Raw genomic sequence first — 288,358 nt, forward strand, 5'->3', positions numbered from 1 at the left:
TTGTTGTCTCATTTGTTAACCATTACTATGGCATGGGCCAAACTACCTGAAAAGAATTGCATTCTCACTGCCAAATACTATAGTAGTAACAGACAAATATTAAACAGTATGGAAATGGAAAACTATGATCTAACAATTTTTCTTTTCCTTTCTAGACACTCACTAGTATATGACTCCATGTCCAGGATGCATGCACTTAACACAAAGAACTGTGTACCCTTTTAACGTCCTGACATTTAGATCATATGCTTTTTAGCTTGAGTTATCATGAAGTTCAGATTTGCAAAGCTGTTGCAGTGTTTCACTTGGCCAAAACTCTCTTTTGTTATCCTCTATCTGTCTGCTTAGGACACTTGTCTAACAAGTTAGAGCTACTCTGCATGCATAGTGAGTGTCTAACTATGCTTGCCTTGGCAGGATTTTTATTTTATTTTATTTTATTTTATTTTATTTTATTTTCCTATTGGCCATCTACCTTGTAGGTCTGGTGTATTCTATTACAGTAGGCTGGCTATGAATATCCTCCAAATCACATGTGTATGCATTCCTGCAATTCACAAATTCTGGTCAGTGTCCCACATCGTCTGCTACAATCTTGACTGGCTCCATCCCATTTTCCTCTCCTGATTTGGACTGTAGCTACATTTGCCTAGGAGCCATACTTAACTAGTTTCCCATACCACATAGTTTGTAAACTATAGGTTGGACAACTCTGGCATCATTTTTGACATGACAGACACACATTATTATTCTCATTTCCTCTGTGGGGTATGGATCCTTGACTTGTCTAGAAATGTAAATTAAACACAACTAGTATTATTGCACGTACCTTTCATTTTACAGGTTTGATCCTTGATATGTGGGTGTACCTGTATCACAGGTACTATATATTTCCTCATGTCCATAATCCTTTCTAGCAATTCCACAAGATATCTGTAATAGAACTGTCAGTCAAAAAGGAGCCAGAGGAAAACCCTGTCTCAAAGTACAAGGTGGCCTTGGCACACTTTCAACAGTGCTAATTCTCAGACCAAATGGTAACTGCAAAGCTGCTGAAACAGCTGGTAACAGCTCACCAGGAAGTCAGTTGCCATCACTAAAAACGTTATCTACAGTCTCATAGCTAGGTCCTGAGAAAAACAGAAGAGTTACAACTCCTTGGATCAAGTGGCACTAACATATCAAGGATCTTGTTTAAATTTCAGGTGCAAATTCTCAATTTAGAATGTGTGTTCAAAATTATATCTTTATGTTTAAGTAGTCTCAAAATCTTTTTCACCGAAGTCAACAAAATCTATTGCATGCCCTAACCAGTTGAGAGCATTTGATCACAGATCAATTGCACAGAAATTTCACCAGTATGAATACGTGCAAAGAAGTCTTGATTCATTTGTTCTATTTTTCCATTCTGATATATTCCTAAAATTATAGGCCTTGTGGTTGAATAAACATCATGTCTGTGGATATGGATATGGATGCATAAATGTATATATAGTGTGTATATAGATATATATACACACACATATATATGCATACCCATACCCATGCACATATACGTAATTTATACGCATAAAAGATATGTATCTTCTTTCTGTTATCCAGATAGTTATCCTGTACGTAACAAAAGACTCCCAGAAAGAGGCTACAAGAATCAGTTCTCTAAAACAGTAAGTAGTATGCAATATTGACTATTTCTTCATGAAATCTAGGAATCATTTCTTCCCTTTTTTCTTGAAAGAAGGAGCTCTATGAATTTGTAAAAGATGTGGAGCTCTTACTCATATCTATCTGTGCTTCTAATGTTATTTCAAGGATAGAAAATATGCACTTTTATTCAGATTTATGCAATGTCATTGAAGGTGACAGTTTACTTGAAAGTTAAGGAGAATAGAATCAGAGTCATAGAATCCTAGAAAATATTTTAAAAGCACAATCCCTTTCAATATAGAATGCTCTTGTAATTATAACTTTTATATCTAAACACAGTCAACTGTCAATTTGCAAGCAATTAGTAATAAAAGCTGATTATCATACTGTTTGCACTGTGGCTCTTTATGTTTTGAATCTCCTAACTTCTTTCTGTAAGATCAGTCTTTGGGGCTAATCTCTCCCACGTGAGTAATGCTAGAAGATTGCCTTCACTACAGAGCAAAAGAGAAATTGTTTAAGTAAAGGTAGAGACTGTATAAATCATAAACCACTTTCTCAGATAAAGGCCATTAGGTAAGTCTGTGTACAAATTTGACACTTTGTTTCCTTGCCTTTGACAGCTGTTTAGAAAGGCTTAAACGTACAAGATCTGACTAAAGCTTTCAAAAATTCATCACAGAATATTTGTTAACCTTGTTCTCTGTGATAACTGTAGAACAAAGATAATACTCTTCAAATGGAGATAAATTACTATCTTTCAAAAGATTATCACCACTCTTAATCGAGTTTGCTCCTACAGCTGAACAGTCAGTGACCTTGTTACTTGCACAACAAACAGATCTGCTACTCTACGTTTATGGGAACTAGGTTTGGTCTCACCAGCCTGCTGAGAACAGCTCCACGGGTTTGTTATGGTTCCGACTTCTACAGACAAATTAGGGAGTTCAGCTGGATGAAGAGTGATTTTTTAATTCTTTAAATACCATAATTTGTGAGATTTAGGTAAATTTCAGATGGAGCTTGTGTATACCGATCGCCTGTTTGAAAGACATGCTGAATCCCCAGCAGATGTAAATCAGCCTGGCAGCGGGGATTCCCAGGGTGCTGTACCGCACATACTCCTGCTGCAGCTGAGGGGCTGCCCAGGCACCTGGCTGCCCTTTCCTTCAGCAAGAAAGGAGATCTGAACAGAGAGTGAGGGATCTTCACATATAGCTATGTGCCTTTTCAAAAGGCCTTTTTTTGGTTTTGTTTTATTTCAGCTGGGAGTATTCCTACACCTCCTTATTTGACATAAACATTTCAGCACCTATTTTTCATATTATAACATGTAGGCTTGGCAGGAACTGCACTGCAGGGAGTTGGCACTCGAGACATTTATGCCCTGGCTCTCATTCTTTGCAGAGGTGTTGGGGTGGAGATTAGATTGTTATTAATTATCTCCTAATGGCATTAAATCCCCCACTGTATGGAGTTTGGGACTGCCTATGCCAGCCCAAGTTCAGCAGAATCAGATTAAACATCACAGGTTTAATATGCAGTTTTTGCAGAGAGATCACTTTTCTTTTTTTTTTTTCCCTCCCATTAACGACATGACCTTTATTGGAATTGGCACCTCTTGATGTTGCACAATGGCACAGCATGGTAAAAGATAAAGCTGGGGTGAAGGAACGGCTCCTTCTCTGAAGCAGCCTGTGCACTGGTGGGCAGAGCTGTCTGAGCACAGTTCAGAGTCAGTCCTGACATGAAAGTTAAGCCAAGGCCACTCTAAGATAAAGCATTTGGCATTACAGCAGGTCTATACGTTTTAGCTGTGAGACTTTCTCTGCTTTCTTCTCCTGTCTTTTTAGTTTAATAGCTATTGGGTTTACTGCGTATCTTTTTCATACCTTTTGGGAAAAAAAAGGCCCATTGTGAATGTTGCTAAGTGCTTCACTGCCTCAATGGGAGTGGAGGTCACCCAGCACCATGCAGAATCAGGCCATTAGCAACGACATCCTCAGAAGTGGGGAGGGAAAATAATAATAATAATAAAAAGCCCTTTATTTCACATTTCTAAAAATTACAGCTAGGGGAATAGTAACATTTTGCCCTTACCATGGAATTTGGAAAAAGTTTGAAGGCTAATAATAATAATAAAAAAACCCTACTGTCACATAACCTGAAGACAAGCCTTCATAGAAAACTGCCAAATGATATTTTATATGTTTAATGTTCCTCTGCCCTCTTTCATGTCTGATCAGCCTCCCCCTGCTCCTGGTTTCTTCTGGTTTTGTAATTGCTGAACTGTCCCTGCAACTGTTCCTTATGCACTTCTACAACAGGCTTTGGATAAAAGAAATAAAAACTCCTTTGAGGCCTTTCACTCATTTACTCACCCTGCTGCTGCATGAGTTGATTATCCCAGGAAATGGTTAATGGTGCTAAGTGTTTTTATATACCACAGCAAACCCCAGGATTTGACTGTTGCTTTTTTAAGTGAGCTCATGGGATTTTATTTTTTTAGGGGAGAGGAAAGAGGCTGTTCTAATCATATGGCCATGAACTGAGCTTCATTTTCTAACAAAACAGCACATGAGACTTCCTTCACAAAAGCAACAGTAAAACCTTAGATCCAGAGGGGGTTTTTTTTGAGGGTTTGACACAATTATTTTGCATAAACTGAAAATAATGCTTACAAGGCACAAATGTGACAGAGCTAAGCAGATTCTAGTATTTATCTTTTTTTAGCTATGCCTTTGGGTCAGCTGATCTCTGCTTTATGGAGAGATAGCTGTGAATTATCTCTGCGTCCTCCTTCCTTTGCTTCATCTGTAAAGCAGCCAGGGCCCTTGGCAGGACTGCTGAACTTATGGACGTCACTGTTGCTTGATTTCTTCTGATTTGTAATTACAAACAAACCCCACTAAGTTCTCTGGGTCTGAGGATTAGACTGGATTGCATGGCACACACACAGGCACAACATCTTCATGCCGTCAAGGTAGATGGAGTCATAGGGTCAGCCATAGGACCCCTTGTTCAACTGCCTTCCAGAGCTCACAGCCCTCTTCCCCAGGGTAGAAATCACTCACCTAAAAAATTCTGCTTCATGAAACTCAGGGGAGCTGCATGCTTGAGCGGTCCACAGCCAGCCTCCCTTTTACTTACCCTTTCAGACCAGTGTTGAATCTCTGATGTACTACTACTTGAGGACTACAAAGCTGTCTTAACACAGGCTGTCTTAACTCATCTTTGTTGTAGATTTCAGCTAGCAGATTTAGTCTGGTGAGGCTCGTTAACACTCATGTATGCCTGTGCAAACAGGAACTTGCAGACTGGCTGGTTAGGCTAACAAACGCAGGTTTTGCATGTATGTGCAGGTGGGTGCATACATTTGGTGCGCACCCAAATCAGCTGCTCTGCTTGTTTTTTTAAATTTATACACAAAGGTTTTGAGGAACTAGTACAATCATTTCACAGCATAAAACTGCTGAGCTTTTTCAGTATTCAGCTGAAGCCCTCAGTAGGAGCCACGGAGAGAGACACACCAGCACCCCTCCCCCATTTACAAGGAGTTGCTAGAGAAGAAAGCTTTGGTCTTTTTGCAGAGATGACTCTGAGAACTTCATCAAAATACCTCTCGGCATCATGATTGCACACTATTGAGTGGGTAAAATAGCAAAGGCAACAAAAGAAATTGTGAAATCTTGCGTAGTGCTGGGGCTTTTATTATGTTGCATGTCTATTGCTTGTAACACCTGAGCTTCTGCAGATTTCCAGCCAATTCTTTCTCTTAATCAGTAACAATAGCCATCCTGTTGGTCTGCATTCCCATATAAGAAGTTCCTTGAAATGGTGGGGACTTGAGATGTCTTTGATCTCACTCACTCTTTTCCTGTAACTCATTATACCTTTGTTGTTTTATATGAAAGACTTGCTAAAGCAAAGTGTTTTGGGGCTAGTCACGTGCATGGGGGATGGGACTCAGTGCTCTGCTGTTGCCTGTAATCACAAGGGAGCAGGTGGTGGCCCAGGTTTCATGTTCCTGCCACTTTCTGGACAAGAACTTCAGTCATCAAATACAGGCTGAGCACTTTGATTGTTTTAAAGAGTCAGAAATACATTGCATATGTAAGGACATATGTTCAGTAAAAAAGGCTGAGCATGTAAATTTGATATTTGCAGGTGGGGAGTTAGGCAATTGTCAGGAGACAACTGCACGCACCAGGACTGATTCACTCTCAGCTATGGTAACTCAGGAACAGATTAGGCAAGTTACTGCATGCAAGGTTTTTCTGCATGATTGCACATTTGACCTTTCAAACTCAAGCCTGAAATGTCAGTGATCACCATTTTTGTTTGTTATACAACTCTAGCTGTGTAACTGTTTTTACTACTACTCTTTGTTTTTGTTATTACTCTGTGGTTAACCCCAGGACTCTAGAGGAACTGTTGCTTGCTGTATCACACATGTTAATTTTGCTTATCATGCACATTTTTTCTTTTGCATGACTCAAAAATAAGTCACAGTGAATCTGTTGCAAGTAGCCACAGTTAAGAAAAAGCCATGACTCCACAGAGTTGTTTGTTCACAGGACAGCCAGGAAAAAACGGTTTGCAGAGCTTTTTCTTGTGCATATTTTCAGAAGGATTCTTGAAGCCTGGACTGTAATCTGCCACATGGAGAGCGCTTGTTTGCCGTTTACTTGTTTGTTTGTTGTTTTGGCTTCCTTCTTCGCTGCTCCCTCCATCTGTTCATCTCTTTTCCTTACTGTGTTTCTTTAGCTATCTGTGCAGGAAACATCACTCCTTGTTTTCTCCATTGATCCTTTCACATCAGGACATCTGGACAATGCTAGTTCTTGTCTAGCATTCAAATGGTTGAATTAATGAGGAGCTGGAACTTGAGGGAAGTTACATAGAATTCTTATAGGTAGTCCCCTGAATGTGAATAATATTTATTACAGATGTCTGTTGTCACAAGATATTTTAGGCCTTTTGTGGTGCTTCCAAAAGCCTGCAAAGCAAAATATAATTCTCTCACTAAATTCGTGGCAAATTTTGAACCTTTTTTCACAGTTTTCTTCTTGATGATTTCAAAACAAAGAGCATCAAAAATAGAAAATGACCTTGTCATTATTCTCGAGGAAAAGGTCCTTGCCTGCTATAAACATATCTAGATAGACACAATTTTATGTGAAAACATACCTTCTATATTGCGAGTGCAAATGGTAAATCATTCACCTATCTGGCCAAAAACACGACTGAAACTTCAATTTAAATATATGCCACAAGAATTCCTGTTTGATTTTAAGTATGAACGATTTATAGCAAATGCATAAATTGCATTTGGGATAGCCTGATCAGTTATATTATATAAAACCTCCGTATGCTCAATACAATTATTTACCCAATAACAGTTGTTCTTGGGAAATTATTAACAGTAGGGCTTCCTTTCTTCTGCCAGTGTCAGCAGTGTTCACCTCCATCTGCATACACTTTTAAAAGCTGTAGAAGAGAACGACGTTCTTCAAATACCAAGAGAACTTGTCTCCTACTTGTGCAATTGCAGTACCATATTACAGTTTTTTCATGAAGGTAACATACTTCCTAAATGAAATATACTTTTTTGGATCTATGACTACTATGTTAAGATCAACAGGTGAAATGTTTCATCAGTAAAGTGACACCAGAAAATCTGTGGAATCCAATCGACCAAACTGGTGGAGCTTAAAGGTAGTATTCCCTACTTCTCGTGTTATATTTCTACCAAAAGTGCTTAAACCAGGATGTTAGACTGCAGTGGGTAAGTCGGCCTGTTTAAATACCTGCTTCTTCAGGCAGAACCTATTTTTCTTTACTAATTTGGTAAGAAATGCAGAGAAAATAACCTTCTAAAGGTACATGCTTAAACTCAGGTGTCTTTCCAAATTTTATCATGACACCTCTGCTCCCACATGACTTAGGGCCAGATTTTCCAAACAGCCACAGCAGACAACTTCAAGTTACCTGGGGTTCTTGAGAGGTGTCCCTGAGTGGGTCGCATGGTATGCCTATGGGGGCCTGGTGAGAGTTAGGCACGTCCCATCAGGGTGCAGCGCAGCCAGCACATGGAGCACTGACGTTACCATCCTAGCAGGCCAACAGGCACTGCAGCCTTGTTCTGAATCTCCAGGCTGAAACATCCTCTTGTAGAAGGCTATCTGGAACATCTCCTTTGAGGATCATTTCTCTCCCTTTTAAATACATCTAGAAAGTATAAAACCTGCATAGCAAATCATCTCATCAGGTACCTCTCCAGCCAGAGGGAAATAAAACTGTCACCTCCCTCTTCTTTTTCCTCACCAAAATCAGAAAATGGCAGAGCATTAGGGGTCCAAGGCACTCATGAGTCTTTTTGTTGAAGCCATTTTATTTCAAAGAAAATAATACATGATTAGCAGGATCACAGAGAGAGAGCTGATTGTCTAAACTTTGTGCTGATTCCTGCTTCCCATGCTGTTCATATGGGCATGGAAAGGGCTAAAAATAGACATGATGCATCTTATTCATCTGACAATTCTTGTTCTATTACTCCACAAAGGAAGAGTTAGAAGACTGTGGGACTAGTTGAGTACATGAAATACTAGCTTTAAAAAGGAGAAACATAAGCAGGCAAAGTTAATTGCAAACTGATGAGAATACCAGGGAGCATCAGAAGATATTTACTCACAAAGAAAGGATGACAAGAGAAAAGTAGAAAAGCGAAGGGAATATAGAAAAGTAAAGCTGTAAAAGGCCAAAAAAGCTGAAAAACAATAAAAAAGGAGCTAAGGGGAACAGAAGAGCAAAAAAAAGATTTATGAAAAATGATGAGGCCATTAGTGATTCCACTGTTACAGCAGGATTGACTTCATCTGATAAAATGAGGCTTACATCCATTTATTAAGCAAAAGAGCAAATGTGGATCATAACCAAAATTACACCACCTAGTCTGTGGATAATGATTCAATTTTATCCAAAGTTACAAGAAAATTGTTGAAGGAAATTGAACAAATACATTTCCATTCAATGATTGTTAAAACTCACCTGAAGGAGTTATTCTGAAGGTTTTTTTACGTGTCTTTGTGTCCCTTATATATCAAAAGGGGAGGAAAATTACAACTACAGGTCCTTAGATTGAATCGTATCCATCATAGACTTAACACACAAGGCTGTCGTCGAAGCCAGTAGGATGCCATGAGCTTGAATTTCTAAACGAGCAGGCTGAGCTTTATTGCACCTTGTTGGATGCATTTTCAATTCTGCTTTTCCTCATGAGTAAAGCATAGCAAATTTGAAGATGGCAGATACACTCCGTCATTAATTCAGTTTCATTAATTGCTCAGTCATTAATTGCTGTTTCAATTGCTTGCTGTTCAAGACATTTCAATAAGAGTTCTTGTAAAGAGCAACATGGAACAAAAACTCAATTCTGGACATTTTATTGAAAAAAAAAAAAAAAGAAACGGATCAGCACAAGAGATTCTACTGCATTATTTTTCATCTTGAGAAATAATTTGAAGAGCCATTGAGATTTTCTCCAGAGGATGTCTCCGGCAGCAAAAAAATTCAAATATTTTATTAACTAATTTAATGAATTATAGTTAATTTAATTATATTCAAATAAGTAAAACAATAATGAAAATAATTAACTATTAAATCTTAAATATAGTAATAGCAAAATATGAAATATAAATAAACAGTAAAATAAAATATATTAGTATTTATATCAATTTTATTCTTGTGTTATTTATTCATTGACTTAGGGATAAGATCAATGTCCATTGTGCCTGAGAAAGTCTCCCCTTCACATTCTGGAAAGCTCAGGATCCAATGTTCAGCAAGATTCTCTTGCCTGACACCTAAGCCACCCTTTTAAGGAGCCACGCTGAGAAACACCCCTTGCACATAAAAAATGAGCTAAGGTATTGTAAAGCCTTCAGAGGGATTTCATTTGGGAGTAAACAACACTGACTGAGAGAAACCAGGACAAAGAAGAAGCTGCAGAAATTTCAGCAACCATATGAGGAGCCACTGGAAAGACTTTAGCATCCTTGCTCATCCCCTCTGAAGCACTTTCATATCTAGATTTATAAAAAGCAAAAATAATGCCTGTTCTCATGCATATGTGGTGTTCATCTGGACGCCCTAGCCTTTCACAGCCTTTTTGTTTTCCCTAAGACTTTGCTGATTCACTGCTCCTGTATCTAATAAGTTAACAACCTCTGTCCTGAAGTATATTTGAGTTAACTGCACTTCATGGTGTAAGAACTGGGCCATTATTTATTCCTGTGGACTTCCTAATATCTGTAATAGCTCCTGCAGCATTCATAACAATGTTTCATGCTGTTCTTTGGGGAAAACAACAATTCATGGAAATCCATTTTTGAAAGGTCATAACTGTCTGTTAAGTTGGACAACACCACCAGAGAAGATTAATTTCAACTTTCCTTGATGCACCACTTGTGTATTATTTAAATTTTATACTACTTGTCATGAAACTGCCTTTAACTAACACAAATCTTACAGTATATGCTGGGATACAATGTGCAGTTTTTCCCAATACACAATTTCTTCTAGGTTTACAGGACGCTAAGTGTCTCTTCTTTTTTGACAAAGAAGTTTGAAGACAAACTTTCCATGTCAGTATAGAAGATGTCCTCTAAATACTTAAGCCCTTTTTCCTTTTTTTTTTTTTTTTTCCCCTTTATTTTTAAAGTGTCATTTCATGCTCTAGGCAGCAGCATGCCCCTTTCCCTCACCATCCCCCTCCCCCCAACTGCTGAACCATCCTTGCTGGAGGAGCAGTAATTTTTGGTGTGCAGGTAGAAACAAGCAGCCAAGGACAGGGGGAGGGAAGAACTTGTCTTAAGACAAGAAGAACTTAAGCTTGTTTCACCATCAAAGAAAACATGTAACATAATTACAAGCTGTAGTACAGGCAGGTTACCTTGTCTTTTATTTTCACTGAGGAAAACATGAGATGACGTGAAGCCATGACTTGAAGCACTGAAATAAATGTTCTGACAGCAGAAGCTGGACCATTTTCTATTTTAGTCTGTACAGTGTTGATGGCAGTTTGGCCACCGACAATTCACAGGAGAGATGGCAGAGATAGATCAGTGTGAGCATATGCTGTTTATTATAGTGCTTCCGGAGGTGTGCTCTTAGAAGCTGCGTTTTTTTCTACATGATCAGAGGCAGGGAATCACTTCAGTGAGAACTAGAGATGGTGACCGGCTGTCTTAAAGCAGATCTTCTTGGCAATTTATAGAGATTGAGAAGTTGTTGGAAAGACATCATTGGAGATTTAGGGATTGCTAACATGGAGACTTTAGGCAAGTTTGTGGAGTCATTCTCAAGGGGAAATTTGCATCGTAGCTGTTCCACAGGTTGTCATAGTCAGATAATGATCAACCTCAAAGGAATTCAGTTTGGTTTCAAAAGCAGTTTCTGATGATAAAAGACTTGACTTTGGAGTAGTTTAGTCAACTTATTGCTACCTTGTCTCAAGCTGTACATTCATTGCTCTTCAGGGCATGCTGCAGTCTTTCTTATCTTTGTAGGTATTTAGGGACTCCGCAAGTTTGTAAGAGAAGAAGCTGAAGATTATGGATGACTTAGCTGATTTTTTTATGGTGTGCTATTGTCAGGCCTCCTTTAGGGTTCTGTGAGAATCTGCTAAGGAGAAAATGCATAATAGGCAATTTAATGAATAAAGATTTTTTACTGGGAAATGCTACATTTTCTAGTTAGGTATTAAATTTTAGAGGATTCCAAGAAGTCTGGATAGGTACCAGAAAATGAAGTAAAATGAAATGAAATAAATAATTCCCATCAATAAGAGCTGAAGTTACAAAATGAGGGCAAGTCTGGATTGAAATGTTTAACATTGTTTAAAGAGCTCCATCACTAACTCTTCCCTTGACAGGCTTATTCCTTTAGCAAATATTTTTTTGAAATATTTCCTTCCATGTGGCATTACCATATGTTTCATATTGCATAGATTTCCATAAACAGAGCACATACACACATTTTATAGACTATTGGTCTTTTTCCTGTTCTGAACAATGTTGATGAGAGTTTTTTCCCTGACTTTTATAGGAAAGGGTTTATTATTTTTTAACAGATTGGACTATATCATGCGCTGTTGGGGAGTTTTGTACTTTTCTAAGCTATTCCTTATAGTCACTACATGGAGACTAGGGAGTAAACTAATACAGTTTCTTGTCTGGAGAAGTACATCCATCAGTCAGCTACCCCAAAAGCTCATCCCAGTAAATGAGCTCTATCCTGAGCTCTGCTACAGATGCTGAGTGATGTCAGCCAGGACATCTCACCCTCTCTGCAGCTCGTCCACATCCAGACCTTGCTCGTCTTTGCTCCACACACTGAGGCCACCATTTTGAATTATTCCATTTTTATCATGATACGTATTAAGTAGGACACAATTTTCTGAAAATTGCAGCTTTTAAGGCATGCAGTAAAGCAACCTGCATCACAGTCACTACTTTTAAAAAAATAAAGCCAGGCTTAAATACTTCTCTAAGTAGTTATAATGCTGTTGTCAGACATACTCAGCCAATTAATAGTTGCATTTTGTTTGCAATAATGTTAGTTTCCATTATACAGAATAGAGTCGAGGGAAGAGATCACAGAAGTATGCCAGAATATTAAAGCCATACTTTGAGGTGCACCTATGCCATCCCTGCTGCTGGAGAAGTCTCTGCCATCTTAGCTGCTGGCTACTCCTCTCCAGGCTGGTGCTACCTCGTAGCCAGACACAGCAGAAGAGCTTGTGTGCTTGTGTTGTGAGCCAGGATCAGGAAACTGATACCGCTGAAAGACCGCCCAGCATGAACCGCCTCTGCGTGTTTTGGATGGATCAGTTCCCTCAGCTGCTTTTAGTCTCTGCTTCACAAATACTGCTTCTGGCATGTTGCAGGTCAGCACAACGGAGGGAATGGGCCACATTAGCTGTGCATAGGGATGGCTGCAATTTTGGCAGCTTACAGGTGCCTAAACCTGCAGCCTAAGGTTTGCAGTGAATGGTGAGGCTTCGTGACACTTCATCTTAAAATAAGACATGGCTCAAAACTTCTGTATACTACTGGTACAGAACTTATAAATAAAATAGAAATGGAAACACACAGCTAATACAGACTTAGCAATAATTTAGCAGTATGGCATTTTTCTCCTTTCAGGGTAATACCTGTCTCTGCATGTAACATTAGGTCATTCAGTTAATTCCCTCTTTAATAAAGTAGTCTCTTTGTAGTTCTGCAGGATGGCCTTGTCTTGTTACCTATTTAAATGAGGACAACAGTACAGAATCAAGATCACTTATTGATCCAGCATCTCCTTTGTTAAGGTTATCCCAGGTAATGCAGAGGTGAGTAACCAATATATTTGTTTGAAAGAGCAAATTTTCAAGGTGTATCATGTATATTTCTAATCATTCAAAAACATCATCATGGCAGGCAAACATCCTCAAGAGGGGAAAATGGATGCATCTTGTCATATTCTGAAAGGTTTGTGTGTTTTTTAGAATAATAATGAGAAAGTTAACACTCGCATTCCTTTAATTCCTCTCTCTTCACACAGACTATCTAGCTGATTATTATTGCAGGATTATTCCATTTCACAAATGCTTTCTTTCCTGTAACCTGTCCATGAACCTGTTCACTTGAACTTAAGGAAAAGGGAATTGAGCAGAATTTTCCATTGCAACATCATCCCAAACCATCCTTTTAACGTTGTATCTTTCCTGATGATACACACCACAGAACTCCCACTTCAGACTCATTCCTTTAGCAAGTGGTAGTCATCGGGGGAGAGAAAAATATGCAGTTAGAAAAGCTTGTGCCAAACATTTGAATAGCATTTGCATCCAACAGATACCACTAAAATGGAAGAGAAAATGGTGCCAACTCTCACAATTGAATCTCAACCACCGTTCCCAATGTGTCAAATGTTGACATGGCTGGAGAGATGTCAGAGCTGGAAGGGCCACAGCAATACAGTGCACTGGGCTGTGAACACCTTTCACCATCTAAAGAAATCCCTATTTGGTCTTGATTCAGCTGCCCCTAAATCCTCAATTTGTTTTGCTTTGCTGATGTCTAAGTTTAAGGACCTGGCCTACAGCCATGGTGATTTTTATCTATGCAATTTTTAAATGTTGGCTACTAATTGTATTGTACACTTACAGAGATCTTACAGAGATCAGAGCTCTCTCAAAATACCTTGAGTGAAATTTTGTGTCTCTTTTCCTCTCGCCATGCATCCATAATGTTGCAAAGAAAAAAAAAATCCCGTTGCTTGTCATGGTTGATAAAATAAATATGTTTTTCAATCCGTTAGTGATATAGTGCTTTCAACAGAGGAGTGAATAATACCAGGTGTTCCGTGGGATAGAGACATTGTACTCACATTTCGTTTCGTAGGAAACCATGGAATAAAGCCATGTTTGCATTCTATAGCTGGAAACAAAGAAGTGAATATTCTTGAAGTGGCTGCCTTCAGTGTGAAATGTGGAACGAGGGAGGTTTTGTTTACTGTGAGGAATGTCACTACCAAGTTTCTTAATCCTTTGTCAACACCAAGCTAATTCAGCTTTCATAAAGACAGGGTAGGGCAATGAGTAAATGGATCAGTTACATTCTTCTACTATCACATTATATTAACATTAGAGCTTGCAGGTTGTCCTGCTTAAAGGGCTGTCCAGATTTATGCTTCATGGAGATTTTTTGGCTAAATCTTTGACAAACTACACTTTAAGAATATAAGGAAGCAACAGAAGATGTCTGTGAAAAAAACATGACGCATTTCGCAATGATCTCAGCTATGCAGTAATAGCAATTAAAAGCTACAATACCACAATGGTCACTACAATTAATGCCATTAAAGTAATTAGGCCCAGCAGCTGTAGGGTCAAATAAAGACAGCTTTGTAATGACAATATGCCAGAAGAAAATTACTGACATTTCCATCTAAATTATATTCCTAAATTACCGTCTTAATACTAAATAAATAAAGTTACAATAATTCAAAGACTGATTACAGATGAAATTAGTGCAACTACTTGCTCCGCAGTTGGCTAGGGTTAACATTTTAAACATAATTAATAGCCTTTACTCACTGTATCTGGTTATACATGGTGTTTCTCATTTACATTCCTTTGCAATATGCTGACAGCATTAAATGTCTGAGAAGAAGGATCTCATCCACCAGAGGAAAATGGTTCTTCGTGTTATAGTGCTTATAATGGACATGGTTGCTGCACTGTTCTAATAATAATGACCAGAAAAGGAATGTGGGAGAGAGAGGCTCTATGCTGTTTTCTTTTCAGTTTTGTGTTCCAAGCCTTTCCTGGAGTCAACGTGAAATGTAATTGCTCTTTTGACCTCTATCTTCTCTCTCCCCAGGTCTGAGGAAGAGCTACACTGGTTGATTATTGCAGGAATGAAAGGCACTCTGACCTTGTCGACCGAACGCCTTGCTGCTTTCAATGTTGCCCATTATGCTGAAGGCAGGCAACTCCTGGAGAGAGGCTGAAATCTACAGGAGAGCTGCTTGCCGGGCAGCCTGCCAGCAAAGGCTCCGGCAGCAGCACGGCAGACATCGCCAGGCAGTGAAGGAAGCCAGCTGGGGGGAGGGGGGGGACGACGACACGACTATATCAAAACATTGTTAGCACAGTGTATAAAGAGCTCTCAGATGTTGATCACAGATTGCTTCTTCATTAATAGGACTTTACATCATCCACCTGAAATGAAAAGTAGCAGAGAAGCAAAGGAGAAAGAAGACTACAGCAATTTATTTTTTTTTTCAGTGGAATGTGGCAGTCATTAAATTAAAAAAAATTTAAAAATACCACCCAAACCCACAGCTTTCACAAGAATAGAGAGATTGTTGCTGTATAAGGATCCATTGAAAACACTCCTCCAAGGAAAACGGGTCAAATATTCGGTTGCTATAATTGTGCTAAATCGGAAAACATTCACCATAAAATCTTCCTTAGAATATTTTTGGAGCTGTAAGAGGCTGGAAAACATACCACCTGGCAAACACTCTCTCTCTTTTCATGTGTGTGTGTTTTTATATATATATTTCAGAAAACCAAAACCCTTGGAATTCACAGTCATAAGAAGACATTATTTGAAATTATTTCCTATTACTCTGACTATAACTTTCTTTGCTCTGAGCCAGCCATGATGACTGGCTGAATGAGGTTTCTAATTTGACCTGAGGATAATGTGGAGATTCAGGCAAAACTGTTGAAGGGCATTGACAGTGTGAAGCCAGTCCATTTTAAATGAACCTATCCAAAAAGAGGTTCAAGCAACATGGGTGTTTCATTTAGAAACAGAGCCTATCCCAGCTGGGTCACTTGCATTTCAATGTCATCATGACTTGAAGGCTCCCTAGTGACTCATACAAAATGAATCAGTGCTCTTTATTTGTGGGTTGGTTTGGTGCTTTTTTTTCTGTCGGTTGTGTATCCCTCTCACAAAAACACAGGCAAGAAACGCTCATGTTGTTTCCTCAAGCTGAAGCAAGGGCTGGATGATTGCTAAATTACTCTCACATTCGTGGAAGCTAATGCTGCTTGCCACAGTGGGAGAGACGCAGGGTTACGATGGCAAAGGTACCATGTATCATGTATCCAGTGGTCATGTCACACATTCTCCAGCCCTGCTAGGTCCATGCATGTTCTGCTAGGTTGTGTACGGGGTTGATGGCTGCTCCTTGTGGCAGCAGGGCAGGAATATGCTGGGAAGTGGCTGCCCTGCATTGCCCCTTGCCATTCCCTCTCTCCAGGTTCAGCAGGGAGGGCACATACTATGTCTTCACAGGCTCGTTCTGCTTTGCGAGGATGGCTATATCAGGCCACTGCTGCTCAGAAATGAAAGCCTTGCTCCACATTGATGCTGTACTGCTGTCCAAGAAGCCAGAGCAATAAAGCTGAAGAAATTGGTTGTAGGTCATGTCCAGAGTTGGGGACATATTCCTCTCAGCAATGGAGACCAGCAATGGAGAATCTGTCAAAAATCTTTGCACCCAGTAAAAATAGTTAATGATGTTTATTGTTAAAAGGGGTATCCCCCATGAATATTGGACTGAGGTGGCCTGAGTTTGTCTAAGTTTATCACCAATTCATTCCATGCAGTTATGGCTGGTAGATCTTCATATCATCAAATTTCTGATCCCTTGTAGGAATTTAAAACTATGACCAATGGTCCCATTTAACCCCTCTGTGACAAACAAAACTGACTGCACACCCCAAATCTTTCACAGGGAGGGTTATTTCCAGCTTTCAAATTTTTCTTGTGATCCTTTTCTGTGTTTTCTTCAGAATTTTAACATCTTGCTTGAACTCAGTGCTCCATCTCACTGAAAAAATCCCCAAAAACATAAAGGTAAAATTTCATCTTTTGAATCTTATTTGAGAGTCACACAGCTTTGCCATTCAAATGACTATTCCCCATAAGCCTCAGCCTGTTTTCAGAACTGCTGAAGTCCTCTACCCTGTAAGTAATGGCTTCTATTATTTGTTCCTGGCTGAATTGCTATATAGTATGGCTGGTCCCTTTCTCTTTCCTTTTGTTGGAAAAAGAAAAGCTACAGTGTTGTGCCAAAGTGAAAGAAGCTACATTTTAAAAAAATGTGTGTAAAGAACCTGAGTGTGCTAATACAGGGGATCCTTTCATGCAGTTACCATACCTTCGATGATAGTTTTTTCTATAGAACAAATACAGATTATAGACAGGAATTGTTACATTTACACTTCAACTTCTAGTGAAAGGGTCTTCATACTGAATACCATTTTTAATATTATTTTTACTCATGCCCTGTACATTTCAAGAAGCAGTTACCAGGATTAGTGTTGGAAAAGGGGGCATATTGTACAGGCAAAATCAGCATAGTAATAAGAATGAAACCAGGTGAACAGGAGTCTAACACACAAACAAGAGTAAATATATTTTCTCCAACACACTGCAGGAACTAAGTGGCTTTTTTCCCCATTCTTTCCAGAGTTCAAATCCCTGGCAAACAGCTTGCTGCAGCTCAAGTTATTTTGTTCAGAGAAATCTAAAAAGGTTAAGCCAACTAACACCATGAAACAAATGGATCAGAGGTATTTGAGCTCTGGAAAGTCAAAGTATTAAATAAATTGTAAATTCATACTGTGCCAGTTCTTAGTTTTCATTGCCTTAATCTGAAGGATGAAGTAAAATAAAACCGTGTCAGATAAAAACAAAACAAAATAAAAAATATGACTAATGTGACATGACTTATATAAAACAGAAAATAATTGTTTTCACTCAATCTGCTCACATAGAACCTCAGCAAATTAGCGATTTTTTCCTGAAAGCAGTTCAAAGCTGTCATTTGTACCCTGTGTTTTTTGCCTCTTGCCATTCATGCTTGCCATCTTCCATGCTTACTTCCTAAAAGCTTTGTATTGTACATACAAAACAGGAGTTTTGATTGTGAACCTGAAAACGTATCCAGTTTTTTTTGCAGTCTCAATGTGTTCAGTTCTCCGCAATACAAGTACCCACTTAACACAAATGGCTTATGAACATATACAACCACATGCACTTTGAAAATGAAATATTCCTGAATTTTGAATGCACTTGTTGGAACGGGTCCAGCGGAGGGCCATGAAGATGATCAGAGGGATGGAGCACCTCCCCTATGAAGACAGACTGAGAGAGCTGGGGTTGTTCAGCCTGGAGAAGAGAAGGCTCTGGGGAGACCTCATAGCAGCCTTCCATTATCTGAAGGGAGCCTAGAGGAGAGCCGGAGAGGGACTCTTTGTCAGGAAGCGTAGTGACAGGACAAGGGCTAATGATTTTAAATTGGAAGAGGGGAGATTTAGATTAGCTATTAGGAGGAAATTCTTTACTGTGAGGGTGGTGAGGCGCTGGAACAGGTTGCCCAGGGAAGTTGTGGCTGCCCCATCCATGGAAGTGTTCAAGACCAGGCTGGATGGGGCTTTGAGCAACCTGCTCTAGTGGAGGTGTCCCTGCCCATGGCAGGGGGGTTGGAACTCAATGGTCTTTAAGGTCCTTTCCAACTCTAACCATTCTATGATTCTATGATTCACTCTATTAAAAAGTAACAATAAATGTAATTTTTCTAAAGTACAGTGGTATGTTCACCATGAAATCACTGGTAGATAAAGAAAAATGTTTAGAAATTACTCAGAATAGTTATAAAAACATCTCTGGGAGGACTTTCTTTTGGTCCAAAAACGAAAACTAAGTACTAGCAAAATTGAAAAGATACAAGTAGTATTCCAGTGTGTATGTGCATGCATTTTTGTGTATAGTCTATCTATCTGAGTTATCTTTAATCCTTATTTGGTTTTTTTGTTTGTTTGTTTAGATTGGCATTGTTCTCACACAGATGACACTTTCTCCTCTTGAAGCTTGGGGGGAAAGGGTGTTAGCGAACCTTAGAAGGATGACCAGAATGGAAACCCTGAAAAATGCATTGAAATGTTGGTTCTTCTACTATCTGTCCAACCGTGCAAGGTGCTGGAGTTTTACTGTTGTCATTGAACTGATCTGGGAGAGCTGATAAGCCTCTGGAAAAATCATGTACCCCTGAGGACTGGGCTCAAGTGTGTCTATGGGTTCAACAATTGCGCTTGATGCATACATGCAATCTACGTTTGCTCTTTGCTTTATTTTAAAGGTTGAAATGTGGCATTTCAAAAATATAATGTCAGATAAGTAATAAGTCTGAATGTTAAGGGTTTACTGAATATCAGATTTCATCCAAGCAGATGAGAAAGCCATAATTTCTGCAGTATTTGCTAGATTAGGGCTTTTATTTTTGTAGGAGGGGTAATTTTGTCAGGGTGCCTGGCAGCTCCTTGTCAGCAGACGGGTAGGAGTACAAGAAGCTTCCTTGTGTTCAGTATCAGCAACTCCTGTTTAATTTGCATTTGAGGGAGTTTTTTCTGTAGCGTATTCATTTGCCAGTGAGTTAATGTGTCCCTGCATAATCAGATAAGAATGGAATAGAATTACTAATGATAAGAGGAGGTGGAACAAGGGCATGCTGGTAGAGCAGCCTTTCCTTCGCCCACCTAATCTGAATAGACCATAATTTCAACTATCTCAAGTTTGGTTTGGCCTTATTTCTTTTCCCAAGATAGGAGTAGAGGTATTTTTTTTTTCTCTCAAAACTGAGTTTAGAAAATTAAATACTGTGGATTGGCTATGACAGCTACTACTTCGTTCTGTGAAGCTGGAGTTAAAGAATAAAGCACTCTAGCTTGCAGCGAGGCAAACATGTCTCTTACCTTCTAAATCCAATCCAAGAGCCAATTAATTAAAGGAGAGGAAAAAATATTCCCTGTGAAGCATGAAGGGAAAAAAAAGTCAACAACAACAACAACAAAACAAAAAACAAACAAACAAAAAACAAACAAACAAACAAACAAAACCAGAAAAATTTTGCTCCCAGTGCAACATAGTCTTAATGTATGCGAGTCAATAGTCATAATTGCATTGGAGTAAATGCAAACGTCATAAACCTTTAGGGTTGTAATGTGCGGCTCATGGGGCAGGTCTGCACAGTGCAGGAGGGAGGACTTCCAAAGAGCTTTGTCAGTCGGTATTGGGCCTGCGGGGCTCAGAAAGCAGGCTGTGCGCAGCGATGCGTGGGCTGCCCTGCCAGACTTCTTGGTGTTCAACCAAGAGGTGGGGCCTTGACCTCACCCTGGAGGTGAGGGCTACACCCCAGGGGCTTGCGTGGCAACCAAGGACCATGCTTCAGGCTGCTCAGCAATGCATTTGTGGGCCCTTCTTTAATATGCAGTAAGGGGGACAGTGATGAGCAAAAGGCTGCGACGCGAAGCTGCGGTATTTTAAAACGTTGCATAAAATCCCCATGAACATACCACTAGTAAATTCATCCCTTCTCACGTCTCTTGGACAAAGCAGCAGTACAAACACCCTGAAGTTTCATGTTTTATTATTACTTCTAAGCTTCTGTAACTCAACATAGATTATCCCTTTTAGCTGAAATACTTTGTAATGTAGATGAAGCTACTTTTGAATCAGAGAGACAGGTGTTAATGGCCAAGATGTAGGAGGCCCAATTTTAAACTCACGTATGATGTCATTTTGTTTGGCTTCACTCAGCTTCTAATTTGGTTTTGTCTGAGCAAATTCTCACCAAACTGAATGAGCTGCACACTTTAAACATGATAGCTAAAACAGAAAGTGGATACTTCATGTGTTTATTAAGTCTGCTTAACAAATTTCATAGTGATTTTTAGCATAAAACTGTGAGCATAAATGCCACGAAATATTGAAAGTAAATACAGAACTATGAATATCCATAGCATTATATATATAGTTTGAAAGAAGAGAGAAAAGAGAAAGAGAAAGAGAAAGAGAAAGAGAAAGAGAAAGAGAAGAGAAGAGAAGAGAAGAGAAGAGAAGAGAAGAGAAGAGAAGAGAAGAGAAGAGAAGAGAAGAGAAGAGAAGTTAACACAATAGCCCAATACATCTGTTACAGTCTTTCAACCTTTAATATGCATTATGTGGCAAACCTTAAGCAGTTCCTGCAGCCTAAAGCTTTCCTGTGGATTTTGCTCTGGCCCCTTAAAAATGTACATATAGATTTCCTGTTTGCATATCATCTGCTCAGCAGGACAGTTATGCCAACTATAAGCTGTTCTTCCTAAGTAACGTAAAATACATGACCTTGCACTGGCCTTTGCAAATGATTTGGACCAATGATGTGTTTAATTGGGAATTTAATGGGCGAAAGAAACGTTCTTGTGCTTTTCCATTCCACAATTATGTTCTTCTGCTTTTACTTCCAGATAACTCTACTGACTTTGAGGAAGGCACACTTTGGATGAAAAAAAAAAAAAAGATAACAGTGCAACAGGCTCATGCCAGCTTCACTGCTGAAAACCAGCAGAAATTGCACCACCATGGAGCAAGCAGATCAAGCTATAAAACAAGGAACGTAACTATGGTGTCCACTGAAATAGCCTCCCCTAAAGAAGCACCAGATCCTTGAGGGATGTTTCAGCCACTGTCACTGAAACTAAACTTTGTGACTGCATTGGAGGATATTTGGTCCTGCCATTTCCTTCAGGCAATACAGGCCAAGAATCACCCTAAAGATTAAAACAGCCTAGTCTTTTCTGAAGAAGGCTTATGCTGGATGCTACCAAGTTCAGCCTTTCTTCTAAACTCTCTTTTCTTAATAACATAATTGAGAAAAATATATAGCTATCTAATCTGAATAGGTTTTTATACTTTGTCCATCACCTGAACATTTGAACACTTAGTACTGCTGATGTACTTAAGCTGTCTTGAGAACTGTAGAGGTATCTATCTACATACAGGATTATGAGATTTCTTGCCTAGTTACGAATATGCCTCAGAAATCACCCTCAGAATTCAGATTCCATCCAAAACTTCTAGCTTTGATTACCTCCAAAGTCACCATGTAATAAGCAAGCTACAGAGAAGACACAATATGCAAGAAGGGTGAAGGTACTGAGTTCCAACATAGCGGCAGAACACAGAGCAAGATGGCTCCTCCTATGGAAACTGGAGCACATCTCAGGCATTGTTTGATGCAGAGGTGCCAAGCTGAGGACATCTAGCACCTGAGGCAGATACTCATACAGGAGGAACAATCCAAATAGGATGCTTATTCTGTCTAAAACAGAAAGATACAAACTATGGACCATCTGCTCAGATCACAGAGACATCAGGACAAAAAGGTTTGGCTTCAATGACAACCTGCTGCACAAAGGTTCTACTTTTTCACTGGTTTCTATTGGTGCCATTGCATCTAACAGAAAAAAAAAAAAAGAAAAAAAAAAAAAAACATGGGCTGACTGTGCCTAGAATGACAATGATTAATTGCTAATTCTTCATCCCCTCATGGAGTTTATTTATGGTAGGCAACTGGTAAAGTGAAAAGAACTACATGCCTCTGATTTTTAAATATCATTTTGTTCCCTCTGTACTGAAGATTCTTTTCAAGCACAATACATCATTCAGTGAATCACTGAACTTTTAAGAATCTCAGGCCAGCACAACATTTTCCAAAAATAGGTGCAGCTAGCTTTCTTACTTCTACTTTCCCACAGTCCATTAAGGGATTGGTGTTGCCCTTCAGGTACCCAGACAATATCTGGGAATGTCTGTGATCTTTAAAATACAAAATTCCAGCTCTGCTGTATTTGTATGAAAGCCAATTCTGTATTTTTCCCTAAGCCATAGAAAATGTCAAAATGTGTAAGGCATAATGACGGTCAGAATTAGAGCCCTTAGTGCATTATTTATAGACAGTAAGATATATCACAGCAATTGTCCTACATAAATAAGCTGAAGAAGCTTCTATTTTTAAAGGTCTTCAAGTGGATATTTACATAATAATGATTGTGAAGGAGTAGGTGTGTTCTGCTAGGCAAACCTCTGTAAGTCACTTGTTTCTGCAATTGGCAAGAGCTTTTTACAAAATGTTATAGGAATGTCTTACAAAGTTGCCGCCATCTAGCCAGAAAATAAAAATAAAAATCTGCATTTTAAGAAGGATTTATTCATTCACACAACCAGACTCTAAAGCCGTAAACAGCTGTGTGGTGCTGTATGCTTCCATTGTTCCCAAAGCTGCTGCATATGTTTATCAAATTGGCCGTTTCCAGTGGTTAGTGCTGGTCAAATCCGACTTTTTTTAACTAAAAGGGGACCAATTAATTCTCTTTAAATAGTCCCTTAAGATATGGTCCCGAGTGCAAATCTCTGTTTAGGATCTATCTTATCAAGTCTCTTCTCTAAACTCCAGCAACAATGTAAAGGCAATATTCAAGACACACAGCCTTAAGGAAAGTTATACCAAAGCCTGTGAAGGGCAGGGATTTTGATTCAGCAGCAACTCCTGCCTTGTGACAAGCCACCAGAAGTTTTCTAAAAAAATTCACAAACCTTAACTTTTATGGGGAAAAGCCACAGACTGGCACACTGGATCCTCTCTAGAAACAGGATGATCTCAAATAATTGAAAGGCATGGGATATGGTTTCTGTGCATGCACAGTAAGACGGAAGGATCGGACTTCCAGTACGTGAGCTACTTTTCATTGCTTTGTGAAAGTAGCTGATCGCTGCTGCCCAGGCAGCTCCAGGGACACCTGTGGGGGTTGCAGAGCAGCTTTGTAGGGAGTGTCCAGTCAGTCCAACATGCCTGGTGTTGAGCTTCCGGCACTGGCTGTTGAAGCTGGAGCAGAGACCTGCAGCTCCAGGGGCTCCTGCTCTGAGAGGATGGTGAATACTAGCAGTAAGAGTGAGAAGCACTCAGAAAACAGATTCATTATCTGTGTTGATTGTTTTGGTCAATTCTTACTGAGTTGTGAAAAACAGACAAAGCGATCACCTTTATGCTTTTGAAATGTATGTGGTGACAACAGGCATACAGAAATTCTACCAACAAAGTTCATTTCCCTTTTTCTGCTATAGTGCTTCATAGCAACCTACAAAAAAAAGTCTAACGGGCAATAGGGAACATAGTGTGCAGAAGTAGGAGATGGTCTTAGTAAACAGGTGTTGAAATATTTATTCTTTTTTTTCTCCAGATTTTTGTCAAAGAACTGCAAATCAAAGTCACATTATTTGATTACATCTTGTATATCATTTTGTATAATTGGTCCTATTGTATTCCTTTAGCAGCACAGAATACATGTCAATTACGATTTGCAGGTTTGGAGATGTATATATTTGTTATATATTTCCTGAAAGGCTTGAAAATAAAAGCATTTTCATTTAGCTTATTAACATTATGTAAATGGCAACATAACTAGCCTTGATTTGCTGCCACTACCTTGGAAATATTTAAACATTATTATTACTTAGCTCAACATTCCAGTTTTATCTCTGAAATTAATGCTTTTAGGCTCAATTTATGCTTGTCAACAAATAATGATCATAGATGTGAGCTGGTTCATAATCCAGAGGTACTAGGTTACAATGTGTTGCCATGGAAACTGTGTTTTATTGCATTTTCTCTACTTGATTTAAGACATTTGACAATCATAGCAACTGTTTGCCTGTCTTCTCATATCATAAAAAATTCAAAAACACAAACAACCAATAGGGGACATTCATACAGTTCTTGGACCTCACTATAAAAATAAAAAAGAAATTACAACCTTATATTTAATAGGGACCTTTTGTGAATAGTTTATCTCACAGAATGTCTAGGAGTGTTGGAAAATTCAATCAGTGGTTAGTCATCGAATGGACCTGTCTTGCCTGTGGTTCATTTTGTTTATTGCATCATATATCTTTTATGATCACTGGGACTTTAGCCTGAAACAGCATTTTCTTTAACAAGAGCCATGTTTCCTCCAACGTTGTTTATTGCATCTGAAACATTACTCTTTGAAACCACAGTACATTTTCAATTGAGCAAAGGTCTGTAACGGAATACGGCATGTCTGTGTTTATTCAGGATCCCGAGTAAAAAATATCCCAGTTCATGTAACATTAATCACTTTGCCAGTGTTCAGCTGAGGTCATTGCCACATTCCTAGCAGTATTAAGCCGAGTCAAGATTAATCACGTACATTAAACCGTGCAAGGAAAGCACGTGAAGCGGATCTGAAATTAGACATTTGGTGAAGGACTAAGAGAGCACTGTAACAAAATATGTTAGCAGTGCTGTAGCAAGCTTTCAGAATGATATGAGATTTTTTCCTACTATGTTGTTGTCAGCTCATCTATATTTAAGGTTTTGTTGCCGTGTCCTTCATTTAACCCATTTTTTAGAAGTTTTAAATAAAACCACTAAAATCCTTTCTATATTGTAGGAGTGATTTTTCCCCCTTTTTTTTTTATTCATTTATTTTAAAAATGCATTAATGTATTCCTATGTAACTCAAATTAGGCTTCTGGGAATTTTAAAAATCAGGTACTAAAGTCCTGCAATATTTTAAGACAGAAAAGTTAATAACCAAAGAGCATTTAAAATCCGTTATTCTTTCATACTTTCTCTTCTTTCTGTATGTGCACATACATTAGTACCATAATGCTTCGTATTTCATGCAGATTGTCACTGCAAATGTAAAAGATGCATTTTACATTTATGTTCTACATGGTAGATTGTAACAATTCCTTTGTCCATTCTTGTAAACTTCCCTTAAATGTTTGTTTTTATTATGTTACACCATCATAAAAGGATAATTGAAGCACAAATAATTCCTAGTGAAAACCCCAAGGAGAAAAACCTATGGTGACATGAAGTTTACAGTCAGCTATCTCTGTCTTGAGAATATATTGAAGTGTCAGAAATACTAGATTCATGTTTTAAAAAAAAATAGGAAACTAGGCAATTCAGCAACAGGAATGGAAACTAAATTACTGAACTATAAAATTAAAGCAGGAAGATTAACATTATTTTGCCATTCTAAGTGGCCTAGAAATGGCCTGAAATATTAAATGCTTTCTTTTTCAGTGATAACAGAAATTTTTTTCATACAGACAACATCCAAAATCTGGGCTTGCCCTAATTGTATCTGTATAAGGTTGTAGCCTTATATAGCTCTACAGAGTCACAGAAGTAAATAACACGCTCTCACACAGTCTCATCGGAGCACAAAAAGGCTCCTGGCTGAGGCTGGATGGACTGAGCATTGCAGGCAATCCTTCTCTCCTTGAAAAGTCCCGTACTCCCTACCTGACTTCTGTGATGTGCAGGAGGGATATAGCCACCTCAGCATCCTTGACAGGACAGTCTGTTTTCTGTAGAAGAGGTAAGTGTCATCTCACCTTGGTAAAGACCTTCATCCTGGAAAGGACCCCTAGCACCAAACTCTACAAGCTTTAGACATGACTTTAGACAAATCATGACATTTCTGCAGTGGTTCAAACACTATTAAGTTTTTTATCTCCTTCCTGATGAACTTTCACTGAGCAAGAGTGGGCTTTTTGTAGTAGACCCGTGCAGAAAGCAGTGAGAAAGCTTAATGCTTCCCAGCACTTAGAAAAGAATGTTCCTCTTATAGATCATCAGAGGCACTGGTCACAGCTGAAGGCAAGAGATGCTTCTAGTAGCAATGAAATTTATGAGACATCTGTTTCATGTGTGTTTTCCACAACTTTATGCCAAACTGACGTCTGGAAACAATCTTCATTCAGACCTGATTGGCATGTACTCTTGATGTTCCTCTATAGAGTTAGTCTTTTTCCAGTGGTTGTCTGGGGGGTTTCTCTAACAAGTTCCCCTCTGCTCCAGAGGCTTACAACATTGGAAAAAAGAAAAAAAAAAGAAAAAGAAAAAAAAATTCTGTTGCTTGCCTGGGACATACTATAGGTGTGGCTTTTGTTGTTTGGGTATATGTGTCGTATTTGCTGAAGAACTTGAGAATGAATTCTGTGGCCTATGATGTTTCAGTAGTATGTAGAATACGTATTCTGTGAACCTCCTAAGACACTTATTGCATGGTTTTCTGCAACAGCAGGGATTTGGACTTCTTGTACAGTGTCCTTTCCAAACCCATACTCTGGTGTTCTCATACAAAATGGCTAGGAGTCCAGTGATTTTGATTGTGCTCCCAGTTCTGTCACAAACTTCATGCATGACACTTGAACTTGCACTCGTCCATACTACCTGTCTATCTAGCAGTTTGTCCACTAGATATCTCTGTCATATTTGGGCTTCTGCCACATATTCTGAAGAGGCATTTATGAACACCTCTTTGAGAAATAAACCACACCTTCTTGGGTTTTTTCAACTCTTTGTGCAAAATAAGAGGTAAGAAAACTAAAATAATAAAAACAAGTTTTGATTCCTCTTTTCTGTCTTTGAGAATATTTGCTTCCAAGAACTTCATTAATGGAAGTTTAAAGTCAACTGACAGGGCCTTGCATGCCTACGACGTTTCAAACTGCATGTGTAACATTGCCCCTAGAAATCAGAGTTTACTACTGTCTTTATCTGAGACTTAATTGCACCAGTACCTATCCCATTGGCTTTAGGTGATGTCATAGTATTATGCTCACTTGGTAGTATTACTACAGTTATAAAATTCCACTATAACAACCTGACAATGTTTTTCTGAGTACTTTTTTTTTTTTTGATTGATTGATTGATTGACTGATTGGATGACTGATATCTCATTATAGATTTGGAATAGTGAGTCTATGCCAGTCCTGGGAGTAGGGATGTCTCTTAGAGATATTTCTTCTTGTTCAACTTTGGAGCTGAAGAGACAAAGCGAATGTGTAAAGAATGTCACTAAAAAGATCTGGTTTTGTTAAATTCACAGTGAAGAATAAGAATGTTGAAATCCTTTGTGAAAAAATGTGAATCTGTGCTCCGTGTGTGCCAGCAAATGCAACCCAGACTGATGCACTGAAGGCCAAGGCAGATACAGCACAAAGCAGTCCCCATCGGTGAGTCTGAGACAGGCACACGATGCTTCAACAAATAAGCAGTCTGCTCAGAAGACAAGGAAGAAGCCAGTGGGCAACGTGGCAAGAAATCAGATGACTTTATATCGGGTTCCTGCTACCTGAAAGAAGTCATAGAGAAATTTACTTTGGGTTTCTAAAATCACTCAATGAATTTCACTCAACACAAAAATACACAGACCAAGACAAGAAACAGTAACTCTTGTAATTATTTCCTTACTCCCGATTTCTCACCGTTTTGGAACATTCTTCTGTACTCAATGGCCTGGCCCAGAATATTCTGTGTGACTCTTCCAAACCATTTGTCTTCCAAACCATTTACTGCCTTCAGCTCAGCTCATCATCTATTACATATGTTGATCTAACAGCCAAACCCCTCTGCTGTGCTATGAATGCAAGTTTATTTCTTCCCTTCATTTGCCTAGGATTTCCCATGTGTCTCTCTGAGTCTGTGTTCCAACACCTTGATATCTTTGCTCTTTTTTTTTTTTTTTTTCAGTGAGGAAGTTACTGTATGCTGTTGTGAATTTATAGCACAGTCATTCTTCTCTACTAAATCCCTCACAATGTAGACGCTCTAAGGACAGAAGCAGATCATTTCGTTTTACTGCAGCCGAGCCAGAGGAAGTGGTTTCTGTCTTTAGGTACCAAAAGTTTTTGCCTGTTCCTCTGAATGAGGTGCTTTCATGAGTATATCTTAGTCTGTGCCTGGCAAAATGAATAAGATTGGTTTATGTTTAAAACATATTTTTTGGCAATTCAGCCAGCAGTTCTGGTGATGGCAGCTGGGACAGTCTGAGAAGAGGCAGGTATCTGTCCTTACAGTGTAGTTAAATGAAATGGCATAACCCAATTTCACGGTTAACTGTGAGTAAAAGGGGTGGTCCTGCTCTGTTCAGCCCTCAGTTTCCTCTCCCTCATTCCCACCTAACCTACATGCTGCCAGTGACCCCCTTAGAGGTGACCCAACTGCCCCTCTGACTGCACAGCGAGCTGATTCAGCTCACTGAGCCAGCAGCAAACTCACTCCACAAAACAGTCCACGGTTTTTTGTTGGCTTAACAAACTCCACTGACTCACTTAGGGGTCAAATGAGTGCCAGAGCTGTGCAATGGAGAGGATGAGACCACACAGCTTGAAGGGCTGGAGAAAAAGTGGGAAAGCAGGGCCTGAAGAATGGGACAGCCCCTTTTGGCAGCTGTTAGAGCAGCTCAAGTGTCTGGCTGAGCTGCACCCTTACCGTGCACAAAGGATGCCCATGTGAGAAAGAGCGCAGTAGCTAGTGTGCTGTAAAGTCACACCCCTGCATACTTTGCAGTAACTTCACTTGATCCATAAGTCTTTTGTTCTGTGTTTGTTGTCCGAATTCCCTCCCTGCAGGCAGGTAAGGGAAGTAGCTTCAGCTAATCTCCTTAGCATACCTATTGTCTGGCTAAAGTACAGTCATTATGTTCAACAAGCCTTCGTTGTAACCAGTCTGGGAGACAGAAGACACAATCCATGTGAGTTGGATACCCATTTGCCGGGGAATTCAGAAGAACAGCAAACCTGCGAGCTCGCCACACCAAGCAGAACTCCTGAATCTTACTCATTCACCCCATCGCTGCGTTATGTCAGAGTTTAAATTACTAGACGTTGATTAGGTGGGAGAAAAGTTTGCCAGAAAACTTCTTCTGGCTGAATGCACATACATTGCACAGCAGAACATGTCGGGCCCCTTATCTAATTAATTCTGTAATTAACAGACATTGCCCAGTTTTGGAGAGATCAGCCTTTTTGTGAGTACAAGTAATGCCAGTGACTGGGGCAGAAAATGTGGTTTTGAATTAAATTCTCAGTGACTAGTTTTGACCTTATTACCTTTAGTAATTAGCAAGAATATTCTGCTAGAATAAACGGGTTAACAACAATAGACAAAGCTTCAGAATATGACTACTAGATTGTAAACAACCGTTGCAGATGGAATAGAGTTATTTTCTAAGTCTATTGTGACTTGGGGTTTGCTGTACTCCAGTGCCTCTTCCCAGAGGTTACTAACCTTCACCTCTTCCAGTAAGAGCTCCCTCTAACTAACTTCTGCCTAAGTGGGTTCAACTACTTAAACAGTGAGGAAGATGGTTTTGCTAATTTGTCTCATTTTGGCTAGAATGGTCTAGGGAGTGCTCAGGTCAGAAAGAATATGATGTGCTATCCCTAGGCAGATGATTGGCAGTACCTCTTCCACCAGCACAGAGATTTGCAGAGGTAATGTCTATCTCTACCGCTCCAGTCTCCCAGGGAGTTATCCGGTGATGTCTTCAGAGTAAGAAACTTTAAGGAGCAATTAGATATATATTGGATAAGCCATTAAAACATCATTTCCTTTTAATGATTTGTATCTGCAAGAGGATGTAAATTAGTAATGGCTTATCAAACTTTATAGTTGAAGTTATTAAAAAAGACCTCTGAATAGTGTGATTAATATATATATATGTATGTGTATATACACATACTTGCACACATGCCTATACTCACATTACTGCAGGAAGAGCTAAAATCAGTTTGGGGTTTTTTGTCTCTCATAAAAGAAATGGCTCACACATGTTGTCCAGCTTGAAAGTTTCCAAGAGAGCTGATTGCCAGCAATTATTTTATGTTTTATGGTGCATTCTTTCACTCCATATTTGGTTTTGTTCATATGGAGTACTCAGTGCAATACAAAGGTTTGTAGAGGGTTGGAATTCCTAGATCCCTTCTGAAAGCTTGTTATTAACAGCGGCTGCTTAAAAGTACTTTCCATAGCTGCTGGCTGCTCCTGAAATGCATAACAACAAGCTTTCTTGGGAGGAAAACAAACAAACAAACAAACAAACAAAAAAACCAAAAAAAGGAAAACCTTAAAAAGAAAAAAAAAAAAAAAAGAAAAAGAGAGGACACTAATTTTCCTCATTCTGAGTAGGAGGTATAATGTCTTTATAAAGTAATAATTAAAAGAAAAACAATTACTTGTGCCTTATCTGGACCTTGCAGCTGTACTTCCCCCTTTTGCATTAGCAGTGTGTGTTCTGAGGTTATGAAAAACCATGAAAATTGCATCTTAAGAGGAGTTTTATTCTTTTTCCTAGGATTTGATTGAAACAGACAGCTACATTTTGTGTATATATAATTAGGCAGTAAAATAGGCTTTGAAGGCAGATTTCTGTTTAGTATGTGAGTCACACGCACAACAGTCTTTCATTCAGCAACCAAAGACTGATCTTTTTAATGCCTCAACTCGCTCAACATGTTTTCTGAATGCTACATCTTGCAGGAAAGAAAAAAAAAAAAAAGAGAGAGGAGGGAAAAAAAAAGAACCCAAACAGCTTTTAAGCCATATTTCTCTCTTTCTTTCTGTTTTTCCTCTTTTCCCCAAATGAAAAACAATCTGAAAAGCCAATCTAGCTAGTCTGTGGTGATTTAACCTTATGACAAACTGAGTTTTATCGTCTTTCTTTCCAGATTGTTGTCCAGGGCAGCACTGAATGCTGCACCAGCTCTAGGCGTATCTAATCCCTCTCATAAAAGGCCATTGTGGTAGTAAAACTGAGACCAATGGCTTTTTCATTCTCCACTTCTCAGCTCTCCAAAGTAATGGCAATGGGGTCTCCTCTTCATGTTTTTCTTTTCAGATGCATAGTTTCTCCTTTTAATAAGGCTAAAATAGAGAGAAATAAAAGGAACACAATCACATTTTCCTCAAAGCTTTCTATAAATACCTTCTGGAGAACTGAACCTAGGAACAATTATCTGCAATGTGAGTTGTTGCGACACTGTGTGTGAATACAGCAACGTATCCTTGGAAGTTTCTGGTCGTTCTGAAGTATGTGAACATGTTAAAATGTTGGGCAGATAATACTTAGGGCTTCATATTTTCTGCCTAGGGTCACACTCTGGCATTCTTCCTCACCCTGAAGCCTGTGGAACTAAGGAGGTGATAGGGGTAGACCCCAACGCTGGCACAGTTCTCACACCTACTCCTTGCAAAGCAATCACGTAGAGACCATTGTCCACTTATTTTGTGCACTTGCAAGTGCATTCTTGTCAATAATATTTTCCCCTCAGAAGACAATAGATTTTTTTACAAAGAACAAGTAAGAATAGTAGACAGCAAATATTCCCCTGAAAAAGTGCCCTTTTCTTTTTTTATTATTTTTTTTCTGGAAAAGCCTTGACCTCGGTCCTAAAAGTTTTCATTAAAAGTATGCCAAAGGATTATACTTCAGAACTAGTTCACCATTTTTAACAGCAGTACAAGAGAAAGTTGGTCTGCATTTGATTACAAATTTTTATTTGACCTCAGAGGAATGCTCTTCACCAGCAAAATACAGAGTGCCAGACAAAAAGATTTACAGCTAAAAATAGTTCATGTAAATTCATTTCTCCAAATAAAAACACTGCATTTTTATACTTCTTATTAATATCAATGTACTTACAGATGTCTTTTAATATCACCATTAAAGTTAAAACCCAGCAACACTGTTTAAAAGTTACGGCTTTTATAGGATGAGTTTTAGCCCAAGTGTTATTGGGTTTTACATTGTACAATGTAAGGGCATTACATGTGTACACTTAAAATTATAGAAGTGGAAAATGAAAAAGCAAAATTTTATAGTAAAAATTTATAATTTTTTAGTAAAAATTTATAAATTTATTGTAAAAATTCTATAATTTATTCCTAAATTTCAAATCTAGAGAGGAAGGGAAGGACAAGTATGTATGCAGCAAAACACTATTCTGTGGTCTGGAGTATGGAATAAGTCGTAAGTATTCTTATCTTGTAAGCACAATTTGGAAATCTTCTGTTGGGCATTCTTAATGAATAAAAGTTAGGATACACTCTGTAGAAGCAGTGATCCTCACAGCTTTTCTTCCAAGTTCTTTTATAGGATTTCTGTTGGAAGACGGTTGAAAAAATAACACTTCTGGCTCTAGGATACCACAGAAAACCTTAGGCTCCAGAAAAATCCCTGAGCATCTCCTTGGGACTCAAGACTTCTTTAACCAGAATTATGAAATGTGCACCAGGTCTTTTTTCACATCCCCGTGGCTGCTCAGGGAAGAAGAGAAAAAATCAGCTGCTGTCCCTGCTTAAAGGGTTTGAAAGCACCAATCCTCTTTACATAAGGCAGATAAAGCTGAGACCTGTGTGTGACTCTTTGGACTGTCTTTTCTCCAGTTCCAAAGAAGAGAGCAGTTTCAGTCACTGGAAGTTCTGCTTTAATAGTAGTTATTTGCAATACACATGTCGAAATCTAATGCAGATGTTCTTAATCACTTTACACTTGATCTCAATATGCGTAACAAACACAGTCCTCAGGGCACCCTGTAAGGTAAGCAATCACTGTTATGCGAAATTACAAGTGAGGCAGCAGAAGCATTGTGATGAGAAGACCCACAGGTTTCAAAGTCCAGATTGCAAAGAGGCTCACCAGCTAAACAGATCGCCTCTGCCTTGTGTCTGAGACGAACAGTGCCAGCTTGAGCGCATGCCCCTGCTTTAAAACAGAGACATAAGTGATGTACTTGGTTTAGCTACAGTCACAACTTTCTTCCCTAATAAGAAGAATGGTCAACCAGTGACAATGATGCTTGTTATTTTCTTGTATCACAGCTGTGCTGTGTAACACCAGCTAAGTTTCACAGCCTCTGCTGTGGTACAACTCATAGACGGTGAACCAAGGAGCAGAACAAGACTATTAGAGTGTTGTACACATATCACATATTGACAGAGGAAGACATCACCAAAATAACTTTGAATGTTGGATAAAATTTTCTGGATTCTTAGGTGATTTATTGCCTTTTGTGGGGAATTCTCACAACATTAAATTTTTTGGTGACTTGAGACCACTGGACTTGTAAATCTACGCATTCCTCAGAATCTTTTTCTTGCCATTTTCTTATCAGGCTTCCTCCCTTTTTAAATTAAACTTTTGCAACCATATCTATGCAGAAAATATCTCAAGGCTGGATGGGTCTTCTTCTCAAACATCAAGAACCAAGTTCTGCAATGTTTCAGGTGGCCCCATAGAGAATATAAGCCTTGTAAGTGAGTAATGCCTTGTCTGATCCAGGCTCGGTTCCACTAAAAAACATAGCTGCATTATTTTTGGCTGGGGATGTTTTTACATCCATGCACCGTTTTAGTTACTGTTTCAAGGCAAGTTGGCCAAGTCACAGAGGGAAGCACCATGAACTTCCCAAGTCACATAATAATAGTGAGACTGCTGACAACAGACCCTGCCAGCTCCTCATCCTCTGCACAAATGAGATCATTCTTCCCCTTTTGTATCTACACTGTCGTCTTTTCTGTCCCTCTCTCCTTCTTTCCTACTGTCTTGACCTCTATCTCCTCACTCTTCTTTTCCAGCAGGTCCCTCTTGTGCAGCTGAGGGTACGAAGCTTTCTTTGTGTGCCTCTCCTCCTGCCCCAGTGCAGCCGAGGAAACAAGAAGAGAGTAACAAAGACAGTCAGTAAAGCAAGAGGCCACAGCTGCCTGCTCTGGTACATATAGAGAAGTTCTTAGGGATACGCTCTTCACTTGTAGCTCCAGTGGCCCACATATTTCATTTATTAAAATGCCTCTCGGCCTGATTATCAAGATCTCAGGCATTCATCTTGTCCCAGAGCATTTATTTTCTCCTTCCACACCTCTGCATTTTTCAAATCCACCAGACGTCAACTCCCAAACACATTCTGATAACTTCTTTGGAGAGTTTTCAGGGTCATTCCTCTTCAAGCTCCTTTCTGTCAAAAATGTAGCAGCATGTTTCCTCGTTTGTCCCCTGAGGATGATACACCTAACCTTGGCTTCGAAAACTTTCACAGATTCATTCCTCACTTCACCAGCCAGTACACACTCTGCCTCTTAGTCATCTTTCTCTTACTCCTAGCATGTACCAGCTGATCTTACCACTGGCCTATTCCTTCTGCTCATCCAGCATCATGCTTCTTGCTCGCCTTTCACATTGGACAACAAATCCCCCTCACACCTGATTCTACCACTGTCTCTACTTACATCTAGCTGGCCCCTTCCCTGCAAATTCCATTTCAGGTTCATCTTCCCTCTCCCTGGCCTATGACTCCTAGCCTTCTCTCTAATAAAACAATCCAATCCTACTCCCTATGCCTCAGCTTCATTTCCCCATGCTCATTTGTTCTCTCTGAAAACCTGAAGCGTGGCACCCAGCCACTACCCTTTTGTACATTTCTCACCTTAGCAGTACCGTAATGTGGATGCTGCCTGACTAAAATATTGAATCTGCATCCATCATTTCTGTTACAAATTATAATAGACTGTGAAACATTAAGCTATTTTGTATGAAAGTAGCTATAAAAAATACACTGTATAATAGAGTACTAAGTCTATGACAACAGGCTATAACAGATTTTAACATGTATTGTCTGTTTCTCATTGCACACAGTCTATTAACCAAGAAATACATGTTTTTAATATTATCTGAATGATTACACAATGCACTACATAAATAAGTAAGCTGTTGTTTAAATTACTTGAGGAGAAATTGAGTATCTATACAGTGAACTGAAGGCTATGTTCATGTCTGCATAAAAGGCTTGTAGTTCAAATTCTACATCAGAACTTCACACAACTATTAAGTTATAAAATGGAAAAGGCTTACTACGTCATTCAGTCCATTCTAATGCCAGAATGGAGTCATTCCCCATAGTATTTCTTTTTAGTGCTTTTTCCAGCCTAATTTTCAAGTCCGATGCAATGGGACTGAAGAACTTCCTTTGGGACACTATTTCACTGTTTAGCTCATTTCACTATTAGGGTTTTTTTTAAAATCTTCAACAGTTGTTTTTCTTTTCTTTTCTTTTTCTTTTCTTTTCTTTTCTTTTCTTTTCTTTTCTTTTCTTTTCTTTTCTTTTCTTTTCTTTTCTTTTCTTTTCTTTTCTTTTCTTTTCTTTTCTTTTCTTTTCTTTTCTTTTCTTTTCTTTTCTTTTCTTTTCTTTTCTTTTCTTTTCTTTTCTTTTCTTTTCTTTTCTTTTCTTTTCTTTTCTTTTCTTTTCTTTTCTTTTCTTTTCTTTTCTTTCCTTGCCTTTCCTTGCCTTTCCTTGCCTTTCCTTGCCTTTCCTTTTCTTTTTCCTTTTTTTTTGCAATCCTCTATGCTTTCAGAAAAATATTTACTATCCTGTCTGCCTTTCACACTCTCTCCCTACCCCCAAATAAATACACATACACACTCAGACAGAGTCTTTCAGAAATCATTCCCTCTGATTGCCACTTGCCAGGCCGTTTTTGTTGCTCTTCTGTAAACACCACAGCAGCACTTTGTTTCCATATATAACCTATATTTGTGTGCTGAAACATCAGAGACACTGACCTTTAGACTAGATAACAAACTGAGACTCCTTGTGAATATGCAGATAAATGTAAAAGAGTCTATCGACTGTTCTAAAGAAGAAGAAAACATTGTTAGCATTGCCTCTTTCAAAACAAAAAGTAGTATCTAACATAAGTATCTGCCAAGTGTATAATGACTTCTCTGTATGTTTGTATCACCAGTTCCCACACTCTGGTTTATGGATCACTGGCAGTCTGCAATGCTGTAATAAATTACCCACAACTAATCCGTAGAGCCAGTAGTTTGTGCACGCCAATTAAAAGATTGTCCGTAAGACTGCGGAGGAGTAGGCTGTGACAAATTCTGAGGGTTGTAAGGATGTGCTAATCCAAACTTTTCGGATCAATATGATAATTTCCACTGTACCGCTTTCAAATTTGCAGTGAGAAACCTCTTACGTGCGAAATGTTGTATATGAGATAAGTGCCACTCATTGTTTACCTAATTAATCTGGCAAGTAAGTCCTCAAGAGAAAGCGATTTTTCCTTCTCTTTAGTGCAAAGTTGAAGAAAAAAAGAACAATGGTTTAATCTTTGCAGACGCAGAATACCGAGCTTGGCTGCACACACACATACCTCTCCTCCTGCAACATGAACCACAGGAACAAAGGGTGCAGTTGGAAGAGGTCGTCTGAGGGAAGGTAATTAAGGCCTCGCTGCAAATGATGGTACGACTACGTGGCATTTTCAGGCATTAATAAATTTACCACCTATGATCTTAAATTTCTTCCGGCAAGGATTGGAAAAAAGCCCTTCCCGAAGTCTCCCGTGAATAAGTGTTTGCTGTAGCCTTTATTTCCCCACCCTTGCCAGCCTCTGGACACAGACGCCCCGTGATTTCGGGGACCAGGGAATCGGGGTGGCTGACCCGGACGCCGCTCCCCCCCCACCCCAGCCCGACCCGCCGCGGAGCCGGGCGCACCCCCGCCCGGCCTCAGCCAATGAGAGGTCGGGAAAGCGATTTCTGGAGCGCTGATTGGCCGCTGCCCACTCCGCGCCCGGGGCGCCGGCGGCGGGCGGAGGGGACAGCGGCGTCCGCCGCTCCGCCGGTGGATGGAGGGTGTCCCGTCCCCCCCACTCCCCGTCCCCCACATTGATCCCGTCGCCAGGCTGTTCCGGGAAAAGGGGAAAAAAAAAGAACGTTTCCTCATATCAAACGTGGTTTTAAGATGTGCGGGAGTGTAGGGTGACAGCAGCACATTCTTTCCTCCCCCCCCCCCCCCAAAATAGGCTTTTGGCGGTAATTTTTCTCAGCTTGTACGGTGCATATGTCAGGCGAGGTTAAGAAAAAAAAAAAAAAAACACAAACAAAAAAACCAACCGAAAAAAAAAAAAACACAAAAAAAAAAAAAAAGAGGGGGAAGGGCGGATGGGGATCTCTTTGGGATTATTAGTGCTCCGCAGCTGCATCAATTAAAAACGGATTTCCTATTTTAGACAAACATCGCTAATTTATTGGCCTTCTGTCTGTCTTGTAAAACGTACGCGAATACAAAGTTGTAATTTAATTTGGCGGGCAGGCAGAAATCAAGGCGAAAAAAAGCCACTAAATCACACAGCAGGCGCTGGCCTCTTTTTGAAATGGGGACATTTCCAACCTGACAAGACAATGTAAGTTAAGTGGTCTTCTTGCAGCCCACTCATGGGAATTGGCGGCTGCAGATGCACCCACGGGCCCGCGAGTGGTCTTGCTGTAATTTCTGCCACAGAAATGGATAAATAAAACCCTGGTTCGGTAACCATGCAGTAGATTTGGCAGCCTCGTTCCCTGTATAGCCACAGACAAAAGCCGGGAGGGGGAGGGGCGGGAGGGGAGGGTCCCCTCTGAATTTCGTGATCTGGGGAGGTTTGTGAGGATATTTTACCCATCAATTGGCAGCTGCGGTTGGAGAAACGGCTCTTCCACGGACCGCTGCTTTCAGAAATTAAAATGATGGTGTAACGCAGATAAAGCGGAGGCATTTTTGCAATCTCTCTCAGTGACTGTTCCTTGGCTAGTTAACAGACCATCTATTCAGAAGCAATTTTCTTTGGGCTGAAATTATGTGCTGACCGTAGCAGATCACTTCCCATAATACCCCTTCCCCCACCCAACGCTAAATACAAACTGTCTCCTACTCGCTGTATAATAATGTGAAAATGACTGTAATTTCGCAGACGAGAAGCAGCCCAAAGTGAAACGTGTCTAAACAGAGGTCGATATTGAAAAATCAGGGCCATTACCTAAATCTGAAAAATACATACTTGTAAAGAAACAGGAACAGTGATCTGCGACTAAGCAGACTAAAAAAAGGCGGCTCGGTGTTGCTGATGTTAAAATTTTCGCTAACCACGGAGTGAAATCACTCAAAAGTTACCCCGGGGGAACCTGTGATTTTCAGTACCTGGTAACATTATGCATGCTCCTTCCCCCGCGAATTGCAAATGCCCGGCCACCCCCGGTGCCACCAGCAGTGTCCCAGCCCTCTGGGCAGCCACACCGGCCATCGTCCCAGCGCCGGGTCGGGAGGGCAGGGGACGCGCTCACACACCAGCATTTCGTGTTTGCGCTACACACATCCCGTGCCTTTGTTTTCCCCTTTCTTTCTTCTTTCCCCTTTGTAATCACTTAAAAATTTATATGTGATCAAGGGCCTCCTTGGCAATGAACTTACCCCTGCTCATAAACGCTTCATTATCAGCCCCTGAAGGGGAAATGTTTTTACACCAAGGGGACACGAAGCGGGGTTTTTCCGAGTGGCTTCCAGGCCTCACATGGGAGCGTGTGCCGGTGACCCCGGAGCCCTCGGAGAGGGGCCGGGTGGGGCGATGGGCAGCCGGGGCTCACGGGAGCGGGAGGGCAGCCTTGCCTCCCGAAGGATCTGGGCATGGTGGCCTGGTAGCCAAGGCATGACCGGCTGCCACATAACAGGCGACTTTTACCCCCTTCCTCCCCCAGTCCCTCCCCCCCCGATCTTGCATCACCTTCCCCGATGCCCGCGCAGCGAGCATGTTTAGAAGGTTTTACCCCTCCGCTACCTCTCCGCTAATCACCCCTTTGACGGGAAGCGTGTAACGCGGGGACGCTAACGCCCGTAATTTGCTCAGCTGGACGACGTCCAAAGAGGTATTTTGTCACCCTGTCACGGGTGTGCAGGACATCGTAAAATGCCACGCTTTGACTGCTCTCGCCGGAAACCTTGACTTGGGCAACGCGTGCGTTTGGCAAGAAAAACATCCCCTATCGATTTTCACAGGGAGATAATTCCCAGTGAGATCAAGGGAAAAGGGAAGGGGAAAAAAAAAAAAAAAAAAAGAAAAAGAAAAAAAAGGGGGGGGGAAGAGTAAACCGTGCTTAAGGGCATGAAAAAGGACAGGGTCCGACCCCCCGGTGCCGAGGGCGGCCGCCGCCCCCGCCCCCCACCGCCGTCCGCGAAGGGTTAAACGCAATTTAACGCAGTGGTGTAGCATAATGGCTCCCAACCTAAACAAAAGGGATGATTAAGGGGGATATTTTCGAGCTACACAAAGCCCGATAGGGAAGATTTGTGTTACTAATTCCTGTGAAAGGATGTTCACGTGGTAGTTATACGGTCGCTGGCATTCACAGTTCAGTGCATGCAGCAGTAAATCAGGAGCCTGGAAACAAAAGGGTTATTTTCTGCTCCCCCTCCTTCCAAAAAAGAGAGGAAAAAAAAAAAAGAAGAAAAAAAGAGAGAATAAAACCCGACCTGCCTAGCTTAAGCCATATTGTAAAAATGAACATGGAATAAAATACGTGAGGAGGGGGGGAAGAGAGAGAAAGCAAGAGAGCAGGCTGGTGGGAAAGCGCAGCTTTCGGTGTCCCCCCATATCCCCTCTCCGCGAGCAGAGGTGGGGGTGCTGCCCTGCCCCGAACCTCCCTCCAGCCCCTTCCTCCAGACACTGTTTGCTTTTCTCCTCCACTAAGCACGAAAATAATCGCACATGTGTATCAGCAGCCCTCTCGCGCTGGCTTCAAGCTGTTATAATTTTGAATGAGGGGGCATTTAAAAATTATGAGTGAGATTCTAAATTGCCTCTTTGAAACCGGCACAGAAAAAAAAAAAAAAAAAATCATTCATCATCGCTTAGAAAACTGCCCTGAAATTAAATTAAAACGAAATGAGGGAGTCTTCCTCCCAACGTGTGAGTCTTGGCAGAGCTACTCTCCACCTTGGTTTTCTTTTTTTTTTCTCCCCTCCTCCTTCTTTCTTTTTTTTTTTTTTTTTTTTCTTTTCCCTAAGCCCTAAATGTTATATAGGATAATTGAAATGGGAAACACGATTTGTATCTGGCTGCAGCAGGAGGCTGCCGGCTGTGGCACTGAGCGCTGGGTGAGCGACTCTGAGTGCGTGCTTGTGTGCGTGTGTGTTTGTGTGTGTGTGCGTCATGTGAGTGCGTGTGTGTGTACAGTGTGCGTGTGTGTACAGTATGTGTGTGTGTGTGTGTGTGTGTGTGTGCGCGCGTCTCCCGTCTCTCACCCTCGCCGGCAGGCAGGAGGAGCGGCGGACCAATCAGAGAGCCCGGTTTCATAAAAGCTGGCTTCTGATTGGCCGGGAGGGACAGGGCACTGCGAACAAAGAAAAGTCGCTCTCAGGTAGCGCGGCGGAGCGGGTCCCACTCCCCCGCCACGGCCGCGCCGCGGGGCAGCGCCCGCCTCCCCCGTGGGTGCCCGACGCTGCGGGGACGGGCGTAGGCGCTGCTCCTTCTCCTCCATTCCCCCCCCCCCCCCCCTTTTTCTTTTTCTTTCTTTTTTTTTTTTTTTTTTGTTTTAATTTTGTTTCTAGAAAGAAAGGAGGGTTCATGGTATCTGGTGTGCTCTCGTCTTCCAAACACAATAAATCTGTTGAAGACATTAGATTTTTATTTTTTTTCCCTAAAAATAAAAAAGCGGCTGCAACAAAAACACACTCAAATGCAGTTAGAAGGAAAAGGTCAACTCGATCCAATACAGACCGTAAGTACGGTTGCGTGGTGTGTCTATAGCACTTAGAGGGGATTTTTATTTTTTTTTTCTCTGCAAAGGGGAGTGTTAAGAGTTTTGGGAGTTTAGATAAGTAGGGGCTTTTTTTTTTTTTTTTTTTCGGGGTTTTAAACAGGAAAAAAAAAGGAAAAGAAGAATCCCACAAGCAGGATGAGTGATGTGAGGGAAATAAGAGGGTGAAAGCACTGTAGCCACACAAATCATACTTGACGGGGCACTCGGGGGGCGTTAAAGCATAGTGCCTTTTTGGGGTTTTAACTAACCAAGGGGGAAAAATAAAAGTGACACCATTCCAGACAAGCCTGCAGACCTCCCCTCCCCCTTTCCCCTCGGCCCCCAGAGCCCAGCGCTCGTTAGGAGCAGCGACGGCGGGGGGGGGAGGGCACGGACCCATCCCGGCGGCACGGCCGCCACTGCTCCCCTCACACCAGGAACACCGGGCTGGAGCCGGGGGGGGGCGGGCGGGGGTCGCCGGTCGGCCCCGAGGTAACGGCGGGTTCCTGAAGTGCTTCGCCGCCGCCACCCCCCCTGGCTGCAGGGACGACCCCCCCCCCCCACCGTGCCCCCTCGGGGTGGGGGCGGGGGGGTAGCGGCTGTGAGAGCCCGCCTGTCGCGATGTGGGTGTTGGGTTTTTTTTTTTGGCGTGTTAAAGACCCGGCCGACGCTCGCTGGATGCGCTTGTCACCCATTTCTTTTTATTTTTTTTTCTTTTTTTTTTCTCTTTTTTTTTTTTTTTTTTTTTTTTTTTGTTGTCACGAGAGCCAATGGAGCCCGCCGGCCTCACGTGACGCGGGAGGCCTGAACTGTAACGGAACCGCCGCGCCTCGGGGGTTGGCGGTTGCTGGCGCGAGCGCCCCTCCTCCCCCCCCCCCTCCCCTCGTCTTCCCCCCCCCCCCGTTCCCTCCGCCCGCCACCGGCAATTCATTACGGCTTTTAGCTTCCCATCGCCGGCTAATTAAAAATACTAAGCTAAAGCTCCGGGACCGTCTGACTTGGGGAGGGGAGGGGAAGGGGGGGGGGAGTTAAGAGAGAACGGGGGAGGAGGGGGGGTAAGAAGTAGGCTGCGAGGCTTTGTCGAGACAATGAGGTGGGAGCGATCTGTCCTGAAAAAAGGGTCGTCTGCTTTATCTCCTCGGACTCTAATTACTGAATTGCTTACCGCATGACTGATTAGCCCAAGCTCCCGTTTGTTTTTTGTTGTTTTTTTTTTTTCATTATTATTACTTTCTTCCGAGACAGCAATTTGAAACTCTGATCTGTGTCTATGCTTTTTTTTTTCCCTTTTTTTTTTTTTTTTTTTTTTTTTACCATTTTTAAAGAGCACCGATTTGAGACGGGGGGGGGGGCGACACGATACGACACGGACGGGGGCACAGACATTCCCCCCCGCCCCCCCCCTCCGCGAAAGCTTATCCCTGGGAAAATTTACTTGGTTTGAGAGCACGCTGTCCTCCCTCCACTCCCACAAAATGTTTTGATAACCGGTTTATCAGATCAGTGATTCCCCCCCTCCCGCTCCTCCTCTTCCTCGCCCCCCCTAGTTCCTCCTCCCCCCCCCCCCCGTTTCCCCTCAAGTTACTTCAAGAAATCAGATCTGTCAGGACGGGCGAAAAAAATGCCACTTCCCAACTAACAGGCGGAATCCAGCCCAGATTTTCAGTCCTTTCTTCTTCTTTTTTTCCTTCCTCCCTTTCACTAATTTATCCCGATGTTAGCACATTCTGTCTTGTAACACCCGGGCGCCTGTAGGTTTGTTTCATGGGATCATTACTTACTGATCAGGACGGCTCCCAGGTCCGGGGCTGAAGACGGAGTGTGAAGTTGGGGAAACATTTTTTTTTTTTTTTTTTTTTTTTTTTAAATTAACTGTGATGATTATTACCTCTCGGTGCTCATTCAGGAAAAGCAAACAAAAATCTGGTCCTTGATGCTTCAGTTCTGAATGTGAAATATTACCTCCCAGCTGGTAAAGTTGTGAGGATCAGCATTTTTTTTTTTCTTACTTTTTTTTTTTTCTTTAAGCAAGGAGGAAAAAAACCTAAACAAACAAACAAAAAAAAGGACTTCTGATCCGTGTGCCAAAGTAGGGGGAGATATGTTATTGACCGATTTATACTGGCTGAGATGATACTTGCTTTCTACTTCTTGATCACTTGCTCTTTAAGTAAAATGAGGCACAGAGTTGTTGCTGAGACGAGTGGGAACAGCATTTTGATTTGCTGGTTTAATTAAAAAATGATAAAGGATTAAAGGTAAGCACTATGCCTATATATGTATAAATATTTCGACAGTCGACTGTAAAAGGGAGAGATCCCTTTAAAAATCGTTTTAACTGAGCTTTGTCAAACACACACTCATTTGCGGTCACTGAGGCCACCTTGGTGCAGATCACTTAAAGTGTATGTCTTAATCAGTTTCCTGTACAGTCAGTAATACTATATTTAACAGACCTAACAATTGTGTGATCTAGGAGTACATTAGAACTGCTTTTAGAACTGTTATATTGAGAATATTTTTTAAAGAAAGAAGACCTTTTTATTTCTTTTTTTTTTTAACCTATGAAGTTTAATATTTTCCAGTAGACATTTGTGTTTATAGGTTGTTGGTTTTTAACAGAAGCTGTACTGTGGCAAGGAAGATTAGGTTTCCCACTTCCCTTAGCGCTCCCTCCCCCCAACTCCCCCCTCCCCAAGAGATTAAGTAGAAGGGGGGTAGAAGATAATATAGGAGAGTCACAAAACTTCAAGGGTCTGGTTTAAAGCCACAAAATCCATGGAATGCAGTGAAGAGTGAATCTGTGTCCTTCCTTTTCTCCCTTTCGTGCCTAGGTGGTGGTCCAAGGGGTTAGATTACAACATGTGCTCCAACAGCTAGGCACCACTTCTAAGACTGTATTTCCTGAGCTTTGTGGATTTAAATCATGTAGTTAATTTTTTTTTCTCTCTTTTTTTTTTTTTTTTTTTATTTTTCCTCTTTTGTGGACATGACTTTTTAAGAGCAACTGTGGATGTTGATATACAACTAGATTAAAGATGCTCACTATATAAAAGCATCACGGCCACTGCCTGCGGTTTAACAAACTTAAGAAAAAAACGTGGCAACCGTGCATGATTTCACTCCCCCTGCCTTGCCCCCCTTTTATTAGTCATATTATATCCTGGTAACACCCAGACAAGAAATATTCAACTTTTTCCCCTCCTCACAGGACAAAGTGGACGTGGACTGCGGGTTGTGAACCTAGACGCACCTGGGGGAGGAAGACGAGAAGAGCTGAACTTAAGAGAGCCCAACGGAGATAAACGAATGTCCCCGCATCTCCAAAGGAAAGTTCATCGGATTTTTACTCTAGAGATCTCATCTTCAGGATGTCATTGAACACTTCCACTGCAGAAAAAGGTGTGGATCCAAACGCGGTTGACACTTATGACAGTGGCGATGATTGGGAAATTGGGGTTGGGAATTTAATAATTGATTTGGACGCCGATTTGGAGAAGGACAGACAGAAATTTGAGATGAATAATTCTACTAATACCACCAGCAGCAGCAGCAACACCGGCTCCAAGGATTGCGGGGGTCTGGCTTCCAGTGGGGCTAATGCTACCTCAGCCTTAGCTGATGGCCTAAAATTTGCTTCTGTTCAGCCCTCTGCTCCCCAGGGGAATTCCTCTCACAAAGAGACTAGCAAATCAAAAGTGAAAAGGAGTAAAACTTCTAAGGATGCTAATAAATCTCTGCCTTCTGCTGCCTTGTATGGGATTCCTGAGATCAGCAGTGCTGGCAAGAGGCAGGAAGTCCAAGGGCGCCCTGGAGAGGCAACTGGCATGAATTCAGCACTGGGTCAAAGCGTGAGCAGTAACCCAAACGGCAATAATAACACCACCAGCAACAACACCACCATTGCCTCTTGTGGGAAAAACAAAGAGGAGAAACCAGGTAAAGCCCCAGGCAGCAGAGGCTCCAAGCGGGATAAGGATGCGGGAAAATCCAGGAAGGACAAGCAGCATGACCTGCAGCAGGGCCACCCCAACGGCAGCGGGGGTGGCAGCAGCCAAGCTCCCCCTGGGCACCTCTATGGCTTCGGGGCCAAGGGAGGTGGTGGTGGAAGCAGCAGCCCCTTCCACTGCGCCTCCTCTGCTGTGGGGGAGGTGAGCAAAAGTACCCCGGATTCAGGGTTAATGGGGAACTCTATTTTGGTAAAGAAGGAAGAGGAGGAGGAGGAGAGCCACAGGCGAATCAAGAAATTGAAAACAGAAAAGGTAGGACAAAGCTCCTCTCCACCTCTTCTCTTCTGTGTCTCCTTGTGTCTATAATAAATGTTCCACAACTGTGTGTTTGGCTCCTGTGTCCTTCTCTCTGCTGTGTATTTGTGACGTGCATCTGTTCTTCCTCTCTCTCTTAAAAAAAGAAACCCCAGCAACCCCAAGACCTCTTCCCTAGACAGAGGACACCATGTTTTGAGTGTCTTACGATTTCCCCTCCCTGTCCTCAGACCTGGAGAATGTTTCTGTGTTCAGTCAGTTCCTTTTGATCGCACTCGCCCAGAAGGAGAAACCCTGAGATGACCCTGACTGAGCTGTCCCTGGTTTTAGCAGAGAGCAGCAGTGTTGGTACCAGCAGGATGGCACGTGTTTTCAGGCTGGAGGTCGGTGTGTTTGCCTAGGGGGGTGTTGCAGCTCAGGCTCCAGGAGCAGCAGGTCTTGTATGTGCTGACACTTCTCCACGGCACCGGCGGGCATTTGTGCCTGTTCCTCTCCCAAAGTCCAAAGGGACCCCTCTCCCTTCTCCCTTGACCCCCTGTCCGGAGTTGAGATGGTGCCTGGGGGGAAAGGGGAGGCATCGGGAGAGACCCAGGCTCCACCGTTGGGCTTCTTCATGGAGACGCAGGGTGCTTGTCGTCCTGGGTGCTCCTGCGGTACAGCAGCCCAGAGGCCCCAGAAGCTGGTGTGGAGGACAGGGAGGAAGGAGCCAGCAGCCAGGCGGTGCTTCTCGTCCTCTTGGAAGGAGGAGGCTGGGAGGAGGGGAATGCACCTTGTGCTGAGATACGCCTGTCTGCCAAAGAGCTTTTGGAAGAGAGGGGAGCAGTTTATCTCCTGTCTGGGGGAGCTTTCCTGTCTGAGCCCCGCTGGCTCCTGGATGCGAACTGCTTGCTTGTTGAATGGTTGAAATGTACGAAAGAAATCAGATGGGGGTGTGTGTTTTTTTTTTTCCTTTCTGTTACCTTACATTATGAAGGATGCTTTCTCTTAGAATACATGGCCACGACTTTGTTCATTGGGAAGGGTGGAGGGAGAGCTTGGCTTTTGTTAACTGCTGGTTGAAGGAGGTTCTGGTGTTGGCGGGAATTGTTCTGTCCATAAGGCAGCAGGAGTCTTCTGGGGGACCTGGGGGTGAGCATTGGCCCAGGATTACGAGTCCGATGACTTCTACAGGTTGTTAAACAAAGATAAGCGGGTCTGCCTGAAAAATAAAGCAAACCAACATCCCCCACAAATGAACAATTTCAGGGTGTTAGATTGTGACTTTATTGTCAGCTGTTGGTCTTAAATTACCTGCTTTTACAACTTCCCTGAGTGAATGTTCAGCAATGGGAAAACTTTCGGGTCAGTGTTAACTGTATGGTCTGCAAGTGTCTGGGAGGGCTGAAGGTCTGAGGGAAAAGTTACGTGTTTTTACAACCCGTTACCGGCTTTTTTGTATTTCGGTCATGTTGAAGCTTTTGTAATATTCAAGTCGACTGGAGGATTAGATTTGGGTGTTCATGACATCAGATATTTGTTAAAATTGGAAGATAATTTCAAGGGCTTCTGTTCAAGGCAAGGAACAAATTAAATCCCATATTGTATGTATATTATTGCTTTTAAGATAGCCTATCTACGGATGAATTTGAATGAGCCTTGTGACCTTTTCTAAATGCAGATGAGAAAAACAGATTGCTGTAATTCATGTGTATATGTTTGTGCTTTGATTTATGAAAGCTCTGTTCGCGGCGGAAAGGTGTCCTAAAATCTCACGGTCTCTTTATTAACTTAGTACAGTAGGCATTTACTTCTGTTGCCAATAGTCTTCAAATTGCAGTTCTCTAATCTGTTTTAACTATCTAGATAAATTGCCCTAATCCGGTCTTCACAATGGCTGTGGTTAAAGAGTCAGAGCCATTTGATTGGATTCAGTGGCTGCCTGGAATGTGGGAGGTACTGCCCTTTTGCAACCCCCTTAGCCTTTTAATCTCTCAGCCAAATGTTCACATTCAACAATTTTGTTTAGCTGGCAATCTGAACATTTCAGTATCTCAAAGGCTGCTGTCATGGCAACAGAGATTAGAGGGTGGTGTGGTTTCTCCCGTTTTTGTGTTCTTTTCACTCTCTAGTCACACAGGAAATTGTATGAAGAATCCATATACATGCGAGTCATCTTACGTGCAGTGTAAATTGGGTGTCGTGCAAATTCGGAGCAGACATGTAGTGATACAGAGGGGTTTCGGAGCACCTGGTACACTTTTGTGTTTGTAGCTGTTGCTCCAGGAGGAGGTTTGGAGCTTGCATTTCCAGTCACAGCCACTGATTGTGGGCACACACTGGCTGTAATAGGGGCTTCGCACATCAGAGTCGCCCAGCCTTGGCCATTGTCTGGCACAGTGCTGTTCTTGCTCGCTGCCTTAAATAACATCCCCGAGTGATTCTCTTCCCAAAGAATGTCCCCTTCTAGATAGACAATAATAGTAAAGCTCCTTGCTGACAATGGTTGCAACCCTAAGCCCAGCCTGTGGCACTATTAGTGAAATTTTAAGTGGTTTGTGTTTGTTCTGCTGGCTTTTTTCCCCATGTATTTAATAATCATTAGAAAGATTTTTTTTTTTTTTTTAATGGTTTTATATTCCTTAAGTGTCCTTGCTCTGACTGTTTATACACTGGAACATATATGCTGTACTTGCACAAAGCACCTGGTGTCTGTAGGTGAAGAAATAATTTTCAAGCCTGGATGTTAAAATAATTTTCCAGTTATCTTAACGTGAAAGACGTGTCTCGTGAATTTGGATGTTTCCTCTTTGATACACATGAGTTCATGCCTGCTGATTCAAAATCTACAGGTTTTTGTATGTGGAGTGGAATATAATATTGCATTTGTTTACTATTTGTGAAAAGCTTGGAGCAGATTCCCAGGAGTTGTAGTCACTGTTTAGCTTTCACAGCATGCTTCAGTGTCTATTTTTGGTCTATTTATTCTGTTTCCTTGCTGCAGAAAGTCATGTAAAACATGATAAATTGGATCTTATGAAGCCTAATTAAATCAATGACTGTGTTCTGCTGGCTCTTTTATGCAGAAACCGCAAGTATGTTGTAAAAGTCGCCACTCCCCTAATATGTGGATAAAGTCAAAGTATGCAGTAATTCTAAGATGTTTGAGCTATATTCGTGCAGCCCATTTTGCGGTTAAGCCACCAGTGACATGTCTGAATAAGTAGCTTTGACAGGTAGGCTAACCACTCCTAAGATTTTTGGTGTTAAAACCTGTCTCCGTTTTCCATTTCTCATCCATACTGTTTTTAGCACAGTTACTGACTGTTTGTCAGCATGAACTCTTCATCTGTTTCAGCAAAGCTTTTTGTATTTTTCACAGCTGTTTCACTGAAAAGTGTTCAGAGTATCTACAATAATTTGCTTTGTGTGTATTGCAGGGAGATTTTGGTATTCAACAGTCAAAATGTACTCTGAGATATGGGAAAATTGTATTTGGCATGTGAAAATCAGTATGCTTACGTGAAAATAATATAGAAGATACAAAGCTATAATCAGAGGTGTCTAGTTGCAGTTTTTAAATGAATCAGCCTAGTGCTACTCCAGGACTGAATTTTTCTGTGGTGTTAGCTTATTGCTTCTCATTAAGACTGCATTTCACATCTGAAAGTTGTCTTCAGCAAATTAATGTGTTGGCTGCTATTGTTTATTTTATCTTTACTTTTTTTTTTTTTTTTAAAGCGAGATTGAGGGTGTTTTACACTCCGTCAGAAAACTCTGTGTGCATTTTACCTATTGATGTAAATCATGTACATGCTTTGATTAATGATGTTATGGAGAGATGCTTTTCATGTACTTCTCTTGCCGGCCTTGGGTGTAGTTTATTCACTGTGAAATAAAAGGGCAGGGAGGTCACTTGCTGTAATTAAAGAACAAAGTCTATTGTTGTTTGACAGCAAACTGTTTTGAAAGCTACATAAGGGATTTAGCTGTTAAAAACATTGATAACTATGGGTGTCTAACAATAAGCACAGCTCAAGGTTTTTAAAGTTCTGTAGTGCTGTCTAGTAGTGTGACGGTGCTTTTTGAGCTGGGTGAAGAGGTGTTGCCCTTTGGCCGAGGAAAGCTTTCCGTGTGAACCTGCTGACCTCTGCCAATATGTATGGCCAGATCTGCTGTTGAATTCCTGTGCAAAGTAAGACTGAGCGTAGCACAATGGGGGCTGGTCTAGAACATTTATAAAATAAAGTAAGGGGAGCTGATAACCTTACTCGGAACTACTGGAAAAATATTTCAGTTTGGGCATTGGTAATTTTACAATTTTAATAACTTCATAAATACCCAGTAAAAAGGAAAGGATTGATTGTCCAGATGTCATGAGGTTAACCATGTTCTCCATGTTAAAGGGCTTTCCTGCAAGACTGTTTTAATTATAGCTATATAAAGACTTGTTTTTCTAAAGTAGCATTTTATAGTCCAATAAATGAAATGTATGTTAAAAGTGCTAAGCAAAATCTCCTGTAACCATAGAGGTGTTCAATAACCAGATTCAAGTACATGGAAAGTACCATCTGTTCCTAGTTTTCAGCATAAAACCAGGAATTGAATAGCTGAGATTTGCTCATATTTTTTCGACTCTCTTTCTTTTTTTATTATTATTGTCATTATTTTAAAAAGTTCACCTGGCACTTTATAGAAGCTTTCTGAAATGCAATAATACAGGAGAGACTGTGAAAACACATGTTCGTACATACAGTTAACCAGTTCCACTTTCATTTAAAGAGATTTCCAGAAGCTCAGTCATTGAAGAATTTATAATAGTGAATCACCTCCTGCAGGCAAACACAATAAGGGTCAGTTCTTCAAAGGTCTTACTATTTAGGTAGAACCTGAATTATTCTGTCAATTTTTCCCGACTAGGTAAAAGGAAAGGGGGAAAAAAAAATGCCTCTCAAAGGATAACTTTAGCAAGGTCTTATCAGTCACCTAATTGTACATGATAAAACCACTGACTAAAATTTTCCATTCAGAGACTTTCCTGCTCTTCAGAGAAATGTTCTAGAATCGTTGATAGGGGGAAAATTACTCTTTTAAAGATATCTTAAGTTCTGCACTGTTAGGCAATGAGATTCTTGGCTGCAGCCTACCAGCCCTGGATAAAACGCCATCCGGCCTTTGTTTGAGGTCTTTTACTGAAGCTAATGACTGGTCTTGTGCCGCCCTGAGATAAATGACATTATCTCTGAGTGGTCTGACAGGAAACAGACATGTTAATGGTGAAGCTGCGGGGAGGATCTGCTGCAGCTCTGACAAAAGAGTAAAGCTTGGACCCCTGGTTGTGATCATTAACACATAATGCATTCCAGCTTCTCCTACCAGGCCCTTGATAATTGGAAAGCTATTTTATCGACAACAACGTAAATCATAAATCTGAAACGTGCAGTTTTCCTTGCATACTAAAACTCCTGATACTTTTTTGGGGTTTTTTTTTGTAAGAAATGAATGATCTAGCAAAAGTTTGGTGTCATCCGTAGGCTCCGTCCTACTGCTGTTTGTGGGACATTCTATGGCCTGCCCTCTGTTAATTGGACACATCCTTTGCAAGTTGAATGCAGGTTCCCCTTTATTTGCTCTGTGTTATCCATGCGATTTGCATTTGTAAAAGTAGGCTAAATGCTGTTCCTTCAGTGAAAGCAGGCCTTGTCCTGTGCTTGTTTTGTAAAACAGGTGTATTCACAAAACCCCAACAATCCACAAGAGTGAAAAAAAACCTGTCCCCTTAGATAAAAGGCTGTTGAGAGTAGGTGCAGGGTGGAACATCGCAGTACCCGTTATAAATTGAAAATCTGACATTGTACAAGGCTACACTGATCTGCCTCTGTTTCTCACTTATGATGCTGTGTTGCACATGTCTAAAATCTCACCAGCATGTTCTGTACCTGCTGGCCTGAGGGATGGCAGTCCCAGTGCCTTGTGTGTACTTTTTAAATTTGCTATGGTCTCCATGGTCGTGGAGACCACTGGATCTCAGAACAGTTGTGTATGCCCTGCTGTCTACCTCAGGACTGTTCCAGCTGACAGCTAGAATGCATGCATCCACTTGTTAAAATCCATTGGACAGGTAGGGGAGCGGGTGTCTGAGGTGTCCCTGAAAAGGTGTCAGTGAGAGGTTAATAATGAGCATGAGATTATATCCCAGTACCCTTTTCTCCCCTCCGAAGCCACTAAGATTACGCATGTGTCTCAGTACCACACATGGGATTAAAGGTCAACAAACGTAGTCTGTGAAACAGTAGATGAGAAGACTTGGCTGAAGAGAGTGAAGAGAGGGTATAAAGAAATGGAGGACATAGGCCAAATATGCTTAGAATTAGAATTTCCTTCAAAATACCCTGTGTGTCAGCAGTATTTTGACAGTGTATGCATCCTTGACCCTAGATCCATGCCTTGGATGCAATGTTCTTTTTGAAGCATTCTTTTTACTTATGTTGAGTAAAAGAGTAAAAAAAATCAGTCTTTATCCACATCTTACATGGTGTTATTGGTACATGTGGTATCGAGCACATTTTGTGAGCATCATCAGAAATATGGTCTTAGAAATCCTAACATTTCTATTAGAAACACCATCTTTACTTCTATTTTGGTTTTCCATCACCACCCTTGAAAAAAGGTTAGATTACTTCCGTAGCTACTTAGGCAGCTCTATGTAGTTACCACATGTTCTGTATTTCTCAGATATAGTACTCACTCACTGAATGGCATGTCAGCTACATGTTCCAGATTTGTTCCATGGGTTATATAATTGGGATTGCTGAATATAACCCAAGTTTTAGAGTCTGCCTTGCTCTGAGCTGAGCTGTTTTGTACAGATGATCCAACAACAAGGTTATTCTTTATGTAATATGCTTAGCACTGTACCAGCTTTATATTGTACTTACATAATGTTCTAATGTACATGGTGATATGTCACTGCATTTCCTGGAAGGCTGGAGAGATTAACTAACTTCTTAATTGTTCTCTATTTCTTACAACAAAAATATGTCCTTCCCCGAGTCCTCAGATAGGGTCACACCTGTGGATCTGTGGATGCAGTGACTTCAGTTGAAGGGCTGGACATAGTTTTGCTAAAAACTTGTGTTTGTTCTGGAGTGTTTACGTGTCAAGGAGTTATTTTTGTTTCTTAATAATAATCGCAGAAAATATATTGATCTTTTTAAAAAGTTTTGGTCTGTCATAACATCCCCTGTTAGGTGAAAGACAGCAAAATGGTGTTTAATGAAAAATTTCTGATAATGACATAATTAGAAAAAGTAAATAGCTTTTTAAAATTTAGAAAAGTTTTTTTATATTTATCTTCTTTTTTTCTTTTCAATTTGATGAACTTTTATTCTTTTTTCCCTTTTTGCATCAGTGTTTCTGCCCAATGGAGCCCTTCTGTGGTAGCAGCATTTTGTCAAAGTGAATAATAGTATAAGATACCATTTTTTAATTTGCTTAAAAATATGTTTGAAATGAGGTAATTTTAATAAAGATAATTACCAGTTTTCATAGCAGGACTTGAGGGGTTTTCTTAAAATGAGATTTTAAATCACAAGATTTCTCTTTTTTATTCTGATTACATTCTTGAATTAAAACCACAATGTACTGCAGGCTATGAGTAGCCATTCGGGCAAATATGAAGATCAGAGTATGACTTTTGGTTGTGCTGTAGCCAGCGTTTCAGTAAGCACTCTCTATTGCATTCTCTTTTAATTCTGACTAAATGGTCTTGGCAATGGGAACAAAGCCTTTACATTTGAATGAAAGGTTGTAAAACTATTCAGAGTGACTTGACTGACAAGTGAATTCTTTATAGTTTCCCCCCTTCCTTTTTGGAAGAAGCTGAGAGAAAATTCAAGGGGGTGGGAATAGGTAGTTGATACCCCTGGCATGATGCCCCTGATGCCCCTGGTTGCATGTACATGTACACATACATAATATATATGCTTATATATAAGATTACTTGATTAAACAAGAGAATGAGTAGGATAAGTTGCATGCAATGAGATAGGACTGATGACCGTATGTATAGGTTTTCCAACTCTAGGGTAGCTATGATGTTGATTAAATTTTCTGAAATATTAATCCAACACTGCAAGTAAGAAAGCTGCATTTTAGTGATAAAAGTTTGTAACATCTGCTTTTCCTATAAATTGGCAAATACTGCTAAGTCTCAAAGCAAAGGGATCAACTCTTCTAGCATCTACCTGTAACAACCACTGAGGCTATTCAGATCAAAGCCATTGGGAATGAAACGTGAGACTCTTTGTTTCAATAATTTGGAAGTGAAGATGTGCTATGTTGAATTGTATGTCCTTTATGATAAATCTTCCTCAACCATTTTGATTACTGATCTTCACAAGTCATAGAATCAGGTTGGAAAAGTCTTTTAGGATCATTGAGTCCAACCATTCAGAAAAAATAAATACGGAACTTTTGGTTCCCTTACCTTCTCCCATCTTCTCCCAGTTTTTGAGTCTTCCTAGCCTAAATGTTATTCCTGGGCACCAGCTTGGCTGAGGTGTTCTGTCCCCTGAGAATCTCCACCAAATAATCACAGAATCACAGAATCACCTAGGTTGGAAGGGACCCTTTAAGATCTTCTAGTCCAACCAATGAAAAAAAAAAAACAAACCAAAAAAACCCAAAACCACACACACACAACACACCACACACAACCCACACACACACCACCACACCACCCAACACTAATCCATATCCCCAAGCACCATGTCAACTCCTCTCTTGAATACCTCCAGGGATGGTGCCTCAACCATCTCCCTGGGCAGCCCATTCCAATGCTTGATAACCCTTTCAGTAAAGAAATATTTCCTAATATCTAACCTGAACTTCCCCTGGCGTAACTTGAGGCCATTACCCCTTGTCCTGTCATCCGTAACTTGGGAGAAGAGACCGACCCCCGCCTCTCTACAGCCTCCTTTCAGGTAGTTGTAGAGAGCGATAAGGTCTCCCCTCAGTCTCCTCTTCCCCAGACTGAACAACCCCAGCTCCCTCAGCCTCTCCTCATAACACTTGTGCTCCAGACCCCTCACCAGCTTCGTTGCCCTTCTCTGGACTCGCTCCAGCACCTCAATGTCTTTCCTGTGGTAGGGGGCCCAAAACTGGACACAGTACTCGAGGTGGGGTCTCACCAGTGCCGAGTACAGGGGGACGATCACCTCTCGGGTCCTACTCACCACACTGTTCTTGATACAGGCCAGGATGCTGTTGGCCTTTTTGGCCACCTGGGCACACTGCTGGCTCATGTTCAGCCGACAGTCGACCAACACCCCCAGGTCCTTTTCTGCCAGGCAGCTCTCCAGCCACTCTGCCCCAAGCCTGTAGCGCTGCCTGGGGTTGTTGTGACCCAAGTGCAGGACCCGGCACTTGGCCTTATTGAACCTCATTCCGTTGGTCTCAGCCCATCCAGCCAGCCTGTCTAGATCCCTCTGCAAAGCCTCTCTACCCTCCAGCAGATCAACACTCCCACCCAACTTGGTGCCGTCTGCAAATTTGCTGAGGGTGCATTCGATCCCCTCGTCCAGATCATTGATAAAGATGTTGAAGAGAACCGGCCCCAGTACCGAGCCCTCTGGGACACCACTCGTGACCGGTCGCCAACTGGACTTCACTCCATTCACCACCACTCTCTGGGCCCGGCCCTCCAGCCAGTTTTTAACCCAGCAGAGAGTATAGCCATCTAAGCCATCAGCATCCAGTTTCTCCAGGAGAATACTGTGGGACACTGTATCAAAGGCCTTGCTAAAGTCTAGGTAAATAACATCCACAGCCTTTCCTTCATCCACCAAGCGAGTCACTTTGTCATAGAAGGAGATCAGGTTTGTCAAGCAGGACCTGCCCCTCATGAACCCGTGCTGGCTGGGCCTGATCACCTGGGCATCCTTCATGTGTTGCATAATGGCACTCAGGATGACCTGTTCCATCACCTTCCCAGGCACCGAGGTCAGACTGACAGGCCTGTAGTTCCCTGGATCATCCTTCCGACCCTTCTTGTGGATGGGCGTCACATTTCCTAGGCGCCAGTCGGCTGGGACCTCCCCAGTTTGCCACGACTGTTGGTAGATGATGGAAAGTGGCTCTGCAAGCACTTCTGCCAGCTCCCTCAGAACCCTCGGGTGAATCCCATCTGGGCCCATAGACTTGTTTATGTCGAGGTTATGGAACAAGTCCCTCACCATCTCCTTTAGAATTACGGGGGCTTCATCCTGCTCCCCGCCCCTAACTGCTAGCTCAGGGGTCTGGGTCCTCGGGGGACACCCTACTCCACTGCTAAAGACTGAGGCAAAGAAGGCATTCAGTACCTCAGCCTTCTCCTCATCCTTTGTCACTATGTTACCTCCCATATCCAGGAGAGAGTGGAGGTTCTCCCGAGTCCTCCTCTTGCTATTAATATATTTATAGAAATTCTTTTTATTGTTTTTAACATCCAGGGCCAGGTTAAGTTCTAGATGAGCTTTGGCTTTTCTAATCTTTTCCCTGCATAACTTTACTACACCTTTGTAATCTTCCCAAGTAGCCTGTCCTTTTTTCCAAAGGACATAAACTTTCCTTTTTTCCCTGAGCTGTGACCTTATCTCTTTGTTCAGCCAGGCCGGTCTCTTCCCTCAACAGCTCGCTTTTCTGCGTTCAGGGACGGCCTGCTCCTGTGCTTTTAAGACTTCCTCCTTGAAAAATGTCCAGCCTTCCTGGACTCCTTTGCCCTTCAGGGCTGCCTCCCAAGGGACTCTGTCAAGCAGACTCTTGAAAAGACCAAAGTCTGCCCTCCGGAAGTCCATGATGGCAGTCCTGCTGGCTCCCCTTCTCGCTTCCCTAAGAATCAGAAACTCTATCATTTCATGATCACTGTACCCCAGATGGCCTCCAACCGTTACATCCCCCACAAGTTCCTCTCTGTTTACAAACAGCAGATCTAGTAGTGCTCCTTCCCTAGTTGGCTCACTAACCAGCTGTGTCAGGAAGTTATCCCCGACACACTCCAGGAATCTGCTAGACTGTTCCCTCTCAGCTGTATGGAGTGCCCACCTGATATCTGGTAGGTTGAAGTCACCCACCAGGACAAGTGCAAGTGATCTCGAGACCCCTGCTAGCTGCTTATAGAACATTTCATCAACCTCTGCATCCTGGTTGAGTGGTCTGTAATAGACTCCCACCACAATATCAGCCTTGCTGGTCCTCCCCTTGATTCATACCCACAGGCACTCAACTCTACTATTACCCTCATTTATCTCCACACATTCATATTCTTCCTTAACATACAGGGCCACTTCTCCTCCTCTCCTTCCTTGCCTGTCCCTTCTGAAGAGCTTGTAGCCATCCATTGCAGCACTCCAGTCATTCGATTCATCCCACCACATTTCCGTGATGGCAACTACATCATAGCTTTCATGCTGCACAATGGCTTCCAGCTCCTCCTGTTTGTTGCCCATACTACGTGCATTTGTGTAAATGCACTTTAGCTGGGCTAGTTTTCTTGCCACTTTTATGGGGCATATAAATAGTGTAAGAAAAACATCCTCATGGGGATGTTTGAAGCATATGCCAATAGTGGCACCTGAATGGAGCTTTTGCAGTCAAAAGAGCAAACTAAAACCTATTGATTGTGGTTACTTGGTGTTTTCAAAACACTGGCATTCTAGTTGTTGAATTGTCTTGTCATGTTAACTAAGAAGCAGATGGCATTATGCCACAGAAGTGTATTTTCACTTGAAGGAACTTTAGAGGTTTTGATGTGTTTTCTTTTCCTCTTATTTCCCTGATGGCTTCTTTTTATTGAAGAGTAACATGAGGAGACCTGGTAGCAATTTTATTGCTTTCCCATAACAGTTTGAAATAATAGCTTGGTCTTTGGTTGCCCGTCAAGTTTCTACCAGTCAGCTTGATTCTGTTTTTTATCATGTGGCAGTGGAATATAAAAAGTATATGTTTGTAGTTTACCCACAGAAACTGGCTCTTGTTTTTCGTGCTTCAATTAGCAACAGAAGACTAAGCTTCAATTGGTCACACTTTTATAAACTACTAGAGCTCGCTTTCTTCATTCTGATAAAAGAAAACGCCAAGTTTGGGATCAGTATCCCAGGAAATTTTGAGGCACATCTGGCCTCTTTAACTGTGTGCACTAGACAGTTTGATTTTGCACACATTTAGTCATTTGCATTAGCCATTGAATTACTTCAGGGATTTTGTTAAGTCCACCACCAACCCCGCCCCCTCCCCCCCCCCCCCCAACATAAATTCACAGTACTCAAATGCCACCTTTATTGATGAATTTCAGAGATGCTGTGCTGGACTATGGTAGAAATATGTCTGTTGCAGGAGCGGTACCATAGGAGTCTGTTACATCCGCGTAGCTTTTACAGTTTTCACTGCTTCCCTCAACCAGTAAGAAGAGCGAAAAGCAACTTGTAATCTCCTTTCTCATAGCGCATACGGCCAGACCAAATTATTTTTGGATTTCCTGTCACCTCCTTGGCTGATTCTGTGGATGGCTTATGTTTAAAGCAACAATAATGTTTGAATTGGAAGGGTTTGGTCTTTGGGTTCTCATTCTCCATGGAGAACTGTTTATTTGTGTGTGGTTCGCCACACTACATGGATAGTACTATCAAATCTGTGCTTTATTATAGGCTTATAGCAGCGGAGTAATGGCAGTAGTTGCATGTTTTGGGGTTTCATGTTCTTGCCTATTCTTCCTTTTTGAAGGAGGGAAATGAAACTAGATCTGTATCTCTGCAATAAAAGGTAATAGTTAGAAGCAAATACAATTAGAAATGGACCTCATTAGTCAGATGAACTTTGTTTTGCTGCTAGGAGTTTTAAGTCTGATTTAGTAAATGTCCAGGGAGTTGTTTAGTTAGCTTACACTGACAATAAGGATCTAATATTGCAGTATTTCTGGATGTATTGAACATACTTGACATAAAGTTTTACTGGTTAATTTTTGCCCTGGGTTTAACGTTAGGCAGTGTATATTGAATTGCACCAGACTTGTGGAATTTGAAGGAAAAATACTGCTGTGGTTTGAGAACAATGAAGGTGGTTGTTCCACACCCAGTGTTACTGAAAAACTAAATTCATATTGTTATCCACCTCAGCCAGTAGTAAGGTGCAGTGTCATGTAGTAGTGTTACTAGTTGCTGTTTAAGGACAGGATTGTATAAGTGTATGTATCTATGTTATCAATATATATACACTCATATATATGTGGGAAGTATATATGTGTGTTTATATACATATACATATACACCAAAAGAGCTGCTACTGTTTTATAAATAGAGCAACTGAGTTTTGGCTAGTAGTTTATATTTACATTTCATGTCAAGGTCCTTTAACAGTCTTTCCGGTGATGCTGCACCAGATGCCAAACATTGAAGAAGAAAGCTAGCAGCTGTTTCCATTACAGCATTGGTACATTAGCCTCTGCACTTTATTTTCATTTTTATATTCCCCTCCAACCTTTCCTAATCACCCACTGAAAAGGATTTTTCCCTCCTGCCTCCAATTTATCTGTCTGCAGGGTTCTGTGTCTTTCCTAGCTTTAAAAATACAAAGTCTGTGTGGGTTTTTTTTTTTCCCTCTTAAGAGCTTAATGCTTTGACTCTTGCTCACAGTGAGCAAGGGCTTACAGCCCTTTCTCAACTCAAGTAAGTAGTTCATTGCATTATGTCTGTGTAAGCCCCTGCTTGAGATGAGTCCAGGTTACAAAACAGGGCCCAGTATGACCAATTTGATTATCCCGGTAACAACTTGAGCCGCTGTATGATTTATATTTTTTTGCACACCGCCTGAATAGTGTTTTGTTCATTCTTACTCTTTCCTTCACGATCTCTCTGAAAATAATAGGTTCATGGCTGTATGCTGTTATTGCTGAGATATGACTGAAAACTGCATGCAGTACAGTGAAGCACATTCATTTTCATCTAGTACCCGTTTATTGCCTTGAGCACTGTAAATCTGTCAGCTCTTCACGATGCTTTCACCTCTTTCTTCATTTGCTCCAGCTTCTAGTTTGACAATGTTCCCCTGAGGCAGAATTCTAATCTGCTTCCAATTAGTTGCAAAATGTGACTCAAATTTCCACATTATGGCTGCTGTTTTACTTGCACGCACACATCTAGAAACAAATTAATGCTCTTGAATATTTATTTTTGAGCCTTCAGATTTACTCTGGGAGGAAAGGTTGCCAACTATTTTCAGACTACTTCCAAGATTTACATTTTTCATCAAACTGAAATATTTATTATAGGTTTAAAATGCCTCTTACTGCTTAATTTTTACAAAACCTTTTCAGCTGGTTGGTGATTATTGAAAATATATTGTGCATGGATAAATTTGAAAAAGGAACAATAGATATAATTAAGGTTCAAATTTGGTTGTGATAACTTGCCACTTCAGGATATAAGACATTTATTTTCTGCAGGGCTAGCACAACAGTTATTATTTTTTAACCTTTAAGTAATTTTTCAGGACAAATATACTTACCTGCCACCTGTCTGCCTGCCACATATTATTTGCAGCTCCGGAAGCTGTCATTTGGCTGGGAGTAGGGAGACAGAGATTCATTTAGTCTTTGCTGAGTCTTAATAGGTACAGCTAATTAAGATCTGTGTGTGTCCTTTCGTATGTGTCTGTACTTGTGTGTGCATGCATGCATGTACATGAGTACATGGGTGTACCTTTAAAATATTTTCTATAAATTGAGTTTTTGGGATTCTTCTGTAGTGTTCATATTCCTGTGAGCAGTTGCAGCAGGAATATGGTCTTTACTGTTGTATTCATTGGGAAAGAAGTGAAATTTTAAGTGGAAAGTGTGGAAATCTAGACTAAAACTCTCTGGAGAGGACTGGAATCTAAACCCAAGTGGGAGTCTGAACTTGAGTCCTTGTTCAGAGGAAACTGGCATCAGAGGCTCTGTTACAATTCTGCTTTATTGCACGTCCACCTCAATGCCTTATGTCTGTAGTTGCTTATATGGAGAAACATGGTGTATTTAATTCAAATATACCAGTAGCTAAATTTATAGGTGCAAATCTTTAGTGGAGCTTAGCACTCTGCAGCTTGGCAGATTGATGTCAGCAGCCGTAATAGACTTTAAATAGGCTTGCAGAATTTCATTGAAAGTATATTGCTGAAGTTGATATTGCTAAGTACCTGTCATTTCTAAATGAGATTAACAGCTGTAAATTTAGCTTTTCATTTACAGTAATTCACTTATTTATAGACACATTTGAAAAAATATTTTATTGTCTTTATCATCCCATATTGAGGTGGTGGCCTGCCTAACCCCATGTTGTATGTATAAACACCTGAATGAAGGTGAACACGTACATGCTGTGTTTTGGTTCATAGTCCCTGAGAATCTGTTTTCCACCAAGAACGAAAATGTAAAAAGAGAGATAAAGGAAAATGACCTTGATGTTATTTTGTTTTCTCTTGGGTCATGAGTGACTCTCTTAACTGCAGAGATGAGAAACCTAACATGTTATTTATTTCTCTAAAGGTTTCGCTTACTCTAATAGACTACTGTGATTCACAACATCGTTTTATAAGGAAACAATATTTGCAAACATTGTGAAATGCTGCAGCAGCATGACTTTTTTTTTTTTCCTTTTTCCTCCTACAACATCAAAGTCTTTGGGGTTCAGCTCTGTAGCCACGGTGAATTGCAGTTCCTGTGATTGTCAGTTGTTGAGAAAAAAGTACACAGACAATTAAAATTGGAGTGAAATGCATGTGTTTGTAGCTTACAATAACTGACTTAAAGACATCCAGAGTGTTTAACCAGCCCAGCACATAAAAAGACACCCCCACACATCCACACGTATGTGTACACACACACAACCACACATTATTAATTTTTCAGGCAAAAGCCGCAGTGCTTGAGAGAAGCATTAAATGCTTTTGTTGATAGCTTATAGTTTTATAAACTCCAAATGAGCTTATTGCCTTTTAACCAGCACTAAATAATAGAACCTGTGAGCCTCCACGTTGGACAGCAGCCAAGCGGCCAAAGAAAGAAAGAAGGGGAAAAAAAAAAAAGAACTGAATGGTTTAATTGTAGAGCAAATCATTTGTTTACAGATTAAGACCTATTTGGTAGCCAAATCCTATGGACAAGGAGGTGAAAGAATGAGGCACTAAGGTACAGGAAATGAGCTTTATATTTTGTGACTAAGTCCTGCTATTTTTGCCTCCTCCTAAAGCAGAGGAGGCAAGGAAAAAATGAATTGTTTAACAGCAAAGACTGCTGAGCAAAGTGCACATATTAAGTAGGAACAAAAGGGTGGGAGAAGGGAAGTGTTGGTGCGCTTTACAGGCTGACAGGAACCTGACAACTGGAGCTGCTTCCAGCGAAGGGGCACCAGTCGGTGCAAGAAGAGCTGCCGTATTTTGTTTTCCGTCTGAATGGGGTGGGGGAGAAATGCCTCTGTTAATGTGAGCAAACATAATACATTTTCTTGAACCTCTCTCCCTGAAATGCAGTTTGGCTTGCTCACAAGACCTTTTTTCCCCTCTTTTTTTTCTCCTCTCTCTTTTTCTCCTCTTTCCTTTTTAAGAGCAAGGTTTTTAAATGGGCCTTTGTTTCAGTATCGTAATTAATTAGTTGGCAGTTCAAATGGTTAAGAAGTACTTGTGGTTCCTGCTTTATTGTTGTACAACATTTTTTTAAAGACCCACTTACTGGTGGCCTGTAAATTTGAAGATATCATTTTCATGAGTCATTGGTTTAAAGATCAAAGTCAAGAAAGCATTATAGCAGAAGTGGAGTAACCTCTACAGTAAAGGGTGTTGAAGCTTCTTCATTTGAACCTCCTCTGTTTCAGTAATTTATACGCTTCAAAACTTTTACCTTTTGAGTTCAATTTTCTCTAACTACTTTACTGTAATTTCACCACCATAACCACTGTGAAAAAGAATTTACCAAGTCTGAGTAGGGGAAATGTATATTAAGGGAAAAAAAACATCATGGAAAAGAAAACATTTTATTTTTACAGGACATCCCTGCTGCCAGTAACTTGGTAGGCAAAACCTCCTTGGAAAATATGTCATGATTGCTTGTGTGAAAATTGGTTTTGATGTGATCAGATTATGAACCTTCTGAAGAATATGTTTAGCCTATGTAAAACTGGCTATAAATATTCCATTTATTGTCTTCAGTGGCCCTAGGAACTTTGCATGAGAGAGGGAGCAGGCATAGCTGAGTTTGGCAAGTTGTGTCTGGTCATCTGAAGTCATTACAAAACATGTTTTTAGTTTGATTCCCTTTAAATTATAATAAAATAGAAATTGAGTTTTTTTATCCCTTTGGCTAGTGGCAAGTTGATGTAAAGAAAAATCAAAAGATGCAGGAAAAAAAGAACTTGTCAGTTGTTCATGTTTGAAATCCAGAGGAATAGGAAAGTTTTTAGTGTACATTATATTGTATAGTTTCCGTAAGGGCATAGGAAAAAAGTTAATGAGCCACAGGTGTGTCCATTTTAAGTGCTTAGCAATGCTATGTGTTGTTTCTTTTCATATTGCTTGACTGAAATTTACTGACTGTATATAAGATGCTACTCTGCTTACGTATAAACAAACATAAAGAGCATTCCCAGTAGCTTGTGCTATTAAAAATATTACACTCTCCAACTGAAGGCTAATAAGCAATAACCCTAACAACAGTATTCTTCTTAGTAGAGTATTTTTTTCTTTGTATTTAGTTTCTGCTGTATTTCCTTATCCAGAGGATGAGAGATAGTACATGGTGAAGTGCATGTTGCTGCATTCCCACAGAACAGGCCGCTTGGCCCATTGCAGTGAGAGGCAGAATCTGGTTGCTTTGGAATGGTAGCAACATGAGCGCTAACATCTCTGCAATGAGAAAGCTGCCGTGAAAGTTATGTAAGAATTGGGTCTCTTATGTGCAGTCTAATCGTATGCATATTGGTATATGTTTATGTCCCTTCGTTTTCTCCCTAAGCAGTGAAATGTCTATTTCCGTTGGAACATTAAACTAGCCTGTTATCTGATATCTATTTGGTAAAATGAGCATTGACATCATATTTTAAGTGATTGAAAGCAGTGTTCTAAGTGACCCTTAAAGAACTTTATGTTCTGGTATTATGATTTTGTTCATATTGTACTTTAGAACTTGTATAATGTGACTGGCAGAGCTACAAAACCAGTCTGTAATAGGAAATTTACAATAGGAGATTTTAAGGCATTTCCTCCGCATGGTAATATTCTTTTGCATCTGCTTACAAGTATATCATTTTATTCCTGTTACTGCTTCTAACAGATACCTGAGTGGTCACACTGCAGTTTAAAAATGATAGCACTGGAGTAACAGGTGAAGTTTAATAAGTTATCAAGACAAAAGCCTTCATTTTTTTGCGGGTATGTGAGGCTTACCTATCAGTAGACAAATTCACTCCAGGCTAAGTCTTCCATTTTTGATCAATGTAGTGAAGTATGTAATAGAAAGTTAAGGGTTTTCTTTATCAGTAGTACCATATCCAAATGCTTGATAGACAATGGATTTCTCTGTCTCTTCAATAGAGTAAACCACAGTAATTAAGCAATGTTGCGCTGAATGTGGGTCTCGGTAAATTCAAAAGGAAATTTGTGTTCTAAATCAACAATTTAAGACCAAGAAATTATTTAATCTTAGGATTTGGGAAAATTTGATAGAGTCTTAGTTTGAGTTTTGTTGTTGTACTGGAAGCCAAGGAGCTGGTAAAATTCCGAGGAAGAGGAAGTTGCTGACATGATTTTAACTCATTAAGATAAAAATAGCTCTTGATGATATTTATGGTGGCATAAGAGCTCCTCTTTCTTATAAATATGTTTATCAACTTTTAATTCTTTTAAGAAAAGCCATGCAAATATAGTATTACTTTCAGAAGTGAGGGGTGGTGGTGAGTGGTTTAACCCCTATTACCAAATTTTACCAAATCTTCAGTATCTTGCAGGAGACAAATCTTTGATAAGTTTACATACAGAGGTCAGAGTACATATTTCTCTATCCTATTTTTTTTGTATAGCCCATGGGTGGTTTTGATCTGATCTTGCCGGTGTTGCACAAAGGAGTAACTTTTTTTTTTTTTTGCAAAGAAAAACCAGCTCCGTGGATGAGGAGTGTGACACCTTTGTTGTTCGTCCTCATAGTCACAGTATTTTCAGTGTTTTGACTTAAAGAAGGTCACCTGATCTGGAATCTGAAAGTCAGTATACCAGATTTTCCATGTAATTAGACTAATTTGGTGTAGTCATTACAAAATCTGTAAAGCATTTGCTGAGAGATCAGGCTATGAGCAGTGAAGAAATATTAGTTACCTTGAGATTAATTTACTTTCCTTTTAAATTACAGCTTCATTTAAAAATAAACTGGTAGTCCACTTTAGAGTTGAACTGCTGCCTTCATTAGTTTGGGGTATGAGAGCAAAGCATCATTACAAGTCTGTTGAGTAGGGAAACATCCTTTCTTTGGCTTGGTTTAAGTCAGGCTGCACTTCCAGGAACCAGTACCTCCAAGACTAAATCCTCTTAAGAGCACTACAGAAATTCTTTGTTATCTTTATGGGTTTGCCGGCATGGAAGTGGGCTATGATAAATCTTGTCCTCTAGATTTCTGGACACAAAAGGTCACATTTTTGCTCAGTTGTCTTGCAAAAGATTTTTGCACAACTCTCTTACAAAAGAGCGTCTGGACATTTGGCTGTACTGTAGCTTTTGCATCTGGATGTTTAGTGAGGCTGCACCTGTGGAATGGGAGTGAATGGAGCAGTGCCAGGACAAAACGGGTAGCTGCCTGCCAGAGCGTGCCTCGGCCCGCAGGGATCGGTGGAACAGTTCTCTTAGGTTGCTGAAGATGAAACTCAAGCTGTAATCCCATGCGGGCTTCTAATGGCATCTACCCAGAATGTATCAGTACTCATCGCTGATGAGTACTTTTTTACTTTCTGCAAGGTGGGCCATTCCCTATCCTGCTTCTGTTGGGGGGAAAAGGGAGGGACGCGGAAAAAAGGTCCAGGTGATCACAGCAGTGCAATTTTTCTAACCCAGTGTCCAACTTGGCTGGGATTCAAGGTGGGGTTATGTGGGCACTGTGGAGGGAAAGGCAGTGGTCTCCAGAATGGGGGAGGTGGGGCTAGAGATGAGTAACTGGGTTTGATACCCTCCTTTCAATTGAGCTCAGTTGCAGCTGAGCAAGATGTGTGACTCCAGCCTAAATGTACTGAGTTTATGCGGGCATTTAGACTGACGTTTGCAATCTCCTGGTTAACCAGCACAATTTATTAAAAAAAAAAAAAAAAAAATCAAGAGAAATAAGGACTGAAAGTCATTGTACTTCATTGTATCACATTGCCTGCTTTCTTCATGAAGGACATTGCTGCTTTATGTGTAATTCTTTCTCCTTATTTCCACAAGATGGGTGATTACTCTTACTTTTGCTTGCATTTGTGTGATACTAATTCCTTGCATTTTAATCTCTCATTGTAGTGCCTTTTTAATTTTTTTTCCCATCTTGTGCTATATTAGATGTTAGTAGTAGAGGTGGAATATAAGGAGAAAATTTTCCTCAAGACCCTGCCATTCATTTGACTGGTTGTGTATGGCATCAAATCTCTGGTTGCCTGGTGTAACTCATTTTCCAGTTTCTGTGGACTTATCAACTGGGTACTGAGGAGAGAAAAGTATTTCCAAATTAATAGGCAAATGTGTCATGAAACTCCAAAAACATAGAAGTCTCCAAGGTAAGCTGTGTATCTGGGACAACTCTGTCAGGGCTTTCCTTTTTAAAAAGCTTTCATTAGCTTGAAGGGCGGTGCCTGTAGAAACCTAATTGGTGAAATCCTCATCTCCTTTGCTGTCCTGTCTTGGAGGTCTCCATCCAGACCTCCTCTTTAGCAACATTTGAAACTTCTTACCTGACTGTCTGGTGGCCTGGTGCTCTGGATGTAGCTAGGAAGAATATCACAGAGAGCAAGAAGAACAGGGCTTTCATGCATAATGGTAGGATATGGAACTGAGTCACTTGATATGAATGAAGCTCTCTTACATATGATGGAAATTCACCCTTCAGTTCTTGAGGGGAAGCTATTGGGCGGGGAGGGAGGAGAAGTTAAGCAACATCTGTCTTATGGTCATGAAGAGGGAATTTTTTTTTTTCTTTTTTTCTTTTTTTTTTTTTTCCCCTCTGTTTCCACACTTGCCATCAGACTCTGGAAAACACATTTCTTGGAGCTGGCAAAAGACGGGAACAGCCTTGTCTTTATGGCAGTCTTGGGTGCTAAACTGTGTTTTGAGGACCTTTCATTAGTCTGTTAATTACCTTGTGTACCTGGTGAAACAGTAAATGGTAACCGATGGAAATAGGTGACCACACGATCCCTTGTGCAAGTGATGTGATTTGATAGATGCTATGCTTATGTGCAAATCTGTGCTGTTTAGGAGCCAGGTAGTGATGTGACTGTACAAATGGGATGCTGTTGTTCTGCATTTAATGCACATCAGCTACTTTCTACAAGCTATCCCATGATGAGGAAATAAAAAATCACCTCTTTGGAAAGGAAGAGGCAGCAAGAGAGTGTAAGCCCTTTGTGAGGGAAGGACGGTGTCTTCACTGAGTCTTTGTGTTGCCCACTTGGGGTTGTGACACAGTGTGACTCATGAATCCTGGCTTCGTCATCCATCGGTGGCCCTAGCCAGATCTTGCAAGTGCTGTGTTTAATGCTGAAATGTCGCTTCTCAGTAACAGATATGTATCAATGGACATTTTGTATGAACTCATTCCTCTTAGGTGTATTTTCACAGTGCAGAGGAGCCTGTGGCAGTAACCTATTACCAAAAGGTTGAGTTGTTTTTCAGTGCACCAGCATTTTCATATAGATGCTTATGCTTGTAGCAACTTGGATTTCAAGCTACTTTCATCTCAGCAAGAAAACCCTAAGAAGCACAAGAGATACATATTGGCTGTTGCAGTACAGGGGGTTGAAAGCAAAACACAGGCTTTCCTGGTTACAGTTAACCTCTGGTTGAACTCTCAGCGGCTTGAACTGGCACCAGCCCCATTTCTCTCTTCTGGAGCTTCCTCTTCCAAATTTGTATGTACAGATATTGTGGGAGTTACCATATTGATGACTGATGCCATTTACAGGGCAGTGGAGGGCTAGCTTGAATGACCTGGCCTGAGAAATGTGCTTTAGGTAGTGGTAGAAAGAGACAAAGATATTTAATATATGAGGCAAACGAGCACAGTAATGACAAATGAGTTTCCAGTCTCTTTTACTTTGTCTAACCTAATCAAAGATCCAAAAGAGTTGTATTAATAAGCCACAGGTAATGTACTGTGCAGAGACCTGTAATTGCTTCCATATAACTGAGCTTTAAGAAGCATGCATCATTGGAGAAAATATTTTGGTGTGCTGGGTGTGGCTGTGAATCTTGTGCATCTAGAAAGTGGAGGCTATCTTTGGTTTGCCCACAAATCTGTGATTAATTTAGTGGATATTTACATTGCCTTTGAATGTCAGTTTCAAAGTATGGTGAAACAATGTTTGTTCCCAAGCTGTCAACTTTCTGAGCAATCACTGTATACCAGTTAATTAATGATGTTTTATAGGATCACCATGTTATTCAGTGAGCAAATTCCTCGCGTTAATTAAAACGTGAGTGTTACAGTCGCAAAACACAGGTATCTGACCTTTTCAAAGAATGGCTTGTGTGCTGCTCCGTGCCACTGTTACAATGAATTAGTAATCAAAAAATTAGTGTGTTTTCTCTCTAATGGAACTAAACGTGGAGATCTCTTCCCCCTGTGTCGCCGCTGTTAAGGTCAAAGGTGTTGTCGGTATTAAAATTTGAATACCTTCTCCTCCTCCAGTCGTCGCCGCTGAATAAACTTGTTTTTGGTTGCAACTTTACAGATTAGCAGTTCCTTACTGCCCGTATTGCTCTCCAAAGCACAAGGGTAGCCTAAAATGGCTGCAGATTATGATGTATGGCTGCTCTTGTGAAGCTGCAGCTGTGAATCTCAAAGAGGATGTAACCATGCAGAATCGCTCTTTTAGATGGTCATTAGCGCTGCATAAGTACAAGCCTCTTTTTCAGATAGCATTTATTCTTCACGGTTCTTCCACTAGTGTGTGATGGCAATGTCATTTGCCAAGCATTGAATAACAATGAGTGTTTTATTGAAGTACAGTATTCTGAACCAGTGCTTTTTTAAGCTGTTTAAGTGCTTAATTTTCGTTTCACTGCTCCTTTTCATGCAAATGTGAGTGTAGCAGAAAAAGCCAATACATCCTCCTCCCTTGTGCTTGCGTGATGTATTGGACTAAACTGAAGGCTTGTGTGTGGGAGAAGGAAACATAGCTTAATTTGTCGGAGTTATCCACTGGCATCCTATCCTACTCCACTTTTAGGCGTCTTTCTTCATTTTGCTTAGAACAAACACGTGCAAAAAAAGCAGAAAGCTTTCTATGTGATAATAAGGAAAAAGGGAGCCAAGAAACAGTCTCTTCCGTGCCCTCAAACAGATGGAAGACCAAATTCCAGATTCCTTTTACGTGAATGAAAAGAGGAATTAGTTCTAACTATTTCAATGCATGGTTATTTCATTCTTCTTCCAAGGATCTCAAAGAACTTGCAGGCATTACGAGTTCATTTCTGAAGGGCAGATTTTTAATGTGGTTAACACCTACAACTATGTAAGATTTTTGAACAGTCTAGCACCTACTTTTGCCATTATGAGAATCTGAGGGAAACCCGTGCACCCAGTGTGCTTTGTTCTTGTGAACATCTGGCCTCTTGTTTTGATTTGTGAGCTATTCTGAAAATCTGGCATCGGTTCTGGTTTTAAATTCTAATTAAATATAGTACACAGTCTGGCCATAAGCTTCACAATACCCAGAGGGAAGGAGGAGGGGGGGGAAGCTATCCCATTTTTATAGTCAGTGAAATTGGGATGGCAAGATCATGGAGTTATTGAAAATTGCCAGTATATTTCCATACTGAATAGCTCCATCAAAAGTGACTTTTAGAGCCTAAATTCAGACCAAAAGAAATGCGTCTGTGATCTCAACATTCCTAGGTTTCAAAACCACAATGAAAGTTTGTGTTACAGCATGGAAATTAGCTGTACTATGCTGTAAGGACTGAGTGTATCCATTCCTACATTATCATCAGACTCTTCAGCATGATTTGGGAATGTGAAATAATATTCACTTTTTTGGGGGCTGAACAACAGATACTGTGTTTTTTCTGTGGAGCAGTAAACAAATACTCAGAATTCAAATGCCATGACACTAATTTTAATAAAATGCTGGGTGATTCCCTTTTAATTATAAACAGTATTGAAAGCAAATGGTTAGTCTTCAGTAGATACTCAAGCTAATCCTGTCTAGGGTAACTTAAATACCTATTTGCTGTGTAAGAGTGAAGAATTTTCTATATCATGCCTATCGAGATCAAAGAAGCATGTGTTTATCTGATTCTTTTTTGCCATTTTTTCTCTATAAAAAAGCTAGGTTGCAATGTAAGAATGTGTATGAAGTTCCTTGCTTATATTCAAAGAGCAACCAATTCTGTATGTTGGATGTCAGTGTATGCTTTTTCCAATGTTTTTTTGTCTGTGTGTGCCTTTTCCTCTTTCTCAGTCCTCAACACACAAACACTGCATCTTCAGGTGTCTTTGATCCAGTCTTTTCTGCTTGGCCATTAGTCATATTGATTCTCCAGTGATAAAGGAAGCTTTGTTCTCAATGCAGTTTTAACAGTAAGGTATCAGGGCCTGTCACATAAACATTGTTGACATCAAAGAGACTTTGTAAAAATGCATAATTTTGCAGAAATACAAACCGAGTTGTATTTTGCCTTTTGTATTTCAGATGCAAAAAGGAAAACTGACTAGGTTGGTTTTAGTGTTCAAAAGGAGGGAAATTCCAACAGCAAATAAAAACGATGACAAGAAAATTTAACTTCTTCCTTTTTCAGTTACCTAAAATGCTAGTAATAATACAAGGTAGCAAGTATTAAGCAAGGTAGCTTAATTTTTAATATGTTGCTATCCCTTTAATGTAATTTAACATTGATAACATTTTCTATATTTTCAGATGAAGTATCCTTCTCAAAATTGAAAATTAACTATGCCATTAATTTCAGTATCAGGGAGTAGTGTTTTGAACTACTTCGTTTGCGAGCAGGCTTTGAACTAAAATACTGTGTTACATATTAAGAAATGTTGTCAACTAGTGCACTTTTTATGCTTTGTTGTAGTACAGTATTTGCTTTAACCCATTTAAGAGTCAGTCCAATAAGAAGGAAAGGAAAGGTAGCAGAAGTGTAATAAACACTGGTTTATTTTTTACAGCACAGTACATTATAGAACTATAAAATTGTGTGATTAACTAAGTCATTAACACTGTCTTAAAGCAAATAAGTGTTTAGAGCCTGACGCAGTTAGTGCTGAAAACCTTTCTAATAGTGAATTTAAAAAGTAACTGGTGTTTCTTGGAATAAAGATTCTGCTGCTTTGCATCATCAGGAGCTCTGTATTGGGGCTATCATCCAATTATTCTAATGCATTCCCTCTTTTACAGCCCTCATTCAATCTCTATCATTTTGACACTTCCTTGAGAACTGTGCCATGTAGAATCTGAGGAGCATTTGTACAGGATCACCACCAAAAATGAGTTCATTGATTTAAGTCCTGCCCTCCACTTAATGAAAGGGTTTATTTTCACTTGCCGCTTGCCCTGGTTTTGGCTGGGATAGAGTTAATTTTCTTTCTAGCAGCTGGTATAGTGCTGTGTTTTTGGGTTAGGATGAGAACACTGTTGAGGACACACTGACATTTTAGATGCTGTTGAGCAGCGCTTACACTAAGTCAGGGACTTCTCTGTTTCTTGTGCTGCCCTGCCGGCGAGCAGGCTGGGGGTGCACAAGAGCCTGGGAGGGGACACAGCCGTGACAGCTGACCCGAGCTGGCCAAAGTGCTATTCCATACCATACGATGTTGTGCTCCTCGTATAAAGCTTGGGGGGAGTTGGCTGAGGGGGTAGCTGCTGCTCGGGAATTGGCTGGGCGTTGGTCGGTGGGTGGTGAGCAATTCCATTGTGCATCATGTGTTTTGTATATTCTGTTACATCATTATTATTATTTTCCTTTCCTTTTCTGTCCTATTAAACTGTCTTTACCTCAACCCACGAGTTTTACCTTTTTTTCCCGATTCTCTCCCCCATTCCACTGAGGAGGGAGTGAGCAAATGGCTGTGTGATGTTTAGCTGCCTGCCGGGTTAAACCACAACACTGTTTTTATCCTGCATTAATTGGTAGTGAGTTAGAAGGCATAGTAAGAGCCAATGTAAGAGTCATTAGAGTCAGCTAAAGCCTCCACTTTTCTAATAGGATCCCATTGATCCAGGCGCTGTGTTAGTTGCTTATGCTCTTAAATAAAAAATTTCAATTGTGATTTAAGAGATCTGTAATTGCCTGGTAAGAGACATCTCAAAAGTCCCAGATTTTTGTACACAGACTGCTCAGTGCTTTCTGAAAATGATGTCTTTAAGTTGGAAACTTAGAAAATCTTGACCCTGTTTTGAGTACAGTCTAAAAATAGATAAACATTCTCTCTTTTTAATTTGCTAGATACTGGAAGGCCACTCCTGTCAAACTTAACTCATGTCACTTGGCGCATTAAGTCCGACATTTGGTATTAGTTTGTATTAGTTCATTCAAATTTGAAAACAATGTTAGAGAACATTTGGAAGACAAATTTCCTGTCCCAGCCAGCTGAACAAAAACATGGCCTCATAATAAATTTAACTTCTTTTCAATCCAAATTTTTTTTTTTTTTTTTTTTTTGGTCATTGTCAGCTGCACAATGGTTGAATCACTTTCTTGTTTTATGATGCGCTTATAAAGTTACTGCTTTGGAAGACATCTGCTTGATAAATGTTTTCCCAGGTTAGCTTTTAAGCAATTGAATCACAAAATCACTAGTCCTCATAGAATGACAGAAAGAGAGCATACACTGAAATTAAAAACTTGAGATGTTTTAGGCTGGCTCTCACAGCATGGTGTTCTTTTTGGACATACAAGAGAAACATACCGGGTTTGGATACGTATCAGAGGAAATCTTTGCTTTTAAAACAGTGAATATATTTCCAAAACATGTCTAGGATAAGATAAAAAGTGTTTCTAAAATCATGTCAGCTGTTAAACTGCAAGTAATACATCCTTAAGGACCTGATAAGTTCCAGGCATTGCTTTTGATATGGAAAAATAAAGTGCAAACCTAAGCGAGCAGAGGATTTGCACACAGTGTTAATCTGTTAGGCATCAGTGTGACCTTAAGATGTTGCACGTCTCTGCCAGCAGTTGCCATCTCCGTGGCTGTGCTGGCAGAATGATTGCATGAGAGTCATCTGTCCCTTTCGGTGCAAAGCACACACTTAGCCTGTGGTTCCACCTCTGCAGAAGCCCGTTCCAAACTGAGCTGTCACTGTCACACTTGCCCTTAGGCCCTGGATAACTAACTGGCATGCCTAGATGAATCCCACCAAAAGCGTGAGACAAGCTGTGGAATTCTCTTTTGGCCAGATGTGAGTTGTCCACCTGTTCATCTATGGGAACACAAGGACTGGTACAAGACTGTACCCTTAGTTAAGATTGCCATTACAGGTGTCCCTGAAGCAGTAAAGCTGTGGGAGGTAACATTGCCGTGGTTACCTGAGCAAACAGCCTGGAACTGACATCTCTTTGCTCCAGCTGTTTACTAAAGGGGCAGCTCTACAATATGAATCTGCTGCTTGAAACGCTTCCTGCCTGTGTCCCCTTCCATGTGTGATTGTGACCTTCTTAGCTGTGTCAATTTGACTAACAATACACCATCTTCCAGTAGGATATGTATATGTAATATTCTAGGTGAAAACAAGTGAAGGGATTGAGTGTCTGAAAGACCACAGCCAAGTGGGAACTTTTAAAACTGGCTCATCTAACAAAGGATATGTATTCTGGAGCTGTGCCTAAAGGCGTAATTTTCACATTACTGGCTCTGGGGCAGCAGAGACAGTCTAAAAGGTTCCTGCTTCATGCCCCCTCTTAGCTCAGAGGTTAATTGCTGGCAGTACCTGTGATTGCTTATATAAAGGTAGCTCTGGAAAGTCCCCACAAAAAAAATTCTCGCTTCCAGATTGCATACCTTTAAATATGGTATTGGTAGAATTGAACGCAGGTTGTTTGCAGCCATGCTGTGAGACATCTCTCTATTTTCAGACCCTTGAGTAGAGTCCAGACAGCATAATTGATGACTGGACAGTGGTTGGATGACTATCTAGCTAATATCACCGCACTTAAAATGCCAGCAACAGGTTGGTTGAGGTCCATCTCAATAGGCATGTTTACATTTGTAGAGAGGAGTAACTGCTCCCTTTGGAGATATATTCTTGTCTTGTTTCCATTCGTTTATATGTAAGAAGAATAAATTTCTAGTCAGCCACCCTGCATACTAGTCAGTAAGGGGCACAATTGTAGGATTTTTTTCCACACGTTTGAAGACTGAAATGAACCTGAAGATGAGTTGGTACTATTTCCACTTTAGTTTTTCTAAGTCATTAGCAAGTCAGAGTAAATGGATGCCTTGAAGGCTGGCTAATTTGTTTATAATAGTAAACAGCTCTGGTTTTGAGGGAGAGAAAAGCCATCAAACACTTCTGTGCATGGATGTTCATTTCCAAATATCTGAAAAATGATTGAGGTTGTATAATTGATACATTCAGGAGAGGAATGCATAGAAGTTGTCGCCTTTATCCACCAAATAGAGCTTTTGCAGCCTTTCACAACTTCCCATACGTTAATGAAAAACATTTTCTGAGAAATTGGCAGCTTCATGCTTCGTAGCTGATGCCAGCTTTTTTCATGGACCAGTTCAAGGCAGAGCAAAGGGAAAAATGCCTTGTTTTAGTGCGTGAATTACTCTGACAAGCTTTCACATTGCCCCTCCTCTTATTAATATTCTTTTTGATGTGAGCTTGTAAAACAGAGGATTGGCTGTTAATCTCTGGGATCTCAAGGGCTTTTGGCAGTGGCCCATAATTGATGTGTTCACATGGCTGTTGTCTGACTACTAATGATTAGACAGCAGTGTTATCTCCCAGTTAAATCAGTGTTGCTTATAAATCACACTTGAGAAACTGCAGTTTCATTTCTTCAAAGGATCTGTACATGTCTATATAGTTTGATAGAACTGCCAGAGTCATTTCATGATTTCATGACAGCTTAGATTAGGTTTATTTTTTATTTCAGTTGAGCAACATATTTGAATTTCTACCAAGCATTCAAAATGTTTCTTTTTGTTTGTTTGTCTTTGTAATAAGCCCATCATGCAGTGGATAGAATAGAATAGAAAGGATATGTACAGATAGAGCAGAGCAGAGATTGGAAGGTTCAAGGAACTGCAGAATATGACATAAGAAATGGAATACTTGGACTACTGATTTCTTTTGCTTTTCGGGAACAGAAAGGAGGCTTCCTTTGCAGCAGGTGTTGATTACAGTGTTACACTACAAAAACAGTCTATGAGAGTGTAAGAAAGGAGGAAGTTAAAGGGTAGGTCGATGTACTGAAGCACAAGGTGTTTCAACAACGGTGTTGGGGATTTTCTGCGTGAAAGCGGTTTCCTTTGCATGCCTCCACTCTTTCTCAGCAAGACAGGAACGATAAAACTCTGTGAATGTAAACTTTTACCTGTGTTTGGGTGCTTAGAGAGCATGCCAGTGAGGATCCCAAGGTACTAAGGCAAAATCAATAGGGAAAATGTCTTTGAGGTAGGGACATGAGAACAGATGTCTCAAGGTGACCTGCTCCTAAGCTACAGAAAGGACAAGATTTGGCTGTCTGTTCAGTAGCTGTAATCAGATGATTTGGTGCTGGTAGTGTAAATGGTTTTGTGAAAGAGAATTAAGTGAACCCTAAACCTGGGTTTCTCCTCTCCGCCAAAACTGTGTGGCCTCAGAACTGAGGCAAGTAGGTAAGTAAATTTAGGAAGATCTTCCCTGCTGACTCCAGTTCTTGTATTTGCCTTCATACTGTAAGCTTAATCCTTCAGTCTCATTGTTAAGGATTATTGGGCAGTTTGCATCAGTACCATGTTCAGTTTAGAAAGAGAAAAAAAACAACCCCAAAACAATATGGAGGGAATAGGTATTTACTGTTGGCTACTCACAAGGATTATTTTCCTCTTAAAAAAATTCACTGTACATGTATCAGAATTTCTTAGAGCTCTTGAAAAATTATTTCAAATGCTAATTATTTTTCTTCCTGGTAAAACAAGCTCTACAGTCCCAATTTTGCCCATATTTAGGCTTCAGTGGAATTACTCTGTATTTACACCACAGTAAAGGTGTACACTAGTTGTAATAAATTGACTTTCCCTAAGATACTGTGAATACCTCAGACTTCATTTGAGAAGTGAGAGAGTTTATTTTTAACTATAGATATTCAACAGCAGGTAGTTGCAGGGATAGCTAAATAATAGCTAAATAAGTTAAACTATCACAGTGAAAAGGAAAGCTGAAAGGTCATTTCAGAAGTGTTTCCTTTAGTGACTTGCTAAATAATCATGAATGTGTATGTCCCATTCTTGAAAGTAGTAAAACTGGCTTGTTCTTTAAATAAGATGAGGACATGGTATCATGCACTTAATAGTGTTTGTAGCTAATGCAATGAAGTTGGTCTCAGAAATATAGAGCAAAACTAACATATCCTAACTAACTGAGATCCTAAACTCTACTGTAAAGGCCAAGTGGGCAATGTATGACAATAACACAGGAATGTATTAACCAGAGAACCACCTATCTTGCCTAAGAAGCCTAAGGGCTACCTAAATTAAAAATTTTCAGGCCTGTAGACATTGGTAAATACAGGGCCTTGAAGTCAAACGATGAGCGTTCAGAATGTGCTAAAAACTGTCATGCATAAGAATCTAGTGAGGCAACTAGAAGTTTTTGGTATGCATAGGCCATCAAGGAAGCTCAGTTCTGTTTCTGAGAATTATAGATGTTCTTTGACAAGTTTTGGGAAGAGAAATGAATGATTTAGTTGATTTTTCTCAACAAAAAATTATTGAGTTGAGGAAGCAACAGCCTGAATCATAATGTATGCCAATTTTGCACTTGCAAAGTATAGTAGCAAATGGGGAAAAAAGCAACAAAAAACCTAGTTGATAGGCCATTGACATGCAGAAAGTTGCAGAAGCCATTTGGCAAAGAAGCCCTTTGTCTTCTGAGTCTTATTTGCCACTGGATTACACATGGAGGATTCCTGGAAAAACTCACAAAGTTACATTGGTTCTTTATGTCCCTGTACTCCAGAATGGCTGAAAAGGCAGCTATTCCACCAGACTGCAGTCACATCATTGACTAACTGAAGCCATCTTTTTGGTAATGGAGAACTGCTGCTGAGGGGTCATGGCATTGTGGAATGATTTGCTTGGACATTGAGAATGAAAACTTGAAATGTAACAGTTGAATGCCTTCAGTCATCGTTCAATTCAATGATACATTATCTTCTTATAGACAACTAAGAGTGGGAAAATTTTCTTTGGTCATTTGGTGTCTTGATATGTCATAGAACAAGCATAGCTTCATTCCTAGGTCAAAGCCTCACACCTCTTAGAAATAAACATCAGCAGCTTCAGGGTACCATTCATTAATAATTCTGTGAGATCTCCATAAGCTTACCTTCCTTACCTTTTTTCAGACTCAGACCCCTGAAAGGTTGAGTATAGCAAAAATTTGGGAAGTAAAAGAGGTGACTGTCATCTTTAAAATGAAAAGCTTCTAAATGGTCACAGAACTTGATGAAGCAGTATCTAACCGTTACAAGCAAATATCTGGGCCTTGATTTTTACCATATTCAGTGGCGTGAGACTGTCTAATACTGGAGATCATCTTATGCATGGTCTACACCCAAACAGTTCAGAGAAATTCCTTCTTGACTGTGGAATACAGTGTATCTTTCTAGACAGGATAGGTATCTTGAGCAAATTTCAGTGCTTGATTATTCTGTATTAAAGCTTGGCAAAGCACCCAGGCTGACTGAAGAAAAGTTCGGAAGTGCAAGACTGAAGAGCTGACCAAGAGAAATTAACTTTTAATGGTGAATGGTGTTCTAGAGACCTATGAACAAAATTATCGCAATGAATATGATTTTCTTGGGCTGAAAGAATAGAAATGTCTTTACTAGAAATTTGCAGGTGGTGATCTGGGCATCCTCCCAGGACTCTGCCAAACATTAGAGTTGACACAGTTTTTCACAGATGCAGCCTTTGGCAGAAGGATATCACTGGCAGCTGTCAAATGCAAATCTTTCCCACAGTAAAACGGGTGAATGGCTTTGGGAAATCCCAAGCATCTGAGCTAGAATAGAAGATATAAGAGACGACAAGGAGTTTTCTTTGCCTGTTGTTTAGCACCATTGTTTCTGCATTAGACCCTACTCAGAGCTTTGAGTTTTCATCGTGGTCTTCATTGTACATGAATGATTTCCTAAAAAAAATATTAGCATTAACACATCTGTGGAGGTGCTGTCGATACAGTCACATAATGTCTGAGGAGGTCTGGAGGTCTGCATGCAGGAAATATATGTAACTCAGTCAAAAGCCTGAGTTTGCAGAACTGTGTGTGAGTGCTGGTTCAGCAGCTGATGGGAGTGGCACAGAAGATCTTGAATACAAAATTTCTTCCTTGTTCCTTGTAGTAAAAGATTAGTAGCATAGTGAGAGCTTTAAGTGGATTTTTTTTTTTTACGTAATAATAATATTAAGTATATTGAAATTATTCCAGTTGTGATTTGCTGATTTACTGCAAAAATAAGAAAAGGTGTCAGTTTCTGCTAGTGCATCTTTTTGCTTGCTTTTCCCCCCATTCTCTCCAATTACTCAGTTGATTGGAGAAGTTTGTTTTTAAGAGTAGGAAATACTTGGAATCTCCAAGTAGATGCTACTTGTGTTACTCAGTTCAACACAGTTACATGTCAGGTTTCTCATCCATGCTGCAATATTTCTAAAGCATAATTGTATTTTTTTTTATTATTCTCAAACGTAGGTTTTTAAGTCTAAAATTTGCATGAAATTTAGGCAGTCTGAATCTCCTTCATCCTTCTTTTATATTCAAGCTCTTGTCATTCTCAACTAAGTTTACCAAAACAAGTAACTTCCTTAGTACCTCTGACTTTTCTGTATTTTGAATGTAAGGCTTGTAATAAATACGTCTGTCCTATGACCAAAATTCTTTCTACATCCATATCTTTTAGTATTTCTTTCCTATTTTCTAAGCATGGGTTTTAATAAATAAAATACCTCTAGGTAATGACAACTATTTCAGAAGTATAGTTAAATCCTTCTCATCTTAAAGAAAAGGAACCATTGGTTCTGTTAGGTATGGTGTCAAAACGCTTCTGAGCACCGTCTTATGTGAATTTAGATGCAAGAAATACTAAATTGAGATTAAACTGAGTTTTTTTCAGATGAAATGGAGGTTCTTCATATGGGTAATTTCTGTTACATGTTAGAATATGAAGGGATAATTTTAGTTTTAAGATGCGTAAAATCTTTTTTTTTATAGCAAGAAAAGATTTAAAGATCAATGAGATGTCTAGAAATGCAGATGAACTCCTGAGCACACAGACATTTTTTCCATATCACATTTTCCCACATTGTTTTCTTCCAGAATAGTTTCATTGATTTCATTAGAATGACTTCTGATTTATGATCACAGAATAACAGAATTGTAGGGGTTGGATCATTTAATCCAACCCCCCTACCCAAGCAGGTTCACCTAGAGTGGGCTGGACAGGAACGCATCCAGGTGGATTTTGAATATCTCCAGAGAAGGAGACTCCACAACCTCTCTGGGCAGCCTGTTCAGTGCTCTGGCACCCTCAAAGGAAAGAAGTTTTTCCGCGTGTTCAGACGGAACTTCCAGTGTTCCAGCTTGTGTCTGTTGCACCTTGTCCTGTAACTGGGCACCACTGAGAAGAGTCTGACCCCATCCTCTTGACACCTCCCTTTAGATATTTATAAGCATTGATGAGTTTCCCTCTCAGTGTTCTCCAGGCTAAGCAAACCCAGGTCTCTCAGCCTTTCCTCATAAGAGAGGTGCTCCAGTCCCTTGATCATCTTCGTAGCCCTCCTCTGGACTCTTTCCAGTAGTTCCCTGTCCTTCTTGAACTGGGGGGCCCAGAACTGGACACAGTACTCCAGATGTGGCCTCACCAGGGCAGAGTAGAGGGGGACGATGACCTCCCTCAACCTGCTGGCCATGCTCTTTTTAATGCACCCCAGGAGACCATCGGCCTTCTTGGCCACAAGGGCATGTTGCTGCCTCATGGTCAACTAGTTTTCCACCAGGACTCCCAGGTCTCTCTCTACAGAGCTGATTTCCAGCAGGTCAGCCCCTAACCTGTACTGGTGCAAGCAGTTATTCTTCCCCAGGTGCAGGACCCTACACTTGCCCTTGTTGAATTTCATCAGGTTCCTCTCTGCCCAACACTCCAGCCTGTCCAGGTCTTGCTGAATGGCAGCACAGCCTTCTGGTGTGTCAGCCGCTCCTCTCAGTTTTGTATCATCAGCAAACATGCTGCGGGTACACTCTGTCCTCTCATCCAGGTGGTTGATGAATATATTGAATAAGACTGGATCAAGTACAGATCCCTGAGGAACACTGCTAGTTACAGGCATTCAACAGGACTCTGCACCACTGATCACAACCCTCTGAGGTCTGCCACTCAGCCAGTTCTCAGTCCACCTACCTCACTGTCCTCTCATCTAACCCACACTTCCTGTGCTTACCTATGGGGATGTTATGGGAGACAGTGTCAAAAGCCTTGCTGAGGTCAAGGTAGACAGCATCCACTGCTCTCCCCTCATCCATCCAGCCAGTCATGTCATCATAGAAGGCTATCACATTGCTCAAGCATGATTTCCTCTTGGTGAATCCATGCTGACCACTCCCGATGACCTTTTTTTTCCTCTACATGCTTAGAGGTGACATCCAGAATGAGCTGTTCCATCACCTTTCCAGGGATGGCGGTGAGGCTGACCAGCCTGTAGTTTCCTGGATCGCCCTTCTTGCCCCTTTTGAAGACTGTGTGACATCAGCTTTCCTTCAGTCCTCAGCCACCTGTCCTGTTCTCTGTGACTTTTCAAAGATGATGGGGAGCATCTTCGCAGTAACATCTGCCAGATCCCTCAGCACTCATGGGTGCATCCCATCAGGGTCCATGGTTTTGTGGGTGTCAAGTTTGCTTAAATGATCCCTAACCTGGTCCTCTGTGATCGAGGGAGAGTCTTCCTTACTACAGGCTTTGTCTCCTACCTCCAGGTTCTGGGATTCCTGAGGGTCGACCTTAGCAGTAAAGACTGAAGCAAAGAAGGCATTCAGTAGCTCCACCTTCTCTGTATCCACCATCACCAGGGCACTCACCTCATTCAGCAAATAATACTGTGAATGAGATTTGTATGAGGACTTTTAGGGTCACTGTTGCTTTAGGAAATTAAGGTAGGGGCAAGCATACTTCGTATAAAAACAAGGTAATCTTCCTTTCACCATAAAATCTAGAGAAAGCAAAATTTCCATATAGGACTGAATTCCTTTATTTCAGACATAGTGATTCTATGAAGTATTAATTCCTAACTCTAAAGAACTTGTCAATGTTGTTTTTAAGGCTGGAGGTTTCTTACTCCTTTCAGTCTTTCTGTTGGTGCTTTTTTTTTAAGGAATGATTTAGTTTTGGGAAGGGTCAGGCTTTGTTTTTTAGGTATATCCCATAATATGATTCTGATCTTTTTTTTCACATTCTTTCTTCTAGTGCAGACATTCGCACTGGGAATGCTTACAGTAGATTTTTTTCTCAATTTAAAAAGCAGTACTTCCTTGTAAGGGTTTAGCCTGAGCCTTAAACCTGCTCCTCTGCCTTTCTCCATGCTGTATATTGGTAGATGGATTAAATGGCTTTCAGCATGTACATTTCAAAATCACCTGGTGGGTGACACTGCAGTAGTGTATGGCTCTGTTTGGTCTTAGGTTGGTAGACTATGTCATCACAGAGATATATCTTCAAAGATATACCTTCATTAATGAGGTGGAACTATGTATACGTTCATAGTTATATATGCGGTAGCACATTTTATGTGTCACATCACGTGGCCTGGCTGCATGGCAGCTATTTTTTAGTTTGCATTTTTTGATTTATGACAGAAACATTTCTCACTTAAGATACACACCCTCTGAAATTTTAAATGACCAAAATACATAGATACAGAATACTTCCACTTGATAATATGATCAAAAGTTATCTGTTTAAATCTCTATGAAAAGTGACTTTATTTTGCTACTACTGTAAATCTGCTTCTCTCAGATTAGTACCATGTCAGATGGGGCCATAGGTGTTTCTGGTATCTTGCTCTTCTTTCATCCAGGTGAGTTTTCCACAGGAGTACATGAGAGACTCTGTGCCATAAAGACTTAAAATTCTCCTGTTCCTGCAGGAGTGGGAATATGGCATGACTGATTGCAATAGTATGATGTTGGGTACTCTCTGATCTGGGAAGTCCCCTCAAACCTTCTTCTGTGAGCTCATCATTACCACTGGAAACCCTCCTGGTTTCCAGGAAATTGTGGACAAAGGACAAAAGGACACAAAATTTCAGACGTAATTCCAGACTGCATCAGGGAGATGAGTTTTGATGAGCAGAACTTAATTTCAGCATGTAAAATGCCTGAATAACTGAAGGAGAACCCTGCTTATTAGGAAGTCTTCCCCATTTCTAGTTAGGGTGATATTCCTCTCTGTTCCATACCCTCCTCCTCATACTGACTAATGTTATGCAGCCATGAAAATATTTATTTTTTGGTCGTGTTCAGATAGGGGAGAGCTCCATGGAGCACTGACTACATTGCTTGGCAGGCATTCTTCATTTTCTGTGAGCTTTCTACTACTGAGAGCCATAGCTCTCTGATACAATCAAACACTTGGCAGTGGAAAGCTGCCATCAATAACACTCCAGTTTTGTAGCCTTTGTCACTAATCAGCTCTCAAAAGCTCTTGGAATTAGGTGAATGAAGAAAATATTGCTTGAATATTTCTGTCTTTTTTGGAGCCCTTTGATTATGTGTATGAAGAGAGCATCTATGTAAATAACCTTAGATTTAGATTTTAATTCTCGTATTGGAATCTCTCGTGTGGTAAACAGCAAGGCTACTGCTCAGTATGCGCCAACACCTGGGAATAATCATGCAAAAATAACAGTGAGAAACTGCAGAGCATCTGTTCTTGACATTAACTTTCCTCAGTTTGACAGACTGCCACCACCAGATGTTAGTCTTATGTGCCTTTTTTCCACTGGAGATGGCAGCCTTCCTGCCTCTCTCTTTGCTTCTAATAGCTTACATCAGTGCCCTTTGGAGAATTCATGAAAACAATTGTGTCACCACAACGATCGCTGAGAACAACCACTTTGCTGTGCTGACGTTATGATTATCAAACAAGATGGGATAATTTTAAAACATGGAAAACTGGAGCAATATTTAAGCTCAGCATATTTTTTTTTCTTATGAGTAAGGTCATATTTGTGCAACAAACATGAACCTCAGGGGCAATAAATGTCTGCTTAATTCTCAACCAAAGCTTAGTGCTAATTCACAGAGCAACAGCCGTTTTTACTGCAATAGACACCCTTTGGCCTTGTCCTGTGTGTTTCTAGTGGAAAACATGAATATTTATTAGCAGGTCTAAATAAACCAGAACTGAGTACAAATATTTGTAACAAAGAACTTAGTAGGGTACACTGTCAGATCCGTGCTTTCTTTAGCTTCCCCTCACTGTTTATAATACTTGGAAAATGGAAGACACATCTGCCAATTTAGTCTACATTCATTTAAAACATTGGCTAGTTTAGTATGATAATAGCAAACATTTTGTTTTTTCTCTGGCTTTGTGATGAGTATGTTTTACTGAAGAATGATGTTGCATGTGTAGTAGGAGATTTTGCACAGCTTTACAAAACACCATGTAACTAAACTATCAAACAGGCCATTCAGCAGCATTTCTTCGTATTATAAAGGGATGTGGCTTAGCTTTCCTTAAGCACTGGGCTCCATTTACCTGCCAGCTACTGATCCTGATCCTCTTCTGGCTTGAAGTAAGATACGTTAAGAACTCCTCTAAATGGTGCCTGGGGTACCAATCGACCCCTTTTCATTGACAGAGCCCCATCACGCAGCCCGTGCCAGGGAGCAGGGCTCTCTGCCATCCAACTGTTTGCCTCCACTGGGCATCAGCCAGAGGCTGTGTAGCATGGAATCAGTGTCCTCCCGTACTAGGCATACACCGTTATGGTTTTATGTTATGCTTGCTATTAGATATTGCAAGTAACAGCTGCTGTCGGGGGTCAGTCGGTATTTGTCTTGCCTGTGTGCATTCAAGTCTGCTCTGCAAAGCATTCTTGCCTGTGCTTTAACTCTGCAATTGCAGTGGCATAAAGAGAAGAATAAAGATATTATTGCTTGACTACATTGGTTTTATGCCACAGGAGCTCTGCTTTACTCAGTAGAATTTTGCTGGTATTAGCAGGTTTTTGCCACCTAATGGATGCCTTTAGTATTTAAATTTTGCTTTGATTTATTTGGTTTTTTTGTACTTTGTCCTATCTCTAACCTGAAGATTATTTTAGTCCTGAATAAAAAGAATGCCCCCAAAATGAGGAATGTGGTTATAGGTCCCTCCTCTTGCTTCCCTAGTTCTAGTGTAATTGAGATCAGAATCCAGGCTGGTTATACAAAGATCATACAAAGCATTTTTGTTAAATAATTAGCAAGCTTAAGCCTTGTGTGCACAACTAAAAGGTGTTGGCTCTCAGTTTGTATGTATGAATGACACTCAAAGCAAAATAATTGTTACAAAGGCCAATTTTTTAAAAGTTCTTTTTAATTTCAGATTTCCATTTTATTTTCTCATTATGAAAAGTGGCCATGAAAAGTGAGCTGATCTGTGATAAAAAGGATATATATTACAAGGATAGTACTCCTTCGTCCTTTATTCTCTTTGTATCTCCATTTGCCAACTTGGCTTCAAAAGAAACAAAATTAACTTTGATCTATGTTAAGATAGATTTGAGTGAAACCTAGATGACAATGTACAGTGAGTCATTATGTCTTTTCTGTTGAATCTTCTTATGGGGTCCAAAATTAAAAACAGCATAAAGACATTTGATCATCTATTTGAAAGCAGCTAGAAAGTAGCCATTTTAAAAAAAATCATTGCAGAATAATTTCTTGGTGTGGTATCTATGATTCAGTGGGCCAAATAAACGTGAATTTTAGGTGGTTTAGCTATTTGAGTAGGCACACTCATATCCTCATTTAGCTATCTTTTATGTGACAAAGGACCTTATTGGCTACAGTAGAATACTGAGAACCCTTAGGCCAAATCTGTATACAGAAAATCTGCTACTGGGTATATTGGTAGTCATACGGGAAAGATAACTTCTTCAGTTCAGATACAGATGTTGTGTCTGTGAATTGTCTGTGTACAGACTGATTGTCTGGCGAGTTGTATTCTTCCGAATATGCATTTTGGAAACCCTGAGAAATTAGGTGGTTTGGATAGATTCTTGTAAAAGTCCTCATCTGTTATTTCGAGTAGAAAGACGTAAATGTTATCTATAAGCTGTTAGGTGGGTGATCCTAATGTATTTTAAATGATTGGATGACAAGAGATTATATTTGATGCCATATGGGTATTAGAATTGTTCAAGTGCTAATTTCTCTATGATGCGCATGAAAAAAATGGCATTTATATGTCCTTGTACTGTCTTTATAAATGTTTTTCTTTAAATAGAAAATGAAGTTCCCAGTTTGCAAAATTAATTTCCGTCTATAAATTAGTCTCTGTCAATGCCAAGAAAATAGTGGCCTTAGTCCTTGTTTTTAAAATATATTATTATTTCATACTAGCAGTCTATGACAACAGGGAATAGTCTTCTGGAAACGTAGCAATTTGCCTTGTTTAGCATGATAGATACTTTTGTACTTTATTTTTCATGTGCGGCATTTGGGCTGATGTCAAAAAAATTAAACTCATAAGACTGAAATTACCCGTGATACACCAAATCCCTGCATACACGTATGCAGTCTCAGCAAACTGGGCTTTCCTTTTTTTTTTATTTTAATTTTTTTTTTTTTAAATCTCACAGCACCATTATAGTAAGTTTGTCTGTTGTTTTCAGGTTGATCCCCTGTTTACAGTGCCTGCACCTCCACCTCCGATATCCAGCAGTATCACACCTCAGATTCTGCCTTCCTACTTTTCCCCATCTTCATCCAATATTGCAGCACCAGTCGAGCAGCTTTTGGTACGGACTCGTTCAGTGGGTGTAAATACTTGCGAGGTTGGAGTAGTAACAGAACCCGAATGCCTTGGACCCTGTGAGCCTGGGACCAGCGTGAACTTGGAAGGAATTGTGTGGCATGAAACTGAAGAAGGTAAATTGTTTTTTCCATTAGGTTTGTCTGTGAGATACGTTAACGAGGAGGAGACTTTGCTGTATCTGCCTGGGTGCTAACTAGTCTGTTGGGACATCGTTATTTACAATGGCAGTCACAGCTTTGTAGCTCAGCTAGTGAGTTTTTCTTTTAAAAACAAATGGCATTTTTTAAATTATTTAAGTAACTGTATTTTCCAAATGACCTACCATGTAATCCCAGTTAACAATAGATCTGTTTCCTGTTGCTATATTGAGAAAAGCATATGAAGAAATAGTTAATAGAATAAGATAAATGTGCTATTTAAATATACATCATGAGCGGGGCATATGTGGTGGGAGTGGATATATGAATAGTTTAGATGAAAACTTAGAAAGCTGAATATTTTGGAATTTAGACACTGTGATCAAAAATGCCACCATTACGTAAAAACAGGAGCCCCAGAGACCCTGCAGAAATTCAATTTGATGTGATTATTGTTTGCATTTTGGTTATTTGAAACATGCTTTAAGAGAAAAGCATTCTTCCTTGAAGAGAAGTGTTCCATCTGGTGAAGAAGTGCTATCTAAACCAGAGTGATTTCTTTAATATTCTTTGAAGGCATTTTGCCAAGTAGGAGTGCTGGAGAGCTTTGGGGAATACTAACTGTAGATTTGCTATGATTTAGACCAAAGTAAGTAGGAAGAGGATTATGCTGTGATATGCAGATTTTTCCATTTTGGTTTTCAAAAGCTTATTATTAAAATACCAGCTCTCTCCTGTTAATGCTAAAAATACTGCATTTTTTGTTTAATAATAGTGGATTTCTCCAGTTATAGCTGCTTGAGAGTCTTGCTGTGATTGTTCCTATGTTTGTTTTGAGGATTATTTAATTTTTAGAGATCTATCTCCCTCAACAACGAAAACGAGATTATTTACAAAAGGATATAATGAAAGCATACAGCAGTGCATTGCTTCATGATAAATCCTGACATCCTTCAGACATATGCACAATGGCATTTGGTCCTTTGCAGTGATATATAAGACCTCACCAAAGTGCTCTACACTGTCCTCTCAAAAATCAATAGAGAGAGTCAGATTTACTTGCTTTTATATGCTTTCATCCATCCATCTTTCTCTCTGTGTATGTCTACAGCAGATTCATAAGGTAGATTGATCCTTTTAGATTGTTTTTAAAGCACAGTATAAATTCTGTTTTAAAATATCCCTGCAGAGATGACTGCCCTTAGCAGCTCCAATCTTCCTTGACTGGCCTGTATTAACCAGAGTTGGAATGTGTGGGCGTTAACTGTGTTGACATGAAAGAGCAGTAGCTGTTAATAGTGTTATTCTTGCTGAATAAACTAAACTTCTGACCCCCACTGAATTTAAGAAGCCTGCCTTGTTAAAGGTTTGGCACCAGAAATGAAGTATTTAAAAAAGTGCATTCTGGTCAGGATGACATTCCATTTACCAGTTTCTCAGCACTCTACTGGTTTAAAAACTCTTGTTAGTTAATAGAAACTAACTCCTTTAGCCTTTTCCCATTTTGTCTAAAGCAATTTTCTGAAACAACTCAAGAGTTCAATGACGACATGTTTGAGTGAAAGGGTTTTGAATGTGCCTGTTTTCAGCTTTACAAATACTGTTTGGTGACACTACAGCTGAGTGACTACAATAATAGATAAAATGGGATTCTAAAATACTCTAGAAAATGTAGATTAAGAGACTGAAGATAATTGATATGATTTCGTATTGTATGGCTTGTACTGTGCTCTTTGTGTTTTACTGTTTCAGACCCTGCTGACTGAAGAAAATAACATAAATTTTATTCTGCTTTTCCTAGTGTTCACAATCAACAGTGTATTATGAAAAATGAGTTCCTAATGATCATTTTTGCATTTTAATTAAGTTTTGATGTTTGGGGCACACATATATATGTATATATTTAGCTGTTTTCAAATTTTCTGACATGTTCATGAAAGCAGCTATATAGCAGTTTGCATGAAGCCATTTCTGCCAAATTTTAGAAAACAGGGTGCAGATGGGTCTTCTATTTATCTTTAACAGAAGGAAGATTATCAGATACTCATTTTCTTCAGCTATGATTTTGACTTTAATTAGGCCAGAACATGACCTTTCCTAAATTGGTGTAAATCCAGAATACTCTAACTGAAATCTTTGTAATTGGTGACATCTAAAACCATCTTGATGTTCATAATGACCAACTGAAATACAGATTTCTTTTGTGATGCCCATATGTTTCTTTCATATTCCTCCCTTCACTGCTTTCCAAAACCTAATAAAAACACACATGCAAACTGACATCTATCTAGCTATCTATAAATCCGATAGCTTTTTAACATAAAACAATTCTAAGAAACTAAGGTATGAAAATTTCTGCCCTTGGCTTGTGCTTTGAGATATTTGAATTATTTTGTATCTGATTTAGCCACTCTGTAAGATGAGTTGTGAGGAGATTAGCATAGATGTCTGCATACTCTGGCATATGGGAACTATGAACCAAATGTGCAGCTGAGCAGCCTTCATATGCTCCACCAACTAGCTGTGGGAATGCAAATACAGAAAGGATGTGGTGATCACAGTTATTATAATAAAAATAGTAGAGTCAGTAGAGAAAGATGAAATCAGATAGTTTATGTAGAACTCGTTACTAAATGTAATATATGCTTTATAGAGGAGAAGTCATGAGAATTCATGTTTTGAAGGTTTTCAGTATCTGAAATAACCGGCTTTCTTTTAGGAATGTTAAACAAGTTGTCACATTCTGTTGCATTTGTTCTTCAAGGTCAGAAAAAGGATAATGTTTGGTTTTATTACTCATATTTTTAAGATAATCACTCCAAGGAGAGGGAGGGGGGAAGCAGCATTGGATTTCAAACAAAACTGTGGCAGATCAAAGGCAGCGTTGTTACTACAGCTCTTTTCATTTATTCCATGCCAATCTATTCAGTTGACTTGATCAGCAGATTTAATAAATCAGACTGTTTTTTTCCAGAGTGTTTTATTCTTAAGATGTGTAGAGGGAAGCTGGCATCTGAAGTCTGTCACATTTTATTACAGGGCTTTGTAACTAGCCATAGCTGGTTACCCATATAATTGACTGAGACTGCTGGTTATCACGTGGGCATTTCTCAGTTGCGCTAATAAGTTGTGTAGTGTTTAATTTCTATGTATGTAGGCAGTAGGCATTTTCATCTGCATAATGACACCTTGTTTGGATCTGACCTGATAATGTGGCCAAAGTGGTGTTAAAGGCTGTAGAAAAGAATATTGAAGGAACTGGTTGAGGCTACCCTGTAGTAGTGGATTGAGAAATGGTTATGGGCAAGTCAACCTGAAAGTTGGCAGCTGATGTGGATATTTGACACCAGAAACTACTACTACCCAGTAACAGTAAAAGTCCTTCACAAAAAGCAGTTTGGTAGTGTTACAGGAGTGTATTTTTTTGTTCGGTTGGTTTAGTTCATTGGTTCTTCTGATACTCTAGGAAGCAGCTGCTAAAAGTCTGTATTTCTATACTGAGAAATAAGGTTTATCTAGAATCAAGTACTTGCTAAATCGTGCAATTATCTTCTGGGAAAACAGTTTTGAAGAGAGCAGTAATTGTTTCTTTCTGCCTGGAGGAAATAAAAATGACCCAGAAAAAAAGGAAACTGCCAACCAACTTTCTAAATTGCTTAGAGCTTGCTTTTTTGTTTAGTTTCTCACACGCAGTTGCCCTGGGTCATGTCCTGTTTTTGGTTCTGCATCTAGTAGTAGAGTCTGCCTTTAGATGTGGGAAATACTAGTTCTGACGATGTGTTGTTTGCTTGAAAACTGTGTAGGAGATAGCCATCCGTCACCTTGCTGCCTTTGTGTGCAGAACAAGCTGTCTACACGAGGCGTTGGAGCTCTTGCCTTGCTGCACTCCCATTCTTCCTCCTTGTGCAGCTTGGATACAACTTGCTGTTGTTGTTCAGTAACAAATAATGGGGAGATGAGTTGTGTTTTCCAAAGTGTCCTCTTGTCAGGGTTGGCTTGTTGTTTTTTTATAACTTGAGACTAGTTGTCAAATGTAAAAAATAGGAATCTGCTGGATCTCAGAAATCTGATGGGATCATCTCCAGGGTATTCCAAATTTATCTTAGCATTAGTTCTGATGCTATTTTGCAGAAATTTTCCATAGAAAGGAGAACGCTTAGATGACAAAGAGGTATGCTGGTACTTATGTATGGGTTTCCCAGCCTGCCGCGTTTGCAACTAGATGTTGTTTTGAAAACATATCTGTTGCACAGAGCTGACGTGGATTCCTCCCTGCCTTACTGTGTGGTGTTAGTTTTGCAAAAACTATTTTAAAAGAACAGTCTGTTTTAAATGTCTTTGGTTATGTATGTGTTTGTACATGTGTGTATAAGTAAGGGTGTGTATGTGTCTATAGAAACAGAATTAGAAGAATGAGAAGTAGTCTGACGGCCTCTGATTCCCCTTAGCAATTTTTGTGGTTTAACAACCACATTTTCCTACTTTCACAAGTACAAAGGCACAATAAAACAATGAGACTCGTAATGTTGAAAGTCGTGCTAAATATGTAAGTAAACAAATGCAGAAATTAGACATTTTAAAAAAATCTGTTTTATCAAGGAACATTACAATAATTCATAGAAATTCAGATAAACATTATTAAATCACAGTGTTGTCTTGACCTCAGGCAAGGTTTATAGAGTGAGTTAATATCCTTTATTAAACCAAGTGATACAGTTGTTAAAAACAGGTAAGCTTTCAGACTGTGTACATTTATATTATGTCCTTTCTGTGTGATGTAGGCCATTGACTTTCTGGATACAGGAAGCAGTGGTCAACCACCATATTCAGTTCAGAACTGAAAGACAAGGGGGTATTTTTATAGGAGAGAAGCATAAAGATATTGCTTAAAAATCTGTCTTTGTTATGTGCATGTTACAGAGAAGCGGCTTGTGGAGAAGATAGGTTTTTTGGCTAGCTACATTAACAGAACACCTAAAATATTTTCTACTGCTATGTGAGTCATCTGCTGATCAGTATGAATGTCAGCCAGTATCAAAATGTCATATGTTCAGAAAAAGCTTATACACGTGTTTATATTTTGAGATGTTATGTTTAATTTTTCCTCTTCCTACTATCTGTGATATCACATGCAGTATATCAATGCATTTAAGGAAGCCTGAGATAGGTGATTTTTTTTATAGACCTCAACTGTCTGATTGTATTCTCTACGGCACTTGGAGTCTTGACACCTAGTACGTGTTATGTAGAAACTCATAGCAAAATTAAAATGGACTATATCTCACAACGGGAAGCCACAGGCTTACGTAAAAACGTTTGTGGTTTTTGGAAGCTCTACCTACTTTATGAAAGGAGTTTTGGAGATTGTGCTTTGGAATGTACACAGAGTATCTAAGAAAAGGTTTAAGAGTTTAACGTTACAGGATTTGAACTGTGAGAGGGATTTAGCTGTAGGTATGCTGAGGTGTGTTGGGCCTGAGGGGCCTTTCTGGTCATCTCAGCAGTTTGCCTGACCTTATCAGTGTATGTGCTTGTTCAGGGACATAAATTTTGACATTGTCCTGTAAATGGCTTCTGCAGTGTTTATTGTACATTTGTTTGAAGCATACGGTGCTGGACAGTGTTAGAGGCAAGGAGTGGGCTGGATGGGCTGCTTGGTCAAAGCCAGTGTGGTGCTAATTTTTTATATCATTTATTGCTATAACACAACATGTTTGTACTGAGAGAGCCAAAAACGGAACTGTTTTTGACTGAATCATAGAATCGTTTAGATTGGAAAAGACCTTTAAGATCGAGTCCAACCATAAACCTAGCACTACCAAGTCCACCACTAAATCATGTCCCTAAGTGCTATGTCTACATGTCTTGCAAATACCTCCAGCGATGGTGACTCAACCACTTCCCTGAGCAGCCTGTTCCAGTGATTGAGAACCCTTTTGGTGAAGAAATTTTTCCCAATATCCAATCTAAATCTCCCCTTGTGAAACTTGGGGGGATTTCCGCTTGTCCTGTCACTTGCTACTTGGGAGAAGTGACTGATGCCCACCTCTCTACAACTTCCTTTCAGGTAGCAGAGAATGACAAGGTCTCCCCTCGGCCTGCTTTTCTCTAGGCTAAACAACCCCAGTTTCCTCAGCCATTCCTTGTAAGCCATTGTCACACACAACCTTCAATTTCCCCATTGACAACTAGGTGTAGTCTATGATACAGTTTCCATCTAAAATAAATGAAGCAATTAGTAATTTTAGAGCCAAACACCCATGTATCCACAGAAGCCCCTCAGAATGATTTTAAACCGTTGGGACTGGCTCTTAGGAACCAAATGTTGAGTTCATGTGGCTTTAATGAGTTTTCATGAATGAGCTGGGCTATGATAACCAGAGCTTTGCAGGCTCTTTGTTCACAGCAAACAGCAGGTAAATCATGTCAGTATAAACCTTCTCAGTGAAGGAGAAATGCAAAATAAGTTATGGATGTTCCCTGCTGGCAGAGCTATATGTCAAATGGGAGATATTTTGACCTCCTTGAGTTTAATTCTGATTCTTTTACAAAGCACACTTTTTTTTTTTTTTTTTTTTTTCCCAGAAATACTCAATTAGTCATTCATTTAAACAGTAATTTAAGTTTAAAGCTGTTTGTCTAGGTGATGGAAAGCATCACAGATTAGTGAAGATGTGTAACAGAAAAAAAAAAAGAGAGAAAAAAAATGAGGTGAAGACAAAGCCCCTGCTAATTTCTAGGCTTTCTTAGTGCAGCAGAGAAGTCAAGCTAGTTCATCACCCTTTCCATTCCTTCCAAACACCACTGCTTCAGGAGATTTTTGAAGACCGCAGACCACCCTTGGAGGAAAAGCACTTAGGAAATTTGTCTAAAGATGCTGTTAAATGTTAAATTTGATATTTAAATGTCAGTGTTTCTCCTTGAACATATACACACTGCAGGGTCCAACTAGTGCTAGTCCTACAACTTTGTTTAGAGAGGCTGAACATGTCTATTGCCCAGAGGGATGAGTGATTTGTTTACTGCCTAGTGCTTGTCGTGTTGCTTCACTCTTATGGATACAGACGTAATGCTAAGCAGAGCGTAGCCGCAGCACAGTTGCAATAGCTGACCAAAAATATTGAAAGTGTCTTATTTAGCCAGGGTAGTAGTGGCCAGCTTATCTAAAGGGAGCTGGCAAAAGCCACAGTTTACAGCTCAGTGAGAAAACTGGGTGCAACTCTCTTGGTATAACCCAAAGCAGAGCATGAAAAAACTTAACAAATTCCAGACAGTGCTTACATAAAAAGCTGTATATTGCCAGACTGCTACAGAGGAAGACTCCCTGCGCTGCTTGTACATACATAGAAAATTATCCCTTTTACAAACAAGCATATGGGGGCAGGGAGGGTGCATAGAAAAAGGAAGGAGGATAATTGAGATTGGAAACATTTGCTTGGAGCTATTTGAATGTGAAACTGAGCCTGCTCAAGCAGTGAGGTTATGAACACTGAGGAGTTGCTTTAAGAACAGCAACAGTTTTGAGCATTTACTGCTCAAAAGCAAAATCTCAGTAGTAGCAGATTGCTTAGAAGTGAGACTGTTCCAGTACAAAATACTTGCAACATGTGGTGTTTGGATTTGTAGATAGCAGGGGGGAGAGATGTCTGCTAATGAAGAAAGTGTGTATGCGTGCAAGTGTTTTTTTACTAAATAAATACCACTGGAGTAAGAAATGAAAGCACAACTAAAACGGTATCTTTAACTGGTGTGGTTCAGGGATGAAACCACTTCTTTAAAGATGTTCTCACAGTCACTCTAATTTTGTACGTAGTTTAACTAGTTAGGACAAGCTGTAGTCTTCCAGTTGTGTTACACTCCTGAGTATTGCTGGTCTTCTGTAGTGGTCTTGTTTGCTGGACTGTATGTTTTTACTAATACAGATTAATATCAATTTAATAAAATAATCTTTTTTTGCTGTGTTTCAGACTATGTGGCAAAAAGCTGCTTTTGGCATTGGGAGTAACTTGCCTGTATAAGATCAGTGGCTGGCCTAACATCCAGCTTTTAATTTTTTAGAATTGGTGGAAACTTACATTTTGTCACCCTGAGGGCATATTCATAATTCTTCCCAGTAACTACTGATGTGGTAGAAACTAGCTACTAGTCTGGAACTCTTCGTGACCAAAGGCAATCCAAAAATCAGAAGGAAAGCCTCAATTTAAAAATTTTGACCAATAAAGATGTCTTTGGCTTTCAGGGTTACTAAAAGATTACAGCTTTTATTTTTGTTCTGAAACAGGGAGACAGGAAAGGTAGAGGTTGAGGGTGAAAACAAAGAATATCAAAAAAAGAAAAGCTCAAGGGAAATAGCTATCTTCATTTAGACTGAAAAACTAGGTCTAGTTTTATTAAAGTTAGTGTTGCAATGGAAACCACAATTGAGGTTCAACAATATTATATCCCCAAATGCCAGAAGATTGGAGGAGGGGGCGGGGAGAGGGACCCAAAAAAATCTGGGATAAAAACCAAAAGGCCATTATTAGAGCATTTTGCTTTAATTCTGTTTTTTGAGTTTTGTGTTGGTTTGTTTTTTTTTTTTTTGAAGGAGTATCAACTAAAGCTGAAACACTTACATGTCCATGCAAATTAACACTGGTTGTATTTACTAGCTTCAAATTTAAATATCAAAGAATTTTTAAGGGGATATAGCTGTGGAAATAAAAGGCCATAGAATTAATTTTTAAAGGCAGAATTTACTACCCTTGTTAAAGATTTAATCAGAATAAAAAATATTTAAGAAAAGCCTTCTTTTCTCCTACTTTTTTCTTTTGTTTTAATAGATGTCACTTATTTTTTAATAAGGAAGCTTTTAGGGCTTTGCTTGGGGTGATATTTTAGTATATTTAAGTGATTTTGTTTTGTTTAAGTTTTTTTGTTGTTGTTTTTATATGAGCATTAAGGAAGAGATCAGGCCATTTGCTTTTTCTCTAGTGATGTACCCAATAGTATAAAGACCTCCATTAATGAAATGGAACTGAAGTTAGTTGTCAATAGATGGCAATTTTGTAGCTGGTCCCTAACACTGACGACAAGTATTGAGGAGAATTGGTTTCAGCGGGGGCAGTTCAAGATCAATCTTCAATTAATCTAGACATGGGTTTTTTACCCCAGTCACTTAAAACTTCTGCATTTAAGTAGGTTGAAACAAGTAATTACGTTTTACTGCCTGTTTACTTTCCCCTTCAGTGGCTGAACCTGTACTTCTTAACCTTGCATTCATATAGAGCTGGCTTATGTGGACCTTTTAAAGCCTGAGGCTATGTGACCCCCCCTGGTTGGGAGATTTTAGAAACAGAAAGAAGAGTCTCAGGTTTCACTAAAGGAGCTGTTTTGCTTAGAGAAGAGATAAGCTCGCGTCAACTTTTATCAGAGTACAACTTCTAATGTGTGTTACAGATTTTTTTTAAAAAAAAGCTTACTTCTTAGGTTATTCTCTACAATTTTATTATTAAAGTCTTGAAAGTTATGACTGTAGGTTCTGTGGTTTCTGAGAAATTTTTGCATAAGTTAATATTTACTTCTTGAGAAATTTTGTTCATACCACTATGGGTGGCGGTGGAGCCAGTACAAGTTTGTCAGCATCCAAGCCAGTTTCGTTCAGAAGAACTGCTGACTATTGGTAGACTTCATTTAGCTTCAGAATAAGAAGTGTCACTGGTTACAAGCCTGAGCAATTAAAACAAATAGAAAGAATTGTTCCTGAGTTGCAACAATTCCCAGCTTGAGACCTGTATTTAGAAGCGATACAACCTGAACTAAGGCCAGTGGAAGCTACTAATGTTCATTACATAATGAAAGTTAGATAATTTTTGTTGAATTCTGAAAGAAAAGATGACTTCTCAGAACTGTCTGCACACACTTGAAAAAGCCTTTCATTTTTCCATTGTTGTGTAAAGGAAAGAAAAAGGTTTTCCTGGGTAGGTGTATAAAAATTAAGAATTCAGTCTTTCTAAGCATGTCAGGCCTGTGTGACTCATAAACAGCAGTATAGTTTAGTGCTTTGACAGTAGCCAGTTTCTGAGCCTTTTCAACTTCACCAATTTTTTGCAAACCCCAGCTAGGCCCCACTTCCGGAGTGGAGGGCTACTTAAGATAGGAGTGAAAGACCTTGGGTTTGAAACATCATGACGTAATAGCTTTTTTCACACTGAACTGGCTAGTCAGGCTTTTTTAGAAACGGATTTAGCTGGGAAAGGGCCCAAACGTAGTTCTGGTGGGGAGAGAACAGGCGGCAGTGAAGTTGTCCTTACAAGTGCTGTTGGGAGGTCAAGACATCACCGCAGCGTGTGGGGGTGGAGGCACTCACTGAACCCACAACATTTCCTTCCAGCCTGGTGATGGTTTCAAACTGAAAGAGGGTAGATTTAGATTCGATATTAGGAAGAAATTCTTTACTGTGAGGGTAGTGAGACCCTGGAACAGGTTGCCCAGAGAAGTGGTGGGTGCCCCATCTCTGGAAGTGTTCAAGACCAGGCTGGATGGGGCTTTGAGCAACCTTGTCTAATGGGAGGTGCCCCTGCCCATGGCAGGGGGGTTGGAACTAGATGATCTTTAAGGTCCCTTTCAACCCAAATCATTCTGTGATATTCAGTCTGGAGGTTCTTCCACAAGAACTGGCAGGCAATGTCTCCTGCAGGTAAAGATTAAAGGTGACACACAAGTTTGCATTTACCAAGTGGTGATGCGTTTTTATGAAATATGAACCCGAAGGCTAACGCCGTTTCTTCTTATCTTGATTCTGCCCACACAAGCGGCATATGGAATTAGTAAAAAATAATGGGGGAGGAGGGACTCTTGAGGGGCGGGAGTAAATCTGTGCTTGGTTTTGCTTTAAGGCGGTGGGCCGTGATTGGGTTACAAACAGTTCTGTTGGTCTAGACAAGCAAGTGGCAGGAAATAACTTAGAGAAAATGTTTTTGTATCCCCAAAGCGTTATCTTCAAGGAGCACAGTCAGTAATGCCGTTGTGAAAAGAAACCTCCATTTGGACAGACAGCTTGATGCAGGCAAAGCTGCTAATTTGTTTTCAGCTTCAAGGAGATTTAGAGTCTTTGCATCCTTGGCAGTAACACACAATGTAATTGTTTCCCTTCTCCTTAATCTTCAGTCTAGCTGCATCGGTTTAGTGTAGCTAGGAAAGGCTGGAATGTTGACTGAATTAGCTGCACCGGATAGCTTCTCCTGACAGGCAAGGAGAAGTTACTCTGGGACTTTTCTGACATTCTAGTATGTGAGGAGAACACTCGCTGTTCTTTTCATGATTACATCTACTCACAGAAACCCTTTTGCACAGAAAGGGAAATAAATTGTTGGGTATGAAAAGGAGGTGACAGAATTAATGTTCTTACATTGGCAACGTTACTCAGTTATTAGGGGCTCTCTGTAAATAACAGCTTTGCTTTCATCTATTTTCTGCCTCTTTCTTCCACAAAAGTAATTTTGTAACCCTACAATTTTTAAATACTTTAAAAAAACCTAACTGTGCACCAGGAGATTTGTTTGCATTCCTATTACTCAGTTTGGCAATGTTTGTGGGCAGCAGCTGCTTATGCTTTTGGAATATGTGCCATTAACATACCACTGGTATAAACCTAGCTCAATTCACCAAAAATACAATTTTCAGAGAAGGGATATAGCATATCATTGAGCAATTAAATTATTTAGTCAATCCAGTGGTTAAGCTTGGGTCAGCTTTGAAGGGTAAATTTCATTGCTGGGATACATTCTTGGCTATGAATGAATGCATGAATAATCTTTCTTTGAACCTTAAGATGCACAATAGACACAATAACTCTTGAGTTGAACTCTTGAGAGTGGGCTGATTTATGGGCAGCTGTTGAAAGTGCTCCTAGTCAAATTATTTTTTCATCTGTGAAGTAGAAACCTGTAGTATAGTAATTGCTGTATACCATTGCAATGGTAGACACACAAAAGCTGTGCAAATCTTCACTACAGGTTTTTAATTTATAGATTAAAAGAAAAAGTAGTAGTTTTGACACGTTACACTGGCATAAACTGAGAATCGCTTGTCAGGGCTCCAGCAGACAAATAGCTGAAGGCATTATTGACCTCAGCTGCTCAGCCAGTTGATCTGTGTGGGTTACCTCCCATTTAGCAGAGGCAAGAGCAGGGATTGTGTGCGCTTCCCAGCACCAGCAAGTTCACAAGCCTGCATAAGCCAGCTCTAGTTTCATTTACATTAACGCTGTGAGTGCAGGTGACCAAAGATCTGACATTTGTTACTACCCTCCCTGCTCGAAGGGCTGTAGCCTCCAGCAAAGGGCTGGGGCAGATATATGTGTGGGGGTAGCATCACCCTCTACACCAAGATGTGGCCAAGTTTATCTGCTGGAGGTCTTAGTTTGCTAAAAGGGTTGACAGAGGTCCGTTTTGTGATCAGCAATAGTGGCTTGGAACAGTGGCTTTTCAGTGCTGGTGGAGAAGGCAACTGTTCTTGTCTCGATACCCATTTCTGAAGCTATTGTGTCTACATTGCACAGTGCTAGGATGTTGATTGATTGTCATAAGGCATTCTGCATTATTAAAATTGTGTCATGGAAGTTGTTTTTTAGGGAGTTCTTCTGAGAATTAGTTGCAGAAGGAGCAACTTGATTTTATTTTCTTTCAGTTAACAGGCTAAGCAGATGGGAAAGCAGACCTGGAGTAGTTTTGCTGGCTGGCTGCCACAATTCTGTAAATTTTGATTTGTGTGGATATGTAACAGTTTTATTTTTCCCATTTTGGAAATGTATGCCTGTAAGTCTTTGGGAAATTAATCATTGGTTTCCTGTGAAATGTGCACTTGTAAAACAAATGTTGTAGCAATGTGTCGTGCAGACCCTGTGTTGTGTCAATTAGGAAGTGTGACATCAGCATACTCCATAGGCTGTCAAAGGCTAAAGCGCTTTTCAAAGCATCATTCCCTCACAGCTCTCCAGAGAAAGGATTAAAAAATGACAGAAATTTGAACTGCAGGTCAGTACAGTTTTATTGTTTGCCTTTGCCACTCAAAAGGCACAGGGTTCATAATTCTACCCAAATGAAACTTTTAATGCCATTTGACCTTACACTATTTTGTATTTGAAATTAACAAGGCATTCAAATCTGCAAAATCTGTATTAACAACTAAGTGTGAGCTGATTTGGAAATCTTAAATTTAATGTTCCACAGGGGGAAAGATGAAAAATACAACTCACATTTCAGCCTTGGTCTATCTCCCCTTCACTTCTTGCTATTCCCTGCACCTCCACACCAGAACGACCTGCGAGAAAAGAGTTACTTAAGCATTTATTAACTGTGGTATTGATGATGACATTGCCACTAATTACACGCCAAGAGAACTACATTTAACAGTAAAAAATGCTAGGGATTTAAGCACATGACTGACAGCCTGGGTCATAGTTCTTTTTTTGTAGCTTTTTCCCTGGAAATTTAAAGAACTCGGATTCTCACTGTTCAGCATTTGAATATTTAAGATCAAAAGGCCTTTCCTTCAAAGAGTTTCATGTTGTTATTTAAATGGTAATTGGCTCTATCCTCAGTTTGACTGAGTATTTTAACTTTAGTAGGTTTGGGATTTTCATTATTTTCAGTTCTATGCTTCTAATGGAGGAGTTGATTTGAGGAGTGACAAAGATTAATTGCAAATTTGGAAGCTAGTTACTAGTGACAGGAGTTGATAACTTTTGGGAAGGCACATATGCTATTTGAGCAACATGCTCCATAATGAATGATTTTGCTGCTGTAATAATCTGCCTCTTCTTTACTGGTGACTTTTACAGCTGGAGTAGTTCCTCACTGGCAGGTGAACATTTCTGTATAGTCTGTACTGTGAAGTAGACAGAAGTTATGGGGTTTGTTAAACTATTTGCCTGCAAACTTTCAGTTCCATACAGTACTGTCTGGAGAGAAGGTCATGGCCACGAAACCCTGATCTCCAGGGAGGCAGCGCTTAAAGAGTAGTAATCTTTGGTGAATACTTTCTACAGTAATCTTCAATACTTTCTGGTGTAGAAAGAGTTATGGTCCCATGGTGTTTTTAGGAGACAGAAACCAACATTTTGCTTTAATTCCTATTCAGTCCTTGCTGAATTGGACTTCAGTGTCTCTCTTGTAAAGACTGTTACCATTAGCTGTCAATGTGATGAAGAAACATGAAAACTGCTATCATTGTTATCCAGGAACGCCTAAAATACTTTCACAAACAAATGTATGACTATATGATATTGATATCATGGAAGTAAGCAAACTGCTATTGAAGAGCATGATGAGACACGTTTATATTTCCTGAGCTTGGTGACTTGGTTTTCATTCTACTGTGGGGAGGAGAAAAAAACCCCACAAGACCCTCAGGTATAATTACCACTGAAGTGGATAAACTGCATTCAGGATCAAAATGCCTTTGTGCTAAACATTAAATAAGAATTTGCAGGCCTGGGTAAGAGAAACAGATGAATCTGACAGTTTTCAAAATCCAACAATTCAGTTTATTTATGTAAGGAAAAGAGGCATCTGAGGAGTCTGCAGAGGGGTCTTTGTATTGGTGATGTAGCACCAAGGACTGCATTAAGAACTTCTGGTGTTTTCTAATAATATTAGAAGTATCTTCCCATTCACTTGTTCATTTTCTACTGGCTTCAGACCACCCAACATCACATCTAACCTGCAGCCTTTTTTTCCCTGCAGTCTCTTTCCTCCCCTCCCCCAAAACGTATGGTGCCTGTGTATTCATGTTTTTGCTTCCTGTTCATGGAGGTATCCAGCTGGGAAAATATAGTGTGTACAATACTCTCTGCCTTCAACTGACATTTCTCATAAATTGCAACAGAAACACTGCTATCAGCAGCTTAATAGCAGGTAGAATACAGCTCTACATATCAAGTCTCAGCAGGACACAGAAACTATGGTTACCGAATTTCCAAAGAGAAAGCGTTGGGAGGGAAAGTTTTTATGTAAGAATAACTGAGGAGGGGGGGTGAGAAACATTTAAAATGGATTCATTGAAAGCTGCCTTTTTGAAAAAAAAACAGGCTTATAGGGGCTGACTCAGTGGCTTCAGCATTCACTTTTTGCTGAATTGTTGTTTTAGAAGACCTCACAAGAGGTTTGTATTATAAGCAGTGCAAAAAAGCAGTGGAACAGTCTTTCCTCTTTGGTCCTTAAAAAAATCTACCTTCCACACCCATTCCTTGAAATACTTTCTGAAAAATACGTAATGCTTAGCTGCTGCTGTAGTATACGGTGTTTATGACAGAAAGTCCGTGTCAGCCACGGTGCATTTATGCAAGAAATACAGGTTTGGTGGAAATTGACTAGTAAATAGCATTACGTTCCTAATCACAGGATTTAATAAGTTTCCATTTTGCCCCCAGCTCTATTTAAACTCAAATCTTGACTGAATAAGGTCACATAGGTTAGCAAATAACCTCACAGCATAGGTTAGAAAACATAGAATCATAGAATCATAGAATCGTCTAGGTTGGAAGAGACCCTTGGGATCATCGAGTCCAACCATCTACCCTACTCTACAAAGTTCTCCCCTATACCATATCCCCCAAGACCACATCTAAACGGCTCTTAAACACATCCAGGGATGGTGACTCAACCACCTCCCTGGGTAGCCTATTCCAATGCCATGTCACAATACTGAAATAAATTAATTGATTTAGGAATTTGTTTGTTTGTTCTTTGGGTTTTTTGGTTTGATGTCTTTTTTTTTTTTTGGTTGGAGAGAGTATTAAGACAGATGAGATCTTGTTTATCACAGGTTGGTCTGTTCTTTCTGGCTGTGGCAGAAAGGACAGGAAATAATGATCCTAAGTAGTGGCAAGAGGGATTCAAGTGAGACATTAGAAAGGCATTTCTAACAGCAAGGATAATGAGGCTGTGGAGTAGGTTGTCTAGCAGCTTGTGGAGTCTTCTGTTAGAGGAAAACCTATGCAAACATTTTTCAGGATAGATGCTGATAATGCTTCAGACATGGAGGAGGTGGACTGGACAACTTCTTGTGGTCCTCTTAGCTCTATTGTTCAGAGTTTCTAGAAGCAGTATAGTTCATAATTGATTTGGTTGTTTTTTACTTTTCACACAGGGTTTTCCTAGGAAATTGGGACACAGTGTGTCACCTCTATTTTTTTTAAATTTAAAATTAGTTGAACAGCGTGAGTGAAATATTTAAAAATGGCAGTAAAAAGGAAATTGTGCTGGCTAAACCAGGGCTATATATAAATTATAGCAGACAGCTATTAATCAAGGGCTCATGGGAACCAAATATGGAACAGAGAACAACTCTCTTGTGGACGGCTAGTAATGAAGAGACCAACTGTTGAGTCTATACAGCTGAAGGAAAAAGGAGGAGAGTGTGCAGGTACTCTTTGCTGGAAAGTTATCCCAGTGCTTGGCTTATGCTTTAATTTTTTATACCAATACCTAGCTAGTAAATATCTCATGATTTCGAAGGACACTTCTCCAGTAACCTTTGCTTTTCTGTAATGTAATCTTTTAAAGCTGTCTTATGAGGGAAAGCAGTGTTATAAACATAGTACAGCATATTGAGATCCAAGAATACCGTTGAGTCTGAGTGAGGCACATAAATAACACTAATCTTCCTTCTGTGAGGACAGCTGTTGGTTTCAGTTTGGAGAGCAATAAAGATATACTGCTCTTCTCCTTCAGTTTTTCAAACTATTTTCAGTGGAATATTGAATACATAATAAATGTGTTAGCATTTTTGTTTGTTTCTTTGAGGGGTATTGGTTGTATGCCGAGTTTTGCTTGGAAAGAAGAAAAAAAAAATCTCTTCAAGGTCTCGGAGATACGGCTAGGTATATTTTATTTATGGCATCTCTAAAGCAGTTGGCAGCTGGCCATAAAGAGACTGAATTTCACTCTTAGTCTTTCCACTTTTCTCATTCTTTCCTCATTATTTCCTACCGCCTATCAGTAACAGTATTTAAGAGTTTCCTAGTTTTATGTTGTTTTCCATCTAGCTGACTTTCCTGTGACAGAGAAAGAGTAATAGTGAGCTTTACCAACAATGTTATTCTTGATTCACCATTCATTTGGGTCCTTTCTGCAGCCCTCCCTTGCACTCCTGAAGTTTTATGAGGTCTAAAGAGCTCATATGAATTTCCTAGTCCGTCAGCCATATAGTTTTGTCAAAGAACAGCCTTTGCCCATTTGATTGTCTAACCATGAACCTTTCTGCCAGTGAGCAACTGGCTTGTAAATACTTTACATTTCTCTCTGTCGAATCTCTAAAAGAAAGAGGATGTTTTCTCAACAACAGAAAAACTCCATGCTCCTCAAAGTATTTTATGTAGATAGTTTACTAATCCCCCATTGAGAAGATCTTGAAGAAAAGAGATCTTCAGCCAATAACAACCTAACATTTGATTGTGCCTGCTACATTCTCTAGGCAGGACAAGTGAGATGGTAGAATCAGAAAAATAAGTTTAAAGCATTTTTACCTAGACACAAATTCATCCTATATGTCTGCAGTAGCTATCGTTGTGAAAATCTGAAATTTAGAGCAATTTTGAAGGTTCTGCATGCTGTGCCTTTGCTTTCAAAAACAAAGACTAAAATTGACTCCAAGCTTTTTGGAAGCATTCTGCCTTGACTGCCAAGGGACTGTTAATTATGTAGGTGGGAAAGCCCTGGAGAGAAGAAATTACCTTTTTACTCTCTGAATGTTTCTGACAGTCTCCTATCAGGTAGAGCCTCCTATCCATGGATGTCTACAGGCTCCTTTTCAGCAATTCCCAAATGTACTGAAGTGGATATATTTAACTCCTAAAGACAGACATATCAGACACAAAGATAGGTTTTAATTTTTCTAAAACAGTGGGTGTTGTTCTGTGAAATTTAAAAGTACATCAAATAAACTCAATGGCTACCATTTTGTATAGAATAATTTCTGAACTACCTTAAAGGCTAGCTACTGAAAGAATCACCTGCTGTCTTTTTGTTTAAGGGTGTTTTACTTCCACTTCCCAGTTTTTCAAGTTTACCAGGTTTGCCTTTTGCCATTTGTCATCTGAAATACTGAGTCATGTCTTTGCACTAGTCTATAGGTGATAAAATATAATACAAAATTCTCTTTTCAGAAAAAAACAGAAACTTCTTGAAAGGAATGGTTGTTAAATTCATTACTGTTTAGTAAATACAAATTGTTTCACAAGTGTGCTTATACCTTCTGGATCCTATCAGTGTAAACAGAATTTCTATATTATAGTCTTTATGTACTGTTTGGTCAAGTTTGCATTTCTGATAGACCAAATGCATATTTTGGTGTTCTCAGAAATAGTTCTCAGTCACTAAGCAGTTTTATCAAGAGAGGAAAAAAGGTCCTTTTCAGAGGAGAGAAGCAAAAAGTAAAATGAGTCTGAAAAACTTAAGGAAAGTTAGAATGGACAACAGGGAATCTTTGCCCGAGAGGCTTTTCTATAGGGCCCCTTCCGTTTTCAAAACCTTCAAATAAAAGGGTAAATGTAGCAGCTTTCTACCAGCCTACCAGTCCTGTCAGCTGGAAAGAGACGACAAAAACTCAACGTAGGTTTCCTTTGGTGGAGCTCTTCTGTATCCTCAAGTCTTCTTCCTTGGAACCTGATTCAGTTCTCCAAGCAGCCTTTTTATATGCCAATCCCCAAAAGGTTTCCTACTAAAAAGAGGTTATTTCTGATTGTGTGTAATGCATTGGACTCTCCAAAGAACAAGAAGGCTTCTCATAAATAAGATGCTAACTTGATCTGGGCCGTCAGTAATATGGTGAAGGAAAAAAGACATAGGCTCTACAAGTATTTTCTGTGGACATTAATTAAAAACCTAGTTTAGTCTCTTTTTTAAGTACTCTGGTAGCTGTTGTAGGTGGTTCCAGGTCTTTGTTAAGAAGAATATATTAGCTCCTGATATTAAATCTGCAGTCCTCAAATCTCCACTGGTGGTGTTTCAAAAGCAATGTGTCCCCCTTCTGTGGAGTTTCATAGGTCATTTTAACATTTCTTTCTCAAAATGACATTTGCAGGAGCTCTTCAACCTGAACAGAAAGTCTTCCAGGAGAAAACATCCCCTTACCGATGGGCAAAAGTCCTACTTTGGTTCACTTCCCAAAAGAGGCAGAAAGACCTCCATGTTTTTGTGTTCCTTAACAGTTAAAACAAATGTATGGTCTTATCTTGATCCCTAGTACATTTTGCTGTCTTTGTCACAGAGGAGGGTCCATAAGAAACCCAGCCTCTGTAATCTGAGGAAGTTTGACTAAAGTTGACTAAAAATACCCCAAACCCATAGAATCATAGAGTGGTTTGCATTGGAAGGGACCTTAAAGACCATCTAGTTCCAACTCCCCTTGCACGGGCAGGGCCACCAGGGCCTAGATCAGGTTGCTCTAAGCCCCATCCAACCTGGCCTTGAACACCTCCAGGAGTGGGGCATCCACAACCTCTCTGGGCAACCTGTTCCAGTGCCTCACTACCTTCAGAGGTAGTGAGGTATTCTTTACCTTCAGAGGAAAGAATTTCTTTCTCGTATCTAATCTAAATCTACCCTCTTTCAGTTTAAAACCATTACCTCTTCTCTTACTGCTGTACTCCCTGAAAAAGAGTCCCTCCCCATCTTTCCTGTAGGCCCCCTTCAGATACTGGAAGGCTGCTGTAAGGTCTCCCCGGAGCATTCTCTTCTCCAGGCTGAACAGCCCCAACTCTCTCAGCGTGTCTTCATACAAGAGGTGCTCCAGCCCTCTCATCATCTTTGTGGCCCTCCTCTGGACCTGCTTCAACAGGTCCATGTACTTCTGACGCTGGGGTCCCCAGAGCTGGATGCGATATTCCAGGTGGGGTCTCACAAGAGTGGAGTAAGATTGGTAGGACCTCTGAATACAGTGAAAGTGTGAGGAAAAGGTGCCACAGCCTTGGCTGCCTTCTGGGTGAGGAGAAAGGCTTCTGCCAAAGATTTGAGAAAGGCAGCCAACTGTCATTCCTTTCACACTTTCCTGAAGTGTTACAAACTTCGTGTTGTGGCATCTGTTGTTACTGCGTTTGGTTGTCTACTTCTCAGAGATGTGGTCCCTCAACAGGAACCCATGGGTAGAGACATATGGAGGTCTGACCTTTTCCCCATTGGCACCCTTTCTCTGTCATTGCTCCTGCCTTTGCATGATGAAATGCCCTGATTCTGTGTGATTCTACTCCATCCTTCCCTCTAAATGGCCTTAATCTGCTGGTGAATATTGCACAGAAAGTATAAGGGAGCTAAAAATATAGTATTGTTTTTGTTAATTACTTTTGCGGTTTTAGATGGTCATCTTCAGGCGATCTTGTGTCCTGAAACACAAAGACTCCTCTTTATATAAGGCAGGTAGGTGAGTTAAAAGATGGTAACAACCATGTAAATAGTGTGAAGGACCAAGAGCAATGGAGCAGTCTTTCCATGCAGTTGTTTCCCAGCCTACAGAAGGGTGAATATCCACCCCAGCGAACACCCACAGTCTCCAGGGATATAAAAAAAAATGCATTTGCTAAATGGAACCGCATTCACATGTTAGGACTGAGGGAGCTAGGTTTTATATGGGTCTGGTACATCTCACTGGTATTTCATGAAAGAGGAGGTCCACGTAAGATACGTAGATTATTCCATGTAGTATAATGATGGCATCATTTCATTTGCTTCCTTCCTGACAGAAACCATTAGCTGTAGTGGATTAGCTGCTGTCTGAGTGGAAGTTGTTCTGACAAAGATGATCATTTATGGAGTGAGCTGTAGTTTTATATTAGGAGAGAGGTCAAGGAAATGAATGCATCGGAGGATTTGAAGAGAAAGAACAAAATGCTCCCAGAAGCCTTGCTTTTGTGGCGTGTCAGAAGCAGCTTTCTTCATGTGGTCAGGGAGAACGTAAATGACAATAAAACATGCAGCGAAGAGTTGTACTTGACTAAATATCACACATAAAGTCTTTATCAGACTTTTCTGTTCCTGCTGTTGCAGGTATATATTTTCAGATGTTCGGTACGTTTTCCCCTCCCTCCCTTTTCCTCCTATTCAGAGGTTGCAGAAACTTAAATTAGCTGGCATTTTCAGTATCATGAATAGGGGATTAAGGGTTGTATTAGTATGATCTGGTGACAGTTACCCTAGTTCAGACATGCCATTTCTTTGGTATTTTTTCCCATCAGTTAACGCTGTATTACTATGCCCAACTCACAGTGTAGTGGTGATTGAGTTCACAATCACTGTCATCACAAGGATGGGAAGTTAAAATCTTCTTTGCCAAACTTTATAAAGAAATGGCAGGTGAGGAACGGAAATCAGAATTAGACTCTCGGGGCTTTTGGTCAGTGTCCAGTGCCCTCTCCAGCACCACGAGTCTGCATAACAGAATGAAGGGAAGAGTTTTCCCCATTAATTCATATGACAGGGAAGTGAAACAAACCACACAGATTGTACTACACAGTTTTTATTGCTTCATAAATTTTATTGAGATAGAAATTAACCAGTTTCCTCTGTGTTTTAAACAGAGTCAGTTTGTGTTTATTGACACAGGGGAAGCTCATCTGTGTTCAAGAATAGATCTGTTTTCTGTTAGAAAAGACTGCACTTCGGGGATATTTTTAATGCTATCATGTATTAACTTGACACACCATGCTTAAGAATCTGTGGTTTAGGATTTCTTAATTTAACAACAACAGTTTTTCTACCTGATTTGTTTTGTGATAAGCGGTGAAGTATCAAGAAGGAGGTATAAAATGATAAGGAAACCACTGTGAGATGCAGCAGACGTGCCAAAGTCAAGAAATGTATTTAAGCATCTCCAAAAACTTTTCAGCACTGCATCCACATTAGGGCTGCTGCCATGTTTGCTGAAGCATTTGAACTATGTTTTCCTACTCGTTTAGGGAGGAACATAAGCATAGGTGTGTTACATTGTGGAAAACATATTCAAGAATGTCTTTCGTTTAAGCTGTATTATTCATTAAGAGTTTTAAGCTGCCCTCAAATATATGGAACATACGTAACTGTATTTGGGTGTTTCAATACAGAAGGGTCTGTATTTGAAATAGAAGCTTAATAATCTGTGACTATCTGAAAACTGAAAATGTACAGGCAGAGCCCCTGAAATGTCACCCACTTTTTTCTCTATTTTTACAATAATGATTTTACAAGATGGGATTTGCATCTCTGAGCAATGAGTTAAATACTTCCAAATCTCCTTGAAATCAATTTTGTGTGATCACACATGCAGATTGAAAACCATGACTTTGAGATTTACGTTCTGTGAATAAAATTTACGTTCCCTGAAAAGCAAAGAAGGCTGTCATTTCATGCTTCCTAACCTTCATTGTCTATTTCCCTTCGGTACACACAAGCCCAGTGCGCCTGCGCACAGTCTAGGGGAACAGCTTTCTGCTCTGTTGATTCTGTTTTATAAAAGCCCTGTTTTCTTTATTGCCTTTATCTATTACATCTGTAAAATTTATTTAAGCAATGACAAATTTCTCTTTTGGGCCTGGAGTCTAAAAGAATAACTACTGTCAGGCTATCGGTAAAAGATTTGTTGGATATGACTGTTCATTAAATTGCAAGGATCTGTGGGTGAGGCTAGCTGTCTGAAGCTGCTGTGAGTAGGTGGGTTATGGGCTGTACTTAGTGAATATACATCATCAGAGAGACAAATGTGCTTCAGCAGCCTCTTGTTTTGTTCAACTAAAAAGGGTGTTGATTTTGGAAAGCTCAGCAAAATCACTGTCGTTTTTCTAAATCAGATATCATTCATCCTACAGAGCACCCATGAAAAACAGCATTTAGGTTAAATATAGCAGCATTACTTCTCATTTCTGGAAGTTGACAAGAATAGCATTACATTTATTTCCCTGTAAAAAAATGCTCAAGCTGAATGCAGTGCCTGTGAATGAGAGCTAATTGACAGCCCTGTAAACAGGAATCATTGTATGCTGCAAGTGTACAGTCCAGGGACATGCAGGGCTTACCTTTTCATATTGCTTTGCCAGTTTTTCTCAGCCATGTTTTATGTCCCTGTAGGTACAAGAAATTTAATGTTGTGCTCTTTGTCACTATTTTTAATAAAGGAAATAAGAGAATATTCATAAGGGCAAAAACTTGAGTTACTAATACTGTGACTTATCCGCAGTAGAGCTACATAAATAAATTGAAAGGCCTGCTGTATTTTAAATTTTCATTATGCTCCAGCACTACCAGTGCTTACTGCTCTGTTTATTCAGGTGTCCACCTAAATAACTGTGAAACTTCATCTTCAGCAGAATCGGAAAACAAGCAATTTGATGGACTACAAATTATGAGTTCTTCTCATTCTTCAGGGTGTAAATATGCTTTCAGCTGAAAGCCAGGGAGGGAACAAGCTTTTAGTCTGCACTTGATCTCCTCTGGTTTTGTATGAAAAGCCACATTGGACTGAATGACAGCTGAAAAGGCAAGCTGCTGTATCAGGGGATTTAGCAGAAGGAAGCTGCTGTTCTTTCAGCCAGGACCTTCACAGAAAGCTCTCCGAATCTCTTACCAGCTCAGTCCAATTGTGAAGTCGGTGCACTAACAAATATGCATATGAAGCAGTTTAATGGAAAGTACCTCTCACTGTTTAGTACTGATACTCATGTTTAAGAAAGTAAATAAATACTCAGTTATGGTTATCGATTTCTAGGTTGTAATTTAAAATGAGATTACCCTTTCCTAAATGCTGAAGTTATGATGGCAGAATCATCTAAAGCTACAGCTAATTAAAAAAAAAAAAAAAAAAAAGAAAAGAATGAAAGAAAAAAGACCCGCTCTCTTCCTTCTTTCTTCAATATCCAGAGAAGCTGATCTCTGGAGTTACTGTAGTTGGTTTGTGCTGGTTGATCACAAGTTCCATTTCTATCAAAATGAGTTCTTAAAAAAACTACTTTCTTTTATTTTGTTCCAGTTTTAACTTTGATAAATAGGAAAAAAGAAGAATTTGCCAACTGTAAAACCTAGTCACACAATGTTGAACTTGTTACAAAAATAAGCGTTTCTGCGCATTTGGTGACAGCACATTATGACTCTGTAAATGACCTGTTGGTGGTAGTAAGGTTTATGCATGCAACTGAAGTGATACACAGTTGTTTAAAAATAATAGTAATAATTAAGGCTGAAGTCAGTATTCTTCCATGTTAGACATGTAGGAGTCCCACTTAAATGCTCTTCAGACCTCAGGAGAACACTAGAGAAAAATAATGACATCATGATTAGTTCTGAAAGTGTTTTCCATTTTGAGCCCAATGTGATATTGATCTTGAAATACTATAGAGTGACTAAAGAGGAACATATCTGTTTGTCCACAGTTAGCATAGCACAATTCCACAAGGGATATTTTTAATCAAATCTGTTTTGGTCACTGGTTTTCTATTACACAAGTTATGTTACGGAACATACCAGTATGACAGTTCTGTGTGACTAAAAGGTTGTCGTTCTGTGTGTGCATAAAATTATTTTAGTAAATCTTTCTTAGTACATAAAGAGGATGAGTCTAGCTGTTTGAATGTTACACCTTTCTTTCACACAAGTATGTGTCTAAGGGCTGATCTTTGTTACTGATGATTATTAGCAATTAGGAATGTGTTACTTCCAGGGAAAAGGCTTTTGGGCCATTGTTGTACAGCTCAGAGTCAATAAACTCTGAGCTGCTCATAATAGCCTTTCTTTCTCATTGAAGCCTTGGACTTGCCCTAACTTCATCAGAGCAGAGGAAAAAAGAATAATGTGAACAATAGGAGCCATGGAGTTTGACTTAGGCCTAATGTGAGGAGGCTGTAAAAGCTGTCAGGGAGCTTGATTGATGGGCTCTCGGGCTGCAGTCCTCAGTGCAAAGCAATAATGTTCCTGCCTCTTGTGAGAGAGCTGGATGTGCCACCTGGGGTCAGAGCTTATCAGCCTCAGGGGCCAACATTTCAGATGAGGCCAAAGTCCAGTCAATAATTTATACAGAAATTTGTGTGTAGATTCTGGAGTAAAGCAAGCTTTATCTTGATATTGTTTGTCTGACCAAGGAAAGAATTAAGTCATGTCTGAAAGTCCCCCTTTTTTTTTTTTTTTCTTTTAGTGACATGGGAAAATAGTCTCCTAATATTGAAATACGTGTTTCTGTCATCATGTTGGTTGTACTTTAATGAGGAAGGGCATGCCTGTGACGATCCTTAGAGGGATGTTTCATTGCCGAAAGAAATGTAGAGATTTTTAACTGACTATATTAGGATTCCTTGAACCCTAAGAATTTACTTATATTTTATGCAACACTGGTCTGTTCTCAGTGGCTAAATAGTTTTGTTTCTAAACCTGTGAGGGTCAAAGGCTGATCAGCTCTAGTGCATGAAAAAGCCAAGAGAAGCTGTAATAGCTGCGTAGATCACAGCAGGTTAGGGAAAACTAGCCAGGCTCTTATTAATAAGTGGAGAAATTGGGACAGCCCGCATAGAGGACACTTAGAGGAAAATTGTCCCACCAGTAGCTGGCAAGAGGAGAGAAACCTAGCAAAAAGTGTACTTATCGCTAGTGGGAAGAGTTTGCTGGTAGCTTGCCTTTGCATTACACCAGTACTGACAAACAGCTGGAACAAGGCAGCTGGTTAACTAGAAGTTTTGCTAAGTTGGGACATAATGTAAAACAGAGGAAAGACAATAACAGTGAACCACTCTGCAGAACTCTGACACCTATTGAAGTCGGTTAGTTGATAAGTAGATCACTTCTATTCTGCCCCAGCAAGATGACTGCTTTGTTTCAGTAAATGCTAACAAAAGCCCTTCTACCTTTCTTCTGCTCAGGAACACTATTGGTCATAGTTGATTAGGCTTGTTTACAAAACAGAACTGGTATCTTAAGTTAAATAGTTGTAACTGTTCTGGGCATCTTTTCCCCCACTAAAATGCCATAATTTTATAATGAGGACAGCACTGCCCGCTATTTTTTAAGGAAAAGAACTAGTTGGTGGTAGAAGAGCTGTAAAAATTATGTAGCAGTTAGCTTTGGCAATGCATAATATTTGGTTTGTGGTTTTCAAATCTAGAATGTGGAGTTTCAAGCATAGTTTTGTTGTTAATCTGCTAATGATAGCAACAAGAGACCTCACAATGTACTCCAAATCCTAAACAGAAGCAATTTTATAGGAACAAGAGCCTCAGATGCATAAGGTTCTTGATCTGCTTTTCCTAGAAAGAGGAAAAAGCGGAATGGTGGGCCTCACCATGCTATACTTAATTGATTCCTTTCCAGTGCACGGGTGGGAAAGAGGTAAAAGCGACAGAATTTCTTATTTACATTTGCAGTATTCATAGGACTTTAATGTACATCCCATACTTGACTAGACACCACTTCTTGCTTTATGTATTTTACTGTGATGTTTCACAGTAGGGTATTACTGTATTAACATCTTTAAATAGAGTTTACTTCACAAACGTGCAAGATGTGGCCCTGCAAGTCCCGCAGACTGAATGAAAGAAGAGGTACTTGTCTCCTATTAGCTATAGGAGGAAATCCTGAGGGAGTTCTGTAAGAGAAATCCCAAATGTTTTGTTGTGTTATTTTTTTTTTTTTCCTCTCCTTTGTCTTGGATGTGTCTGTCTCAGGTGTTTACTTACCCTTTTCCCAGGCTGAGGACAATGAAGTCTTCATGAAATAAGTGAAGCTTAATACAGAGAGAGAGAGATGTAAAATGCAGTTCAGTAGATTTCAGTGTTTTCAGCTACTGCTTTAAATTGCTATTTTAAATTCCAGTGAGTGGAATAATAGAGAAGTTATCATGTCTAGTAACTGCAGTTGGCCTTTGTAAAGAATGGCTTGTTAGGAGGCTTTATGATTTACTGAGGCCACAGCTGGCTGCCAGCAGAGCTACAGGAATGTGTTCTCTCTTGGGCCTGGTAGCTAGAGATGAAAAGGATCCAAAGCTGGCACAAAAGCAAATAAATGCTTTGACTTTAAATAAAGCATCATAATTTATAAGAGGATCTGCTTCTCAATCCCAATGAGGTACATGGATCAGCAGCAGCTCTTTGAGGTTGGGCAGAATTGTCTGCCTGGCTCAACTGCAATTCTGGTATCTGCAGTCTACAGATTTGGAAGCATTTTCATGGTTTGGGCTTGGAATTGTTTTTTATCTGTGCTGTTTCTTTTCCACAGATTCTGTCTCTTCTGTTTTGCGGTCCTTTATGTTTCATTAGCTGCTCTACTGTTTGATAAATAATTGTACCACTGTTTGCACCTGGCAGCTCTTTATCATGATGTAGAGCACTGGGGAACTAATCACCAAAGACACCTGAAGGTTTATAGGTGCATTTTGTCATCTGTTATTTGCTTGGTTTTTATCTCCGAGTAAATCGTTCCTACAGTAGCAGAGTTCAGAGCTGGGACACGAACTTCTGTTGAGATGCCCTAATACTCCTGGAAGAGAAACAAAAACGTATGAGCTTCTTAAGAGGGTTTTGGGTTTTTTGATAGACAAATACACACACATAAATTTATACCAGCTTCCCTATTTCTGCAGCTGTTTCTCAACAGTCTGCTGATGAAAACAGTGTTTCTGTGGTCTGCTGTCTGAGATGAAGAATAGAAATGCAGCAGATAATTATTAAAGGAACTCCTGAATGCTTGTCAGGGTGAGAAGAAATGGTTTTCCTTTTTTGGTCTTACTTCTCGTATTTAAACACTAGTGCTTTTCCCTACATTCCAGTCTAGTTTTGCTTTGCTATTTAGTTGCTTTTAAGAGTAAAAGACTTTGGGAGAGAAGTAACTAGCTGAAGAGATCCTGTAATTAATATAAACTGCAGGAAGCAAGTGTGACAGATGAATTGAAAAGCGCTATGTTCTGTTGCTTATCTCAAGTGACATATGGTCCGAGAGTACAAGCAAAGGCAGTGGATTGTGGGGCTTCTTTTTCTTTCACTCTAGTAGAAGGCAGAACAGTGTCTGTGTGTTCCACAGGGCAGCAATATAGAAGCTGAAATAACACTCCTTGAGAAGTGAGTAGGAAATTCAAGGGATTACAGAACAGCATTTCCTTCTTCTAAAATTGAGACTATGTGACATTTTTCAGTGTCAGGCTATGTGAATCACAGTTATGATTACTGAAGTAAAAGAGAAAAAAATCTGCCAGAAACAAAATACTTTATTTCTGAAACAGATTTGGTTTTCTTCAGAACACACATGTTAAATGATTTTCAACTTGCATTTTTAGTGTCAGCTGAAATAAAGTAAGACTGCAGTTTTATTCTCAGGCTTCAGTGGAACAGTGAAGTGGTTCAGTTACTCTGGCCAAAGAAAAGGTAAGGTTTGTACAAAAACAAATCTTTAGTTGTACTCTGGAGGTCAGAAGCCTATGGTTAGCTTATAATAACATTAATTGCACATTTTCCTGTAAACACTGCAAACATGTGGTCTGACATTCAGGAGGTGTAACAGCAATTTACCCAAAAGTTTTGCTAGTCCTGCCAAAATCTAATCACTTTGATACAAATCTGACAGGAGAAAATTATGTTGGTTGCTGTGGATTCAGAGTTTTCAAAATCACCATTCTAAGTAGCTCATATTTTAGTAGAACTATTTAGTTGTGGATAAACCTACAAGCCATTTGGGACCCAATCTGATGTACTTTCTGGGGTATCAACCAGTTTTCATTGAGTCTTTTATTGCTCTTTTAATGAGTGTAAAAGTTAGCCTTGTATTTCATTAGGATCATTTGTGTTTCTTTCAGCTTTTCATTTGCATTTAGGTCTTGCACATGGGTTATTTGTTAAGCAGACTGTCTTTAGAAGAAACATACGCTGATAAATTATAGTGGCATTGTTATGATAACTGATAAGGGACATAAGCTCTTTGATTAGATGCTTCCCTGTTTTCCAGAGCCAACGTGCCCTTAACATTTTAGTCGTAGCTTTGTACAGAGGCACTACCATTTCAGCTCACCCTCAGCAACAAGTCTTCCTAACGTGCTGGGTTTTTTTATACTAAACCTGGAAAAGGATAATGTTACTAGAGAGGCAATGAAAAGAAGAGAAACCAGAGCTTATTTCAGCTGACCATTCAACTGAGTATTGACCAACTGTCTTCATGAGAGAGAAATAGATGGTGGTGAATAAGCGAGAGTCTAGTTTTCCAAGAAGCTCAATGATTTTCCCAAATCAATACAGCTCATCAGGCTTCAGAACAAAGGCTGTGGGAAACGTGACAGTGATGGAAGTGGCTGTGTGTTCTTTTGTGTATTAAGCACATGGGCTCACGGGGAAACAGGCCGCCTTCAGTTATTTCAGTGTTTATTCTTCTATATGCTCTGGGATAAACCTCTAGATTAAGAAAATATATTACAGTTATTATTAGGTGGGATGAAAAAGTGTCTCCTTGATGGCCCAACTCTATGGCTATGAGAGGTACTCCTCACTGTATAATTGCTGCTTCTTTTCTGAATGCAAATGGGAGTATGTAAAGCAATTCCAGACAACATATATTTTGTTTGTATATCATTAAAGGTATAACACAGCTTTTTCAAGCTAGGGTGGTGGTTGCTACTCTAAATATATTGTACTGATGGGTTCAGAATGAAGGGGGAAAGAAAGGGCATGCCATTTGAATAAAGTAGCAATGAAATCTACGTTGATGTTACTCAGAACTTACTGGAAATTACATGGATATGAACTAAGTTTGTTACGCTGTTGTGGAAGCTGCTGTATTTTATGTGGCTAGAGTAATGCCAACCTGCTTTAGCCACTAGCAGGGCAACATTAACTAAAATAGCAGGTTTTAGCCTCTCAGCCCTTTAACCTTTAAGCTTACTATGCTTTCATAAAGTACTAAATTGACACCACAGCTAACCGTCTCAAAGGTTTATGACTGTACCAGCAGTATTTCATTATGCTTCTTTTCCTTAATGCTATCCAATCTGCTCAGCTTCACTGCTATACAGTATTTGTTCAGATAAAGTCCAGTGTCCAGCATGACTAATTGCAGATCTGTACTCCAGATGGTTTGATTACAGGATGTGGTTAAAGTGGCTTCTCAAACATGCAGCACAGCAGTAGGGCGCTTTAAAAAAAAAAAAAAAAAAGTCCCCAAACCCCCTAAAAGCCCCACCAACAAAGCCAAAAAACCCCCACCAGTCTTGCATTTCCAGGCCACCTGACAGTCATTACATTCTCAGGCTTGCTGATGTTGATGTCTGTTACATGTGCACCTGCTGTAGATGTAGTTAAGTTCTGTGCCATGCTAGACAGAGAGTGTGATTAAAGTAGTAAATAAATTGTAGGTCTACCAGATCAGTATTCAGTATAGAAGACTTGACTTTATACGTAGAATGTTTACTGTTAATTTTAGATTATTTTCTTGATGGAAGCAATCAAGAAGAAATAAGCCATTTGCATTGCAAGTCTAATATAAACATTGTTCTGTGTTTTTTATGCCTGGATGAATTGCAGGTGTATATGTGGATCTGGGGTTGATGATGATGTGGCGGATGTTCTGAGGCAAATGAGTTATACTGCTCTTACTAAATGAATGGCAGTGAAAAAGCTTGAGATAATCCTAACATTATTGAGTTTCACCTTGCGGCTTTTTGCACTTCATATACCTTAGTTACTGTTAGGACAGTGCTGTCAAATAGATACACATGGGATTAAAAAATTTGCAGTGCCAGATGCAGAATAAAATGTGTTTAATCCATGGTGGCAGTGTACTCACTGATGACAGATATGCCGCGGTTTGGCTATCCCAGGCGTGTCTGTATTATTTGCACCTGGCAAGGCTGGAACGAAAGCCAAATGGAATTTGGTTTGCAAACAAAGTTGTGGATTCACTGATCATAAAGATATGAGGAATTGATTTTGCTGTAATGTTACGTCATGTGACGATGTGATGCCTTCTCAATACTGAGAATTGCATCTCAACTTTGAAGAGCTTCTATGCCACAGAAATATTGCTACAAGAATTTGTCATAGTGAACTTTTTAGGAGGTAGTCTTATAAAAGTTGCTACAAAGCGTAGTATATTTTGGTAGATCTTCCTCTGGCATCAGCAAAAGTTTTCTTAAAACGATACTCAGAATAGTAAAAGCAGTAGGGAGAACTGGTAACCAACTGGGAATTTTGAGGAAGTAGGACTCCACTTACATTTAAATATAAGTGAATTATGTGACTTTTTAAACATAAGTGACTTTTAGTGACTGAAAAGCAAAAAAATGATTCCTAGTTTTGGAAGATCATTTAAATATTCGTCAACAAATGAGTTACAGAAGTGTTCAGAAAAACTTAGTGCAGATCAGCTTTCTCCAGAATTTTGCAGATGCTTTTGGCCAGGTTCTCTGGTAGGAAAAGAGGGAGCAGCTCCTTGTACAAATATGAAGGTGTACCTATTCACCCGTTCAGATAACTGGTCTTTTGAGTTTTCTGGGAAAACAATCAACTTGAACTAAACCAGAATTTTGTAGCAGTTGCTGTGATCTGAACACAAGAGCAGCCTATGCTGTAAACATTAAGTCAGGCTTTCCAGTCTGATTAATTGAGTAATGTCTACTTATATTGGAATTTGAATGTGTTTGTTTTCTGAAGCCAGTATTTTTAAGAACTGAGGCCTGCATTTAAGATATGAATGTGATAATTTCATTCCTAACCACATGATCTCAAAGTTTTGAATACAAAGCATAAAAATTCTTGGTTTCTGTTTATTCCAGAAAACAGAGGCAAGAAAGCAAAAGGATTGGTATCTGTTTAAGACCAGATCCATCAGTCTTTTGTTCTTTTGATGGTGGAACATCTGCAAGAGTATATCCTGGTAGATTTGAGTAGATCCTTACAAGCTTGATGTGGCTGCTAGAAGTGCAGTCTCAAGGTAGTCAACATGAACGGTATCCTGGCTTGGTATACTGAAGATGCCTTGCGATTGTGATGTTTTTATGTCGAAATAGCACATCTGCATTTGTTAGGCTGACTTTAAAAGAGCGTGGCTCTTTTTTCAAATAATAAACAACAAGGTAGTTCATTTCCAATTTGTGATGACATATTTCATTCTATAAATTTAGTTAATAGTAAACAGCCATTTTTAGTTCTGGTCTTTGTTACGCGGTCACTGAAAAGAAAAGGAAGGGGAAGGGAAAGAGCACAGATACATCACATCCACAGAACTCATAAAATGTGCTTCATTCTGTAGATTTCTGAAAATGATTTTATTACAGATCACTTTTGTGATGTGACCTTTCATTCTGTAATAAAAACCAAGTACAAATTGTCACAGTTATTTTGTACAGATCATTACATTATATCTATCAGAGCTGCTTATGTAAAATGGTTTTGTGCTCCTCTAGGCATGTGTTAGGTTTTTGCTACCTGTTGTTGGGTAATTTTTTACCATAAACATTGTCGTTATGAATATGATATGTAAAGAAAAAAGCAATGTGAAGGAAAACGCCAAAATACAGAACCTTTTCTTGCTCCTAGCAGGCTAGTGAAATTTCCCTTAGTGTTAAAGGAAGGACTTCTATTGACAGTGGTGGGTACTTGGTAACATCCTGTGTGCACCTTTGCTGTACATTAAGGCTTTTGTGTATGATCCTGCCTTTGTTAATAATGGATTTTGGCAGAAAAGGTACTGATCAGAGTAGGTGAACTGCAACTGTTGGTGACCCTGTTTTCTTGTGGTAGACACCATTTTGTAATTCCTACATGTAACAGGTTCACCACTGACTGCATGTACTCTTTAATGATACAGAGTAGCACAGGTAGTAACTTCTGAAAGTTTAGTTTTCTTATTCTTGGCTGCTTTCATTTAGGGTATTTGACACTGAAGATTGCAGAGGATATTGCTAATTTCAGATATACTGTAACTGTAAATAGTTATGTAGTTTGCAAATAGAATGATAAACCAAACTAAATCAAGACATTTACGCCCTTATTTTGGGATGTTTTTCTCTATTACATCCAAATCTTGTGAACTGCGCTCTGGTAATTGGTGAAACTCTTGAGTTGACACCCTTACTTGGTGGAAGAAATATCTGCATATAGTCTAAATATATTCACTATTGTTTGATCCAACCTCACAAGAACAGGATTAGATATTTGGCCAGGTTTCCTGAATCGGAGTCCCAGCACCCTCAGGGACACTACATTACAAGCATCTGAATTCTTCTCTAATTCTTCAGTAACGGTTACTTTAAATAGTTTAGCCTCCTGGGCTTTTTATAAGGTGAAGATATATCTCTGTATTCAGACAGTGTGAAACCTGTGGGTTCCCCAACCTGTCTTTGCATTTTTACTCTTGTCCAGGCAGTGCTAAATAAATGACTGTTAATGTGATGTGTAGTCTAATGTAATGGGAAGTTCTATACAGGGACTTCTTGACATAGCCCCCAGTGAGGTTTGATCCTGTCAGTGATACGTTACCTACTTTGCAGTGTGTGGAGAGCTGTTCCTCATCACTCACACACACCAGCGAGGAGCTGGCACAACTTGGAGAAGGGTTAGTGCATCAGGGGCTGCCTGCCCAGTGCACTCGGATACGATACTCAGAGGTGAGCTGAAGACTGCTGTGGGGCAGGATTTGTGTGCTGCCTCCAAGACAGTGCAGAGAAGTCCCAGCAGAGATTCTTGTTCCGAGCTTGAACTCTGTGCCAGGACGTGTATTTTGGATCAAAGAAACCTATAACGGTACACCCTCAATGGGTGCAGCAGGAATAATCCTTTCTCTTCAGTAGTGCATCTAGTATATAGTGTGGGCTACTTACTGTTCTCATCTCCGTTTTCATTATCCAGTGCTTTGGTCTAATAAGCCTCCAGTTGCATGTTTCCTTAGGGGTCAGTCCTACCTCCCATGTTACTTATATTCTCTTGACCCATTTCTGTGGTAATCTTAGAAGATTAAATGAGCTACCTTCACTGCAGGTTCTGTGGAATCTTACCTGTGGCTGAGTAATGTGCAGTTCATTAGGGAAAGGAAATTTATTCCTTGCCACAGTTATTCTAACACAGCATGGAGATTAATCTTCCCTCCTACTTACATACTGGGGTCTTTGCTAAGACTAACAAACTTAATGAGATGCTAAATGTAACTGACTTTAAGGGAGGAACTTAACTTGCGTTTGCTTTTGAAGTATTGACTTTCTTACAGTGGAAGGTCATTTGAATGTCTTCTAAGAATTACTGAAATGTGTATTGATTTGAGGGGTTTTTATTATTATACCTACTCTGTGCCTTCTACTTCACCCTCTTTTCTATTAATAGGTAACAGACTAATGCTAGGTCTGTTTTATAAATTAATAAATAAATAAAGCACATGAAGAGATAGACAAGACTAGAAACATTGATGAAGATGGAGGCGTATTTAGGAATACACCTTGATTTTTTCTTTTATTAAAAAAAAACAACCCACCACAACAAAACCCACAAACCCTAACAATTACATTTTAACGAACGGATAAAGGCGAACTAGCTGGGGAAAAATGAATGGCACAGTCAATTCTCCCGTAATGCTCCATGGTAAGCCAGAAAGCCCTCCTTGCTCTGTACGTTTAAGAGGTTGGACAAACACCAGTAGATGGAGAGGAGGGAGCAGTTATCCTGCGGCAGGGAGATGGGCTGCACGACAGAACAGAACTTAGTGATGGCCATTTTCACTGGGAACATTATGGAGCCACAGCTGACAAGCTATTAAGGTGGAAGGAAAGCATCAAGGCTACCAGAGAAAACCCTCTCTCTAGTGGGCGAGTGGCAGATGGGAGCAGAGCCTGGAGTGGCTTGTTGCGAGAAACCCCCTTTCCACCGACAAGCGTTTCTCGTGTGGGTGTGCTGGCGTTCTCCCCCTCACGTCTCAGCAGGGGCAGAGGTTTCCAGACATGTCGCCATTTCAGCACTGGACGAGGTCGGGGCGGCCCACATGCTGCCCACCGCTCTGGCGCTGTGGAAGCCCCTGCTCCCCTCTTCCCGCTGGGCCTCTCTCGGCCGCAGGCGCCCCTTCCCGGTCATCAGATTCCTCTTCCCGCTTGCCTTTGTCCGCCTGACACCCCACCGCCGCCGCCTGGGCCCAGGAGGCTGCAGAGGGTGCGATGCCCCGGCCCTTCCCTGGGTGCGCCCGGCGCTGCCGCCCTGCGCCCGGTAGAGCCCCGCTCCACCCCGCGCACCCGGCCCCTGCTACCAATGAGCTGGCGGCGGCGGCTGCCAATCAGGAGACGGGCCAATGGCGGCGGGCGCCGGGGCGCCCCGTGAGGCGGGCGGCGGCAGGGGCCCCTGCAGGCCGGCGGGCGGCAGTGGGGATGGGTATGGGGCCTGCGGCGGCGCTCCTGGGCCAGGCCCAGCCCCCTTCGCTGGCGGCGAGGGTAAAATGTGTGTGGTGTTTTTCCAGGCTGCCAAGTTTGCATAGGTCATAAAAATCCATCATAGTGACTTAAGCTTGGTCCTTGTAGGTGTTCAGAGCCTCGCTCTGACCCTGACTGGAAGGGCTGTTCATCTTCCCTCTTTCAGACCAATCTGCCCCAGCCTACGCAGCTCTAGTCCCTGTGTTATACCGGCAACTTAAAACCATATGGGGAATAATTTTCAAATCTGCTAGAGAGAATTTTCAAGGAAATCCCTTCTTCCCTGGTACCTCTGCTAACAACACTTCAAATGCTTCCCTGCTGTTAAAAGGCCCCCGAGGAAATAAGTGGCTGGTTGCATGTTTACTTTACCTTGGTGCAACAGAGAGGGATCGTTTTTAGTGCAAAATTAGAAATGGCACTGGTAAGACAAAGCAAAAAAGGCTGGCTGGAAACATTCTGGCGCAATGCCATTATTATATCCGTTATAGAAAGACTGCAGCTAGAACAAGGGAAGTGTAGAGGAAAAACAAGTCACAAGGCTGGCAGCTGCGAGTTAGTGTCTTCACGCCTCTCATAAATTGGAAACATTTTGTATCATGCCTTTCTTTGCTAGGTAAAATGCATTTTTCATTCCAGGGTAGGTTCTAATGAGATGACTGGTTCAATAATACTACCGTGTGTTTATCTGTGGAAGTTAATGAATTAAAGGTGTCATTATGCTGGCTAGACCGTAAACGCGATGATAAATTATGTGAAGAAGCGTTTGAGGGCAACCTGAAAACATTTGGATGACATGCCCCACATTTGTTTTATTGTTACTTAGGATATCCTTACCACGCACATATTTACAGACATAATTTAAATAAACCCAAATTAGAAGTCTGCTTTAGGTGGGCTGACAAATTTACATTTAATAAATGTCATAAGTGGAAAAACAATTAGATTACAGTACATTTTTTAATGGATTGCTCTTTCTACTTATCTGTATTGCAATTCCTCTTAGCTTTGCTGTATGGTTGCAATTTCTTATCAGGTCCCGTGCTTTCCACAGAAGAAAAAGCAAAGCAAATAATACATGTCTCCATCTATATCTGCTGAACAAAACTTGCAATGCATACGTGTGAGTGTGTTTGTGTGTTTGGATATATGCAATTTCAAATAAATAGAAGCATCATTATCATATTGTTCAAAGCAAAGCAGATTCTTCTCAGTCACCTACTGATTTAAACACTGTAACTGGTGCTTAGTTTATGCTGGCTGGCTGCCAAGCGAAAGCAATTATGTGCAATAATAGCAAAATTAAGAGGTGAGTGTTGCTGTTTTACAGCAGGACATGGCAAAACCCATTTCCTTCTGTCAGCTGTATCTTGATTACACACAGAGTCACACAGGCACACAATCCCTCTTACACACGTACACATGCGCACACGCACTCTTGTTCTTTGTCGTTTTCTGTCTTTCCTGTGGGTTTTAACTTGAGGTCACTGAAACCAGAAAAGAGGAAGAGTGTAGACCACAATGTTTGAAAGCAAATGAGAATAAAGCTCTCACTTTGTGGGGAAGGAGAGAAAAAATGAAAAAAGAGCAAAACAAAAAGCCTACCCCAATTATTGTTCTGACTATCATAATACTTTGTTTTTCTCCCACTTGCAGGTGTCCTAGTGGTAAATGTTACTTGGAGGAACAAGACTTATGTGGGAACACTGCTGGACTGCACAAAGCATGACTGGGCCCCTCCTAGGTAGGCAATCATTCTGAGTCTGTTTTTTGTCTGCTGTATTTTCACCCCCAATCTCTGTCAAGAGACTGTACAGAGATTAATAAAAACCAACTGGTTATAATTGAAAACATGCATCGGTGAAACAAGTAATTCTCAGTTCCACACTGAAATGTGGGGTGGGAGTTTTTATTTCTTTTTGTCTTGTGTTTTTGAGAGGGAAGGGGAAATATGTGGGATTCAATGAGAGGAAAATTAATTTTAAAATGCACTTCTGTAAGTTTGGAAAACTTTTCTCTCCGTTGTTCTGATTAGGTGGTCTTATTCTTACCGTTTTTGTCCTTTGTTAATGACTTTCCCTTTGAGACCGTAGTGTTCTCATTTGGAAGAAGGGCATCTTTCCTTTAATACGTGTGAAGGTTCTGTTACAGGAAGTGGTGGTGTTTTGGTATTTATTCAGTTCACAGCTCCTGCTGATGAAATCTGCTCTTGTTTGTATAGGTTTTGTGAATCGCCAACAAGTGACCTGGAAATGCGTGGAGGACGGGGCAGGGGAAAGCGGGCGAGGTCCGCTGCAGCTGCAGCTGTACCTGGGAATGATGCGAGTTTTGCAGAGTCCAGAGGACTTCAGAATAAGAATCGAGGTGGTGCCAATGGGAAGGGGAGGAGGGGCAGCCTTAACTCAAGTGGGCGCAGGACACCTCCAAACTGTGCCATGGATGAAGTCAAAGCCAGCCCCTCATCCACAAACAAGAGGAAAACTAAGCCTCCAATGGAGCTCGATTTGAACTCCAGTTCAGAGGACAATAAATCTGGAAAACGTGTTCGTACTAACTCTAGAAGCACTCCCACCACCCCACAGGGGAAACCCGAGACTACTTTTTTGGACCAAGGCTGCTCTTCTCCAGTGCTGATTGACTGTCCTCACCCCAACTGCAACAAAAAGTACAAGCACATTAATGGACTACGATACCATCAGGCTCATGCACATTTAGACCCAGAAAACAAGCTGGAATTTGAGCCTGACAGTGAAGACAAAATTTCAGACTGTGAGGAAGCATTGAGTAATGTGGCACTTGAATGCAGTGAGCCAAGCACAAATTTGCCAGGCTTTGACCCACTAAAAGCACCGACATCTCCTTCCTCCATCACTACCCCAGGGACCCCCAAGGGAAAAAGGGAGCTGACCAGCAATGGCCCCGGTTCAGTTATCAGTTCCAAAACTGGCAAGAATTCTGGCAAAAAGAAGGGCCTGAACAGTGAATTGAACAGCCTTCCAGTAATTTCTAATATGGCAGCCACACTGGATAATTGCTCCGTAGCAGATGGCAATTTGCAAACTGAAATGCCCAAATTGGAGGCTGAAGGGTTAATCGACAAGAAGAGTTTGGGTGATAAAAGCAAGAAAGCCAACAATTGCAAAGTGGATAAAAACCTTTCCAAACTGAAAACAGCCAGGCCCATTGCCCCAGCGCCAGCACCGACTCCTCCCCAATTAATAGCTATACCTACTACAGCCTTTACAACCACCACTACAGGGACAATACCGGGACTGCCCTCTCTAACAACTACTATTGTTCAGGCTACACCAAAGAGCCCTCCGCTAAAACCTATTCAACCAAAGCCCACAATTATGGGAGAGCCAAGCACTGTAAACCCAGCTCTCACATCACTCAAAGACAAAAAGAAAAAGGAGAAGCGAAAGCTGAAGGACAAAGAAAGCAAAGAGACGGGAAGCCCCAAGATGGATTCTAAGCTGGGAAAGCTGGAGGATTCTAAAGGGTCTGGGAAAGACTTATCTGGACATTTTTTAAAGGACCATCTCAACAAGAATGAAGTGCTAGCTAATGGACTGTCAGAGTCTCAAGAGAGCAGGATGGCAAGTATTAAGGCTGAAGCTGATAAGGTTTACACGTTCACAGACAATGCGCCCAGCCCTTCCATAGGGAGCGCTTCCAGGATGGAATGCAGCACTTTGGTGAATGGACAATCTGCCATGGCGCCACTGCACGTGTTGACACAAAACGGTGCAGATAGTGCAGCTGCTAAAACCAACAGCCCTGCTTACTCGGATATATCTGATGCGGCTGATGATGGTGGCTCTGACAGCAGGTCAGAGGGCATGAGGTCAAAGGCCAGCTCTCCGTCGGATATTATTTCTAATAAGGACGGTGTGGTAAAAGGACATTCTTCAACCACAGCACAATCAGCTCAAGCAAAAGAGTCCCATTCTCCCTATTACCATGGCTACGATCCTTATTATTCCCCAAGTTACATGCACTCTGGACAGGTCAGTGCCCCAGCAGCTGGGAACAGCAGTACCCCACAGGGACTGAAGATCAAAAAAGAGGCTGAGGAAGAGGCTGAAAAGAAAGAGAAGGCAGAACCATCAGATGCCAAGAAAAGCGAAAGCACTACTTCCTCTAATTTGCAGCCACAACATCAGTCAGTAATAACTCAAAGACACCCTGCACTTGCTCAGTCACTTTATTATGGACAGTATGCCTATGGGCTCTATATGGACCAAAAGTCCTTAATGGCCTCTAACCCTGCCTACAGGCAGCAGTATGAAAAATACTATGAGGACCAGAGACTAGCAGAACAGAAAATGGCACAAACTGGGAGGGACTGTGAAAGGAAGAATGAACCCCCCTTGAAGGAGATTGGGAAGGATGACAACAAGCAGAAGAATATTCCATCGGCCACTATTTCAAAGGCCCCTTCAACTCCAGAATCCAGCAAAAATAACACTAAAATAGGGTCATCAGTCCCTAACAAAGGTGAGGAGACAAGCAAATCACAGATCCTTTCCAATCACCAGCAGCAGCTTCAGTCCGACAGTTTCAAAGCCAAACAAATGGAAAACCACCAGCTCATAAAGGAGGCTGTGGAGATGAAATCTGTTATGGACTCCATGAAGCAAACGGGAGTAGATCCAACCACAAGATTTAAACAGGTGAGATCACAGGAATTTGAACAAGAGTGTCTTGATTTATCCTTAAGTCATATAAGATTTTGTCCCTGATTCTGCTATGTTCTTCTACCTCTGCAGCCAAAGAAGCGCCACCATCCTTTTTTCGTGCTGGATAGTACTGTAGTCTGTGAATAGACCAATAGTCTTTTCAGTTGAGCTGTTTGAAAAGAAAAAAAAAATTAAACAATTTAGCAAGATGGTGACAGAACCCAGGCTTAAGACCTGAATAGACTATTTTAAATTACAGGCATGAATAAAATAGAATTAGGTGTAAATTCTAAGCAATTTGCGTCGTTCAGAAATCAGAAATTTCAAGCAAATAAGCAGCTTTCATTGTGAGAGGACTTGAAGTAGATTTGAAACATGGTTTGAAGTGTTTCTTTTTTTTTGTTAAATGACAGTTGGCATTTACTAAAGATGGGTGAGCTGGTTCTTTGAAGAGTTGGCTTGAAGCTCAGCTCTTTATCTTAACCCAAGGTGACCTTTTTGAAGCAGTTAAGTTCCCCTTCTCTCCTCAGCCAACCTCAAGCCCCTACAGACCTACACAATGGATGAAATCCTCTCTCCATTGAAGTCAGTGATAGTTTTGCCGTTGACTTCAGTAGAGCCAGAATTTCATCCAGTGGCTTCGTGCTGACCTTCCTAGACGTCACATTGCCTTCATCGAAGCAATGCGACTGTCTCTGTGCTCTGAACTGGGGCCTCAATGCTTGATGCTTTCATGTTCTGGTGTACAGTACATCCCAGACTTCACCCTTCCGGGCTGTCTTTCAAGGTACGGTGGGGTCAGGTGTGTGGGAGTTAGGGAGCTCTAAAGGAAGTGGGATGGTACAGCCCAGAGCAGGAGAAGGTTTCTGCTGATTCAGATGAGTATTTGAACCAGCCTGTCCAAGAGTCTAGTTCTATGCTTATGTTTCTGTTGCAGGTGCCATAAACGTGTATCTGTTGGAGACAGTGTTTACAATTAACTCTTGTGTGTCCTGTATTAGAAAAAAAAGTCTTCCTGTTACTGCTCAGTACTAATCTAGTGTAGTCTTGTAAAGAGCTCACCTACCTAATTCTATCAACTGGTGTTTATAAACTGGTCTATGTAATATATTATGCAAAAATGTATTATTATATCCTGTACATGTACTTTAAACCATGTTATCCTGGCCCTGTAAATACTTATCATGTGTAATTTTACAAACTTGAAATAAGAATGTCAGCTGAAGAAGTCTGCCTTAATGTCTGACTTCCACTGATTCCTGTATGTTTGTAATATCAGAGGCAGCATTAGCATCTTTCCAGCTAGATCAGTTTTTCAGGTTCATTGTTCCAGGTAATCTAAGTGCTCTAGCAGATATTTATCCAGTTTTAATTTTGTGGTTCACAGATTTTTTTTTTTTTTCTCTCTAGTGGGAAAATCTCTCTGTGGGCTTTAATTAAAATGTTTTATGAATAGCATGGTCTCAGAACTTTGATACAATGCATATGTATTTCATGATTAAACTAGTTAAAGGCATAAAGAAGGATATAAGATGAAGCAATTGAATTAAATTTTGATAATAGCCTCTTGCTTCTTCATGGGAATATTGGATTGACTTTGAGCTCAAGGCACCCTGTAGCAAGAAAACCTCTCCACTATGTAATAGGGATATGTTATTAAAACAGTTATTAAAAAGACATTAACTGAAGTATGGGAAATATCAATAGTGATCTTATTTCAACAACTAAGTTCAGAACAAAAATTTTTTTCTCCTCCATATTAGGATCCAGATTCACGAACATGGCATCATTATGTCTATCAGCCCAAATACCTTGATCAGCAAAAAACAGAAGAACTTGATCGTGAGAAAAAGTTAAAAGAAGACAGCCCTAGAAAAACACCTAACAAGGAAAGTTCCCTGCCTAACCTTCCTGTCTCATTAGCAAGCATTAAAGAGGAGCCTAAAGAGGTCAAGCGTTCTGATTCTCAATCAGTGGATGAGAGCAAGATAAAAAACGATGATCGAAAGACTCCTGTAAATTGGAAGGACTCTCGGGGTGCTAGAGTAGCAGTTTCCTCACCAATGAGTCAGCATCAGTCATATATCCAGTACTTGCATGCTTATCCTTATCCACAGATGTACGATCCCAACCATCCAGCCTATCGCGCAGTCTCTCCTGTCCTAATGCACAGCTATCCTGGTATGTATTCTGAAATTTGCCTTGCACGGTAGTTAAGATTTACACCCTCAAAATGCAGTAAAGCCTGCATCTTAATATTTCTGTTAGTAGCTAGGGTAAATTAGAAGCTTCATGGGTGACATTTGTTTTCCTTGTGCTTCCACTAGGGAAAGTTCTGTAGATGAAACTGATTTAATACAAGATGTTCCTTTTATGAACTGTCACAATTCCCAGCTACAGTTTTCTCAACCCTTGACAGTCTGCTATTGCTGTTAGACTGACAGATAGTTTATTGCCTATAAAAATATTCTAAGCACTTACTGTCAGAACCATTATAGTTACTATTCCTTTCACTTAAAGAGGACCCATAAATGTCTGAAATGGCTATCAGCTCAACCCTCTTTATAACCTCCATTCATCAGGGTAAATTAGGTGAAGAAATTGAAGAGCAAAGATGCCATTTGATAGTCACGTGATCCATTTTTGATGTTATCCTCTGTCCTGGCATCCCCTCCTCCCACCTTGATATAACCAAAATGTAAAACCAGTAACTTGATGTGGTATTTATTGTGTACCCGCAGGGGCCTATCTCTCTCCAGGATTTCATTATCCAGTTTATGGAAAGATGTCAGGGAGAGAAGAGGCGGAGAAAGTCAATACCAGCCCGAGCATCAATGCGAAATCAACCACTGAGTCCAAAGCACTGGATTTGCTCCAGCAGCATGCCAACCAATATCGCAGCAAGTCCCCTGTTGTAAGGCTTCATCTGTTGATACTGAAGAGTGGTACATATGGGGAGGGGTAGAGAACATAATTTTAAGAATCACACAATCTGGCATCAAGCTCTGACTGCATGGTTTTCTTTATAGTACTGCTTAAAATAAAAGCAATTTATAGTCAGGATGCTTCCATGGCATAAACTGGAAGTGACACATATAACACAGTTCTGTGCTCGGAGTCTTCCTATCTTAGATGAATGGACTCATGTAGAAACATAGAATCAGAGATACCTCCTGGTGCACAGTTTATTGCAGTTAAACAGGAAGCTCCTGTTTGGAAACAGATCATGAAATGAGAAGTTGGGCTGTGGGATTTGGTAATATCCCCTCCCTGTATTTGCCGAGAAGCCACATCTTTGAAATAGCAGCTTACCAACCCCCATTTCTGAAGATTTCCACATTGGAGCAAATACTTTCAGATAAGTTGGTGCTTGTTTTAATTGCGCGCAAGTCACTGACTCTATTTTTGAAAGGGCCTTCTTGCTATTCAGGCAGGCTTGATCCCCAGAGTACATTAAAGAGGGCTGAGGATTCATTTACATCAGCTTTCAGCAGCTCAGCTAGGATGTTCAGGCATTGGCAAGTCAGCTAAGCTGAAAGGAGCTCAAAACTAGAAGTCATCATGGTGGCTTCAAGTTGCAGTGCATTGCCTCAAAATCTCTGTGCCTTGAAAAATCCTCCATTAACCAGATGCACCAGCTTTAGATTGGAATCAAGTGCAAATAAACCACTAGAGATACTTCTTCAGAAAGAAACAGCTTCATCATTTGAATTCAAAAGGTTGTTGCCAGGTAATGGCAAGTGTGGTTTTATTGTGATTTTGTCCCTTTAAAAATTCTCATATGGGTTTTCTTTCACTTTCTACTACTAGCCTGTGGAAAAATCGGCAGCTGAGCGTGAACGGGAAGCAGAAAGGGAACGAGACCGTCATTCTCCTTTTAGCCAGCGGCATCTCCATACACACCATCACACACATGTTGGAATGGGTTATCCCCTTATACCTGGACAATATGACCCATTTCAAGGTGAGCAAAAGATTTCCAATGGTGGGATTAGCTTGCCTCATGGAGTTGTTACCTTGACATTGGAAGTTATGCCTACGTGGAGCATTTTGAATAGAGATCTCCTTGTTAAATCAGAAGTGCTTTACATGTAGGAAGAAGGCTTGAGAATTCACAGCATGGACTAACAGCAAATGAGTAGCTTCGTGTCTGAGAAATACCAAGTTTTGTTTCCAAAACTGGGTGTTAGAGCATTATTAAAGATGTACCAGTTAGGCTGCCATTCACATGAATGTTTTGATTCCCACTGCAAACTGACATTAGCTGGCTGAAAGGCAGTAAAAAAACCAAACCAAACAGCCTCCTTTTTGTATAATTAGGGTTGTGTAAGCAATGGAAGAAGTGTAGCAAAGACAAAAGCTTTTTATACTGAACATATTTTATGTACGAGGCATTGCAGTCACAAGGGTTTAACCTTGTTATAATTTGACCGTCTGAAAGAGGACTCTGTATTTTGGCAAATGCAGTGCACAAAGTTGCAGCCAGGGAAAAAGAGCACAGTAAGTTAACGATTCATTCTCCCTAGGTTTTATACCAGTCTTTGACTGGTTTTCTCTAGCCCCAGACTGCCGCTGAATTTAAAGATTACCTCCCAAGCAGCAAAGTACATGCTATCACAATTGGCGGCTAAATGACATTAATTCATTACGTTCACTTGGTGCCTCAACAGTTATTTTTCCTGTGTAAAAGTCTTGACATTTCTCAGTTTGATTCAGTGATTCCACATGCCTTTTGGGATGCATTATGCTTGTTCAGTAGGAAAACTGTAAAAATGATAAGGTTTTATGAAAGCATTGTATTCTGAGCAGCTGGCATGCCATTTCTTTAATTCACTGTGACTTTTGATTCTTGTTGTTTCCTGGTACCTATTATTTCTACTGAGCTTCCTATTCAGGAACTCATACAATCCCCTTGGCATCATGCAGTGCACTACTTGGAAAGAAATGCAATAAGTAGGAATGCTGTATTTTCTTGTAAAATATCTGTCGAGAACAATTCCGTTTACAATATGAAGGCATATTGATCATATTGGGCAGGCTGTCTTAATACTGTGGCTTGAAATATTTGCCATTTTTATAGTGTTAACACCCCACCCTTTTCTGATGGTGGGTTTTTTTGGTCTGTTTGCCTTAGAGATGCTTCCTAACATTTCTCTGAGCACAAAATCCATTAAAACCAGAAATACATCAACATTCCTTCCTTTCTTCTTTCCCTCAGGATTGACCTCTGCTGCCCTTGTTGCCACTCAGCAGGTGGCTGCGCAGGCATCTGCATCTGGTATGTTTCCTGCACAAAGAAGGTAAATAGCCAGTAAATATTAAATTATATATCTTAACATAGAGAGGAGAAAATAAATCATAGTTTTTGTAGCCTGATGGTCTGCAGTTCCTTGTATGACACAGTTTTTAAGGATGAATAAAAACCTGGGACTTTGAGTTAATTGTAGTTTTATTCTCTTTAAGGTGACATTTTGTCCTTACTTATGTCCTCTAACTGTAACATAGATCATTAAGAAGGAACAAGTAGTCTGTCTTCTGAGATTTTCCATAGACTATGTTTTAAGGATTGGTATTAAGATAAATATTATCATAAAGATTATGAAATATAATTTAAGATCCAAATTACTTACAAAAGAGGTTTAAAGTTCGTGCTCAGTTAGATCCATGTACTACCAGGAAAACTTAGGGCTTTATCTGTTCTGCAAGTCTGCCTGGGTTGCTGATTTTGCTTGGGAGGTTTGCTTGGGAGTCCATTGTATTTAAGTTACATACCCATTCCATGCATTTGCTTCTTAGTTATTTACTAGATTTTCAGTAGAATTCACTCTTCAACTATCACCTTGCTCTCCAAGAGGAGAGAAACTCTTTTGTATTATAATGATCTCCTCTCAAGTGAAAAACCCAAAGCATCCTTAACATTAAGGTTTCTTTCATTGCTGCCATGTTAAGCTTCAGAGTTTAATGTATTAAATAGTACTATAATGTTCCATAGTTATGGGTGCCTTTCTGAAAGCTGACTCTTAAAACAAGTGACCACATAAGGCTCTTAGCTGTAATTACTTGAGTGGGAAAGGATTTTATCCCTGAAAGAGCTGATGGATGCCAGGGTGTCAGAACACAGAAGATAAATGCCGGCACAGGTTACTTGTTAGTATGTTGTTCCTGGCAGGAGGGGGACGGGGACATGGCATGCTGTCTTTCCTTCTTGGGATTGAGAGGACTGTGCAGATTGCATTTCATGGTGTATCCGAGGTGCAGAAAAAAACAAGGGGGGAAAGGATACTGCATACTAAAACATTCTTCTTTCTCTTTGCAGAGAATGATGAGTTTGGAGATGTACATTGTCATGTGACTGGATCACATGAGGAAGCGCTTTATTACAGACATCAGTTCCATGGTGTTAATTTGAAATGCCTTAATGGCAGGCAAAAACCAGTCATTTCATTTTTGTAAATTGCAGATTTTATCACAGAGTAACAAATGTTGCTGTAATTAGACTTCTGTTTTTATATATATATATATGCGTATATATATATATACATATATATATAAAAATATATATATATTCTTTACTTTTTTTGTATCAGTACCAAGGCTCGCACACAGGGTCTGCTGCTAAGTTGCGAACCACACAGTAAAGGAGATATGTATTTGTCATGTTTAGAAAGCGTTACCTGCAAAAGGCTGTTTGTTTCTTTTCTCTTCTTTTTTTTTTTTTTTTTTTTTTCCCAGTTGTAAATAAATAATGTTATGTATCAGTGTGCCTGAACCTTGCATACCCTTCTGATATTTCCCACAAGCTCTCAGAGAGGCTAACTGTGATGACACTTTGGTACAATGTAGACGTCTATTTGGTGGCTCCTATTAAGATGCATCAGTGTAAAATGTTACTGTATTCACTGTTTCATTGTAATTGTGTATTGTGAAAAATATACCTTTGGAAGGCATGGGGATCTTAGTACCACAAAAACTGTGTTGTATATAATGTATAGATTTTAAATGGAGATAATGAGCATCTGTGAATAATGAAATGTCTTTTTTGATAATCTTGAATGGCAGATAACCTAATAGCCTGCATACCAGAAGACATCTGTGATTGTTCTATTACTTGAATAGTCCTGCAGTCTTTTTTTTAATGTTTACAATTACCAAGTTTTAGAAGAGGGACTTTAATGCCATTGCCTGGTTACTTGTTTTATGCTGTAATCTCGTTTATTTTATGTAAAATGTATATCGAATGCTTTCATTTTTATACCTGCCTTAAATAATTTGGCAATCAGAATAAAGAAGTTGTTTTTGTACTTTTTCGGTGTCTATGGGCCGCTTTGAAAGACGTGTCACAGTTGTAGATAGCGGAGGCTGCAGCTACCACACAACTACTGCTCTGTGTGCCCAGAGGCTCTCCCTGGGGCTCAGTTCCTGGTGTGCACCTGCAGCCATCCCGTGCCTCCCCGCTGGGCCTGGGTTGGTGCCCTCTCCCAGCGGGCGATGTGGGGTTCAAGCCAGATGGCAGTGGACCTCTTTCAGTTGACACTGATAAGCTCAAAAAAGGCCCATAGTAACACCTTGGATGGTATTAGTGGAACTTAACTCTCTAATACCTGTTGTAGAGCAGCTCTGTGTGCTATAAATTATATAGGCAAATTTTTTCTATTATAACTGAATGCACCCCTCTCCCCCATGAATAGAGGCCTAAAAACATAGGACGTGTTTAGGACGGATTAAAAAAAAAAGTCCCTTGCTGTGCTTAATCTGCATTACCACAAAATAAATATTTTATGTGGCTGTATACCACCTGTTTTGTTACAGTGCGGTTAACACAGTACACAGTAATATGAAATCACTAATCAAGACATGAAAAAAAAATCAGATTACTGGTCAGGTTTTTGAGGCTTTAACTGTTGTCCTTTGCTGCATATCCCAGTTACATTGATTGTCAAAACTGTTTTTTAAAGTTTTACTGTTTTTTTTGTTCTTGTGTTTATTTTTTTTTGACAGGGTGAATTACTACAACTTAAAGCTTGTTCTTGAAGTCGGTTCCATTTCTTCTACCATGTGAATACTTAATGCAGAAGGATGAATTAAAGATTCCCAACAGACAAGCACACTTGGACTTTTTATATTGCGATGATGAATCTGCCATTAATATTGCTATAATTGTTTTATTTTTATAGGCATAAAATCAGTTCCCTTAGTGACTAGTTATAAGGTTTATTGATTTTTACTACACATCATTCATCTGTGGCTTACTCTTATTGTCTTGTTCTGAACACATTCAGAAGTCTCACAGTGGTGACATACTACAAATTAGCCTCATAAAAAATGGGAAGGAAGGGGTGTTTTCTTTGGAAAGGGGATATTGTGAATGCAGGGCTCTTGAAATAATAAATGCCTTATTACTTCTCTAGTAAAGACTCAGATGGCTTTTGTATTGAAATGTACCATTGATTTTTTTTTTTTTTTTTCACCCTAGACCATTAATGCTTCTGCAGCAAAACGGATCTTATAAATTCACACTATTGGTGATTTTGATTTAGTGTGGTTTAAGATTGAGTGTCGTAAGTAACTGGAATGAATTACTCTGATTGATACAGAGTAAGCAACAGTTAAAATTATAATTAATGTTACATCCTTGAAGTCTGTGAGAGGGGCTAACATCCATTGCCATTTATTGTCTTCCTCCACTTAAGGAGGAATGCTTCATATGTTTCCTTTCGGTTTAATGCTTGTTATGCTGACCTCCTTAAAGGCTGTGTATCAGTGAGCATGACTCCCTGGTTCAACACTCCCCCGAAACAAGGGGTGCCCAATGACGTGCAGCTGCTGTGGTCATTTCACCCCTGTGTGAGCACCCAAAGGATGAGCAAACTGAAGCAGTAATACAAGGAAGACAACTTACAGCCCTGGGAACTAAGAGCTGCAGAGGCTGATCGCTGGAAAGGGGCAGCCGAAGCAGCATGACACAGATACATTTACACTCTGTTTTTCACAGGAAGGGCTTGTGCTTTTTGTTCCCTCCAGTTGACAGCTCTGCCACACTGCTCTTCTAGCAGCAGCAATCAGTGACCCCACTCCTGTCTTCCATCCAGATGTTTGTTGGTGGATGTCTTGCAAAGGTGAAGCAGGGCTTATGCATTGCATTTATTTCTTGGGAGTTTCTAGCCTGTCCATGGAGTACAGCTAGGGAAACTAAAGGTCTGACAGTGGCAGCCCATCACACACACCCAAGAAACTCAGCCGGGGAGCTACTGCCTGTGGTGCTTGCACCGGGAAAAATGGATCTGAACAGAGGAGGGGTTGGGGTTTTTTTTGAGCAATCATGTAGCTCTATAGGGGGAAAAGGGACAGGGGTCTAACTGACGGAGCTGGCTGGCTACCAGGGCTAGACCAGAGCTGGTGAAAATGGGGGCTAGGAGTAACATCTCTCCAATTTTGTAATTTTAGATTCCCTGGTGGCCTTAGGGAACATCTGAGAACTCACAGAGCTATTTCTGTGCCATACCTGCTTTCCTCCCCCTGGCGTCTGAAAGGTGCGTTGGTTGGGCTGAGCCATCGGGTCACTAGTCCCACTTGTCACTATGAAAAGTGCTGGCAGGACAAGTGCCCCTAAAGGACATGAAGTTAGAGAACCCCCAAATCCATCCTAAAACACACCAGGGATTGCTGACAGCACAAAAACCGGCATAAGTGAAGAACACCATGGTGCCCTTCTGCAGCTCTCCACCCTGGCTTTTCCCAGGGAAGCAGTGAGAGAGTCAAACAGGGAATCTAGTTTGTATTTCCTTCTGGCACCACAGCCTTGTCACTATTGTTTTCACAGTTGGTATATGTGTTGTCCTCATCTTTCTGCCTCAGAATCTCACTCTGATGTTTGCTCACCACACTCTCTCCTTTCTTCTCTCAGCTCTCTACCCCACTTGCCCACTTAATAAGCCCTCTTACATCCATTTGATATCATCAAAACTTACTCTATTTGCACAGCTAGAAACTTTCTACATACATTTGTGATCTCAGCCCTTGATTAGTTCTCTCTCTCTCTTCCCTTTTATCACACTCCCTCCTTTGACCTGTGGGGTTTTTTTCTGTATCTTGGGCTGTGTTAATGTATCCTGTCTCTCTTCAGCCTAAAGTGTTTGGGACAGACATGTCTCACTTCATACAGCATAGTTCATATTTATAGTTCCCTCTGAATAATAGCTACAGCATCTCATAGATTATGGCACAAGATGCCATGAGTAGCTAGAGCAGACCATTATTAACAATGAGTTTAAGATAACTGACAAAACCTGTTACAGTTTTAAAAGGTATTTTGAAGCAATCTAATGCCTCAAAAATAGGGAATGATACCAAGCCCACATCGGAAGTCTGAAGCTGTATCTCCTTGTGTCAGAGGGAACTGGAGACATGCAATCATTACTTAATGAACCACCTTTGTTCTGCTGTAGAAAGAGAGCTCTGTTTTCTTAATTTGTTTCAGTTTTAGCCCTTTACCTAGCTCTCTGTACTAAACACTCTATAGCATTACTGTGAACTACAGTTCTCCTTGATGTAGTTCATGGACCTTTCTTAGGTCGGTATTCCCTAAGTTCCCATAGCTTCAGCCTTTTCTGTAAGATTTTTTCAAGGGAATCCTATTGTTACTTTTACCAAGGAATGCGAGAGTTGTTCATTCAGGAGAGGAGGCATCAGATGAAGTTACACATTGCAGTGGTGGGAAGGTAGGCACCATTAAAATCCTCACATTGGCTATTAGTTATTTTTGTGCAGCTTATGCTAAATTGTACTTTCAGCCTCAGTAGCAACTCTGAAACTTCTTGTCTGGACTGACAAATTAGCAAACTTAAGGATTTAGCAAAGGTAATTACTACTTGCAGCCTGACTATATTTATCATGCAAAAAACCTCCTTATTCTCCACCATAATATTATAGAGAAGTGCTGTGGGGACCTTGAAAGCAGATTTTGTTATAGACAAATGAATTCCTGCAGACCAAGCTGGTACGTGTAGTTCAGTTCCAGTAGTCTCATAGTCGTTTCAGCAGCACTCTGCAGTTGTTTTGGATGGTATAATGGTGTATGTTACTCAAATGATTTCCATCATTTGAGTTTACTGATGATAGAATAGCGCTTACTTACTGCTTGGAGCATAATGGTACAGGATTTCTTCACGAAACTGAACAGTGCAGCAGTGCCTGCTAAAAACAGAGCTAAATGAGGAAGCAAAGATCCTCTCAAAGCCTGTGTAAACCCTTAATGCAGGAGACTAATTTTAAAGCATACATCTTGACAGGTAGAGTAAATGACTGCAATTCTCCTAATTGTTTTCAGGACCCTGGGGGCACCACCAAGCCTTGCTAGCCCTGCCCAGCCTCCTACGGAGCCTTCCCCCACCCCTGCTCTGGGGCTCAGCCCTGGGCTATCCATCCCTGCCCCAGGGCCACCTAATGCCCTGGGCTGGGGCTGTAACCCAGTTGGTACCCCAGTACCCTGGCTCCCTGGCTGGGGTCGGTGAGATGGGACCTGCCAGTCCCCAGAAGCCCCCAGCCCTGGCTGTGCTCTCACGGTTGTGAACAAGGATGTGCATTTTCTGCTCTTGCAGGACTTGGGTTTAGGCTGTTTCTAATAGAATGGTATGCAGGGAATGGGCTTCAGTAAGACCCTTACTAATACTTTCTTAAATAGATGAGAGAAAGGTGAAAGAGGAATTTTTGTCTTTATATGTTTCAAATCAAACTCTTCAAGAATAGTATAAATGAGGTGTGGAAAAAACACCCTGGGGTTTTCTGATTGAAGAACCTCCTGCATAGTTAACAGGCTGCCATGAAGAAACAGTCTTTGTTTCCATATTTTTCCCCCTTTTTCCTCAATAGTTTAAACTTGTGTTTGAAAGTACAAGTGACACTAGAAATAACTTGAGGGGAAAGGGGAATTTTTTTGTCTTTTGTCTCCCCATCCAACGTGCGTAACTGAAAGGGACAGGATTTGCAATTAGCTTTAAAAGGAGCTGGCCTACATGTGCTCAAGCTAGACACCTTCCTTATACACAACAGGTTTCTCCTTGATAAGCTCGCTATTCAGGAGTGGTCTGCTTTGCTGGCTGCTTCAGAAATGTGACTCTGTCTCCTTCCTTTGGGGTTCCCCAGAAGAGAGTGGGAGGAACCAGATCGAGGGCAACACAGACTGCAGGGACGGTTGAAGTTTCTTCTTTTCCATTGCTTACACATGCCAGAGCAAGGCTTTTATAATCTCCTTTTGCCTGCACCTTTCCCCAGCTCTGTCACTAGGTCCGTGTAAGTGTTTGCAGTGATGAGCTTCATCAAACCACTGATTTTTAAGCAGAGCTCCAGACAGAAAAGGTCATTAAAATGTCAATGACACAATATGTCTCCCCATGCCGTATGTTGGAACATAACAATTTAATACCAAGCTTTGCCTCAAGTATCTGCTGTGCTAATTCATGATCTTCCTACTTGGAAAGAAGCTGGCTGCCTTACATAGAGAATTTGCCAAATCCTCAGCCTCTGTAAATGGCTTGTGGCTTTGTTGAAACCAGCTGACCACTTTACCTTTTATCTGCCAAAAGTCTGTCCCCATTTCTTGACTTACTTCCCTAAAGAACCAAGGTTCAGAAGAAACTACTATAGAAAGAAAACACTAAAAATAGCAAGTCAGAGTCCACTGTTTTTTATGCTAGAGCACCTTTCATTAGGCTTAAGGTGGGTTCTGCTTCTGCAATTCAGATAAGGTTTTGGTCCTTTGTGGCAGAGCAGTAATTGCTATTCAGTATAGCTCTTTACTTCTTCCTTGAGAACATACACATGTACATCTCTCTCCGATGCTCATGTACTCACTCTCCCCTTTGTTAGAGGGTCACACATAAATGCTATATGCATGATTTTATATTAATTTGCTTAGGGGTTTCTTTTGTAGCCCACTGGCAATAAAATAGCTATCTAGGGTACTAATGAATGCTCAGCTTTGGCGTTTCATCTCTGCACCTGACACTAGGTCACAAGCTTTTAAAACCTGTCCCGCTTGTAAAAGGGTTAATTCTCCTAAGCTGCAGACACACTACAATTCTATTTTATTAAAGAAGAGCAGTATGTATATGTCAGTGTATGGGCCTGGCAAATCATTCAAGATGTATACAGAAAGGGGAGGCAATGATTATGGCTGGCAGTAATAGATAGGGAGGACAGGAGGCTTTGACATAAAAGTGGTCTAGCTGAAAACTTCTGAGTCTGCTTTAAAGACTCCAACGCTGAGCTCTGTACTGAAATACAGGGATTTGGAGAGCCATGGATTCAGCAAGGTCACCCAAGCAGCACAAGGAACAGTGGCATCACTTAATTCACTGAGCAAGGGCAGGTGAGTCCCTGAACACTCATACTGGGGACTGCAATGGCTCCTAGTAAAGAAAGCTCTGTCGTGGGACAGACGGATCTTCTTTAGGCAGCTAATGCCCTTGGAGCAGATCTGAAGCACTTGGGTGCTTGCTACAGGCTCACCTGCTGCTGGCTTGTGAGCTGCCATCTCAGTATGCTCTGCTTTCTGCAGTGTCACAGGTCTGCAGCATCAAGAGATAGGCTGTTTATGATCCAAAGAGCAGTGATAGTTATTACGTCTGAGCAACTTACGGAAGATGAGATAAAGCCTGGGGCAGCCTTAAAGCTCAAGCATGGCCTTGACAACTTTGTCTTTAAAAGGCACCACACCTGTCCCATTGCTCCCCTACCCCGAGGGAACAGGATATCACTTGCTTCCAAATGCTATACTCCAAGAACCAGTCCTTTTTTTGTCTGCTATGTGAAGATAGAAGAGGAGTCCCTCTTTTGCAGAGGAGGAGAACTTTATTGCAGAGTTGAGAATTGTCGGTCAGGAGACCATATGTGGAAAATCAGAAATATGTGTCTCCATTTACACTTCCTCTCATGGCAGTAAGTTGAAACCTTTGGTCCTGTCCTCTTTCATTGTTTGTTGTAATTAAATAGATAGATTCTTACATCCTTTTGGGGCCTGTTAAATGATGGTGTTAGATTACTAACCATCAGTACAAAGCACCCATATCTCCTCATTAATTGGATGATACATGTTTAAGAAGCCATCTTGAGTATTTTTCTCTGTAAGAAGGATATTTCCATCATAGGACATGATAGTTTTGTCCTTACTAGATGCTTTATTTTTGGCTGCTAAATTTTTAGACATTGCCACTTCAGCATGCAGCTTAGATGAAGTCTCAACTGAATCTTCAGGACACAGTATTTCATATGTTCATAAGTTCAAAATTGGTACTAGACTTTCATAGTAAGTGCCACATATATTAGCAATGTTTTGTTGGGGGTGTGTGTGTGGTTTTTTTTTTAGTTTGTTTTTTTAATGTTGTTCATTTGAAAGGGAAACATAAGCTTCCAGGAATTCAACTTTGACAGGTTTTCTTCTTTCCTAGTTCTTTAAAAGGACAAAATTATTTCACAGATCATTCAGATTCTTGGCAGCATCTGGTAGCAGATCCAAAGGAAAACAAATTTCAAAATAAGTCACTGATTTCATGGAGGCAACATTTATCAATAATACAATAATACAATTACCCCTCTAACTGACACTAAAGCTCATTTGCTAGTATACAATGATCAGTAGGACGAGACTTGAAAATTTCTCTATGTGAAATCTGTTAAGCAAACACACAACACTGGTTTCAGGAGAAGGTTTTTTCAGGGTAGCTGAGGGCAATGAGGGATGCAGACCACTTCCCCATCTCCCTTTCACACCTCACCATCCCTTTTTAGTTTATGCTTTGCCTGCTTTTTATATTTACTAGCCATTAGTCCCTAGTGATAGCATCAAGGTCGGATGCCCTACTTGAATCAACAGTTGAATTACCCCTATCTTCCAACACCATCAAAAGCAAATTGCTAGCTAATCACAAAGGAAAAGAGACTTGAAGAACAACAAATAGTTCTGTGACCAGTGCTAATAAAGACCAGTTTTCAATGGCTTTGTTGCCTGTTTGGACTCTCATATGCTCAATAAAGTGTGAACTTCTTAATTTTTTCCTAAATGAGGCCACTAACAGGCTGTCTAACCTTTGCCTCCTTACCAATATTTGTGAAATTATAATATCTTCCAAGTATCTAGTTTAATTGCAACTGGTCAACAGGCTCAAACGTGACGTGCAAGGGGAAGATTATGCACATGATGTGATCACAGAAACTGCAAATAAGAGGTATGCAAGGGTCTCTTCTGCGTGGCCTTGTTGTGTGTGTATCCTGAGCAGTCAAAAAACTTAAAGGTGGCAGTGAGCATAACAGCATCTTTTCCCCTCACGCCAGAGGCGCTGTCTTCAGGGCCAGGCATGGACCCTCTCTGTGAAATTACTCCAGTCCCTTGCACCACTGTAGCTGTTGTAAAGAAAAGTAACTGGTTTATAATTTGTTTGGGTTTAGGGTAAAGCTATGAACAAGGGAAACTGAAATAAGTGTAGGTCATGGCTCTTGACTCCTAAATCCATCAATAATCACAAGAATGTATAACTTGGAAGTAGTCCATTATTTTTATGTATTTAGCTGTAGGCTTTATGTATCCCTATTATATACACATAGGCAAAAAAGGAGCCTGGATTTAAGAAAAGCTATGGCCATGGTCTTTTTTTAGTGCTTTTGGGCGCCAACAAACAACAATGAATTTTTCTACGGTTTAATAATAAGCTAGTTAAGATACAAAAAAGAACAAAGAGTTATTTTTGAAAGCTCTGGGTAGTAACAACATAATGGTTTCATTATCTAAAGTTCAGTCACAACAAGGACAAAAAAAATCCCTCTTGTGTATGCTGGAGAGCTTTTCAGTTTGGAAAAAAATCAATACCATATTCACACTAATGTTTGCTTGCATAAAATATTGACTGTAGTCACACTGGCGGTTTTACATAAAGACTTAAAAGCAATCTTGATCATCTGAAAGGTTCTAATTGTTTTTCCCCTTTCCTGAAAGAGTAATGAAAGGACAACTAAAAAGCAGAACTATATAGTTATTTTATAACTGGCACTAACAAATTTCACCAATTACAGAGTCCATTCTGTAAGCAATGAATGTGTGGCTCCCAATTAATCTAGTGTACCTCCAGGCAAGGTCTAAATCAGCTGGATACAGCTAAAGCAATTTGCACACAGCTAAAAGCAAATTGGAAAATAAGTGTTCCACGCTACTGCCTATCTTTCCAAGCCAAATACACAATCAGTATTCTGGCAGCAGCACTCTGTCATGTTATTTGCAGCTATCAATTTTAATTATAACAATTATTGATTAGTTGGGAAAGTGAATAATCTAATGTTCAAATGAGGTTGGTGCGGCTGTTGGGGATCTTTTTTCCCTGTCATGCACATCTACATTTAGCGTTAGGAAATATCAAGCAAAGAACATACCTGCAGCACAGTGCTGAGCTCAGATAACTATCATTGAAGATGCAATGGTGATTTTTTGTTTACAACAAACATCTGGTTTTAGGATTCACCAGCCTGTTGTACAGCAAGGTTGATATGATTTGAATTGGAGCATGAGAGGACTCAGCTCAGGAGCATAGGCCAATACTTTCAAACTTGGGCGCCTAAAGTCAGACTCCTGTTTTCTTAACCACCCAAATGAATGAGCTGTTCTCTATGGGAAGAGTGCTCCTGTTGCCCATTGACACCAGCTATTTTGCTAACCTATTTACTTTTAGACACAAGATGTTTCTTCCTGTAGAACAATGCTTCTCTTGGAACAGAGAAAAAGGAAATATTCAACCCTAGCTGCACTAACAAGAGTTTTATGTGTTTCAGCTAAATAAATAGCTGGAGGAAGAGTACATCCTGACTTGAGCAGGGTTACAGCCACAAAGGCTGAACACGAACTTTCTGAATCCAAGTTTTTGGTACAGGCTCATCTCCCCTGCTAATGAAATGCCCTTTGTAGTGTTGCTGAAGACATGCTGTTTCCATTTGAAGTGATCCAGTAAACATTTAACTAATAAATACTGTACCCCAAAGAAGCCCCTCAAGTGCCCTGCAGACTGCCTCTGCCCAGACTGGGAGAGCAACAGGAGCGTTTCCTCCATAACTCCTGCTCCTCTTGGTCTCTAACCTCAGGAGGCAGGGGGAAGAGCTGTGGAAATTTTAACTCCAGGACTTTAGGGTGCTGTTGCCAAGTGCTTGTCCCACGGCTGAATGTGCCCATCGTGCTGTGGACAAGCACTGTGGCATGGCAAAGAGCTGCCCCACATCTGCCCCAGGGTGCCCTGACGGGGGAGACCGGAGGCACAGCCGCACTGCCTGGCTGGATACTTCTCACATGGGCATAACATTTGATTTTTAAAAAAAAAGGTAAGTTGGGCATCTGGGGGTAGAAACATCCTAAAGTTCTGAGCTACCACTGAGGTCAGATGAGCAGGGCCAGACCAGAATGACATTACCCATTTACCCGCTTTTGAGTTTAAAGCACATACCAAGTACAGAGGACAAAATATTTTTTTTGTGCAGTTTTGTGAATAATGGCTACTGGATAACTGGCATAGTAAGTAGTGCATTGCACCGTTGCTCGGAAACTATGGATGGATGTGAAACTGGGAAGGTCAGCTGCTGCAATTAGTTATCAAGCGAGAATAATTTCAAAGACCTTGCACAAGCTATGCAACTCCCACTGTCTTGGCAAAGACTGGAACAGCTAATCATCTGCTTTGAAAATGTGAGTGAATGCGTCCTTGAATTGGACAAGAAGGTCTCTCTGCCTAATCAGGAGCCAAAAACATGTGCTTGCAGTGCCTCATACTGCAATGCAAAAAACAAAGGAAAAAAAATAGCAAAGACATGGGAATAAATCCTGAATGTGCCAAACATGGGAATGCCTGTGTCTGATAACAAAATTGCTCTCTGAGAGAAAAAAATAGTGGAACTCTGAGTTAAATATGCATACATGTGAGATCATCTGGTGATCGGATATGCCTTCGGCACATGTGCACACACAGTGAGTGTACTACTGTTGTCTGACATGCCTCCTGCTCTATTTTTTGCCTTTCTGAGCTCTTTTGTTTGGAGTTTACTTTGGAGTTTTACTTTACCTTGCCCGCCAAAGCTTTCATTCTGCTCAGCTTGATGCTTCACAAACACATTTACAGACAGAGATCTGTCCCCATCATTTTCCTTCTTCCTTTCTTTCTCTTTTGTTGTGTTGAGGAAAAAAACCACTCCACACAGCAAATTTCTATTTAATAGTATTTACCACTATAGTATGTAGTCATAGAGAACTGTGAAAAGTTACAGACTACAGTCGTTTAATCTGGCATATAACAGTGTGATTCCTATTTTGTTAGGCCATAAATTGATAATCTCACAGCTTCTCTATTATTTAAAACATAGTATTAATATTAAAATTGCTGTGCCTATCCATAACTTTGGGATCAGAAATGTACCTCAAGGGATCCAGCTCCATCTGCTAGAAGTGCTTTTCACTTCAGATTAATATATTTTCATTTGCCCTGTCAGCCTATGCAGATGGAGCAGGCCTCAAACCACGCGGGGTCAAGTAGGAGTCCAATTAGGCAAAGTTATTTTTAAGTTCTGGAGGGCACGGGGTCAGCACGCTAGAGAGATTTAAGCACCTAAAAATGTAGATAGGTGTCTTATGTATTTTCAGAAGTGCTCTTGCGCTACAGTCAAGGGGAGTTAGGCATCTGGCAACTATCCTGTGAAACACATTTTGAGATCCCTGCAAAGAGCATGAACACTCTTGGAAATTCAGCTGGTCTTGCCATAGGAAGGTTCAGGCCACATAGCAGAGGCCACCATTTTCACTTTCCCGCTCCTGCTGTCTCAGGTCTGCTGAGACTTAGCTTCACGGCCAAGATTTGTGCAGCAGCCTCTGGATGTGCTTACATTGCCCGAGAGGACACACATACTTTGGCCATCTCGGGATTTCAAAGTGCTGAGGAATTGATCCAGCAGCAGGAAAACCAATGGCCGTGGGTGAGCTGGCTGCACTCAGGCATGGTGTGTGATCTACTCACTCAACAGTCTTCTCTGTACTCTGGGTAGAGGAAGGTCAAGGAACATAAACCCAAAAATTTCCCAGCTAGCTCAGTTATCAGTAGTGGCAACAAGTAAATGCATAGAGAAGAGCAAGAAAAGTGAATGTATCTATGCTAACACTCTTCCATTTTCTGACAATTTTCAGCCAGAGATTTTCTGTTGTGGTTTTTCTATGCAATAATTTACAGGGTTTTTTGCAAAGTTCTTGTTCAATGTACTCTCAAGTTCAGTATGAACTTTTTCTATCCACAATGTCCTCCTTTACCTAAGGAGTTTCCCAAGTGCATTGTCCATTGTATGGACATTGCAGGACCTGCGTGTCCTGGATGCAGTCGCTCTTACCTTTATTTGATGACCCTGGATTCTTGTACTGGAAGTAACAGCAGAAAATATCTTCCCTAGACATCTTTCCCCTATGCCTCTTGTGATTTTATAGACTGTAACATATTCCATGTTAAGTCACCTTTTTTCCACACTAAAAACCCCAAGCCTAATTTTTCTTTTATTCTTCTTTTTTTTTTTTCTTTCTTTTTTTTTTCCTTTTCCCTGTATGGAAGCTATTGATCATCCTTGTCATTCTTCTTTGAACCTTTTCTATTTCCGTTATATACTTTATAGTTGTAGAGACTCATATCTATCTTTCTACTGTAGAACAGCCCATTTATTCCTACCTTTAACTTCCTGGATTTTAGCCCATTATTTTTCTGTAATGTGTTTTTATGCTGGTGAGTTTCTTTAAAAGGCATTGCTTTGACAGCAACAGCAGCATGTTTCAGTTCTTGCTCTTAATAGTAAATGGGAGAGGGCCAGGGTACGAGTGTTATCTGCATGGAGCTGGAAGAAACCCTTAACAAGTTTTTTAATTAGGTTACTCAAAAATAGGCAGTTAGATCTAAAGAATTGCACTACAAGCCAGGGACTAATAATTCCTGAAGCATTGGTTGAATGATGCAATATGTACAGTACGTACCAAGGCAGAGACCATGTGCGCTACAAAGTTCAATCCTAATAGAATAATGACCCCAGAGGGGGCCATCAAAAGCTAGTAGAAATTAAAGCAATTCAGGATGCTCTAGCTTAGACTGAAGTGATTTCAATACTATGATCCATCAGAGTGGATCTGCAAAGACCAGCTGAGGTTTTAACTGCTGCTTTGCATACTTAAGGTCTTTCAGCCTCCAGCAGCTGTGTGTTGCTCCTCATATTCCTGTGGTTCCCAGCAGAAGGGACGAGGCTTCACATCAGGGAGGCAGAGAGAGCCTTTACTATGGTGCTGTCTGTTTGTTCCTCTGTCTGACAGTGTGTTAGATACCGCACCACACAGTTCTCCTCTGCCATTTTGTATTTCACATATATAAGCCTACCAGCGAGTAAAGTGGGAAGGTGAGATGAGTCTTTTCGGTCTGTGGGTGATGCACAGACTCATCTCTCAGTCGCTCCACAGAGCACGCTGAAGTACATTTCCCAGAGACTGTGTATGGTGTGAGGTAGATAAAGGCAGATCAGCTGAAATCAGTCTGGAGATCAGCAGAAAATCTCTCCAGAACAGCCACCTGTATAAAATTCCTGCTATTTTGATAGGAAACACAATTGGCAGCTCACATGAGATTCTGACCACAGCAAATCCAACATCGACTGTCTGCTTAGATTGTGATCCAGATCTGAAATCTAAAACATTCAGAGCCAAGAATTTTAATCCAGGCTGTGCGTCCACACATTTCACCGTCCTGAAATTTACTGCAATTCTCTCGCATTTCCAAAAAGTGTGCTTAGTGAGTGTCAGATGAGGAGCAGCGTTGCAGACTGTAAACCACGCTTCAGCTCCTCTTGCGGACAGATACATGACAGCAGCGCTGGCCCCAGAGCTAACTCCAGACAGCACAGTCTGCCTGAATGTATTATTGATATCTGGTGCAGGACAGTGGGTGACCTCTCACATGTTTGGCATACAGTTCAGTGGCCTTTACACCTGTAGGTGCTATCGTCCCGCTTTGGCTTGTTCACAAATTCGTTTTAGCTGCTGTGGGAGTTCTGCAAGGCTCTTGCGCAGGTAAGTACACAGAGCTAAGTACCCACAAACCTCCTTTAAAAGTACATTAGTATTAATTGCATGCGTATGTGGGGGAGAAACAGTTCTGCCTAAGGGAACCAACTAGAATCTGGTCCATTAAATAATTCCAATGTTGAAAATAATATTTTTTCCAAACTGCTTACACTTTGCATATGCTTTTGTTCATATATATATATATTTCAGAGATAATAATAAGACTCTGCTATAACGCTTCATCTTGGCTTTCAGAGATAACAGTGCTAAAAATGCAAAACAATATCAAGCAAATCTGGAAAATGTGAAAAATAAATAATAATAAAAAAGAGCAGCCAAGGCTGTCCTTGAGAATGTTATTGCTGAATGTGACCTAACCTGACTAACGCATCCATTTCATATGAATTTAAGTCTCTTACGGTGGGTTTGTAATATGATAGAGCAGTGGTAAGATGGCTTTTGAAAAAGAGGAGAAAATTGGATCTGAAACAAACTTTAAATGAATAAAGAATCATTTAAAAGCTTATAGCTAGACCTAATTTCACAGTAAAGTATATTTCTTTCCTTTTATTTTTTTCTTATTTTTAATGCGTGACATATAATATGTGTCTACTTTTAAAATTTTATATGTATAGATATATATGTACATATAATTATGCATACATGCACATATATATGTAAAGCTACAGTACAGATTTTCAAACAGTTAAATGCATGTTATATTTTCAAAGACATTTTGTTATCTTCTCCATAAGTGTGGAAGTCTGATTAAAAGCTATTTTTGAAATAAACCAGTGGGGAACCGGGGGTCTCAGCAGCCTATACAGACACTGGGAATGTAGAAGTAGTGAGCTGCTGTTGACTGCTGGTCCAGAGTGCACCCCACCACCGGTCGAACGTCTGTGGCAGGTTTCCCTTCTCACACCAGAAGCAATAAATTGCACCACTCTCATCAGTCCAATGAGATAAACCACCCTCCCTGGCACACAAGGGACTGTGAGCCACTTGGAAGGACAGCAGACAGCTTGTGCTGGTGGAGAACTGTGAGGTGACTCTTTAGATGGTTGAAGGACATCTTACAGGTTTTGGGGGGTGTGTTGGGTTGTCTTCGTTCATCACTATTTCTAATGTGTTTTAAAAGAATTTCATACATATAAGATAACCACTGCATTTCAGTACGGATTTAGCCGATACTCCAGAGAGGCCCTGCCACTTTCCTTCCCTCAGCAGCATCACTTGGTCTGGGGCCATGCCAGCCAGGGGCAGGCTTTGGGACAGCAGGGACAGGATTTTCTTCGTATGCAGGGCAGCCTCCTTTTGGGCACTTTACCTCCCACCTCCCAGCCATCTGCTCATCAAGTCCATTGGGTGTACGAATCTGTTAATGCAGTGCACATTTTGAGAATGTAGAAGCTGCCACCACCAGCAAGGTTCAAGGGGATGATAACAGTGTTATGGTGGCCAAGTTTATTTTGTTGTTCTGACTCTTTTTCTTTTTGCTACTTCAGCTCAATTCCCCTCTGAGCAGGTGAATTGTACAGATTTACATTCACCGTGTCAGAGATGTTGACCTCCCTAATTAATTCAAATTCACAGTGGTGTCAAGGGTATAGAGGTAATTTGGCCCAATGGATCAAATACAGAGTGAAAAACATGCTATTCCCACAGAAATTAATGGAATTTGTTTTCACTTAAAGCAGACCTGACTGTGGTTCAATGACACTGGATTTCACAGATTTGCATTGATTTGCTAATGAGAAATTTACACCACCATTTACTTGCCTCTAAATTTGACCCTTTCACTTCAGCTTGAATTGATGATTGCTGTGGGAACAGAAGAAACTGGATTCACTTCTCTGGAGTGAACATAATTCAGTGAGCAAACTATAAAAGAATTTGAGGGCAAAGTAATCCAAGGATTAAAAAAAGCCACCAAACAAACAGCAGCAGAAAGAGTGTCTGTCTGATAGCTTATCACTGTGACTAGTATGTGATCACCAGCACTCCTAGATGTTGGGGAGTTGATCCACATTAAAATGTAATGTGCTAGTGATGAGGGTTGGGCATACAGAAACCTGATTTTAATAAGCCCCTGAAAGGTGGTCTAAAATCCAGCCCGCTTCCCCTGACTCCTCTGGGGGTGTGGACTGCCAAGGACTTTGCTGTGGGGATCTCGCCAGGAGCAGGGCGGTGGGGTCTGGGGGCACCAGACCCTCACACGCCGGCTGCAGCGCGGGAAAAGCCTGGGCAAGTCACGTCCTTCGGACCCGAGTTGCAGCGCAGGCACCAGGGGTTCGGAAACAGTTCACAATGCGGCGCTGAACCTTGCTGCATGGATGACCTGCTTTAACTAAAGGAAAGAAAGCCCACATTAGCATGTGAGCAAAGGAAGTCAAAATGATCTCATTCATAGAGCTTTCTCCCATTTATGTAAGGGGAGTTGGCCCCCTCAGAATAGCATGTCTTTCTCTGGGCCACACAGGGCTGTCTGCCTAATTTTCCTTATTCTTAACCTTTGCCTTTCCGTGGGACTGAAGTGCAAGACAAAGCTGGGACACTGCATTCTTCCCTTATATCTTAGCTACAATAGTGAGGAGGTGGCAGGGTTAAAAATGTTTGCACACCCATGGAACAGCTTGAATGCATGGAGCTGTTCTGGCATCGCTGTCCCTGGGCTGCAAGGACCCACTGGCTTGAGAACATACATCTCCGCCAGAGTCTGTATGTAGCAGGCAGCCACAGCTGCCTAAGCTTAAGTGTAAACTATCGAGTTTAAATTAATGATAAAAATTAGCTTCTAAATAATAAAAATCCCCAAAGCAAAACTTTCATCTAATACTACTAATTGCCTTTGAATTAGTTCTTCTCTATAATGCCACATTAGCACAGCAGCGCATTAATTATTGAACAATACTTAAATCATTCTGAAGTAATACATTCATTTACCACTACCTCCTTTAGATGGGAAATATCATACTATAAGTATGTTACATTTTGTTAATCCTTATTATTTAAAATAACATCTTTTTCTTGTCCTTCCGCCTTATGTAGTTATGAATTTTTGTGAAGACAATGCTACAATTGAACTGCAGGTTCAGTAGAAAAGTATTTATCATATTTTTAATCTAATAACTAATCCTTTTTTAAAATTATGCCTCTTAGCAAAGTGTATTCCTGGTATTTTGTTGCTGTATTGTTGGACAGCTTAGTAAATTGCTTTTTAAAGGAGTCTACCTGGATTGAATTAATTATTTATGACACTAATAAACTAAGTATTCATAAAACTGTATTGATTTTGCCAACACAGGTCTTGAATCTGCCTCAGTGTTGAATAGCTAATATTCACATTCCTCTGGAAAAGAATGCAGCTTTTCTGTGACTTTATGTGCTATCTGCACAGTCAAAGATGAAATTACCTTGCCTAAAAGTAAAGGCAGGAATATACTACGGTAGAAATATATTAGCAATATCTTTATTCCTTCACTATAATATTATTCTACAAAACCTACTTCTTCTCTTAGCAAATATTCAAAGCAAGGTTTGTTATTTTATAAGACCTCTTTTTTGTTGCCCTACAAGAAATACATTCAGCTATCTATTTCACTGAATTTATCAAACAAATATTCTTCTCATCTCCTGGGTTTTTAGGGCGTTCAGACAAGATATTCAGCTCCTCAACAGAGAGATTTAAGGTGCAAGCCAAAACACCCTGGCCTTCATAAATAAATACTTGCACACAGCCTAATGTACTCATAAACAAAATCCCCCAAATACATGTGTATGTTCTCTTTAGAGGGCAGACTATTGAAGGTACTGACATTACAAACACGTAGGACCTAACCGTGCTCAGATTCTGTATGTATAAGTGTGTGGGAAACACAGTATTGGACACATATTGGGTCACTGGGTAAAGGGGAGAGCTGCCATTATGGGTGCTTGTGCTGGCATATGTACCGAAGACATTCTTCGCAGTTTAGAGAGGATTTTTCTAATCTCTCTTCTCTATAGCTCTCCAGCCATTCCATGAGCTACAATATAGGGTGCTCTAAGACCCAAATGAACCTCTTTAAGAGATTCCTAGGGACTAAAAGGCTTACAAGAACATCTGCCTCTACTGTGCCATTTTGCATGACCTGTCCTCAAGTGCCATACAAACTTTGGAGGCACGTCCTTTGTATCCTTCCTAAATGTATGGTGTTAAACTGAAAACAGTTACAGGAAGTCACAACTAAATCAAAGCAGATACAGATCCAGCATGCTACAGGCTTTACTATTGTCCCTGGGAAAATTGTCGTACATGTCCTCTTGTAAACTATTATACCCCGGCACGTGAAGGACAAGACTGTGACTGGGAAACGCTGACACAGATTGACCAAGGATAAATTGTGCATAACCTGTCTGGTCACCATCTATAGTGAAACAACTTGCTCAGTGGTGAGCAAAGAGTGGAGGACATCACTTACCTTAATTTCAGCAGGGTGTTTGACACAGCCTCCTGCAGCTTTGTTACTGACAAGCCATTAAGATATGGAATAGACACATGGACGACAAGATGTATAGGAAACTGTCTGAACTGACTGGTGGTGGTCAATAGGTCAAAGTCAAATTCTCCACTGTTCACGAGCAGAGATCCTCAGGGCGAATACTGGGACTGGTGCTACTCAATATTCTTATAACTGACCCAGATGATAGACTGAATTCACCTGCTTCAAGTTTTTGTATGGCACCAAAATGGGAGGAGATGTGTACACACAAGAAGGAATAGCCACTCTATAGAGAGACATTGACTGGCTGAAAGTTTGGGTCATAAAGCATTGTGTGAGGTTTAACAAAAGTAAATGTGAATTCCTGCTGCTGGGACATAGTAATCAAAAGCAAAAGCACAGGCTGGGGTCTGACTGGAAGGGCCCTGGAGCTCTTGGTGGGCACCAAGGTGAGCATGACCTGGCAGTGTGCCTTGGCAGCAAGGGGGGCCAGTCCTGGGCCACATCAGGACTAATGTTATCCTAGCCCTGACACCAACCTGAAATCTGAATAGTCAGACCATGTACTATGTCTAACAGAGTCCTGTTTCTTCATTCTCAGATTCCTCCTTTCTAGTAACTTGTTCCATTCTGGTGCCTCTGATTTTTCTTTTCCAGTTCTGGACTCTTGCAGTGTTCATTTTGTCTTCCTCTAGATTCCTTACTTCATGCACTTTGCATCTAGTTCTATGAAAACCTCATTTTTTTTTTTTTTTTCCCACTGTGTGAGATGGTAATTTACCACGTAAACTTCTGACATTTAACTCTTCAGGACAATATTCCTTTTGTAAGAAAATCCTCTAACTCTATGATGTCAGCCTTCACTAATATTTGGATTCATGTTGGAACTATGCCCTTTTCCCCAAGCTGTAAATTTCTCCAGGTGACTAATAACTGCAGAATGTTCAAGTGTCTGATGGATTATGAATTTGTTTACCTGACCCCCTTGAAGGGCAGGATTGGAAGGAACATATGGAAGGAAATCTGAATGTTGTCTCTCTAATTCATGATCCTTCCATGAATTTGTTAGTCTTCTTATCAGAACTGATAGAAGGCACTATAAAGTTGCATAAACATAAAAGCCCTTGGCAGAACTTTCTAACAGTAAGTGGAAGACTCCACACAGCAACGATGTGTTGTTTTGATGGATGACCTCAACAAAGTAGACAAAAGAGATCTTCCAAAACAGACCTCATAATTTTCAAGGATGCAGCCTATTTTTCACAATACTGAGATGCTATCATGTGTAGAAGACTCAAAGATGGACATATCTTTGTAAGCACAGAGTACAGTACAATTTTATAAATGTCAAAAATATATCTTTAAATAGCTTCTAGATTCAAAGATTTTATAAGGATGATCATACTCTTCATTAACAGAGGGGATTTTTGTGTAAATACTGCTAGAAATCTTCGAAAAGTTTGAAAATCACTGTTTCAGGTGGAGACTATGGACAAGCAGCTGTTCTGCACTTGACATTTTAAGGAACCCCCTATAGCAAACTGCAGGTTGGGCTTGGTGAGCATAGTATGTGGGGAATTCACCTCTGGAGACAATTAGAACCTGGGTCACCCTAGCTAGGTTTTTCTTCTACGGTTTTTTTGTTTGTTTTATTTTGTTTTGTTTTTTGGTTTTCAGTGTTTTTTTCCCCAATTAGTCAGTTCAGGGCTGTTTTTTCACTTCTGCCTCACGTGGCTACGACTACTATTTCCCTGGTCCTGACTGCTTTCTAGGTGAATTTGCAGTCTTTTGTTTCCAGTTTGTAAGCATTTGAGACTTTATGCCTGCTAGGACTTTCATGCACACGTTCTGTCTCTTTCTGGATCTGAGCTACCTGTGATTCTCACCTACTACTTCCTTCTGAATGCTAGTTTAGGAGTTGGCACTATTCAGCAATGAACAGAAAAGAGTAGCTATATCACTGGAGCATGTAAGAGTTACTGTTTGGTTCAATTTGAAGTACTGGTCTGAAGTGATCACTGCACCTTTTGGATAGAAGAACCATTTTCCAGGTATGTGACATGCTGTTTCTAGTGTCTATATATTACTGATGAAGTAATGTCTATACATTACTGTGCAAGAAAACATGATGGTTTGTTTGCACCTCATTTTGTCAAAGCACGCTGTATTTCAGACTCACTGTCCATGACACTTTCCTTCTGGATTTATTTCATCCCACTTGTGCTGTAAAACCAGGTGCCTAATTCTTTTCATCCTGAATGTAAGAAGTGAAAGGAGATATTTTGTTAACTGTCTTTGCTAAGAGCTTTTAGACTAAGCTAATGGAGGCCAGTTGTCTTAGTTTTCTCTGAGAAATGGATATGAGCCATTTGACCAGGGTATCAAAGTACCTGACAGAGGTGAGCAAAGTTTTACCAGAAGATGGACCTATCTGCTTTATCTCCCCACTTCACTGATGAACTGCCCTTGGACCACAGGAGAGTAACAGAGAAGAGAAAAGGAGTATAGCTGCCTCAATCATAAATTTGACCTGCGGAATCACTGAGGAGGAGAGAATAAACTCTGGTTGAGAGACATATGTAGGTGTTCTTGTTTGTGCATGGATCTGTGTGGTTCCTGTATTGTCCAAGAATAAAGTGTTTTAAAAATTCTGCTGCAGACCTTGTGCAGACCTCTTTTCTTTAATGATAGGTTCCAAGGACAAACACTTTTGACCAGAGTGCCATGAAAGAGGAGCTCTTGGAAGTCAATATGAAACCCCAAGGAAAATTTGTGATGTGGAGCTTCTGCGCTGATCTGGCCAAGACCCTCATCCCAAGGGAGAAGGAGGCTCCCAACAAAAAATGCACACCCACAACACACCCAGGTGGACCGCAGGTAGAAAATAATCAGGATAATTTCTCTGGGAAATCACAAGATCCAAACCCTGGGTAGAGTGATTCCCAAGCATGTGGTAAAACTCAGACACTGCTGTAGTGTAAATAAAGCAAGAGGTGAAAGAGGAAGATGGGAGAGTAGCATTTCTGTCAGTGGTAATGTATCCTCTGGAGCAGGACAGGAAGAAGGACCCCATGAGGAATGAAAGGGTAGGAGACACCATATGTTGGATAGGAAAAGATGGAAGATTAGGATGTGGGGAAATCTCATAATGAGAAAGAGATAAAAGGGGGGATTCAATGGTGAGAAAAAGGAGACACTAGGGATAAAGGCTAAAGAAGTGTGAATGTGGTAGGGAGGAGCAAGAAAGAAACAGTAGAATGAAAAGAAACAGGCAAAAGAAAAGAAAATAAGAGAAAGATCACAGGAGAAGGAGAGGGAAAGCACATGGGTCAGTAAAGGGTGCTGGGCATAAAAGCAGTAAAGAATGAATGCAAAAAAAATGCTCCTTTCAGAGAGAAAAAGAACAAACAGTTATAGAAGAGAAAGGCAAGAGAAAAACATGCAAAACAATAAAAAATCTAAGACAATACAGAATTGAGTGGAATGAATCAGAACTAATAGAAAAGTAAAAGGGGGGGGAAAGCATGAAGAGAATAAAAAGATGTCAATATTCAGAAAAAAAAAAAAAAGGCTGGTTTTAATCAGATTTATTTGTTTGTCTATATTTAATTGTCTTTCTGTGAGAGGCGTATTTGCCTAGATTTGAGTGGCTACCTATAGATTAAGGTTCAACATTTATCACGTTTTATGATTATATTGCTCATGGAAAAGCTTTTACTAGTGCTACTTTAATATAATCTGAGTAGCAGAGGGAATCTGTAGGAAAGGACATCCCACAGGAAGTGGCACCCCTCCATTAATTATTTTAATTATTATTTCAGAGTGCGATTGAATTTAATTTAGCCTCTTTTAATTAAGAGGCCAAAAAAGAGCTCATCTCTTTTTAAGTCACACTTTTTTCTTACAAGCCCACTGTTTACAGTCCATCTGAAATCTGAGGGTCACATGTCCTGCTCTTTCACACACAGCAAAATCAGCAGCTTACATTTAAGATGTTTTGCTTCTTTTCTGAGTCTCTTGCTAGTGTACTTAGCGGAGAATGATTAAAACCTGTGCTCTGTTAGAACTGTTGCAGTGTTTAAACAAGGAAGTCTGTGTTTGTTTAAGAGAATGGGGAAATGGTTATCTTGACAGATTAGACTGAAAAAACAGGACAGCTGCAGTCTAGCACAGATGTCCAAATTTGCCACTTGGCTGGTTTTTTGAGGTCCTCTAAACAAAACTTGCTTGTGTGTTTGTGCCTTTGCTCTGTTTGACACCTGACTGAGGAATGTGATTAAGCACTACTGCCAGGGATTACATGTCTCTCGTGGGTAAGTGTTCACAGGGCTGAAGTTTCCTCATGTCTATCTAGCTGTGTCATAGCTTGCTAGGGGAATACAAGAGAAACATCTCAAAATGGATTAAAGCCCTTGTAAAAAAGTTGGTTTGTAATGAAAAGGCTATTTTGGATGGAAAATGAGTGAACTTTTTTTAGACCTGAGTTTTCTACTGTCTGCATTCACTTAGTGACAGAACATGTGGAAGTGAGAAATGTATAATTTGTCTAGGGAAAACTGAAGCCATCTTCAAGACACATTACAGCCTCCCAGATGTAAAGCACATCTCAATGGAAAGAAATGTTACATCCTTAATCAGTGTGAGATGATCATTTTCTAATACATTTAAGATGCATGCTTCACTTGATAAATCCATACAACTGTCTACTCAAACACTTTATCAACTTCCATTAACGTTATTATTTTGAATTAGTTGTCCTCACATTACTTCCATGATAGAAAAGGCACTTTTAAAGCTACTGACATTTTCGTTTCTTTAAAACCTGTTTAGCTGTAAATAAAGTTTTGCTCTGTTCGATGAGCGTTAAGCCTAAGAACAATAGCAAGAATTTGAAAGATAAAGTCCATGAACCTACAAGAAGAGGTCACTACACTGTTCTGGCTTGTGTGCATGTAAGGGCTTGTGTTTGCAGAGTGCGCGTGTGAGAATTGCTTTGCTTAAATTGCTTTGTGGATGTTCTATGCATTACATACATCCTGCCCATGTACACAAATTTGGTGTACACAGTAGGGCCTCAGAAATAGGTCAGAAATCTGGGCCAGATCCCCAAAAACCAGCAGTGCATGGTACCTGATGATGGGAATAGGGGTGTATAAATACTTTTATAGTGATTGGTTTTGACCCCAATCTTCACAAGCACTCTGAGGAATTTTTTATATAGATGTCTGTGTGATTACAGCCTTTGGTTGCAACTCTTAATGGCAAACATGCAGTTAGAATAAGACGGTGGCTCTTTTATAGAAAAATGACTGAAAATCCATTTATCAATTGTTTGCACTCCTATTATCCCACTGGTGTTAGACAAGTAACTTATAAAGCACTTGTGGCAGAGGGATTATTACAGATCTTGTGTATTTTATCCTAGGTCTAGTGTTCAAGTTGTGTTTTACCACGATCAAAGGTATATACCTACCATAAATAAGAGGTACCTGATAAATGTATGATACATGATGAATGTGAAATACATGATAAATATGAAAATGAGACTACTTTGGGACTCAGGTTTCCACACAGCCAAAAGTACCCTGTAAGCAATTGAATTGTATAACTTGTAGAGTTGTTTTAGGACTCTGATGAGAGATTTTAATACCTACTTAGCTAATAGTTTAACTAACATCAGCATCTGCTGAGTATCATGCCACTGTTTGAAGCAGTAACAAAATTGAAGCCATAATGAAGTTTCACCTTGAAACTTGGCAGGTGTTTTAACTTTTTGTTGGGGAGCTGTTAGAACTGTCAGTCTGATGTTAGAAGACGTGTGAGAAGGCCAAGGACCTTATGGAAGAAAGTGTTTATGCTAGGAGACTTCTATTTGGTTGCTGATAGGCTTTTATCTATTTCTTCTAGCATCAGTTGCTAATATTTGTTTTCTTCCCAAGCCTTGAACTCGAAAGTTATTATGTTTCAGAAATCATATGCAAAACTTGCTGTAAGAGCAGAGATGAGTAAACTGCTTATGGTTGAAATTGTTGGCTTGAAATAGCCACCTGCCACAAGGTGCTTAAAAATCTCTGAGTTTTAGAGTGTGTCTGTGCAGGTGTGCAAAAAGTGACTCTTTGCCTAAGCAGTTGGACCTGCAGGACTTGTTCTGTGTGTCATGGTGCAGAAGTAGTTCCATGAGCTTTACAAGGGGGAGAAAAATGGAAATACAGGGTTAGCACAGCTTGTTAGTTGAGGCTAGTAGTCTAACATCGTCAAATTCACAGAATTTGTGAGAATCAAGGTGCGACCTATGGATGTGATCTATCTGGACTTCTATAAGGCCTTTGACACAGTTCCTCACAACATCCTGCTTGCCAAATTGGAGGGATACGGATTTGATGGGTGGACGGTTCGGTGGATAAGGAATTGGCTGAATAGTCGCACCCAGAGGGTGGTACTCAATGGCTTTAAGTCCAGATGGAGAGCAGTGACCTAGTGGTGTCCCTCAAGGGTCCGTCCTGGGACCAGTACTGTTTAACATTTTTATCAAAGACATAGACAGAGGGATTGAGAGCACCATCAGCAAGTTTGCAGATGACACCAAGCTGTGTGGTGTTGTCGATACACCAGAGGGACAGGATGTCATTCAGAGGGACCTGGACAGGCTGGAGAGGTGGGCCCAGTTGAACCTCATGAGGTTCAACAAAAGCAAGTGCAGGATTCTGCATCTGGGAAGACACAATCCTCAGTATAAATACAGACTGGGGGATGAGGTGTTAGAAAGCAGCCCTGAGGAAAGGGACTTGGGGGTGCTGATGGACAAGAAGCTGGACATGAGCAGGCAATGTGCACTTGCAGCCCAGAAGGCCAATCACATCCTGGGCTGCATCTAAAGAAGCGTTGCCTGCAGGTCCAGAGAGGTGATTCTGCCACTTTACTCTGCTCTGGTGAGACCTCACCTGGAGTACTGTGTGCAGGTCTGGAGCCCTCAATATAGAAAGGACATGGACCTGATGGAGCGGGTCCAGAGGAAGGCCACCAAAATGATCAGGGGGCTGGAGCACCTCTCCTATGAGGACAGGCTGAGGGAGCTGCGGTTGTTTAGCTTGGAGAAAAGGAGGCTCTGGGGAGACCTCATAGCGGCCTTCCAGTACCTGAGGGGGGCCTACAGGAAGGCTGGGGAGGGTCTGTTTACAAAGGCCTGCAGTGACAGGACGAGAGGCAATGGTTTTAAGTTGGAGAAGGGGAGATTTAGATTGGATATTAGGAAAAAAATTCTTTACCATGAGGGTGGTGGAACACTGGAACAGGTTGCCCAGGGAGGTGGTTGAGGCCCCTTCCCTTGAGATATTCAAGGTGAAGCTCGACGAGGCCCTGGGCAACCTGGTCTAGTTGGGGGTGTCCCTGCTGACTGCGGGGAGGTCGGACTAGATGACCTTTGGAGGTCCCTTCCGGCCTGGACCAATCTATGAATCTATGAATCTATGAATAATACTATCCTAAGAATACAACAACAAAGGATAAAATAAACTCTTTGTAATCACCCAGAACAAAGAGTTGAGTAACTGTCAACAAAACAAGAACAAATCAAGACAAAACAACTGAATTTCCTTCTCTGATATGACATTAAGAGAATAATACCAAGTGTCACCTATCTTGACTTTAGTATCACTTTGACTGTGTATTACACAATGCTCGCAAATACAAATGAGGGAGGTGTGGTGTTGATAAAGTAGGGACAAACGTGACTGGTCGATTGTGTTTGGAGAATAGCTATCAACACTTCTGGTCAAACTTAGAGTGTGTACTGAGAGGAGATTCCCACTCACCTGCTCTGAGGCCACTCTTCAGTATATTAAACAGTAACTTGCATAATGAAATAGAGTATATACTCATTTAAAACTTGTGGTTCCTACCAAACTGGAATGAGCTAGAAGTGCATTGAAGGATAGGACTAGAGTGCTAAATAACCTTCACAAATTGGAAAAGTTCAGTGCAAAAGTTATGTAAAATGTAAGCATAGGTGAGGAAAATGAACTGTGAAAGTATGAATTAGGTAGTGACTCTGTGGGAGTTTATCATGGATTGAAGTGAACAATGTTAACAATGTCGTGCTATTGTGAAAGCATCAACGCGTCATGCTGGGGTATGAAACAGCATAGTCTGTAACACATGAACTAATGATCCCACTCTACTGAGCAATGGGGAAGAAGTCAGGTCCATGCCCTGTCAGCCTTTTGGCCATTACACTTCAAGATGTGGACTGAGTAGAGTGACTCTGAAGAACAACGAGAATAGTAAGAAATGAGGGATTTCAGTTTTGAGAAGAATCTGATCAGAGGTGAAAGTCTCAAAACAGTATAAAAGGAAAAACAAAAAATGAAAGTAACTTAACTTTCTGGCTCTTTGTGGATAGGCTGAGAAGTAACAGAATGAGGTTCCAGCAAGGGAGATTTACGTTACCCTTCAGAAAGGCAGACTATTAAAGACTGTCTTGTGAGATTGTACCAAAAGTTCTTGTAGCCCAAAATACTGGCCGTCATCTGTAGCAGATTTTTGAAGCATTGGTAAGGTATGTGCTCTGGAAGCTAACATTTCATGCTGAGATCTAGACAGCATCTAGTGTTTACTGTATTTTATTTTATTTTTAAATTAAAAAGGTTGTTGTGATATCTAAATATTTAGTTTTGCATGGCTAAGCACAGACCATGGTTGCTTTAGTACACTAAATGATGATGATTCTCTGTTGCCAGAAGGAGTGTTCATAAGAATGTTACAGATATACTTGCTGCTTTCACAGGATCTTTTTGTTATGCCTGTAGGTTTCTGAAATTGCATGAGAAGGACAGGGCAGTTTGCCTTTAGGTTTTTATGCATCTATTGGAAAAGCATGTCTGTTTTTTTTCAGTTATTTTTCAATCTTGTTTTTTGGCAATTATCTGTCAGAAAGATTTTTCTCATGCTGAGTTCCATGGGTTTTTGTTTGCAGTGCATAATCAGAGATTGCTGAGTTTTTCAGCTCTTCCAAAGTTGGATGATCTCTTAGGAAAAATATTTTCCTGTTGACTTGCCCAATGGTATCTTGCGTGACTAATTAATTAAGCCTTGCTAACTTTCTGTAGCATTTAGTGCTCATTGATTTACCATAGATACAATCCTCTTGTCATCCTGGCTCTGGACACAAACAATCCTCCACACAATCAGGTCAGCTACAATATCTGAGCTGATGGAGTTGTTTTTTTTATCTTTCTTAAATTTGAGAATGAATAAAGGTTGCAGGGAAAGGATGAGGCTGTGAAAGGAATATGCTAGTTGAACTGGGAAAATGTATGAATATGATTTGACTTAGATGCTTCTGGGGTGACTGTTGACCTTCCTTCAAGAGGTAACTGCTTGTGTTTTCTTCAAGTTTTCTAAGTAAAATGAACACAGAATGAGTAGATTTAGTCCCTAGAAAGAGTGAGGAGCACCAGAAGAAACCCCCTTGCTACTTCTATACTGTTAAATTAAGGAGAGCTGGGGGAAGGTGCTAGATACTAGGCTCACCCATCTGTATTGACACCATGCCAGGTCTGCCTCGGTCAAGGTTTGGCCCGTACCGTCTGCTGGGCGTGGGACGCAACTGGACCCAAGTTGTAGGTTTGGATTTAGCTGCCTTGTTTTGAACAGTAGGATAATTTAAAGGAAAGGATGTGCACTGTTCTGTGTAGGTTGGCCTCATTGCTAGAGAATGGCCTTGGGCACACCAAATTTACTACCATGTCTTGGGCCATCTGTCCTGGACAGACAGGAAGGCATACAGGAAGGCATTCATGTTTTACCTCTCACAAAGAAGTTTATACCTCAAGGCTGAGGTCAATGCAAGGTCACGGTGAAAAATCTTGGCCTCTAATTGTTGTTTACACAGTGACTACCCTTCTGCTTTGCACTAAAATGCAATCCACCAGCTCCCAACCAGTAAAGTAACCAGTACTTTAGCTGCGGAAGGGGCAAATACTAACAAGTGGTAATTACAGGAAAAAAGCATGGAGCTCCTCATTCAGTCCTGTTTTATAAATGCCTGTTTTGTCCTATAGTATTTGACACATTTGGATGGCACTAAAGACAAAGGCTGGAAACCATACCTGATCTTATTTCTCAGTAACCACTAGTATACCAAAATATAGAAAGAATAGTCTCAACCCTAGCCAGACTTTTACAGCGCAGATCGCCCAATAAATTGTAAACATGTTACAGTAAATGCTGTAAGTGTTGACCGTTATGCAACCACTCTCTCCCAGCAAAAATAGTTGTCAGCATTGTGTGCTGTTGGTACAAGATTTTTTTTCCTGATTAGACCATTCTTAGAAGCATTGACATCTCACAGAGAGAATAATACATTCCCCTGGAGGCCTGGGATTTAACCCTGAAAGAATCTACTGTGACTGAGCAGAAATCTATCTGCACGTCTCTCTAGGTAAATGCAGAGGAGAAAAAAAACATTCTGAAAAAAAAAATTGACTTATTTACCTACCAAAAATATAAATACAGTTATTCACATACTGTCTCCAAGAAAGGTATGGTATGTTTATTGACAGTACACTTAGCTAAAGATTTACTTTATGGCAACAACTTGCTACTTAAATTGTCAGTAAAGCTGCAAAGAATTAAGTTAGCCAAATTCAAATGGACTTTTGGGGTAACATCAATCAATTATGCTTTGCATGGTGCTCCTGGGCTGATAACAGTGAACACAATATCATGCTATTTAATTTATTTAGTAGCCTTCAAAAAGCGCACGATAAAAACCTGCAAAAAGTTGCAGCCAGGCAGCCCTTGGTTTCTCTTGACAGCCGCTTTGCAGCCCCACTCTTAGTGTAGCTTTGGGATTGCTCTTCTCTTGACCCTAACCCTAATGCTAATCCATAGTGAGCCCCATACAAGGCTGTACAAAGCCCTTAACAGCCATCAGCATAACTTTTGCTTGGGCAGGCTCTTCACGGAGACCTCATGGAGCAAAGTGCCCAAAGCCCTCTTGCATGGAAGGAGGGACAGATGGTGGCCCTGTTCCAGCAAGCTGTGCTTGCAGCTCCTGAGGTGGGGAAGGCTGGAAATTTGTGGTTGCTGGCAACAGAAGGAGAGTTCTGCAGACATGGGTTTGCAGAACACAAGGAGTGCCCTGGTATCAAAGAGCTCTGCTGGGGGAGGAAGCATCAGGGGTGGCTGAGTTAAAGTCAGCAGCACCTGGCCACTGGATCCATTCCCTGCTTCTGCACCCCAGGGAGTGCACAAATGCCAGTGACCATGCAACGGGAGGGCAATGGAAGAAGGCAAAAAGGTCAAGGAAAAGAGAGGGGAAGATCCGGGTGCTGCTGCGAGAGCTGCACGTGCTTCCCACCCAGGAGGCTTCCACAGTCGGCTCTGCATAATCGGTGGAAGTGCAAATCTTTTTGCTTGTTTCTAAATCTGCTCAAGTCTATCAGGTTGCAAAGTGCAGCTCAAAATCCATGCTATGTGTTTATGTCTGAGTTGGTAGCTCTAACCAAAGAAGCAGGGAGAGAGGGAAGGAGGTGACTACTGAAAGAGAGGAAGGGAAAGCAAACGCAAGGACCTGGGTATAGTAGAAAGGAAATATAGAAGGACTTGGGGAAAATAATAGGAAAATAAAAATTTTCTCGATATAATTAATGCTCCATTAATTCTAAATTCTTAAATAAATATGATTCACGTTGCTCATGTCTGTTAGAGTTCTGCTTCACATTGTTTCAGCACACAGGCTGATTCATGTTCCAGTAAAGAAAACCTAAACCATATGAAAATACTTAAATGACTGTACATTTTGGTATGTTATTGCCTTTTTTTTGATTAACGATGTGAGAGTGCACACCTCATTGCAAAGTAATGCTTTTAACTTAAATCAAATAAATTCTAAGTGAACATGTTTTATGTATTTATGCTTATAGTTTGAAAAAAGTGTTTCCTAAAAAACAGTGCTGGCTTTTAACTATCCAGTGAACAAGTCACTGGAGATGCCTTCGTGTCTCAGCCAGTGAGCATTTACTTGTATTGTCTTGAAACTGCTACAAGTTTAGGGCTCACAGAGCTGCTGTAGTCTTAATGAAGCAGTTAATGATGTGTGAATTATAGATCCTGACAGCCTCTTTAATAAAATCAACAGGACTGCATCCACAGTCTACGATAGCTGCTAAATAATGAGGATACTGTCTGCTTAACATAACACAGTATCTTTAAGTAAAGTACCATTCTTGCATTCTTGTACTGAAGAATTCTCGTCAACACAAAGAGGAATGTGAGCAATGAAGAACAAGCTGATACACGCGACACTTCATTTCTTTCAGTTTGGGAAAGAAATGCACTAGCCACAGGGAATTTGCAAATGAAGCATCATGTAAAGCAATGTGCTTTTCATTGTTATTGTAACAGCAATTCCGAGGTCCTTCATTGAAGTAAAGAACAACATAATGCATAATGGACTTTAACAGTCAGAAGATTGCAGTGTTTTTTTTATTATTATTATTATTATTTTGTTTGTTTTAGCTGTTGGTTTGGACTTTTTTTTTTTTTTTTTTTTTTTTTTTTGGAAATCATGTGAACTTTATCTTCCCAACAGCTTTCAATTAACAATTGTCTTCACAGCAGAGGTAGTTGGAATGTGATGGCACTGGTCAGCACTTACGTGTATGGAAATCAGTACTACATGCATGTATGTCAAGGGGTTTTTCCATACACTCAGCTAATAGAGAAAGAATGATTGTTGTAAGAATGAAAGCCCTTATTTTGTTGCTTTTGGTGATCAGTCTCATGGCCAGCTAACAATTCAGAGAAAAATTTTATGCGTGCCTTGTGTATATATTCCCTAAATAATCTTTATTTTCTGGTAGACTGAAACTAAACACTAAGGGCTCTGGAAAAGTCCAAGGCTACTTTACTGTATGTGTTTGCTCTTGTTTATGTTTTTTCCCAAACAGCTCAGGCAGCTGTCTTTCTCTTACTTATTTAGCAGATACTGAAGCAAAGAAAAGAGAAAAGAACCAAGCCATATTGACTAGCTCGTGTAATCACTTCATTTGCTATCATGGTTCAGGCAATACCAGAGCAACAAAATACCAAAAAGCTTGAAAGTAACTGACATGTAAAAGAAAACACCATTTAGACCCAGCTAAAAAAGAAGGGGTTACCTAGCCTATGTATGAGTTTGTGAATATATTCAAGATACAATAAACCTGTCCTGCTGGACTGAATTTACCCAGGTGAAATTTTCTTTACCAGTAAAGGGACTACTAGTTGTAAAGCCTGTTGTAATTATTGTGTAGAAACAAAACAGAATGACTTGCTTAGGGAAGCACAGACAAACCATTCAATTAGTCCCCAGAAGTTAAAATCTGTTTTGTTGTGTTACCGCAACAGCGTTTGTACAAGAAACATTGGCTGTTGCTGTTCTGTTAAGCAGAAAGACTCAGAAGTGCTCCTTGCATTTGCACCTTTCCACTTCTTTTTGCTTTCTTTACTTTGGCTTCCGCCTCAATCCTATGTGAGCAGACAGATGTGCACACACGTTCATGCAAGCACAGGTGTTTGTTCCTGTTTGGATCTCTTTGTTTCCAGCATTTCATGTCCCATGTCTCTTCCACTAATCCTTGTTCCACACCTCTCAGTCAGTACCTTGTTTAGCTCAATCCCAAAGAACATCCTGTCTCCTCAGATCCACTGAACAACTACAGGGAAAAACATAATTGCACTTTCCTGCTTTCACATCCCTTATGAATTGAGAGACCCCCACAACCACTGCCAGTGGATCCATTTTTCCTGCCTGGGCGGCTCTGAATGCATGGGGCTAGATTTGCTGCTTGGAGCAGATGTCGGAGGGAAGACAGTGAAAAGAAAGGCAGGCGAGCTGTTAAGATCATTAGTCTTCCAATAGACTTTTGGCATGAGGGTAGGCCTTTCAACCGTTTCTCTCTTTCAAAGTAAACCCAATTTTGTGTGGAAGAAAATCAATATGGAGAGGATGGCTGTGCCTTCTGGGGAAAAAAAAAATACATACCCAGTGCTCTGGATAAACTGGAGATACAGTGTATTCAAGCACTTTTGAAGTCATATACATGGAAAGCTTAGCTTCCTAATAGCACTCAGTATTTTTGCTACCGCTGCAGTAAGGCAAAACCCAATAGTTAAGACTCTTAATAATCAAAATCTCAGCCTACTTCCTACTGTACTGTGTCTTTCAATTGTCTCACCATTAGCATCAGTGGCAGCAAATCTTTGAAAAACAGTGGTAGTAAAACTGCCATCTAGTAGAGGCTGTGAATGTGGGCTGCTTGGGAGCGTGCACAATGAGAACTAAGAACAAATCTCCCTCCAGTACAATGTACCATCCACTTCAGACATCCTGAGTGGTGCCATATGTTGCCCATATTCCCATTCACATCCATCACTTCCTTGGAGAATAAAGCACCACAGCTCCTGGGAAGTATGGGAAGGGCACAGGTCTTGGATCAATAGTCCCCACCACAAGGAAATTACTAACAAATGTGAAAAACCTGAATCTGTGTACAAGATTGAAGCCAGCTTTATCATTTTGGTGAGAAAGCAAAAAGTACAGCCAACATTTTACTTATTTAAGCTTTTTGCATTTTACTTATTTAAGATTATGATAAATATCGCAAGCGGTATTGGTTTTCTTTTATTTTAGACCACCTACCTACAAAAGAATAAGAGATCCAATCATACAATGATCCTCTGCTTCATTACCACACGAAAGAGGTTTAGAAAAGCTTAGGATAAGCAATGGGATTTGTGAGCATGTATCTGAGTCAAACCTTAGAGATTTCTGAGGTTTGCTTACAATCCCTTGCCTTTTTCAGCAATCAGATGTTAGAGGACCTTAGAGAAAGATAGGTCATTAAATGATTCAGTTCTAATCTATAATGGTTACTATTGATATCAGCAAAACCTGTGCTTTCCATAAATCATATTGCTAGGCAATATTCTGTAACTAGAAAAATACTGCCTTATCCTGATTTTTCAGGGTGATTTTTTCACCCTGATCCTGTTCATTTTCTTCTGTTTCTCAGTAATGTATGTTTTCTTCTGTTGCAACATTCAAGGGAAAATCATTGCGGAAGTCTGTCTTGCACTGCAAATTACATTAACTGCTTCAGAGCTGGCAGTGGCACATATCTGATTACAAAGATGTCAATATTTTATGATCATAACAAAAAGAGCTAAATGGTGAAAATCTGTAATATGCAATACTCTCTGAAAATGGGGTAGATGCTTTCATTTTTATTAGTGTTTTTCCAAGGTCTGGAGGAGCCAAGCAGGTTTCATATGGTTCAGAGACCTTTAACGTGGCATTTCAATGGACTGCAATGATGCTTTTGTTTAAGTATAGACCTCATCAAGGCTGGTGGTGTAGCAAGAGTAAACTGGCATGGTGCCAGCAAAATGAATGCAAATCTGCTGATTTTTGTATTGAGAAGCTTGTCCTCAGAATACAGTCAAAGCTTTTACACTGCAGCTTGTAGAAGAAGGTAGTGACATATATTTTCACAGACAATAACACAACTTTAGCCATGCTTTTGACAGTTCTTGGTTTCTAATTTGAAATTAGAAATTAGGTTCTAATTTTCAAGAAATGCTTATCCATGTGTAGCCAGCTGCACAGATCTGCTGTTATTTCAGGTGCCTGCAAATAACTGCAGTTACCCTGGAACCCCTCATCCCAAATCAGCTTTCTCTCTGCTTTGTAAGGTATTATCTAATTAATGACAGTTAACACTCATAATTGCTACATTTTAAGAGAATGTTGCAGAGGAAAATGTGCATCAGTGTACTGAAGTCCAGCAAGGTAAGAAAAGAGAAAAAGGATCCTGATAAGGAACCCTCAACAGCCGTCAGTGTAGAGCCTGTGTTTGTATTACTGAATATCTGCACAAAGTGCACTACAATGGATTCAGATTAATATTTTATTGTTGTTTCTAGTCTACAGAAATCATGACTTTGAGTTCAAAATAATCAATAAATCAAATACAGCAACACAAGTTGTGAAGCGTTCCCTTGGAAATGTGCTTTATTTTTATTACTACAATGTCACTTAAAACAGAATTCTTTGTCTTTGGCTTGATGAGTAGGTATAAAAGCAATTCCACAGCCAACTGTCAGATAAAGCAAACTCAATTCATGTCCTATAATGACAAGGTCATGCACCACATAGAACCACTTTTAGCTTTGCTTTGAGTAAGCTCAGATGAAAAAAAACGTATCAAAATATATAAAAAAAGAGCCATTGAAGTATTTGGATGAGTCATTCAGTCTCACCTGAGAATACATGTAGATAAAAGAGTGTAGCTTTGATGGAGGCACTAGTGAATTGGTTATGTTTTCATAATGACTTCTTTACATTATTGAATACAATGGGAACTTTAAGGCCAACTGCAATAACAGTTTCTCATGAAAAATTAACAAAGAATTTATGGAAATGTAGCAAAAGTCCCAAAGCAATTAGCTTAGATTTCTCTAGAGTCTGAGAAAAGCCTAGATAATTGCAGACAGAAACTGTATAAAGTGGCTATTTTCATTATCACAGGATACAGAAAGTCCATTTTCATCACAATGGGGCATAATGATGTTAAAGCTAACATGGATATATGTTTAAAGAGGTTGAGGCACAGTTTACAAAATGGTTTGATTTACATAGCATTCAGATCCATATTAAAGATCCTTCTTAAACTGATGAGGTGTTTTTTACCTGGTGTCTTCAAAGCCTCCTGCAATGTAAGAGAGAAAAATAGATTGCAGTCTCCAGAAGCTAATTGTACATTGCCAGTAGGATGCACAGGAATGAGTTTAATTTGTCTTGAATGGAGGAGAGCGAAATTGTGATACAAATTGGCACATGAATATACATTTGAAAGTACCCATTATGTGTATGTTTATAAGAGCACTTACAATGCTAGTGCTGCATATCTTGGAAACAGAGCAGTTTTAGCAGGCTAAAGCCATGTGAGAATCACCTTAAAATCATAAAAAACATTGCTTAGAACACCTGTAACACCTCCTCAGACCTATTTTCTGTTTCGCCTGTGAGAACTGTTGATGTATTTTATGTTATTTCACTATTCTGCATGTGGTGTGCTCTCGCCGATCTAATTACTCCTCACATGAACTGGAAAGTCGTATTCTGGTTGGATGCCCATGCTCAGATGATTTATATTACATAACTCAAGCAGGCTCTCATAATCACAGATGTCCTTTGCAATGTCACACGCTTCGATCTGCACAGTATTTCCACCAAAGACCTCAATAAATGGCTGTAGGTAAAAATTTTCTATTATAGCACAGAATAATTTCTACACTATTGTGGTACAACTCTGTGGTCATTATGCAGGTAAAAGTAGCATTGGTCTCCAAGGCAGTTTTAACTACACAGGCCTTACATGTTCTCACAGCTGAGTAACACAAGTAGCATTCAGTCTAGCTGTTGGGCTTGATTATAATCTTGTTCATATCAGTGTAAATTGAAGCAGCTTTGCCAATATTTCGCATCAGTGCAATTCTCAGGTACAGATGGGCTAGCCGTTTTTCCCACTAGTTTGTCAGTTTTCCTCTCTCTGAACACCAATATATATTGGTATAATTGTAACAGTGGCTAATTTAGATCCATTTTGCAATGGACTAAACATGATTAATGTACACTAATGTTCATATCTGAGCAGGAAGGATAAACAGTTTCAGTGTTTTAATCAGCAGGAAGTAATGTGGTAAATCAGAACTCATGGATAGCGGCTTATCACCTGCACAAGCACAAATGCATATATCTACATATCCATACAACCCATTTTATTTTTTGTGTGTTTTTTACTGTTTAAAAAGTAAATTGGATTTTTAAGGTTATATAAGTTTTCCAATCATTTGGCTGCATTAGTTGTTAAATAATTAGTAGTAAGCAATGTGAAAAAGCAATGTTTAAATATTGTGAACGCTTGTGGGTTTTTTTCCACCTTGTCATTTGGTTTTTCTTTTCCCCAAGACTGCTTCAAAAGATTAAAAAAAAAGGAAAAAAAGAAGAAAAAAGAAAAAAGAAAAATAAAGAGAAAACACAATCAAATAACAATATGCCACAGAAATAATCCTATAAACCTGCCATGACCAAAAAACCATTTGATTCACTGAATGACAGGCTTGCTTGAAACTTTGCTGAATATGAAACACTGACATTAAACACCCTTGGATCTGAAACTTCTGGATGGTTTAGATGCCAGTAGGTCAAATGAAGTTATTGCTCAAGAGCTAGTTAAAAACTACTTGTAACATGTTTTGATTTACAGATTATCAATTCAGCTGAGCAGCAGAGGAACATATTCGGGGAATCGCATAAACAAATACATTCAACTGTACTGTGGATTAACCTAAAGTGACACATTTATTTAAAAATCTGCCTACTACTTGTCCTCATTGATTAAATGCCCTTAAGAAAGTGAGTCTGATGAAATAGAAGCCATTAAGATTCAACACACCTCCTCCAGTCCTTTTGATGGTTGACACATTCCCTGGAGTGGGAGATTGGATGGCTGATAAGCTAACACTGAATTATAAGCACTTTGTGCAATGTCACCGGCAAATGAAGGATCTACTGTTTTGCTTGCAAAGCAACAATGCGCCTTAACAGCACAAAAATGTACATGGTGCAGAATTATTTCATCCTCTGTGCTGAGAATATAAATGAATGTATGTATATGTACTTATACACATCATGTGTACGTTTTTATGGTGGAGACCAGCTCATAATGCAATACAGCTTGTTTGGAGGTACAATACCATTAATCAGGAAAATAGAAGTGTCCAGGACTGCTTTTGTGTTGTCAGAAAGCCAAATAGGAAGCAAGGTGTGATATTTCCACTGTGTGTGCCGTGAACAGAGAAATGGCAAGGGAGAAGTCTCCTCAGCCCTAGGCTACACTGGGTTCAAGAGATAGTGCTTGAACTTTAGAAGGACTGGGTGAAAACTTTTTGAGATTATTTGAAAAATGAGTTCCGGCATTTGATACTAGTCTGCATAACCCCCTTCGGCTTTTGGGAGCCATTCCTGCTAATTACAAAACCTTCCATAAAGGTGATGATCTCCAGTTTATCCTGAAAGGTCAAAAAGCAAAAACTGAAGCTACGATCTTTCAACAATGTCTTCAGTAGCAATGAAGGCATAGAAAGCGGAGTTTACCCCTTTCGTCAGTCACTCATTTCAGTGCCAGCATAGGAGACCACAAGGGTGCAAGGTGACCCTGGACTGGGGAGCCAATCCTGCAGAAAAAACCCAAACAGGTAGGCCCTGCCACCAAGCAGGAAACCACAGCCTCCATTTTTTTCCAGAGCTGTGGCATGAGCCCTGTCCTCCCTGCCACAAAAAAACCCCACTTGGTTGATCTCCCAACTGTCTTAGCTTGTTGTATCATCAAGCATCATTTGCGCTTTAATTGTAAGTATCTAATTGTGGGGTCTAAAACCTGCTGTCAGACCCTGTGTTGATACCATATTGATTTCACTTTCTTCTTATCTTGTAGTTTGATCTTCTGCATATCTGTGGTGTTGAGCCAGTTTTGATAGCTCCAGATTAGCTACCAAATCCAGCTCTCCTACTCATCTGGGTTATTTTGGGGTCCAAATCAGTCACACTGTACTAAACAGTAGACATAATTTTTGTGTCATGTGGTGGGACCTTTGCAATTTTCCTTAGCAAATACTCATAATAATTGTGAAGGTCTAGCAGCATGACAAGTTCTGCCCCTAAAAACATCAATCTAAATTGGCAGGAAAAGGAAGGGCTAGAGGTGAAGACATTTAGACAAATAGAGTAATTAAGTCCCACGTTACTGTTAGTACCATGAGCTTGCTGGTGGGTTGCTGCTGCTGTTTAAAAAAAATGTTTTTCACTGAGCAGGAGAATTAACGAAACCAGGTTTTCTACAGAGCAGCATCCTTTATCCTGCACCGCACCATCCATCTCGTCAGTGTTGCATCTCCATCCTCCTCCTCACCCCACTGCGGGAAGGAACAGGCTGCTCTGGAGTCCCTTACACAGCCACTGGCCAGCCAGCTGCTGTCAGAGAGCACTTGTTATGGCTGAGCACAGCCACTCTTCCCCTTTGCAGGGGCACTGGGAATATGTCTGTCCTCTACCCAGCTCCCAATTTTTACACAAGTTCTAGGAACTTTATTATCCTAGATTTCTTGTCTGCTTTTAAATTCAATTGAATTGGCAGAATTACAGCATTACATTAAATGTCTTTTCCTCCTTATTACTCTAACTGCAATTTTCCTTTCTCAGTTACCACCTGGCAGTTTTATGTCTCAGAAATATATGAAGAGAAACTCAACATACCCCCCACAAATACCCTATGCTAAATACAGCTGTTTGGCATAGTTGTAACCCTGGGCTCCAAATCATATTTTGGTGTTGATGACAGGGAGGAATGGAGTACCTATCAGACAAAGAAAGAACGGACAAATACTGAAGTTTGTGAAGGCGAGGGGTGTTTCAGACAGATGAACTGATAGAAAGTGCAACTAAAAGTACCTTGTAAACCGTGTGGGTGGCCAGATACATATTTTTTGAGACCATTACCTTTGCCTTGAAAGAGACAGGAAAAGTTGTTAGGGCAGCTCCTGACATACAGCATCTGAACATCTCCTACAGTGGCCCTGTACAATCAGGCACTGAAGAAAGGATTCACTTACCCACATACTGATGTTATTTGAAGCACCTTTGAGCTGATTTCCAGATGCCACTCCAGAAAAACACAGGCTTCTCGAGCTCTGGTATGACCTAATGGCCATCTTTTAACAGTGCAAGGCACTGTTAAGCAATGGAACTGAGTCCTTAGATTCATGAGTTGTTGCATCTGGGTGGGAGGAAAAAGAAGTGGCATTGGAAATGCTGGGTAACTGTTCAGCTGAGGGGTTTCACTTGCGAGACCACACCTGGAATGCAGTGTCCTGTTTCAGTTCCCCAGTGAAGGACAGATGTGGGCACACTGGAGCAAGTCCAAAGGAGGTCCACTGAGGTGGTCAGGGAGCTGGAGCCATGGAGGCTGAAGGAACTGAATCAAAACTTATCAGGTCACAGCTCTGAGCAACCTGATCTAACACAACCAACTGTAATCAGGAGATGGGCCCAGATGACGTCCCCACATCCCTTCCCCACTATGTGATTCCGTGATTCATGACCTCCCACCCAAGAGCCAGGGCACCTCCAGGATGGGTCCACTCCTCTTCACATGGGCCAGCAGAAGAACAAGCAGGAGGTTTTTAGCCATGAGCAGAGACTCAGAGCCACATGTATGTGTGGCTGACTCTTTCTCACTACAGTCATGCGGCCTCTGGGCTCCCAGCTCATGCTGCCGCTTGGCTTCCGCCATGGAAAATATTTGGCTGTCCTCAGACTACAAATCTGTGGTGACTTGGCACACAGATTTTGACCATCTGAAGAGCAGTCTTTTCCTCCTGTTTTGTCACTGTAAGATCTTGGTTTCATATGTAATAGCAAGGAAAATCTTGTAAGAAGCATCTCTTTAATTTCTTAGCAATTAAATTGGCTAAACATTCACGAGGTTTGTGTGTGTGTTCTATTCCTTGGACCATTTCTTATTGAACAGCCGTCGTGTGAATGATTAAAATACCTCATAATCATTATAGTTCAGCTGTGATGGCTGTCGTTATTGCTGTTTTGAAAAGTCCAGGTTAACTTTGTCTACATTTTAGGGTTTCTGAAAGGTACTAAGATACAATGGCAACTCTATATCTCTTCCATAAAGTAAGTCATGCGCAGCACAAAAAAGAAGCATCAAAGAGCTGACTGCGCAACCCTACCATGGTAAGCTTACATCATGTACTTGACTGTCTCAGAAAACCAAAGCTATTCATGTGGAAAAAAAAAAAAAAACAGCCAAAAGAAGCCATTTTCATTCAATGACAAAACTTCAAAGGTTCCAAAAATCACTAAACATGCATCTCAGAATATCCCCCTTTTTGAGATGCACACTGCTCAGTCCATGATGTTGATCCAAGTGGTCTTTTAGCACAATAAAATGTTTTCATCTTTTGAAGCCCTTGCAGATAGTGCCACAGAGAGAAAAGATGCCTAAGCGTAATTTGATTTCTTCCTCCCACTTCACTATATCCTTCATATGTATTCTGTACATGCTGTTGAGAGTGTGTATTTTCAGGCAATAGGTATGTGTAAGCACATATTTATTTGTTGGTAGAAATACAATGAAAATTCTTGTTCATTCATTTTTAATCGATCGGTATAGTGTTTAATATTTATTCATATTAATTCCTGTCAGAACGTTTAGTATTCACAAAATATGATTCTGCATTGTAATGTATAGCTTTGATAACTGAATCCAGGGAAATCACAAGAATTTTTAAAAGACCTTATCCACTTAACCAGTTTTATCATCGAAAGTTGAAAGTTCTTTACAATAAAGCAAAACTCAGAGTGAAAAAAATAAATTGGCCTACTTGCTTTTGCACCTTTAGAATGGACCAAAATCTTCCAGAATGTTCATTAAATCTTTGGAAAAATGCCCAGGATTCTTCATTAGCAGAAGTATTTAATCTCATTAATGTATGTTCCTCCCTACCTGTGTGAGTTCCCTCTATAAATCAATTAAGTCTTACTACAGAAGATGGAGGGAGGCTCTGTGGTTATTGTACAAGCAAAAGTGATAATCCCACACTTGTGCCAAGATTATCACTGGGCTTTACTTGACCCTTACTGATAATTTTAGTGAACATAAGCTAATTCATCTGGAACTTGATCCATGAAAATAAAGGCTGGGTTGAACTATACCTCTTTCTTTTTGTCTTAGAGTGCCTGGATTGTTAATAAAGGCTGGATAAAAAGTATAAAGCTTTCAAAATACGAAATACTTCAGTACTACACTGTCAACTGCTTTCTTTGCATATAAGGATGTAGAGAGGGTAAGCCTGCCCAGTTCCCCAGCACACAGTACTGAATAGGTCAATGCTTCTGCTCTCTCAATCTTCACCAGTATCTAGACTGCTTGGGAAAAAATTTTGTCATTCAATTTATTTCAGGTACGTACATTCACAGCAGACAGTATAAAATAGTCCTAGTCCTAGTTCTATTTAATGCCAATTTTTGTGGCTTTGACGTAATAAATCACGAAAGTAAAGACTAGATTGTGAGCTTTCAAAATAAACCCGACCTCAAATTACTCAGATTATAGGATACTATACATAGCTAGGCGTATTGAGTTATTTATACCCAAACCTGAAAATTCTGAAAGAGATATTAGAAAAATCTGAGGAAAGACATAACTATTAAATATTTGTAGGGTCAATAGAAAGGAGTTTAAGGCATATTGCTTATGAAAAGAAAAAGAGGAGTGTTCTTTAGGTACTGAACATAAACTTCATAGTTGACACAAATATGAATATTAAGAATGTTTACATGAGTCAGATAAGCAAAGTTAGCAGCGTGTATCTGACCATACTAATACTATCCATGTGGGATTTTTTAGTCTAAATTCAAAGAGGCGTGCAGACCTGGCCTAAAGCAGGAGGGGGTCATATAACTTCCCAGCTGGACTATGTATGTATTTCAGGAAAATATAGGCAAGTGTTACAGAAAATGTGCATGCTGTTATAATCACATAACTCAGAAAATAGTGTCTCAAAATTACTTTGACAAAGATTGTCCTGATATTAATGAGATGCCTTCCACCAGCATGTATTTCCATAAATGCATATTAATATTTAAAAGTGGCAGCTATGATCGCAAAAATTATTTTCTTTTTTGCTTAAACTTCAGCTTGTTCCAGTTGAAAAATGCATACTTAAAATACAGGGCTGAATAATGGACACTAGAGAAGGGCCAAATGAATGAGAAAATGTTCCTACTGAAAAACCGAACCAAACTGTGCTTAAAGGATAGTATTTGGAAGGAAGATCTTTCAGTAAGAAAAGACCTAGCCATAAAAAGAGAATAATGTTTGAAAGGGCATTTAAATTGTTTTTTCATTTGTGACACGTTACAGCTCTTTGGCATTGCATCTCTTGGCTAAACAGAGATTATCAAGAAAAGTCCCACCCATGAAAGACACTAAACATCTTTTATGTGTTTCAGTGAAGCCTTTACTGTCTCTGAAGTCAATGGCAGCCTCCGTAAGCGCAGTACTTTTGAAAGCCACACAGCCTGATTTGGGAGCCTACAGTCATTGAAAATCTGGGATGCTGTGTATTCGCCCTATCATTTAATGGATCATGATAAAGAGAAACTCTTATTTAGTTTAAGTGGTTAAATATCGTGATGGATTCACCGCAAGTGGTATGAAGCTGGGTGAGTGTGGCAATTTTTCCTCCTTTCATCTCCTTTTATCTACCTTTTAGCTTTAACCTTCTTCTCTGTCATCAGCTCTTATTATATCTATCCCTTAGAGGATCTGATTCAAAAGCTACTGATGTCAATGGCAACCTCTCATTGACTTCAAAGGGCTTTGGATCAACCCCCAAATGACTTATTTTAAGCATTTGTGTTACATAGTGCTTTTTTGTTTGTTGGGCAAAATTATTTTCCAAACAAAAATAAATCAGATATTTGCTGAAACGGTAAAATGAGTGATGAAGGAAAATAAATAACTCAAAGGTATTTTATCCAGGTCTTGTTTAAGTTCAATCAGAGACATTAAATTCCTGTCAATTAATTTACATTAATATTGATCAATACATATTAACTGTGCAAAGTCTACTCTATGTATTAAGACTATGAGTATCACTGGTATTAATCTCACAGCAGTTTTCACCATGAAAAAAAACCCTGTACCTCCCCTCCATAATGTAGTTTTTGTGAGTTGTCATTCTGATAGGGTTTTAATTGCAGTTGTTGTTGAAGCAGCATTACCTAATATTTTCCTCTTGCATGCAATGACAGTCTTGAAAGCACAAGAGAACAGGGACCACATAGTATACTAGATTAACTGTGGGTTAAACTGTTTCATATGGATGTCACTGGCTTGAATTTAGTGCATTTTGGCATAAATCAAGAAGCATCTGCTCTGAGTAATGGTGGATAATACAGTGATAAAAATGCAGTCTGTGCAACACCACTAATTCTGCCATTGCTACTTGGTCAGCAGTAGGAGTTCTCCCTAAAATTGGAGAGCCATTTTGCCTTAGCTCCATGTATTTTGGCAAGTTATGCTAGAAGCTTAAAAGCATAAGAAAGCTATTTTTACTCAAAGTTTATTCTATGCATGGTTTATTGCATGATGGGGATTTTCACAAAGCAAATCTGAAATCTGCTTAACAGCCTGGAATTTCTTAAGCATTTCTCTCTGGCCCAACACTCCTGGAAGAGAAGATGCATGAAGCCGTATTATATCTTGACATGCTGCAGCAGCCAACATTTCTCCACAGCTCATGATATCTGGTTTAAAAGCAGGTGATACCACAAATGGGTTCAGCATGTGCTAATGAGAGATCATAAACAGATATTATGTCAATTTGCAAAAATTACACTAGTTCCTCTCTTACAACTATAAACACTGCCAAGAGGAAACAATACACTGCATTGCACGGTTCTTAGGCTAAGCTCATACACTGTATATAATTCAAATTAGTAACATGAAAACCTGTGCAGCTGGGCAGGAGTTAAAAAATGTGTCTTTCATGTTGGAAATGATTGATAGGACTGGCAAATGTGTATGGCAAAACTCTGAGCATAGATTCCAAATAAACCATGTCATGCAATTAGTTATAATGCAGTTGTCAGTGTATGTTAGTAAACTACTTAAAAGAAAGGTATACTCAGATTTACTGGAGGAATACAGAAGATCTACATAGGTCAACTATTTCTTAGCCTGAACTGACTAATGAGTATCTTATTACATTTTTACATTATTATTTTAATTCTCTTTTCATGGCCTGTTTTTGAAAGAAATAGTATTTTATCTTTGAAAATTCCTTCTGTGCTAAAGTTAAGCACAAAATTACTAAATAGTCTGCATATGAACTATTATATTTTCTCCTTTCTTATCCAGGCTATTTGTCACAGAGACTTAACTGTGTGCAACTTTATTTTCACTTGACTCTTCAGGTTTCTCTTTTTCCTTTGTAGACTTTGTCTTGTAGTTAGTTAACTGCTTTTGGGTGAAGCAAGATAAGAGAGTGAAAGTGAACTAACAGAATTAATGGAGGTTTGAGCTAGAAAGAGAAGAGAAGAGAAGAGAAGAGAAAAGAGAAGAGAAGAGAAGAGAAGAGAAGAGAAGAGAAGAGAAGAGAAGAGAAGAGAAGAGAAGAGAAGAGAAGAGAAGAGAAGAGAAGAGAGAAGAGGAGATGAGATTGTGGTAACCCCATTTCCAAGCTTGTGGGAAAAAACTGAAAATAGCAACACTAATAGTACAAATATCAAACCCCCCTCCTCTTCTCACAAAGAAATTAAATTTAAAAGATATTTTTCCCAATTAAAAATCTTAATTTGAAAAAGGAGGCAGTTAGAAAGATATCCTTTCCCAAAAGAATATAGAAACAACATTAAAAAAAAAAAAGAAAGAAAGAAAATAATATTATCTCTAACAAGCCAAATTTGAAATTGTAATAAAAACCGGTACAAAAGGTTTTGAAGAGCAACTTGGTAAAAGCAAAAAGTCTTTTAATAAAGTATAATTAAGTGTGTCAGAACCAGGAGTCTGGCTGGAGATCTAGTGGAACTAGTATGTGATTGAGGTGTAAAAGAAAGATAAAAAACATAGCAGAAAAGCAGAACAGAACATTTTCATTCTCTCACTCAGGAGAAAATCCTAAAGGTTCACTCGTTGGGTCCATTCTTCATGACATAAGTCTATGGAACTGCTTAGGTTGAATTGTTGATAAAACCTGCATTTAGCAAATCAAGTGGGGAAACAGGAGCCACTAAGTTGAACCACATTGAAACAGTCTTGTCCAGGAGGGTGCTTGGTTTCTGCATCTTGTTTTCACTCCTCTTCTGTCTCCTTCCGCCTGCTTCCATTTATCCCATGATTACAGACTCATAGCTCCTTTGTGGATTTGTTATAAAAATACTTGACTTATCGACACTGAAATTTGGGGAGTGCTCCCAGCAGCTGATGGAGGTCCAGTGCTCAGATGCTCTGTTAGGCATCCCTGAAGGGCTGGGAAGGTGAATACTTCACTCATGAACTCTTTTCCTCTTGCTGTAGCCTCATTGCCAGCATAAACTCAAGACTTCCAAACAAGATCAGATGTGAATGTGATGAACCACCAACCAGTAAAAAGGGACAATAGCATATGAAGAACCAAGAGCAAAACAAGGAATATCTTGACCACAATGTAAATTCTTGACCACACCTAAAAACACCAATCTTAATTCCTAAATATAGATCTTGTCACCTTATCTGAGAAGATTTAGCAGGAAAACACAGGAAGGGACACCAGAGATGCTTAGACTTATGGAATGATATTCTAACAAAGAAACTAAATTGGCTTGGAGGGTTCTGTAGGACAAGAGACAAATTCCACAGAAACATGATGGACAGATATTTGTACGATAATAAGCAGTACTGAAAGGGTGAAAAGGAAATGTTTCCCCACTCTTTGTTGTAATACCAGGAATAAGGAGCATTTAATGGAAATCCCAGGCAATAACTTTAAGAAAACCAAAAATAACTTACTTTCTCCATACCACATATAATTAACATAGTACGGATAATTGCGACAGAAGACTGCGAAAGCATTGAGTGTAAGTAGATTCAAGGAGAGATTTGACAAATTCATACAATTAGGCGACTCAGTGGCTATTAAAAATGAAGCTTTTGATGCAACTTCCAACTCAGAGAGTCTCTAATCCATGGATTGCCAGAAACTAGGAGCTACACTATGCTGTAGGTCTGTAGCGTTACTCTATGCTGTATCCCACTCTGAAGCACCTCATACAAACTCCTGTTTGTTACTGGACTAGGCAGATGCTTGATTTGACCTGATACAGTCCTTCTTATTTCTTTATATGAGTAAAGACAGAACATGGGGACAATCTGGGGTTTTTTTAAACAAATGGCTTACATGTGGCACAAACTTCAACCCCGCTACATACAGTTTCTGTAATGAAGAAACTAGCTTCATTCTAACCTAAAAAAAGCAAAGGAGCAGTGTACATAATAATTGTGCTATTTATAAAGAATAACCTTTTTCACATTTTATTTGGAACAAATTGGCAAGCAGCTACTCACAGATTCACAGATATTAATCACTGAATTCAGGCATACCAAACATTTCTGACAACATGTTTATTATCTTTTCTTTCACCATTTTAATATTGAAAAAAAATCCCTACAGTTAATTATGCTGTTAACAGCAATTCAATATTACATCCAGAACTCATATATTGCTATGGACTGGGTGAAAAAAAGGAAATATAAAGTAAAAAATATTTGATATAAATGAAAGGTAATCGAACAATAGTAAAATATGTATACATTCCAGTGTGTATAACTTTTTACTAAATGAATTCTCCATAAAACATTAATTTAGATGTTGTGAACTTTTTACTTCAGTATATGAGAAATTACGTAGCAAGTTGTAGCCACTAGTTCTGCAGAAGGAAATGTAAAAGGGAAAAATCCCTCTTCAATGAATGGATCAAGTGAGGCAAGTATCAGAGAGCAGATAAGCACATCTAACACAGATGATGAAACTGTCTTATATATATATTCCCAGTGTCTCCAGGACGACTATCCTACTTTTGGGGGAACTACTGAGACCACCTTCATCCTGAGTTGAGTTTGTGAACAATGTTGACAATCCGCTTCCGTGCCCTGCAAAATAGCTTAGAAACTGTTACAAGCAAATAGGCAATTGTCCTCTCACATAGCAGTGCCATTTGCATTTGCTAAGCAGACCCAAAGCATTCAGCCACCAAAGTCACATGCATTTTTTGGGGGGAGGGTCAATATGGATACAATTGAGGCTAACCACTATCCATGGAGGCATGCACACCTTCCCTATGTCTGCATGTGAGTTAATGATGCAGAGACAGAGCAAGAGATGAAAATGTCCCAGTGTCGTGGTTTCGGCCGAATTTACCAAAACCAGACCAACAGACGGCCCTTCCTTCCCCCCGCCCCCCCCCCCAAAAGAGGAGAGAGGAAGAGAAAGACATAAGGAGATTCAGAAGTTTAGAATGAACTAAACTACTTTAATGAAGAATTAATATTAAAATAAAAATAAAGAAGAAAATAATGAAATAGGTACAATATATACAAAACCGTATCAAGCTCCCAGGATGACAATCACTTCACCAGCAGGCACTGGGGAAGTCCCAGACTGGACTCAGCGACAAATGGGAACTGGATTCCAGCTCTGGAGTCAGGAACACATGGATCGGGATCAAAGGTAGATGAACAGACAGAGTCCTCTCTGGACATTGGCCACCACAGGAAGAGAGCTGACCCTTTGATCCCTCAGCTTTTATACTGAGCATGGGGCAGATGGGATGGAATACCCGAGTTGGTCAGGTTTGGGTCACCTGTCCTGTCCACTCCTCCCCACTGATGTGACCCCTCTACGTTTTTTCCATTTCTGACCCCCTAGGGGGGCAAATAACGAAATTGGCTGACCTTGGTTGTTATGGCAGTAAGTATAAGCAAGGGCCTCCCTGCATACCATTCCTTGGCATGGAGCACAAACATTGGTCTTATCATTCTGAGAACGAGCAGTTTTCTCCACAATATGCCGTTAGTTTCAGAGAGTTAGAGGAGGCCTAGCTAGGATGTAAAGTTACAGAACAGAAAATTGGTTCGGTTTTACTTCAAACCGAGACACCCAGTGTCAGCATAGTGCTATGGAAAGGGGGCTTCAGGGCAATGAAGGAGCCAAGAAGTTGGAAGTTTGAAGTGAATCACAGCTGTACTGCAGAAAGCAGATGTGGAGACAGGTCGCAGCAGGACTGAAATTCTTCTCCACTCATCTTTACTGCATATGGCACATAACAGCTGGTCTCCAAAGTCCTATAGACATCTGCGTGTTTTCAGCTTCAAGTTTGAAAAAGCTACACTGAGGTGCACAGATAAAAGTTGAGGGAGGGCAGTGTTTGTGATCCACAAGAGCTCTCTCCCGTGAATAGTCGCCTTCCCCAAGTCCTCTTCTAAACATGAGAAGTTGTTGATTTTCTCCATCTGTTTTGTTCATCTGGCTTAGATAATTGGAAAGCAAAAAATGCAGACCAGTTTCTCCCTGACTCTGCAACAATTTCAACAATACCTCTGTCTGAAGTAGAGAGCACAGTATTTATAGCTATTTATCAGTTCTAATAATCATATTGTGGAGCTGTTGCAGGCAAATCCTGTCTTTCTTATATTGGTCAACATTTCTTTCTGAGGAGCAAGTCTGACAGAGAGTCACTAAACTGAGGACTAGTGGATTAATATATTCACTATTCCCAGCAAATTGCAAAATCAAGATGGTACAAACTAAATATGAAATACCTTTCTCCACTCCATAAGGAGACATATTAGTTGCATATATGTATACGATTTGAAATCAGTGCCATCAGTCCACACTTTTATGCATTTTAGGAAGCATATACTGTTTTAAAATAGTGTGAAAAATCATGTCTGTATAAAGCGTAGCCTTCAAATTCATGGGGCTCACCAGCACACCCACCTCCCCACAGAATAAAGAGTAACAGAATAACAGATAATGAGAAGTCAATAGAAGAAAAGCTATCAAAACATGGAAAAGTATCAGTCCTGCCCATGCTCAGCTGAAGATCCGTATGCATTGCAGAGTTTGCCTTGTGAAAGAAAATTAGGGGATTTTTACTTCCTCAATTTTATCATGATATATAAATGAATTTGCCCCTTTTCCAAGAATCCAGCTAAGGAGGTCTTTTTAGCAGGAATGAAAGGGAGCATAATTTTAAAAGCAAACCTTTAAAGGTATATGCAGATTGCTTGGCATAATTTGTTTTCCCTGGATAACCTTTATTTTCACTGTAAATTGCCCTTCTTACTTCTCAAATGGTGACTTACCACAGACTGTAGGGGAATTGAGGAATTATGTACACTCAGCTGCTATGTTAATTGTGTGCTGTTTGTTCAACAGCAGCATTAAGAATATGAAACCCTCCTCACCAGTTCTCTGGAAGCCTTTACAAATAATAACACTCATGTAAAACTTAAGGTCTGAATTTTCTGTGTTTATGAGTAACTGGATATTATCATATTAAAATCATTACTAACCCAGTGCCTGAATATTTGTTCTGAATCCCGTCAATACTCTAATGGCAGTAGTCTTGGAAACTACACATCTGCGACAGGATTAATTACACACATAAAACATTATCATTGCCCTACATTTCCTATGAGGTAGAGAGGCTGCTATAATGATTGATGGCTCTGTATGACATACGAAGAAATAAATGTAAATGTTACCCAGTGGATAGAAATAACTGTTCCTGACTTATATTAGAAGAAGTTGAAGGACCCTAATGGTGCAATATTATTCTTTAAGGTCTGCAGGCAATGTTAAAAAAACCCTAGTCCACAAATTCTGCAACATTTGCTGTACAGTTCATAAAACTCCTATCTATGATGGCATTTGGAATTATTTTGAACGTAGGGGGTGTGTATGCTCACATATATAAGGGCATATTAAACAGATGCCATACTTGGTGAGTCACCTTTCCTGCTTGTAAATAGTGATGTTGCTCTTGTGCCAGTGTTCAGTCTAGGCCATTATAAACTTCTGAATTTTGACTTAGAGTCAGTCTTCAGGCACAGCAGGGAGAAAACATTTCCTTTTTATAATACATCAGGGAGGCATAGGTTCAGTTGTGACAGAAAAGAAAGAAAACTGGAGGAAATATTTCAAAGACAGTCCATTGTTTACAATTAAAATTAACAGAGCAGAGTTCAAAGGTGACATACCAGTATGCAATTAAGGCCATGGGCAGACCCAAGCAAGCAATTAGGTGAGAATTATAACAAATGTAAACTGGAGCTAATCTATTGATCATGTCACTTCTTCATGGTTCATTATTTCTTTAGATGCCCCTTAATAAAGACCCCAAGTGGTCTTCTGCACCTTTGTCACTGAAATCCAAAATGCTAGATTACAAAGGCTGAGCCCTTTGTTCATCCCAAACCGTTTGTTTCTGTTCCTGCTCACACTTCCTTCCTTTGGAGGATTGCATCCTACATGTGGGACTGAGGGCTGCAGCTAGTCATTGACACTGCAAAGCTATTTGCCTTCAGCCACCTGAGAGCATGAACACTTGCGTCTGCCAATTAAATCTCAGACTGATTTTGTAATTTACATTCACATTAATATGAAATTATATGCACTTTATCCCCAGGTGGGACACCACTTGTATGTAGGCCAGCAAGCAGCAGTCTGCAGGGTGCCCATCACAAAGGTAATTGCAGTGAAGATGGAGGCAACTGAGACTGACTTGTGAATTAAGACAAAACAACAATAAGGTTGCCGGTGATCAATTGTATTGGGGTAGTCAGGAAGTATTGCCCAGGCTACCTGCCAGTGCAGGTAGCCTGGGCATCCCATCTGGCCTGCCAGTGCAGGCCAGATAGGAGGTCCACAAGGGAAAGGGAGGGTGGAGGAGATAGTGTCCTACCTTGACATTGATGCAAAAGGGATCACTGGGGACAGTAAGTTAAGAGTTAATGGTCCCCAGATATCCTACAGAACCACTGGATACAGCATGCTTCTTGTTTACCCACAGCCACCTGTAACATTATGGTGTCCTCCTGGGCTCGATAAGCAACGTGCATTTCTCTCACATTTAAGTCCTCAAATTCTAACTCCATGCATTTTTGGTGATCGAGTGGGCAATGTGGAAACCTGAACATGATTAAGTTACTGTATAAAGCTGTTGGGCTCCCAGCACCTCAAGGCAGTGGACAAAGCCTAGCAAAAAAAGGGGATGCTGTATTAATTTTCCACACTTTGTTAGTCTGTAGGTGAGTGTCTACACTCAGAGAATGTCAGAGGTTTACATGTCTATACAAGAGGTTGAAGTCCTGGATTTCATTTGCCTTTTTTCCCAGAGGTTGTGCTGCCACAGAGATGTTACCACCAGCCTACAAACTTCTTTTCTCCCCAGGGTGCACTGTAACTGGAGGTTTTGGAATGAGTCTCTGCTTTACTTTTTCTCCTGTTGACCTTGTACATCTGACCTTTCTTTTACATAAGAACAATAATTTATCAAAGGAAAGTAGCCTAGTATCTCACGTAGTGTGACTTATCATGTTTCTCATTTACGAGGCTTCTGTTGCTATTCCAGAAAGTCTGGTTCCATACATCTGAGGATATGGAGAGATTAAATGCACAGGTCAGCATTACTGACCTTTGCAAACAGACTTGTGTTTAGCTTTTCCTATTGACTGCATCTGGGTTTTCATCGTCTTTCAACTTACCCACCTCACAAACAACTCAACTTTTAGATAAAATCCATGGCAACATTTTTGATATTTAATTTTCACAAATCTAAAGTGCAACCTACTTTAGGTCACCAAGCTTCTAGAATCTACATGAGAAAAATACTTAGGTATGTTACAGAAAGGTTGTTGTTGTTCATATAAATGTGCCTATTTGAGGAACGTGTAACGATACTATGGTAGTGATGAGGTGTAGAGAGCGTAAATGGAGTATGCAATTAATAACAGTAGAGATTACCAAATTAAGATAAATACAAACTTTGAGACAAGCTTCATGGTACTAGCAACATACAATATAAACAAGAAGTCTTGCGATAGTGTATAATGACCACTATTATCCTAATCAGCACAATCACACTCATCATTAAAATTTAATTAAGGTTTTCTCTTTGCTCTGTGTAATTATTAGAGAAGCTTCTGGTGAAGTCTAATTGCCCTATCATAAATAAACAGAAAAGAGAAAGCCCCTTGTCCAACAAACAAGTTTTCCTTTAAAGCAAAAATATAACATAATCATGAATTTTCAGAAAGAATTCAGTCTCTGAAAGGTGTAATTAAGGTGCTGGGAGAGAGGAACAGCTACTGTAGGTGTAACAAGATTCTATGCAAGTTCTAATTTTTTTGTTTTCTTCTTCTTCTTGGCAGGAAAAGAGCAAGGGGAAGAATATGACCATTACAAATGAGACACACCCTAACTTCCATGGCTCTTGGAGAAGAAATACGCTGCCCTAGGTCAACAGGGAGACAAAGCATCTCTGCTTCCCTGCTCTGACTAGATAGCAAAGTGGAATCTCTTCTGCGTTCCCAAGTGCCAGCTATGCATCAGGGTGTGAATGCATCTCCCTTACTTTTCACCAAATAACACACAGCTTTTGTTTTAGATAAAAAATATACAACTGGGAAGAGTTTACCAGGGATGAGTTTATCATTGTTTTTACAGCCAATTGAGGAGATTATTTTTTTTCTTGCTTAATTTTAGAATGAAGAAAACCTAGAGCATACTGGTTTTCTTTCTATAAGAACTTAAGTGGAGAAAGGTACTTTTGCTCTAAGTTACCACTGCTCTTGATTCAAGTCACCTCATTGCTACCTTCAATGTTTTTCCACACTACATCTCTACAGGAAAGCACTTTTGTTTTACAGTGCTAAACAACACATCTTTGTTTTGTGAAGAAGTGTCTCAAGAAATTGTTTTGGCTAATCATGTTGATGTCTTGTTGTTGTTATTCTACAGTTGCAGAATTACACAGTTTCCTATATTCATGTTCTTGCATAACACGTGGTGTAGGATAATGAGATTTTTGTGTGCAAAAAAAGAAGAGCTGAAATCCATCAATAGCTGGAATTTTATGTGTTCCAAAATGATTTTTGCTTATCTTGCTTCCCAAAACAATGTAATCCCATAAATGCAGTCCACTTTAGGAGATGCATTAAATCATACAATTTGGATAATTCATGGAATTTAATTCTGTTTATTGTTGGAAGTGGTAGATAAAACTAAAAAGACCTCTTTGGACATGGTTTTGGAGATTCCAGAAAGATGAGAAAGAATTATATTTGTGTTCTTCTCTGAAATCTTTAGAAATTAATGTGATCCATTTTTCTTAATAATCAATAAAATGTAGTCCTTACAAACCAATTACATTCATATGAAGCCCTTTGGCATCTCTCCTTACATTATATGGTACTTCAAGATCTGCTTGGGATTGAATCTGTTTCAAAGTGAAGATATCAAATGATGTAAAGCAAAGTTACATGACTTTGTTCTGGCTCTTTTGTAGACAAAATACTACATAATGGAAAACTGTTGATCTTAGAGTGTCTTTTGAATGAGCTATATACATTCATTTACTGTAACATATACACAAAAACAATGAAATAATTATTCCTCATCAGATTAAGTCTGATGCAACACTCCAAAGAGCTTAAAAAAAAAAAAAAAAAAAGTAGGATGTGCATTATAATTATTGTGCTTTAAAATTATCTGTCCCTAAATTTAAGACTCGGTGTGTTCAGGGAGTTAAAAAAATGTGATGGTCATCTCACTCAGCAGCCTACCTTTCTCCCACAAAACACGTAAATTATATTCAGGTCCCACTGATTTACACCACACCAACTCCAAGTATGTGCAAGTGCATCTTAAATTGCCTGCTGAAATCCCATTAAGTCAGTGACAACTAAACAGTACTTACAGCTGACCTCACTCAATTTTTTGCCTGTCTATGGCGATGCTTAAGCCTATGTTTCGACCTTCGCTGAATCTTTGTTTCCCTTCACAAGTAACTTTTTTTTCCTCCATCTGGATGCCTGATGCATGATGCAGGAAGAAGAAGCAAGGCTCCCCCAAAGACAGGCTCAAGTTTAAATTCTGCAAAAGCAGGACAGCTGCATTTGGAAAGTCTGCAACTGAGATGAAGAATTAAGTTTTTCAAGAACAGGTTGAAAACACAGGACTTATTTTGTCTCAAGTACAAGACAATGTCCGGACAGGAAGAAGAACCATGTGTCTTCATCTGCTTGGCAGACTCTGATGGTTGTTCTTCTACTGAGCTTGAACCTGGGGAAATCACTTAGTCTGAACCCACTCATAGTCTTAGGTGCCTAACTTTTGCATATTTTATGACAAACTTAATGGTTAAAGAGACACAATAATTAGATGCCTAAATATTTTTGTTTACAAAGTATGGAGAATGATGATTTTGAATGCTAGAGGCATAGTGAGGACATCTATGTTAATGTTTGGGAGGAGGTGATGAGAGTGCCAGGTACTGTATAGGTGGCAACCATATAATTAGACAGGAAAATTAAGCTTTCTGAATGAACAATTTGAAGTATATCTTTGTAATTTGAGAAATGCAAATGATATTCCATAGCGTCATTACCAATGGACCACCTTTTGCCCAAATCACTTCAGGCCAAGTTTCATAACATATTTACAGATAAAAAGATTTAAAATGAGATTTTTCCAGCTATAAAAATATTAGTTGGTCTGCTTTATAAAAAAATATGCCTCTACAGTGTCATTAATGTCAAACACATGCATTGTTGTTTTACACACAGTAGTATCAGCTGTGTATAGCTGTGGGGGTATCAGCTGTATATCTGTGTGGGTGATCAAATTGGAGATACTGAGATGAATTTGGCAGAGAAAGTAGTTGCAGTGCATGTATTTCAACACCCATTGACTCTAGTCTGACTAGCCTTTCCCTACTATTTGGATGTCTCTGGATTAAAATCTTTGTTTTTAAAAATTTACACCTTGTTATTTTTATAGACATTAAACTGGGTAAAAATGTTAGACACAATAGGCCACTGTTGCTTTCCAAGCCACTTTCCCAAGATAAACTCATGATATTATTTTTTCTCCAACACTTTTTCCTGCTGTTTTATGTTTCAGAATGATCTGTTTTTCAGGTAAGCTAAATACAAGAAATTACATGAGTTTGTAGAGCCGTAAAGATAAGCATTTTAAGCTGTCAGAAATGTGAAAATATTGAGCTCCATGACTGGATACTATGAAAAGTATAAAGGAGATAATCAGAGATGAGAACAACTTCTGTATGCATACACTCGGAGTAGACTAGGAAGAACTAGAATTTGTTACTGCAAAAGGGTAATGACTGTGAAATGTTACAGAAGTCTCTGAAATGCTGAATGATATGGAGATCGTGGGTGTAAGGCAATGATTCACATTGACACAACACAAGAACTAGCTCCCACCCAAAGAAAACTATCAGGCAGAAGGCTTACAGCTGAAAAAAGATGTGAAGAACTTACCGGCACCACTTATTTAAAATGACAAAAGTATTAATCTATGCCATATGAACATGAAACAATTAGATACATTCCTGGAAGAGGGATGCACCTGGATACACAAGCATAATTGGTGGTTACGTACAATGAGCCATGTTGCTGCACCAGCAAGATGACAACAAATACAAGGAGGAACTACAGTAGCTTTGCTTCTCATGCTCCTCCCCGTAGCAAATATAACTGACCATGATCAATAACAGAAAACAGAACTTAAAGGAGCCTGATGGAACTATTGTATTCTCATAATTGAAGAACTCTGATATATTAATTTCTCAGACAAGGAATAAAAAGAGTTTTGACAATGAAGTTAGGAATTCCAGTGTATTGTACAATCTGTTTAAGGTCTGTTAGCATCTACAAATATAAATGTTTTCATAGAATCAGAAACTTGTACTTTGCTGGAAAAACATTCAAGTAACAGAGGCATTGAATGTATGACTTTTCAGTGTAGTTTTATTTTGCATCTCCTTCTGGACACTTTTCACATTCCTCTGAGATCCTTTCAGTTCTCATATAATAGTATTTTTTTCCACAACAGCTATTGAAAACACAAATCCATCTGCATCTTTCTTTTGTTACAGAAAGGTTTTGTATTAACTCTGTAGGCATGCAAGTCCAAAAGAGCAGTGAGTTGAAAATGAGTGATCCCTGACTCACCTGAACTGAAAACACAAAGATATCTTACAATTTATTATAGGGAAGGTACATCTTTGATCATGATTGCTGCTTTTTAAAGTAATTCTTAGAGCGTAGTGAGCCTTATTTTTTCTTATGTTTGCACACTTTCTTACACAATGATGCCCCAACCTGTTTGAAGCTGCTCGTAACAAATGCTTAAATGCAGTACAATAATGATATTGGTCATTCTTTGTTAGTGTCATGAAACACATCACATCTTCAAAAAGTGTTATATGTTTATCCTTATTAGCATTAGCTAAATATATAGTTTTTAAAAAAACCAAGGATAACAGTATCTAGCTTTTAAAACTACATTTTCTAATCCCAGCTACACCTGCAAGAGAAATTTTGCATTTCTGAATGAAAACACACATGCAAGTTTGTATTTTAAGTCATATTACAACCTAATTGAATGTGCTGTAGACTTCATATCCATTCATAAGAAACATCTTATGGACTTTGAAATGACTGTGTACCTACCTTGTAGACAGACTGTGCAGACCATTTGAGAGTGACATGAGTGCCATGAAGAAGGGCCAAGAACAGGAGGGCTGGAGCACCTCTCCTGTAAGGACAAGCTAAGAGAGTTGGGGTTGTTCAACCTGGAGAAGTGCAGGCTACGGGGACACCTTATAGCAGCCTTCCAGTACCTAAAGGGGGCCTACAGGAAAGATGGGGAGGGACTTCTTATCAAGGATAGGATGAGAGGTAATGGTTTTAAACGGAAAGAGGGGAGATTTAGGTTCAATATTAGGAAGAAATTCTTTACTGTGAGGGTGGCGAGACACTGGAACAGGTTGCCCGGAGAAATTGTGGATGCCCCATCCCTGGAGGTGTTCATGATCAGGCTGGATGGGGCTTTGAGCAACCTGGTCTAGTGGGAGGTGTCTCTGCCCATGTCAGGAGGTTGAAATTACATGATTTTTAATGTCCCTTCCAACCCAAACCATTCTATGATTCTGTGATTCTATGAAATCTAAAAACAAAACAAACAACAACAACAACAAACAACAAAAAAAGAAAGGAGGAAAATAAACTAAAACTTCTAGATTGATCTGTAGAAAAATAAAATGACTGTGTTGAAAAAAGTTAGAAATCAAGGGTTGTCTACTACCGTATGATATGTCAGAAGTCTTAGATGCATGTATCAAGCATATCTGAACACAAATGGTTTAGAAAAGTACAAGCTATTCAATGGAAAGGATAGATGACAAGTGTGGAGATTTGTCAGAATTTAATAACCCTACTCTCTAGGGTTACCAAAAAAAGAGAAAAATATTTCAGACACACATAAAAATGAAGCCAGAAGGTCTGTCAGGCATGCCACTAGGCAGCTGAAAGAACATGCAAAGATGACTGATTAAAATAATTTCTCTCTTGTTAAGCAGTTGGCAGAAAGACTGAATTTAAGAAACATTACAGCAATAGGGACATGTAAGGACTGGTTCAGTGTTGATAAGAGAGGTAGATCATCATGTGAAGCATTCACATTTGGATATTGTAATATTGTTTATCTTGAAATACAAAGCTCTGTGTGATATCATGCATACAGTTAATTCAGGTGCTATGAAAACTGTAAGTTAGGATGCAATTCTCCTGAAGTGGAATTTTGTCTCAATTTTTTGCATTCAATTTTTGCACAGCACTACACAACAGCACAAATGAAAGATTTTTACTTTTGTGTCTAATAAGTAGCATGTGTATAGTAGGCATGGCACGCAAGTTGAAGCAAATTCTGAGTAAAAGACTTTGAGCCAAGTGATTTAGTATAAGGACGTGATCATGCATTTGGATTAAAAAAACAGAGTAAATTTTGTATGGAAGAGGATGTCAAAAACCTAATACACACACAGAGGCATACTGCAGGTATGCCAATCAGAGGAGCAGGGAGTTGGACTTGATCCTTACAGGTCCCTTCCAACTTGAGATGTTCATTGATTCTGTGCCAATCTGGCCTTTAACTTTTCCGTCCTAACATTAACTGTCTCTAAAGAGATCCAAACTCACATGAAGTCTGACCATCCTGGCTGAATGGGATACTTGAAAGCTGAAGTTGTCACTGTTGCCATGTTGGTTTTTTTATTTATATTTTGCAATAACTTTTTAAGCCTGCATTGTCACCCTGACTGTGCCAGATATTGGTAGGATGACAGCTAATGGAAATTAAATCCTATTTGCACCAACAGAACATAAGAAAAGTAAGCTCTCCATCACAGCTCGAAGCTTGCTCAGGGCCACACTCTCATTTATGAAGTTTCCCCATGTAAATAATAGAATAAAATGGTGCCATGGGCTAATGTAAAATAATGCATGGTAATTACATGACAATGCATGCCAATGTTACCATATAATTACCTGATAACTGAACCATTAACTTACCATATCCCTGCAGACAATAGACATGTTTTAATAAATTTTCACATTCTTCATTAATTGTATCACAATTGCATGTTTTTAAAGAGGGACTTTGTATTCAGATCATTTCTATAGTCTCTAAGCCTTTTCTGAAGTTCTGATCACAAATTCATATTGTAACATTATTTAGGCAAGATACAAAACAAGATTATATAGTCTAATGTAGACTAGTCTAACATTATTGGGTGCTCCTCTACCCTTTTTGCATCTCAAGTATTAATGTTTTTCTACATTTGTATATAATGGTGTTTATAGCACTTTTCTCAGACTTTTAATCAAAAAGCAGTTGCAGTAAGTACTGTAGCATAAGGGATAGCATCTGAAGTCTGATGTAATCCTGTCTTATCTGGTCCTTGTTGCCCATATGAGCAGAGAAGAGGTCACCAGGTGCCTGGAGCGTGGGAAAAGAGCTGTTAAAAAGAAAAAAAAAAAAAACACAAAACACACATACACAAAAAAAAAAAAAAAAGACAAAAAAAACCCCAAAAAGCTTTACTGAAAGCTGCAAGGACCTCCTTTTGAAAACTTTGTTTGCGTATATATGTGCGTGTGTGTGGCTTTCCTGTGTTGACCTTCAAAGTAAGTACAGGTGAGCTCAAAATGACAACAAAGTTATGTTTGAACTAAACCAACTGCTTTTTAATTTTAGTGTTCTTTTGACAGAGAGGAATTTGTTTCATATACCTCAATGAGTTGCTGAACTGCAGAATCCTCATAAACCAACACTCCCAAGCACATGGACACATAATGGAGCTTGAGAACTGTTAGCCCAGCTAATATCAGCAAGCGCACACCCCAAAGCTATATTCTTTTTTACTCACAGTCCTCTAGCTGCCATCTGCTCAATACAGAGTGGAATAAATCCCTTTTGATGTGTGTTAACACCAGCCCTGGATCAGCATTTGAAAAAAAAAAAAAAAAAGAGAAATGTAATATTAAAGTGAAACTGTAACACAGTGTGAACTGCAATTTGTTAATCTGAGCGGTTAGGATTGTGAAATTTTATTGGCACCACTAGCTGAGCTCTGATGAGGGGAGTGTACGTGTTTGCCACTGAAAACAAATACAACTGTTATGTTTTTGTTCTTTGACTATATTTTAACAGAGGAAATTTGCTTTCCAAAAAAAACTATCAAAAATTAAGACTGCTGTTAAGTAACTGATGAATAGAAGAAAAAATCTGTTAACCTCAAAAGTAAACACAGACTTTCAGCTAGTCAGTTGCACTGACATCACTGCTGAAAACCAGAAATTTTACTGGCACACTAGATCCTTAAAAAAAATAAAAAAGTATATAAAGCCATTTAAAAAAAAGTGAAGTACTGCTTCAAAATGTCTCAAACCTGACCCGTACACAATTATGCTGCCAGTAATAAACCCAGTACTATTATGTACATTCCCTTGCCTGTCTGCTCAATTCAAAACTGGTGAGAATGTATTTTCTCTCAGTTTCTCTCAAAGGCTAGTGACAAAACCCTCTTTTACTTCGGTGGCAGCAACATACCTACAGGTATAAAATTTTACAACAAATACTTTGCCCATAAGTAAGGCTGAAGTTACATACAAAATCATATTTTATGTCCTGAATGTGTAGCAGACAACGTCTTATGACTTGCAGTAGACTATCGTGATGGCGGATACTAAGAGATCTGTACTGTCACCATGTGTATTACAAACTCCATGAATTGTAATGCAAATTCTATTGAAAGAGTAAGGATGATTCATTTCTATATCAAAGGAGTCTTAGCTTCTTTTTTTCTTTTGGATTTTCGGGCAGGCAGAGGAGATTCCCAATAGAGGATCCAACACAAGATTTACAGTCCACTGTATGCTGGTCTGTGGCTTTTCAGAGCTCCTTCATGCTATACTTGGTTATGGCATTAAAAATCTTAGGTAAATGGCTCAATATTAAGTCTCATTGTTGGAAGGGAGCATTTTACTGTGAACTAGGACACAGAGTACCAGAGAGCTTGTCTAATTTAGTGTTGCATTTCCCAGCCATTCTAGGAATGAAAACCATGTGGAAGCAGGGGATAAGGAGATTGATGAACTTGCTCCTGTAAACTGTAAAAGGGAATAAATTGTACTGCTGTACAGTCAGTTTGTACAGTCAGTCTGAGAAGGGTGCAGCACATGAAGCTGACATCTTTGTGTTGGAACAGAATGTCGTGCCTCCAACACTTCAAAAATTCACTTCACAAAGTATGAGAAAATCCAGTTCGCAAAATAAACTCTCTTATTCTCTGATGAACTTTCTTTGTGATATACGCTTTGACCTGTAATATTTAGGATGTTTCTGCAAACCTCCTTAAGTCTGAAATTTGAAAAAGCCCAGTGTGGTTGCTCTTGAGATCATCGTATGGACTGTTACAGAAGGTAGAGTAACAACTTGGGGTCAAACTCATACAATAGTTTGAGTTGTTTGTGTGTGGAGGAACTGGCTGTGTTTCATGTGTGTAGCACAGAGGTCAGCTGTCTATAAGTGACAAGGTCAAAAGCTGACCTTTCCATTTCGTAGCAAATTCTGGATTTGGGAGGAGAGTGGGAGGGGAGGAGGGAATTGTCTCACCCTGAAACACAAAGGATACATTTGAGGCTTTGCCACATTTTGAGGCTTTCCCTTCCCCACAGAAGGGAAAAAATACTTTAAAAATAGTCTATAGAATTTCAAGCTGAACCTAACCTTGGAAACTCAAGTTCAAGGCTCTTAACTCTCCTTTTGTCAGATTTGTGAGAAAGCCAGAGTGCAGAAAGCTTTCCTGTCATTGTCAAGCTGAAACTTTTGGCACAGGACAGCATAAGTGTTTCCAGGATCTTAGACCCATCGCAGGATTGCCAGGGCATGTAGGGCACTGCAGACACGTGATTCACCTGGAATATTTGGGAAATGAAAAGATCCTCCAATGTGTTTTGTCACAACTACATCAAAAATGACACTGTAGCCATCATTTAGCATGTGAATAATATTGTCTCACAGGAGAATTCTTGGCTGATATTATGTGACTTGTCATTTTAAGTATGCTTTATAATAAGTTCAGGATAGTTCAGAGTGGCAGGGGAGGGTCAGATCTGTTAAACCAAACCTAGAAAACTATGTTCTGTCTCATAGGAAGGGGCTGATGATCTTTCTTCAGCTATGGCCATCGTTCAGAGGTCAGCAGTGGTAAGTCCATCCTTTTGTGATTCTCCTTTTGTGACTCAGGGTAAGCCAGTGGCTCCTCTGCTTTTGTCTTCATGGTAGGAAGTGGGTTTAAGAATATTTATGAGCCCTAAGGAACGGTTTTGATCCTGACTTCAATTTCATCCAAGTAGAACTCCAAGTTTTGTAATAAGCCTCTAGAAAATGCCAAATTCTGAAAACATAATTCTGATATTCTGATCATATTTTTCTTTTTTTTTTTTTTTTTTTAATTTTAAGTTGATCTAGTTAGATTCAGGTAAGTTTTTGGGTGCATTTTGGGGTTGGTCTCAAACCATATGATGAAAATAGCTTTTAATTATACCCTTTGTGATTTCATAACCAGTTACAGCCACAGTCAAATGATTACATCTGAGATGTTTCATTTTATGCTTATTATCCAATATACTTCTGCTTTGTCTTTTGGAATACCTCTTACACAGTCTATCAGTGCTTGTATCGGTTCCCTCTACAGCTATTCCACTACCACAGCAGGAATAGACTGTAAAGAAAATGTATACAAATCAGTGCCAATAATGTCACCAGTATACGCTACAAGATCTTACCTCATTAGAAGATGAAAAGCAGACTGGTCAAAACCTTTATACAAACACTGCTGGTGCATCACACAATTGGGAATCTTTGAGTTGAAGAGAGTATGGAAAGAGAAGCGTTTTCCAGACTTTGCAGAATTTTCTGCACTTACCTTCACCTGGAATTGATGGGACACACACACACAAAAGCTACATTCAGAACCAAAAATCCCTTCAGTCTATTGAAGGATGACAAAAAAGACAAGATCTTTCTATTGTAAATTTTTAATAGAAAATTAATTTCTAAGTAGTTACCAAATTAGACATAAAGTTGTATATATTCATTTGATATGCTGGACTCAAGTGTTTATCCAGTCAGGCAACAATATCAACACCATGTGATTTATTTGATCAGGCATAGCCAGGCAACACACATACAGGAAACATTGAATGCCAAGTATACAGAAGCTTTTATGGAATACATTTTCAGAATAAATTAGAATAATGAATATGTTAAAGGAGATCACGATCTGCTCAGCAATATTCCATAGTCAGGAAAAGAGGCTAAATTCATCTGCTAAATTATTCATTGCAAATTATTCGCTTAACTCTAATTGTGTTGATTAGTACTTATCTGATCTAGAATGAGAACAGCAAAAAGCCAAGGCGTTAGTTAAGGAAGCTGGATAAAAACAGTATTATTGTTGTATATTTGATTCACTGTATGTCTTCTGTCTTCTCTCTAGAATTTCTTTCTGTTGCCTGTATAAGCAACACCTAAATACACTTTAGTCAAACACACCCAGCATGCTAAATGTATTCCAGCTCCCTTCTCTCAGAAAGTTTCTCTTCCCTTCTGTCTTCCTCCTCCGTCCACCATGCAAGAGAATAAATCTCTATTTTGATGTCATTCTAACTCTTATTCTAACAAACTACCCTTCTTCCCCTACTCCATCCACCTTTCCTAGTCCCTGATCGATATCCCACTTTCTGGACTTCCCTACCATAAGTGCCTTCCCTCTCCTCAGCCAACCACCCCAGGTTGTATGAGGCTGTCCAAGGACAGCTGTGGTATTCTGCCTAGTGTCTCAAACACAAACAACTTCAAAGAAACAAGAAATTCAACCTAATGGTGTTCAGCACAGTTTCCAGCACAGGCCTTTGCATCATAATCTAGACAAACACTCTCAAAATTAAATTATTAACTTTCTTGGATTCCCAAGCTCATGGGAAGGGACTTGCAGAAATTGATCTCCAAGAAAGAAGGTGCCAGCCCTGCACTGGACAGTATTTGGCTCCAGACAGACTAATGACTGTCTTTCAGTGTATGGGATGAACAGCATTTCCAGGCTTTATCATCATGATGTTGTTATCAAATGAGCCAGTGGTAAGCCAGGAAGTTTGCAGTGCATTAAAACTCTAGTGCACTCTCTATCCTGGGTAATGTATTGCATGTCAGACAGGCTAACTGACTCAGAGTGAGAGATGCTGCAAATATAAAAAAGGTACTAGTGGGCAGGAGGCTTATTTTTGTGTTCTAGCACAGTCTAGGGGTTTGTGGTTTTTAACTACTTAAGTGCCCTTGAGAAATGTGTAAACTGCAACTTTTGCCAAGACCATGTTTCCCCAGAGTAAATAGGTCCAAAATTACTGTTCTGTAGTTTAATTACGTTTATTAAGTCCCAGTTCATTTCCTGTTTTCTGCACAAATGTCACCCCAAAGCATTATTTAGTTACACGGTAGTCTGTTTAATGATTCTTCTTCTCCAGTTTTAGATTCAAATAACAAATATTTGCCTATAGCCAACACTTGAGGCTCTGTTTATGGCTCTTACATGAATGCGTATACAGTACTACATGTTCGCAAACATATATCCAACATTTTAAATTAATTTGTTTCATTTCGCTTTCTGGAAATTACATATATATGCTATTCTACTGTAATATTCCATTGAGGAATTTTCAATGCAGTTATTAATGTGTTTTCATTGGCATTCCAAAAAGGTTTTTTATTACAAAGCCCTGCTCTGACACTCTGCTCATGCTTTCTATTATCCTTCCAGCTTTGTCTTCAGCTGAACATACTCCTTTTTTTCCTCTTTCAAATGATTATTTGCATGAGGATTTGCATTTAAATGGATACAGAAAGTGCATTAACAACACCTACACTAACAAAGCAAGTGCTGCTCTGTATTTTTTACTGGCAGACATGAATTAAAAAAAAAAATCCATTAATGTTTCGTATAGCTGTTTTCAGGTGTCTGCATTTAGGTAGAAGATCTTCCTTGGATAATTTTTAACACAGACTGTGCACAGGGCATTATGTATGTGTCATTAGCCTGATCAGAAAAAAGAGTGATGTCCAAAATCTAAGAGTCACGGATGACATCTATTTTCTGTACAGAGACACTGGATTCTTAGAATCTCAAAATTAGAGACTAGAATTTGCTCAGAAATTATTCCCAGTTTAGACCTTCAGTTGTTTGTAATAAAACCAGTTTAAATTATTTGGGGGTTTAAAATCACAAGCCCTTAAACCATCAGTAGTGTCTGGTTTTTGTTGTGCAGCTCATGGAAATTTTGCAAATGGCTTGAATATATGAAAGAGACGCAGTATGGTTATGAGCAGAACTGTTGTGACTTGCATATAAAGCACAAGTGTAAGATGTTCTTTTAGTGTTATAAGTGAGAAAAATAAATTAGACTTGGCCAAAGCATTCTATTGCAGAATAATGCTTTCTGTTTATTGTTAATTATCTTGTGCTTACAATAGCCTGTTTAAATGTATATTATTTATACAGTAACACATGATTTAACACAAATAATTTACACAGAATATGGAATTAATTTCCAATTAACTTTTAGCTCTGGTGGCTTGTAAAGTTGCTCTAGATTAAAAGTTTCTGGTTTTCTACTGGGTCCTTGAGGAGTAACCGGCACCATAATTACAAACATTCATTTACAACATTTTTTTTAACGTTTTCCTAAGTATCATTAATCTAAAAATGTGTCATGAAAGGGAAAAGGAGAAGAAAGGATAGGCTGGGAGTCAAGAAACATTATTTGTCTTATATTTTTCTGTCTGCAGAAGAAATGTAGAACAGAGAAATTTACCAAGGTTCCAAACATAATATGGCACTGACATCTCTGACTCCTAAAATGCAATTATTGTTTATTGCCTAAAACCAATTTGCCATATACTGCATGTGCTAAAGAGAAATCTATAAACATCAAAGGTAAATCACCAACAAGTCTTTCTTGTTCTTACAAATGAAAAAAAAAAATCTATATTTCCATACCTATTGATGTAGAATAGGTCTAAATAAAGGAAATTCATTGCTTCCAATGAGGTTTGCAGTGAAGCAGTGGAAAAACATGATTTCACATATCATAGTTAGAGTCTTCCACCTCTATACTTTAACAAATGTAATAAATACAGCAGATTCTAAAACCAGCCCTACAAAACCAGTAATCAACTTGCAGGTGCAAGAGTAACATGATTTTTTGAATGAAACAATGTAAGTGGAACAAGAGGATCTACAAATAGTCTCCTCAGGGTTGTGTAATGTTAAATCTACCCCTGTAGTCTTCTTTTCAGCCTTTCATACTTTCAAGGTAATGCCTAAGAGGAAAGCAAAGTAATAAGAAGAGGAGCTTGTGTGTGGTACCTTCACCCAAGCAGCTGAACAGATCAGAGTCCATCTGTCCCGGTAAGAAAATTATTTGGTCTCAAGTACTCATCTCTTTAACACTCACACCACTCCCAACGCCTTCAGAGGACATGCACAGAAGGCAGGGTCAGACCTGTCAGTAACGCCCTGTGCAGTAGCAGAATGAGTACTGAAGAGTCGTTAATACAAGGCAGACGTGTTGCACTGGTACAAAGTAGAAGCTAGGCTGGCAGGCTCTCTTTGATTAGGTAAATAAATCATAGCTCCCCCTTCTCCCTTTGTACCAGTTTACTTTTTCTCTGTTAAGGAGTAGACAACAGTTGGTTTAAGCTAACCTAGATGTACTGAAATAAACAGTATTTTACTTCAGAGGAAGATCTGCCTCCAATACCTTTACTGATGTTTTTATATCAATTTACTTACCCTGATGAGAATTTAATGCACAGAATGCCCAGGTGTCCTGCACTCTTCCATCTTCAGAGCTGCCATCATGCCAATACACTAATTTAGACTGAGAGGAGTTCTGTGTATTATTCCTAATATGTATTCACAGTGTGCAGTGTAATTGCTCCTTTGGAGCTGATAATGCTTTTTTATTGCCTAAAAACCAATTTGCTGTACTGTGTGGTAATATAATCATTGTTTTATGTTGTGAATAGATGTCAATATATACAGTGGGCCAAATTCTCCTATCAATTAGAGTTTGCATCCACGTACAATGACAGTAAAGCCACAGAAACAAAGGGAGTCCATCTGATATCACCAAGATCAAATTTTGGCCTGTACATCTTATTGGCATTCAGGTTGGAGCGAAAACATTGAAATGATAGCTTATGTAGAAAAGATGAGCAAAGCCTGCAAGAAAAATGCCTGAGGTAGCATTAGTTAACTGGGAGCTCTCATGGAGAGAGTAGACATGGATTCAGGGAGCGAAAAGGATGGAAAGGCCAGTTACACAAGGCTTTGCAAATCCAGCATCTCTATGTGTCTCAAAGAGAACCTGTGTTCCCAATATGAAATGCTACTGTACAAAGTAGGAGATGCTTTTCCTACATCAGAAAGCCTGAGCGTGTCACAGAAATATCTTTGGCAGAAGTAATACCTGCCTAGTAATCTATTAGCTAGCATACTCACCAAAAAGATGGGAGGCTGTGGTTCAAACCTGAGAAGGTTTGATACAGACAGAGACTGGAAACAGTGCATGTCTCATTCTCACCTGAGGGCACTGATCCCTGGTCTAGAGCTACTGGTTGAACCCCCTTCAGTTGCCTCTTCTGTGGGAGTGGTTAGAGCTTGTTTAGGTCACATCTTACTGTGTCAAGGTGTGAGATAGGTAGAAGACAGGTCTGAGCTTGGGAACATGTAGGAGCTGAACACCCTGGGGGACTACTCCTTAAAACTTAGGTGCTGGGAGGCTTCAGGGCCCCATTCAGGGACTGTGTGTGCCAGTGGCATCTGGATGCTGAATGTGATGCCTGGGGGACTTCTCTGTGCTTAAGCTTTCCTTCAGAACCTATTTATTGAATAAATAAGGAATGAGACAAGAGTATTTCAGAGGCAAATAAAGACCAAACAGAATTATGAATAAGAATGTGTTAGCTCATCTGAATCTGAACAGATCATGAATCACTGGCAAACTTTTTTCAGCTTGAACTCAGCAGGCCAGAGGATGAATTCATCCTCTGATCCATTTATATTTGGGAATGAAGCAGAGATCGTACATTCAAAGCAAAGATCTCTGCCCTATTCAGGTCTGGCAGTGAGATGTAGATACTTGAAGGGAACTGGGAATCTTCATACCTTCTCAGTTTTGTCTACAAAGCAAGCTAACACTTTGACAAGTTGATAATTTTTTGATTTTTTTTTCTGATGCTAGAGAAAATAAAAGACCATGACAGGAAAACTATCTATTTGCAAGAGAATTTTTTCAATATTATCTTTATTAGGGAATAAATATAGGTTTTATTTTATTTATTTATAAAATTATTTTGTGTTTGATTGGCATAAATTGTCCCCTCAGAATACAGCAATTTACTGTAGCAAGACTGCCATATCACAATCTCCAACAAAGAAACCTAAGGAATAAGCAGCTTTAGGAAACCTAAAATAAATAAACAGCAGTAGATTGCCCTAGGCACATGCTTTTACTAATTTTGGTTTGTTGTTGTTCATGTCAGTTAGGTTCAATAAACTAGTTTTCTGGTAATGCTTTGCTTTCTTGTGTGACACTTCAAGAGCCAGCTGACAGTTTCCTGTGTTGTCATTAGATTTTCTAGTTCCATATGGGTGTGTAAGGTCCAACTTGTCTAATTCTCTTAGAATTCTTACAGCTAGTTTCAAACGATGCTTGGAACAAGGCCAATAGCAGAACCCTCTACATGTAGGTGTTACTTCTGTGTTTTGCCTCACAAAATGTTCAGAGGGAAGTTAAAAATGTTGCCTGTTTCATCAGTTTGCAAAAATATGCTAATTGGAGCTGGTTAAAGTGTGACAAAAATATCACACAGTCAAAAAAAAAAACCAGAAAAGAAAGAAAGAGAGAGAGAAAGAAAAACCTATGATTACATTCCCGTGGATCTTTCTTTGGGCATTAAGAAATACCTTTAGAGTATTAGGTATTAAGAAGTGAAGGCTGTTCCCATTTATTTGAGAGTCCTCTTCCTTGGAGGCACTGTACAAAGCCTATTTCATACTTATATGAATTATGAATTCCGCTTCCAGACACTCTATTTCAGCCACTTTCTTCTTCCTGTATTGAAAGCATGTGAGTGAAATCTCAGGCGTTGTAAAGTCAGCAGGAGTTTTTCAGACCTTTCAGTGGGGCCATTAAAGTCTGGGTGACTGTAAGAGAGCACAACTGCACAGCCAGAACCTGCATAGATATTGTGAATATGTCTGTGTGTTTCACCCAAAAACATGCTCTTATCTCTGCTCTGTTTGGACACAGACTGTCACCAGAATAGATTTTCCTTTCCTCAAGTCTGGAATTATATTTGCATTTATCTGAGAAGAGTTGCAGAATAATTTTACGAAACTGAGTGAGTGGGTGATAGAATATGAAACTCAGTGTCTATAAATGCAAAGTAATACACATGCAGAAAAACATTCCCTAATTATGCATGTACAGCTATAGGTTGTTAACTGGCTCAGGAAAGAGGGCTTATCATCACTATGAATAGTTCTGTAAAAGGTAATTTCAATGGCAATTTAAAATAGGCAAGTATAATGTTAAGAGTTACCAGGAAAGGCCATGAAAATAAAACAGAAAACCACATTATGCCACTGTATAAACCCATGATATAGTCCCTTTTTGAACACTGCAGAAAGTAGGTTTTTTCTGTCTCAGAAAGGAAGTAGTCTATCTTTAATATATATATATATACACACATATACATGGACAGCAACTAGAATTGTCAAAATTGACAATCAGTTTCTCTCCAAAGAGACAACACAATAAGAAATTTCAGCTTGGAAAAGAGATTAATTGGAAGGGAAAACAGGAAAAGAAAGGCCTGTGAAACCATCGATGGATCAAGGAGATAACCAGGGAATGTTTATTCACTGTCTCACAACATAGGGACTGGACTACTCAATAAATTTATCAAGCAGCACGTTTAACACAAACTTTTCACACAGTGCATGGTTAGAGGATGAAATTCTCTGGCACAGGACATTGGGGGATTGGGAAAAAAAAGAATCAATTTAGACAAGGTCATAGAGGGTAGGTTCATTGATGACAGCTGCATACAATACTTCTACTGAGGAAGTCATTGACCTGCTGTTGAGTGGATACACCAGGAAAAAATGTTACTGCTTTTTCAAATGAGTCAAAATTAGTTAAATCAGGCAAGATTAGTGCCATAAGAAATCTTTAAGATCCTCTTGGAAGAATCAATAGGGAAATGCAACTGAGTGAAAGAGAAGGTGAAGTATTGTAATGGAAATAAACCATCCAGCATCTCACAACACATGAATTGCTAGTTCAGGAAGAAAGTGCATGCTATCATGCATGTTGTTAAAAAAACCCAAATCTGCAGCAATGAGGGGGAAAAAAGGCAGAAAGCAAGATGTTACGTTGTCTTAGGAAACGTACAAGAAACACTGAAACTGGTCTAATGTTATTTTAGTGCACAGGATGATTTGGATACTGTGTGCAGTTCTGGCCAACATATCTTGGATGATAAAATATCAGCTAATGAGAAAAATGAAAAAGTCTAGGAAAGGGGAATTAAAATGAATACAGCATAGAAAATGCTCACCGAATAGTTATTTGAAAAAACTGTTTAATTCGGGAAGAAAAGGCATAAGAGAGGACATGATAGACCTATGCCATGGAAGTAACAGAAAAGGCCATCTCTCAACTTCACTTCATCAGAAAATGAATCAGAATACACAGCAAATTATTAGTTCTAAATTCAGATGAATTGCTAAGAAGAGTTATTTTTCATTTCAGTATTGCTTAACTCACCCGATTTAAAACCACCATGTGTTCAGACAGAGGATAAAAAAGGATAAGAATTATATACTGAGTGAATCAGGAGAGTATTATCAAACCAACATATGCTTTCTTTTTTCTTATATGTCCTCTTTCCAGTACTGCAATGATGTCAGTAGAAGCAACTCTTTTAAAGATCTGAAGCTACAATATTCAAAGGATCAACCTTTTATAGTATGTTCGCCCCCAGTTGTCTGCTTTATAGAGAATGAAATTTTGAATGACAGCAGAAGCCAACTTCACAGCTTGGAAGCTGTTTTTCCAAAAGTAGAGACTGGTGATGCCCAGGAAGGCTGAAGAGGCTGATAAGCAGAGACAGTTCTTAAATTAGGGTTGTATGGCTAGTACACTTGACGTTTTATTGTTTTAGAAGCTTCTGTTTTGTCAACGGCACTTTTCAAGCTTGTAGAACCGAGTCCATTTTCTATCCTATAGTTCCTCAATCCACTATGGCAAAGGTGTTTCCTTATTCAACTTTAACTGGTTTCTCATAGATATTTTTCTACTACTTTTTCAAATTTTGATTGTAAAGAAACCCTCTGAAAGTATCAAAATAACTTTTTTTAGAAATAAATAGCTGAATTTCCTCCCTCAAAAATACAATAGATGCCCTGCTGTTGCCTTGGAAGCAACCTACCACTTGATAACATTTAGCTTTGGCTGCTTCCCTTTTGTACATTATCTTATATAATCTAATCTTTAGAAATTTAGCTTTTGGAGTTGCTAATAATAACAGATGATTAATTTCAGCAGATCCTCATTAGTAATACTATTCATTTCAGATCCTCATTAACCTGTCAGATAAGAGTGTTGGAATCACCATTGTAAGAATCAAAGCAGGTTCTAATAAGCTTTAATTAAGGTGAATTAGGTGTCATACTTTATCTTTCAGTGTGAATGTTAGTGGATGGATAGCTTTCTGCTCAGATTCAGGTGCAGACACGTAATCTTTTGGACTTCGTTGTATTATACCTTTGTTTGCAGAAATGGCAATTATACTATAGCCAGAGAAGACCAAATTTTTATGGAATAAAGTGCTATGCACACCATTTAGCAAACAGTCGCTGGGGAGGGACATGTGTATTTCGAGCAGTCCTTTTGTAAACATACATTCTTCATATTTGTATATATCAGCAATTTGGTGTATTCAGCCTACAGGGGACTTCAGATTTAAATTAAGTAGTTAAGAGGTCATGGTCATGTACAAGAATGCATGAAGAACTAAACTTGATGTACAGCAACATGACAGAGTCAGATTTAAAACTCCAAATGACAGCCATCTGGTTTTGATCAACACAGCAGCACTGAAACATTCTTAAGGCTCTGTCAGAGAGCTCACTGATTACCTTGGGATAAACTTTATTGAGTCCACCAAAGTAGGTCATTTAATGTTTCTGGGCTAGCTACAGAAAAAAACTGCCTCTAAAGTGCAATTGTGAAGTTCTAGCAGCATTTTTATTCACACAGATAACAGCACAATGTAAAGACCTCTTCTGAAATACCTTATGTCCAACAAAAAAGAAAAATGAGGAGGGACCTATGGCTATTAGGATCATTCATGTCTCTCAGTTCATTACCAAGGACTCATCTGGTTAATTCACTGGAGGGGGTTGCAAGGGAAGAGGAGGGGCAAATAGAGTTGCATGATAAATTAATGGTGTGTAATTGGCAAATTAATTACAGATAAGCATTTCTGAATATGTGTAATTCATGGCAATAACATAGTCATGCCCACGAATCACAGTTTTTAGGATGTTCTAAGTGCAGCTAGAATTTTCTGCCCACCTCTCTGCCATGTTCTTTTTCCCTTCCTTAGCATTGATGTTGCCTTCTTCCCCTTCAGTACAAGCAGCCTGAAAGGATGTCTCGAAGTACATACTCAGAAAATTTGGTTCATGGGCATTAGGGCCCTACAGGCAACTCTAGAGCTTCCAGTTCAGTGAAATCCAAATATTCACTTTAACGATACTAAACTCCCGTTGTTACCAGTGTCTTTCAAGACATACAATTATCAATGAGTTTATTGCTTCCCCAATATCAACAGATAGCCACAGAACCAACAAAAACTGGGCAATGAGAAGAGGGATGAAGGAAGCTTACTAACTTAGAAAAGGGTCAAAGACAGATTGGCAACTATCTTAAGCAAGAGGAGCAAAGGGGAAGAGAAAGACCAGAAAGGCACTGGGGAGGAATAGAGACTGGGGAAAAGAGATGAAGATCTGGTCAAGGTTGAAAGCATTTGCTGCTGAAAGTACCTGTTTGCAGATACTCATTGTTCCAAAATTCTCACCTTTCTGCCTCATGATTATATATAACAGGTCTCTGCTCAAAGGTGGTTTTATTTCCTGTTTTACAGTTGGAGTAAAATGCATTCAGCTGTTTCTGATTTCTGCCTGAGTGAAAACACTACACTTTTCTTTTTAATAAAGAAAGAGAAAACTTGCTGCAACTGGATTTTTAATTCTTAGCATAACTTAGAAATGACAAAACTTTGATATATGAAACTCAGCATGTAACTACTCCCTGGTGAATAGTACATATTTTGCTTGCTTGTATAAGAGTTGATTGTAAAATAATGGAGTTATGAACATTTTAAAGCGTGCCCCAGAGCAAATGCAGTAGAAAATTCCGTCAATGTTTAAATGGAGTTGTTAACCATAGACATGCACATGTGCATAAAGCTGATTCTCTCTGTAACACAATACTTGAGCTACAGCAAAGGTAACATTTTTATAAATAGTCAAGTATTATTCTGGATTACCTCAAAAGGTTTTTTTCCTGTCTTGCTATACACCTTAATCTCAATGCATTATTATCAAAATCATATGAAATTAAGATCTTTTCACATAGTCTGCCACACAAGATACAATGAAGTGTTCTGGAATGAGTGGTTAGTCACTGCTAGTGAGGTCAGACACATGAAGCTGGTCTGAACTCTTTGGGAAGTTCAAGCTATGGTTTTCTCCATTTGGTTTAGTGGAGTCAAACCTCAAATATCCATGAATGTGAAAAAAACATTACTGTTCTTGTATAAATAAAGTAAAATTATTCATTTTGCTAATGATTTTAACAGAACTATGTTGCTGAAAGTTATTTTTTATTTTCTATAGATTTGATCTTTTTTCCTTTGAAATCAGGAACAATGGAATTGAGGCCCAAATCGATATGATGAAAACAGTGACAAGACTGTAAATATTTCGTGAGGTGAATACACTGCTATTTCCTTCTAATGATTTATCTTGATATGAATGAGAAGCCATTGGAAAAAATTAGCTCATTTTGAAAAATGAGGGAGACTGTTTCTCTGGCACAAAACTTCTTTAGCCCACTCACATGCAGCTGAGCTACCGCAGACTGCAAGCTATTCAAGATTTTATAAGCTAATCATGTTTGGGTCTTTTTTTTTTTTTTTTTTTTTTTTTTAACAAGATGGATAATTTCCAAAGAAAACCCAGGTGCTGTAGGACATGATGTTGATGAAACATACAGTATGCCATAGGCCCTCATCAAGCTTAATTTAAACATATGCTTAGGTTTAAGCATTAAGTATTCCCTCTGAAGTGAATGGATTTATTCACATGCTTAAATTTAAATAGGTGCATAGGTGATTTTCTTGGTTGGGGTCTGAATCCTTAGGAACGTGTCTGCTGCAACAGACGTCCATTTGGAGAAAATGGAAAGGGAGTCCCTAACCATACACATTAGTCACTTGTGTTCCTGTGATACGCTTTGTAAAGATAGGGTAAGTAGTAGCACTTGAGTAGCCACTTTGTTATTGTAATTAGCTATCATAACACTGGTTCAGACTGTTCATGCTGATAAAAGGTAACATAAGTGTCAAGCCCATGAGATTGTCACACAGGAACAAAATTAATATATTCAGAGTTAAATTCAAGTGGACATTTCCTCCCTGTTTCAGACTTCTTCCTGAATGGAAGGCACTATGGATTGGCCAGGCCTCTGAAAATTTCTCTTGTATTTTCACTTGTGAAAAACAGGTGGGGTTTTTATTTTTCAATTTCTGGTAAAGTAAAGTTCTAGGTATGGATAAAAATTGAACACAGCATTTGAGTTCATGGGACCACAAAACTCTGGACACTTGCTAAGGGCAACCGTGGAGTGAAAAGTAATTGGTATTACAATTTGCAGAACAACCCTACAGGGTACTTCATGATGGAAGGTCCTATACATTTGTAAGTTATTACTGATGTTAATGTGATTAAACAATATAAACTTCTACTGCCATACTGGGAGAATAAATTACAGCAAATATTTTTACTGATTTTTCCAAATAAATATTTTTCTACTATCCTGGCACAGTGTCTGAATTCGCCGTAGAAGGGCTTTCTTATTTTCTACCCTTGTTCTGTGTGCTTTTGATTATAATGTAATTTTGCTTGGCAACAGCCACAGTTTAAAACTGTATTCCGTGCATACAATCTTGATTTAGAAGTAGAAAACCCAGGAGTGTACTTTTCACTGCATCTGTTTTTGTTGTTCCTTGAGATGCATGCAATTGCAGAGCATCTAGCGTATGAAAGGATATATTTGAAACGATTAAGATTTAATTATAAATGACACAGGAAAACTCACAATGTGGAGTATTTGCAAAAGAAAACACACTTCTATTTAACATGGTTGCAAAACAGCCTTAGCAGCGAGTAATGTTCATTGATTTGCCATGTTTGATATACTAGAGCATACAGAATGCTGTTTGAAGAGAGACAACACAGAAACATCCAGCATTTTGACTTTGGCTTTAATAGGGTTGTCTTGATTACATAGCACAAGCAATGATAAGCTTGATTAAGTGACTTTATTTCATTGAGGTCTTTAAATAGCTGAGTACATAATTTGTAGCTTAACCTACTCAGTTACCTTTGTGTTACCATGGCAATAAAATACACACTGGAATGACATTTGACATTCTTTTAATTTTTGTAATTTGCAATCAAGACAGCTCTATGAGTATGCTTTATTTTAAGATGGCTTGGGAATAACAGTAATGTAAATAACATTTTCCCAGTAGTCATAAATCATAGTAAACTGTATGTATTGGTTACATTTGCTTTTGAAAACAAGTATATGACTTGGAATCACTTGAATAGCTCCCTGTGGACATCAATTTAATGGTCAGTGTCAGTCTGAAATGCAAGTAGAATATTTGCACTTAATTGAAAAGAAGCTGGAAAGTAGACAGAAATCACCATCTTGGTCATTGTCTAAATCCCATTTCCTGAATACTGCACTTGAGTTCTGGTTGTTTTTCTCCTAAAAGATAGAGAACCACAACCAAGAAGAGCCACGTGTGTGATCAGGTGTGTGGAGTTGGTTGTACGTACATGTGGAATAGTCTGGCATGATACTGTTTGGATGAGAGGTGGCAAGACAAGAGACCTATAAAATGATGAATGGCAGTGAGACTATTCATGGCTTCTCAAAAGAAAGAAGGGGCTGCAAGTTTAAAACAAATAAAAGGAAATATTGTTTCACCGGACACATAAAAATGAAGACTATAGAAGTATTCCCACAGAAGGCTGAGTGTATAAATAGGTTTAAAAAGGAACTAGAAGATAGATTTGCTGGTGGCTGTTAGACATAACTGTCTAAATGCAATCTCTTGCACAGAAAGTCAAGAAATTACTGTGGGGAACAAGCTGGAAGAAGATGAGAGGAGACCAATCATTTCTTTCATGACCTGTTCCTTTTTTCTAAAGTGTCTGCTTCAGGTACTTTTCAGTCATAGGATATGTTTGATGCACCTTTCATCCAACCCAGTCTGGCAATTTCTAGCAAATCTCATCTGGTACAAAAAAGCATACATTTGAAAGGTCAGTCACATCAAAAGAAGTCTGCTCTAGATAATACAATTACTTCAACATTTAAGGACACCTAATTTTAGACAGGAAAAGCTACTGCAGCAGATTACCACATTAACAGTGATGGCCTGAAAAGAGATGCTGGAAATTCGCAAGGTCCAACATCTGAATCACTAAATTCAAATAAGTTTTGCAGGGACAGTTTTCCAGTTTCCGATGCTGTTTTCTGCCAGGGTAATGCTTAAATCTTCTTTGAGCCTCTTAAAATACTTTTGAGGGGAACATTTTCCCCAGGTACTCAACCACTCTTTTGGAAAAATCCAAGTACTAATTGCTGCAAACACAGTCAGCAATTGTGTTTCCTGGCATACAGGAATGGAGCAATTTACAAAATTTCTTGACTAGATTTTTCCAGTCTCAAGGGGAAAGACTAGCTGGAGTTTTTGACTTTTGGAGTCTTTTGGAGTATTTTGACTTTCCAGTCAGAAATGGCAGTCTAAGCAGCCTACTCTTTTCTGTAGACAGAAAAATGGTCCCCTACATAAAATAACATCAGAGCAGTTAATATGGTCAGAGGACTGGTAAGCTGATTCCCCAGCACAAAGTAAACCAATAAGGCTCTCTGACTTCCAAGGTACTTAACTCGAACTCAGGATCCATGGAACTTGTCACAGAAATGCTTTGAAATCCACTTGTCCAGTTCAAATGTAGATGTCATGGTCACGGACCATAATGAACTGGAACAGAATGGGATTCCTCGCTCCAAATGCTATGGTTCCAGCCTGCCTTCAAATATGACATCTATCTTCCTTTGGATCATCTACTTAACAACAATACTTAAACATTTAATTAACTTCATTTTGTTACATTAGTTAAATGTGTTACTGAACATCGATTCCTTAATTCTCACAGGATACCTATTAGGTAGGTAAATAAACATTAGATTCCCTGTGCTACAGATAGAAGAAATGAATGTTTGAGTAATGTGTGCAAGGCCATGCAGTGAGACAAGTGGTAAAACATTATTTAAAAGTCAAGACTGCTTGAGTTGTCTGTCCTCTGGGGCTGTCCTCCACAGCTCAGAGCTTCTTATTTCGATTACACTTTGCTAGACCATTTTACCAGGACTGCTAATTTGACCTGTTTGGCTTGGATTGCTTTTCTTTCTCACTGTGGTTCATTATCAGAAAGCTATGTGCTAATTCTGTCCTCCCTGCAGGAAAGTACAGCGGAGAATCAGACATGCTGTTCGAGAGTCTGGGAAAATGATGGGAACCATCATACCTGGGTGTCCCAATGTTCGTGCAATAAAGATTTGTTCTGGATTCTGCTCCTGGAGTAAGCCTGCTATGAGCGGTGCCTGGGAAGTGAAGTTCACTAAAAAGGGAAAGACTCCCTAGTTCATAGATGATTTTTTCTGGAAAAGTGTGATACAGCTGAAGAACATTAGCACACAATACAGCAATCTTTAACAACATAAAGTATAGAAAAATCAATTATTTGCTTTTAAATACAATTTGAAATATGTTCATAAAGCAAATGCCTTTTTGTTATTATAAGAGCCTTCTCTTCAGCTAAGTATAATACAAAACCGTAGGTCTCTTTTGCCACAACAGCACTATACAGCAGTATTTTGCCTGCATCAGCATTTTTCTTAACTTTGCAGTCCATCCCAAGGTAAAATTTTACATACTGTAATGTCAGTGAAAAAAATGTCAGCGTTTTGTGGTGCTGCCAATTGATATCCGATAGAATTAGGATAAGGAGGCCAGGGACTGCTGGCTGCTGTCGCTCTGACATTGTCATGTTGTGGATCCAAGGAGAAAAAGCAGAGACAAGGATCCTCTTCTTCATACAGAACAGCTGCGTAATTCACTGCCTCCAAAGGCCTTGCAGACATTTTCAAGTATTTAAAAGGTACATTTGACAGTGAGTTACGCAGATGGACTTTTACTCCTGCATGTGTCCTATTATTATAAATAATAGCCCTAAAGTAATTTCCGAACTCACTGACTACACTAGTAGGCTCAGCCATATTCACCTTTCACAGGCACTTTTATAAGGCAAATATATTGAAGTTCAGAGAAACTGAGTATGGAGCTGCCTGCTCACATCTACTTTGTGGTTACCTGAAAATAAGTCCTGATACCACCAGAAGCTGTAGATTCTGCAATTTTTCCAAAGAATTTTTAGACAGAAAGACTGCCCAGGGACTGGGAAGGAGTTAGGATGGAGGAAAATGGGGAAGGTTACTGGGTCTTCCAAACAGGGCAGAGGTAAGAGGTTGTTAGGTTGCAATGAATAAGCAATGCTGCCAAGATTATCAGACTTTCCTTGTATTGCTTTTTGTTTCTTTGCCTGGCAGTGACATCTTCACTTTTTTGCTTATTTTCTGTTCTTACTAATTAAGTATGAACTAATGAAGACAGTGAAAAATAAACTCAAAAACCAAGTTCATACACTGGAAAGAATGGCCTTACTAAGCTCCACTCCTGTGGACATAGGAAGGACATAGAAAGCAGCATGGAGTATCTGCCACCCCTCTTCCAAGACAGTTCCCAAGTTTTTTAATACCCAGTGATAATAATCCAATAAATTTCCACATTACCATCAAAAAATAAAGATTAGTGCGGAGAAACACTGCAGTTATAACTAAATATTTTTGTATGGGATGCTTTTTAACACATAGCAAGAGGGATGCAATGTATTTCTGACTGAGGCTCTGATTTGGAAGCTGTTACAGACATCAAGACAAGTACCTAACCTGGTATCATACTTACTATTTTTTTCCCCTGACAACAGCAGACTTATCTGCACCTGTTGGTAGAATTCCATAATATTTCATTCAGTGTTAAGTTAGGCGGTATTGATGGTTTGTAGTAAACTACAGATGGTTAAAATGAGTTAATGGGATAGGCATACAATACATTGTTGACCTCTGCTTAAAAATAATGTTCAGCATCAGCCACACGGACTGTGTTCCCAAAAACAATAACCAGAATGCTGATGGAGTTTAAAAGGATGAAGAAGACAAACACAAACGTGCCCTTCACAGCAGGGATAGACCAAACCCCTGGCCAGAGCCTTGATACAGTCAATTAAAAAAAAAAAAAAAAAAAAAAAAAGAAAAAAGGCAATATTGACTATGGCAGCCACAATTAATTTGGGTGAATGTGAAGAAGGAAAACTAGTTGGAATTTTGAACCTGATCGACAATATTATAATAGTACATATTTTCAAGCTTTGACTTTTTTGTCAAAGGTTATATCAAATGGCAAAACAAAAGATTCAGAACTTCAGAGTAACTGCTCAGTCCTGATTTCCCAGCCTCACCAGTTCCATATTCTTCCCACAGATAATCAAAGACCCAATGAGCTGATCCTGTCATCTCCACTTACTACAAATGTATTCATCTAATCAAGGAAAGGTAAAACACATCATTGCATTGAGTCAATTTTTAAGTCCATCTGACAGAATGAATAGAAAATAGACTTCAAGGTCTAGATTGAGCCCAGCTGAAAGCACTGAAGTGCTCCTCTCTCCGATCAATCATGAAGGCTAAGGTTGGAAGCTAACAGTCAGACTTCTAACTTAATAACATTTTTAAAATGCAGACAGTGCAAAGTATTTAAAATTGACCCTAAACTTTACGTATTTTCTCATTAGGTATTGTGAAATAGTTATAAAGAAGGGCTATTGAAGATGTTAAAAAAATCTTTATGAAAAATACTGAATAGATTGTTACCAGAAAAAATAGCTTTTTTTTCGTGAGCTATCTACAAACACTGTCCTTACTGGCATGAAAAAACATGTACATTGTACTGCAACATGAAATTGTAAAGAAGTCTTATTTCTCACCTCACAGGTGGCTGGAGTTCCTTTTTTCCCCCTCTGTATGTTTATGCAAATGTAAAATATGAATAGCTGTTTGAGAGAGAGCTACCTCGGCAGAAATGACAAACAGAACATCAATAAATCTATATAAGCTTGACATCAATAAGGGTTTCAAAGTCATTGATGAAAGACAGATGGTCAGACTGACAGATGATCAGATGTTTTGGCCCAGAACTGTATGGAAACATCCTTTTGTGTGAGCTGGAGCACAGTGGTATACAGAAAAACAGAATCACAGAATGGTTTGGGTTGGAAGGGACCTTTAAAGATCATCTCATCCAAGCCTTCTGCCATGGACAGGAACATCTTTCACTAGATCGGATCGTTCAAAGCACCATCCAACCTGACTTTGAACACTTCCGATGATGGAGCATCTACAACTTCTCTGGACAACCTCTTCCAGTGTCTCACCACCCTAATTGTAAATACACCTGTAAGTACAAGATTTGGAGTCAGGTGGTCTGATCACTGTCTTTAGTTGCAATTTTAATACCCCTTTAAGACACACTTTCTTAAATTCCAGGAGGGTAGTATGATATATAGCTGGATTTGGGATGGAAAACAGAAGTAAAGAGCACTGGTAACATATTTTCTATATATAAAAGTATTTAGTACCAAACCCTGGACTAGAGAAAATTTTATGTGAGGTGATCTTCTTGTAAACTGAATATTTGACATGGAGGATGGGTCTTCAATGTTAAGTTCAGTTACACTATCCATTCCAGTTACAGCTTCTGGGGAATAAGGAACCTATATGTATGCTGTTGTATACAAACAAGGAGGAGAAATAGTATTTTAAAGTTTAGGTTTGTTTTGTTGATGTCAATGGCAGATTCGCCAATGGCTTCAAAGTTGTAACATCAAGTTTACAAAAAAAGATTTTGAGGGAGAAAATTATAATAATAAAAAAATTAGTTCCTTCAAACAATAATGGCAATGTCCAAATTTTAGCCTCTAACATTAGACTGTAATGAATGAGAATTTCCTTGGTGGAAATTTAATTAACTTTAGAAGAGGATTCTCTTCAAAAGTGTGATTAATTATAGTTGTTTCATTGTTTTGTAGAAAACCATTTTAACCAGAAAAATAAATCATTTTATGGATTTGAGTATATTAAGAAATTCAGAGCAACAGTTCCAGTTCTGGAAGAACTGATCCTGGAAACACTGAGTAGATAACCTAAATACAAGGCCATATGACTTTCCCTCTGAAGACATAGATAGAAAATTTGGTACTCTAGGCTTTGTGTATTTTTAATTCTTTTCTTCTGCCAAGTAATAATCATATTGATTAATTTTCTAGTTAACAGAAGTTGTATTCTGGTGAACTGTAAACCACTGAGAAAAAATAATTGCCAATCATTGGATAAAGTACATTATTAGAGGTAGAAAAAACAATGCATCCATGAGCTAATGGAAATAATACCAATAAGCCCTGAAAACAGCAGAGGAAACATTAATTCAGGCAGTGCCCTTTCAGTTTGCCTTAGGAATCATGAGTAGCAATTTGAAATCCTGTTTTTCTCCTGGGAAGAAGTGATGCCTGGAATATGATATAAACTATACTGATCAAATAAAAAGGGAAGCCGCAGGCTAAAACAGAGAGAAAGAAGTTACAACAAAGAAAAACTGCTAGTTGTATGAAATCACACACTTATACACTGGCAAAGTAAAATTAGAATCCTCTCCATTTACTTTAAATCAGCTGCAGAAGAAAAATAGCTGTATTACAGAGACCAGACAACACAGTAACATAAAATAAAGGATTATTTTGAATCATCCCAGAGGATATCTTCCTAAATGTGTACTTAGGATCTGCAGATAAAATGATAAGATTGTCTTATTTTTGGATATTAAAAAATGCTTGCAATAATCTAGAGCATATTAAAGAGATTTAATAAGAGAGTATAAGTAGAAGTCTGTAAGTAAAAATCATCTGCAAAGCAATTTTCCCTTAAAAAAAGCTACCAAATAGGAGAAAAAATCCTTCATCTACAACAGAAGAATTACAGAGTGAGGGTTTCTTAATCTCTGGTAGCCTGAAATCTCTTATTCAGTCTAGTTTGACTGATATGAAGTTTTTAGGTCTACATTGTTTAAAGAAAGAAGAAAGGTATACTTAATAAGTAACAGTGCTGTAGGAAATCACTGGCAGTTCCAGAACCTGGGACACAATGATAAAGTAAGAGCCAAGACAAAATGGTGAATTTATTTTTACCAACATTGTCTTTGAAATCTGTTGTGTGCTAAACCATTCCTGGTTTTCCTTCAGTATGGCATCATATTTCCAATAGCAAAGGAACAGTGCCTCAGAAATACTCTAGATGCTTGCATTTGCTATTACAAAATAATGGCTCATACTATTGCGTGTGATAATTGAAAAAAAAAATGCCCTGTAGCATTTTGTGGAAGTTTTGCAGCAGATGTGTTCTTAGTTGAAAATTTTTAGTAAAATGCCTCAATTCCAAATTTTAGTTCTGAAAGTGGTATTTCTGCTAATTAAGGAGAAACATGTAATATGTAAGTTGAGTGGATTCATAACATAGTAGGTTTAGATGGGATCAAACACCCAGAACAACAGGAGAACCCAAGGTCAAGATCTTACATCTGCATGAAAATTTACAAAGAATTTTAATTATAGATGCTTTAAGCAAATCATCCAAAAGCCTAACAGAGGTCAATTTAAGTAACTATTCCCATCCTTAATGGCTCTGAGAATATCAAGGCAGATGGCAAAAGAAATAGTCCACATCTGTGTTATGCTTTTGCTGAGGAAGAGTGTAGTAAAAATGAGTTTTGCTCAAACCGCAAAGATATACAGGGACTGAGACAGGTGGGAGTGGTGCAGGTGAACTATTTTTTGCCAGGCACTTCTGCTATTTTAAGTAACAGAAAGGTAGAGAAGTTTTATGTTGGTTAGTTTCTGAAGTGATCTGGACTCTGCCAGGCAAATGATTGCTAAAGAGAATATAATTAGAATGATTTAAGGTATAATTGGAATGATACAATTTCACAGTGAAGCAACAAATGCAATTGTTGAGTGAGTAAGTGGTATCGGTCTGCCATTCCACCGTCGTTTGAGTTTCTTTCCTATTCTGGTTGGAAGGGAAACTAAAGTTTTAACTGAACACATTGGGCACGATATGAAATTAGATGCTATTTGGTGCTTTTGTTAATGTTTTCTTTCCCTCTATTCAAGTTATGGTCCTACTGATTGCACGTTATTTACAGTTTTCTGTCAACGTAGAGCTGGAGGTTTTCTCAGGGACTTCTGAATCAGGTGTTTATGGAGAACACCTCAACCTCACATGTTCTACAGATGGACCTTGGTACCACAGAGACATGACGCTAAGGCTGAATCCTGAGGTATGTCCTCACCTTTTTGGGTGTCCAATTTGGAACATGTACAATGTGTTTTCCCAGAATAATAAAGATGTTTACATTGCTTGGTAAATGCAAAAGTAAGCTGCCTTGATGTCAGAGACAGCGATAAGCTCTGAAAACTGCAAATCACATCACCAACATCTCAAGCTGAGTACTTAGAAAACAAGGAATTTCAATGGACTTCAGTTAATAAATCGGTTTAAACAACTAACTACTAAATCATCAGGGGGATACTCAGTAACTAGCTTGATTTTAGCTAGATGAGTAAAAATAACATCTATTTGTTTCACTGTTCCTTGCCTCATTCACTATGTAGCTTCGAAATTCTGTGAAAAGTAGGGAGCAATTTAGTAGACATGTTCTGGATAGAATGTACTGGACTATTGTTGCAGAAGTACTTGCAAGCTAAGGAAATATACCAAAAAAGCTAAATGGAGTGGGAGATTCAATAGGCACTGTAAATGGCAATTGGTTACATTTGAATAAAAAATTAATTCCTTACAGAAAAAAATCTAATATCCATCTCTTTCTGTAAATGTCTATATGTGACTGAACGTATTTATGTGTGTTTGCTGCTGTTCCACTATTACATGTATGTATAGATGAATGCTTTTCTGCACATCACATTTATTTTCAGAATAAATCAGTTATGTACTTGGAATATCTTTACAGAACTGCATATTTGCTCTTTCAAAATACATATTCTAAAGTATTTCTGTTTGGACACCAGAAATTTAATTTGCAGCACATATTTACATGTTTATTTCATGTATACAGTATGAGTAGCAGACTTGGAAATCTATTGCCTGAAACCTAATCCATGGGATGACACCGATTTTGTAACTGAAGACTGCTATCACTGAGATGTTAAGGCCATATCCTGAAGTACAGCTACTTTTTTTTGGGTGTCCAACTTGAAACTTCTATTATCTGTTTTCTTAGAATATTACAGAGTTCTGCAACATTTCAAAAAACAGTGACTTGGTAACAGTCTGCAAAGGAGCCGATTTTCCTCTATCACTACATTGTGTATTTCCAGGCTGAGACCTCAAAGTAGGTTCCTGGGTAGCAACAGATAGATTAATCTGCCTAGAAAATAGGATCCTCTGATCCAGCTGGCAATGTAGGACTCAGAGGATGATTAACAGTTGTTTCATGTGTCTGCCAAATAACATGAGAAAAGCATCAGACAGCCCTCCAAGGATTATATAGGGGTAGAGAGAACCTGTTGTTCAGAATGCCTGAGAATAAAAACGTATTTTTAAGTTGTCAAAACTTATGACTGAAACAGGGAAAAGGAACTGACTGCTTTAGGTAGAGTTCAACATTTAAACCTGAAAGCTCTCTAGGGCTGCTCTGTTAATCGTCTTCTCTAGAGAACTGAAAATAAGGGGCTATAAATGAAATAAAAGAAACCCTGCTTGCTTAACCTTCTCACTGAAGTCAAAACCATGACAAAAAAGATCTAAAAAAACACTGAAGACACCACATTCAGCTGTTTGAAAGTAGCTGTAATGAGGGCTTGTAACATCTCATTAGGAAACTGTCAAACCCCAGGTTGCTTTATAAATGGACAATCATGAGCTGCAATTACAAAAGAGTGGGAAATACAGTGATAGAACCAAACATTGCAGCAGGAGAGGATAAGGCGCACAGCATGTGCTGAGAATTGAACCTGAGTTTCTTCCTTTAAGTTCTTTAGAAAAATCTGTTAAAGGAAATACTAGGGTAACTTTCATAGGCAAAGGAAGAAGAACAACATTTTAGCCACTTTCCCATTGCGACTGGAATCTCTGAATGACAACACCAGTATAGTAAAGGTCTCAGGTGAGGAGCTTCAGGCATTTGACACCAGGAAAGCACTGAATGAGACTTTTACAGTTTTGCTATAATTAGATATTTAGTGTAGGGATGACAGTCTGGCAATGGGCGTATAGTTTTTACTGAGCCTACAGAAAAGAAGGCATACTGTTTCTTGGGAAAGTACAAAGTTAAACCCAATCAATGATTGTTGAATAGCTAAAAGGTGGCAAAAAGCAGTGAATATTTAAAAAGGAAAATCACTTTTCCCCCTTATTTTATCTGACTAAATAGTAATTTGTTAGCAAAAGTATTTTTCCAACAAGTGAATATTCAGAGAAAAATAGAAATACTACTTGTGTCAGAAGAGAAGTTACAATTGGTCATTCAAGGACAAGCTTCAGTGTAAATGCACATGCAATCCATAGTCTCTGTATATGGTATGACGGAAACAACTTCCTGGATAGAACCAACATGTACCTGAGTTCCTAGTTCCAGGCCAACAACTTCCTCTGCAGTTTGGTAGTAGATATATTTGTCAAAGAATGATTTGTGAGGTGTCCAGCTGTCCATCAAGAACTGTGCTATAAGGAACAATTCCAAGAGCTCACTGAAATATGGAGAGAGAAACTACTCCGTAAATTAATACATGATGGGATAATGGGCCCCTTGGGAAAACCTGACCCCAAGCAATCCTGACAGTGGTGGCAGCATACAGGCCTATCTGTTGTAGAAAAATGATCCTTTCCATTTCCCGAACACATTTATGTTATTCTGCTTACGATAGGGAGATAACCATGAATGTCCCTGAAATTCACCTCTTCTGCCAGAATAGCATCCTGTTTCCATTGAGGGCCCAGTGAGATGACCAGCCAGACAGCAGGTGTCAGCACCACCAGCCGAACTCCCCAAAGCATTGTCCAAGTCTGGTACACCTCAAAGCAGAAGCAAGCAAGCCTGTAAGCCCAGGAAAGACAGAGGAGAAGTCACTGCATACCCAAAATGAGAGCCAGCCAGTTTTGCCCCTTTGGACACGCACAGCAGTGGCACACACTAAATTTCACGTTAAACATGTAGAAATTCCAGAAGTGGAGGAGACTTGCAAGGAGATAACAGAAGGGAGTGAATGTTACTGCAGTTCTTGTGACATTGCAGTTTCAACCATTTCCTTTATTTACTAATGGTCAGTACCTTGACTGTCAAAAAACCTAAGTTTACCTGGGAGATAATCCTTTAAAAACAAGTAAATAAAGTCTTACATGTCACTTGGTTCAACTATTACATATGACATGCTTATGCTCACTTCTCATGTTCTAGCTAGTCTTCCATTCGTCTGATGGTTAAATTCCCTGAATTACATGCAGGGCAGATTTCCTGATTAGAACAGGTTATTAGAATTTTCCGCCTGCATAAGGCAAAATTAGTCAGTCATAAAACTAAAGCATGAGTGCCGCCATTTTTGTGGTGCTTGTGACAGTTTTTCACACACCTTTATTCTTGATAATTGTACCTGTGCTATTCAGAGAGCTGTTTGATACTGACAACACAGAGTTTTCAAGCATCTTGAGGAAGAGAAACTGAAAGGGACAAACCAGGAGCCTGAGAATGAATATGAAGTTATACAGAGAAAATCTACAGCTCAGATCTCGATCAAGCTACATGTTTCAATGTTTGAGGCCAGCCACAATGTCAAGTGTTCAGAGCTCAGGTTCATGCTTTTGTATAAAGTGACTTCTCTTTTTTTGTGTAAGCCACTTCCTCTGTGCATATTTTCTCTAACATATTAATTAGCTCCCTAAGTGGATACATACAGTATCTAGCCCAGCATATCAACTGAAAGATACTAGGGCCTGTTTCTGGAAATGCCCAGAGTATTGCTGCTCTCCAGCTAAAATTAAATATTCTAAATTTTCCTAAAATAAGATACTTGTTCTTTGGAGCATCTTTGCTTCTGTTCCTAGCTCAGTAATAAATAATGGTTCTTTTTAATTTTGTGCGTAGAAGCCTATACATAAAAAGATATAAACTGATATCCAGAAAGTCTTCTCTACAAAAAGTAAAATTTGTGTAAATTTGAAGGAACTTAATTTTCCTAAAAATGAAATATGAAAGAAGTGCATGTACTTACTAAACATTTCTATGTTGCAAGCTAAACTAAACCGAAATTCCAAGCTTTCATCCTGAACAAAATACTCAAAGGCATATTTTTGTTCTAGAACACAAGCTGCTGATAGCTTAAATTAGAAGTCTGAAGTCCAAATGACATGCCCCAATTTGCTCTCTTTCATCACTCGAGTGCATTCACAGTTAACAGTTTAACAGAATTTGGATTTCTTTATTCTGGAAAGATAAGATCAGTCTTTGTGGATCATTCTCTGTCTGTCAACCAGTAAAAACTTCAAAATGTTTATGCAAACTTTTGAGTTCCTGGAAATGTAAAGTCCTCCTACACTACTAGATGTTGGATTTCATCCAATTCTTTTGGTGTATGTCTGGTAGGCATGCATTTATCAACAACTAGTACTCAGAGAAAGATTTTTACAGAAACTGGAATGAGAAAGAGTATATATCTCAATTCCGTTAGTGAACCTTAACACAGTTCTACTGCTGGTTCAAGGCTTTTCAACCATGTAGGTAAAACTCAGAGTCGCTGCCCTCGGAATGGCATCATTTCCATGTAGGAAGGAAGGGGATCTGGTGTGGATCCCAGAGGACAGTGCTCTCAAGACACAACTTGGGGAATATGAACATCAAGGGAATTGCTCATGATTCTTCTATGTGCATTTTGTTATATTATCCACTGTGTTATGCATCTGCCTACTTTGCTAGTACTTGAGGCCATTCATGGTAGCATTTCTCCACATATTACTTTGTAAGTTGGTACTATAACATGGTGGACAGCTGAAAAGGTGGCAGAAAACAGAAAAATATTAGAGCAAAGTAGAAGGATCATAGCAGTGTACGCTATAAATCCTGATTCTTTTTTTTATTGTCCAGTGTTATTGGTGTTTGAGGTGATAGTGAAATTGTGAAATACTTCACTTTGTTCAGAGTGGGCATAATGCTGGTGTGGGCAGTTGTCCTGGGTTGAGAGACACAGGACTAACTTTTCTTCTAACACTGGGGAAAATTTCACTTTTAGAAGACTCTAGTGTCTGAATTTGTGAAAATATTTACTTTATAGCCAGCCAAGCTCTGTGGGATTCAAGGTTAGTGTTTTTGAGCCTTGCCAGGTGCAGGTACAAGGAGGAGCAAGGCCTGGGCATTTGACCCAAGCTGGCCAACAGGAGTATTTCATACCATGAATATCACATCCAATATAAATTAGAAAAGCTTGCTGCATAGCGGGCTCTCTCCCTGATGACAGCGGTCCAGACAACTCCTTGCCCTGGTGCCGGAGCCTTCCGTTCCTCCTGAAGCCATTGTGCTCGCAGTGTCCGACATTTGCTGTCCACTGCTGGGAGTGCACAGCTTCCTACTGATATAATTGGCTGGGTATAATTCCAGTATACCTTATATCAGTATCGGGATTAATACTGGTTCTTTAGTATTATTGTTAATTATTTAGTCTTAGTCTATTAAATCTATTTATATTTCAACCCTTGTGTTTCTTTGTGTTCCCCGATTCCCCTTTCCGGGTGGGGAGGAATCATCGGGTGATAGAATAATTGTCTAATGACAATAGATTGTTATGGGTTCTCTCAAACCATAACAGCAGTACAGAACTTCTCACTGCAAATTAAATTCTGCCTATATTTCAGCTCAGCCCAGATTGCTTATTAACAGAGATTGACAATAATATTGCAGGAAATTTGTCACAGGAATAGATTTCTATCATTCATATGAATGACAAGTCAATTCAAGGTTGTAATCTAGGTTGAGACTTAGTCCAAATCTCCTGAGGTTAAAGACCAGCATTCTTGTGTAGTCTGGTTGAGAAAAACTGAAACACTAAGATGGTCTAATATGCACCAACCACCTTTCAGATTGAATCTACTAGAAAAACTCAATTACAATTTTATACTATTTCGATTCAGTGCAAAACCATAATTTTACTAGACTACAAGGATGTTCGGCTTCTATCAGCATTCTTCTTTTGTACACTACAAGTGAAAAAAAGATTCTCTCATGCTTACATTCAATACAAATATTAACGATTAACAGTTTTCTTTTCCTATTGTACATTTTATTGCCCTGCCTATACTACTATATTCTATCCAAGGAAATACTGTTCAGTATGGGTGGTCAGAATAGTTTTTTTTATTTGGTGTATTCTTGACATACAGCTTATGTATTAGATTCAAGAATATATTCATATTTGATATGATATCTCAAAGTTTAGAGGTGGTCCGATTCAGAATTTTTGTTTAGATTAGTTTTTCTGCACTAAGGTACAAAAAGATATGAAATTAGTTTCTTTGTGGTACAGTGTAGTACTTTGTACGTGATTACATGTGCCCTGCTTCATAGATAAAGGCATTGCAGTATTCATATTATTAAAAACTGGTAGTTAGAACTCTGAGCTGTTTTCATTTGAACCAGAGACATTCACAACTTCACCATTTTCTTGGTGGTCTGGACCTAATATTTTGGGTCTGCCCACTCTGTAGGGAGAACTTACCCAGGCAGCCACAGCTAAATCCAGGTTTACCAACTTGACGTCCCAGTGTCCACTATGGTATATCTAAAGATTTGTTTGATCAAGTTATCTCAGCAATGGTAGTACAGTTTACAATCCCCATTTTGCTGTCAACCCAACTAGTATCACACGTAGGGATGCCAAACCTGACTCCACTTTCCCCTATTTTCTCTTACATATCAGTAATCAGACCAAGCCAAAAACACAAAAAGAGACTCTTTTCACACTTTCTACTTAACAGTTCACCTATAATGTTTTAGGTAATGAACACCTGGCACAAACTTTAATGGAAGCACCAATATTTAAAACATATTTTAACAACATTTGTTAAACTCAAATTTCATAATATCATGCTAATTCAGTGTAATGATATTGACATAATCTGAACAAGCACATAAAACATATCTCTTGGGAAGGTTGTAACTTTCTGGTATTGGAAAAGTCTGTAATAGTAACAAAACAGAGGTTTGAAAAGGAACAAGCAATGAAAAACCTCTGTTTTCAATAGTCTTTAGAAGTTTGCATGGCAAGCAAAGACATTAAGGATAGGAAAACTAAGATTATGCTGTAAAATTGTCGCACCACCAGGAAAAGCAATGGAGAGAGCTAACAATTTGCTATAATCAAAAAGAAAAACAAACAAAAAAGCCATAAAGTAGTTGCTCTGAGTAATGGATGTCTTTCAGCTCCAAGGGGTGAATGTTATTCATGCAGATATACCACAGGAGAGGTCCAGGAGCAATAAATAATGAATCATCAACACAGGATCTGTGACCTGATATATTAACTATTCAGATGGGAAGGAAAACGTACCGTTGCGTCTTCTCTGGAAACTTCATTACCCTTCTGCCATACTTAAGCCCAATTTCTTGTCCTGGTTCTGCTTAGCAACTCCCCTGACAGCAGCAAAGTTTTCTGGTCTTTTATTGATGTGAGAACACTGGCCCCTTATTCTTAGGTGCAATATACAACACCAGAGTATGTGCAGTACAATAGGTTAACAAGACATTAGAAGATACTGAATAATATCATTGTTAACACTCCAGTTTAGACCCATCTCCAAACCTTCAGGCCATTGACCATTTCATGGCAAACATAGAATGAACTAGAAATTATTAATTCAATTCTCAGAAACTGTAACAAAACCACCTACGCTAGTCTTCAGATCTTTAACATTCACCTGACTGCCACACAAGTTCTGTACAGTTTTTACTGAATCTTAACTACCAAAGAAACACAGTATGATTAGCAGCTTTGGACAACAGGAACCATTATCCAAGTGTTAGCAGCTGAGATGCTAATGTTCTTATCCCTTTCTTTTTTATTTTTAATGAAAAGTTTTCCATTGGAAACGGTGAAAAAGTACAGTAGAGTATAGGAGAAGCCAGTTGATTTTGTTGTAATTAAAATTTACATGATAAAATCTGTGTAGAACATGGCAAAATAAAAAATGAGAAAATACAAGCATGGTTAAGTTAACCATTATTAACAGTATCACCAACTAGAACAGAAGAAAAGAAAGAGAAAAAAGAGGTAAATGCTGCTTTTTCCTGTAGACACTTGTCTGTAAAGCATGGGAAGACACAACCATTTTTCTCAGAATACCATCATGATAGCAGCCTCTTGGGAAGACTGAATTCCTTTCATCTCACAACCTGGAGCACTACTGATATAACCATAGCTCCAAGTACAGGCTCTTACCTACATTTTGGAGCCTGCATCAAACCACATATGCCAGAGGAATTTTTATTCTTATTAATTTTATTTTTATTTACTTTCAATGAATTTAATGAACAATCTTAAATGCTATCAGACAGCTGATTTGTACTTCACAATCATAATGCACTCATTTGAAGATATTTACTTTGTCCAGTTTAACTATTCATACTATTGTGAGGTGTTTACAGAAATTCCACTAACCAAAAGGACTCATGAAAGATATTTTAGGCCTATGATAAAAAAAATTAAGTTAGATTTATTACAGGTAGCATCATTTGCTGCCTCCCAGCATCATGAATAGTGCCCTTGTTGGCTTCAGGATTTAAAGGATTTAGCAGAAGATTTATCACTTCACTTCAGCAGATAATCCTGCCACATATCAAAGTTACAGTGGCTGGATTTTTGCCCATACTTTACATTTCTGAGGTATAAATATAGATATAGAGAGATAAACAAAGGACTTCACACTTCAGGACTGTCTCTTGGGTGCTTTGCACAACTGAAAGATATTAGAAAGTGTTTAGGCATGTACAAACTTGTTGTGAATGATTAGCATTCTTAAAATTGTATTGGAATGTATACGTGAGAATGTGAAATAAGAAATGTTTTAGAAATTACTAAGTATGGAACTGCTGTATTGTACTTTTTCTGATATCTTTTGTTTCTTGTGTCACGTTTGTTTTTCCCAATTTCAAAGCTATGGAAAAAGACCAAGGAAGTTGCAATCTCCTCCATGGGACAGCACTATTAGACTTTTGGGCCAGTGACTCCAGCTCAAAACATGCAAACTTTATAACAGTTTGTTGTGGTTTAACCCCAGTCAGCAACTAGGACCACACAGCTGCTCACTCACACCCCTCTCCTCCTCCCAAAGGTAGGGAGAAAAGGGAGAAAAGGAGGGGAAAGGGAAATAAAAACCCTTGTGGACTGATACAAAGACAGCTTAATAGAACAATAATGGAAAAGGAAAATAACAACAAGAACAACAATAATAATAACAATAATAATTGTAATGGTAATAGTAAAAGTATATACAAGACACAAGTCACTCTCACTACCCGGTGGACTGGTCGCCCAACCTGACCCAAGCAGAAATCACCAATTCCCTCGCCTGGCCAACCCCCATTTTTATACCAAGCATGACATCTATGGTAGAGAATATTCCATTTGACATTCCATTGCTCTGTCTGTGCTCCTTCTCAGCTTCTTTGGGAAGCTGAAAAAAGTCCTTTACTAGTATAAACACGCTTTCATACCAAATCTGAAACACAGCACCCACTAGAAAGAAAATTAACTCCATCTCAGCTGAAACCAGGGCACAATTTTTCCACTGACTTTGGAAATACATACATAACTTAGATTTTGATGGAAAATTGCTTATAAAACACTTCTGTGTCACATTAGTTCAGGAAATAAACTACTGGATGTGCTGGCTCTTATTCAGCACCACTTGTGACCACAACAGAATCCATTATTCAGTTGTGTGCACATTACAACCTGCAACTCAGACCTTGTGTGTTATGAAAACACTGTTCATATTTGCTTTTTCCTACATATATGTAACCTTTGGTTACAAGTATCTCTACCTGCTCAGACTTTACAGTGCCAAAGACTTCTTCTGGATGTTGCCACTGTACAAAGTCCTAAATATTGTCTCTTACTGTGCGAGCAGCCCAGGGAATTTTTCTAGCAGTCAATCAGTTAGCAGTCAGAGACAGACAAATGGCATTTTGATCTGACTTTCAATATCAATTTTGATAGCACATGTAAGTAGATACTGTTGAAATAAAAAGTTCTGCATATGGTATTTAGATTGTAATAGTCATCACTCGTGTACTGCTTTCACCACCACTAGTCAAGAGATGGATCAATTTTAGCACTCTTCCTTCTCTGTGAAACAGCAGTATTTTTTAGCCTGGCTGTCAAAATGAGTTCTATTGCTATCCTAAGGGCTAGATACAAGGTCACATGACTCTTCACTGCCTCAATAAGAATGAACTTATAATGTAAAGTGCTGTTTTCATTTTATTCCTCTGTATTCATATAATGTTGTTTAGGTGACTAAAAGTGTTCACATGTTCACGAGTGTCACTCCACAGGGGTTGGTATTGGGACTGGCACTGTTTCACATCTTTGGAAGTAAAGTGGACAGTGGGATTAAGTGCACCCTCAGCAAGTTTGCTGACAACACCAAGATGTGTGGTGTGGTCAACACACCGAAGGGAAGGGATGCCATCCAGAGGGACGTGGACAAGCTTGAGAGATGGGCCTGTGCAAACCTCATGAAGTCCAACCAGGCCAAGTGCAAGGTCCTGTACCTTGGTCACAGCAATCCCAAGCACAAATACAGGCTGGGGGATGAAGGACTTGGGAGCAGCCCTGAGGAGAAGGACTTGGGGGTGTTGGTTGATGAGAAGCTCAACATCAGCTGGCAATGTGCACTGTCAGCACAGAAAGCCAACCATATCCTGGGCTGCATCAAAATAAACACAGCCAGAAGGTCAAGGGGGATGGTTCCGGCCCTCTCCTCTGCTCTGGTGAGCCCCACCAGCTCTGCAGCTCCCAACATAAAAAGGACATGGCACTGTTGGAGGAAGTCCAGAGGAGGCCTATGGAGATGATCAGAGGCCTGGAGCACCTCTCCTATGAAGACAGACTGAGAGCGTTGTGGTTGTTCAGCCCAAAGGAGAGAAGGCTCTGGGGAGACCTTATAGCAGTACTTAAAGGAGGTCTACAGGAAAGATGGGGAGGGACTTATTATCAGGGAGTGTAGTAATAGGAGGAGGACTAACGGTCTCAAACTGAAAGAGTGTAGATTTAGATTAGATATCAGGAAGAAATTCTTTAGTGTGAGGGTGGTGAGACATTGGAACAGGTTGCCCAGAGAAGCTGGAAGTGGAAGTGTTCAAGACCAGGCTGGATGGGGCTTTGACTAGTGGAAAGTGTGTCTGCCCATGGCAGGGGAGTTGGACTAGATGTCTTTAGGTCCCTTTAAGGTCCTTTAAGGTCCTTAAAGGACTTTAAAAGTCCCTTCCAAACCAAACTATTCTATGATTCTATGGTATGTATAGAGCATATATTTCATTTTTACAAAATTATGTTTATGCTATTTCTTGCAGCTGACAGAGGTTTTGCTCTTGATTAAATGTTCTTTCAGCAAAATAGATAAAAGCTTGGTGGGGTGAACAGTGGCATAATTTCATAACCCTTCTTCATCTAAAGTTGTTTTTAAAAGACGTTTTTGTTTTGGGAAGCCAATACATGGTTTGTGGGTGGTTGTTTTTTTTTTTTTTTTTTTTTAGACTATCTTTTATTTTATAAGATTATGATGACGAAACTGCAACTCATCTTTATTTCTGGTCTTTTGGTTCCATTTGCACACATAATAGGTATAACCAGTGATGCCGCTTACCGCAGCTGCCACCTCAGTAAGCGTAATGTTGCTGTATTTTTAGTAGTTTAATTTTGGGCAATAGACTGTAAATAGAGTGAAGGCTTTCCTGCATTACACACTTCACTCTTCTATGTTCCAAAATGGGAGAGGGTCCTGACTAACAACTTTCCTCATGCTGCCCCAAAGGGAAGATGTAACAAAAAAGCACAATGGATCAGAACTCAAAAAATTTCCTCTGCTTATTGTGGATTAACCCATCTAGGAGGGTTTTGTCTGAAGGATGACCAAAGTATTAGCTCTGGTATGATCAGTAGCTGTAACACTGAGCTTAAACAGAGGAAAAACAATTGCCCTGGAAGTCAGCATGTTTTCTTGCTGCCAGCTGCAATGGGAAAAAGAATAGAAAATGAGAAGAGTATTTGATAACAATGGAAGCCTACACCTTTGCTGTCTGCTAACCTCCTCTTGACTCCAAAGGCAAAGGCTGCTTTCCCACAAGAAAGAACTTCAATAAGCTGCTACTCATCAGTGTAGAAAGGTTGTGTCTGACAACTAGAGTTGGCATTCACAATTATTTTAACAAGAAACCAGCAACGTGTATTTTTTTGCAGTTTTCAGTGCTGCTAAGAATAAACCTGTACAAAAGATTTATTACTTTTATAAAGAAAGTCAATTGAGCATGACAGTAATATATTGTTCCAAGAAAGTTTAACTTGGCTAAACTGAGACTCAGTGGGAAATTTAAAGAGAAGCAATTCCTGTTATCAGTTTTAATGAATGCTATTAAGTGATAACCAAAAAGAAAGGGGAAAAAAGATTAGTGATTGCTCAGAAAACATCCTTCCCACTCCTCTAAATTATCGTGACACCACAATCTTTAGCTGTGAAGTTAATTTCCTCAATAATTACATTCTGCTCGGAAGTGCAAGCACTCAGAAACACCCGCTTGGTATGCCTTCCCCAAGGAATGGCAAAAATCAGATCTTCAGGACCACAGTGGAATTGCAGGGAATGGAAGAAATCTGTTGTTGCCCCTTTTTCAGGCCCTATAATGTATATCCATGCCATCCAGACCCCATACACAGTGTGCCTCTTTACTACAATATGCTTGACAAAACTGTTATCTTGATGGAGGTCATGACTCGAAGGGTCATCCTGGAAGGACTCAGATAACCTTCTAAATTTTCCTGAATACGATAAGTTCTTTTTAGCCCTTACAGAACTGAAAGGGGATTTAATTATGTTCTTCTGCTTTTACTATTTGAATTTCTGCTTGGCTGGATGCACAGAACATAGATTATAACATCAAATTAATTTTTAAATGTAATTTACCACCGTAAGCACACACTCTGAACCTACATGAGTACTGTCTTTGTGAAAGGAAAAAAAATTCAGCAGTAAGTTGGGGCAAAAGAACACTCCTTTTGCCATAATACACAAGAGACAAGGGTACAAGACAGCTCTGCAGCCACAGTTCCCCCTCACTCCTTCTTGCAAGTGCTACCATGAGAACAAGAATCAGAGGAAGACAACCTGTTTCATATTGTTAACATACAGAGATTATATGTAAGAAACTATAAAGTATCTTCTCATCTATGAAAAATGAATCAGCTCAGCGAAAATTACAACCCCAGGCCAGTGGGGTTAATATGTCTATGAACAAAAGACAGCAACCTTACAGACTTCTAGGAAGGCAAAAACTACAGCAGTGTCACTGATACCACATTTGAGTGATTAACAGTATCATCTGAGAATATCCACATTCTGTCCAAAATAAACAGTTTGGGACTCAATCACACTATCAATATGTCTGGAATCACGTGGCGTCTGATCCAAAGGTCATGTGGCCTCACCATTATCTGCAGTGCTCTCCACAGAGTTTACTGTACTGGAACAAAAGAAACATCTTTGGACTGGAGCTGTCAGAAATGTAAAAAAATACAGGTGTCTATAAAACAAACAAACAAAGTATTCAGAAGGCTATGTGGCTACATTATGGGATAATAGCTCTCACAGGGGTTTTCCATTGATATTTACATTTTTTTGGGGAAAGATCAAGTTCTCAACATTGACCACTATTTTAGTACGACTATTATTTGGGCAGATATATTAGAAAAAAAGGAGATTTCTAGTAGAAATGCCATTATTTCCTTAAGGCTGATCTCTACAAAACCCCAGTAACAAACAAACAAAGCTTTGCTAAATTTTTATGAGGCCCACTTCTATGGAAAGAAAGCCTCAAAGTCCTCTAGACAAAGAATTAATATCTGGTTTCCTGCGGCTTGTAGTAAAAACACCAGAAGATTAATAGAAATGATGGAAATCCTCGAAATATTGTTTGAAAATGCCAGCCTGTCTTCTCTTATGCTCTGGCACTGTTTTAAAGTCCTGTAGTCCATCACTAAGATCAAAAGAGAAGTTGTCTTTTAAGCTGGCTGTCCAAAGGCTCCCTAGAGACTCCAGCAATGCCTTGGTCCTAAGGCTAGATTTCAGCTTTAGGGTTACTAATTTACTAAGTTTCTATTTACTCAGAAATCAAGTAGCATAGATGAGAAAGCAGTGGCCACATCTCATAGCAAGGAAAGATATCCCTTCCAATGTTAAGAGGTATTTTCTGTCTCTCGTCCCATCTATAATTTCAATAAGAAAAAAACGAAGTAAGAAAATGCTGAATTTGCTATAAACACAGAGTTTATAGTTACACTTAGGGTATTTATTTTTCATTGACATTCTTGTCAGCTTACATTACTATATACATATGGTTATGCAAACTAAAAACTATCATCAGTTTTGCTTTTTATTGACTGTATGTAGTAATAAACAGTAATTTAACAAAGCTTTAGAGGACAAGGACTGAAAGCAATATCAGAAAAAAATATTTAGATACTCAGATTGGGTCTTTGATACATGCAACTTCAGTATATTTGCATTACAGCCTATATTTCCTTTTATAGCTAGCACTCAGTTTGATGTGACTAGCAGAGTTTAAGTGCTCTGAAATTCTGTTTGCTCTACCAGACACTTTATCACTTTGATATTTTCACCTTAATATGTTGACATCCTCTCCACTACTTTTTCCCTTAATTTTCTTCCATTCACATTCTTAACTATTTATATAATATTCAGCTCATGTCTTCCCATGAGCTATTTCTGAGTATCAGTAGTCATATTACACTGCCTCTTGTTGCTCATCCTATTAAATTTGTTTCAAAAAAATCAAAATTCCCAAAAACCAAAATACATCTTTCTGCAAAAAAAGCCACCCAACCTTTAAAAAAATATTTCTGATTTTCTAAAATAGAAAAATACACTTTTTCAAAATGATTTTTTGACATGAATTGATCTGGCTTGACAAGTAGCATGTGTACTTTGGAAGAAAGTGAAGAAGAGTAAGTTCCAGGCTGGAACTTGCAACTGCAAGCCACCAGAGAAGCTCCAAGAAATTTTCTTCTCTCTCTCAAAGGAGAGAAGTAACCTTTGGATATGAAGTATACATAAACACTGCAAGAGAGTTTACGTAAACAAAAGTCCAGGGATTGCACAAAACAAACAGCGGGATCTTCTTTCCCCACTACTCACTGAAAAAAGGAACACCCCAGCATGCCCCTTTATACTATGTCATAAAAGGACCAATATATGCACCCCAAAAGATATTTTCCTTTTAGATTTCCAAAGATCAGTAATACAAGAAGACTGTGTCTCACAGTGGGAACAGGCAGCATCCACTTTACATAGCAATGAGATCTAGTTCTTGGCAACTTGATAGCTTAAAAATATATGTATATATATATATATATTTTTTTTTTTTTTACATGGCTTTGTACTCTTTGAACAGTGACAAAAGATTTTTCCAAGTATTTTTCTTAATGAGTGAAAACATGCTGTAGTACCGGAGCCAGCTCTGAATCTAGCCAAAACAGAAATTCCCGTGTTGAAAGCTAGTACAGAAAGGGTAGTGGTCAGCTGCAGTACTGTTTTCCAGTTGTCATGACTTATTAGGACTGTTTTGCTGCTGCTCCAGAATATGCCCAATCCCAACTACCTATGCCTTTACAAATCTTCTAATCCTATGCCTCACTGAAGGCTGAAGTTAGACCATGTTCAGAGAGACTGATTTCACCTTTTGCTATAAATATATCTCTTGTTTTTAATTTACACTCCAGTCAAAGGAATGCTCCCCTATACTGTTAAGCTTTCTGAAAAAAATTCACCTCTACCCTTTTTGCACTTGCTCTTAGCCTACCCTACCACACAGATCTCTTGGTTTACAAAAACATTTGAGACATACAGACTCCTTTGATGAATAAAGGTGAGCACAGGCAAACTGAAAGGGTCTGCCTATATTTTTCTTGTTTATGATGGTCTGAGTCGCTGGCATATATTTCACTGAATCTCTAATTCTATTACTGCCTTACACAGGCTGTTTATATTTGCTCATTAATGAAACAGTATCATGACTGAGCGTGTGGCAGCCGCAGTAATTAGCAAAGCATCTCCTTCCATTCTTCAAAATGTCGTCAAAACACTTGTCAGGAAACAAACTCATTTTCAGTCTCTACTGCCATTTACAGGGTTTCAGGCACTGATGATAGCTTGTCTGCTTAGTTTAAAAGAGCTCTTGATATAACAGAACCTGACACTGTTTACTTCAGCCTATTATGCCTGCTGCATTCACTGAATGCTTCAGTGGAAAAGAAAAATCGAAAGAAAGCTATTCATTGTAATGCCAGCTGCTTTTTAAAAAAAGGAAATCAATTTTTGCTTGAGCTCAGAATGTACTCAGCAGGCCCAGAGTGACCCCACTTCTGATGTCAACAACAAAAGAATCTCCTTGCATTTTCCACAACAATCACAAAACAGCTAAAGAACATTGAAAATGTAAGATTAGTTTCATTTTAGTTTATGTTTAAATTGGTATCCACTAATACAGACAGTACCTCAAAATAGAATGACTTCTATGTCACAGGTTGCATGTAGAAACACAATGAGAAACAAGGGCGTTTTCTGAACATAATGCCTCATTAAAAATTACTTGGCAGGACGATTTTAAGCCTGAAATAATTAGTTATGTTTGGTATTTGTAGCTGGTATCATAATGACTTTCTGTACTGCCAATTTACTATTTGATGGCCAGCTTGTTTCAAATGCAGTTATTTAAGTATGACAATGATCACAATGTTTTACATATTCATGACAACCCTACATCTGTCATTCAAAACTTCTTGCTATACTGAATGTCAAATAAATGTCTTTCTCTTAATATCAATTTTCATATAAACTTGTTTGCGTGATATGCATGAGACCGAATAAGCCTAATCATTGTAATAATAATAGTAATTATTATTACTCTGGTAGTTTAGCCATGCACAGATCAAAATCAGGGCTTTATTGTGCTAGGCTGTGTAGAAATCCAGGTTACAAAAGTGGTCTTTGCACTAGAGACCTGGTAATCTAGGTAGCTACAAGTCAGCAGAACAAACAAAGCTTCTGGATCTGTAAGCGGCATACCAGGCACGTCTCTTCTATGGTGTCCACTAAACTCATAAGGATAATGATATCAAAGTGACACCCCACCCCATCACTAAATACTTTAGCATCTCCATTTCTTGTCCTGCGTTTGTGGCTAAGTTAAAGAGATATCAAAACCATTTCAGCTTGAGTGACTGTTACAGAGCAAAAAGAGAGGAAAAAACCACAAACAACCAATTTTTTCTCTCATATTAAGAAAATCATGGTTGTAGCACCTTATACCTTTAAAGCACTATGCAGCCTTTCCAGTAATTCAATCTGGTTTATTAGGGACAGAGTCTTCTGACTTCCATAGAATGCACCAGCGACGATACATTTCATTTTCTGATAGGATTTGCATTACTCCCTTTGGGTGGAATTCTCACCTTTAGAGACCTACAGCATACATTTGTCTAAGTCACTCTATGCTCCCTTACGGTCAGTTGAGAGAAACAGATTAGATACATTGCACCCTAAAAGCAGTTATTTTAGATGTCTACTTTAGGTCAAGATAAATAGCACCCTAGAAGGACCTATTTTTCTACATTAACTATAAAGTTAGCTGGAATGAAAGTTCCCTCCCACTTTAGTGCTTTGACAGAATTTAGGTTTGTTTTATCTGGTTCAGTTATTCACTTAATTGAAGATAGAAATCACTTTTGCTAAATGTATACAATTGTTGGAATTACCCTGAATATTTTTGTCAATGCAATTTTTTTTTTCTAATGAAAAAGAGATTTTTAGCTTCAGAAAGGTAAGCTTTTGACCTTTTGGTTAAAAAGTTTAATAGCTTTTCAACTTAATGTTCAGAGTTGGTGAATATAATATATATAATGAAAATAACTCAAATATTCGGGTATTCAGGTTTTCTCATCTTTTCCTGTCTCTCGCTGCCTTTGTTACATCACTGAAAAAGCAGAGAGACAACAGAGTCAAAGGACAAAATCCAAACACTGAAGAATAATGCTTTTGATTTCTTTTTGTCAAAGATTGAAAAAATTACCCAGGAAAATCCAGAAACTTTATTTATAAGCCTCTTCTCCCCCCCTTTCTCCATCAGAAATACAAAACTTTCCTGGGGCAGCTCTAGTGACTGGAGCATATGTCGTTAATACATGTAGCCCGGAGAGTCCTCTCTGTGTGAGCCAGATTCTCTGTACTCCCTCAGAGTGGAATAAGGAGAACAGGATCAAGAGTTTTTGGCACCTCTGGAATTCAGAAAAAAAATTATTTGAAGGGTAAGCAGGAAGGAAGAAAAACTAAGAAAGTAAAAAAGAAGTCAGAGATGGAATTGTGTGTGGCATAATGCATAGGTAAGAATCTGGGATATAAAAAAAAAAAAAAAAAGAGAAGATATGTGAGGGGGGCTCACAAATGAATTTCTTGATATTTGTTCATTAACTTCAGATACTTTCCTGTACAATATTTGGAGTAACAAGAAATAACTAAAAAGAGAGGCTGTTCGATACCATTTAATGAAGAAGACTTGATTCCAAACTACTGACAATATCGAAGTCCTAAGAAACTAGTTACAATATGCAAAGTCCTAAGAATGTTTTCTCACTTGGTTTGTAGTCAAGATAAACAACATCTGTGCCCAGCTGTCCTCAAAGGTCTCTTCCTATTTAGGCATTATAAGTTACAAGAGTTTGGCCATCTTCCACAGTTCCTCTCACAAAATGTTTCAGAAAGCTGGTTGAGGAACTGGAAAGGATTATTTAGTGAGGAGGTCAAACATCTGCTGGGGTTTTCTGGTTGTGCCTGGACAATTTTAACTGTATTATAGCTCTCACTTTCACAGAACAAGAGTTTTTAGTGTTTTGAAATCTGTCAATCTGGTGCAAAACCACAAATTATCCCAAAAACACAGGATGATCAAAGAAGGAAAGGAAGATATTAGGGGAGATCCACTAGGTACTGCATGAGTTAATTCAGGATGTTTCCTATTCCATTCATCCATAAATCCACAAATCACTGCCATCACTTTTGATCAAACAGCTGTAAACAGAAATTACTTCCCCTAAGACTGTCAGGTTCTGAGAGATCTGTTGGAGATATAGACTAATTCCTTTCTCATCTCCCTGTGAATAGTTAAGGCTGCTGTTTTAGGAACTGTCCCATCAGCTTGTGCAGAGTGCACCGGTGCCTAACAAGGCACGTACCGCTGTGTTGACTTGGGCTGTGCAGGCTGCACTGATTTCCAGTTAGTTATCAAATTATTTTACAAATATTAATTTTAATTGCCTCATGAATTTGGTTTCTGTGAGATTTGCTGCCTGTGTGATTGCTTGTCGGTTAGAAATTCAAGGGAGCTGTGCTCAGTGTGGAAATCATTGAACATCTTTGTATGGTAAAGAAAGCTGGTCAAAGAAGGAGGCTAGTAATTCTGAGTTTCTTTTTCCTTACTACTTTAGTGGGTACCAAAATATTGACAACCAAGTAAACTCAATCAAGTTTTGCTATAACTCTCTTACCATACAAAACTGGGAGGGCAGAAAGGAAGAGTTACATTTAAACTTTAGTACCTCTTTTGTCCAGTTCTACCACTTTGCTACTTTATAGAAACATTTGAGATTTACTCTCTGCTCAGAGGTGTTAACAGCCTTGAAAAAAACAATTTAAACCTCAAGATGACTTAACAAAACATTCTTTAGAATATTAATTTGAGCAACTGCTTTTTGAGACACAGCAGACTGTGACCTGAGGAGACTAGTTCTACAGCATAATTATATATTGCGTGAGAAACACTTCCTTTGTTTTGTTTGAATCTGGTATTCTTCTTAAATGCCCACCATATTATAAGATCCTATTCTGTATCACAAGAAACAGAAACTAATAATTTCCTACTGACTTTCTTTATGTCACACATAATTTAAAGAATCTCTACAATTTTCCAACCTCATGGCCCCATTTGTCCCTTTTCAGGGTGGAGACCTGTGATTTATTCCTCATGTAAAGCAGATTTACTGGCCATTTTAACTGCAACATAAGAAAGGAAGAAAATAGACAATCAATGACCTGGATGAGGAGACAGAGAGTACCCTTAGTAAGTTTGCAGATGACACAAAACTGGGAGGAGCGGCTGACACACCAGAAGGCTGTGCTGCCATTCAACGACACCTGGACAGGCTAGAGTGTTGGGCAGTGAGGAACCTGATGAAGTTCAACAAGGGCAAGTGTAGGGGTCTGCACCTAGGGAGGAATAACCCCATGCACCAGAAAGGTTAGGGGCTGACCTGCTGGAAAACAGCTGTGTAGAGAGAGACCTGGGAGTCCTGGTGGACAACATGTTGATCATGAGGCAACAATGTGCCCTTGTGGACAAGAAGGCCAATGGTCTCCTGGGGTGCATTAAAGTGAGTGTGGTCAGCAGGTTGAAGAAGGTCATCCTCGCCATCTACTCTGCCCTAGTAAGGTCACATCTGGAGTACTGTATCCAATTCTGGGCTCCCGAGTTCAAGAAAGAGAAGGAACTACTGGAGAGAGTCCAGTGGAGGACTACAGAGATCATCAAGGGAATGGAGCACTTCTGAGGAAAGACTGAGAGATCTCAGACTGTTTAGCCTGGAGAAGACTGAGAGGGGACCTCATCAATGCTTATAAATATCTAAAGGGCGGGTGTCAAGAGGATGGGGTCAGACTCTTCTCAGTGGTGCCCAGAGACAAGGAGCAACAGGCACAAACTGGAACACAGGAAATTCCATCTCAACATGAGGAAAAACTTCTTTACCTTGAGGGTGCCAGAGCACTGGAACAGGCTGCCCAGAGAGGTTGTGGAGTCTCCTTCTCTGGAGACATTCAAAACCTACTGGGTGCATTCCTGTCCAGCCTGCTCTAGGTGAATCTGCTAGATGATGTCTAGAGGTGACCTCCAACCTCTACCAACTTGTGAGTCTGTGACAATCAAGAGAAAAGGGCAGATTAGAGGGAAATGAAAAAGTATTATATAGAGTAAATTATTAGATGGTTAGCAATTATACTTCTGCTACAAGTCACAGATACTAGTTTAAGCTTCAGTTCGTGAAGGATAGTAGTAATACACATTTCCATAGCACCTTCCTCCTGAAACGCTTTAAGTGTTTCCAAACAACAATAAAATAAATAATCATGATGATTACCTGATTTTTGCAAATGAGAAACAGAGAATATAACGAAGGTTCTCCCAACCTTTGTTTTATGTACTCGAGTCTAGTTGTTTGTCTTTAAAGGAAAGAGATGAGCTCCTCCTAAGTGTAACTCAGAGAAGCTCAATGCAGTTCTTGCTCCATATTGCTCTCACACGGAGCCTGACTCTCAGCCAGTCATATGGGGAGCCTAAGGAGGTTACTTCTAAAATTAGATGTCCAGGAAAGCAGCTGAATATTCTCCAAACCTTTCTTGCATAAGTCTGTGAAATAAACAAGTGATGCGTGGAAACAAACCCTACAACTCGAATAGAGTTATAAAGCAGGTATGTTTATTGCGGCGCCGGGTGCAAGGGGGATTTCTCCTCCTAACTTGCACACTGGCTCGTAAAACAAGCATCTATTTATGATAAAAAGCATACATATTCATTAATGTGGGCTGGGTTATTGTAATTAATTCTAAGAAAAGGCATTACTATTCTAATTATTTCTAGGAACTCATTATCATAAGTCTCCTCCCCTTGCCGCATGCGTACTGTTGCCCAGTGGTCGTGGGCCGGGGTCTTCTGGAGGAAGACTCATAGTCTTCTTCACCGTGTACTTTTACCTTTGGCTTAGAATGTTGGGCTGGCTGGACCCCAAACCGTGAAACTGGTTCTGACCAGATGGACACTTTACCCAGACAATTGGATTCCTCCTTAGCATGCAGGCTGTTCCTGCTATCTTATACACAAGGCCAGTTCCTTATCTTGGAATGCTGGGCTCCTGGGCTCTGAGCTCTGTTCTTTGCCAAGCTGTACTAAATCTACACTAACAACCTTTAACCATTCATTCTCCAAATCACAAGCATAGTATTAATTCAACCTGAGACTAAAGCCTCAGCAGAGTTACAACACTGTCATTTATGATTATCTACAATATAGTTATTGATGCTTACAGTAAAGCATTTATGTGTATCTGAAGTCTGACCCTGTTCATTGGGGTTTTCTGCATGTATGGTAGGAGCAATATGAACATACATAATGTTCACTTTTAGTTCACTCTTTGCCTGAACACTCACAGAAAAGGCAGTTGTCTTACACGAAATTGCACTTCTGCTCACTTATATGCAAGTGCTTGTTCTTGAGCTACAAACAACATAGTGAGAGCACCTCAAGTCTTCACTAAATTCTAGATGCTATGGTATCTGTATATCTGTCACGAGGATAAAAATTTCTTTTAAAAAGCAGTTTTATATACAGTAAAAAATTTTTTTGAGTTTCTGCTTCATATATTATGAATATTATGCTATAACAGATATATTGTTAAATTTTTTGAAATTCAAATTTATGTCCATATTTACAAAACATGACAGGAGTAGTGTGAGTTAGTATCAGATAAAAAGCATGACTTTCATTTTTTATTCTCTTTGGTTAGAGCTGCTGGGTATATAGACATAGTGTAGCCTGGAAAATAATGCACACCATCTGGGAGAAGTTCCTGTTTTCTTCAGGCAAAAGCACAGCTAAAATTATTTTTAGTTTAAGGGTATCCATAGGTCAAGCTAGACTTATGTGTTGTGTGTGCATGTGTGTAGTGGATGGTAATTTTATCACCATCTGATTTCTTGTAACTTTATAGAGATTGCAAATGTATCCCTGATTGATTTGTGGCAGCCTTGTGCAAAGACTTGGCACTCTTACACAGATGCCAGTGCCTTGGAGGAAAATATGTAATATAGTTCACATCATGTAGTTATGCCCATTTGGATATTAACCATCACAATGATAATTCAGAATTACCATTTTGAACACAGAATCATCACAGCAAGGAGACCTAAGGACTAACAGGACAAATAACTAGTATAACCTTACCAGCACAGTCCTTTACTTAGTTTTGAAGGAGCTGTATCTTTGTTTTCATATATTTTCCCAGAACTGGAGGAAGTTCTGTGAGTGTCCTTCCAAGTCCTCCATCAGCTCTACAGATTCCACTCAATTATATTTTTCTGCATGAAAGAGAGTTTTCTGTCATTAGCTAGGTGAAAAAAAGAGCACATTTAGTTCTTATCACAGCTGCAAGAAATCAGTGTATTCTATATTTTTCATCTTAGGACACTAACATTTAATTATGATTAATTAAATTAATGATTTGAAACTCCTTTCTGTCCCTATTCTGTCTGTTTTTAGCATTAATAAGATGCTGCTGGATGAAAGAGTGATAAGGAGATAAACGTCAGTGGGATAGAAGAATATTAGTCTATTTAATGTTGAATTTAAATTTACATCTAGAGGCTTGTATGGAAGTTTTTGTAGTTTCAAATCTTGTATGCACACATGGAAATAATTAGGAGGCAGAAACTTAGCAGTACGTTATTATGGAGAGAAAATATTTTAGACATTTTTTCAAGTTGTTTTCAATTTCTTTCTTCATGTGGGCTCTTGTCTATGAATTGTGAGTGTGAACTAGACAGATATTTTACAGCCAGTGCAGAACAAACTGCAGAAATTATTCACTTTTTTTCTTTGGTTAATTCTGCTGAATCAGCTCAGAGTAGGGTGAAGACTCTGGAGGTGGCAGTGGTGAGGCTGAAGTCCCTGGATGGGAGAGGAAGCAAGAAGGCACAGACTCTCTTCCATTAGCGGCCAGGAACTCTTAGGTGGTCTCAAGTCATACTGCTTATTTTGGTTCCAAGGCACTTGAGCTTTCCCTGAAGAAGTGCTGTCAGAGGGTGTCAACAATGGGCTACGATGATGCTGGGGAGAGCAACAGACTTCATCTACCTGGAGTTATGCAAAGCGTTTGATACTGTCCCACACCACATCCTGGTCTCTAAACTGGAGAGACACGGGTTTGGCAGATGGACCACTCAGTGGATCAGGAACTGGCTGGATGGCTGTACTCAAAGGGTTGCAGTCAACAGCTCAATGTCCAGGTGGAAGGCAGTAATGAGTGGTGTTCCTCAGCGGTCAGTACTGGGACCAGTGGTGTTCAACATCTTTTTGGTGACATGGACGGTGGGATTGAGTGCACCCTCAGCAAGTTTGCTGATGACACAAAGCTGTGAGGTGCGGTTGACATGCTGCAGGGAAGGGATGTCATCCAGAGGGACCTGGACAGGTTTGAGAGGTGGGCCATGCAAATCTCATGAAGTTCAACTAAGCCAAGTGCAAGGTCCTGCACATGGGTTATGTCAATCCCAGGCACAAATACAGGTTGGGCGGAGAACGGATTGGGAGCAGCCCTGAGGAGAAAGACTTGGGGGTGTTGGTGGATGAGAAGCTCAACATCAGCTGGCAATGTGCACTGGCAGCCCAGAAAGCCAACCGAATCCTGGGCTGCATCAAAAGAAGTGTGGCCAGCAGGTCGCGGGAGGTGATTCTGCCCCTCTACTCTACTCTCGTGACACCCCACCTGGAGTACTGCGTCCAGCTTTGGAGTCATAGAATCATAGAATCATAGATTGGTCCAGGCTGGAAGGGACCTCCAAAGGTCATCTAGTCTGACCTCCCCGCAGTCAGCAGGGACAAGTACTTGTCCAGTCCTCAGCACAGGACATGTACTTGTTGGAACGAGTCCAGAAGAGGGCCACAAGATGATCAGAAGGCTGGAGCACCTCTCCTATGAAGGTAGACTGAGATAGTTGGGGTTGTTCAGCCTGGAGAAGAGAAGGTGCTGGGGAGACCTTAGAGCAGCCTTATAGCAGCCTTTCAGTACCTAAAGGGGGCCTACAGGACAGATAGGGAGGCACTCTATCAAGGAGCATAGTGATAGGATGAGGAGCAACGGCTTTCAACTGAAAGAGAAGAGATTTAGATTAGGTATCAGGAAGAAATTCTTTACTGTGAGGGTGGTGAGACACTGGAACAGGTTGCCCAGGGAAGTTGTGGATGCCCCATCCCTGGAGGTGTTCAAGGCCAGGCTGGATGGGGCTTTGAGCAACCTGGTCTAATGGGAGGTGTCTCTGCCCATGGCAGGGGCGTTGGAACTCGATGATCTTTAAGGTCCCTTCCAACCCAGACCATTCTATGATTCTGCGATTCTATGTAACATGGAGGAACAATTTTCTCTGCAAGTATAAATGGGACCAGTTCATGCTCACTGCAATTTCAGGAACTGTACTGGTACCAATCTTTAAGATACATAAGAAGTCAGTGTAGACAAGCTGTATGACTACTGTCTTTTATGCAAAAGCAGGTGAATTCAGTCTGAATTGCCTTTTCTCAGTCATAAAATACAAAGACCAAAAAAAGGATTGATCACTGTTGCTGTACCTAATGCTAGCAGAAGAAATACAATGAGAAAATTTCATGGAATACTGTCTAAAAATAATAGGGGAAGGTAACTTAAATATTTAAAATGAAAGGTAAGGGGGTGAGTACTAGAGGCAATAAAGAAATTGGCAAACCAAAAAAAGAAACAAAATTGGACCTTATTGTTTTAAAGATGTCCTCATCAGAGGAGTTCAGCTTCTCCTCCTTAAGAATTTAATGAATGCAAGAAGACAGAAAACGCTCTTAGTGATAAGTAAGTCTCTTCTCTTTTAATACCTAAGGGTAGCAATCATTTTGTGGAATAATATAAAGTAATGTTTATTTGGACCCAAGAACTTTCCTCTTATTCACCATAGTAAAAGTCTGAACCTTAAGAAGATTTGCTTGGCATTGATGTGAATGTCATTTGACTGTAGAAACCTCCTTGTAATGCAGCATTAACTACCAAAATATGTGTGAACACTTGAAATAAGCAGGAAGAATTTTACATCTTCTGGCACACACTAATTTTTCTTGCAGCCAAGGATGTAATATTTTCCTTGCAGGGGCTTTTATATCCTTCTCAAACAATTCAGTGAAGCAGAGTAGTCGTTGGAGCAAACAGTCTGGCTGCTTTCTTAGTACTTACTGTTTTGTTCTTCCAAATGAATTCAAAGAACATACTTCTGAGCATCATTTACATTTTTAATAAACATTATAGCAGACATATTACTTGCTTTGCTTGATGATATTCCAGTATGACAAATGTGGTAACAGGTACCCTATAACAGCATGTAAGAAAAATATCAGCAGTGATCAGCTCTGTTGTTACATTTCTTTCTTTAAGCTGATGGAAGGTCCTGAGACGACAAACATCCTGATATTAATAAATACTGATAAATACCTGATAAATACTATTCCTGAACTAAATCTCTTTTGTTTCTCAGCTCCATTGAGGACAATCCTTATGTCTGCTTCACTCCAGCATCTGTGTTTTATATAGAATTAGACTGTATGTCTGCATACACCTCTGTTTCACCTATAGGTGGGGTTTTTTTTTCTTTTTTTCTTTTTTTCTTTTTTTTTTTTCACCAAGGCAGATGGAGCCATTGTTTAATTGGCCATGAAGGCAAACAGCAAAGGGAAAAACCCAGCTTGGTTTAAGACAGGAACTGCACAAGTTGACTTGATTGCACAAGTAACTCACAATACCATGTGGAGAAAAATGGGAGAGGACTAAGTCTCCTTGGTAAATCTGTATATACTAATGCTAAATTTCTGTTCCTGATGAGTTCCTGCAGTGAGATTTAGGGGCATGTTCTAATATCCTTATCCTTGGCTCTGGCACAGTTACCTTGTCTGATCCAGCGCAAACAAGTTGCAGTTATTTGAAATATCGCAAAAAATCTGTTTTTTAAAGTTCTACAGCACTGAACATTAGGGATTTAAGGCCATGTTTTTGGGAGTAGAAAAATTATGCACTGTGTTCTTTAGACTGTAAATAGGTACTGAGCTATCTTGAAATCCAACAGTATTGGACTCTCCACTCTTTGGCTACTTAACAGTAAAAATAGATAAGTACAAGCTTTTCTGCCTTCCTGTGAGAACCAGGAGTATTTACAACACATTTGTAAATATATAAAGTGCTCAAATGTTATGTGGAAGAACCAACAGAAAGTCAAGTTTTTATTGCAGTAACAGGGCAATAAACCGCTCTATTTTTGGCGGACTCCAAGGCTTTTCATACAAAAGTTTATGTTAACATCAAGCCACGCTACCTCTCTCCAATGGTTTCTCCTGAATTCCTGAGGCATCACACTTCATACCTCTTTCATGAGACTGCATTCCCAAAACACATAGAGCGCTTTCCCTCCGTAGCTCTTCCCACAGCCAGCATAAACATCTCACCATGCATTAAAAGGTGTTGAACTCTACTTTTGCAACACTGAGTGGACTCGGCTCTCACTGAAGTTGTTTGGATATGAAAGGTTCAGTCCCCAGCAAGGTCAGGCTTTCTGATGTCATTTGCTAGAGTGTCTGTTGTAACTTGTTTTTGTCAGAACTCTTTCAGTCCTGTTTTCTTGTTTTACACAGCCCTACGTTTTCCCAAGAGACTTTTTTTTCTTTAAAATTTCGATTATACAGAAAATTGTGTGACTTACAGACCTTAACAAAAAGGTCTGGTCATAATTTCCTTGTGAAACACGTTAGGGAAAAGAAAGTGGCTGTAAAAATGGTTGGCCTTCCCCATAAACTGTTAAAAAATTTTTTTAAGGTCCTGTGGGGTGACTGACAGCAGAGTTGGGAAGGTTTTGGTTGATAATATTAAAGTTATAATCATCTGTCCTGCAGGAAAATTCACAGGCATTCCAGCTTGTACTTCTGTAGTATTCAGTATCGCTGAAATAAATGGCTCTCTACAGAGGTACAGGCCTTGGCATGGGAGGGTTTGAAGGCAGGAGAAGAATGAAAGAAGGCAAATATAAGTGTACCAGGGATGGGGGGAAGGGGGAGAAGGAAGTTAAACATATGTATTGTGTCACTGGAGAAAAATCATCTTGTGGTTTGGCAGCTTATATTAACTTCTCCCTCCCAGACCCATGTTAGCTCCCCTTGAATGTCTGCATGTGCTGTGTAAGCATTTTATTTCATTTCTTTTTAATAAAAAGCTGGGGCTAAGGTTGACTCTGTTACATTAGTAGGAATCCAAAGTGAACTCCACCGAAACAATCAGGTTTATTCTGGAATCACACCACAGTAAGTTAGGTAGGAAACTGCCCCCCTGACCCTCGTCTTGTGAAAGCATTTTCTTCCATGAATGACAATTTGATGAAAAATTAGTCATCTTAGACTTTACTAAGGAAAAGGAAGTGTTATCATCATTATATGCCTGTATCTGGTTATTCTTAGAAATGTGACATTTATGAGAAGTTTTCAAAAGTCCAAAATGTTTCCAAGCATCCTTAGGAGCCATGGTCTCAGAGCTTTACATTCTCAATCAAGTAGAGACCATTACCTTATGATTTCTTTCCTGTTCAAATACGCCAAGAAATTAAATAATTGTCTGATTTTGTTCTAGGATACGAGATCTGACAACTTGTTTCAGAAACACAACCAAGCTACACTTTATGAAAGGCTGTCTGTGTGGTATATTTCAATGTTGATATAAATTCTTTTTTTTTTTAAGAATTCCTTCTTTCTCAGGGGAAGTAAGAAGGGCCCGTTTGTGTGGGCATGTATTGCATCGAATGCAGCAGTCATTCCAATAAATACTTCACACTAAAAATCTAAATTTGAAACAGTGATATGAGACCATGATAATATGAAAATTAAGAACAATAAATAACCAATCAGACAACCTTGTCTTTCGTTTTTTACTGCAGTGATTACAATCCTCATACACTGCTATGCTTAGCAAAAAGCCTTCATCTTTTGTCAACTGTAACTGTAGTAGGTTATGATAATACTCAACTTCCTTGCTTTGGCTACAGGTTTTTAGGCAATTGTAGCTAAATACTTTTTCCACTGTATAAACAAATTGTGAGGTCTAGAAAATACTTGCTTATATTTCACTGTCCTACTTCCTGTAAAACAGTGAAATACCACATGGCCTTTTTCTAGCATAACTAATCTAGATATATTTTAATGAAAACTCAACATTTTACTAAAAATAAATATTCGAGCATTTTAGGTATCCACAAATATTACAGCAAAAAACACTTTAAGGAGTAAATTTTACTTTTGAGGGTAAAGGATGAACTAAGGTATCACTATTTGCCTTATTCTTTTTCCTCACACAAGCAAAGAGAAATGTACATGCATTGGTCATGTTATGTTCCCAGTGCCCCAGTACAATATAGCTAATGCATCGTGACCTCTTTTGCCCAGATGTCTACTATATGAACTGCAGCTTAAATAGGGAGCAGAAAATAATGACATGCTACATATCATCAGGAGAATGCTGGTCCTGAGTGGAAGTGCTCCACCTTTTATATGCTGAATGAAGAATAGTTCACAAACTGTTCATGTCTTTAAAAATAAAAACTGTAAACATATACATTGTAATGTGGCAGAATATAAGGCAGACTTCTCCCAAGTGTAAGACAGTGTCTTTTCTTCTCTCTGAAATAATTGGCAATAAGTTAACAGTACTATATGGAAACTGAGCAGCTTTTAAAGATGATGGAAAATGGAAATGATGTAAGTTCGTATATAATTATCATCTAGAAATTTTTAACTCCACAAATATTTCAAATGACTTTTTAAATTTCAGCACAGGCATGACTGATACATAGAAGAACATTATAATGGTATTTCTAGTGTTTTCAAACTGAAAACCTCAGAATATTTCACAAACATAGACAGATCTAATAATTCCGTTCTGGGGTGAAAACATAATTAGTAGGCAGGGTGGCTACTACATTTGCTGCTTCATAGGAGATTTTTGTGATACCCCGCCATATTTAATGTCTTTTTTTTCTTGTTTACACTTGAAACTAACACTTAAAAAAGTTTCAACAAAAACATTTTTTTTTCATCACACAGCCTCAAATCTACATATTCTGATCATCTGTAATTATTACAGTGACCAATTATTTGCTGGATAGTAAAATCAATGAGACAGGACTAATCCTTACTCCCCCACCTCTGTTCTTCTTCAGGCTGTAGTTTTCACCTGCTAACACAGCCAAAATGTCAAGAATAAGGTTACCAGAATAATTGAGCCTTAACTTGATTTCCAACAAACATAAATCCAGAACAGAACAAATGCGGTGGGTAGAATCTGTTATAGTTTATTTGGTTGCTGTACAAAACAAACCCTGATTGAAACCAACAAAACTGATTTTAACAATCTTTTCATCATCCATTTGTACTTTAAACAAAAATCAATTTAGCTGCTGCGTACGTGTCTGTCTTATGTGTGCACACACAGGAGGTTGGTTGGTGTTGCCTTTTACTAATCAAAGAGATTCTTTCTCTGCTAAACAACTTTTATTTCTGTTTGTTCATACTGAGAGGTCATAATCCCTAGTGGCCTTAGGTATAATCTGTTGCTATGGGAATGACTGTTGTGCTACAAAGGGAGGATTATGACCTTTCACTGTATAAAAGTGTTAGGTTTCCATTACCTTCTTGAATAGCACTGAAGAATTTTCATTTCGGTGTTGGGAGTTATCTTTCCTAAATGGATGTAGGGCTAACTACCCATGTAGGTGATAAGTGTTATCCCTAGTCATTACTGATTGTGCCAATGCTTTGATTTCCAAAAGATAATGAATAAGTTAATAAAGAACTGTCAATGGATGAACTGAAGCCTTTAAACGAGCAGTGAAAGGCTTTGACTGCTTAAAAAGGATTTATTAGTACATGATAGAGGTTGAAGAATTACCATTAAATCCTGGCAAAAATAATATAAAACATAGCAGGGGAAAAACAAGAACGACTTTTACACGTTTTTTAATTAATGCAAATTTTCATGTTGCTTCATTTTCTTTCATTATATGGTTTGGGATTAAAGAAAGAAACAAGCCATCACTTGACTGTCTATTGCAAGACATCTCTGGCCTTGACTGATAATAAAAAGGAGTGAATGGTATGAAGCCTAAGGAACAAGGCTCAATCACTCCCAGCAATTACTGTGTCTTATTGATAACTTGCAGCTCTATCCTGCAAATGCCATCTCTGGAACAAAGCCTGTCACAGATCAGACTGAATCCATTAAAAAGCTTTGATTAACATGTCCCTAGGGTGTGCTGGGGAAACTTTTTACGCCAAATGACAGCCTATTGCTACTGCTTCTGAATTGTCCTCCTGCAATACTCTTGTGTTTTAATCTAGTGCACAGTTTAAATTAAAAAACAGCAATGACTTTGTGTGACCTAAATACGAGCCACTTTTATTCATTGTGGGATTTATCAACTGCTTGCAGATTAAGTGTTCAGAGAAGCAACAATTAACCTTACTGTGTGTTAGCTAATATTAATTATATATCTCCTGTGCTTTCTTGTGCTAGTGTACATGTGCCCAGAGAACGGGTCATATTTAATGTGCTCTGTTTAGTGGACAAGAAGCTTTGTACTTGTCTTCCCTTGAAAACAAATTGTTTGTATTTGACAAGCATAACATCAACAATGTTGGCTTTCTTTAGCAGCAGCTGACATTGATGTGTAAATGGATTTCAGTCCTTTTAAAAGAGACACACAAAAGCTGCATCTTTCTGGGCCTCAAATTTCAAGAGGGCGAGGAATTGCCCTCTACACACCCAATCATTTTCCCATCATCCACTGGGGAAAACAGCCCTTATCTATTGTGGATATTATTTTTCTTTGTTACCCTGCAGTCCCTTGTAAGACATATGCTGAATGGTATGTGTCAGGGCCAGCAGGGAATAATATATTACGAACAAAAAAATGGATTCCTTTATATTCCATTAAAGTACATATTTAGAAACACCTGCAGGTATAAGAAGCCCTTGTCAGAAGTGTGTTTGACGTGATGTGCTAGAATCTAGGAAAGAGACATAAAAGAAAAACCTGATCCTGTTCACATGCAGGTCAGTGTTAAAACCACATTAAAACAATGTTAAAACAGAGCTAAATCCACAGAGAATCAAGCGTCAAAATGCTGAACCATTTGGCACAGCGGTCATTTATTAGTAGCAATTCAGATTTCCTATGTGCTGAATCTTTAATGAGGGCTAGCGCTCTTAAGCAGTACCTGGGCTCAAACTCATGACAACACTTTTCTGTACCAGAGAGGAGCAACTGGGCAAGACTGGGAGAGTGGCTGGGACCAAGAGCAGAGAGGCATATCACATCCCCTGCCCTTCTCCCAGGCACAGCTTGTGTCTGAGGGTGATGAGGGGAAGTGAGGGAGGCAGGCAGCATCATGGTGAGTGCTGTGACACACAAAACTCTCCCTGAGAAAGGGGGAAGTAGGGAGACAGAGATGGGCATTGCTTCAGCTGTTTTGAACATCCTCCTTTATCTTCAGAACTGCACTGCAAAAAGAAATGGGGTATAGAGTAGCTCTGCTTGCCAGTAAGGTGCTGATGACCGTACTGGGATCATAGCAGAAAGGAGCTAGCTAGCTTCTGTACCTTTAAAAACGCTATAGAGCAATAATCCTCTATGCAGCAGAAATTAAATCTGAAGACAATGGTGGAGAAGTAAACACTGTCCCTGTCAGCAACCCTTCAGGTAGTGCTGGGGTAAGTACTTTTCCTGGGAGAAGCACCTTCTTCTAGGTTCGCATTGCTCGTAACAACAGTTTTCCACATTCCAAATGAGATTAATTTTCCTAGAATTAGGACAGTCAGCGCGAGGATTTAGCCACCTGCCGCTAGATTTCCTTTGAATCTCTCCATGTTTATGGCTATGCATTTCTAAAGGATGTTCGTGCAGATGTTGACTTGAAGTGTGTTTTACAATGTATGGGATTTGACACCATAAATTTAACAAAAGGCAGAGCAGCAACCTAGCTGTTTAGCTGCTGAGAACAAGTTTGAATAAATATGCAGGGCTCTCAGAAAAGAGGTGCTATTGCTGTCACCGATTTGTGCTATTCATATAAAATGATAGGGCCATATATCTTAACACCCCGACAATGTTATTTGTTGACTTTGTAGATTGACCACCTATGTCTGCTTGACAACAATTGACAAAAGCCTTTCTATACAGGGTAATTGTGGCTACAAATGTGCTTTCAGTGCCTCTATTACCTTCTCTTCAGCAGGTGTAGCACTTTATTGCTTGATACTACTCTCCCTTTTAGAAGTCTGGCTCCAAGCCTCCTTTGTTTCAACCCAGATGCCAGCCTCTATTTAACTATTCATTAAAAAAAAGAAAAAAAACACCCACCCACCCCCCACCCCCAACCATCTGGAGTAGAATTGATAGGGGAGGGGACTCATTTCTGTACCTTTTTTAACTATCTTAAAGGTGAAAGGATTTGTCAAATCCATTAATGACCTATCTTAGATCTAATAGACACTTCACGTTCAAAAAGGGTTGTTCAGAAGCTGGTTCAAACAAAGGCAACAGAAGCAAAGAAGACCATGCACAAGGGGCAAAATGGTTTGGGAAATATAAATCTACCCAATTATAATTCGAACAAAAACAAGTGAGAAACCATACTCTGCTGAGGCACTATTGGCCAAGCATCTGGGCTTTGCATTCATGCATAATTAAGCTTTAGACAGCTGCAGCCTTCTCCAGTGTGACAGGGCACAGGATATCACAATACAAAGTAAGATGCATATCAGTGCCTAAAAAAAAGTTGGTTTTTTATTCAGATGCAGCACAAAAAAACCCTGCCACCAAAGGAACAACAACAACCACCACCTAGCAAAAATGAAATACTATTCAAGATGTCAGTAAAACGTGAGCTGGGTTTCACAGAATTCCCTTCCTGCCTTCACTATGCTGTATATAATTTTGTTTTAAGTTCCCACAATCTACTAAATCAAAGCAAGCAAGAAACACTAAACAGGTTTCAGGACACAGTTTTTGCAATTAAAGTGACATTTTAAAAGTCCTCACCTATCTGTTATGGTGACATGCAGATGGTAGCTTCCAAGGAGATTAAATATGCAAGAAAGATAAAGTCTCTCAATGGGATTTTTAACAAGTGCTTTAAACCAAACACTGTCTTGCTTACAGAAGCTAGTCCCTTTCTCCATTACAAATCACGTTTGGCACAAAGACTGAGAAGGCAGCATATTGTAATGCAGACCTGGCAGTCCTCTCTTAATAGTTGCCCCAGCTGTGATGATCTCAGAAAATACTGTCATTTGTAGAGAATTTGGCTATCTTTTATTTTCCTTTGAGGCTGCTTCAGTTCAGAAAGACTGCAATGCTGTGTCCTGATAACTGTGTTAAGCCTCTGAAAAATATTGTCTACTTTCTAAGCTGAGTGTAAATCTTGGTTATTATGGGACAGAGAATAGGTTGCTTACCGGAAAAAAAAAAAGAAATACATTCCATTTTACAGGCTTGGTATTTTCGTAAAGATATCATTTGTCTATTTGACACGGGATCAAAGTTGCTCCTTGGAAAATTTTAATATGATTAATCACACATGGATGGGAAATGTAAAGTCACAATAGCCTGGGGATAGGACAAGTACAAGTCAGTTAGCATTTAGTTCACCGTTCTGAATGAAACAATGTAAATGCAAAACAAAGATGTAAAGATCTACATTTCTATAGAAGGAAACGTGAAGAGTTTTTGTTAGCTGTGCAAGGAAGTCTAAATAAAGACTCCACTAGTAAATGAAAACAAAGTGAAACTGAACACAGGAGGAGGTGAGAAATACAAAGACCTTACCTACACGATGGCAAACCCTAGCGTGGATGCCGAATTTGATATCTACAGAGATCTAGGTTGCCATCAATGACAATAAGTTTGAATGTTTAATAACCTTAGTAACAGAAACCCGAAAAGATTTCACGTTCTCTTAGATACATGTTTCTTTCTTTTTTGCAGTGTAGGTTTTAGCAGAGCCATGAAGCTGTGATTTCACCTAATTTTGCCTGATACACTATTAATTGCATATTTATCACAAAATATTATAATGACATGTTCTTTGTTTTCATATTCAGCCTTCTTTTTTTCCTTATCCTCACAGATGATGATCGTAATAAGAGGCAAGCAATTAAAGGATAACCAAGACAGCAACAGCGGCCTAGGGTGAAGTTAAGGTTAATTGCATTTGTACATATGGTAATTATTTTATCAGTTCTGCCTGTGCTGGACAGTCACAATTCCTCTTTGTTTTGTCTTTGTTCTTTTTGTGCATGATTTTCCAAAGTGCTCGCTTTCCAGCCGAGTTTAAGCAAAGCATAGCACTTTGGAATATAATGCATTTTTAGGTTCTTGAATATTTGACAGTCTTGAGTCCTGGTTTTATGTGGAGCAAACAGACCACAATTTCCAAACTAACCTTCTGCAGAGTTCTGGAATTAGAACACTTTTTGCATTAGGAGTTTTAATGCAGCATGACTAAACTGGGTGGCCAGCCAGCTGGCCTGTAGCAGTGCATGGGATCATTCTACCTCATCTTTTTGTTTGTCCCAGTGGTACCCTGTAAGATTCCTGCTGGCCCGTTTTTCCTGCCCATCCAGCTCCCTTAACTGGCAGGCCTGCCTTCCAGTGTATCAGCTGCTCACCCTCCCCCAATTTGGTGTCCTTCAAACTTGCTGAGGGTCCATTTCATTCCCCTGACTGGGTTGCTGATAAAGTTGTTGAACACCTTCCACAACGCTTTTAACCCCCAAACTGTGCCACGCATAACTGGCTGCTAGTTTGCCTTCAAATGGTTGACCAGTATCCGGTATGCCCAAATATCCAACCGTTTTTTTTTTTTTTTCTCACCTTCGGTTTTCAGTCACCTTCACATCTTTCCTGTTCACTATTTGCCTGGAGATTAAAGTGAGGCTGACGGCTTCATACTTCCAGGTCTTCCTTCTTGCCTTTTTTTGAAGAAGTGCCAAACATTTGTCTTCTTCCAGTCATTGAAGATCTCTCCCAATCTCCATGACATTTCAAAAAGGACAATCTCACAATGGCATCATGCAGCCCTTCCAGCATCCTTGAACGTATCCCACCTGGGCTGTGGACCCGGTTATGTTCAAATTACTTAAGCAGCCCCTAATGCAATTCTCCTCTCACTCGAAGGTGTGCTACCATGTGCTGAGACTTGGGAAGCCTGGGAGTGGGCATTGTGAGTAAGACTGGGGCAAAGAAGACATTTCTTCAATACAAAAAGCTGTTCCCTCACACTTTTTTTCAATATAAAAAGGTATTCCTTCTATAAGCCAAGTAAAATGCAAAAAAGCAAGTTTTCTTGTAGAGTTATTTCTACTGATTATCTAAATTAACCAAAGTGAAGATTCAGGAAATATAAGCAAGTCCATAATAGGCATACTTAAATGAAGATATTAGTAAATATCTTTTCTGTGGGAATTGGGTCCTACTTTGGCAAGATACTTAAGGGAGATGCACAACTTTATAGGATTGCTCATGTGTTAGCTCTACTCATGTGTTAAAATATACGCATGTGGCTGAGCTGAATAGACCCACACAGCTGTATTGTTTCAAATCTATGGCAATTAACAAGAAGATAAATTACACAGATCAATAGTTCCCATCTAAACTGCAGGCGTGGTGTTCACTTGATCATTATTTATTTCATTGCCTGCACAGACAGCAAAGCACAAACACGCAGGGCACTACACTTGAGCAGTCACCATACCACTGTGTTTCTTCCAGACATTTCTTGCCTCTTTCTCTATTGGACAGATCTAACCAAATGCTATGCCTGAGATGATGGACTAGATGATCTCCAGAGGTCCCTTCCAACCCCATATCATTCTGTGATTCTGTGAAACGTACTGAAGCAGGGCGGTCTGCTAGCTAGAAGTGGCCACAATTGTATTGCTCATGTTACTATGTAAGATCTACAGGAAACTAGACCCTTAACAGGATTACCTCCAGACGCACAGCTCACTCAAGAACTATTCACCTCAGGTTATGATTAAATCCTCTAGAGAATAAATTTATGAAACGGTAATGCCTGCACTCATACCACAGTCTCTTCTCTTTGCTGTTTCAATATTTTCAGCCACACAGCATTTACCTTGTTAAGAAAATAACATTTAAAAACCCCCTTTCACTTCCATATTTATTTCCTATTTTGTTATTGGCTCACAAGTACTCAAAATTAAGGGCGTAAATTGCAGATTTCCCATTTTAAACGTGGCAGACCTTTCTATTTTTCCCTTAAACTAAGTAGTTTCAGTCATGCCATGTGGTCAAGAAATGGTACTGTTAGGTGTCAAGTAACATCTTTGAAGATGATGGACAAATAGCAACAATCTTTTACTTAAGATAGCTAGATAAAACACATTTTCTGTAGTAAGGTAGCTGAGATACAACAGTATTGTGAACAAAACCAGGATCACACAGTTCAAGGGCTTTCCCTGGATACTAGTGAAGTAATTAACTGAGGACAGCCCCATATGGTGGAGCTTCAGTTGTTTGCTGGTCTTGGAGACAAGTAGAAAGATGAGGAAATCTTAAACAGTGACAGAGACGTGCTCCTGAAAGTAAAAGTCCAGAAGAAGATACCTTTTGGACAGGATGCTGACTGAATGAGGCCATATCCTGTTATTAAATTCCTTACATCTTAAAGGAAGCAAGACTAGATATTGTATGTGAATAGGAAAGATTACAAAGGAGATATTTAACTCCCTTGTCAAGTTCTTCTCTTAGAGGAAGAGCATTCCAAGACTTTGCAAAATGCCACAAATATAGTAAAAGAAAAAAAACTCCTGTGACTCTTCTCCTGTTTTCTTTCACTCGTAGAGGAGAAGAGAGATTTCTTTTGCTGGCTATAAACATTTAAACATTCCAACATAGATTAACCTTTATGGGTTTTTGTATGCATGAGAGAGATATTGTTTATATATATATTACGTGGTGAATAATTCATAACAAATATTACTTGATATAATTATTTACTACTATTATTTTTCTATTATTCAGGAAGTCTCTTGACTGCAAATTGTTGGAGAATGGGAAAATAATCTAGGAATGCAATGGATGCTTTTCTTGTACTCTTCTTTCTACATTTCCTATTGAAGACAGTATACTGGTGGACACAGTTACAAAAGGGCAGTTTCACATGCATTCTGTTGTATGCAAATTCCCACGTAAAGACAGAACTTTTGTTCTTCCTTGTTTTCCTTAGATGAAATTTATTGATTTAGAATCAACATTATTTGACTGTTTTGGGGGTTGAAATAAGCAACACTGCTCATGACCACCCAAGCACACTGATTAAATTAAGGGCTTTTGGAACAGTTTTCTAAGGTTTGTGTTGTATTTTTTCTTATACATAGAGATTATCCTTCTTGTAGTTGTGATGTCTACCCCATTCACCTTTTTTTTCACTTTGACTTATTCTTTTCGTACTTCCTGGAGAGGACCAGTGAGGGCTACTCCCTGTTTCTTTTATAGAAGACTCTGAGTTGCTCTGTGACCAGAACACAAAATCTCTGTGGGATTGCAAAGGATTCCTTCAAAGGTTGTTTTCTGTAGATGCAGAATGAGCAGATTTTTCTCTTCATCAGATATAGACCTTTTCATAGCATCCATAGGCATTTCTAGCTCTTATAAAGGATAAAAAAGGGACACTAGCAAGACACCTTCTATTTTGGATTTATTTTTCCTAAACACAGAGCATCTATGCTCAGTAGAAATCATTAATGCGATTGTAAAAAGTTAACTGCCACAGTGTTAACTTCAAGTGACTGTCCAGTGTTGCACACTGGAGATGACATTCAGCATCATGTCAAATAACTATCTGAATTCACACTTGAAAGAAGTGCTCCGTGTAACTCGGACTGTTTCTATTTGTGCACAACTGATGCTTATTTGGGCCATATATCCCCTGTATTATACATTTAATAAAATTATTTGGTCTATTAAATGGAGATGAGAGTTAAAATGTGCACTTACAGTTATTCTTGCACACTTCTTTAATTTTTTTACTTCATAGACTTCTTTGTCAATAAAGTAGCAGCAGATTATAAGGGATTTAGTCTTCCCATACTAAAACAAATACTCTGTTGTGAACGAAAATAAATTCTTCTTTTAAGACATTTAACATTTGTAAGAAGTAAGAAAAAAAAAAAGCAGCCAAGGTGGAAAACTACATTATTTCTAGAAGCAGTTCAAATTAGTTTTTACACAGTGTATCATTTTTATTTGCTGTCATGCTGCAGAAAATGAGTGAGAAGTATTAAAATTGCTGTTAATTGAAAAAAATTGGAGTAGGAACCAGCTTGAACTGATGCAATATCTCAGCACGTTGAACTGTTACAACCACTGAGTTCATCAGAAGATATTAAAGACTGAACAGAAAAATTGGGGTAAAGTTGTGATTTTTGTATGGTTGATTAGATTGCAGCTTTTAATAACTTCATGACTTTATCATGGAACCCTGTGTTTTCTAGCCTGTTACCTTCTTTTCCAGAAGACAATGTAAATGTTTTTGGAACCATTCCCGTTTCCTGGATTACAACATCATCTTGTGTGAGTTAATTTGATATGCTGTGCTGAAAAATGGCAGTCTGGGACAGTACATGAAGATACAGTAGAGATGACGTGATTCCTTCTTCCTGCAGAAGTCCAGCTTTAAGAAACATGTTCCTATCCTCTGCTGAGCTCTATTTCGTATATCAGTAATTGTAATCTTGGAGTTAGGCCAAAACTCTTCACCGTATGTTGTAGATTAAAATAAATCTATAGGCATTTCCTCTTGTAATACTCGTTTCCACTTTAAAAAAACCCTTAAAAAACTATAATGAACAGGAGTTTATATTATAAGAGGGGCCTTTTGGAAAATAGATTATGATTGTAAAGACACTGACTTACTCTAAACTCTAAAGATGAAAAAACTGGAAATGACTATGCAAGTTTTTGGTCAACCCCATGTCATAGGAGGTATTTCACCATAACAAAACTCCACAAGAACATAGCTTGTTGGAAACTAGTGTCCTTAATTAATGCAATCTTGAGGTAATACTAAAAAGAAAAGGTGAAATTATTACTGACAGAGAAGCAGAACTCCTGTTGTTATCGAAGGGACTTTTGCATGCATATTTGAGTGTCACTTTTAGCCAACAAAGTCATGGTCTTGTTAACCCTATTGGTGAATTTTAGGAAGGCTCCCACCAAATCTTTTAGTCATTACTGCAATTAGACTTGTAAGACTGATTGGCACTTCAGTTAACAACAGTGATGAAATGGCCTTTGCCATCAAATGAACTGAAAATTAGTGACTCGTAAGGATTAAGTTCTATATCCTCTCTTTTGCCGCATGACAATATTAAATCTGAGAGTATGACAAGTAGTTACGGGGTTAGCTAGATCAAATAGACACTACGGCTCTGTTTACCATTCCTGTTCTCAGAATGGTGAAGCCAAACCAGAATATTGGTTCTTATATTTTAAAAAGTATGATCTTAAACTTCCCATCCACAGAAAAATGTGCCAATGAGAATATAAAGAGTGAGCACCAGCTGCCTATGGCACACACATTTGATTGCCTACATATTTCACTTAGTGTTTGTGTGGATGCTTTAAAATACTTATGCTGCTGTTACACAGCAAGCCTAGTTCTCAGAAAGTAAAAGATTTTTCTAACTTATCAGTGACATTAATAAAGATTCTATTTCAGAGCCTGACATATTTCAGTCACAATTTCTTTAGTTACTCCATGCTGGCCTCAGACTTGTTTTATATTTTTGAGCATGCTGTACAGCGTCTCTTTCATTAACCCCATCCATATAGCTAATGCTAGCAACAATTTTATACCTAGGTGGCACGTATAGTGCTTTATTGAGTTTTGCATTAAATGTAACTTTTTCCAAGGGTGAGAAAATGGTCGATTATATTTCATCAATTCTCCTAACTTCCTCAAACAATTAATGCTGAAGGCTCTTTTTCTCATTTACATCAGATGCATTTGCCTTCACAGACATCACATTATTTCTCCTCTTGTGTTGTCAGAGGTGCCAGTGTGCCCTCCTATACCAGTACACTATGCCTCCAGCAGACACGTCAGGAAGTTGGTGAGGCCAGGGTCTGTGTTTCTCTGCTCACTCCTGCAGATTTACTAGGATGAAAAATAAATTGTGTTTCACTGTAAAAGACCATATAGGCCTAGCTGTGACACAATGCTTTTGGAAGCAGATAAGCTTTAATACTCTTCATTTTGAAAAGACAGACAAGAAGAATACAGCTGTCAATGGAGCTAAAGCCAGACATAAGCAGTCTGAAAACCATCAGCCCTCTACAAATGTAGGCACTGCAAATAATTTCTGTGTTTGGGCAACAAAAAATGGTTGGATTGGTAGAAAAGTTTGTTTACATAATTTTGCTCCTTATGACTGGTATTACAGATGACTCAAGGCCTTGTTGCATTCCACATTCACACAGAACATTTTAGAAAGCCTATGTGGCTGAACTGGCACAATAATCTTAGAAAACCCAAGATCAAACTCTGAATATCAATTTTAAGTGAGATGTGGGGGAATTCATCTCATTTAACACTTTGTAGGCATCTACGGCTGAAGTAGTTAGTCACACTCTCTATGCAATCAGTCAAGGGAGAGGAACATTTCCTAGGCTTCCTTAATCTCACCCAAGTGGAGACTTTTGAAATACCTGAAATGAGTACCCAAAAGGGCCTGTTTCTCATTGGTTCTTTTAAGAGGGATATAGACAACAGATTTGGATGTGTTTGCACTGTAGAAGTTTAAATTTAGAGGACCTGAATGCTACTCCCAGGGACAGTTACTAAAAGGCACCAAGTGTGAGAAGTCAGGTTTCAGAGCAGCTGAGGTGTCCAGATGGGTATCACCAGTGCAGTCAAAGAAAAAAAAATGTTTGATTAACGAGGAAGATGGGAGGCAACATGGGTTAAGCACTAGGGGAGATCCATAGCTGAAAAGCTCTCTTCACATATTGTTTCTCATGACTCCAAAACTTACTTATTGGTTTTTATGCTATGACTATCAAGGGTGAAGACCCTGCCTGCTAATGTCCCAACAAATTTTCAGAAAATTACATATTTTACTCTTCCCTCTTAGGATATTTCTTTATAAATATAAACATTATTCTGCCCATAGAACTGTGATAACAGTCCTTTCTAAATTTATTAAAGAGCCCTTTGTTTTCATCATAAGAAAGGGGTATGCGCCTTTTGCATATTGCCACAACAGATGTGAAAAAAGATTTAACATCAGTGGGCCAAATTCATTACTGCTGCAATGCACTGAAGTTCATATTACTACCAGGAATAATGTAACTCAATGTAAATACAACTAAGAGAATCTGCTGCTGGGATTTATCTTCGGTCTGCATAGGGGCACAGTAACAGTTGTCTGTGTTTCTAGAAAGCAATTGCTATTTTCAAAAAGAAAACAAGCTTACATGGATAATCAGAAGTCATTCTGAAAATAATAAAGCCCGAGATTTCACTGAATATCAGTGAAATGATTTGTAAGTTGCCCCAGGCCCAAAATGAACACTGCAGTTAAAACTCAGACTGAATAGCAGAGCAGAATGGTAAAAAAAAAATTAATACAAAAAATCAGTACTAATATTGAAAAAACAGCTGGTTGCAATAAAAGTACGAAGAGACTGGAACTTCCATGTTAGGAAGATGGATTTGACTTGCACAGAAGAAAAAAACAAATGAATTGAAATAACAAACATTTTTTGTTTGTTCTTGTGTTTTGTTCTCAATTTCAAAACCCAAGTTGTTAGAGAATCAAAATTTTATTGAAAGTTAGTTAAACAGCATCGTATTCCTAAGTAAATATTTAACTCCTGGCAGAAGGTCTAATGAAGGCTAGTGGGATTAACTTAAGAAAATACCCATGAGTGGAGTGATTATTACAATTAGACCCATTCATGTCAGAGTTCTATGGTTCTATTAGATAGTTTTACCAAAGCTAGTGGGATTAATGCAAAAGAAATGCCCAAATTTGAGGTCATTATTGCAATTAGACTTGTACATGTCGACATTTCATGGTTTTATTAAGGAATGATTAATGTTTTTATGTTGGAGTAAGGAGTTTATTGTCTGCTCTAGGCCACATGTCGTCAAATCAGAATTTAGTTGTAATGCAATAATATTCCTCTAATTGTTGCAATCAGTTATGCTAAAACAGCTCTTATCACCCTAAAATATGGAAAGGTTTGTTTCCAGTTGTACCAAGCTACAGGTTCCCATCTTGCCAAAAACATGTTAACTAACAAGCATTATCAGCCAGGCATGTCAGTGTAAATGAAGCGCTAAAATACAAAATCCGGAATGAACATATGTAGATACATTTGGATTAGTCAGTCCAGCCTTCTATAGAGAGAGATAAAAGAAAGGGTGAGGGGGAGAAATACATTGTTATCCTACAGATTGTGTGGGCTCCGTTACCAGATTATGTATACCCAAACATGGAAAGGAAACAAGATTGGTTGTGTATTCTGGAGCAGATCAAACTGTTTCACGGTAATCATCTCCAGCATACTACTGAAGAAAAAAATTATTTGTATAAAATAAATAAATGAACAGAACCACAGAGATTCCCAGGCTGCTTTTGTGACTCCTAGCAGGAAGAATGTGACTATGACTGGGCTAAAGAGCTCCAAAAGAGCTATTTCAGTTCATGAAGTTTCTCAGGATCCAACAGACTGACAGTAACTCCACTCCTCCTGACCACCCCTCCCTTTGTAACTTCATATAAAAAACAGAGCCAGAGAAAAACACACTTTTGTATCTGCAGCTTATTCACCAGTTTCTGGAGAGAGTAGTGGGGAATGAATATCAGCTGCTACTTAGGCTACATCTGTATATTATTTCTAAGACTTTTGAGTACTTACACAGAACTAAGGAATTTTACCTTGCTTTTGGAGCTTATCTTCCTTCCTCCATCCATGTGCTCCTTGACATAAGGTAGTAGGTGTACTCAGATGAGTAACATGAAGACTGAGTAGACCTTGGCCAAGGTCAAAACACAAGCTAGCAGACCATCTGGTAACCATGTAAGTCAAAGCTTTGAGTTTAAACTGCCTGTACTAACATTATGTATAATATTTAGACAAAAGAAAAAGAAACAAAATATTATTTCAATAATTCATTTTTCCAGGCTTTTATAGTAACTCTTACTTTCAACAAATAATATGTTTTATACAATTTTATTATATATTTTATTACAGATGTAAGTAATTTTTTTTTTTTTTTTTTTTTTACCAACAGACAAGAACAACGTACCATCTCTACATTAAAGGTATTATTGGAAAAAGACAATTACTTGCAAGGTTGCTTACAATGAGAGACTGAAATTTTGCAAGATTGAGGGTGTAATCAGGGATAATTTTTAAATTATAGAATTGAAACTGTAGGAGTGAAATTCTGACTCTACTGTACTGAAAAAGAATCTTTTTCCTTGTATGTGTATTTTACTATGTACTTGGATGAGTGACTCCATTCCAAATGGCCAGATCAAATATTTCCTGTGAGAATGAACACATGAAGCGACGACTTATGTGTGTTCTTTATAACTTACACTTAATATTCATACAACAAAATTTGTTGTAGATTAATGGTAATTCCGTCTACAATCATCCTTTGTCTAAAATATAAAAAGAAATATAATTCACTGGCGTAATTTCTGAAGATTATGGAAAATGAACCTGAGCACCCTGGAAACTGCATTGTGAAATACGCAGCTTGAATTATCATATGGTTAGGTTTAAATGTGAGTCACACAAAGATAAAATGGAATGAACACTCATACTCTTGTTACCATCAGGACTCGTTGATGCTGCCAGGCCAGAGTCACACAGCTCCAGTACAGCTTGATTTCTAAAGCCCTTTTGTGGGGGTAGTTAATTACTTGCTCTTACTTTTAATTCAAGGTGGGGACTTTGCAAAGCACTGATTTGGTCAGGCAACACACTCAGTGAGTGATGATATGCCAGATTACATCAAGACTCCTGAATTCATATGATGGGACATAACTCGGCATTATTCCATATTATGAACGCCAAACAGTGCAGAATATGTTGAACAGTAATGGGAACAAAAACAGCTTTCTGAAAAACAGAATCTGCCACTGTCTACTTTATTTTTAAGAAAGCAGTCTCCACTTCATGCTTGCCAAAACCTCATTCAGCTTTGCTATTAGAATTGCATTAGGTTGATCCTTAAAATGTTATGAAAAGTTGAAGTTTGTTTTCTTAACTGGCGTTATTAACCTTTCTCCTCCATAAACTGTAGTGAAATAATTTAAAAAATATAACTCACTGTAAATCCCCTGTGTTACAACTCACAAATGAACCCCCCATAAAAATCACAAGACTGGCTCTAAAAATTCAGAAGAAATATTAAAAATATCTTCCTTTTAATGTTTTCTGCCTTCCAATTTTTTGAACTCTTGTGCATTGCCATACCCTTTAGTGTAAATGCTGTAAAGTTAAATATTTACATTTCCAACTGCAGTACTAATTACGCATGTGAAATTATAATTTGTCTCTGTGATTACACATTAGGTCCCCCAACCACCAGTGGAAGACAGTTGGATATCTGCTTGTCCTATCCATCATAGCAGCCTCTTTATCAGGTCTGCTCCATCAAGGTCCCTGTGCGAAGATATATAATCTCTCCTGCTTCTCATATTACCTTTAATCTCCTTTCTCCTACCTTCTTCAAACTACAATATTATTCTTTTTCACACCTTACACTCCTTCACCCTGTCTCAAATCTCTCCTGAGATTTGACAACATAAACCTCTGCATGCACATGTTTACATACTTATAAGTTGTCTGAAGGAATTGTTGCTTCAGGTTAAACTTCTGAATGGTATAAATTTCGCTGAAAATACCTTAGGTATCAGAAAAAAATCATAATGTGAATTGAAGGGACAGTTATAGTTGTAAATTATGTGGACTTAGTTCATGGTTTACTTCATAGTGGATGCAATCATCTGAAATGGTAAAAAATAAGATGACATATATCTCATGGAAATCATTAGCAAACATCTTCATTGAGATAAGAGTGGATATAACATTAGTTTGGAATTTGGAATATGCTAGTGAGCACCATATTGCAGTAATTCAGCCTTCATACCAAGTTCAACAGTTCCTGCCTGCAAGTTGTTAGCTATACGCCAGTCACCTAGTAAGAAACAGCATAATTTTGAAGAGGACAAATTTAGGAGGTTCCAAGATAGGTTAGGATTGGCCAGTCGTAGATTATGGACAAGCATACCTGGTCAAAACAGCTCTAGATGATCACAGTCATTTGCTACTTCTGCCAGAGTTGTCACTGTCACAACCATCACACAGTTACACCTCTTACCTTCAATGAAAAGTCAGGTGGCAAACTGCAGACTTCCAGTGACTATGAACTTTAACTAACACTGCAGAATGTGCATGGACCTGCTGAGGCATTTTCTGCACTTCTGGGTCTGCTAGAGGAGTAGTAACATGAAACAGAAGAGTTGTAATGTACTCTCATAGGTAATGCCAGTGGTTTCTTAAGCTGCTCCACTTAGATCTGTCAGATCTGATCAGGTCTTATAGGAAGTAATATACAGGACAAAAACACAGATAAGAACAAAATCATTGCATTTCTACTGGATTATTGTCTTAATGTATAGAAGCACTTTTGTTGAGATGAAGTTTTATAAATATTTGTCCTGGTTTCAGCTGGGACAGGGTTAATTTTCTTTCTAGAGATTGCTGTGTTTTAGTTTTGGTATGAATGCAATGTCGACAATGTGTATTGTTTTAGTTGTTGCTAGGTGATGTTTATACCACTCAAGGACTTTTTCTCACTTTCCCACAGAAGCTGAGAAGGAGCACAGAATGGCCAATGGAATATTCTGTACCATAGACATCATGCCTGGTATACAAATGGGGGGTGGTTGTTGGGGGGCGATCCATGATCGCTGCTTGGGTCAAGATGGGCAACCAGTTTATCAGGCGGTGAGAGTGACTTTGGTCTTGCATATTCTTTTACAATTATTATTATCATTATTTTCCTTTTCCATTATTGTCCTATTAAAATGTCTTTATCTCAACCGACAATTTTTTTTTTTTTCTACTTTTCCCTTCTTTTCTCCTTCTCCCTACCCTTCTGGTGAGGGAAGGGGGAGTGAGCGAGTAGCTGTATGGCCCTAATTGCTGGCTGGGGTTAAATCACAACAATATTGTTTTCAGTGAGTTACTTTGCTGACGTGCTGCGAAAGACTGTTCCAGTGGCTAGATCACATGTCTAGCTTTTAGCGATCTAACTGCTGCCATGTATGGCTATAATTAATCGTGGGTACGAAATTGGGGGTGGTTTTCAAACTCAAGCAGTTAATATTCCTGTCTTCATTATGCCAATTTGTCTTGCCAAAGCAGTTAATACATCTCTGCAAATGGAGAAAAATATCAAAGAGAAGAAACTCTTGCCAGCAAACTGACATCTGTCAAATGTAATTTCTAGTAATAAGAAACCTCATCCTTTGGGAATATTTTTAGTCTTATTATTTTTATGTCAGAACTTCTCAGCTCTTTTTCATTCTTTTCTTAGCATTTCACAGATGGCATTTTTTAATTTAGAAATACAACATTTTATAATGCAGCAATTAATGTGTTAAATAGATACCTTTTAATGTTGGACTGCTGTCTTGTTTTTCCCCTTCCTTCAGTGACTTGCTAGGTATTTTACTAGGCAGGAAGTCTTTTCAAGACTATTAGTAAACCCTCAACTCTGCTGGCCCAGCCTGTTGCTACTGTTTCATGTGCAAACAAAATGGACATAACTTCCTGTAGGTTTACCTGTCATCCTTGTAACTAGACGGAGGTTTTGACAAAATCTCTTAATATGGACACTTTCAGACTTTTAGTTTGAATCTCATTGTAAGTACAAATGACAGTCTTTTGAGCCACATTATGCACAACTTTTTTACAGATCGTGTTTCACCACATGGGTTTATTCACCTAAAGGGAAAAAAAAAACATTTTACATTTATTTTATTTTTAATTTTTCATGCTCGATTTTGGAGTCACAGTGGTATGTTATGAAACATTGTGACAGATGGATGGATGTCATGGAATAATCTTTGATTGCTCTCTTTGTTCTTGCTGTACATGTCAAAAGTAAACAATAGAAAGCCTTTCCTCTGTCACGTTTCATCTCAGTAGATGAAGATGGAAAGTTGAATAAGTGCAAAATATAAATGTTATGGCAGGCTTAAAACAACTTTTCCTTAATGTTTGATTTTAGTCAGTCTGTATTTTACTTTCTGAAACACAAATACTGCACTAAATTTAGCATTTAGACAAAGATATTGTTGTGGTTTCAGCTGAATTTACCAAAATCAGACCAACAGATGGCCCTTCCCCCTCCCTTTCTCCCCCCCCCAAAAGAGGAGAGAGGAGGAGAAAGAGATAAGGAGATTCAGAAGTTTAGAATGAACTAAACTACTTTAATGAAGAATTAATATTAAAATAAAAATAAAGAAGAAAATAATGAAATAGGTACAATATATACAAAACCGTATCAAGCTCCCAGGATGACAGTCACGTCACCAGCAGGCACTGGGGAAGTCCCAGACTGGACTCAGCGACGGATGGGAACTGGATTCCAGCTCTGGAGTCAGGAACACACGGATCGGGATCAAACGCAGATGAACAGAGTCCTCTCTGGATGTCGGCCACCACAGGAAGAGAGCTGACTCTTTGATCCCTCAGCTTTTATACTGAGCATGGGGCAGATGGGATGGAATACCCCAGTTGGTCAGGTTTGGGTCACCTGTCCTGTCCACTCCTCCCCACTGATGTGACCCCTCTACGTTTTTTCCATTTCCGACCCCCTAGGGGGGCAAATAACGAAATTGGCTGACCTTGGTTGTTACGGCAGTAAGTATAAGCAAGGGCCTCCCTGCATACCATTCCTTGGCATGGAGCACAAACGTTGGTCTTATCATTCTGAGAACGAGCAGTTTTCTCCACAATATGCCGTTAGTTTCAGAGAGTTAGAGGAGGCCTAGCTAGGATGTAAAGTTACAGAACAGAAAATTGGTTCGGTTTTACTTCAAACTGGGACAGATATATAAAAAATGTCCAAAACATAAAGAAAATTATATACCTCAAGCTGGCCAAACCTCAAGTAAACACATCACAAGTTAGGATGTTTTTCTGCACATTTCACTGAATTTACCTAAACTTCCTGCATCTAGGTAAAGCTTAGCAATAAAAAATGCCCAGAATGTTAAGATAGCGCATAAGGATACTGATGGTCAACCTCAGGAAAGGAAAGAAATACACCATCATCCATTTCTAACACGTTTCAGGACACGAACATAGTCTAGATTTTCTTCCTTTAGTCCATCTTTAACCTTCAGTCTGCTAAGCAAGTACAAACAACTAACAATATCAAAGCTCTTTTATTTTAATAGACATTTGATAGCTTTCACAATTCACTTACAGGTTTTAAATTGTTTAAAAGGTATTCCAACAGGATTAAGATAACACTGCAGAACAATGCAGGTCCTATGTCCAGTCACTGTTAAGACTGCACGTTTAACATAACAGCCTCTAGTGCAGTGGTGCAGATGCTCAGCTACTGGAGTGTGTCTGAAAGCCATCATGCCCATACTTAATTACAGGCACGCATTTGCAGTAGGAAGATTGGAGGCTCGGCTGAGGGTAGGCAAAAAATAATTTCTGTTTTGTTTAATCACATACCTTGTACTCAGATTCTACCTGGCCAAATTATCTTTCAAAGCTGAAAGTTTTGTCTTAGTTCCAGTTCAGCAGGAAAATCATAAGCTTTAATAGACAACCCTGAGAGATATAAGGAACTCTTAATGCCCAGTGGCAAAAGCTTTCTTGAATTACACAGAGGAAGCAGTAAACTTTCTTTGGATGTACCACTAGTGAACGGAAGAACAACATTTGTTTCTGCAGTGGTTTCATTAAAAGAAAGACAGAGCAAAAAAAACCCCAAAACATCCTTGATTATTGGATATTCATTTAATTTGCAATTTTGAGAATTAAAACAGATTTCTTGGAGTTCCCACTGCAGGGGATCAGGCTGTTACTGTGCAGAATAACCCTCATAATAATTTAGCTGTGATGGTACTAAGTCATGTTGACACATACTATGTTTACATTCTAAATTGCATCAGTGAAATTGTGATAGAGAAATATGCAAACCAGAAGATATTATTACCATGATGGAAAACTTCTTTGACTGCTAGTTCCCCTTTCTGGCTAGCCAGCTCTTGGGAGCCAATTCTTATTATCCTTTGGCACTGTGAGACAAAGACAAACCTATCCTGCTGCAGCTATTTGAAGATTTAAAAAGAAAAAAGAAAAACTTTGCCCTGCTACATTGGTTAATGACATTTCAGGGCTGATTTTCTCTTTTTTTTTTAAAAAGACTCTAGTCCCAGTATTTTTAGCGTAAGAAACAAGAATTATTATTACTATGATCATAAGTAAAGTCAATCACTTCTGGGTTTTTTGAAGAATCATTAGAGAAAGGCAATAAATGTCTTCCTTCCTTCCTGCCTCCCACCCCTTCTGATCATATTTTGTTCCTTTTATATCTGAACAGGCAATACCTTCCCAAATTAATTTGAGCAGTTGCCTTCTTTCACATTTAATTTTTAAAGGAGTTTCAACGTACATAATATAGTAATCTACTCATGCTACTGGCTTTAAGCTTCACAAGAATACAAAATATAAAAATAAAGTGCACGGAAGACACACTCAGTTTACTGTGTTCTTAGAGTAAATCTCTGAAGAGCACAGCAAGCCCATTGAAGGCACTATATGGCACTTCACACCGCTGGGCTTTCTCTCCCTGCCAGTACACTGTAATTAAAGGAAAGAGACATCAACATGAAATCAGACATGAGATGCTGTCCAGTTGAAAAGGTTACTGCAGCAAATGAGCAATTAGTGCACCCTGCTGCAATGACTGCTTCAGGTTCAGAAAGGACTGAGACAAAATACAATAGCTGAATAAACTAGCTTTGTAATGTGTTTGTCATAAGTCCTGCAGCCAGTGCTATACAATGGGTTGGCAGGTTATATGCTTCAAGGACAGCGTGAAGCGTATTCTACTCGAGATCACCAGGCTTATTCTACATTTTTGCCTACAGTAGGCAAGAAGAGCTTTTTTGTCAACATACCAAACCAAACTCTCAAACAAAATATACTGGCAAAAGCAGTTTTCAGGTGGCAAGGTTCTACGTACTACAAGAATTTTACTTTACAGAAATGTCATAAAAATCACTCCTCTGATCTGCACTGTGCATCAAATTGGGCAAATTGGACTTACAGTTTAATTTAAAAAAAATAAAAGTCACAAGCTCAAATGTCTTCAGTGTAAAATGTGATTTGTATCTTTTTTAGGAAAGCTACATTAACGTTTGTTATTTCTCTACAAATCTAAAATAACTGATTCATGCACAGCTATTCTAATTCAGAATAACACGAGAACTTTTTTTGGCCATTTTAAATTATACACAGGTTCTAGCTATTTTAGAAGATAATATTTAAGAGCAGAACATTTAGAATATTTTAGTATAAAGCAGAGTATCCTGAACCCCCTGCATACAAGCCAGCATAGCTGACAATTCTTTCTCGTTGTTAGCTTGAAGGTACTAATACTAGAGCATGTGTTCAGTTTTAGTGCTTTCCAGAGACCCTCCTTAGAAACAAATGTGTAGACGCTCATTCACGATCACTGAAGAGTTGTCAAGCTATTATTAAGTGATAAAGACTACTCTGCCTGCAGCAGTGCCTGCAGAGAACCATCAGCTCATGGCACATCTTCCCTGTGCAACTTGTCTTCATGGGGAGTTAAAAATTTTACATAAAGCTACAAACTTACAAGAGAAGGTGGCCGAAAAGCCTGACACCTGCATGAATTATGCCCCACTCTACAACACAAATAGCCTTGTATACCTCAGAAGAAGGGATAGGAATCATCATGAGTGGCAGCTCCGTCAAAGTAATACATTTATCAACTTAATCAGACACTTATTGCCTGGTCTACCCTTCATTTCAAACCAAGGTTGCTAGGAACTGTTTTCTATACCAAAGGCTGGTCTTATTTTGTTTTCAAGCATTGGTTTGACAGCATTCTATCATTATCACTGTATCAACAGAAACTAAGTTTAAAAGCTCATAATTACAATGTAATTTTTAATATTTACATAGGGGTTTACAATTCTCAAAACACTGTATGGAAAAAAATACACGAAGCAACAATAATCAAGAGGAGGGGAAAATAAATAATGCAATGGAAGGGTGACATAAAGTCAGAAGAAATGCAAAGAAAAAGATGGACCAGCCACTTAGGTGAGATTGACAATGGCAGCCATTCTACATAGTGGAATTTGTAGTAATTTGTAGCAAGCCATTAACATATAATGAATGTGTATTTTCCTCAGTGTGAAAGATGCTCTGAAACCCAAATATCTTTCCCTATGATGAGCAAACAAAGACTTCTTGATTTTGGAAAGGGAGCAGACAATGCAGGCAGAACCTTTCCTTCCACACAGCCAAAGGAAGAGCTGGCAATGAAACAGATTGTTGACTTCACAAAGAAAAGTCTTAATTGTTCAAATCCCAGTACTAGCTTCCTCCTCCTGCTCCTGCTTCTCCTCCTCTTCCTCACCTCCTCTCACTCCCTCCTCCCACAAGCCTTCGCAAACACTGAAGAATGGAAGGGAAAGGCTTTCAAGTAAGGAGAGGCAAGAGATTTGAAGGAACAAGGCAACAGGATATTTTTAAGTGTGTGGTTTCACAGATGGCTTAAGCTGGTCTAAGACAGAACTGGAGATGAAAGGAAAAACCCTGCCCTCCCATCTGCTGTCCTCAGCCAGTTCTCGGTGTTTTCCTCTTGCCCACAACATGTGGCTGCAAAGTGAGTCACATTAACTTGCTAATGCAAAAAAAAAAAAAAAAAAAAGAAAAGAAAAAAGCTTTCAATCAGGACAGTGAACCAATGGGAACTATGTGAAAAAAAAACCAGCTATGATATCTGTGTTACAACACAGTGTGAACCCTCAGGAGACAGCAGAACAGATCTAACTAAAGAGTCCTCTTTACCAGCATGGTACATACAGCATAGATTGGTAAGAATCCCATGAACAGAATTTACAGTGTTTTTAGAAAATGTATTTTTACCTTTTTTGTTTTGTTTTGATGTTTTTGGTTGGTTGGTTTAATTTTTTTTTTTTTTTCCCCCAAGGAAACAATAGGTCCCAATCTTATTTATGGAAACGTTCATCAAAGTAGTTATGTAAAGATAGGTATGCTGAGGAGAACACCCAGGAGAACACCCCAGCAAGGGTTTATGAAAGGGAGGTCCTGCTTAACCAACTTGATCTCTTTCTATGACCATGTGACCCGCCTTCTCGATGTGGGGAAGGCTGTGGACATTGTCTACCTGGACTTTGGTAAGGCCTTTGACACTGTTTCCCACAGCGTTCTCCTGGAGAAGCTGGCGAATCATGGCATAGACAAGTTTACTCTTCACTGGGTAAAAACCTGGCTGGAAGGTCATGCCCAGAGAGTTGTGATTAATGGGGTGAAATCCAGTTGGCGGCCAGTCACCAGTGGTGTCCCTCAGGGCTCAGTTTTGGGGCCAGTCTTGTTTAATATCTCTATTGATGATCTAGATAAGGGGATTGAGTGCACCCTCAGTAAGTTTGCAGACGACACCAAACTAGGTGGGAGTGTTGATCTGCTTGAGGGTCGGCAGGCTCTACAGAGGGATCTGGACAGGTTGGATCAATGGGCCAAGGCCAATGGGATGAGGTTTAATAAGGCCAAATGCCGGGTCCTGCATTTTGGTCACAACAACCCCAGGCAATGCTACAGGCTTGGGGAAGAGTGGCTGGAAAGCTGCCCAGCAGAAAGGGACCTGGGGATACTGGTGGACAGGCGGTTTAACATGAGCCAGCAGCGTGCCCAGGTGGCCAAGAAAGCCAATGGCATCCTGGCTTGTATCAGGAATAGTGTGGCCAGCAGGAGTAGGGAAGTGATGGTGCCGCTGTACTCGGCACTGATGAGGCCTCACCCCGAGTACTGTGTTCAGTTTTGGGCCCCTCACTACAGGAAGGACATTGAGCTGCTGGAGCGTGTCCAGAGGAGAGCCACCAAGCTGATCAAGGGTCTAGAGAACAAGTCATATGAGGAGAGGCTGAGGGAACTGGGCATGTTTAGTTTGGAGAAGAGGAGGGTGATGGGGGACTTCATTGCCCTCTACAACTACCTGAAAGGAGGTTGTAGAGAGGTGGGTGTTGGCTTCTTCTCCCAAGTGAATAATGACAGGACCAGAGGAAATGGTGTAAGTTGCATCAGGGGAGGTTTAGATTAGATATTAGGAAGAATTACTTTACTGAGAGAGTGGTCAGGCACTGGAACAGCCTGCCCAGGGAGGTGGTGGAGTCGCCATCCCTGGAGGTATTTAAGAAACGTGTAGACGTGGCACTTCCGGGCATGCTGTAGTGCCTGAGATTGTTGGTTTGTGTCTGTTTTTGGGTGGGTGTGGTGTGTGGTTGTGGATGTGTTGTGGGTGTTGTATTTGGTTGGGGTTTTTTCGGGTTTTGTTTTTTTTTTTTTGTTGGTTGGACTCGATGATCTCAAAGGTCCTTTCCAACCAAGAAGATTCTGTGATTCTGCGAATTTTTCTGGAAGTGCCTGCTTGGTGTGTGCCTCTCTTCACTGAGTACCACTGCTATAGGGTGGAGTGCACGCAGAATTGAGAAGAAAGTGTGAAGTAACGCTTGGCTGTCAAGAGGGCTTGTTCCTCCTCCTGGCTCTACCAGGGCTGCACTACTAACCAGAGAGAGAAAGGCTGCTTACTCACTCTTCCACAGCACTCTGCAAACTAGAAATATGACTAATAATACCTTAAATTTTGGATTTGCTTATTTTATCCTAGTTACTGCTCAATTTAGAATCTTTTCCTCAACCTCTACTGTCTCCCTTAACAGACTTCACATAAAAATATTTCTCAAAAGCTTCAAATAGTATGTTCAAAAGAGAGATATTTTCCCCAAGTGCTAAAAAAAATAAAATCTTACAAATAAAATGATTTAAAGAAAAAATTAATTTTTGCTTGTGCCTTGTAATAAGCACAATTTCCATTAGGAGTGATGGGAGAGACAGTTCAACAGAACTCAGTTTAATTGCTTGAAAATGCAAACATTTATTATCTGGCTTTCATACCTTGAAAGGAATCCTAGGCAAAAGTAGATTACATCTCTATCCATCAGTTACTATTCCCCAATATTTGCAGTACTATTTACATTGCTAGGTAAGGTAACTGACAGCAGAGGTGACTAAACTAATCCTAAGTGGTATTAGTGACGGAAGGTGCTCTCAGGCAATTCCCTTACATGCTGTTAAAAGAAATTGAATCAAAGCAAATCCCCAAAGACCTTTTAGAAACAGGTTTTGCATTTGTCTCTTGATATCTCCAAGTAAAAGACAAAAGCAGCCCAGAGTTATCAAAGGACAAAAGATAGCATAAAATTCATTTATTGAAAGGTCATGGGTTAGTTTTAGTAAACTACTGTGTAACACATAGTAATTAAGAACTCAGTTATTAATGACATTTTAGGTACAATTGTCTAACGGAAATGGAGAAAACTCAAAAGCAATACAAACTAGAATAACACAGCTAGAGCAGAAGTCATTACAATAATTGACTGTAACCCAGATAGCAGATGTATATTTCAGATTGTTTTAATATGAACAATATTTTTGAGAGTAGAGAACAATAACTAATATTGCTCAGAAGAAAGACCTTTTAATTTTTTACAATACTGCCACAGACCTGGTGGACAGGGCAGAGCAACAGACATCATGCACCTGGACTTATGCAAAGCGTTTGACACTGTCCTGCATGACATCCTGGTCTCAAAATTGGAAAGGCATGGGTTCGATGGATGGACCACTCGGTGGATAAGGAACTGGCAGAATGGCCACACTCAAAGGGTTGTGGTCAATTGTTCAATGTTCAATTGGCGGCCAGTGACAAGTGGAGTTCCTCAGGGGTCAGTACTAGGACCAGTGGTATTCAACATCTTTTTGGTGACATGGACAGTGGGATAGAGTGCACCCTCAGCAAGTTTACTGATGACAGCAAGCTCAGTGGCGTGGTCGACATGCTGCAGGGAAGGGATGCCATCCAGAGGGACCTGGACAGGTTTGAGAGGTGGGCTTGTGCAAATCGCATGAAGTTCAACCAGGCCAAGTGTAGGGTCTCGCACCTGGGATGTGGTAATCCCAGGCACAGATATAGGTTTGGTGGAGAATTGCTAGAGAGCAGCCCTGAGGAGAAGGACTTGGGGGTGTTGGTGGATGAGAAGCGCAACATGAGCCGGCAATGTGCACTGGCAGCCCAGAAAGCCAACTGAATCCTGGGCTGCATCAAGAGAAGTGTGGCCAGCAGGTTGCGGGAGGTGATTCTGCCCCTCTACTCTGCGCTCGTGAGACCTCACCTGGAGTACTATGTCCAGCTCTGGAGTCCTCAACACAGGAAGGACATGGACCTGTTGGAATGGGTCCAGCGAAGGGCCATGAAGATGATCAGAGGGATGGAGCACCTCCCCTATGAGGACAGACTGAGAGAGGGCTTGTTCAGCCTGGAGAAGACAAGGCTCCAGGGAGACCTCATAGCAGCCTTCCAATATCTGAAGGGAGCCTACAGGAGAGCCGGAGAGGGACTCTTTGTCAGGAAGTGTCGTGACAGGACAAGGGCTAATGATTTTAAATTGGAAGAGGGGAGATTTAGATTAGATATTAGGAGGAAATTCTTTACTGTGAGGGTGGTGAAGCACTGGAACAGGTTGCCCAGGGAAGTTGTGGATGCCCCATCCCTGGAAGTGTTTAAGGCCAGGCTGGATGGGGCTTTGAGCAACCTGCTGTAGTGGAGGTGTCCCTGCCCATGGCATGGGGCTGGAACTCAATGATCTTTAAGGTCCCTTCCAACTCTAACCATTCTATGATTCTATGATTTTTAAACATGTGTTTAGTTTGCATATCCATTTATGGCATTCTAATTTTTGTCTGACAGTGATACATGCTTTTTAACACAATGTACTATATAAATCATGGGATGAGGTAAAAAAATGGGATGAGGTTTTTAGTTGTCGTGGTTTCGGCTGAATTTACCAAATTCAGACCAACAGATGGCCCTTCTCCTCCCCTCTCCTCCCCCCCTCCCCCCAAAAGAGAGAGAGAGGAGAGAAAAAGCTAAGGAGATTCAGAAGTTTAGAATGAACTAAACTACTTTAATGAAGAATTAATATTAAAATAAAAATAAAGAAGAAAATAATGAAATAGATACAATATATACAAAACCGTATCAAGCTCCCAGGATGACAATCACTTCACCAGCAGGCACTGGGGAAGTCCCAGACTGGACTCAGCGACAAATGGGAACTGGATTCCAGCTCTGGAGTCAGGAACACACGGATCGGGATCAAAGGCAGATGAACAGACAGAGTCCTCTCTGGACATCGGCCACCACAGGAAGGGGGCTGACGCTTTGATCCCTCAGCTTTTATACTGAGCATGGGGCAGATGGGATGGAATACCCCAGTTGGTCAGGTTTGGGTCACCTGTCCTGTCCACTCCTCCCCACTGATGTGACCCCTCTACGCTTTTTCTGTTTCTGATCCCCTAAGGGGGCAAATAACGAAAATGGGCTGACATTGGTTGTTCTAGAAATAAGTATAAGCAAGGGCCTCCCTGCATACCATTCCTTGGCATGGAGCACAAACATTGGTCTTATCATTCTGAGAACGAGCAGTTTTCTCCACAATATGCCGTTAGTTTCAGAGAGTTAGAGGAGGCCTAGCTAGGATGTAAAGTTGCAGAACAGAAAATTGGTTCAGTTTTACTTCAAACTGGGACATTAGTCATTCTTTCGAAGTTGATATTATTAACTTTCATTTTTTCTCTTTGCTGAATGGGGGAAAGTAAGAACAAGAGCCTTGGAGAATATAAATGGTTTCATGTACTTTTACCACTAAATTATCCTAAACTATCTGTAATCCAATGTCCGTTTCCTAGATTACAAGTGATCCAAATACCAAAGCAATCTAAGTCAACTTTTTTCTCTGTCCCAATAACTCAATTACTCTTTTTATATGGGGAGTCAAGGGGGTGGGGAAGGGAGGGCAGGGAAGGAGGAGAGAAGCCCTCACACACATATTCTGTGGTACACACAAGGACTTTGAAATTCAAAGGATCAAAACCAACAAAGCTATCATCAATTCAATGCAAAGCCAGAGATTGTGATTAAGAAAAAGTTTCATTTGTGACAGATTCTGCATGGGTTTTTATTGAAGAACAACAGTCTGTTACAAGATCAAGATTTTTCATGCTTCCTTGTTCTTTATCCTCTTGTCCCTACACGCTTATTGTTAAGAGCCTGAACTTGCACTCTTTAAGATGCTATATCAAACATGAACACGGATTGTTAAATACATGTTATAGTTAGCTTTTATAAGTCACAGTGTAATTATAAGGCTTTAACAATAACATACAGAAAGAAGAAGAAAATTAAGATGTTCATAGAAATTATCAAATTATGTTTTTTTAGGAGAGAAAAGTTTATTTCTATCCAGAATTCAGAGAATATTCTTATGAACATATTAAGCAACAGAGGAGATCAAATATAAGCACATGGGGAATGATACCCTACTACAAAGAAATTTAGGGTTCAGACTAAGTAACAAAGCAGGTACACCCTGAAGCACCTACCATCATCCAAGGAAAGGTTTCTGACATAGATATCTTATAACTTGAGTTCATACATATGTTTTTGCACACAGAAGCTCACCTTTGCATTGCAAGCTGAGTCTGAAATATGAATATCCTAGTGTGTCACAGAAACTTCCTCTCTTTTTTCTTGCTTACTCTCTTGTCCCCCTCCCCCAAAAATTAAAAAAAATATTTAAAGGCAGAGGGCTAGACCCTCTACACCATCTTTCAGAAGGTTTTATGTAGGGGTGTAGGCACAAGTTAAGAACAGTTTTCCCTACAAAATCTCAAAAATTGAATTTATATTTACAAAACATCCTTTTTCATGAAAAAAAAAATGTTTAGTAGCTGGAAATCAAAATTGCATTGCATTACACAAATTGAGGCTGTTTCATAATGCTGGCACAGAGTAAAAGCATTATTGGAAACGAGAATGATTTCTCATTCTGTTCTGTTTGTATCAGCACATCTTTCCTGCTACTAGCTCTCTATATGCTCTTTCAACATCATCTGGTCAAACGGCCCCTCACACTCAGCACTTCATCACTTCCTCTGCAGTTCTCCTTCCTTCTTTGTGTGTTCCCTGTTTGCTCCAAATCCTTTTTAAATTTGCAGTCTCTGGGTAGCCACCTCCAGCTGATTGTCCCAGTGCCAAAAACGGTTCCATCAGTGTCAAAAATTACTGGTGGACATAGGCAAAGAGATTTTTTGAACATTTGGGTTAATTAGTGGATAAATTGTACTGAAACGCTTTTTTTAATTGAAAATCCCAAGGAGAGAAGAATGCAGCAATAATTGTTTGTTTGTTTGTTTTGTTTTCATAAAAACTTTAGTATCTTTTGATAAATTTTCCCTGGAACTTTAAAAATAGTGTATTTCACTCCTGTCAAAGGGCTGACCACTGGAGAAGACGGAATGCTGCTGCAGCTCCAGCCCCAAAGTGGCAATTCCAGCTGCTCTGCAAAGAATAGCACATTTAGCAAGTGCATTTATTCACAGTAGACTGTCAAGTTTATGGTGCTAGAGAAATTCCTCAAAGAGAGGCAAGGTCTTAACCAGCCATTTCAGCTGTGATCTGCATTCTGACCTAGAACTCCTGTAAAGTATAATCAGTTGTTCCATACACTCTATCCACCCAGGTTATCACATAGAACACTGCCTTTTCCTTTGGCTCCAGAGAAACATTTACCCAGAAATCTACTGAAGAAAGTGTCCACTGGCACTTCATATAATCAAAAATCAGATCCTGCAGTGCCTGTGAACATTGAAAAATTCTCATGAAAAGCAATCAGAGCTAGATTCAAACCAGCTTTTCCTCCTCCTTTTTTTCCTTACTTTAAAAAAAAAAAAAAAAAGTAGTTAAAAATAGTTCTTTTTTGATCCCAGGAGCCCAATCCCTTTCTCACATAAACTAGTTTCACTATCCTGAGCCCCCAGTGAGCGCCTTCAGAACCTGTTCGCTGTAAACGAGAGTGCTTTTCACCTTATCAATTCAGTGACAGCACTCTTCTCTCACACTGGACTTTCTGCAGAGGAAGATGCCATCCATATGTTGGACAATGTGCAGTCCACAAGGATTGGAAGGTGTGAAAGAGAGACAGAATTAGAATTGACCTGGAGGGGACGAAGGAACAGGACTAAGACAGAGGAGACCATGGAGCAGTTTCGATTAAGGTTTTTTTCTTTCCAAAATTCCACCTTTGCTCATTGATAATGAAATGTTCTGGAAGGTCTTTTTAAATATATGAGAATCAATTTTCATTGGAACATGCTTTAAAAAAAAATTCCATAAAAGAACATAAAAAAAGGTTGTTAGCCATTACACACCCACCCAGCATGTGACATTCAAATGAGTTCAATCAAGCCAATTTGCATACAGTGCACACAAAAAGGCCATGCAATTTGCACATTTTATTGTAAAGTAAAGCACTTCTTATGTCAGCATTCAAAGTCTTTAAAAGGAAAGTTCTGTATGCAGTGAGTATTTCACAGAGAAGTCTGTAGGATAGATAGTATTCATAAAATACATTTTATCTAAATTGCTACTGTCTTTAGCAATAAAAACGTCTGGAATAGATGTTGACAAGGGGAAATTATATTAAAAACCCTGCATGAATTCAACATGTTCACGGCTATGCTACTGTAATTTCAATATCTTATTATATCCTTGCCACCTAAATAAAGTATATTTGCGCCAAATTGCAATTTTAAATAGCAAGCACTGCCTTTTATTGTATCACTTTTTACTTCAGTGGAACTTCACTTCAGGAAAGACTTTCAGTCTGTATACATGGGTAAAAAGACAGCTAAGAGCAAAATTACTCAATATAACTAGTGTTAAACATTTCCATACAAAAATAGGCAACTCTGCATTTGTAGGGATTTGGTAAAGAGCTTAATTCTCAGTTCCTGCCTTCTTTCTTCCTTGTGGTATTTTACTTAGTTTTACTTCTTCCATTTCCACACACGACACTTCCAGGTACCATTTCAAATGTCCTTACATTGTCGGTCCTTATCCTACCAAAGCCATGTTCCAGTCCTACTTTTTATTTTTCCCTCCCTGGCTCCTTAACTTATGTGAAGCTAAAATAATTTGATTTCAACTCAGGGTGTTTTCTTATTCATCTTGCCAGGGATCAGCCTCTGTCAATGAGTACAGAGGAGAGCCAAGCAAGAAGTATGGACAGTGGCAGTAGGAGGGATGCACTGCTCAGCCTTGGGTAGTAAAGTTCCATTTTGGTGACTCAAGTCTAAAAATAGCCTGGATGGCTGAAACACCAATTTTCAACAGCTTTGTAGTTTGTCTAAATTTAGGAATATTCTTACAATGACAGAAAAAGGCACACCTGTGAAGCAAGGACTGGTCCTCAGCCATTGCTCACCTGTCATCCTGTGGAAAAGTTACCTTATGGCCAGTCCCAGCCTCTTGTGTCCCTCACCCTCCCTCTCTGCCCCACTGAGAAAAGCCCAGCTCCACCTCCCCACCAGCCCCTCGTAGACACTGAAAGTTAGGTGCTGGGACTGGTGTTAGGTGCACCCGGAGCAGCCCCCTCTCCAGGCTGAACTGGCCCTGGTCCTCCAGACAGCAAGTGCCCTAGCTCTATCACCTTACTGGCCCTCTGCTAAGCTGACTCTGGTTTATTGTTGTCTTTCTTGTACTGGGGGGCCCAAAACCAAATGCAGTATACAGATGTGGTCTAAAGAGTGCTGAGAAGAAGGGGAAGCCCATCCAGTGACTGACCAGCCATGTTACTGTTTAAACAGCCCCAGGTGTGATTGACCTTCATAGCTGCCAGAGCACACAGCTAGCTCATGCTCAGCTTGCTGCCACCAGAGTCCCCAGGACATTTCCCTCAGAACAGCCCCTGAGTCAGGCAGTCCCTAGGCTGTATCACAGCAAGGGGTTATTTCTTCCCACGGCAGGCATTCACATCTGTCCTTGTTCAATTTCATGAGGTTCCTAGTGGTTTATTTCTCCATGTTGTTTAGGTCTCTGCAAATTCTTCAGAGGTGGTCTCAAAAGTTTCAACCTATAACTGTTACCAGTGTCAAAAAGAATCTTATGGTCATTCATCATAATGAAAGATCAGAGGCATATCTCATTGGAAAGACAATTTTAAAGGTATAATGCAATGTATAGATGCATATGGTGACAGTGGATGCAACAGTCAAAGCAGGGAACAGCAGGTGACATGATGCATTGTGATTAGCATTATTATCATTTCCATCAGCACTATATATTGCTTTTCTGTAAACTGTTGTGTTTGGGAAATGACTGCAGTCTGGATGCCTGAATATGATGGGACCTGTTGCCTGGTAGCCCAAAAAGATAAGGGACAAAGGAGACAGCATATCTTGCCCCCAGTGATTTATAATGGGTTCTTAGGTGAAAGGGCCCAGGTGTGATGAACAGTACTAATTGGGTGTTTTGTGGGCCAGACAGCTTCTCACTGCTGCAGGGAGCAGAGACCTGCTCTCCTTTTACAAGTGGCTAATCATCCCAGTCTTTCCTCCTGTGACAGTGCCTCCAGACTTCAGTACATTTGGGTAACACCACTATTCTGTCCCTCAATCTACCTTAAATTCTAGGTATAAAGTTGTTCACAGTGGTGTTAGTAGGCATAGTCATGAAAAAGGAAGGTCCAGGAATTCTGACAATGACCCAGACCAAATGGGTTGCCTCAGGAATCCTGCAGAGTGGATGAGGGTTTGTTTTGAAAATCAAATACATGACAGTAATTACAGCTGCTGACAGGATGCTGCTTAGAACTCTTTCCTTCCAAAACATTTCAAAATTTAGTCAAGGCTGTGCCTGGGAACCCTAAATACTGCAGCATGTCAGCCTGTTCATAAACGTCCCCAGGCTATTTTCAACAGCTCATTCAGCTGGGCTGACCAACAAAAGCAATGTACAGTTTTAAGATGTCTCAGCTATTTGGCATGTTTCATCAAAAAGAACCATTAAGCTGAGCTTTTAGTATGTAGCCAGTGTGGTTTATTTTGCAATGAATTGGATCATTAAAGAAAAGAAGCTTTGTGTGATAGTGGAGCAGGTAAGTGAGAGCCCAAGAGCAATCGTATGTGTTTCTGATTCTGCCATCACCTCTCTCTACAACTACAGGCACAGTGTTCAGCTACTCTCTGCCAGTTTCCACACCCAAAAAGGGGTATAATAGCATGTACTAGAGTTGTACTGAGAAACAAGAGCCTGGTCCAGCTCCTAGAGAAGTTAACAGCTGTGCCTTTGTTCATTTTTACTAGATAGAGCCAAATTTAAAGACCTTGAACCTGACTGTGAACCATGCTGTGGCAATGTAGCTATAGTGTCTGTTCAGCCAGAAAGCAGGTAATTTTCCCGCCTGGGTGTGGGACCCTGTGGGACTGCAAAATAGGCTGCTATAGTATTTGTACATTATCTCCTCCTGTAGATACAGACATAAATATCACACAAAGAATAGAGGATAATGAGTGAGGCAGATGTCTCTGTGTCTGGTGGTCTACAGAAACCTCATCTGAGGCCATGCATAGTTGTGAGAAGCCAGAGGATGCATTCCTGAGCATCCCAGAGTCAAGAAGAGCAGACAGAAGCTGCCACCATGGCCTTTAGAGTTGTCAAGCACAACTCAGATCCTAGAAAAAAGCATCACCATTTCATATGGTTTTGCTGAGAAGAGATTATTTCTTAGTAGAAATCCACATAGTAGCACATGTACTATATAAACCCAAGGGGAAAATAGTTCCTACTTTTAGTAGAAGCTCTCCCTGCTTTAAAAATCAGTAAGAGAAGGTAATTCTATTTAATAGAGGCCGTAGCTTGTAAATGAAGGCATACAGTAGTTTACAAATTGAAAATTTATGGGAAAAGACAATATATTTAACAGAAATCCAACAGCCTTCTTTGTTGCAACAGTCGTGGGAAAGTAACGGAAGATTGGCGAGGAGGACTGTAAATACGCTCAAGTGACTCGCATGTGGGGTGCTGGAAACACATATATTACACTAATTGTTGCTTAGTTTTGTGTGCTCAACAAGTAGGACATCTGCACTTAGACAACACAGGCCTGGGATGGACTCAGGGGCACCTTATCAAACACACCTGAGACTCCTGCCCTGCTGTTGAAGAGATCAAAGCACAGTGGAAAACTCTGCCTGCTGGAATCCTTGAAATACAGGCCCAAACAGCAAGTGGGAGCTCTCTTGCTCTCTCCCTCCCTTGCTAACAAGGACTCTCTTGCTAATAAGGACTCTTGCTGCGTGGTGCCTGCATCCCCTGCTTGCCTGCCTCTGCCCAGGTGCTGTTTCAGAGGTTCCCTGATCCATGAGGTATTGAGATTAAATTTGTTCTTTGCTCTTAATCCACGGTTTTGTGGTGGTTCTTGCGTCCTGCCTGTATCAGCTCACACAAGTCAAAAAATATTTGATATCAGAGGAAAAATGCCCTAGAATCCTATTATTAGGGCACAGTTTTTTTCTTTTTTTTTTTTTTTTTTCCCCTCTTACTGCCCAGTGAGTTGGCATAGCCACTTCAAGAGCTCTGACAATACTGACACTGTGAGCCCCCCTTTACCCACTTCACTGCATGATGATCCTCAGCCGGGTTGTCAAACACAATTATTTCTCTGGGTAACAATGTGAAAGGCAGCTGCAGCGAGCGTGGAGGTCAGGCAAAGCAGGCCACGGATGCAATAGCACCTGCCTTTTGCACGCAAAGACGGAGCAAATTACAACATTTGTCGCCAAGGAACTGAGCAGCAGTACCATGTGTGATGGCCTCACAAGCACCATTTTCATCATGTGCATGGGCATATCTTTTCAAATCTAGAGCAAGGAACAGATGTTTCATCAAAAGACACATTTAAAATAAAGATAATTATGCAGCAAGAAGCTTAATTACATAGGATTATTCAGGTCCACTTAATTGCTTGACAGTCTGAGAGCCTCCCACGTATTTGTGACAGAAGCACCCTTCTCATACTGAGTTACCAAACTCTGTCATGGCTTCAGGACAAATGTAGTTGTTTTAGTAATTCAACTAATATTAATTTCTGATTTTCAGCTACAAAGAGGAAATGTAAGCAATCATATCAAGCAATAAAATATTGTTTTATTCCTATAGGTATTGTATTTTCCTCCATAAAATATTAATAGCCTGAACTACAAAAATAAAAATAAAATGGAATGCTATTATCACAGTATACTCAGTAGAACATTAATCATGTTTAGACATGATTTAGATTAAAGACTAGAATTTCCTCTGGTCTGGCTGCCCACAGATGCTTATGGGTCTCCAGGTTTCAGAAGTTTGTCATGACTTTTTCATGTGGGCATAAAAAAATGCCTCTCCCTCAACAGTTCACTCTCTTTCCCCACAAGCAAAAATTCTAATACTGTAAAAAAATATATTTATTCTAAGAAAATAGAAAAAAATATTTTCTTTGTCTTTCCTTAAACAACATAGTATGTTTTACATGGCTATGGTGCAGCTATTTTAAGAGACTGCATTCTCGCAGGAGTTACTGAACTGATCATACTAATACATTTCACAGAAAAATAATGATTTCTGTGAACTTCTACCAACAGGCTTTCAGTGTGACTCTGTTGAGCCCTGGGAGCTTACCAGCTGCAGAGCTTAAATTCAGCACTGCTCCAAAATAAAAAATTATTAAGGCAGCTATGCCATGTGAATTATGCTGAGCAGGGGACTCCTGCATTTATAGGGTCCCTATCATGGAGCTGGGGGATTTAAAGAACACCCAGCATCAGCCCAGGTGTTTTTTACTCTATTCCAGGAAATAGTTCAAAGGATTTTATTTAGCGAGTTCTGCAATTAAAATGCATTCATCCCCTCAGCTCTACATGTGTTAGTTTCCCATGCTCAACACATTTCTTCATCAAGTACTGTAGGGCACTAGCAAAGCCAAGCACGGAATTTATATTTAAGGGGTGGAAATGTGGTATCGAAAGCCTGAGCACTAACATGGTCTCCTACTTTTCATCAAAGAGCGCTACAATATTTGCATTTGTCAGGCCATTACAGACTTTTCTTATACAGACAAACTAGGAATGGTTTCATTGTGCATTACTGGAAAAAAGTCTGCAGAAGAATTAACTTTATAAGGAGTCAAAGCTTGTCATTTGAAAAAAAATCTTTAGTTCAGTCTAAGCCGCTAAATGTAACTTAAAGCTCAAGAAAGACGATTACCCTATAATGGCTCCATTCACATTCACAAAGTTGGGGTCATTTTAAACTGCTGCTATGTTTTGGAAGGGTGCCCAGAAAACTTTGGTGTGAAAAATCTGCTGAATGCCTTTGCGCTACATTAGCTAACAGTATTTAAGGTCAATAATGCAGGTGCGGGATTTCTCCCATTCAAGTTGCGTTTTAAAAACTTAAAAACCTTTGCAGACTTCTTCCTAAAACTCTATTAAAAAGTGGCTTTTGCTCAAACCTTTAAAAAGAAGAAACAATGTGGGGAGAATAGGGAAAGGATGGCATTTTACTGTTACCAGGAGAGAACGAGAGAGGTACTAATAAACCATAAACCAAGAATATAGCTTTTGCATTAGTTTCAGTGCAGCAACTTAACTTTTATAAACATGTACCATCACTAAGTGCAACTAACTTGCTGAACAAATCATAGGAACTTATGCTACTTTCCACAGTAATGGTGTCAAGGTGCACTGAATGTTTCCCCCCTGCTGCTTGAGAGTAACATTAGAGGCTTTTGGTGAAGCATATGCCCATGTTCCTAGCTCTGCAGCAGTTATCGTATGTTAGGGTGACATTATGACTGATCACACTCAGGCACTGCTTCTGTCGCTGTAAATGGGCTTTCAGTTATAATGGAAATGTTTAGTTCAAAGCAGCGTATACATTACACATGTTATTAATGGCTGAAACAGATGCTTCCATCTAGTGAAAGGGTTTGTTTTTATATAAAGCAAATCCTCCTGTAAATCTGTATCTTTTATTTGGTTGCATATCAATTTGAAGGATAATAATATGAAAATCCCTTTCTACTTTGCCTTATATTACAGAAGCATTTAAATTTTTAATTTGTGTTTCATATAAACAAATTTATATACATCTACACACATTTTATTACCCATTTTATATGGCTCCGTTTGTTTCTGTTGTAAATTGCACAGTTTCTTAATCACTGCTAAGCATAAAATACCTTATCAGTAAATTATTCCTACAATAAAATACATGATGTGGTTTACAAATGATGGTTATTAATTTCAGGACAGAAATGTTGCATTTATATTGTGGTTTATGTTCAATTAACACATGGCTACATTAATGCAAAGTGTCAGCATAGAATTGAACCGGAGACTAAATGAAAATGAAGTACCTTAAAAAGGAATTATTGCCTGTGCTAAACAGAGTAAAAGCCAATTTATTTGGGAGTTTGCTTGTACAGTACCACCTGAGACATTCACGAGCAATTCCAAGAGCACAGATCATGTTTCCAAAAGGAAATTATCTGATTGTTTTATCTTTTTATGTTTGTGGGTTATGGGGTTTTTTTGGTGGAAAGAATTGTGTCTCTATGCACATGATTCTAAAGCTGGAGCAGCTGCAGTTCATGAAAACCAGATTATTAGAAAGGGAAAGACATCTTTAAAAATAAGTCACCCATTTCTTTTGCTAATTACAAACAAGCCTGTTTCCTAAGGCACAGGCAGCTCATGAGAGAAAAGCGTGGCCATGGTTGAAACAGTGATTATGTTCTTTTAGATGAAAAACATAACAATAGTTTTATTTGTCAGATACAATTTTACTAGATATGCAAAACTCTGTAAGTAACTAACAGGAGCAGACGATAACGGTACAAAATTAAAATACTAAATTAACAACTGAGAACAGCAAGACCCTGTAGGAAAAAATTGCTTATATGCATAGAATCTGAATGCTGTAGGGGTTAAAACTAGCTCTGACTGCAAATCAAGTGGGCTAGAACTATGTTCTTTGAACACATGGTGTGTTTCACTTCTGATTTCTGCTCTCTCAACCTGTATGAATTGCAACACTTTTTTGCTCTTGAATAAATATCTGGATGATTGTAAAATATTTGCATCGGAAAGTAGGTTAGCATCATTAAACAGATCCTGGACTGCAGCATTATTGAAATCTACTTAACATTGAGAGAAAGCATTTTGAATTAAATGTCCCCTTTTTTTGTAAGGCATGGAGCTGTACATGTTTAGGAATAAACCCATAGACGTTGCTTGGCAAACCTCCCAAAATCTTTGTGAGCCACCAAATTTCATTGTGTGGATTTTACATTAGAACTTGTGTATTTGTAGAGGAACTTAAAGACTCCAGCTGGCACAAAATCACTTTGTAAAACTGGCATCACAGTCCTGAATAAACTGTGTAAACTCCCTCTGAGATTTACATTTCATTCACGTGGATTACAACTGCTTAATCATATTGCCTCAAAGCACCTGAGCTCCTCCTCATCTCAAGGGAGCTCTGGAGGAGAACATCACCGTAAAGCTTCCTTCATGTTATTTCTCCTATTTTGCCCCATGCCAGAAGCAAGGTGAGAGGCAGGATTTTCTGCCTCACAAAATAGATTTCAGGACACAACTCCATGGCTAGAGGGCTAGCTGTGTAGATCTAACTAACCTAGGCACCACTGCTAGCCCATGTCTTGCTAATTTTTCTCAGCTGGACTCTGCCAGACACTCTTCATTTGGGGACCTCTGTGTGAAGAAAGCAGGGTTAGAAATAAGGAAGAAAATAACACCCTGCTTCCCCCAGAAACCAAGCAAATCTTCATCAACACAGTTGTATAGACCCTTAGCATGTGCTAGTCTGGTTTGTAAAATATTTTATGTTTGGTTCATCAATAAAGTTTGGAAAGCAGTACTAGAAATAGAAAAATTTCCCCTGTCCCCTTTCTTCTTTTTCTTTTTCTTTTTCTTTTTCTTTTTCTTTTTCTTTTTCTTTTTCTTTTTCTTTTTCTTTTTCTTTTTCTTTTTCTTTTTCTTTTTCTTTTTCTTTTTCTTTTTCTTTTTCTTTTTCTTTTTCTTTTTCTTTTTCTTTTTCTTTTTCTTTTTCTTTTTTTTCTTTTTCTTTTTCTTTTTCTTTTCTTTTTTTCAAGTCTATTGATGTCCGTGTTCAAATTAATGAACTTAATTTTTACACTTTGCTGTGTTGCTAATCCAAACATTTTATGTATCCAGCTTTGCAAGTTCACCTTATTGAAGCAGCCAAGCTGCATGCTGTATTACGCGATTAAAAAACACTGAGGAATATCTGCCGTTATTATATAGTCAGTGGAAAACATAGTTACTTTAGTTTCCTAGTAATAATAAGGTGTTTTCTGCTGTGTTCCACTTCACCTACAAAAGTCAGTGGAGACCTGGACAACAGCTACAAGCCACAGTACAAGAGTCTGAGCATTTCCACCGTTTGGATTAAGACTTTCGTTAGCCTGTGCCTCTACTTAGGCCCTACCACATGGGATATATCCTGCATCTGCAGACTGTGGTTCTTAAAACACACATCTGTCTCTAGAATTCACTGATTTGCCACTACATGGATCAGTTTAAACAAAATTCCCCCAAGAGATGCATCTCAGTAAAAGAGTTTAGAAGTCCCTCCATTTTTTAATTTCTGGTTCTAAATTATTTTTCTTCTTAAGTTCCTAGGTCTACCATAGAAAAGATCAGCATTAAAAAAATAAGTTTTTCTTTTAAAATCAGGCAATTTAGACATGCCTGCAAATAAAAAAGTGGAAGTACAAGGAAAAGTGCCATCAAGTTACTTATCAAGATCTGATGAGTAGACCTGTGGATAGCACCTACTGCAATGAATCTTTAGTTCTTGACTGGGGTCCACAACTGATACTGCAATTCAAATAATAATCACGTGTACATAGTAATTTGAGAAGATAAAGTCTTACTAGAAATTTGGGATAATAATGACCTATACATAAAGTACTGTGCTATTATTCAGGTAAAATGAGAAAAGTAACATTTTTCCCCTCTACAACTAAATGAAGATGATTTTCCTTTCTCTGACTCCAAGTCTTCACTGAATGATAGGAACTTTTGTCAAATTTTCTGGAATTTGTAATGCTTAATTTACTTTCACATAGGCCCTTTCTGAGGTAATTTTGGTGCCTAAAGCAATTGTACCCTATGACTTTAGTTTAGAAATTAACTCACAGGTTTAAAACTAATTTGTAAAACTGGTGAGAGGAACTGCTTTGAAATGAGTCAAACATTCTTTTATGGAACAAAGATATTTTCTAAGATTAAAATTCACCACTTCACAGGAAAAATAATGATATGTAGTGACTATATAGTTCATATTTTACTGCTAATTTTCTATATGATATACATTCATATGCTTGAACTATAAAATGTGAACGATAAAAACTGATGTACATCAGTTTTAGGCAATTGTGCTGTTGTTTAGAACTAGTGCTGAATCAGGATTTATTCTCCATTTTTTTCTAGTTGATAATATAGCTTAAGGAAAATAGCTCACCTCATGGCTTACACTTGCCCTGAAGGACTTCAAATGCCAGATGATGAAACTTACTTTGACAAAAAACGGACAAGACAAGGAAGGATGAAGTATGAATCTAAGAATGAGGGAAGATGGCTTCCACAGAGAGACAAAGAAGAGCCCTGGTTTGTGCATTTCATATGAAGACCAATTTATTTTATTTTATTTTATTTTTTTATTTTCTAGATTGCTTCATTGTATGAAGAATGTTAAGGTGCTAAGAATATGGTCATCCCTGACAGCCAGGAGGCAGAAAACAAACTCACTGAAATACACAATTTGCTTATAGATAGTGCT

The 288,358-nt window shown here is 39.4% G+C and overlaps 1 protein-coding gene across 1 annotated transcript; it reads left to right on the top strand.

The window, feature by feature from the left end:
* The first annotated feature begins 44,844 nt into the window (after positions 1-44,844).
* On the top strand, positions 44,845-131,650 carry ZNF608 (zinc finger protein 608). Its single transcript, XM_074166131.1, has 8 exons — positions 44,845-45,735; positions 86,039-86,294; positions 123,321-123,408; positions 123,886-126,340; positions 128,110-128,527; positions 129,088-129,260; positions 130,157-130,310; positions 131,565-131,650. The coding sequence occupies exons 1-8, from the start codon at positions 44,845-44,847 to the stop codon at positions 131,648-131,650; spliced, it is 4,521 nt and encodes a 1,506-aa protein (XP_074022232.1).
* Positions 131,651-288,358: the final 156,708 nt, after the last annotated feature.

The sequence above is a fragment of the Numenius arquata genome, chromosome Z (assembly GCF_964106895.1).
Source record: "Numenius arquata chromosome Z, bNumArq3.hap1.1, whole genome shotgun sequence".
Taxonomy (NCBI): domain Eukaryota; kingdom Metazoa; phylum Chordata; class Aves; order Charadriiformes; family Scolopacidae; genus Numenius; species Numenius arquata.

Bases quoted from the DNA above. Each gene is read 5' to 3' on its own strand.
- ZNF608 (XM_074166131.1), top strand. From the start codon at position 44,845: ATGTCATTGAACACTTCCACTGCAGAAAAAGGTGTGGATCCAAACGCG. The intron at 126,341-128,109 runs GTGAGATCACAG...CCTCCATATTAG, and splicing joins CAACCACAAGATTTAAACAG to GATCCAGATTCACGAACATG. The intron at 130,311-131,564 runs GTGAGCAAAAGA...TCTTTCCCTCAG, and splicing joins ACAATATGACCCATTTCAAG to GATTGACCTCTGCTGCCCTT.